The sequence below is a fragment of the Leptinotarsa decemlineata genome, unplaced genomic scaffold (assembly GCF_025532065.1).
Source record: "Leptinotarsa decemlineata unplaced genomic scaffold, Ldec_3_MD MMD2_P_RNA_scaffold_9, whole genome shotgun sequence".
Classification (NCBI taxonomy): domain Eukaryota; kingdom Metazoa; phylum Arthropoda; class Insecta; order Coleoptera; family Chrysomelidae; genus Leptinotarsa; species Leptinotarsa decemlineata.
In genome coordinates, this window is record NW_027412536.1 from 17050874 (window position 1) to 17339231 (window position 288358).

Genomic DNA, 288358 nt, shown 5'->3' on the forward strand with positions numbered 1-288358 from the left:
TACTCGAATTCTATGTTTGATATTCGAATATTGATTCGAGTCCGGCTGGTCTCGAGTCTAGAAATTCGAGTCCAGAATTCGAGTCTAATATTATTCGTTATCAGATTCAATGCACGCAACACCAGTACATACTTAAATTTATTTTGCGCAACATGTCGCTGGATGGCTGAAAATCGATACATGATACTAGAGCGATCTAATATCGTTTGTATTATAATGACGTAACATAACCTCGAAGTAAGAGTTAAATTGCGTGGGGAACCCCGGTATCATCGATAAGCTATGGAGTTTTGGAAATATTGGATGCGTTCTTAAAAATACAAAAAAAAAGTGATTTGATTTTGATTTTTTATATCGACAAATAAAATTAATCGGATATTTTTTTCTCATTTTATTCTAATATTTGAAAAGATCGTATATTTTGTATACGATCAGGAATATACGATCGTTCGGTGGGCAGGCCATCGAATTACCACAAACCGTCAAATTTTCCCAAACGGAAACCAACCTTATTATTTCGCTATAAAGTTCAAAATCGATTACAGAAATTTGACAGATTTATATAGCTTGACGTGTTGACGACTGTACATCGTTCCAAAGTCAAAAAGTTGTTTGAATACGATTTAAATAGTACGATTGGCAACGCTTGTACGAGCGAGTTAACCAAATTCGAATACGAGACTCGAGTCAATTGGACTCGCATAAATAAAATCGAGTGAGCGAGTACGAATCGATTCTTCCTGACTCGAGTAACGGAGTCGAGTCAGGCGTACTCGAATCAAAATAAATTGGTATTCGAGTAGGCGAGTTCTGAAGCAGGAATCGAGTCTGACTCGAATCAAACTATACTCGGCACATCGCTACTGTTTATGGTCCAGGACTCTTGAAATCTGATAGGCAGATACTTAAACATCTGCAGAATTCGTGTATAAGACTCGCGCGTCACAGGCGCAACGAGACGTGAGTATGGTTCTCGATATCTGGCACAACTTGGGTAGCTAAACATGGATGCTAAGGAACACTACATTCTGCTACTGCATTCCATAAAGTCATATTTACTGCTTACTTATTCACTAAATTATCCTCCAGAACTGATATACATAATCTAAATTTGACATATAAACATTTTTTAAGTGCACCTAAAAATGAAACCTCCTTTTGCTTGCTTATATAATCGCCTACCCATCGAATTGAAATCACCACCACCACTTATTTTCAAGAAAAACCTGAAGAGATATATGTATGTTTCAATCCGGTTCTCTTCTTTAATAATATTGATTCCTATGTTTAATATTCATTTACTATAAATATGTAGAAAATACAAAAATTATAGTTGAAACTTTTCAACTATATATATATATATTGAATTCCTTTTATATTTATCACATGACTTGATGAAATGACGATGAAATTCTCATATATTCTTTATTTTTTCTTCGAGTTTGATTGCGAAATATTTTGTATTAACATGAGTTAGTTGTTGCTGGTTGGATGGAAGAGCAATATCTGCTTTGATGTGCAGATGTTGAATTCTGCCATTTCTTAGGTTAGGTTTGTATCTCTTGTACTGAGTAACCTTTCAAGAATATCATTTATCATTATTATTATTATTCTTTTCGTCTACTGACTGAATCGAGAAAAATTATTTAAATTGACTAGATTTCCTAGTTTGCAGCATCCGAAGCTAGAAAAACAATTTTTTTTATTTTTGTAGGTGGAACTACTACTTCTATGTTTTGAAAGGAATCATACTTTACTTATATAAAATATTTATTGTTTTCAAGAGTTTTTTTTTTGCAGAGGTGACCTCGTACTAGTTACGCCACTGAATCAGTTACATGCACACAAGGGATATAATATGCCAATTATAAATACCTTGCAAAAAAATAGTCCAGCTCCAAGACCAGCTGTGAAAGAAATTGATATGATCTCAACCAACATATTTTTTAATATTCAGCATATCATTGTTTTTCTTCATCATCACGATATATCATATACTTTTTGAGCAAATTCGAACACAATATAAACGGAATTATTGAAAAAGTAACGTTTTGAAAATAAACCTAACGCCTTCACCCAAATGAAAACTTGTTCTAATTGTTTTATCACTTTTCTCTTCTTGTACAGAATGGCTGACGAAATTACTTTTCTATAAACGAAAACTGAAAAATTATTCTTAACAACGTTTCATCACCCAAGTTGCCGTCATCAGACTGTTTTTATTTCATAACAGATTGTATGTACATTTCGAATTCGATGTTGAAATGTTTGCCCTTATGATCTCAAATTATTAAGCAAATTATAATGTTTGTTCAAAGAGTAACGTGAGAAAGTACTATTGACTTGTATGTGTCAATAATAAGCACTTCTGAATACAATCAAACTCGAAGAAGCCTTGAAAACACCGAGCCAGAAATCACTGTTTCGACCCGCCAAATGTTTTAGATTTATTCTGCGCCAGAGGATCCAGTTTTACCTTTTAATAGGAGTATTATTATTGATAGCATACAAAAAATGCCGGTAGTAATTTTATTTTTTATCATGAATGTCTGAAACTTATAAAAAGACCTTTGTTCCGTATGGCTTTCGTAAAAATGAACTGGAGACGCCGACACCATTAATGTTCAATAAATGTGACTTTAATTGCTAGCGGGTCTATTCTCTCCTCCAGTTTTATTGTAATGGGGTTATATGAAAGGCGGCACGTGGCGTAACATACGCTTGTGTGCTGGAAAAAAAGATAATTGAATCCCGTTAGCTTAGGGATTATAATAATAATAATAACATTCAATAATGAATAGAGAAAGAGAGAGAGAGAATGTATATAGCAATAATATTTTTTGCATATAGGTATGATACCTACTCGATAAGGGACTAAAATTACCTTACTTAACGACATAGAAAGAAAAATAGATTCAATCCAATACAAGAACATTATAAAAAAAGCATCACACTTAAAAAATATATATGGAAATGACAGTGTATTACAAAAATCAAACACAATAATGAGAACATTTATAAAGTAAATAATTTTTTTTAGTAAACTCGTATGTTAGTTTTGTAATTTTTTTCATTATTAAAAACTGAAATCAAAAATGGATACTATCGAGAAGAGATACATACGTATGAGAAAATAAATATTTCGAAATATTAATCGGCCGGGAAACAACTACTTCCCCGGCTAATATCACACTGGATATTGAATTATATCCGACAGACCATTATACAAAATACCTCACAGAGCTTAGTTTCGCGAGACTAGCCTCTATGAGGTATCTTACATAATGGTATGTCGAATGAAACGCTATAAAAATATCAAGTGTGATATGCCCTTGGATTGTGAATTTATCGCTTCATCAATATCTGTAATAAAAAGGACAGGTCCGTATAAAAAAAAAGTTGATGGTGGCCATGTTGACACGAAACGTTTTATCGAATACTCATTATTACATCGTCAGAGTACACTTCGAATTCAAAAAAAAATTTTTCTTATTTTTTGATATTCTCCGAAATTACAATTCCATTCGAAAAAAAAAAACGAAAAACAGCATTTTTGTTTCTCCCGTATAACTTGAGAAGGGCGAGAGTTTCCGTAAATTTTCTTCGACCGTTTTATTGTTAACGATGGCAGTTACCTTTTTTCCCATTTAATCGTCTTCGTATCTGTTACGGTTTAGAATATAGCAATGTTACCACATGATAAAAGAAACGGCCTGTATATGTCAAACATATTTTAGCTTTGGTGAAATTTATCATTTGTTCACAAATAACCTCAAAAGTATGTTTGACAAGACTATACAAAAAATACTGAAGAATGAACTCACTAGCCTATTAGCGTTCCGTTTGAAGTTGAAAATTAGCATTATGGAGACACATCTTCATGGTTGCCACAATCCTTGAAAATTATTAGTTTTTCATAAAAGAAAAAGACTTTGACGTCACAATACTATTTCAGTGTATGGAAGTTTCTAACCGTATAATTTTTTTATGATATCTTTATGAGAGATATTCTGAGAAAGATGAAAAACTACCCCATAATCTTTTGAAAATGTAACTTTAATTCACGTATTTCAAACATCTTCCGTAATGTAAATATTTAGTTGGGAAAAATCAAATAACATGGATGGATAACTTCTCCGTGTTCAGAGTTATTACAAGTTTTCTTGGCAGTTGATGGAAGCTATTTATACCTATGTTTCGATTGTCAATTGAACGTTTGTCAGACTAGTTTCTATTTGAATACTGAAGAGCGAAATTTGTTGACGCTTCGAGAATATTTGAATTTGTATGTATTTTAATTTGTAATCTGCCTGTATACATATATTGACGATGTCAGGAAATACTTCACTCAAAAATTAGATTTATGATTGATGATAACATTTATTTTTATGTTTTTTGTTTGCCAATACGTTATGTAAATTATAACTTTCAACTGATAACTATAAACAAATGTTAGAAATATTGCTATCTACCTATTGTACAGCTAGTCATAGTCACAATACGCTTATTAGGTATATATGAATAAAAAGTGTTACTGTTTTTATAAAATCTCTAGTTTTATTTTCCCTTCATTATTTAAACCCAGCACCTGCATACACTGAAGAGGAGAAAATTTCAAACTATAAATCATTCGATCAGAGCAAACTATATGTAAATTTTTCATACCTGTTCATCGTCATTGAATACATCGTGTCATGGTGTTAACTCTTACTCACTTTCTATAATTTCAACTATTTTGGATAATTATTTTTAATACCAAATGTTGGAAAATCATACAACTTTCATCCATGTCCATTTGTATTTACTCAAATTGATAGTTGAGAGTTGCTTTCACTTCTGTTTGAACTCTTTATGAAATCCTCTACTAGACCAATATTTTTTCTCCATTCTGTCATATATACAGTAAGTACGGTCCTGTGTATAATATCGATGGTTTGCGTTTTTGTACTTGAGGACTTAGTTTCTGATTGTATCACATTGAGGGTCTTTCAAAAACCAATGATAGGTCATGAGGTTCCTGAACGTCCCTGGGGAAAGTTAGCGTGCGACTTATTTTTTTTTAGACAACGAAACATACTTACTAGTAGTAGATTATTTCCCCAAATAAACTGAAATAGCAAAAGTAGTAGATTCTGCCTCATCTAAAGAAGTATTTGAAATCCATATTCGCGCGCCACGGCATTCCAAATATACAGGGTGTAACATAAGTACGTTAAAATATTCAAGTGACGTATTTCTGAGACAATTTTAAGAAAAAAGTCTATATGAACTTGTGTCCGAAAATGCTTCGTTTCGGAGATACGGGGTGTTGAAATTGAATTTTTTGTTCGCTTTTTGAAAATAACTCTTGCAGAAAATAAGTTATTTGCACGAAATTCGGTACCCGGGGTTTTTTTGACGTGGGAAATCATAATTTCGTATTAATTTTCATGTAGCATCTGGTACTTTTCATGAGAAAACCTAATTCCCACACCTTTTCCAAGTAAAAAAGGTATACCTTCTCAACAACGCTGGAGGTGATCGTTTTCAAGATATTTACAATTTTCTATATCGATGCATATTACTTAGCTCCTAGGGCGCTAAGTGAAGTTGCTGAGAACATTACAAAAACTAAGTATGTGGTAGATCTCGTCAAAATAAACAACTTTTTCCTATAAAATGTTTAACGATGAATGATTCGTTTTCGAAATACAGATTGTTGGAATTTTTCAAAACATGGTAGGTTTTTGTCATAAGTTTTTTACAATTTTAGTTATTTTCATCAAATATATTATAGGAAAAAGTTGTTTATTTTGACGAGATCCACCACATACTTAGTTTTAGTAATGTTGAGAAAGTATACCTTTTTTACTGGAAAAAAGTGTGGTAATTAGGTTTTTTTACGAAAAGTGCGAAAAGTTTACTGTCAAAAAAGTTAGAGCAATTTGAAATAAATAATGACAGCGTACGCGGCGCCCTCTAGATGTTACATGAAAATGAATACGAAATTATGATTTCCCACATCAAAAAAACTCCGGGTACCAAATTTCGTGCAAATAAGTTATTTTTTGCAAGAGTTATTTTCAAAAAGCAAACAAAAAAATTCAATTTTAACACCCCGTATCTCCGAAACGAAGCATTTTCGGACACATTTTCGGACTTTTTTTCTTAAAATTGTCTCAGGAATACGTCACTTGAATATTTTAACGTACTTATGTTACACCCTGTATTAATCAGCGATGGGGGACCACAGTTTTCTAGTTTATATTTCAAACACAATTTTCACAGGCATGGCAGTTCGATCATTTCACGTCTAGCCCTAGGTATCCCCAATCTAATGGTTTAGTTGAACGACATGTGGCCACATTGAAAAATATGCTGCGTAGAGCTCAATTCGAAAATAAAGACATATATTTAACTTTATTAATTTATCAAAACCCTCCAATTAAACAGAAGCAATTTTAAAATATAAAAACTAAACCTAATAGGCATATTCTAAAAAATAACGAAACTGTTTTAGTTAAAATGAGGCTAGAGGACAAAAAATGAGAAAAAGGTGTTATAGTTTCTAAATCAGAAATTAGACCACGATCTTACAATGTTAAGTTTGATAGTGGTAGTTTATTATCTAAAAATGATCAATACATTAACAAATATCCTGTTTATCCCATTTGTGATAATACAGTTGAGGATTCCAATGATACTGAAATGTCAATTGAATCTGATAATAATGATTCAAACACTAATGAGCTAATACAAGATACGAGTGAACACAATGAAAATATTGTATTTGTACCCACCACTACAAGAAGTGGTAGGGAAGTGAAAATTCCTCGTAGGCTGCGATATGGCTAGTTCATTTATTATTGCTTGTTCATATTCATTACGTTCATCCAATATTACAGTCAGCTCTTCATATATCTATAATTATATTAGTTTTGCTACTATTTTGCTCATTATATTTCGTATAGGGGAATTTGTTCAACAAAGGAAATGTCATATATACAGTAAGTACGGTCAGGGTCGTCACCATAAGGGGGACGGGAGGGCGTCCCCCCTGCTTTTTCGACTTGGGAAAAAGTTGGAAAATTTTGAAGATAGAAAAGAATAATAGTAAAAAAATGAATAAAAATCAAAAAAATAAAAATGAGAGAAAAGAAAGGGAGAGGTAATAAGAAAAGGGAAAGAACCAGGAGAAGGTTGGGATTTCCCAACATGCATAAGTTGAAGATCCCATACTTTGAAATTCTGAGTTGTTTCTCCCAAGTAAGAGAACAATCCTGAACAATCCATGAATTTTAAAGTGACAATTTTACAAAAATTCCAAACTTTTCGCTATTTTCTCTAATTGGAAAAGTTGGAAAATTTCGGGCCGTGAAGATAGAACAAATAATAGTAGAAAACAATAAAAGAAATTAGAATTAGTTAGAATTTTTTCAGTACTCAACTCATTGAGGTCATAATTTCATCATCCCATGTTGGATTTTCCAGCTAGAAGGAGCCCCATTTTTATCAAAAGTAAATTACATATCAAAAAACCAATGTGAAAGAGGAAAATCTATTAATCATTTATTCAAGTGTTGTTTCCTTTTATTAGTATTGGATATTCCTATACAATGTGGAAGACCAAGGACCTTGGTCCAAATTAAAATAATTCGCAAAATTTATTTTTGTTTGTGCATACCCTAACGGGCATAAGCATTCAGCCAATCTTTGGATAGCTAAGTGAGAAAATTAATATATTATAGTAGTAAATTATCCCTCGGCTTTCATTTTTTCGAAAGTTGGGAAATTTTGCTGGTGGGGTTGGGAAAATTGGGATTCCCTTCCCCCCTGGTTTTTCTTTTCGCTACGGCCCTGAGTACGGTCCTGTGTATAATATCCATGATATGCGTTTTTGTACTTGATGCTTTGTATTCTTCTATATTGAACGCAAAAATAAAGACAGTTTATGATCAATGGCGTTTGAACAAAAATTACACATTCCAGAATGAACTGTTTTCTAAAAATACAGAATGTTCCAAAATTAACATTCAACATGAACATTATCAAAATAATAACTACACTACAGGCTTTCACTGTCAAAAATTTCAAAGAAGCAAATGTTTTTTTCGAACTTTTTTTGCTTATAATATAATTATCTACAATTTACGAAATATGGGCATATATATATATATATATATATATATATATATATATATATATTATATATACATATATATATATATATATATATATATATATATATACATATATATATATATATATATATATATATATATATATATATATATATATATATATATATATATATATATATATATATATATATATCAGTATAAGAACATCAGCATTTTACCGAACCATGTGTAATTATTCGTCAATAGAAAGTTCTATTGAATACGCACCTTGTCAGGGATTGGCTCAAATCCAAATGCCGGCATCCGAGTATTTTATTTCTCGATTAGACTACATTTTCATAAGATGTGACGAGGATTGCTCCGACACCCGTCCTTGTGATTGGTGCTCAAGATATTCGACGCCCCGCTAAAGGAACCGCACATTAAAAGGTAAGACCTTATTATTTCTTAGCTCGCCCAGATTTCGACTTCTGAGGTTTGCCGTTTGTATAAAAATGACAGTTGATTAGTTGAAGCCTTCATTTTGAACCCTTTGTAGTGCGTAGAAAAGATGTTTCAAAAGTAAGTACGTCATATTATAAGAGTCTGTCCATATAGAAGTTGAAGCCTCAAAAATTAAATGCTAATTATAGTCATCAACTAAAATAATAGACATTACCTTTCAAAGTTGTAGGAATAGATAGAAAATACGATGATATCTTCCGTTGTACATCAGGGTGTTCCAAATTAAGTCGGCATCATTGCCATCTCCGTTATTATTGATGCAACTTATTCGGTTAAATGGGCAATGGATTAATAGCCTTCTCGATGCCGAAAACAAAAAAAATTGACAGTCGCGTTTTCAAAATATTTCATAAAATAATATTTTTTTAAATAAAACACCCTATATTTTATCATGCATTTCGATTCGTTGAAGCATTCTCAACAACAAAGCTCATATCACTTTTCTTCCTAAAGTAGAAAATGACCAACTTATGTAGAAATATTTATTTCACTAGTACGAAAAATTTGTCTGTTTCGGCAAATAAAACGTCACGATTGTCCAAATACCTAATTTTGGTACTTATACGATTGACAATATTTCGTTAATAACTGCAAAAAAAAAGCGCTAGGATTTGACCTCGTGATACCCGTGTTCATCATGTCATACACGATCCACTCTTATGTCGCTTCCAACAGGGTGAGCTATCAGGGATTCCAACAAGCAGAGATTCGCCAACCGATATTCTCAAAGTTTGGGAGATCTCAAGTTAGCTACGAATAAATTTAGTTTTACTGGAAACGGAAATAGAATGCCCGACGTAAGCAACAACAGCTGCCGGTTAGTTTTTGGGGGCCCCCATGCAAAAATTCAGTTAGGAATAATCACGACAAAATAATGTAACCGATCAGAAAGAATAGCACCCAAAGGCTGGCTTTCGACCAAAAGAGGTCAGATGTCAATATTGCTGAAGTGCCCATCAGTAAGTTGAGGACCGCTCGGAGAGCGGGGGTGGAACTAGTGGGGTATTAGGTTCTCCTCGCTAACTAGCTGGGGGGAAGCTTCTACTTCAGGGCACTCAACCCGGGAGGGGGCATGGGGAGGGCGGAGAATGAAGGCCTAAAATTCATACATGTCTGAAAAGCAAGTAAGTCGTATCAATAAAAACACAAAATGTTTGTTCATACTTATATAAACTTCAATTAGATAGTTTTGAGTAGAGATTCTAACATCAATCTTGCAGATAATTGTTTATCTCCTTTGAAATAAATCAATTTTTGATTCATGAGTACTTTGAAACTTTCTTTCAAATCCTTAAAATCACAATGTTCTTTCAGTATCTGGTCCAAAATCAAAAAGAAGGAAGAGGCGTTTTTTTTGGAAGACCCGGAATATCCAATGATATGAAAAAAAAATTATTATTTGAAACACAAGCGGTATCTCACAAATGAACTTTGTGAATGTGGAAGTTTCATTTTATTGAGTTGCCGGAAAAGACATGAAGATATTAAACAAAATGAAATATATTTGTTATAATGTAAAGAAACTACGTAAAATTTTATAGACGTTTCCTTATTTCATTATGACATCTACTGGTGGTTTACTAAAAGTTGAACCAGATCTTTGAAGCAGTGATTTTGAAACCGTAACTAAGAACAAACCTAGTAAAAGTGATGGCATCTCTCCCAAGAAGATGCCATTTTTGGGATCGACAGAAGAATCGGTCCCCAAATATCAAGGATAAACGAATTCCCGAAGGCGGTTAATTGTGAAACCAAACTTCGACGTCAACCGAAGAACGAGATTTGTCTCACTGCTTCTTTCGTGGCGAGGCAGCTCTATGGATTTGTGTTTGACTTTGCAACGGACCACCTCGTTGATCCTTAATATTTGGAGGTTGAATCTTGTGTCGATTCCATAGATGAAGTCTTCATAGGGAGTGATGCCATCACCTTTACTTTTAGAAATCAAAAGTGAAGACTATCGAGGAGAGATATATACGTATAAGAAAATAAATACTTCTAAATAAATTTCGAAATAATAATCTCTGCCAAGTACCTACACAGTAGGGTGTAGTAAACGTCTGTCGAATAACAACTACTTTCCCGGCTAATACCACGCTGGATATTGAATTATATCCGACAAACATTTATGCAACATTCCTCACAGAGGCTAGTCTCGCAGATGTTTCTCATTCATCCAGAGGCAGGACCATGCTGAAATTATTCAAGTAGATCACCTGCAGACCGCGGTTTCGAGGTATTACCTCTCATCAGTACAGGGAAGATCCTACCCAGACAGCAAAGCGTCTGGTACTTATTTCTAAATTTATTACGAAATACTTATTTCCTTTTACTTTTAGGCTTGTTCTTTTTAGCACAATTCGGTTGTCCAGCCTAGCACCACTGATGAGACCTAATCGGTCGAAACAGCGCTGTCTGGTGTTTGATCACACATCATTAAAAAAATAATATTTGGGATTTTTCAAATGTTTACTAGACATATTTGAATATTGAAATGGGTGTACTGAAACTGACCCAATTCAGATAAGGCCTGATAATGAAATAGCAGATAAATCAATAATTTTATTCTCACATCAAAGTTCCATTCTTCGTATATTATTCAATAGATAACTACCCCCTCCATTACCAATGCCTTCTGTATCCTCCATGTCTCCTACCATGTCTGTTGTAGTATCCTCCCCATCCGTTGTTTCCGTAATTTTGATATTCATTTTGATAGCCGTATCCATAATTGTACCCACTGTTTCTATAGTATCCATTGTTGCCGTAGTTACCATTGTAAGGGTTATATCCATTGTAAGCTGTCTCAGACGATTGAAGATCGGAGTTTTCATTTTCATCGCCGTCCACTGGAGCACCGTACGCCAAAATGGCAACCAATGACAACAACAGAAGAGTTTCCTGGAATGGAAATATAAATATGCAGATAAAGTTCGCGACATATGAAAGTTTTTTTATTAATAAATATAATGAAAACGACTTTGCAGTTAGTTTGTGCTTGAAAGTGAGTAAAATACAGCCTCTTTCCTTTTGTCACGTGCTACTCTAATCCTGTCAAATTTGAGGGGAATTGAAACTCCTCAAAAACCTTTGCAAAACATGCTACCGTGGACTAGCCTACCCAAGCTAAGGTGTAAGGAATCGAACCGACAACTGAATGGTCGCAGGGTGATATGCGGTTACGAAACATCCCCTTGGGGAACTGAGCGAAACCTTATTGTAATCAGCCTACCTCTGGTAATGCGGGGCTCTGCCAGAGGTGACCAACTCTTTCCTTTCTACTCGTTGGAACACACACGAATGAAACAACAGAAGCAACAAAAACGAATCGAGGCTGGTCAGAAGTGCTCACCTCAATCTAAGGCGGTGGCTGGAGATGAACAGAAATGCCCACCCCAATCTACCACTTGGAATGAGGCTGGACATAGCAATTCACCACGTGACGTAATACAAAGGCCAAGGCGTAAGCGCATTTGTGGCGCCGAGGCCAAAAGGAGAAAGAGAGCGAAGGAGGCAGAAGTGGTAGCAACTATAAGTGTACCCTCCTCCTCCCCCACTCCACCTCCAAATACCCGCATTGGCCTGTTAGCAGAAAATTAAATAGATATACTTTCAGAAATTCGTCTTTGTTGTTGCAAAGTTCATCTAGTTTTTTCATTTCATTATTAAACTGATTCGGATTTTCATTGTATAGACGTCAATATGTCAGTAATCGAATAAACGTATTTCTCTTCATTCTCATTACACTCGTATTTGTATTCCATTAGCTGCAGATGTGTTCGGAATATTTTTTTTGTTTATTTATTTATTCATTCATTATTCAAACAGGCCTACAAGGCCTTATCACATGAATAAAAAAATTTGAAAGATAAATTTAAATAGATACATTTATATGGCTTACAGTCTAATACTTAATATATGCTCAATTGAAGTTCATTCTGAACTGTGTACCTAGTTTTTTTAAAGTGCTTAATGAATCTTTATCCAACAGTAAGTTGAATGTATTGGCTAGTCGCAACATGATTATGAGCGCTGACCTAACAATAGTACAAAGTTGGAGAATATTGAACATAAGAGAATGGGAAATGTTTCTCCTGACGAAAATCGAGTAGTTTTCATAAAAGAGCTCTAAAACAACTTATCATTTCAACCTTTTTCTTTAAAAAATTATTTAAATGCTTAAAAAAGAGGAATGAAATAATGCATTTAATCTGTTACCTGAATGAGACAAACAAAAATGACATATTTCAGAGGCGCACTGTTCTGTTTACTTATGTTCCGAGTTCCGAAACATTCTGTGACATATGATATTTTGTGCACCTAACCTATCTTTCTCTATATAAATAAATAACAAAGCAACTGTTGTTTATGTGGCTTGTGGAGGTGGTATTGAACTATGATTTATATTGATATATATATTGTTGATTCATAAAGATAATTTTTATTTTTTAAAGTAGAATATCTAGGTACGTATAAATTATTTCAACTTGATATAGGCGCTGTTGCCAATATGTGAATTAGAAACAAATCCCTTTAAAAATTAAAACCCAACATTTGAAACATCAATTTGAATACTTTTCGAAGTGTATTTGAAAAACTCATGAATTAAACGCAAATTTATTTTGTTCAAACTTGCATTTGCTGTAATAACCCAAATTGAGGAAAATCCCCATTTCTCATTCTTCTTGCAGGCACATTGAATCTTATTCGTGTAAGAAGTTCAGGTGAGTTGACTCCATGAATCAGTATTTTGAATAAAAATGTCAATATACTTTGGTTTCTTCTATTGTCCAGAGACAATATTCTGAATTCATTTCTCAATTGTGTTGTTCTAACTATTCTGTAGTCAGGATAGATACGATATTTTTTTAAATCTCAAAAATTTGTTTTGAATTTTTTCTACTTTGAAAAGTGTAGTTTGATATTCTCCTAACCAAATTTCTGATCCGAATTCAAGTTTCAATCTGACTAATGTGTAGTACAAAATCTTTATAGCTTCTATATTGGAAAAATATGATGTTTATCTCACTATGAAGCCCAACATACGGTTTGCTGATTTAATTATATTTTTTACATGGTTTATCATCATATGTCATACCCAGATCTTTCATTTCCATAACGCTCTTTAACCCCTCTCCTTGCATCATGTAATCAAATATTATCGGATCTCTTAACCTTGTTATTCTCATAACACTGCATTTTTTAGGTTGAAAAATAGTTTATTTTTACATCTCCACTCGCAAACACATTGCAAGTCTTTCTGCAATATAACACTGTCTCTGACAATTTCAATTTTTTTCTATTCTGAGATCATCTGCAAATAACAAACAGCTTGAGAGGGCAAGTCATTAATAAATATAACAAAGAGCAAAGGTCCTAAATCGGATCCTTGTGGTACTCCAGAATTAGCTCCAAATTTCCCCAAGGTATTTCCATTATGCCTAACCACTGAAAATATATTTTCAAGATAACTACCGAACATTTTGAGTGTGCTATCAGAGGGTCCAAACTCATTCAACTTTGTTAATAGTACATCGTGATCAACTTTGTCTTTTTAAAATCAGTAAATATTACATCAATTTGTGAATTACTCTCAAGTGTTTCATACCCTGTAGAAACAAAGCTGAATAAATTTGTATTAGAAGATTTTTTGAAAACAAAGTCATGTTGCTGAGGCATTATACTATTCGCAACATATCCATATAATCTTGAATATATAATTTGTTCAAACAATTTAGAAGGTGGCGGCATTTTTAATATAGACCTGAAATTTTCAATGTCAGTTTTCTCACCTGATTTGAAAATGGGAGTAACTACAGCTGTTTTCCCTAAACCCGGAAATTCATTTGTTGTCAGGATTAAATTAAAGATATGTAGCAGAGGTGTTGCCAACCACTCTTTTACACCTCACAATATATAGGGTGGAATGACATCTATTCCAGCTGCCTTCTTAGGTTTCAATTTTTTGATTGCTTCTTCATATTCAGACTGTGTAACTGATTGCATGTTGAACGTATTATTTGTTACTGGAATACCACTCACACAGTCGAAGTATGATTGATACGATGACTTTGATGTTGGATGTAAACTGTTAGATGTAGTTAGTGGTAAATGGTGAAAAAAATTCAAAATGTGAGACAGAACAGAATTTATTGCCTTTATTTTATTTCATGTAATCTCAATGAGTTGACTAAGTAGAGAAATAAGACACCAGTAGTAGTTGAAAAAACATGTTATAAAAATTATACCAGAATGAGACACTGTGTTTGAGCTATTTTTGTAAAGATCTGAATTTTGTTAGATGAGGTGGCATAGGAAACATCAAAGTAGTGTATAATGCTCTAATCACAACTTATTTAAATAAACGATGCTTCGTTTGTCACTTTTATTTTCCTCCATTTCAATTAGGTTTATGCAATTTTTTCGAATGAAACACCTTGTATAATAACCCGCCACTTGATGAAAATTTCACATGGCATGATGACAATTTAACAATTTTCACACTATTAACTAGTTCAACTGCAAAAGCTATGGTGTAGTTGAATGTGATTTGAACAAAATAAATGGTATAAAAATTGTTTGAGAATGTCAATATGTTTCATATTATTTCTTGTGATTTTTCAATTTTTGTGTTTTTCTGATAATTTTTACAAAATTCAAGTAACACTTTTATATAACATTTTAAATCGAAAAAAGAAATATTTTCCACTCTCTTCAATATACAGCGTGACTCACGGTCGATGGTAGATTAGACGTTTCTGGAAAACGCAAAGCATGATTTTTCTGAAAATTCCACCTCTCACATTTCCTTACCTGTTCTATCGATCTAAAATATTTTCAGCATTGCGGCGTTGCCACTTCTATAAAAAAGTCCCAGCAATTATATTTTTTTAAATGGAACACCCCGTATATTAATACATTTTTGGAATCGCTCTAGTATTTTGATATTTTTTTGCTAATAATGTTCTATACCTATCTCTATCTGTTTTCGAGATAAAAAATAATTTGTGCTAAATATGGTCCAAAACATAGCCTTAATTGAAATTATGTACATCAGTACTCTCAATTCATGAAAAGTTGGTATTTTGATGATAGTTTGAGCAAACTCTAAATATTCAAATAACACCAAGAAATTGTCTCCATATCATACAGGGCGTGTTAAAATTACTATTATTTACATTGTGCGTAAAAGTAGTCGAAAGTTCATTTTTTCATATGAAACCCCCTGTATATCACTCGATAAATTGAAAGATGGTGAAAAATGCTTCAAGATGATATACATGTCCCTATACCTAAATCGTCAAGTTTTTTTAATAAAGCCGGTTTTGTGGAAAAATAGTTATTCACGTTTTACCTACAAGTGTTGAAAGTGGCATTTTATTTTGTGAGTGGGGATTATTGCAAAACGAGCGTCAGCAAGTGGAGCAAACTCACGAGCAGAATAAATTCACTTTTAACAAATGTATCATACACATTTTTTTGTATAACGTTACTGCTGATAATAAAAAAAATTATAGGGTCCATGGGATTTGAATATACGATCTTTGGATTACAAGGCATATGTTACAACTACATACGCCAACTCACGTTATTTTAAGGAGGATTATTGGTTAGTCATGAAGGACTTTCTACAGTTGGACTGAATACTACTTCGTCATCGTCAGTAACTTCACAGAGATTCAATATTACCAATAGCACGAACTGCATGTGTGAACTTTTCTAAATGATTTTTTGGTAGGTGTTCTGATTGAAGTGTTTCTATCAAAGAGATTTTCAATAACAGTTGTACAAAAAAAAATTTTTAAAGAATTTGATTTCTAGGTAGCCGTGGAAATGTCAAGCTTATGACAGTTTAGTGACTTTTATAAGTAATTGATAAATGGTTATTGACGGTGTTTCAAAAAATCGCCAAAAATGAATGCAAATATTGATTATTCAAACGAAGTTCTTATGAAATTATTTATTATACACGGACAGTGTGATCAAATCATTGCCAGAACTTGTAGAAAATTCAACCAAATGTATCCTGAATTAACACCAGTGAACGAGAGGAAGTTTGTGAGATTACAAAATAATTTCCTTAACTATGGCTCCATGTTAAAAGCGCCTTCAACATTACCAAAACCTGTTACTTCAAATGAGGACAATACTGTTAACGTTTTGGTATATTTTTATGCATATCCAGAAGCTTCTATTTGCAGTGCAGAAAAAGATTTAGGTGGATCACATGCTTCAGTACAACGAATTTGGAAAAATCACGGAATGCATCCGTATAAATTTACCAAAGTTCAAGCTCTAAAAGCAGAAGACTTCGAACGTATAATTCATTTTTGTGAATCCCTTTTGATTCATACACAGGAAGATCGGGAATTTTTGTCAAAAATAATTTGGAGTGGCGAATCAAAATTTACGAGGGATGGTATTTTCAATAGAAGGAATAAACATTATTGGGCTGATCATAATCCTCATGTTACAAAAGAAATGGGTTTTCAAGAAAAATTTGACCTGTATGTTTTCTGTATTCTGAAGAACAATAAAATTAGCTTTTTCATTCATGAAGACACACTGAATGCAGAGAGATATCTCCAAATATTAAGGACGACTGTAACCGATTTTCTTGTAAATTTGCCTTTAGAGGAATATAGGAATTCGTGGTTTCAACTGGACGGAGCGCCAGCTCATTCCAGCCAGGTAGTTTCCAGGAAACTTGACGAACTCTTCGACGATCGTTGGTTTAGGCGTTTTTTTTTATGGGGTGTTTTAAAAGAAAGGGTATACAGTACTCCAGTACCTACCAATAAAGAATTGCGACGGCGAATAGTGCGGAGTATTGAAGATCTGGATCCCCAGGAAATTGAAAAAGCAACCACAAGTCGCGTATAAAAAACATTTCAAAGTGTTTAGAATGTAATGGACAACATTTTCAGCATTTATTGTGGAAATGTGATATTTTGTTTACAATTTTGTTATTTTGAATCATCCTATTCTGTTATTGTCTGTACTTTCACATGTTTTAGCCCACAAAATCTTACTTTTTACCTAGACATGACTGTTTTTTGGTACAGTTGTTCCCTGGAAACTTTGAGCCATAGTTAAGGAAATTATTTTGTAACTTTACAAACTTCCTCTCGTTCTTTGGTGTTAATTCTGGATACATTTGGTTGAATTTTTTACACGTTCTGACAATGATTTGATCACTTTGTTCATGTGTATAATAAATAATTTCATAAGAACTTCGTTTGAATAATCGATATTTGCATTCATTTTGGAAGATGATTCGAAACATCGTCGATAACTCTTTGTGAATTACTTATAAAAGTAACCGAACTGCTATAAGCTTGATAATTCCACTGCTACCTAAATCCAAATTCTAAAAAAAATAATGTTTCTAGAAGAAGCGACTTTATTGAGAAAAATTGACGATTTGGGTATAGGGTCATGATATATCATCTTGAAGCATTTTTCACCATCTTTCAATTTACCGAGTAATATACAGGGGGTTTCATTTGAAAAAATGAACTTTTGACTACTTTTATGCATAATGGAAATAATAGTGATTTTAGCACGCCCTGTATGCTATGGAGTCGATTTCTTGGTGTTATTTGAATATTTCGAGTTTGTCCAAACTATCATCAAAATATCAACTTTTCATGAATTGAGAGTACTGATGTACTTAATTTCAATTAAGGCTAGGTTTTGGACCATATTTAGCACAATTTATTGTTTATCTCGAAAACAGATAGAGATAGGTATAGGACATTATTAACAAAAAAGTATTAAAATACCAGAGCAATTCCAAAAATGTAATAATATACGGAGTGTTCTATTTAAAAAAATAAAGTTGCTAGGACTTTTTGATGGAAGTGGCAACGCCGCAATACTGAAAATATTTTAGATCGATAGAACAGGTAAGGAAATGTGAGAGCAGAAAAATCATGCTTTCCGTTTTCCAGAAACGTCTAACCTACCATCGACCGTGAGTCACGCTATATACACGTACTGATGTTAAACTATATTTCATATTTTATTTATCCACGTTTCACAAAAATGTTTTACCAAACAGTCAAAATTTGAGTTCGCTTTAAATATCATCGCAAACGAAATGAAATGATAAATTGTGACATTTGTTAATAGCCTACTGTGTGATTTGCTTAAAGTCTGTCGTTATGAATTATACAAAGAGAGATTCAATTGGAAGGGTCTTTTCTTGAACGCTAGTTAAGAAAATAGTTATTGACTTCCTGTATAAGCTAAAATATCTTGATAGAAGTGAAATATATTGAAATATTGAAAAAATGATTTGAGGGAATACCAAACCACAAATATTCAGTTATCAGTAGTTTAAAATCTAACAAATTTTACACATGCAATGGACCAGGAGTTGATAAAAGTAAATTTTTGAAGAAAATGCAGTAATTTCGGACTATGTAAAATAAATTTACAGAACATTATGTTTACCGAAAACCCAAAGAAGAGTTTCTTTCATTTTTCAGATCAGACATTTCCAGGTTGATCGAACATCTGCTAGATTGGAACCAGCACATTTTTGGGAGAAGTACTAGAGGAGTAATGTTTTCTGATAAGTTCGAAAAGGTCAGGCTGCCGAGGTCGCTGCACCTAACATCAATCGATTTTTATCTCTAGAGAACAGTAAAATCGAAGTTCATCGTTAATCGTACTGCCTCTACTATATTATGTCAAACGGAGCGGAAGACATGTTTAACATATACTGTTAGTGAAATTATTGTCTTTTCTTTTTAATTGAAAATGAAAAGGTATTTGTTCAATTTTGTAAAATAATTCAAGAGAAACGCAGGTACCTAATCGAAAAAAATAGCGCATCACGTGTTGGTATCCACATATAGATAACTTCATGAAAAATGCGGAGACAAATACAAGGTATTTTCATTTGGAAATTTGTATAAACGAAAATCGAAGTGGACGAGAACCAAAGTAACATTTGAACTACCTTGTATAAAAAATATGTGTTCTATGTGTCACTTCACTAGATAAAATTCAGATCTTCGAAGAAACAGAGCCTGCATCACTTCCTATTTTTTTAAATATAATAATTACTTAAAAAAATATATATTGCTGGGTAGAGAAAAAATGTTTGGGGCACCTGTTATGTTGCCTACTTCATTTTCATTTTTCATTCGTCGTGAAATGTTGTTATTATTTGAGATTATCTAGTCCCTACAGATAGACAACCCGTCATACATCCTCGTGTGATTTTTAAACGGCACGCTTTGATGTCTCAGGTGTCTTAATTAAAAGTTTGGATAGAATCGCTACTAAATTAAAACTTCATACCGGTTCATTGCAATAGGTTATTAAATGTTTGTTTTTAATCGAATTCATTTGTTAGTTTTCAAATTTTGCAAATGTTATAAACGTTGTTTATTTCAACATCTACTGGATTTATGTTAATTATGGAATAATATTATTGTAAGAGTAATCACGGATTTTTTTGAAAGCTCTGTTATTCACAGACAGTGGTTGGTAAAAAATATCTATCAAATCCAAGAACAGAAACTGTTTTTCGTGAATTGTGAAACTAATTTTCAAGCTGAATTAAAGTAACAAAAACGTTTCCAAGCAAGTAGTTTCTACAGATGGATATCTACACTTTACTTTCACATCTAATGAAATTTTCACTTCCTTGACTAGCGTTTCGCAATATACAAGTTAGCATCATCAGAAGATGACTAAATCGATTTTTTAATGCACTGCCCCGTTACTTGATGAAAATTAATAACATTATCTGTTTCTAGTAAAGTTATCAGTGTGAAAATTGTTTCATCATCATAGGTAAGTCAACTTGATTAGTGAAACACGAGTCAAGAGACAATATTATTGTTATTGTTTGTAGAAAGTATTTTTAATAGATGGAAATTTCAATAACATAGTCAGTTTTTCAGTTTTCAATCAAAATATTGCATCCTCTGATTATTGACAATTTATTCAATCTTTGAGAAAGGAGTACAAAAGTACCACAACTGAGAAGGTGGCTTGACATAAACTTACTTCCATAAAAAAAATGTACCTACAGCAAGAAATCCAGATTTCACACCAATAGACTTATAATAGAAATATATTGAAAATATAGTGAAATACCAATGACGATTGTCCGGACATTTTGATCATCTCACAATATTTCAACACGTTTTAATAAACGTGTCGAATTTACAATGTGTTCACATAAAGTGTGAAGTCGACACTTTTTTCAAAGAATACACACACAGTAGACGAATGAAAATACCGCTAGATATTTACTACTAAAACCCTGTAATTTTGTAAGTGAAGACTACTGGGGCATTCTTTTTGAAAAAATAAAGAAAAAATTTATTTGGAGTATGGATCAGTATAATATACTAGATAATGAAATGACTACAATTTCAAAGCTTTCGAACCACTTGGTATAAACTCATATAAGTAATATTATATTTTTCAAAGAACATTCATGACAGAATCTGAATAAGCAAAGCAATTTATACTTGTGGTGCACTGTTTGGAACCTTTGGTGTAGTAATGAATATTACTGGAGTTTTTTCCCAACACCAAACCGTTATTTTAACACCTCGACACGTGTTTCGATCACCAAGAGGAAGATCAGTTTGATCTTCCTCTTGAAGATGATCATTATTCACTTAAAACTAAATGTAATAATTATCTTTGAAATATCAAAATTCCTTTATATTTTTTTATGAAAGAAAGTTTTTGGCTTTCTACTACTCCATCTGATACAAAAAAAAGGATGAGAGAATCTTCCAAAGAAAGGAAGGAAGTAATCAATTTGAAAATAAGTAACTCTATACATGGATGTGTAGATCATGCAATGAAGTAACTTTCAGACACAAACTGAAAAACAAGTCCTCCTGAAACAGCTACTTTTATATAAACATTGAATTACACGAAAGAAAAAAAATTCATGATCTACACATCCATGTATAGAGTTACTTATTTTCAAATTGATTACTTCCTTCCTTTCTTTGGAAGATTATCTCATCCCCTTTTTTTTTAGAAAGCCAAAAACTTTCTTTCCCAAAAAAATCAATCACTCCTAAAAATATAACCCCTTCAATCCTTTATATTGTTTCGTGGAATTGCTTTTTTCTAACTATGCAGTTTTGGTTGACTAAAAAACATCTGTTTTGGCCTAATTAGCAGGATTTCAAAACAAAAATTCATTTTAAAAAAACGATTGCCTTTAGTTGTTGGCCAAATTTGTAAATTTCTAAAAAAATTATTTCAAAATTATGTCAATAACACTTTTCCTTTTCGATATTTCCATTGATACGAACTTTCTCATTTTCTTGAACTGCTTGCTAGACCCTGAAGGAAGAATAATAGGTATGAAAACTTCTATACTATTTACTAACAGTCATTTATACTTCATTCACTGTTATTAAAATACTGATCCTAAATCCTAACGGCTTGTGATTATTCTCGAAAAACGAACTTTATTGTTTAGGAATATAATTACGGATACCATATACTTAGATGACTTAATAATGAATCAATCGTATTATTTTCTCAATTTCTATCATCTTGCAAAAGACTGAACTTTTAAATTCATATTAAAACTCAAACTTCTTTCAAAATTTTCCTGTGGTAGAGATAATATATTTAGATTCAAAAATAGGTATACAGATTCAAAAACGTCTATTAATATAAAAAATATGTTTTGCTCACCTTGAACATATTAACGATGGTTCTATAGTTGACCAATATTCGATTTGGATGAACTGAACCTGCTGCAATCTCATGATAAGATTCTTTTTATATAGTTATTCGTTCGAATATCTTTTTTTTTTCGATGTCTGGTTTTGTATCAAAATATTTCGCTAATATTACGTTACGGTCCCAATATTTTTTACTATTTTCATTGCCGTTTTATGGGATTTTGATGTATAATATCAATTACCTAATTTTTTCAAATTTAATGACACGGACTCCAATAAATTATCTGAATTTTTCATTTCGATTTCAAGGTCAAAACATTTAAAACAAAATCAGATAGTAGACAAGGATATCAGCCTTCAGTAATTCCGTCATCTTATTACTAATAGCTTTTGCAACAAAAATTTCATCATTTGTTTAGCAATCGACAGTAAAATAGAAACCAAATAAATATATAATATCCCCTTTTCAAACCAACGAAACCAAACACTGATATGAAAATGGACAATATTTCAGAGCAGAATTGAAGGTTCTGGGTTAAAAAAAAATTGAACATCTATTGGTTACTTCCTTCCTTCTAAAATCCTTCTGGTATATCCTCCATTCAAAATAACTTGAAAACATTCTCCTTAGTAACTAACCACTGGCAAAAATCAAGAAAACTTTGTCAATAAATATATTAACGTAAAAACTGTACCTATAATAGAGTACTAGGAACTGTTCTGAACTGTCCAAAAACAAGTACCTAAAGTAAAGTAAGACGCTACATGGACATCAATTGTGCAATTAGTTTTTTCAGATTTAGAAAATGCCCTATTTTACATGTAATAAACCTCAGACAACTCAAACTTCATTGCTACAAGGTAAACGTGGTATTTCGACGCTGTCTTTTACCTAAATTACCTAAATTTTGTTGAAATAAAACTTCTTTACACGCGCTTGACTTATGGGGAGTAAGCTGGTGAATGTGTGATTAATGATGTAACCGATGAAGAAAATAATGAAAATAATAAATAATGTTAATTTAACAATGAAACTCCATGATAAATTCAAATATATGTAGAAAATTAATATATGTATAGTACGTATATACATGTCAATATTATACATATCTACTTACCGAGTTTATGCATTCGGCGATTTTCCACAGTACTGAAAAAACGATGTTTCACGGTTTTTCGATCATAAAACAAAAATATCGATTTTTTTATTGCTTACAGAAAATTTTCGAAATTTGAATATCTATCACTAATCAAACCTTAAGTAAGCCTCAATGCATTTATCTTTTAAATCATGAAAATTGTTTTTTCAAGACAAAACTTTCAAATTTTCAAATTACTTTAATGTCACATCTCATACTATTTCAAGTAAATTTGTCTCACTTGTAGTGAAACGGATTTTTCTCTCCGTGGGTGGTCAGAAAAAACCAGACTACTGCTCGTATAATATAGAACTTTAACTGATTGAGTGTGAAATAAATGAACAATAACGGGGCGTTGATAATGGATGGTTCCTAGTGGAAACATTTATTTAATCTTCACAACAGAACATGATTTTGCCATTGCCTACCTAAAATAAGATGCAGGCACGGATAACCACAATACACGTATTAATTAAACTTCCAGGCCGAAGGCAAATTATAATGAAATGAATAATGCGTGGATAACAATAAAACCAAAACCACGGACTTCGTTTCAATAAATATCTCACTCCCAACGCAATTCAGTAACAAAGTTTCCGATATGAACACATAGGCAACCCATTATACATATATATAAGAAATGTACCAAACCAAAAATATACATTGATGGAGTAAAGGTAAAATGAGTCAAGTGAAAATACTTGTGTATTGCTACACACTTAATTTATGCCTACGGTGATTCGGAATACTTTTCCTGTATTCTCTTACATATTGGTTTCAATATATATATATATATATATATATATATATATATATATATATATATATATATATATATATATATTTGTGTCCACAAATTGTTTAATTTTTGATTTATATCATGCATACTCGATAAAATCTCTATTTGTATATATATATATATATATATATATATATATATATATATATATATATATATATATATATATATATATATATATATATATATATATATATATATCGTATCCTTATCTGTTAGTTTTTTCAATTATTTATAAAATATATCTTTAAGAAGTAGATTTCAACTTTTCTTTGAAAGTGGCTGAATGTTTCTCAGTTTGTGTAACAAATTTGAGCTTTCATTCTCTAAGAAGAGGACAAGACAATTGAAGTCCGAACTTACACCATATTTCAACTATAGTGTTCTAACACTAGGACTAGAATGAAGTAATTTGGTGTGGGACTAAAATCAAATTTTGAGTAAAGTAGGAGTAGGATAAGAATTTATATAATTTTTTTTAAGTATTGAATTACACTGAAGAAAAAAGTCTTCCTATTCTATTTGCTATTTGTCATCTATCTGCTTTGCATTTAGGGCAACATCAACATATTTGGAACCATTTATTCAACCAACTTCCCCTCAGTAGCCAGACAGAAAATATAGAAATATTTTCTGCCAGGATTTGGCTACACCTCAACTTCAAAGAATCATGTAGAGGTAAACCAAAGAAATTGAATATAAGGACCATGTCAGGGGCCTATAATATATGAGAGCTCAATGTTTCTATTTGAAAATCACTATAAATTTTAATTGCATGAGATACAACATAGTCTAAAAACATGAAACCATAACACCGACTATAATATCCCAATCCACAGGCCTTCATTAACGAAAATTAATCCAAAGTATATTAGGTTCTTCAATAAATTGCCAACAATAGTCAAACACAAAGTTAACAAAAAAGTCTTCGAGGCTCATGGTCAATAGTGGATCTACTCTATTAAGGAATACTTAAGGATACGGGTACAAAAATGGGGACGACCCACCGATGACGAGGCAACGCGGCGGTGGAACGGTGGCGATGCATACAAACATCAACAGTATAGATGACGCGCACGAAACGAGCGTTGGCGTTTCGTGCCCACGCAAGATACTTCTCCTCGTCGCCCCATTCCGCGCCGCCTCGCAGTCGCCTTCGTTCGGCCGTCGCGATTTTCGTGTCCGCACTCTATAAAGCAAGCCTGCAAGGAGAAAAAGATACAAATATGTTTAAGGTCACTTCATTTATTTTATTATTTTGATTCTGTCAAATACTTTCAATATTGTATCTCTTCAAGTTCCTGTATTGATTCGATCAATTATACCAGAAACTCATAAATACAGTTTATTGTATGATTTTCACTATAAAGGGTTTTACAAAATAGCGCGACACGTGTCTCGCTCTACAATAGATTTCTCAAGCGTAAAATAACCTTTTGTGAAACCATTTATAGTGAAAATCATACTATAAACTGTATTAATGAGTTTTATTATGGATTTTCATCAAATATCGGCCAGTTCTATTCAATAATTGTACCTGTCACTATTTTCTTCAGTTTTAATTACTGTGATATGCTCTTAGATGTAATGTTAGTGTGATAGTCATTCCTGGAAATAAAGCTATATTCTATTAAATGATTACTATCATATGAACATTGAATTACTTATTCCCATTCAGTGTGTACTCCAAATATTCCTTACGTAAATTGAAACAACAGATATTATTCATAGAAACGTAATATATGAAAAAGTATTGATATGAAATTTCATTGTCAGATCAAAAACTGTAGGAGAGATATCCCCAATATAGGTATGTGACGTATCCTATAATACAGTCAGTGGATGTTTACTGATGCATCATACACAGTTGACCAGATTCGTAACTCACTACCTGAGGCCAATCACATATGAGCAAATCCATAACTTTACAGTTGTGTTTCGATTATTTCCAATCGAAAGTAAGACATCAAATTTTCCTCCAACAAAATATGTTTTCGAACGTCAAACTTATTCACTGAACTGATATATAGTTTTATATTCTTCAAAACTGCCTCACTTAATTTCAAAATGAAGGTAGGTTATTGCAAATTCAAATAACTTGTGAGCTTCTTGTAGAGTAGTTGTTAAAAAGTTGTATCACTGGATCTTCTTAAGTGCCTAAAATATCTCTGTTTTTTCTAAGATTACCTACTATCTGATGAAAATATTTAAAAGTTAAAAAAAAATTCAAATGGTCTTGAAAACTTTTTCAGTTATTTTATTTTCAACATGAAGTGGATATGACTAAAAATGTGATACAAACAATAATGAATCATCCTAAGACATTAAAAACCAAGTTTTTGGAACTCTAATTAACTTTTTTGCCTTCACCTTGAATGTGATTAAGTATGTAATATACATACGTAATATTATGTTTTTCTATGATGGTTCTTGTTGACAAATGTTAAATCTGAATGAACTGGAACTGATGCAACCGGGTGGAGAAATTTGCTTTAAGTATTTTGCGAAAAAAAAGGAATGATTTTCTTTCAATTATCAATAGATTAATTATACAACTTTTCCCTCGCAATTACCTATGAATTCCACCAATAATAATAATAACTCTTGCCATGTGTTTAAAGTTTTCAACTCGTGGCAGGACGGCGAGCAGCCGATTCTGAATTGGTTTTTTGAGGAGCAAACCGTTCCTAAATACACACGAATACTCACCGCAGTTGACCGAGTATTCGAACGGATATGTAAGCAGAGAGGGTCGAAGAGACGACTCGCTGGATGTAAAGAGAACCTGCTCATCGATAGATATGTATAAGTGTAACCACTTTATGGCCTGTATCGAATACCGCAAGGCATTGGATACAACATTGCATGATCTCATCTTGCATTTGCTCAAATGTCTTTTGCGATACCCGACAAAATATTTAGATGCCTGGAACAACTGATGCCACTTTGATGCCATCCCATCATGTCCATGCAGCCCCGCTCCTCCGGAGCGGTCCTCAACTTATTGATGGACACTTCAGCAAAATTGACATCTGACCTTCTTTGTTCGAAATTCAGCCTCTAGGTGCTTTTACTTTCTGATCTGTTGAATTGTTTTATCATGACTTTCCTAACTTTTAGTCGCGAGCAAGTGTTGGTTCTCAGTGAATTGCAGAACATTTAATAATTTCCTGAAGAAAAACACATTAATATCGATATTTCTAGAAATATTCCTTTTTATCTGTGAAATTGTCAGATTAAACTTTCAAGATGGCGACTGAGCGCCATCTGGGAAAAAAATTAAATGGAAAGAGGGTTTTGTGACACATCACTTTGAAGCTCCTGACAAATACTTCACAACAGTAGAATATGAAGTCAATATCTTCACTTACTACAAAATGGCGAAACATTTAATAATTTCCTGAAGACGAACACATTAATATCGATATTTCTAGAAATATTCCTTTTTATCTGCCATATGGCAATTTCAACAACCCGATAAGGTTTTGTTAAGTTATTTTTTGTCGGTACGACAATGAACATCATTGTTCAGTTAAAATGTTCTCATTTAGTTTTCGGTTTTACTAGTAGAAAGGTACCACGTCAACAATCTCCAAAATGGTCAATTCTCGTCCATTCGAAGAAAAAATTGAAGCGATTTTAATTTACGGTGCAACGCGTAACTTCCACGAGATCGAAAGTATTTTCAATGAACGTTTTCCGAATCGTCCTATCTGTAAAAAATATTTGAGGAACTTGTATTCAAATTCACAACTGCCGGTACTGCACATAACAAAAAGCCCCCAGGTCATCCGTCCATTCCGAAAGAACAGCAAGTACAAATAATTGGTGAGATGGTAGTAAATCCTGAACAGTCCACTTATTCCGTCGCGAATGTTTGTGAGGTGTCTCCTTCTACTGTGTGGAGACTTTTGAAGAGGAATAGGTATCATCCATACATAATTAAAATAGTACACCACCGAAGTACACCGAAGAATAGAATTCTGCGAAATCATGACGGAAACCATTGCAAGGCATCCTACCTACCTCCACAATATTTGTTTTAGTGACGAATGTAAATTTTTTTTAAACGACAATGTTCACAGACAAAATTGCCGTTATTGGAGTGACACAACCCTCACGTTTTCCGGGAAACACATACCCAATATCCAAAAAAAATAACGTTTGGGTAGAAATATTGGGAAACCATATTGTAGGACCTTCATTTATTGATCAAAATTTAACAGGGGGACTGTATTTGAAAATGCTGGAAGCTACTGTTGACTCTCTCCCATTAGTGAAATCGTCGAAGCGAATTCTAATTAATTCGATATGGATATTGTATTCCAACAAGATGGAGCACCACCATATTACGCCAGACAAGCAAGAAACTATTTGGATACTACTTTTTCCCCTCGTTGGATTGGCCTTCGAGGTCCTACAAAATGGCCAGCCCGCTCGCCAGATTTGACTCCTTGGTCCTTTTTTTATGGTGCTATTTGAAGCAAAAGGTGTACGAAACTGAACCTGCTTCAATATTGGATATACGACAGAGAATAATAAATATTTGTAAAGAGATTGACGTTACTGTGTTCGAAAATGTGCGGCGTTAAATATCGGATAGGCTGTTCATATGTCAAGAAGTTCAAGGCAACCATTTCGAACATCTTCTAAACTGATCTCAAGCTTATTACCTCATATTATGTAGTTAAATGTCAATGTATTCAGGCAATTATTAAAAGTTCATCCATTTTGTAGTAGTTGAAGATATTGACATTATATTCTAGGGTTGTGAAGAATTTGTAAGGAGCTTCAAAAAGATGTGTCACAAGACCCCCCTTTCCATTTATTTTTTTCCCAGATGGCTCCCAGTCGCCATCTTGAAAGTTTAATCTGTCAATTTCACTTCAAAATAAAGTATTCATGCATTAATTTCACTATCCCAAATTTTAATTTTTTGAGTTGACCCCTTCAAAAAATAAAAAAGGGGAGGCATTAAAGAATTGCACTGTGTATCTAGAATGCCAGTTCAATTGGACTAAAGTGTTGTATAAAGTTCTCTCTCTCTAGGTTCATTGGTGGTTGCTTCTCTCTCGGGCGCATTTGTCAATCCTCCTCCTATCAGAATTGACAGGAGCTACTTCGGGGGGGGGGGGGCAGCGGTCTGGCTCCAAGCAATGCTGCCACCCTTTTTTTGTCAAACTTTTTATTATAAAAACACTTGAAATTTTTTGTTAAGTCGCCTCCTGCTCCAGTCCCCACGTGGACATCCGGTCCACCCAGCCTCCAACCGGCGTGAATGAGAGTGCCTTCTTTGTCTTAGAGTAACATCCTTACATTGAAGGCATCATAACTTTGTTTGTTCACGGGAAGTAAATTGGACCATAAAACAGTGGCGGTTGGTTTAGTTGATAATCGTAGGGATATTATATATTTATAGCATAAATCATTTTAGGTGAAAATGTATTCTGTTCAAATAGTTCCTTCAGGAAATCTGATTTATTATTAATGATTATGGAAATGGGGCTAGTTTTTTTACCACATACTAGATTTTCATTCATGTATGGCTTTATAATAAAGCGCGTGGTTACTGGGTTAAAATTAAATTATTTCAAATGAACTAATTCATAACAATGATGAATGTTAATTTCAAAAGTAATGAACTTTGCTTCATAAAATTAGATGAAGAAATTTGTGATTTATTCTCAGATTTGATGAACAAGCACTACTGTTTGTGAAGTCCGATATACAGAATTTTCGATTAGAAATCATGAACATTTATAATTACGATTGGGTGATATTATTATGTGATTTCATTCAAAATTGGTATCTAGGGGTCTTTGTGGACCGACATTATGAAAGGGGATATTTTTGATGTTTTTAATGATAATTTTTTTATCTTATTATAAATTTTTGAAACTAGGTTTATATTATTTCATTATTTGACATATCTCAATCAAAAAGGGGTTAAAAAATGACAACGGTTATTTCTTAATAATTATTGTCTGTATGCAACGCGAGAGCCTCGTACAGAGAAAGAAAAATCAAAACGGAAATCATATTCTCTGTGTGACGTAAGTTAGTTGTTAAGTGAGCAATAACAAATTTAACACTGGTTGCACAAGAATAACTATTTAGTATACAAATTGAACATTGTGCAGAAAGCTTTTTAATCTGTTGATCACAGAATAAATACAGTTTTACAATAATTATTTTTCGTAATTATAGAATTCGTCAGTATGAATTATTAAAAAAAAGACATAATGTCGGTCCACAAAGACCCCTAGATACCAATTTTGAATTAAATCACATAATAATATCATAACTCAGTCGTATTTATAAATATTCATGATTTCTAATCGAAAATTCTTTATATCGGACCTCATTCATCAAATCTGAGAATTAATCAGAAATTTCTTCATCTGCTTATATGAAGAAAAGTTCATTACTTTTGAAATTAACATTTATCATTGTTATGAATTAGTTCGTTTGAAATAACTTAATTTTAACCCAGTAAACCATGCGCTTTATAATAAAGCTATACACAAATAAAAATTTAGTAGGTGGTAGAAAAACTGGCCTCATTTTTATAATCATTAATAATAAATCAGATTTCCTGTAGGAACTATTTGAACAGGATATATTTTCACTAGAAATGATTTATTTTATAAATATATAATATCCCTCCGATTATCAACTGAACCAACCGCCACTTTTATGGTCCAACTTATTTCAGATGTAAACAAACCCACTCTCCATAACCTCTTATTACCCGCCACCCCCCCTCGTCCAAAAGTTGTACAGAAAAGGATAGTACGATACCCGTTTCAAAATACATGTATTGTATTGGTATAGGCATGGCAACTCTATGTCATATTATAACTTTGAGTTTTTTGTGGACGATCGTTGATCGTTGTCTCAGATATCGTTGTCGGCACGTCCGTCACCACCATATCAGAAACGAAACTCCGTTGTAAAAAGTTCGAAGCATCGTTTAGTGCGCATGATCAGGACCAGTTTCAATTTTACCAGGGTGGGTTTCAGGAAGATTTTTCAATGAATCGTGACAACGAGTAAAATCGATTTAATAATAAAATAGTGTCGGGGCTTAGAAATGTCTATGAGGTACAAAAAGTTTTGGCGGGCACACCTATGTTGTGAAACTGATTATTTCCGGGAAATTCATAGAGTAAAATAATAACAATAAAATAATATAAATAAAGCAGATTTCGGAACTTTCGTTTCAATCCTATAATTTCTATATGTGATTTTTTTAAATATGTGACGTCGCTCTATGGAGGGGAAAGTCTCACAGCTGTGACAAGGATGGGATTGGGTTGAAAATCATGAAATTCGGTTGACAATTGATGGACGGTCCCTTATTACAGTGAAAACCCCAATTCTGCTAATGTTTAGTTTACTTTATAAAACATGAAATAACTTGAGGCCACTTTTTATTAGTAACCTAGATTGACGACAATAATCCAAAAAATGAAACCGAAGGAAATCCAAGTATAAATTCAAAATAATGAAAGAACATTTCTTATTGCATCAAAGTATTCTCAAAGTTTCTCACACTTATCAAATCAAAATAAATTATTATTTATTTTTATATTATATTTATACGTCATTTTGGAAACTTTGATTTTTTTGTGAAGATTTCCCTAAAAATAACTATGTTCCACACATTGAATGGAAATACGACAAAACCTGCCTTCATTTTTTGAGATTTCCAAAATCAATACGACTTTTCCCAATTTTGTTAGTCAAACTGAAAAATTCTTCTTCTTGCAGCTCACACAGTTTCGTGATAAATTTAAAATCAATTGTTTCTCCACTTGCATTAACAAGTTCTGAAAGAAAATTATTAAAAGCTATAGGTCAACATAATTTTAGATGTTATTTTATAATTTTTCTGATTTAAATAATGTAATCCTTTATAAATCTTACATCATGAATGAATTGAACAGATTTTAAATATTTGGAAATTCCTACAGTTGTTAGGTTGAATACCGACTTACTTTTCTTGGGTGGGAACTTCATTTAGTTTCAACGAAATTCATCTACCCTTCATATATACATCGTTAACTTATGATGCACTGTTTGGAACCTTTGGTGTAGTAATGAATATTACTGGAGTTTTTTCCCCAACACTGTTTTAATCTTCCTCTTTGAAGATGATCACTTGGTGATCGAAACACGTGTCGAGGTGTTAAAAATAACGATGGTGTTGGGGAAAAAACTCCAGTAATATACATTGTTTGGAGAAAAATGTTTTCTGTAAATGACATATTTTTCACTAGGATGCTCCACGGTATGATCTCTTCCCAATGCTCCCATCCAAATATCATATGCCTTGCTCTCGTCAAGCTTAAATTAGTTTATGTGAGTGAAATGTAACGAAAGTATCAATATGCCCAGTTTCATCAAAGATGAGAGTTATTTCGGCTTTTCTCATATTCAAGTCACTCACAAAAAATAATGGATTCCAGGAATATTTCGTTTATTTCCATATCATAGAACCAAGCACGTCAACATTGTCAAAATTGAAATTTCACTACAAAAAAACCCGAAAACTTAGAAAACATACAAAAACTCATAAATAATGAGAGTAAAAAACACTAATAAGAAAACCACATCTTAAAGAAATACAATAGCATTGTAGCATTTTCTTCAAGTACTCTACTCTTCACCTACATGTTCTTTCTATATATCGATTTTAACGTCTCAGACACGTTGACATTAAATTTTTCAGTCGCGGTGTGGTTGATAAAATATTGGGAAATTGAAGACATAGGCAGACTCTCTGAAAACATGCAAGAATTCACAGTCTTTAGTAATCGACACTGTCGACCTTTTTTGAGGATAGTGAATGTCACGTGTCCTGCACGTAAGTGTACTCAAAAAAACGCTTTATTGAACATCCAGCCTAAGGCAAAATTTCAAATGAAATGTTGGTAACATTGAATGATTCCTCCACGGAACACTTGACAGTTCAAAACTCACTTTTTGTATTTAGACATTTGTCATTTGTGGATTTGTGTAATATTGTTATAAGTTATGTTGTGTAATAACTGTGGAATTTGTTTATAAAAATGTTGTTGAATGTGAAAAAACTGTAAAAATGGGTGCAAAGGATTCAAAGAGAAGTTGTTTAAGCTATGAAGATGCAGTAAAACGAAGTAAGTCTATATTTTTCATCATTTTTGACCATTTCTATTGCCATATCATGTGATATCTCGAAGCGCAAATACTAGTCTAAAAAATATGTGTAATTAAAGCCTTGTAGAATTCAACGAAATAGCAATGCCTAATTGAAGAACATTAGCTATTCTACATTTGTCATTGTTGTTGATAAAAACATTCGATGTTATAAATCACCTGTCATTGAGCATTTATTGATATAAATAAGATTGCTGATAATAACTCTTGATTGTTCATTAATCAGCGATTTTCACGACAATTATTTCAATTCGTATATTTGTTTGAATATTTGCGCCTCTCTTTGACCTATTAAAAATGTTTGTATAACAGCCAATTCCCACATTTTAATATTCAATTTGTAAATAAAAAATTTGCTAATTGTTTCTTTTGAAATCTGCATTGACTGGAAATGTTATTTGTTTATCGGTAAATACACCAAAGAATGTTAATAGCGTTCATATTAAAATGACTTAACACTTCAAAATTGTCATTTTCAACTTCGAATTATTCTCTGGAAATGTGTTTAACAACAATCTTAGATATGTTTGATAAAAAATAATTAACCTGGGAAAAAAAGATTTTGGCTTTGAATTACATGAAAGAAAAATACTTTCGAAACAAATACTTTTATATGAACACTGAATTATACAAAAACATTTTTTTTTCTATTCAGTATGTATTCTAAACATTCTTTATGGAATTTAATTAGATATCATTCACAGCATTGCTACACAATGTAGTAAATGAAAGATGTAAAATTTTTAATAATTCTAAAATACAAATCATGACATTATAAAACAACAACTAAAATTAATTGGCGCTCTGGGGCGCAGGAAAACCCAGAAAAATCTGCAGCACCATATCATCTGAAGATCTTGATCTGCCAATATCCTCTCTGTCATAAAACAAAATGTAGGGTGTCTCCAGAGGCTCCACTAAATTCAATGTATTGCCAGAACACTTAGTGACACTACTATTTTCAAACTTAAACCAGTACTTTTTGTCTTTGGGAAGAAAAGTTTTGACTTTCTATTTCTCCATCTTTATGCAAAAGGAAGCAATCAATTTCAAACAATTGAATTTATACAAAATCAGAAGCCGAAACCTTGTTTTCCCAAAAAATAATTTCTCCTAAAAATATACCTCTTTCAATTTAAATAATGATACCCATTTTTGATATGTTAAAACAAATACTTAATTTCTTGTTTCAATACGGTCCTTTATGTAGACAAATCGCAAAAAGAGTTTACATTTACTTTGAACATTGTTAGTTTTGAACTGTTGGAGGTCAATTTCAAAAAAGCATTGTTCAGATATGATTTGGGATGTTTATGTTACTGCTTTCTGGGCTAACTCTCTCCAACTGTTGTACACTTCAACCTGCCAAACTTTTCAGTTGGAATATAATACCCTATCAGTTGGTGAGCAATGTAAATAGAACTTATGCAAGAGGTTCCGTCTGAAGGCCTTCTGCATTTTTTATGAAATCAAAAGGGAAATTATTTGATTGTCCAAAATGGTGTTCTGTTACAAAATACCTTCAGATTGTATTCTGTAGGCACCAACTGTACAATACATTGATATGATTCCAGAAACAGTATTAAATGTTTTTTCTTGATACCCCATATTTTGACTCTGGGGAAACACAAAAAAACTTCGGATTCTTACAAATGTTTACTTTTTTATGGACTTTAATCATAGCTTAAATTAAAGCATGAATATATATATCAGAGTCGTTTCCCTATTCAGACTTTCTTATTTCGGCAACATTCCTCAATCATTGTGAATGTATTTGCATAAAAGGGATGGTTATATAAAAAAATTGTTATTCTGTTAACCGGCTGTCGCCCCCTTACAGTGGTAACTTTCAGCAGTCAAAACTGAGAATTAACGAGGTGTTACCTTTGATTAAACGGTTCCTACCATGGATTGGTTGGTAAGCAGTGAAAATACAAAATCCTGAAGTTGGACTAGAACCACTCTTCATATAGTGGTTGAAGGTAAACTTGTCACGTGTTTCGATCACCAACTGACTGTCTTTAAGAGGAAGATTAAACTAAATATACGTACAATGTTATCCTTATTTATACCATAGATACTTCTGCTAGGTACCTGCGTCTTGAGTGTTTTAAATTAATTTTACAATGAGCCTTTATTTAATAGTTAGATAAAGCTGATAATTGAAATATTATTCCAGCAAGCTATATAGTATACTATTAGGTATTGGTCCACCATCGATATAACGTTTACTTATTCCTACATTCTCGTAGGCATCTAGATACCTGTTCTTGTTAACGTGCCTAACTAACTAATCTTAATGAACTAATGTATTCAATAGTTCACGTGTGCTAAGTGTTTCTTATATCTTATTTTAATAGATCTTTTTATCTGTCCATAATATTTTGTCATAAATTTCATACTTTTCCGAATTGGAATTCCATTGGATTTCCTAAAACTATCTGAAGTGTATGACTTGTTTTAAATACCACCTTCATCTCACTTAAGTTCTTCGTGTATTGGTGGTATGCAACTGAGATATATTTATCTTGGTTTTCATATTTCTAAAAGTCGAGATTTCCTTCATTCTTAACCTAAACATTTTCTTCCTTATAATATCATCTACAATACCCCTAGAGAAACCGTTACTGACTGCTATTTCCTAAATTGTCCGTTTTTCTTTTGTCAACCTTTCATGTGTGAAAGGAAAAGTAAAAAAACTATGCACTAGAAAATACAGCCCAGCACGTTTGTGCTATCTAATGTGATGTGAACTGTCAGGAATATACTTGTAAGTGCTTGTTTCCTACCTAAATACATCATATGCTAGTCCTCCTTGGCTCCTTATAACCAAAACGTCAAGAAATGGAAGTTGTCCTTTATTTTCTAACTCATACGTGAATTTTATTGATGGAAATCTGTTTTTTACCAAGGAAACAAAATCCTCAATATTTGATTTGTTGTTATCGAATATCGCAAAAACATCATCCATATACATGAACCATATTCTAGGAAAATACTTCGACTTTTAATTGATTCCCATTTCGAATCTGCTCATGAACAGGTTTGCCAGGTAGGGGGACAATGGCGTACCCATAGCCCTCCCCTGCTGTTGTTCATAAAAGCAACCTTCCACTTGAAAACGGTTTTGTGTCATACACAAATAAATGAGAGAAACGAATTTATCAATTTCTGTATTATTGAAATCATTTTTCTCTAGTAATTCCCTCAGGTATTATAAGGTCTGTGGAATTGGGACGCTAGGAAATAAAGAACTAACATTAAAGGAAATCAAAATCTCACCTTCTTGCAGAATGATGTTTTTTGTTTGTTGTATGAACTCAAAGGAGTTTTTGATACTGAAAAATGATTCCGCAATAGGCAAGCTTTCAAATTCCTTAGTGAGCCATTTAGCTATTTGGTAGGTGGGAGATCCAATTGGTGACACGACGGGGCGCATTGATTTTCCCGGTTTGTGGATTTTTGGGAGGCAATATAGTTTTGATACCGTTGGGTTGGAAACTTGTATGTTCCGTTTCAGTATGTTGTCGTATTTCTTGAGGACATATTTTACTTCTGCGATCATCTTTGATAACAGGTTCCTGGACAATTTCGCATAACGGTCCGTTAGTTATGAGAGTATTGACCCTTTCATAGTAGTCCTATTTATTCAGAATTACTATGTTACCTTTGTCAACTTTCAAATAAAAACGTCTATGTCTTTCTATCTGTTATCATGTTCCTAGAAATTTGATTCCTGACTTTCTCTGAAGAAAATAAAACAATTTTTTAATTTTCTTTTTTCATTTTCAAGTTAGACAATTTTCTATAAACAACTTTTCTTTGTTTCGTACCTAGGTAAAATATAGTAAATCAACATAAATATTGGATGTAAATGAGTAAATAAAATTAAAGTACAAAACAAATTATAATATTATAAAATGAACTCTAGAATTCTCACCTCCGTGTATCGGTATCGGTTGTAGTTTTTACCTCTGCCACACGAACTTTTTAATCTTTTCATGATAAAACTGATACAATTCTACCCATACTCAATTACAATTTCGAATGCCCGTTCCACTGATCCAAATAATCTTTTCCAAGCTCTCCCCATATGATGGGGAGCCACCGGGGGAATACATTTAAAGTTTATTCTTTTGAGCTACACTTCTCTGAAATCTGAAATTTAGTGTCCGACCGAAAGTTCGGTTTCGGTCGAGTTTCGGCAAAAAAACGGGTTTCGGTTTAGTTTCGGTTTTGGAGGCAAACCTGCCGAAACCGAAACTGCATTCGTGAGTTCCCGCGCTGTAATCGGTCATGTTCGGCTCGTTAAATTTCATACAAGTGATATTAGGTAACAACTCAAATAAGTAATTTTATGTTTAATATTTTTGAAAACCCATCAATAATATTCAAAAGAAGGATCTACACCTACTCAAATAAACACCTCACCTATTTTAAGTATTTTTAAGGTGCAATTAATATTTTTTCTTGAATAAGGGTTTTTTATGTTGATTATCAATAAGTAAAAATAAAAATGTCGAAGAGTGCATAACATTGTGATTTTAAAATTAAAAAATAAAGACTGACTGATTATATAACGTTTTCTTAATTTTTCCCTCAAAACATAATCCTTGTAAGGAAGTTTCGGCTGAAACTGAGACCGTTGCCGAAATTCGGTTTCGGTCATAAAACCCAGTTTCGGTCGGACACCACTGAAATTGTTTCCAGGGCCTCCTCTTCTGAATCTATTGAGTCCAGGTACTAGGCTACATAGAACTTCCACAAGATTGCTTCCTTTGTCATCTCTGAACTTTCATTTTCCCTTGCATTTTTATTCTTAATGTACTGAGAACAGAATGGCGAGCAGATGGCTCCAAATATCATCACATAGAAATCATCTATAGAAATAGAGAAAATTTTTACCAGCCTTATTCTAGACTTGGAGTATGCCAAAATTCACCGAATTATATGGGTATCAAATGTTTTAACAAAGTAAAGAGCTTTATTGACAATAATAACAACATTAATATTTTCAAGAAAAATTTTCATCTATTTTTAATTGATAACTCATTCTATAGTAATGATGAGTTTTTAGACTTTTAACTTTATATAGTCTACGTAGGTCTATCTCTCTCATTTTAGTTTTGTATGATCTATGTAGGTCTATCTCTCTTTAGATTTATACGATTATGTCTCTCATTATGTGAACATATATTGTGTATATTTTTTTTTCTCTGACTAGTCCGATAAATGTTATGCATTTTGTAAGTCAACACAGTTTGTATAACCTTTGGTGATGAATAAATATGAATATGAATATTCCTGCCTGAATTACAATAATATAGCAACTATACAAAAATCAGATGATGAAATATATAGAAACACAACCTGACAAAAATGTTTTCATCTTAATGCAATAACTTTCCATAATAATCTAATCTTTTAACTATCGCCAACTTTTGAAACTTCTTTTCCATGATATTCATCGCCCTCACGTCCTCTGCCTGCATTCATCTTTTTTTTGAATGGAAGAACTCTTAAAGCCTTTGTTGTGATTGAATCTCAAACTTTTGTAGTTGTTCGACCTCAGATCGATCACAGATATGAAGTATGTGGAACACACAGGTGACTGAAACCATCGTACCTGCCTATAGACAATTAGTTCAGCATTTTCCTGACCTGTAAGAAGTAAGGGTTTTTCACTATTGTAATTACTAAATTCCTAAGATGAGGTTGATCTTACCAGATATTTATATTCACTGTCTATGTAGGTAGACCTACATTTTCAGTTTTTCTTGCACCTACAAATTCTGAATTTCTTGAAGTCATTACTTGGACCAGATATACCAAATTCAGCTTTCTTGGAATTATTCAAATTTGATATGATTCCCCCGGTTCATTGTATACGGAGTAATTCCTGAGTTCCTGGTAATTTCAATTTGTCCACAACGGATTGATCTAGTAGAGTGACTATTAATCATTTGTCGCATAAAGCTAGAACTTTTAAATTACTTCTTGGATCATGTACTATAACTGGAATCGTACAAAGTAGGATATCTTTCTTCACTTTAAATGAGCAGACTGTTTCGTTAATGGTTTTTTTGCTATTGATGGAAGGCTCTGAAATTTCTGTTTTTTTTTTTAATTCTTATGCAAGAAGTTGTGCGGCAGAGGTATCAAATGATATGATTATTAGCTTCGTGTTCAGTGTAAGTTTTGTAATTTACTTCTTGTGTCACTTCATGAGATGTTCTTTTAATTATGAAACATGCCAGGCATCAATCCAAAATGAGCTAGAGCAAGTTTCTGAAGAAAAAACTCGGTTTCGAGCTAGATGCATGTGCCACTGTACTAACTCCTTCCAAAATGTAATTGTGTCCTACGTGTTATACATGTTCCTGAAGCCCGATTTGTTTTGTTTTTCTCATATGACTATCTCTTACACTTGTATGAAAGTTTTGTCTTGTCTTGTAGTTTAACAATTATCAAGTCGATTTTGGAAAATATGAATCTAATGGAATCACTTTTTCCACACACTAGAAATAGAGCTTTTTTCTTTCGACGCACGTTTCGCCAACAAAGTTAGCATCACCAGGAGATTACTAAACCTAATTCCATACAAATCTTAATTATTGTGTTAATTGAATCTCAATACCTAATTGTTGATTCACTAATTGTTGTGGCACCTACTCTTGTTGCTGCTTGTAATTATTATGTTGAAGAATAAACAGGGGGCTGTTTTGATGGGACCTTTGTCATTATTCGTAGACTTCAGACAGTCAAAGGTATGTAAATGTTAGATTTCATGGACCGGCCTCTATAGTTTCAAGCGATTCTCATTAATTTTATGGCCGCTTTCCACAACATAGTGCTTTTAGTTGGAACTATGTATTTTTTGTCGCATTCCTTGCAGATAATTACCCAAGCTCCTCCGTTTCCATCATTGTTAAATCACATTCCTTTGGAAGTATTTTTTCAGTCAATAATTGGAAAACTCCACCTGCAATTATTGGAAACATCAAATTTAAAATATGTTGTGTGGAATAAACAGTCTACAGTAGAACCTGGCTTCCTAAACACGGGTAATTGTCGTCCTGGGCATATCGATAAATTAGCAGCAGCCAAGCATGTACTCACAAGTTTTGTTTCGAAGAATAGAAGGAAGAAAAAAATGGTCTACTTTTGAAAAACTCTATAATACTAAAAAAAATATCCTGTGTTACAAGAAATTAATCAAAACCACTGAACTCTTTCGTTCATTCTATGGTTCACAATGCCCCATAAGGACTTTTTCTTTCATATTGAAACAAGAAAGAAGAGTTTATCTGAATCAGCTACTTCGCTCTAGGGATATTGAATTATACACCATTCACTTTCTCTTTCTCTGTTAGCTCGGGGGTACCACAAGGAACCATATTTGTTCAATCTTTTTGTTAATGACAATAAAAAATATATCAATCATTCTGAAATTTTGATGTTTGCTGATGATCTTAAAATATTCAGGACTATTGAATCCAAAGAGGACTGCGAGAAACTTCAAATTGATATTGAATCTTTCATAGTACTGTAACTGCATGGATGTCAATGGAACTAAATGCAAAAGTATGTCTTTCTCTCGATCAAGTAATCACTTCATCACTGAATACACAATTGAAGGTAAACCATTGGAATCTGTAAAATCTATACGTGATCTAGGTATTGTAGTCGATGCCAAAATGGATTTCCATCTCCATTATGAACATATCATTAGTAGAGCGATGAAAATGTTAGGCTTTATATGCAGATTATCAAAGGATTTCACAAATGTTAACTCCATAAAGGCATTGTACTTTTCATTGGTAAGATCAATTTTGGAATACTGCAGTTGTGTTTGGTCCCCGAAATATGAACTTTACAGTTATAACATAGAGAAAGTTCAGAATAAATTCCTGAAATATATTGCCTTTAAACTGAGCATGCCTCTGATCCATCACTCACTCTCAGATATCCGTCTCAAAACAGATATATCGAAACTCAGTACTCGTAGAATTCATGCAGATATTATATTCCTCCATAAGTTGTTCAGTTAATTGATTGTTCAACTCTTCTTTCTGAAATTAAACTTCACGTACCTCCTAGAAGGACACGGAACAATCAAATGTTTGCAATCGACTTCCACAGGTGTAATTATGGTAAAAATTCTCCACTTTCTAGAATAGTTTCTAATGGCAATAAGGTTGATCAACTGTAAGTCACAGGAATAAGTGCTCAAATATTCAAATATTTTTATTCTTAGGTTCTTAGTATAATTAAAGTTAGATTAGTATTAGTGTTTACTTCCTAAAATGTATTGAATTCGTGTATACAAATTGGGGTTACCCGTAGATAAATGAATAAATAAATAAATAAAATTTATACATCACTAATTCGTAATGGAAAATGAAACAGATATCATTCATGGAAACTTCAAGTAACATAAAATTGATTTGGATTTTGGCTGCATTTTAAACTCCTTGTATGGTTTCGAATATTAGACTCGGTCACAAATACATCATTTCTGCCACAATTACAATATGTAAATATCCTTCAAAGATGTCGAGATCTTAAATATTTAATTTTTTTATAGTACTAAAACTGTACCAATGTGTTTCATCGATAGCAAATATCCAAAAAAGTTTCAAGTTGAAGGTAGTTCACTTTACTGATAAAAGTGCATATGGTTTCTCAAAAAGTACCTTATTATATTATTATTTCAATGATTTTAATATTTAGCAAAGTCTGAGATAGTTAGGTATGTTTTAGATAAAGCCCCATGAGTATCTTTGTACTTAGACAATATACGCATCTGTATACGTGTATAGACTAAAAATATACTACTTGAACAATAATTGAAAATGAATACTTCATTTTGTAAATGTTTGTAGTAATTCCATTTACTTTAGTCACATAAACATGAAAATTAATGCCTTCAGAAGCCATTTTTCTTAAGTGTCATGTGAATTAATAACAGTTTGAATGATAAAACTAATAAAAATAAATGTGTAATTGTTTATTTTTGTTCTTTATATGTACTGAAGTAGTGTTAGTTATGTTGAATTTCGAAATTGTTTTTTTTTATATAGATATTTAATTTCGTAGCGTGTTTATAAACAGGTAAACGTCCTATTTATGTGTCAACAAATGAAATAATTTTCAGAATGTGTCCCTCTATCTTATCTCACTGTTGACATGTACACAGATAATTATTAATTCGTGAATAATTGAATATAGGTGAATTTAGATTATGTTCGAATCAATGCTGCTCACGTCACAAGCATAAAATTTCTTCACTGGTTTTGATAACCACTTTCATAACATTTTGGGAAATATAGATTACAAATTCTCTAATTTTCAATGTATTTTTAGTTGCATGTGTATTATATTGTAGTAACAACAGGTTTTGGAATATCCCCTTATTTTTTTTGTGTAAAGATGGAAAAATAGAAAGCCAAAACATTTTTTACCCCAAAAAAAGTGTCACTCGACGCAAGTTTCGCTAACCAAGTTAGTCTCATCAGGAATAACGAAGACTTATTCTAACGGCTGTGTTAATATTTTTATATGCATCTATATGAATCTTTACCTTACATCACTGTGGTAATTAAATTAATTTCTTTTATTTTGTTTTTGTTCCTAATGCTAATTTGCTACCTAATTGATACCTAATCTTTACCTGTTTTGTATATATCATTGCGAAAAAGTGTGAAAAAACCTTGTAATAATATGACCTGCTTCACCGTTCATAGATGTCATTCCACATTTTTCAATGTCTCAACTTTCGAAAGCATTTACAAACTTGAACAATTTCAAGAATCCCTCTTTTATTTTGTAGCCATTCTCTATAGCATGTTGAGGAACATTGGATTTTTCTTGTCTATGAAACCGAATATTATGTGATACATGTTCTTAGTATCGAGTTATTATGGTCCGCCTAGTTTGACCAACATATCGCAAGCTTCACAGCTCATTTCGTAAATCCCAGTTAGTCTAGATATGTCAATATCGATTGTTCAAAAAGAGCTTAAAATAGCATGAAATACACAAAAAAGTACATGTAATAATAGGTTCCTCAGAGAACTTTTGTAAAAATCTTCGGGTGTACATGGCTTGAAGTTATATAAAAAGATCTTACAAACCTTCAAGAATACACAGGCACTTTATTTCGTGTGGGAGATTGTTGAAAAATTTCATAGCTCTATAGACCATTCTTCTTTTATGCCGTCTTGTTCAAAATACACAAATAGAAATTCCCTTACATTTCGTTAATTGAAAATCCTAAATATTTTGTAAAAAAACTGGTTAGTGTGAAATTAGCCACACTTTTCGATCCATAGTTTCCGACGTGCTGTCTAGTCTATGGTTGTTTGAAGGTGGTTGACAATGTTTTATGATGGCATTCATTAGTTCGGACTTCTATTGTCTAATATGATATGATTTGAAATCTCTTGAAATAATAAATGAAAATTAAAAGAATAGCTGAAAATAACAATTATATCAAACAAATAACCCCGAAATGAAATTACAGTAAAATGAAATAAAAAAATTGAAATTGAAAGATTTCAAGCCAAATTACTTCACGACGTTTCGATTGTTAGTATCCACAATCGTCTTCGGGTGATGACTTTTGTGAGTGTTGGTGTGAATGGATATGATTTAATAAAAAATAGACTTTCTTCTGTACACCTCTCTCTTTTATTTCATTTTCAAAGGTGAACTTTGACATATACGAATGGTTTAGCATTTGTATATTGTAAAAAAGTTCGAATGCCTCAAAGCTCGACTTTGAAGGAGTGAAAGTACCATGAGATGTCCGATATTTTGGACAACGGACTTGTTTCAGAGCATCAAGCATTACAAAAAATCAAATTTGAAGAGCATTTACAACATTTTTTTAATATACACAAACTAACTAATGAAATCTTTTTCGTACATTTGAAATTTCGCCATCACAGTAAATGTTAATTTATTATGTTTTTCAGTACATCGAAAAAAATCATTACATGAATGAACGGGCACCACATGGAAAGGTATGAATGTGAATCTAACAAAAGCTGTTAAATTTCGAAGTAAAAAATATAATTTAGTTATATTTTGTTTTGCTAGAATTTTTGCAACAGTATGTTGGGCGGAAACCATCGAAGAAAAGTCTACCAACCTTTCACTGTTAACACTATACACTATTTTTATTGCTTCATGCCGAAAAAACAGTAACTGATATTTAAACGAAAATTGTATTTATGAATGGAATGATTTGGCTTTCTACTTTCATCTTTATACAAAGGAAGAAGGAAGCAATCAATTTCAAAATAAACTCTTTAGTTTCACATAGAAACTGGAAAAAAGCTCTTTCGAAACATTTTTTCATATCATGTTTGGACGCATCTTCATAGACGGTCTATTCATCATTCACTAGTTCTGGATATATAGGGTCTTCCGACAGGGACTTCTGAATTTCAACAATTGATAACGGCCATCTTGTTGAAGCTACATCTACCAAAATAGTTGTCATTTATTCAGTCTGTTTTGCCAAATCACCATGGACGGATATAGCATTCAACATGTGTAAATAATAAAATTGTGTTATCAAAGTGGGTGTTCTGTTCGGGCAACGTACCGCGCGCTTCGCCCATTTTACGGTCTAGTGGGTAGCCACCTACGTCACCTGATCTATAACCATAACATTTCTTTCTCGATTTTTGAAAAAAAAAATTCTGATTGATTCGGCCGTTACTTGATGAAGATCCATAGTAATATAAACTACACCCTACGAATTGATCTCCACAAACTTTATTTGAGAAATATATCACGACCTGTTTCGCTAACACGGTAGCTTCTTCAATAGTGATTTGAATACTACAAGTTGCTTTCAACGCTAATATTTATATACCACAGGTAACTACAATTGAGACTACCTCCATCAAATTACCTAAACCTCTAAAACTTGTATATACCTGAGGTACCTCTTCAATTAAGATTTCCTGTAGCATATTACCTCACTTCTACATCAATAATAATACTCACTCGATTTTTTTTTAAAACAAGTTCAATAATGGTGTTCTATTCAAATCCAATCAATCATTCATTAGAATGCTTGAATTTTCAAGTTTTCTTATTTACACAGTTCATATGATGTTCCTGGATTCGATTCCTAAATGTTCTGCCAGTTTGACCAATATATACCTTAGGACACGTTCCATACTTCAATTTATATACTTATGATTTCTCGAATTTGGATGTTTTGTCTTTATTATTTTTAACTAACTTGTTCTATATGCAATTTTAATATCTCGTTTACTCAAAAATGAAGCCACTTTTTCCGTTGTTTGTCCAAAATACGTTAAAGCTTTATAATTTTGATTATCTACCAGATCAATAGGAAAAACGTCTCGATTCGCTTTTTCGTAGACTTTTTTGGAAAGTATTTTGTTCATTAATTCAGGTTCATTATAGAGCTTTAACGTATTTTGGACAAACATCAGAAAAAGTGGCTTCATTTTTGAGTAAACGAGATTAAAATTGCATATAGAACAAATAATACGTTGGGAAAGTTAGTTAGAAATAATAAAGACAAAACATCCAAATTTGAAAAATCAGAAATATATAAATTAAAGTATGGAACGTGTCCTAAGGTATATATTGGTCAAACTGGCAGATCATTTAGGAATCGAATCGAGGAAAATCATATGAACTGTGTAAATAAGAAAATTTGAAAATTCAAACATTCTAATGAATAATTGATTGGATTTGAATAGATTACCATTATTGAACTTGTTTTCTTAAAAAAAACCGAGTAAGTATTATTATTGATATAGAAGTGAGGTAATATGCTACAGGTAATCTTAATTGAAGAGGTATCTTAGGTATATAAAAGTTGTAGAGGTTTAGGTAATTTGTTGGAGGTAGTTTCAATTGGAGTTATAAATATTAGCGAAAGAAGCAACTTGTAGAATTCAAATCACTGTCGAAGAAGCTACCATGTTAGCGAAACACGTCGTGATATATTTCTCAAATAAAGTTTGTGGAGATCAAATCGCAGGGTATAGTTCATGAAATCGAAGACAAAAGTTTTCACTAGCACTCCTGTAAATCTTTTAAGAGCTGCGCCAGAGAATTTGTCAAATTAGTTTCATTTATTCAGTATGTTTTTCCAAATCACCATGGACGAATATAGCATTCAACAACACATGCAAAAATAAAAATTGTTTTATCAAAATGGGTGTTCTGTTCGGGCAACGTACCGCGCGCTTCGCCCATTTTACGGTCGCCATAATCGTCCTACTGAGAGGACTATTCGAAATGTGATGGATAGATTTGAGTGGGTTCAGTAAACGACGAAACGCAAAATCTGCCGAAAACATCGCCGCTGTATGTAAGAGTGTACAGGAGAATATAAGGCAGTCGATTTCGCGTCGCTCACATGAACTTTCGCAAATAACAACTTGGCGATTTTTGCGTCGTGACTTCCTGCACCCGTACAAAATTCAACTGACCCAGGAACTGAAGGTAAACTACCATAGACAACGAGGTGTGTTCGCTGAATGTGTCCTGGAGCAGTTGGCAACTGGCCCTAATTTTCATCGAAAAATCAACTTCAGCGATGGATGAATGGGTACTCGAAAATTGGAACGATACCAATCCACATGAGATCCAATATCGTCCAATGCATCCCGAAAAAGTCACTGTTCGGTGTGGATTTTGGGCTGACGGCGTCATCGGTCCATATTTCTTTTGAAACGAAATTAGCCAAGCCACCACTGTCAACGGCGAGCACTATACGTCGATGATTACCAACTTTTTTTGTCTAAATTGGATGATTTGGACACCAACGACATGTGGTTTCAACATAACGTGCCATACAGCTCATGCCACATTGGATATTCTGCACGAGCGATTTGAGGGCATGGTCATGTGAACTGGCCACCGAGATCATGTGATTTGACCCCGTTAGACTTTTTCTTTCGGGGTTTTCTCAAATCGCAGGTGTATGCGAATAAGCCACAAACCACAGCGGTACTCAAAGCCATCATAACCCTTGGCATAGGTTAAATTCGGTCTGATTTATGCGCCAGAGTCATGGGAAAGTTGGACGTTTTAAATGCGCTCTACCAAGAGAAGCTGTGGCGGACATTCAATGATGTTATAATCCACACATAACAAACGAATAAAATATTTCGATGAGATCTCACACACATTTGTTTTATTTATATTTAAAGATAGGAAGCGCCCAATGAAAGACCCTATATAACATAATCAAAACACTCTCTCTACTCCCTTTTTCTTGGTTGTTTGACAAATTATAAATTATCGCATACCGTGTTTTGACACGGAGGAATAGACTTGTAGAGAGATAGAACCATTCGACACTCTTATGGCAAGTATAGAGCAGTATTTTTTTAGTAGGACATTTTAAATGAAAAATGAAAACTGTTATATTGTAAAATATGTTTTTGTGTCGAAGCTATTTTTCAGGTTTGTTGGCCGTGGTCTGCAGGTTTTTAAACCTGACGTTTCGTTCATGAATGCGGTGGACATTATCAAAGGCGATGAGGTAACGATGGTGGGCATGACTTAATTCCTATCACCCGAGTTGAATGATCTAATTTGTGTACTGTTCAGGCAGGTAGCCAGATTTTAATAATGTTGATGCCCTCTTTTTATTGAAATTGTCTTTGTGTTTATGAATTTCTATTGCCTCCTTGTGTAATCTTGAACAGTAATTTTGGGTTTCGTCCAGTACCTGTATACTCTGTATATCATTGAACGAGATAACGTATATGCCTTCTTTGAGTGTTTGGCTCTAAACTGTCCAACTGAGGAAACCACCTTTGTAGTGAAAACCGTATTGGAAATAAAGTCTATATTGTGAAGATTTGTAATTATTATCATGTATATTATTTTATATGTCAATAAATTAACAGAAATAGTGCAACATCAACACCAGCATTAATCACTTTTAGGTATTCATAATTAGAATAATAAAGTGTTGAAAAGTGATAAGATTATCTATTGATAAACACGTGCTAAGAAGAATGTTAGTGGTTTGTACTTCCATTCTCTAACAATTTTCGAACTTCTAACATTCACCAAATGATGTTGATCAGGATTAAAAATGTTGCAAACAACTGGCAATAAAAATATTAATAAGCAGTGAATTGACGACACTGTTAAGTGTTCTGTCTCGATTTTGTGTTTAAGAGTTGAAACCCAACTTTGACTATATAGATATTTTTCAAACTAATGACCATGATTATAGTCGATACCGTTGACATTGAATAAGTAAGTATTGAAAACAGCGAACTCTATTGCGTGTTCAGCGTATAATCCCAAACAATAAATAATTTTTAAAGATACATAAATTTTAATAAAACTCAACTTTTTTATCCTTGCGTTTATATTTTAGTTTTTTAAGAATATAATAAACGATACTTCTCATCTAATTTTTGTAATACAACGAAACTTCAGAAATAAATCTACTCCATCCAAAAAAAAATGTTAAACTCTGAAGGAAGTATGTATTGTCAAAGTGGAGATTGTAGATGAATTGTATTATAATACACTTCTCCAATAAATTAACGCACCACATTGAAATTACAAAATATGTTGTTGGAGTTGATAAAAACTCCTACTATTGTTATATTTGGTAAACCCCTAGTATATGCCATTTGTGAATGTCATATTTTCGACTCTGGTTCAGTGCTTTAGTTTTTCTTCGCAAAAATATAAAAAGGAGCAGGAAATGTACCTACTGAGTTCGCAAATCTGAACGAATTTCGAAGGTACATATAGTTGCATATGCAGACGATACAAATGTTCTGGTCACTGATCGTAATACATTAGCACTTGCAGAAACAACAGAATTCATATATGAGAAAATAATGAAATGGGCTGATAAAAATCATTTAGCACTAAATATTATTAGCAAAACAATAAAATTCTCAATGCAGAACACCACCGAAACTCTCAAAATATATGAAGATAGCCAACTAGAGGAGACATCCAACCCAGAAAGAAAAATGCTAGGTCTAATTCAATTGGAGTCCTCATATAGATTCACTATGTGATAAACTACGAAAGAACTGTTATGCACTGAGATTTATGTCGAATCATTGTGGAAGAGAGGTTCTCCTAAATCTGTATAATGCAACTATTGACTGTCACTTGCTCTATGGAATCTTGAATTAGGGTATGAGCCCCTCTGCTGAAAGAGTATTTATTTTACAAAATCACGCGGTCAGAATAATTGCTAATTTAGGATAGCGGCATTCATGCAGTAACTCGTTCAAAGAGCTGGAAATACTCACAGTTGCTGGTATGGTATATATATATATATATATATATATATATATATATATATATATATATATATATATATATATATATATATATAGTAAAATAGATTAACAGGGTCTCTCAGTTTTTTTTACCGTACATTTCTCCAGTCGCTAAGATTATCCACTTTATATATATAATAACCCCCTAAAAGTTGTAAACCGATTTTAATAATTTTTTTTTTGAAATGTCAAGTACTAAAAGGTCTACCTTGGGACAAAATTTGAAATGTTTATTAAATACTACGATATTTTTCCTTAGTCGAAAATCGAGATTTTTTATTAGCGATTTTTTATTGAAAAAATCACTACGCCACTGGATTCAGAGTGCCTCTAAACAGGTGTGACCAAAATTTAATGAAAAAATATTCATTATCAACAAAGTTATGACAACTCGAAATTCGAAAACTCACACAGCTAACAGTCACAAAAAACACCCTATATCAACAGATATAGCCACGAGAATATTTTTTTATGATTCCAACAATAAAGTGCCGCCAGATGAAAAAAAAACAAATAGCGTAAATATGTTCAATGAAAATAACGGAATTACATTCAAGTTTTCACGCAAATTAACTAAAACTAACGGCCGATTTCATAAAGAAACATAAAGGTTACTTTAACTTTAAATGATACTTTAATAAATATTTTTGATTTCATAACCAAGTTAAAGTGTCCTTTAAGCCAAAAACGTCCTTCAAAGTTAAAGTGTCGATTTCTCTACTTCAACTCGCTAAAGTGTCATTTAACTACAACATAACCTCAATTTTAATAATTGTTATTTGTTGTGCTACTCGCTACGTTTGCTAGTTTTGTGTTCGTTTAGCCATAATAATCATAAAAATATGAATAATTTTGAAACGTCTAGCTCAAGTTCATCTGATGAAGAATTTATTTATACTAGAAGACCAAAAGTGTATAGGAAAAGAACAGACTGCTTCGAAAAATATGATGAGCTTGACTTTTACCAACGTTTTCGCTTAAAAAAACAAACTGTTTTGTATCTACTAGATGAAATAAAAGAACAAATTCAGTTACCTACTAATAAGTAAGTTGTAAAATTTGTATTATTAACAGAATTATAAAAAAATTTATTTATTTTTTAGAGGTGGGTGCATTACACCATTACAACAATTATTGTTGACTTTAAGATTCTACGCATCAGGAAATATGCAAATAATCGTATCAGATTTTATGGGAGTGTCTAGAAGTTCAGCTAGCAGGATTATCAAAAAGGTGTCTATTGCTATTGCCTCACTAGCCCGACAACACATTCGCATGTATGAAAATAAAAGGGAATTGGAAGAAGCAGTTGAAAAATTTTATGAAATAGCTTCATTTCCCAAGACCATTGGAGCAATTGATTGCACATTAGTTAAAATTGATTCTCCCGGTGGAAATGATGCAGAAATATTCAGATGTAGAAAATCTTATTTTGCATTAAATGTTCAGACAGTAAGCGATGCTAAATTGAAAATAAGAGATATTGTTGTGAGATGGCCAGGATCGGTGCATGACCAAACAATTTTTAATAATAGCAGTTTAAAGCAAAAATTTGAAAATGGTGTATTTGGTCAGTATATGCTAATTGGTGACAGTGGATATTCTCTAAAGCCATATCTTATGACTAAGTTACAACAAACTAGAACACCTGCTGAAAATTTATACAATGAGTCTATAATAAGGACTCGAAATGTAGTAGAGCGTCAATACGGTTTATGGAAAAGACGATTTCCCGTTTTGAGGTTTGGCATGAGACTAAAACTAGAAACCACAATGGCAGTAATAGTCGCAACTGCAGTTCTTCATAACATTGCCATTGATATGAATGATAACTTTACTGAAGAAGATGAAATAGAGGAAGACGATGAGGATGTATTACCCCCCATGGAAAATAATCCAAATATAGCAGAAAATATAAGGAATTTGATAATTAATGAACATTTTGCTAGATTGTAAATACTAATAATAATTAAAAATCAGTTTTATGAAACATTTAATTTATTTAATTGTTTTTCTTTTAATTTGATTTCTAAATCCAATAAAGTCATTTTTTTTAAATGTTCTTCTTCTTCTCTCTCCCTTCTCCTTGATCTCTCCTTCTCCTCTGCTTCTACCGTTTTTTCAAGAAGCTCCTTTTTCTTTTTATAATAATCTTCTTTTGCATTATATAACGGGTTTATTTTGGTTGGGTGTAGTTTTCCGTTGGCTTTTCTTTTTAAATTATTAGGTGCATAACTACTCCAATCGATTTTTTTCTTAATATGCGTTTGCTGGGAACAGACAAGAGTTATATAATAAAAATTACAACTGTACCACACACAATTCAAAACTCACTTTTTTACTAGACATGCTCCCTGAGGGTGTCACTGATGTAGGAGGTGATATCTGGTTCTCCTCCAATACAATTTCTTCAGTAAATTCAGGTACTATCTAAAAGCAAATGTACTATTACATTTTTTGAGGTCCTAACTTAAATATTAGCTTTAATCAGCATAACAAATTAAAAGGTTTGGGAAAAAAAGTTTTTGGCTTTCTACTTCTCCATCTTGATACAAAAAAAAATGTAGGTATCTTCGAAAGAAAGGAAGGAAGTAATCAATTTGAAAATAAGTAACTCTATACATAGATGTGTAGATCATGCGAAGAAACAATTTTCAGACACATACTGGAAGGAAGCCCTCCTGAAACAGCTACTTTCATATGAACATTGAATTACACGACAGAAAAAAATTCTTTCGAAACAATACTGAACAATGAATACTGAATTATACAGAAGATACTTTGTAATGTAATTCAATGTTTATATGAAAATAGCTGTTTCAGGAGGACTTCCTTCCAGTTATTATCTGAAAGATGTTTCTTTGCATGATGTACACATCCATGTATAGAGTTACTTATTTTCAAATTGATTACTTCTTTCCTTTCTTTGGAAGATTCCCACATAATTTTTGTATCAAGAAGAAGTAGTAGAAAGCCAATAAATTTCTTTCCCAAAAATTAATCACTCCTAAAAATATAAACCCTTCAATTCAAAATAAAAGGTCTTTCCGAACTATGGATTAGTAGTGAAAAAAATCTATAACTTACTGATTGCGTAGAAATCTCTGACATTTCATCTTTGGCTTCTCCTGCTGCAATTATTGTCATTTCTGAATCCTGTAACAATATATTCAGAATAATTAATATTATACAAGTATGTTCCCAAGACAAAAAATAACAAATTTATCTTGACAACTATTAACAGGTTGCTAATATATTATCATTTAAAAAACGGTTTATTTACTTACAACAAATTGTTGAGGATATTCTTTTAGAAGTTCTTCCTTTAAAACTGAAGATGATGCATTCATTCCAAGATCCTATAATACCACATACAATTAATATTTAATTTTATTGCCCTAACCAATACAGATAAAATCATGAAAGAAATAATGTTTTTAACCATTAACCAAATTTTAGTTTGGTAACTGTTAAAACAAAATGATTTGGTTATAAAAAAATGTAATTACATTTATGAAATCGCTATCCAAGCTGTTATTCAAACCCACCACCGTTTTCATATTTATTATATTTAGGGTTGCTTCTGTTACAGGATCTAAATCAATTTTTATTGCGGGACCACCCCCTGTTCCCGTCATATATGATTTTTGTTTCGCCACATCCTTTCTAGCTTTTGTTTTCAGATTATCAAATTTTGCTTTAATCTGAGATATACTTCTCACTTGTATATTTCTGGAGTTGAAGCTGGAAAGTACTTTGCGCCATGCCTCTTCCTAAAATCATATTTAAATTTATTAATATTGAGGTATCTAACTACATAGATATATATAGTTTTAATTTATTATTTCAAGCTCACACCCTTCACCCTTGATGAAGTAAAATTAGGGTTATGATTACATTAACATGTATTCTACAATAAATAAAATACACACAAAAAATTGCTTGTACTTGTAATACATACCTTTTCTGCATTCGTTACTTTATTAGTAGTTTTGCATTCTAAAATATGCTTGAATTTTTCAATTTCTTGTATTAAATTCATTTCTTCCTCCCGAGAAAAATTTGACGAGCGAACTTTCTTATTATTATTTACCATTTCCATTTCAGTCCAAATCAATCGTCCTCACAAATACAAATAACAAAAACATCAAACACCACAACTCTTAACCTTACTTATTCAAACACTGAACTTAAATACTCGTCAAATATGACAAATCTTGTCAAAATCCATGAATTCCAGGTTGACCAACATCTTAAAAATTACTTAAAAGATACTTTATGGAAAGGGCACTTTAATATTAATTATGAAACCAAATGACGGCAACAGCTACTTTAAAGGGGACTTTAGTGTAAAGTCTCCTTTCGGTAAAGTGGACTTTAGATATTGATTATGAAATCGGCCGTAAGACCTAATATTTCAATTTAAATCTTAGTTGCCATGGAAATGATATTACAGTTTGATACTTGTGAAAGATTTAAGGGAACTATTGTCAACAATATTCACCTTACAGTTCTTCGAATTATTTTGTGTCATGACTGCAAGATTGAGCGTAAGAGAGAAAATTGAAATTGTACGCCTTTCGGGAGATGACGTTAGAAGTGCTAGAGAGGTTTGTATTAGAGTATTTAATGAGAGACATCCGTATTAGCTGTGGTACGGTAAATAAAATAAATAAAATATTCAATGAAACTGGTGCAGTATCAAAAATGATGTTAAAAAGTAATCCTGTACAAAGACGAATCAGGAATGACAGGAATGATCAAATCATTTTAGATTATTTCGGAAATAATCCTAATGCCAGTATAAGGAATGCCACTTTAGATTTGAATATTCTACGAGAAACTATTCGGAGATGTCTCAAGGCGAAGAATATTAAACCTTTCAAGCCAAAATTTTTACACACACTTCAAGAAGCAAGACTCCTGGAATATTGTTTATGGGCCCAAGGGGAATAGAAATTTCCTAAAAAATATTTTATATACCAACGAAGCCACTTTCACTACAAATGGAGTAGTGTCTTAACAGAATTGTCGCTATTGGGCAGCGGATAATCCTAACTGGTTAATAAACTGTAAAAGCCAGTATTCCCAAAAAATCAACGTCTGGTGTGGGATATTGAACGAATGAATTATTGGTCCTTTCTTTTTTGAGGAAAACATTAATGCGCAGAGATGCTATTCACGAGCTGCCAATCAATGAACGATCAAATTTAATTGTCCAGTTAGATGGGTGTTCAGTTCATTATGCCAGAGCTGTGAGGCAATGGCTTAACGAACATTTACCAAACCGATGGATAAACCGTGGTAGTCCGTTTATAGAGTGGCCACCCAGATATCCAGACCTCACAGTTTTGGACTTTTTTCTCTGGGGACTTTCCACACAAAAGGTTTACAAAAACCGCTCAAGAGATAGGAATGAACTTTGTGCAAGAATTCGACAGGTATGTGCAGATATTAGCCATGAAGAACTAAGGAACGTAATCAGAAACATTCGTAAGCGCTACGACACATGTATCGAAATACGTGGTGGATTAGTAGAGGCTACAAGAATATGAGTTAGAATTAATTGCTGCACTGAATCGAAACATTTCAATAATTAGTTACGTTTATTAAAATTGTTTGCTTCATTAATAGTTTAATTGTGTGAATGTAATTCCGTTATTTTCATTAAAAATATTTACGCTATTTGTTTTTTTTTTTTTTCATCTGGCGGCACTTTATTGTTGAAATCATACAAAAAATGATATATTGTGACTGTTAGCTGTATGACTTTTCGAATTTTTGAGTTGTCATAACTTTGTTAGTAATGAATATTTTTTCATGAAATTTTGGTCACACCTATTTAGAGGCACTCTGAATCCAGTGGCGTAGTGATTTTTTCAATAAAAAAATCGCTAATAAAAAATCCCGATTTTCGACTAAGAAAAAATATCGTAATATGCCCTGAAACTTTAATAAACATTTCAAATTTTGTCCCGAGGTAGACCTTTTAATAAAAAAAAATATTAAAATCGATTCACAACTTCAAATTTTAGAGGGGTGTTTCCATTAAAAATGGGTCACACTGTATATATTGTGTATCCCACACATCCATTACACGAATCCTGCAAAGATTCCGTGAAACAGGCGACCATGCTTGCAGACCAGGGCAAGAACGAAATGGAGTAACTACCCCTATTCAGGATCGATATTTGAGAATTCTGGCACTTCGACAACGGTTTGTTACACATCGAAGTCTACAAATTGACTTTCTAAACATGCATGCTATACAAATCAGTTCGGAAACTGTTCGCCAGCGACTCAGGGAATCCAAAATAACACCTAAGATTGCTGCCCGGGGTCCTCTATTAACTACAGACCATCGAAGGGAGAGACTATGTTAAAGGTTGACTGTGAACGAGTGATATTCACCGATAAGTCCTAATTTTGTGAACACAATAACAATAGTTCGTGTGTTAGGACGTTCCAATGAACGATATGTTTAATGTACCTTTTCACAAATCACATTATTTGGTGGTATACGTTGGTATTTCTTTGGCCGCACGTACGGACCTCGTGGTCATACACGATGGGTCCGTTACAGCTGAAATGTGCATAACAGAGATCTTGGAGCAACACGTAGTGCCATTCGCCCCAATAACTTTCTCAAACATAAATTATGCTTGAGAAAGCTGTTGTAAAATCCTTCATAGTGAAAATCGTACAATAAACCGTATCAGTAAGACTCAATATGGATTTTCATGAGGTATCGGCCAGTTCTATTCTATTAATAGGTAGAAACAGTTTCCACAAGAATCGGATCAAATCTCAATATTCAGTTCCCTCTACTCAAAAAATATTTGTTATATACAGGGCGTTCGTGAATGAGTGCGTCAAACTGCATGAAAAAATAATGACACTTTGCCATTTAACTTTTGCCCGCAAAACCGGTTTTAGATCAACATATAAATAGTCAGTTTTTCAGAAAAAATTCAACACGTCGTATCTCGGAAAACGAATTATTTTCCCACAAAAGTTCTATTACAAACTGTCACTGAAGTTTGTCGCACTTATTCACTAGCACCCTGTATATATATATTTCGGCGAAAATGTCTCATTGATTTAAGACAACGCCAGCCTTCATGTTGCACAGATACTCAAAAATTGCCTCGAAGAGGTTAAAATTTGCACCTTGGCATGGCCAGCACGCAGCCCGGATTTAAATCCAATAGAAAATATCTGGGTTATCGTTTGTGAGCGATTGAGAGAGCACCCGGTCCAACCAAACAACCTACGGGAACTGAAGGGATACTGATTCAAGTTTGAAGAGGACTGGACCAGAATCAAATTAGGCTCATAATTTTAAGTATGGGCCGACGATGTGATGCTGTTATACGTGGTAGGGGTGGAAACACTCGTTATTAACACTTTTCTGTATATTTTCGCCAAATTTTTTCCAACAATATTTTGTTTGTACTTTTTTTTTCTGTTACGTCAATAATACAGTTATACAATTACTGTCACTCTGAAGGTGTTTCATTTTGTTATGTCTCCTCTGACTACTAATAAAATTGATTCATTGAAGTGGTGCGTTAATTTCTTGTAAGTGTAAAATTGAATTATTTTTTATTCAAAAAATTGCTTCAGATACTAATAACTATTTCACACTTTCATGTTCTTTTTTTTATTCCAGTGTCCGATGCAGAACTCAAGAGGGTATGTGAAGCCTTCAAAAGACTAACAAATGGTGGGCAGTTCCTGAGCCGCCATTCGTTCATTCTAAATGTACTTGGGGATGGTGTGCCTGCAACCATAGCAGAATGGCTGTATTTAGCTTGTGGAGGAACCCCCAGAGGAATTGGTCTTAAGGATCTGATATGCGGATTATTGTTGCTCACAAAAGGCACACAAGATGAAAAAATCAAGTAAGATATGTGATCGTATGTAACGTGTATGTTTTTTCAAATCAAAAATAGCTATTTATGATATGAGTGTTAAAAGTAAGGTTTTATTTTTTGAATGAAAAAGTTTGCGAACGAGCGTAGCGAGTTGAGCTGATGTAGGCTTAAAAACGTCAAAGGAAATTTCAGCGAAACCATCTTCTTAGCCTACTGGAAGAGACATCAAAAATATGGAACTCGTCAAATTTGTGTAGCAAGTTTTCAATGATAAAGTCAAGTGGGCTTGTTAAAAATGGTGTTAATACAAGCAAATATTTTAAGGTAATAGCATTCTTGAAGCGGAAAAATGAAAGTTATAGGCCCAAAAAATCAAAAACTCTTATATTTGAACAAGTCCAGAGGTTTATAAATGAGGCGCTAGATGAAAAATATTTGATGATAAAAGTTGCTACCATTTTCGGAATATATGGAGTCTGCCGGCGTGAAGAGCTGTGCTATTTATTAGTAGAAGACATTAAATTAATGGATAAATTTTTGATTGTTCAAATTCCAAATACAAAAAAGAAAATAGCTCGTTCTTTTTGCATTGATGGAAAAAAACATTGACTATTTTAATAAATATGTTGCATTACGACCTTCTGTTATTAATCATCAATGTTTTTTTCTGAAATACTCTAATTATAAATGCAGTGCCAAACCAGTTTGTATAAACACGTTTGGGAAAATCCCCTCTACCATTGCTGAGTTTCTGAACCTACCGGAACCAAAGGAATATACAGGTCACTGTTTCAGAAGGTCTTCTGCTTTTTTGCTAGCAAAATAGGAGCAAATATAACGGATATTAAGGAGCACGGAGGATGGAAGTCTAAAACAGAAGCTGAGGGTTGCATCGATCAATCAAATTCTTGAATTTCACTAGTGCGGACTTCCATTGTCTACTATATAAAATGATTTGAAATTCCTGAAACAATTGAAAAAAGGAGAATGGAAAATGAATAGCTGAAAATAACAATTATATTAACCAAAATAAACCTGAAATGAAATAATAGTGAAATGAAATACAAGTAAAAATAGAACAATTGAATAATTAAAAATAGAGAAATGAAAAAAGGAAAATAAAAAGAAAAATGGAGAGATTCCAAGTCACGTTAGTTCACGACGTTTCGATTGTTAGTATCTACAATCGTCTTCGGGTGATGACTGGACTTATTCCTCCGAGAGATGACTATTTATAGGTCGTTCGAGTACTTTCACTTATCCCCGCTTTCCATTTTCCGCTTCACTGGTTCCGTGGGAGATGACCGTTTTGGCGGGAGTTGGCCATTTTTCGCTTGATGATGGGTTTCCATATGTTGCGTATTTCTACGCTGGCTTGGCTGAATACGTTGTTGGACAACATGTATGCGGCTTCCTTGAATTTTCTCCTAAACCAATGTTCCTCTCTGTGCAAGATATCAGCTTGGGACCACTCGATGTTGTGTTGATGGGTCCAAACGTGGTCTGCTATTCCTGATTTGCTGGTTTCCCCTCGCTGTGTGTGTTTCTTGTGCTCGGCAATGCGAACATTCAATGGCCTCTTAGTTTCTCCAATATAGGATTTTCCGCACTCACAGGGTATCCGGTAAATGCAATTCTTGGATTCGCAGTCCGCGTTTGGTGGCCTGGTTTTCGTGAGGCTGCTACGCATAGTGTTACCGGATCTGAAGCAGGTTCTGATGTTGTACTTGGAACCAATTCTTCTTATCCTCTCCGATAATCCTCTGATGTATGGAAGTGCAAGCACTGGTTGTAACGGCTTCTCTTCCTTGCGAAGCTCCTGCTGTCTTCTAGCCAAAGTCTTTTCCGTAGCCATTCCGTTGAAGATCATTTTTGATGATGTTTAGTTCCTTCTCGAGACCTTCCTTCGTATTATAGAGCCCAAAAGCACGTTCTAATAGAGTCTTGATGATTCCTCTTTTAGTCGATTGATGGTGGTTGGATTCGTGGTTCAGATACTTTCCCGTATGAGTGGGTTTTCGGTATACAGATGTTTCCCACTTAGTATCGGTCCTCTTCACCAAAACGTCTAAGAATGGCAATTCGTTGTGGATTTCCTGCTCCATTGTGAAAGTGATGGAAGGTCTCACGCTGTTGATGTGTTTCAGGAAGGCGTCTAGTTCAGTATTCCCATGATTCCATATTATGAAGGTGTCGTCAACATATCTCAACCAGACTCGAGGTTTCTTGTGGGCTTCTTCAATTGCCAGAGTTTCAAACCACTCCATATATATGTTGACTATGATTGGTGAAAGTGGCGATCCCATTGGCAGTCCCTCATCTTGTGTAAAGAATTCGTCCTTCAGTTGGAAATAACAGTTTCGTACATAGCATCCTAGTAATTCCATGATTACTTCTATAGGTAGATTCGTTCTCTCTCTCAGGTTCCCGTCCTCGGAATAGCTTTCTTTGTATGATTTGGAGTGCTTCTTCGATCGGAACGTTGGTGTAAAGGCTTTCCACGTCGAAACTAATTAGTTGATCTTCCTGTGTGACCTCAATTGACCCTAGTAGTTCGACGAAATGCCTTGAATTCTTCACAAAAGACGATGTTTTTCCTTGAAATGGTTGTATTAAGGAAAGTAAAAATCTAGACAAGTTTTGAGTAGCCGAATCTCTGGAGCAGATAATCGGTCTAAGCGGTCAGCTCCAGCTTTTTCCTAACACTGGAAGAAGAGTAGTGGGTATGTACTTGCAGGTCTGTGAATGGTCTGTATTGGGCTTTGGAATGTCAATTTTTCATCCTTCTTTCCAGGCTGTAGGATAGTAATGATTGTTCAAACAATATTCATAGATGGAGATGCTATGTTTGTGTGTGTCTGTCTTATTCTAGGGCTTGTACTATTCTCCTAGATATATTGTCTATACCTGGGACTGTATTTTTTCCCTCACTGATGATGTTATAATATAAATCTCCATCTATTTCTTGATCATTTTGAATTGTGATGTTTTTGAAAATGTTTCTGTACCAATTATTGACAGACTCATATTGATTGTGGTCAAAATGAACATAATTTTCTTTTTGGAAAGCATTCTCAAAATAAGTTGAGAATATATCTGCCTTATCTTCATGTGTTATTATTATACCTACGACTATTAACTTGCAAATTATTGATGTTATTTATTGGCTTGAATGATTTGGTGCCAGTAATTTTTACTGTTTTGCTCGTTTATTTTTCACATGTTTGTAACCATTTATTTTCTTTGTACTGCATAATAAATTTCTGGATATTTTTGTTATAGTCATTAATGTTCTTCTTCAGTTGAGGGTACTGGGTGATTTTCAATTCCCTGTACATTTTTCTCTTGTTTTTTATTAGCCTTATGATAAATGGGGGAAGTTCGTGCACATAAAACTTTGTCTTCGATTTTGGAGAGTTGCTTCTGACAGATACAACAAGTTTTTTGTTGGATGTTTTGATATGATTTTCATTAACAATTCAATGGTGTTGGACGAATTGTATCATATCTGCATTTACTCTTTCCATGTTGCACTTATAGTTTATCTTGTAATCCTCTTTCTCAATAATCGTATTCATGTTTAATTCACTTCAATTGACAAATGGTCTGAACCTAGGTCTGCATGAGTCTCAATTTTTACTATGTTGTTTTCCAATTTACTTGTATACAATACCAAATCTGGAGTGCTGTCAGGATTATTTTCCATCAGGAAGGTAGGAGCTGCTTTTGCTTTTTTGAAGGAGGTTTCCTACAAATAATTAAAATTATTATGGGTTTTCATTGGTAAATTAACATTTTTGAAAATATTTTTCATTTTATTTATTATTTTCATTCTCTGATACATCAGTAGTTTCTGTGGTTGATTGTAAGACCGAGACGATAAATAGGCTTGTAAATAAGCATAATAAGAAACATATGTTTCCGAATGAAAATTTGAAAGATATCTATAGAAAACTGCTTCGATTGTTGTTCCATGTCATGTGGTAGGCTCATTTTGGTTATTATTCATTTGTAGTTCTAATTCATCTTGTAGAAAAATTACCAAGAGCTGTCCATCTTCGGACGCGAAATTTACATTGAAATTTCCTGTTAAAATTAATGGCAACGTATGATAGTTTTCTCTAATTCTTCATAGCGTACTTGACTGTAAATGTGTGCTCGCACCCCCCTCTCTCTCTCTTGCCCCTACAGTAAAATATGAAACGTAACTCTCTCTATTTCTATCTTCACTAACTTATACCTCCCTCACAACTTCCGTTCACCTCGCCCGATCACACTTTCGTAACGCTCTCTTCACTCATTCACCAGGTTACTTCCGAAGTCAAGCGCGCTAAAAGAAGTTTTACTTCAAATACCTATTTAAGAAACTGTGTGGAACAAAACAGATTACATAACTTAGCTATGGTGTCTATTGAAAATTCTATGGCCTGATTTTTAAACTTTGATGATGTAATTGATACTTTTGCAGAACAGAAAGCTCGGAGAAAAGAATTTCATTAATAAACATCTTGTTAACATTAAACTATTATTTCATTATAAATATGTAATAGCTATGCTTTTGAAAATCATATATTTAACTAAAATGGACACAATACTTCTGTTGGGTAACTAGCTCAGTGATTTATTGAAATTAAATTACAATGTGACGAATTTTCTTGTGGCCCCATCAAATGAATTTGCTACGAGCCTCAGATGGTATAGTTATGCCACTGTACTGACCAAAACTATAACACTCTAATTTTTGTTATTGAATCATTAAAAAAATTCATGAAATTTATTTGATGAAGAGATTTTTGTGGAAAGAGTAATGTCAATTCCATTGTTTTAATTTAATTCTCAAAAATTGAGATACTCTCATTAATAAACAAATGTCTATTGAGCCTGATAAAATTTAATCTGCTATTATAAGATAGCAGATGAAGATACCAGAGAATTAGTTGACATTTTAATTATATTTCTTTCAGTAAGGCACATTTAGATAGAAGATTTTTTATATTAAATGCAAATAGAGTAGTCCTATGCGAATTCATTTCTAATGTAAATGTATTACATACATATTCACAAAACACTTTATTGTGAGATTTTCACTACATATTTCTGGCCACATATGAAAATTCTGGAATACTTGAATTCGCACAAACTATTACTTAACCTACTAAATATTTTACTTCAATTTCAATGGGAAGTCTGTTTTGAACTATATATTGGATTTTTTCTTTAATATTTTCACCTAACTACTTATTTGAAAGTTCACAGATTATTGATGGAATAGAAAACTCAAAGAAATAAGAAGAATGTTGAATGATTTTCCTGAAATATTTATATGTGGTATGCAAAAAAACACTGAATTGAAGAAAAGTGTGTGAAAAATGTTTCCTGATTTTAGACGCAAGTCATTAGTCTTTGTGAAATGAGAAATGTTTTGTTTTTAGATTTCTATGGACTCTCTATTGTAACGATTCGGGAACATACATTACTAGAACTGAATTTCAAAATGCACTTCAAATTGAAGGTAAGTTACCACCACCAGATGGCTCGACCAAACCAAATTTGTCATGGGATCGAACCATCATCTCCCTTTTTGGAGTAAATCAGGACAAAGTAACTTTTGAAGACTTCAAGGCTTGGATCATCTACAACAAGGAAGCAACAGTTTTGTCCAAATGGTAAGAATGGTTTGATTTGAATGTTTGATGAAAAAAATATAGCAAGAAATAAAAAAGAAACATTTCAGTTGTTATATTCACAAAGGTTTTGAAAGTCATCAAAATTTTGCAGATGAAGCTCAGTTTTTTTTGTATTCAGATGCAATACACTTTTCCAATGTGCTGTTCAAGTGTAAACTAAAAAGTTTACCCCATAAATTACTGTATAATTTTTATATCTACTCGAAAGGTATAACTTCCCACAAAATAAACCATTCAAGTTGAAACGGTTAATATTTTTTTAGGATAGATTATTGTTTAGAAAAGAAATGGTTTTGCCAAAACCTTTACCAATCATTAATAGAGAAAAACTAAGTGTATACATAATTTTTTCTTTTAATTGTATATAATCATATAGGCAAAATTTATAAATATGAGAAATGCAAAGGTGGGAATTTGAGAATGTTTTTTGGGTTAAGTGGAAGAACATTTTTTTTCTAGAAATGTACTGAGGCTTTCGTAATAGAATAGTGTAACTTTTAATAAGCATAAGTGTCAGTGACTGTGCTCATGAACATGCTAACAACTAACGTTTGCTTGATTATATACCTCTAAAGCATGTATGAGATACAGGCACATATACTATTCACATGTTTTTAGTTCCCAATTTAATTCGAAAACTGTTCATTTATTTTGCCATTCAAGCAAAATAATTAGTTAAAAGTTGAGATTAAGCATATGAGTATACCTTGTTATTATATTGCAGTTCTTTTTATTTTTGAAAATATTCAATTATTTTTCAACAACTCTGTTGGAGATGTTTGTCACATAAACTAATGGGAATTGACACTCTTCAATTTTTTTATGTCAGTAAAAACAATTATTATTAAGATATTTGAAAATTTTGAGAATTTGTTGGTGTCTAATGAAAGTCACTATTTATTTAATCATTTGAATCATGAGTCATCATTCAAACATTTGAATTGCTTGAAATGAAGTGGTAAAAGTTTTTAAGATAATTCAGAAGCTGCTTGATGTTTTTCAAGTACTTGCATAATAAATGGTTTTAGCAATTTTAGCACTCTTTCTTTCAGGTTGCTTTCAGCTCCTTGTGTGTCGCTCAGTTCTGAATTGGAAACACCTACTTTCTATCAAACACTTGCTGGAGTAACACATCTGGAAGAACAAGATATCTGCGAATTAGAGAAATGTTTCTGGGCTTTACAAAGTGCTTCGGTTACTGGTCATCTGGATTTCAGTTGTTTAAAGTCTCTCGTTTGTCCTCCTGTGCCTCTGAAAGCTTGCAAAGGGTAAATCCATCAATGCCTATAACACTAAAATGTCAGTTAAAATATAACAGTGAATGTGATTTTATGAAAATTTTAATGTTTCTATGCCAATTTCTTTCGTCATGATATTATTAGCTTTTGAGAACTGATTACAAAAATATATAGCGCAGAAAAAAATGTCAAAAACAATTTTTAGTTATATGCTCTCAATATTTATATTTTCCATCAAAAATGTCTGAAATATTCGTCAATGCCCCAATGCCCTTCTTTATTGTTCTATTAGGATTTGAGTTATACTTCACAGCAGAGCTTTGTGTTCAGTTTTGAATGTTCACCATTCTTCTCAATAGTTTCATCACCTCAAGTCTCTGTAGAGAAATAAAAATAAATGTGAGACAGTTCACTCAGAATTCTAAGAAAACTCATCAATATTATATACTAGCTGATGCCTTCGATTTAATTTGCAGTTTTTTTGATTTTTCCTGATTTTCCAACAGCAAGAAGTTTTGTTTATCTTTGATTCAAAAGAAATTCGTTTTACAATAAAAAAAAAACATAAATATAGTTATACTACAATTCCATAATGGTAGGCACTAAATTCTCAGAAATGTTATTGCATTAAAACGAAAACATTGTTGTCAGGATGTGATTCTATATATTTTTTCATCTTCAATTTAAATCATATACACGCATAGAATAACGGACAACGTGTTTTATTCATTAAAGAAATTTCCGCTAATGAAATGTTTTCAACAGCATCAATGTTCATTAAGTGAATATAAAAATTTTTAATTATATTATGTAGCTAAAATTTATAAATGGCAACGTTGCGTACATAGAAATGTTTGTGGGGCGGTAAAAAGAAAGGCAGATTAAATTTGCCGTAAGATATAGAGAGATATGAATATTGGCCCATCGACTGAGCGTGGTTAGGTTAACATTCATGAACATAACATTCATTGAATACTACGTAGAGTAATTTTTTTTTATTTGATCTATTTCAGTCTGTTTCAACACAGTAGACAGTTTTGGAATTCATGTTATAAAAACTCTAAAATTAGAAATACCCTTTTCAATGTTTAAGAACTCTTTCATTTGGAGAACTGTGTTTATGTGGAATAAAGTTTCTGAGAATGTTTTTACAAATAAATTTATTCTCCAGCGATTCAAATCCAATGTGAATCGATACTTTCGCATGACACCGCTCTTAGAGCTCCTTAAGGATTGCCCTTAAAAAAAATAATATAATAAATAATGATATTCTTGTATAATACCTAATCTGTATAAACATATAATAGAAATAATACACTTTCTATAGATTTAATCCATTGTTAAGAAGTTATAATGTAGTGGACATCACAATATTAGATACCTACATTTCTAGGAAAAGGATTACCAGTAATTAAAAAAGAAATTTCAAATCAGGTAAAAACCAAGGGATTTGTTCAAGACAGAATCAACGAAAATATCATTATAAATCAGTTTAATTTTGTGCTTTCAACTGTGAGCAATATGGAAAGTGAAAGCAGTCAAAGCAAACGCAGACATCCGAATTTATCTGAGAAAAAACTATTATGTACAATGTATATTGTGGGCTCCGTGAACGGAATGAAAATATGTTTCATAGCGATGTAGTTCATCCGTGTAGTGATTTAACTAAAGTATGAGAAGTGTTCACATAATTCATAAAACCTTTAAAGGAAATGAAGGTAAATGTGATAATGTGTCTGAAGATATCGAAACTAGAGGAAGAAAATAAATTCAGCTTGATGATTTAACCAAATATGGTATTCGTGGGAAATTTCTTTTTTTTTTCAAAATGAATTCCCAACATCGAAAAAAATCGCAGCCGTAATAAGTTTCGATGAATCGATGCCCAAAATATCACGACGTATTTTATTGCGCAAGCAAATGATCATTCAATTTATAAAAAGAGGTAGGAAATTTGTCCTTATAGAAAGAGAAGAAATTATTTTTTGAGGGAGAATTTACTTGAAAAAACCCGAGAGTATCGTAGAAGGTAGAAAGATTTAGTATTTAGATGAGACTTGGTTGAATCAAGGACATACTGTCTCAAATGTATGGCAAGGTTCAGAAATAAAAAGTTTTTTTTTTAAGGATTGAAAGCGCTAGCTAGCAAAGGACAGAGCCTCATGATAACTCATATATACGATAAAAGAAGAAGACAAAAAGTGGGATCTCAACACTAGAAATTAATTTTTCCTGTTTAGTATAATTTCCGTACGCCACTGCAAGAGACAGATTAAGGCAAAAACATCAGTCATTTCTGAGAATTTAGTGCCTACTATTTTTGAACTGTAGAATAACCAAGTTTCAGCTAAATCAACTGAACAGGTTTTTTTATAGTTTTTTTTTTTTAACAAAAAACAGATAAACAAAAAAGTCGGTACAATACACTGGTAAAAATCACACCCAAATCCGTTAAGCCCTGTTTGAGATTTACTGGCATAAACTCAAAGATAAACAAACAAATAATCTAAGAGTTATTATTTTGGATTCTTTGTGCTAATAAACACTCCTCAATGATGTTTTTTCTCAAATATCTTTCATTTACAAACAGCGATCAATTACATTTTTATTATATGTATTGATATCAACTGATATTTCCTTCATTATCGATAAATTTTGGTTTGTGATAATATATTGTTTAAAAAACAATTTTATTAGAGATTATTTTCGAGTGGATTGAACTTTACCTTTTATTTTGAATGCATTTTTTCTCATATTGAAAATAATTGAATTATTATAGAAAATTTTGGTTTTCATGGCCATCTTTCAAAACTGTTTTCAGTTTTGAATTTTTAGGGCATCTTTGTTGAAATTTTTTAACCGACGTATACTCAACTCGAGTAACTGGAATCTTCTGAGGACTGTGTTATCGCTTCCGAGTGCCTAAAAACCCAAAACCACTAACAGTTTTTTCAATTATTGTAATTATTCAGTACTTGCTCAGGTTCGCATTCCATACATTTTTCAATTGGGTTACATTGTGAGAATTCTGAGATAAAATAAAGTATTTTTTTGAAAAATTGCAGGATGTTTCAGTTTGAACTAATGAACAAAACTTTTATAATTTCACTGAAAAAACAAGGATATTGTACACATTGCAATACATTACATCATATGGGTGATAAATATCTTCCTCACTTACAGGTTATTTCTGGCACTTGATGTAAATAGAGATGATCATGTCGATTTCAAAGAACTTTGTTGTGGCATATCTGCTGCTTGTCGGGGACCTTTAGTTGAGAGAATGAAATGTGAGTGAATTTCGTTATAATTATTTTATGTCAGTGGCGTATCTTTGTTGAGATTCCTTGATTAACTTGTGTTTCTAATGATATAAGTCTTGTTATTAATACATATTTTATAATTTTGTTCCAAACACAAATAATCCACATCTTCAAAAAACCGTTTTTTCACAAAAGGCCCTAACAAAGAAAATACCATTTGAAGTTTGAAGGCGGAAAAGAAAAATTCTAGCAATGAAGACCATAGTTGTTAGGAAAGTTGATGTTCATAAATAAGGTGAATTTTCATTTTTCTCAAAAAAATATTTATTAGTTCATTAATTTTTTTTTACCCCCTTCAAAGTAGTCCTCTTCAGTTATATTGCAATTGTGCCAGCGTTTTTTAGTCCTTGAAGTAGTTTTGATATGCACTTTTTGCTATGTCCTTGAGCTTATCTCAGCGAAAGGACGCTGTCCTTTCATGGGTCTTTTTAATCTTGGGAACAGTAAAAAGTTGTAAGGGGTCAAATCTGGTGAATAAGGTGGCTGAGGCATGATTATGGTATTGTTTTTGGACAAAAAACGCGAACAAGCAATGACGAGTAAGCTAGTGTCCGACCGAAAGTTCGGTTTAGGTCGAGTTTCGGCATTACTTTCGGTTTCGGCGGCAAACCTGCAGTTGAATTTCATACAACGCGAAGACATTTTGCCGCGTCCACGTACCTAATCATGTCGTGACTCGTGATTTACTTTGTGATTTACTTTGTTTATTACATAAATATTAAGTACCTATTGTGATGTTAGGTAACAACTTAAATAAGTAATTTTATGTTTAATATTTTTAAAAAACCATTAATAATATTCAAAAGAAGAATCTACACCTACATATTTTAAGTGTTTTTAAGGTGAAATTACTATTTTTTCTTAAGTAAGGGGTTGTTATGTTGATTTGTTGATCATCAATAACTGAAAATGTCGAAGACTGCATAACGTTGTGATTTGGAGATAAAAAGATAAAGATTGACTGATTTTTCCCTCAAAACATAATTTTTGTAAGGAAGTTTCGGTTTCGGCCGAAACAGACCGGTGCCGAAATTCGGTTTCGGTCGTAAAAACCAGTTTCGATTGGACACTAGAGTAAACAGGTCCATTATTGTGATGCAAAAGTCATGAATTGTTTTTCCACAATACCGGACGTTTTCTTCGTATTGCTTCTCGCAAGCGGCGAGATAATACTCCTTATTGACCGTATGATCATGTAACAAAGAACTCCAGATGCACACGACACGTAATCAAAGAAAATAGTGAGCAAAACTTCGATATTTGATCGAACTTGGCGTGCTTTTTTTGGTCTTGGCTCTTCTGGTCTCTTCTATTGGGACCATTGGACTTGATTTCGATGTCATAACCATATACCCATGATTCATCACCAGTGACGACCTTAAGCAAATCTGGATCGCCATTCATTCAAATATTGCTGAGCGATGCTCATGCGATGGTTTTTTAAGTCAAAATTCAGCAGTTTTGGAACAAAGTACGCTGCCACACGCTGTATCCCCAAAATTTCATGGCATGAGCCAACCGATATGCCGAAATCCTAACCAACTTCTCGAGTAGTGATTTCATGATTCTACATAACAATTTTCGTTACTTTGTTATTCGGCATTGTTATTCAAATCTTCTCAACCTTCTGTGAAAAGCTTGTACCACTTGTAAACATTTTTCTGCAAATTTTCTGATCCATTTTTTTCAATAGCAGAAAATCTCCGAACACGCAGAACACTTATAATTTTTATGCCTCTCACCAACAAATTAAACGTGCTGAAACTGTGAAAATATGTTCGAGACGAGTGTACCAACAAAAAAATTTGAAAAATCGCCAATTGAATGTACGTAGCCCGCGAAATTTGAACATTCACCTTATTTTTTGAACAACCCTGATACATCATAAAACATACGCATAAATTGAATCACATCTAGAGAAAACTAAAATGAACTATGAGGTTTTAAATTTAATGGTTCAAAAGAGGATAGTCTTTTGATCCATTAGAGTTGTCTTCATTTTCTTGGTTCAGTATAACCATAGAAATAGTATTGCAACCATAAATTACTCCAAACTCATAATTGATGATTCCAAAAAAAACCTACAATTTTTGCCTAATGTTTATGCATAATAATTGAAGTTAAAACTTCAGGATTATGCATTATGATTTGAAATGATGTTCTCTTGACACTAGTGTAGGCAATGTCTAGGAATTATGAATTGATATTATGCATTATCAATAGAATAATAAATTAAATTAATTTTTTCTTCAGTTTGTTTCAAAATATTCGATATGGACCGAGACTGTTACTTGAATTTCGAAGAGGTCCAACATATGACACAAACTCTCCTCTTCATTGCCAATGAAAACAAGTTGTCATATTCCACCCAGATTTTCCATGAAGCTCTACAAAGGCGTGATTCATCAAAAGAAAATGCAACAGAACAGCAGTTGCCAGGAAATTTAGGAACTGAAATGGTGAAAACTCACCATTCTACTTTAGAGGGCTTGAAAGACAAATTGGACATGAAGGGAGGACTGACACTGGAGGATTATTTGGTTTGGAGTGTTGAGAATAACAGTTTGATTGCACCATTGTTGGAATTGCTTTTTCAAGTTTGCCATGTTTCTCTGGGACTAAGACCACATTGTCGACATAATGAATACGAAATAGGTAGGATTTTTTTCAAAATAACAAAAATATTTCTGTATATGATTTCATATGAATTCTATTCATTTAGTCTGAGCATTCATCTAATATAATTGCAGTAGTATTGATGATTATTTTGAAGTGTAGTGAAATCTGCTTTCGATTTATATAGGGTCATTTATTAGGCGCTTCCTATTTTTTAATTTGAATAAAACAAAGTGTGTGGTGGAGATATCATTGACATTTTTTATTCGTTTGAAAGGCCTTTCGATAATAATATAATAATAATAATATTTATTAGTCTCAAGAAACACACAGTTTTTAGACACGTCAATACAATTTCTAAAATAGGTTTGAGAGGGTAAGATTTGTCAATATAGTTTTTAAAAATGCTTGTAGATAAATTAGATTTACAAAAAAAAACAAGTTAACAAGATAAAATTCCAATCTTATAAGACTTGACTAAAATGTAAAGCCATGAGCTTTTACAAATTATAAACACATAGCTAACGTATTATATATTCAAAGTTGAGTAAAAGTTCGGGAGGTGACCACAAAAGTGTCTTTTTCTTCTTGGATAACTTCGAAACATTGATCAATTTCATATAAAGTATGTTTGGTTAATATTTTCTTCAATAAGTTTTTGAATCTTCTAAATGGCAAGTTACGAAATTCGGCAGATAAGGCATTGTATAGCTTAATTCCTATATTATCTGTTATTTTCAACCTATTAGCTGTAGGAACAAGGTTTGATTATTTCTTGTATCATGTTGGTGTATATCCTTGTGAGCAACTTCAATCAACAAGTTGTGTTGAACAAGAAGCATTATTTTAAGTTTTACAAATATTGGTCGACACTTTTCATCATAATTGGCAGATATTATGCTTCTTACTGCAGATTTTTGAATGACAAATATTCTATTATGATGTACCTCTGATGCATTATTCCAATTAATTATACCATACCTAAGTACTGAATGAAATAGAGAATGATATGTTGCAAGTGCCGCACTTTGATTTACTATTTTTTTTTATTCTTCTGATAGCAAAAACCGTCTTACTAAGGTTACTACACATGTTATTTATGTGTTGTAAAACATCGTTCAAATTTCCGCCACGGCTTTTGTGGGTGGATCGTATCCGAAACGTCCAATTTTATATGACTCTGGTGCATTGCAGGCTGTATTTGACCGATAGCATGGGTTATGTTGGCTTTGAGGATCGCTGTGATTTGTGGCTTATTTGCATACACCTACGACTTGAGAAAATCCCGAAAGAAAAAGTCTAACGGGTCAAATCACATGATCTCAATGGCCAGTACACATCACTCCACATGAAATGATCATACCCTCAAGTCGCTCGTATAAAATATCCAATGTGGCATAAGCTGTGTAGAACCTAGCGCCGTCCTGTTGAAACCACATGTTGTTGTTGTCCAGGTCATCCAATTCAGGCCAAAAGAAGTTGGTAATCATCGACGTATAGTGCTCGCCATTGACAGTGACGGCACGGCTAACGTCGTTCTCAAAAAAAATATTAACTGGTGACGCCACCAGCCCAAAATCCACAACAAATAGTGACTTTTTCGGAATGCATTGGACGCTCGTGGATCTCATGTGGATTGGTATCGTTCCAAATTCGAAAATTTTGTTTGTTCACATACCCATACATTCAGAAATGGGCCTCATCGCTGAGGATGATTTTTCAATGAAAATTAGGGTTAGTTGCCAACTGCTTCACAGCCTATTCAGCAAACACATATCGTTGTGTATGGTCGTTTAGCATCAGTTCCTTTGGCAGTTGAATTTTGTACAGGTTCAGGCCCAAGTTGCGACGCAAAATTCGCCAAGTTGTGGTCTGCGGAAGGTGAAGAGAAATCGACTACCTCGGATTTTCCTGCATATTATCACATACAGCGGCAATGTTTCTGGCAGATATTACGTTTCGTTGACGTACGGGTGTTGGTCGATCGTTTACTGAACCAGTCGACTCAAATTTATTCACCACATTGCCAATAGTCTTCTCGGTAGAACGATCATGGCGACTGTAAAATGGGCTAAGCGCGCGGTATGTTGCCCGATCAGAACCCCCATTTTGATAAAAACATTTTTATTATTTGCATATGTTGTTGAATGCTATATCCGTCCATGGTGATTTAGCAAAACAGATTAAATAAATATTTTGTTCAAAAACTTTTCCATAAGAATAATTATTTTAATAAATAAATCGTTTAATGTCTGTAATATGATTAACCCATTCAAACATAAACATAAAACAAAAGATCAGTACAGTAAATAAAATGGTAGCAGTAATAATCAAAACAGTAATTCAGAAAGATTTGAAAAAGAAATGAACGAAAGGGAAGAAAATGGATAATAAATGAAATTTTATTAGCAATAATAACAATAGTAATGACAAGTATTCAAGATTTTGTAATTACTTTTACTTGATTGATTCAGCAATTATTAATAGCACAATGTATATGTCACACGTTGATTTTATTATAGACTTCATTAAAAGAATTGTTCTTACTGTGCTATAATCAAATGTGAGGTTTTGATGTAAGATAAATATAGGCACCCTGAAATTTAGTTGCGATCAAAGCTTACTTCAGTCCACTTAATTATACAGAGAAAAAAATAAGTGAACCATGTAGACGAATGACCATCAGGTGATATTGATTGTATCCCCTATATATATATGGTATTTTGAGATATCCTAGAAAATGGTGGTTGATAAAGTAGAGTAGAGTAGAATACCCATATAGAAAAAGTTGGAAATATAGTAACTGGAAAATAATCTCGATAATTATTTACAAATGGTGCAGTCGACCAGAAAAGAAATTCCAGAAGTCGTTCAGGTCAATTATGAAAAGGAAATTCCAAATGGAGGTGATCAAAATGTAATTTGCATTGGTGAAAATGAACTTGACAATCGCATGTCAAAATTGATGACATTTGCTACCAGCAGAATCTCGGAACCAATGAAAATACGTTTTTCTCAGGAGAAAATGAAAATCACAATGCTTGGATGAAATCTTATTAATGGTTGTGCTGTTTGAACAAGTGGGAATCTCACTTTGATAAAATAAATGATTTATGGTTTAACCTTCAAGGTATTGCACTAAAATAGTATGAAGACAGATGCATTCGCAAGTCCAATAGTCAGAATTTTTCGATAGAATGGAAAAATAGTTTTTGCAAATACACTAATAGTGAAATACTTGAGTTTTACTATGAAACATAAGGATTAGTATAATGGCCAGATGAGAATTCGTGTGAAGAGTCGAATAACGCTTTTAATTATTTTGGGTTTACTGTATCATATTCAAAGTCAATTGAGTAAAATCATAACTGATAATGAAGATTTGATTCATGTGTTGAGAAATTTGAATTTTGATACAAGAGATTACAAAAATAAACGTGAAGCAAGAGAAATGCAGAACAAAATAAATGGGAAACAATACCAAGAAAGAAAAGTGAATAAATATAAAGGAAGTTCTTATTATAATAATTATTGTGATTTACATCAACAAATAAATGAAGTTGAAATTTATACCAATTATTCTATTTTTTTCAAGTGAATTCGAAGAAAACTATAAAACAGTTCTATTGACGGAAAATATTTGGAAACTTTGCTGCAGTAGTGAATAATTTACATTTTGAATTAATAATTGGAAACATACCACACATAAATTGCAAATTTTGAGAAGAAATTCACCAAATAGAAGTGAAAGAATAGATGAGGACTAAATTTTGAAACATTTCCCTTCTATAGTTGATCATTCAGATAAAAAATTATTACCATTTGAGGTTCATTTTGAATTGAAGCCAAATCCACAAATCATAAGATTGAAACTATTCAGATATTCTTCTATTGAGCGAATGTGGATTAGTAACAAAATAAAAGAAATGTTAGAATAAAGTATAATAGTTAAATCTATTTCACCATGTGATTCACCTGTGTATTGACTACAAAAAACGATGGAACATTCAGGTTCTGTATAGACTACAGAAAAATCAACAATGAAACAGTATTAGACCCGTTTCCATTTTCAAGAACTGATGAAATTCTTAATAAATTTGGCGGTTGTAAGTTTTTCACAAAAACTTATTTGAAAGATGGATTTTGGAACATTATAATTTCTGAAGATTCCTGGAAGTTTACAGCTTTTGTTACTGAAGGTACTATGAAATCAAGTGCTAAGTTTCAATTCATCATGCAAAAAATACTAGATGACTTCAATTGAAAACTTTGTGGTCTTTATTGATGACATAATGTGTGGAGGATATATCTATGAAGAAAGTGCAAATTTAACAAAATCATTTTGAATAGTCTCAACAGAAACAATATGAAGATCAACTTGAAAAATGTTCAATTTCTGTTGAAAAAATAGTTTTTTTGGCAGAGAAATAGACGGAAACTACAAAAATTAAAAATGAAACTGAAAAATTAAAAAATATAAGAAGGCCTACAAAACTGAAATCATTACAATGGTTCACTTATTATCCAGCCCTTTCAATCCATTTTCTACCTCATTTTCTGTAAATTGAATGTAATGTAGTTCGTTATTAGCATTATTTGATTGTGAACTATTATAATTAAAGTCGTTTGTTTCTGGTGTGTACACACTTTGAAACTAAGTTGAAAACAGGTCGCAAATATCCTGTCCACTATTCGCTATGGTATTCATGTACTTGAAACTGGAGGAGACAAATCTTAGTATTTGGTCATAAAAATTCAATTTCCAAGTATGCCTGATCTACTAAATATAGGTGTATCGATGTATGGATTAAGGGCGAGTGTTACAGTTGCGTTTTTTTAAGGGAGTCGATATCAGTAATGTAATTTGGGTATATTATTGAATAATATTCAAGAATTGATCTTGCAAAAGTAAATAATAAGTAAGGCACTATTGACAAAACCGAACATTGTCGGTGCATGAGAAGATATGTCAACAAGTCATTTGAAGTGATGATTTTGAATAATTTCAAATCATTCACAAAATGTTGGAAGTATGCCAATATGTGAGCCTTGTGAGCCTTTTAAAGGCAACAAAGAAAATAAGAATGATATAAAGATTCGGAGCTTTCTGAACAAAAAAAAATTAGGAGAACTGTTGGCAAAATCTAACTGGGATCAAGTTGTTCAATGTAATAATTCTAATGCTGCTTACGAAATCTTCATTGCAAAAACTTTAAAGATAATATCAGAGAGCACTGAAACGAAACAGATCTCCAAAAAATATTTAGTTAAACTCAAGCCTTGGATGACTCAAGGTCTACTAAAATCTATAAGGCACAGGGACTATCTAAAGCGAAAATACAACAAATCGATCACTGAAGAAACTAAGCAAGAATATGTAAACTATCGGAATTTACTCAATAAACTCATCAAAGACACAAAAAACGAATTTTATAAAAATAAAATAGAGGAAGCTCAAAATAATTATAAGAAAATTTGGCAACAAATTAATCAAATTAGCAATAATGTAGACAATTTATCCAAAAATAGGAAATATGATATTGTAAATGACAAGGGGAAAAAATTCACATCTGATACCCAAAAGGCTAATTACTTCAACAATTTTTTTGCAAACATTGGAACCGCTATGGCCAGTCACATTGATACATCCAAACCCCCCGAAATTTCCAACAGAAATAAACCTCACTTGAAAACATCATTATTTCTTCATCCGGTAACAAAAAATGAAATTACTATAACTGTATCTAGCTTAAAAACCAACACTTCTGCTGGACCTGATGGAATTACAGTTGACGTGAACAATTTCACACTTTCTTCTTAGATCCGCTTTGCCACATAATTAACTTATGTTTCATGGAAGGTTCAATTCCTGATTTGTTTAAACAATCCACTACTGTACCAATTTTCAAAAGTGGTGACAAAAAACTTGCAACTAACTATAGGCCAATAACTATTATAAATAATTTCGCAAAAATTTTTGAAAAATGTTTAAAAAGTAGACTTATACAGTTTATTGAAAAACATAATATTGTATCTTCAGGACAATTCGGGTTTCGCGAGAACTTATCTACTGAAAACGCCGTTAACCTCTTGGTTGGTGATATAATAGAAAGTTGTAACCAGAACAAAAAGAGTATCGCAGTATTTTTAGACCTCGCGAAAGCTTTCGATACTGTCAACCACAACATTTTGTTAGATAGATTAGAAGAAATAGGAGTTCGAGGTATCGCATTAAAGTTATTCTCAAATTATCTTTCAGGTAGAAACCAAATAGTAAAAATTAACGACTCATTTAGTAATCCACTACCCGTTACCATTGGCGTCCCTCAGGGAACAGTGATTGGACCCATACTTTTTTTAATATACATCAATAACATATTTAAAATTGAAAATATTGAAGCACAAATAACTTCTTATGCTGATGACACGGCACTACTTTTTGTTGGTGACACATGGGATGCAGTCTATGAAACAGCAGAAAATAGTTTAAAAATTCTATATTGCTGGCTAAATGCTAGCCGTCTCAGTCTGAATATCAGTAAAACTAAATTTGTGGCATTCACTACAACTTCAAAAGACCAACCAGTCTGTGATAAAATTGTGATTCATAAATTTCAGTGTGATCATTTTCCTGGTTGCTCCTGTCCTACCATACAAAAAACATGCTACATAAAGTATCTTGGTGTAATGCTGGATCAATATTTGCGTTGGGATAGACACATTGACTATACCGTTAAAAAATTTAGAAAGCTCATGTATAAATTCTACCAACTGAGGAATGTACTAAATAATAAACTTTTATTAATAATATACGATTCCTTAGCAGAATCAATTATTAGATACTGCATTACAGCATGGGGAGGCTTGAGCAAAACTTATCTACATAACCTACAGGTCATGCAAAATACGTTATTAAAAATATTACTTAAGAAAAACAAGAGGTACTCCACGGAAGCAATTTATAGGGAGACAGGATTATTTGATGTAAGAAAACTATATACCTACCATTGCTTACTATGAATGATGAAATCTCAATTACCAGCTTTACCACACTTTCACAATACTCGTGCTAAAGCCAAGCGAAACACAGTGGTACCATTATATAAAAAAAATCATACTCAAAGATTTATGAGTTACTACGGTCCCAAACTCTTTAATATGTTGCCTCCATATATAAAAAATATCACTAAGAACTATAAGTTGAAAAAAGAACTAAAGTGCTTTATAGAACAAAATCATGAAAAAATAAAAGACCTATTTCTAAATACATATTGACCTAAACAACGTAGATTTTGTAACAAATCCTCTAGACCTGCACAGGGTTGCTACTAACTATATCTCGCCATTCTATGTAATACATGTTATAGAAGTTAAATTAGACGTTTGAATACTGTACTATATAAATATTATATATATATATATATATATATATATATATATATATATATATATATATATATATATATATATATATATCGTAATACCGCTGTGAGAATCACATCACAAGCTTGCTTAGGTGACTCACAGTGGTTTATTACCTCATTCTTCTTTTTTTCCCCTTTTTGTAAAATTTTCTCTGTAAATTACCTGAATTACCTGAATAAATTACCTGAATTGTGGAACTCAGCAAGAGTGATCGGTAATGAAATGCTGTTTCTATACTTGAAGTATTGGATTTTGCCTGTCAAATAAGACTGTGTCCATTTAATTAGAATACCAATAAGGCCATATACTTTGAGTTTAGTAGAAGCAGTATCATAAGCCTTTGAGAAGTTTGTTTAGATGAAGTTTAATCTTCAAGACCTTTGTGATAAAATTTTAAAGCATGATCAAGTTTATAGAAGTAAATTTGTACTGCCTAAATCTGTTGATTACTATTAATCAGATGATCACAGTCCCATGTCAGTTGTATTGTTATGTTTTCCAACAGTTCAGAAAATAAAAACTTAATAACATTCCAGCAGGATGGTTGGTGCACACCTTACACTTTGATGTTCACGTAAAACAGGTTTACATCGACTTTGTAGAGTATCCTATATTATGTCGCATATTTTAAAATTGTAGTGCTTCAAAATATCTAACATTTGCTGTTTATTTTTTTTTAATATCTTGTTTAGTAATCACATTATGGACAAATTCAGAAATCTAGATTTTCATTTTTATAGGGAAGTGAGGTTTAATTTTCATAAATTAGGTGGAATCCGTTTATAATGACATCGAAGGGAATTGACAAATACGTCATACAAAGCGTTTCATAAAAAAAACTTTTTTTTATGTGAATATGTATGTACTTATGTATTTTAATAGAGAAACATAGCATGTTAAAATCAAAATAAAAACTGCACGTAATTAGTATGATACATGTGTATGTAATATATTTTAATTTTTTTATCAGGAAATCTGTGCAATTATCAACCAGCAATAAAATCTTCTTCTTCACCAAATCACGATCCCAATCTCGAAGCCATTTTTCAAAAAGTTCTGCATCATGTAAGCTCTACGATTGTTAGCATAATTGACAGGTAACGATTTGACACTGTCAAAACATCTTGGTTTCTGTGAATTTCCAATAACAAGCAATTTCTTTTTCTCTGAGCTGCTCATATTTGCATCTACCATGACAGTTATTCTATCTTTCGACAACTTGCCTCCACTACAATTGTCACCTTTGAATCAAGTTTTGTCCGACATTAATTTGTAAAACAGTCCAGTTTCATCAGCATTAAATATCTCATCATCAGAAAATTGTCTTCGTAGATTAGGCCACACAGATGTCGACCAGTTTGTTGTTGAATTTTGATCAACAGACGAAGATTCACCGACAATTTTTCCCTCCACAATGTTATGTCGAACTTTAAAAGGACTGATCCAGCTTGCAGAACAGTTCAAGTCAAGAATACCAAAACGAGCGGCAAAAACATTTGACTTTTCCTGTAACATAGGGCCGCTGACAGGTATTCCTTTGTTTCTCGTGATTTTAAACCACTGAATTAATGCTTGATCAACTTTTTTTTGTCGCGATTTTCGAAGCCTCTTCAGTTTCAAAACATTTGAATTGAACGATTGCTTAATCCGGTTTTTGTTTTTGGAAATCATTGAGATTGTCGAATGACTCACACCAAATTCCTTCGCGAGAGATGAGTTTGATTCTCTATTTTCTAATCTGGATATTATTGCATCTTTCTCCTCAATCGTAAATGCTTTACGGATTTGAGATGACATTTCGTTAACAGGATATTATTAGTTTACAGGAAACAAAGCATCACCTTCAAGTGCCAATTACTCACTGAGATTCAAAACAAAAACTAGCCACGTGCCGAACGTCGCGTCGGTTTCGTCGGGAATTAACGAACATTACCGAAGGTATAACTACATCATGTCGGTCATTAAAACCGCACATGATTTATCAAAAATAAGCGACTTGTCGCTGTAAGGAAAGTCACTATATCCGACTTTTTCACAATGAATTTTATATGAGAACCACACTTTGTTGTGTAATTACGTCATAATAGGCGGTTGGTCAATAATATAAACGGAGTCATAGTAAACAGATTCTACTGTAATATATGTAATGTAAAGGATTTCGGGTCAATAGCTGTTTGGAATTTGCTAATAAGTAACTTTTATTATATTTCGAAATAATTGAAATATCTAAAATTTATGAATTCATAAGCCCTTCTTGGAAAATGGAGGACTATATTTCTATAGATTAGTGAAAATGATTTTTCACAACTGAAAATTGTCCATAATTTCAGATTTTCTGAAACAGCATATTTTTCTAATGAACTCTTGTTTATAATTAGTTATGGGTTGGCTAGAACGAGAAGAACGTCGTGGTTACCATGTGGGTCAGTTTTGGTATCTTATCTCTTCGGATTGGTGGCAACAGTGGTTGAACTATACATCTGCCCCTCGAAACAACTTGGACTTTTGCAATTGCCGTTGCGATCCTAGAATACCTATTGAAGAAGGTATTGTTTGTGACGAAAGTCTCATAAGCAATACCACTGACTATACTTCGACTTCAAACGAATTCAATTCCAACAGCATGGAATCTATGGGAGATCTTCTTAGCAGAGGGGACAGGTAATTTTGGTTTATATTGAGTCAGTAGCGTTTGGATGTTCTTAAAATCGCGACGGAAAGAATGTTTTTATTTCATAATTTTACAGTTGCAGCATTGCTTCTAGCTCTGGTGTATCGAGCAGTTCTGGTACAGGACCCAAAAGGAGTTTAGGTCAACCAGGCCCAATAGATAATTCTAGTCTAGTAGCAGAACCCATGTGCAAAGTGCAAACACTGACTGGGGAAGGTAAGTAACACATTTGTCTCAAGTAAAAATCTACTTGGTGTTTGTTTGAAAGCTTTTGATACTAGTTTGAGTTTTCTGTGTTTGTTATCAAATGAAACATGAAGCGAACCACCAAAATTTCCACAAATAACTTTCCATCACTCTCATAGTTTATGCCTTTGGATAGATACCCTCAGATACTTGCACAGAAACAGAGCTCTTAAAGGTACTTAATGAAAGTACTCAGGTATTTAGTAGCAGTACTCCATATATTTTCAAATCACTAAAATACTGCTACCAAGTACCCTTCATTTTTGAATATGAGGATTGCCTTTTATATTTCGGGATTAGAGAAGATTGTTTTTCAAAATATTCCCCATGAAGATCTATACACTTTTGCATTCGTTTGAACCAATTGTCGAAGCACTTTTCCACTTTTCCACTCTGATTGAGGTATCTCCAAAACATGTGTTCTGAATGCAGCAGCCGCTTCTTCAGGTGTCGAAAAACGTTGACCTCTCAGTTTGTTTTTTACGTGCGGGAATAAAAAGAAGTCATTCGGTGCCAAGTCAGGACTATACGGCGGATGACTCATCAAATCGATGTTTTGGTTGCTCAAAAATGCAGTTGAATGAGCCGTTGTGTGAGAGCTCGCATTGTCGTGATGAAGAGTGATCCGTCTTCGGCGATTAGTTTTCCTGATTTTTTGGAAGACAACTGGCAAACAAATGGTTGTGTACCACTCAGAATTAACTGTTCTGCGTTTTTCTATTGATACGGTTGCGACATGTTCAGTTTTTCCGAAAAAACATGCGACCATTTGCTTGGAAGTGCTTCTTGCGCGAATAACTTTTGTTAGATTTGGCTTATCTTGAAACACTCATACAGTCGACTGCTGTTTACTTCCGGGCTCATATGCGTAAATCCACGATTCCTCACCTGTCACGATATCATAGACGTGTTTCGAAGCACCGCGATCGTATTTTTTGAGTATTTCCTGCGACCAATCGACATGAGCCTTTTTTGGAGCGATTGACAAATTGTGTGGCATTCAACGCAAACAAATTTTTTGGACAATCAAATATTTATGCAATATTGAATGTATGCTGGTCCCACTAATGCCTAAGGTTGTCTCAATCTCACGATAGGTCACATGACGATCTTGTAATATTAGTTCGTGCACAGCATCAATGGTTTTCGGAATAACAACTGTTATTGGTTGACCTTCACGAAATTAATCTGGGAGTGAACTTTGACCACGATTTAATTCACCATACCATCGATAAACACTAGTCCTTGATGGAGCTTCATCGCCAAAAATTGAATTAAGTTCATCCATGCACTGTTGCTGAGTTAATCTAACTATAATCTATGTTAATGATATGATGTTCAATTTGTCCAAACCAACTAATATACATGTAACTAGTTATGCTGACGATGTCTCCATCATACATTGTAACAGGGACAAATGTATTGTCAAACAAAATATAATGGAATCTGAAGAATTACTGAAAATATGGAACAAAAGCAACTATCTGACATTAAATCTGGACAAAACACAAAGAATCTCTTTCACACTGAACAATACGATAGCTAATAATGATATTAAGTTATTAGGAGTGCATCTAGACGTCAGTTTAAATTTTTTGTCACACATAAGCCATTTATCCAAACGGTTATCGACGGCAACTTTTATTATTAGACAATTGAAGGGCAAGCTAACTGAAGAATTCATCAGGGTATCTTACTTTTCAATATTTCACGCAGCAATGACGTTTGCTATAGTTGTTTGGGGTGCATCAAGTCATACAGCCAAAATTTTTGTCTTGCAGAAAAGAGTTCTAAGAATTATGGCAGGGGTTGATTATAATGATCATTGCAAACCACTATTTAAAAAATTTAAGATACTTACACCTCCCTCTTGTTTCATATATGAATGTTTGATTTATATAAAAAATAAAAATATTCGTGGTGATACCGTCAAATATGAGCAGGTACATGAATATTTCACAAGAGGAAAAAGTTATATAAGACTGTCAAAGCCTAGAACAACTAAGATCAAACAATCATCTCTGTATCTATCGATAAAATTTTTTAACGCTCTTCCTAAGAATCTGAAAAACGAAACGTTGAGTTTGAGCAACTTCAAAAAGAAAGTAAAGAGTATTCTGATCGAGGAATGTTTCTACTCCTTTGAAGAGTATTTCAATTACTTTTCATATCCGATACCCTATTTGTAATCAAGTAACTGAATTTATGTATTTATGAAGTATACAAAGCTATACATATTTGTGTTTGAATATGTTTTTATTGTCTGACAAATGGTGTTGATTATAATGGATTTTAAATAACCTAATTATTCGCTGTAATTTTCATATTTTTACTTTCTGTTGTAACTGTTTTATGTGACGTATGTATAAACACTTTTGTGTAACAACATGAATAAAGTATCTATCTATCTATCTAATCCACGTCGAAAGTTGTGAAAAATAATCGCACGAAAATGTTCACGATTAAATTCTATTTTTGGGCCGAGATGAATCCTTTAAGTTACTGTAAACAACACAAATAGCGCGTGTATGTCAAAACGTTCTGAGTACGTATAAGCTCAAAAATGTCCAACTTTACGATAGAGCTGTCAGTTGCCAGATTGCAACACTAGGGTTGCCAAATCCCGAAACATAAAAGGCAACCCTCGTACAAGTATCGAGCTCATACATTTACTCAAATATGCAGTACCAATTCCTTCGTAAATAGGTAGGAAGATCGTTATTTAACCACATCATGATGTGGGTACAAACAAGTATGTATATTATAATTATGAAACATCCAACCAAAACTACATCGATACAAACAGACACGAACACTCAAAAGTGAAATATTCAGAATTTTCTAGAAGTATCATGTAATAATATTTTGTATAACTGACAATATTTCTTACACATTTGGTCAAGTCAGGTGTATGATTTCATATATTAATTAGCAACATTTTTAGGAGGTCGCTTGAAACGTGACATTACGTTGGTACAAAGGCGAGATTTTGAACTGGTTCCGGATTCTCTGTGGAAAGCCCTTTCTATGTGGTATGGTGGTCCACTTCCTCTCCCCAGGCAGGTTATAAGACCTCCTGGTCACACTGAAGTTGAATTAGAACTTTACCCCCTCAACTTGAGAATCTTGAGGCATAATCCACAACAAAATGTTTCTACAGCTTCGTGGAGTAGCGTTGTTGGAAGGTATATTTATTCATTACTGTATTTGTTTTGAGATTCATTCAATTTGATTCACTTAGCAGTTTGTATAATTCTTGTTCGTATTTATAATAATCTAATTTTTTTCAAAATTTACTGATTGAAGGATGCTTCACATTATGCCGAGCCAGGACCAATCCGTACCTCAACTTTATGCTACACTGTGATATTCGCTAGACAAAGACATGGCCGTGGCTGTGTATACTATAAATAGTGACGACACTTTTTTTATTTTCTGTTTTTTGTATGAAGATGTTAATATGTAATTTTCACAATTGAGTTGACAGTTAATGCAATACCCATTGATGACGATGTGTTGGAAATCCAAAACGAACCTACTGTATTATATTTATTATACAAATATTGTCCATTTTGTGTTGTCAAAGATAACCTCACTGTAATATGTGCTCACTGAGTTGCGAACACATTTATGTTACAATATGTTGCGGCTTAGCCTGGCCGAGCCGGTAAACAATATCCACTGACATTTTGACGCCGTTTCCTGACCGCAGCTTGGTCAACCATGGATTACTTCATACAATAGTGCACTACAGATATTTGACAGAGTCCCACCCTTCTAAGATAGCCCGTGGAGAAATTTGACTGAAATACCTAACTGAAAAGTAACCTATAGTTATGTAGGCCAGTTGAATAAACTTGACCTTTAATATATATATAATGAATAATATTCCGGAGAGGTGCCTTATGACACACTCAAGGTTGTCCTTTCCTCTCATGCAGACCTACGACTTTGTAGGTACGTGTGGCAGATACCCAACAGAAAAAACAACAACTAATCCATCTAATGCCGCGCAGAGAGTTGAAGTAAATCCATCAGGCACCTGTGCAACGTCTTCGACTTGGAAGATTCGTTGCAAGTTATTTCCCACAATGAAAAGCAGAAATTAATTTCGGTTGGTCGATCCGACTAACTGATAGACCTTTTTCGGGATGTTTGCCCTATCATCAGTATCGGGCATGGTCTCTTCAGAACGGTGTGAACCGTCTGAGTATCACGATCAAACAAACATAATTCCAGCTAGTCATGGAATATCTCTGCAGTTGATTCAGTGGAATGTCCACTGCGCACCTGCAGACAGCCAGGAAACAACTCCACAAGCATTATCCGGGGTGGGAGTCAGAATAATTATTAATATTCCGGAGAGGTGCATTATAACATGTTCAAGATTGCCCCCTTTCCTATCATGTAAACCTACGACTTTGTCGGTACGTGTGGCAGATACCCAACGGAAAAAACAACAACTAACCCAGCCAATGCCGCGCAGAGAGTTGAAGGAATATATATACATACATACAAATCATGTTGAATAGAAGCTTGTAGGGGGGGTTCTAAATATCGGATATTGATGTTATTTTTTCATCACTTTGACTTTGGAGAAGTGCTATGTTATTTATGAACCATGTTGCATAACTGTAAGACCTTATTTCAATTTTCAGTTATGGAGCTGCTGCTCTCAGCACAGCTGGTATCACACCAAATGTAAATGTAGGTACAAGAAGATACCTTGCACACACTGCTGCCTTCTCTCGTTTAGCAACCATTCAACAAGTTACAGACTTCCTTTGTCATCGCCTAAATCTAAGGCCAGAGGACGCACGCTTGTGGCTCTTGAAAGAACATTCAACAAGTTTATTAGATGACGATAACGCAACCTTGCAAGATTTAGGTATAGTAGATGCGGAACAGATACTATTAGAGGTTAGGAACAAAGACTTGACATGGCCTGAAGAGTTGGGGCAGCTGGTAGCAAGTGGAGGTCATGATATAAGCCTAAGCGTTGAAAGGAGGCCCACCATCTGTTTGCCACCCGGTGAGATAATTTTAATTGGGTGTTTACCAACTATGCTGTAACTTGTGATTATATAATTTTCAGGAGCCACGGGTCTGCACAATCTAGGCAATACTTGCTTTATGAATGCTGCTCTGCAAGCAGTTTCAAATACAAGACCATTGACCTTGTATTTTCAGAGAGATAACCAACTCTCCGAACTGAACAGCTCTAATCCTCATGGTACAAAAGGCGCGGTAGCTAGGAGGTATGCTGAACTTTGCCGTGAATTGTGGGCAGGATCTACTAGAAGCGTAGCTCCTCTTAAGCTTAGATACTGCCTAACTAAACATGCTCCTCATTTGGGAGGAGGAGGTCAGCATGATTCACAGGTATAAATATTTCTCCAAAATATTAGATAGATAGATAGATCTTTATTCGCTCTGGTTACATATAATATACATATATAAACTCCAAGGAGTATGGAACATGTCAGTAATAAATAACAACTAAATAACAAATTAAAGCTTTACATACATAATCAATATTATCACACGAGTAGTTTTAGGACAAAAAATATATATATGAAATCAGGCATATGTAAATAACATTCATATAACTACCATACTATTATTTAAGAATTCCTGCAAGCTATAATAAGATTTTTCTACGAGGTAGTTCTTCAAACGATATTTCATTGTTGAAATTGGAAGATTTCTTAGAGTGACTGGAAATTTATTGTAAATGTTTATAACGCTATATTTGACATTTCTCTTCTCTGTATATATGTATAGTTGCATTTCTCATTTTTAAGATCATGCTTTGTTCTGGTGTTGTATAACTGATCCTTTTCACAGTTAATGAAAAGTTCTGATTCATTTTCTGTTACAAATACTACTGCTTCATATATATAGAGATTTATCAAAGTTAAAATTTTGCTCCTAATAAAAGCTCCTCTGCAGCTATCGTTTTTTTCATCTTATAGATATACTTAATACATTTTTTTTGTAGTATGAGTATCCTAGAGATATCAACAGTTTCCCCAGAATATAATTCCATATTTTATCCTAGATTGAATATAAGCATGGTATGCAGAGAGGGCAGCTTCGTTTGAGACATCTTCTGACAGTATTTTCAATGCATAGCAATATTTTGCCATATTTTTTGATAAGTAGTCTATGTGATTTTCCAGTCCAGTCTCTTATCTATCAAGAGTCACAAAAATTTTACCTGATTGCATATGTTTATATTTTGATTATTATATTCAAAGGTATTCAACTCTGGCAAGGATATATTTTCGAATTGAATTATTTGAGTTTTGTCAATGTTAAGTAGTAGGTCATTTGCTGTGAGGAAATTGTTTAATACATCTAGCACATTTGTTGTCTTTGTCATGACCAACTGAGAGTTCTTTTTTTTTACAATGACCGATATATCATCAGCATGTAATACAATATCTTCATTAACTACATTTGGTATTTCAATGGGCCTAGGATGGATCCCTGTGGCACACCTTTTTTTTTAAATCATAATTGATTCTGATTTAATTATCCCCGAGATGTCATTTTCAATCAAATGTTGGGTTCTGTTTGTCGAATAGGATTTGATTAAGTCCAAAGATGTGCCTTCGATTCCATATTTATCAAGTTTGTTGCATAAATTTTCATGGCTGACACTGTCAAATGCTTTCGACAGGTCAATACACAAAGTTACAATACAATCATTTTTATTCAAATGATGTAAAATGTTTTCAATGGCTTGATATATTGCTTGTATTCCTTTACGGAATCCATTTTGTTCTTTTGCTAACAACACATTATCATCTGAAAACTTAAGTAAATGTTTGTTCATGAGCTTTTCAAAAATTTTACTGGGATTTGGCAATAATGATATAGGTCTATAGTTACTTTCTTCATCTCTGTTTCCTTTTTCTAATATAGCTTTAATAGGTGCCACTTTCAGTACTTCTGGAAATACTGCTTCTGAGAAACATAAATTTATAATATAAGTCAAAAGATACGCTATGATCTCTGCTGCTTCTTTCAATAGACACATAGGAATCTGATCTTCATCAACAGATTTTTTATTTTTTAGTTGTCTAATACATTCTATTATTTCAAGTGGAGTGGTAGGTTCAAAGAAAAAAGCATCATCACATTCTTTTATTTTTGTATAATCTGGGATATCTGGTTTATTTAGGTCAGGGCAAGCTTCACTAAAATACTTAATGATTTGATTTACTATGGTTTTTGAATCTTTATATTTTTTTCAAAACTTCTAGAATATTGTTTTTGTGGTAGTTGGGTTTTGTTATTTTTTTGATTAATGACCATGTAGCTTTGGTTTTATTTTCGGCTTTCATTATATATTCAGTGTTGGACATTTTTTTAGCAGCTGCAAACAATACTTTTTAAAATACTGAGTCCTTATCAGCCCTAGTGTCTTCTTTTTGAATAATGAGCGTTTTCTAGAGCAAGATAGATAGATAGACCTTTATTTAAAAATAGGTAACCCTAATATACATATATATCCCAATTAAATCAACGGTGTATATATACAACATTAGACAAACACAAAAAAAGAAATACAATGCAACAATAATATACGAAAATCACAATTTTAAAAATAGAATTAGTAGAATTACAAAAATTACAAGAATTGCTTTCAGTACGATATCTATTTCATCTTAATAAGTTCTTTCAATTGTTTTTTTAAACAAATTCAACGATGATGATGTTTTAATAAAGTCTGGTAGTTTATTAAATTCTTGGAAACCTTAGAAAAATAAAGAGTTCATAGTACTGCGATAAGCAGTGCTGCTAATGTGAATGTCATTTTTACCCCGAGTGTTATAAGTGTGAATGTCTCTATTCAATATTATAAATGTATGAAAGTAAACAGGAGCCAGGTTATTCAATATTTTATATACAAAAATCATTGTGAAATAATACATTCTTTTTTCGACTGAGAACCAATTAAGCGTTGCTAACATAGATTTTTTTATACCCCTTGTTATCCATGAATTTTCATAGTTTAATATCTGATTCATTCACAATAAAGTAATTTATACTTGTTATTAAATCATATCTCAATTTATGAATTTGGGGGGCTAGAAAATTAATTTAACTGATTCAGTGCCATAGACCGCACTGGTTGTATGCCATTGTATTTACCAACTGGGCCATGGTGTCACTTGTGACCAACACCAAGAAACTATTTGATCTGTTTCCGCCCGGTGAACACATTTAGGATATTTTCAATAGATATCGGTGTCTGCTAGGACCCTGTGCTCTAGAAAACTGATGTCAGGTTTTCGATTTCGTTTTAGCGGAAAACAGAAATTTAAAAAATGAAAATCCCATTCATTTAAAATGTTTTATATTATAGCATAAAAACTCAAACAGCACTTATGCTGGTATAAGACTATTCGTGAATCCATAAATTAATATAAATAACAAACATATGCTTTTTCAGAAATCATAAAAATAATAAAAGTACAAAGAGAAGAAAAGCAAAAATTAGTAAACAAACAAGTGAAAAAAATTAGGAAGTTAATTACTGCATGACAAAGACTTGAGTTTTGTGAAAATCACATGGCACTTAACCTGTTATTTGATATGATTAGAACGTTTTTGAGATTTCTTTCATTATTCCTTTCATTTTTTTAAACTTTTTTTAATCATAACTCAATGTCCGTTTTTTTGAAATCAATTTAATGTGAAACATATATATTGATTGTAGGAACTCCTAGCATGGTTGCTAGATTCATTACATGAAGATCTGAATAGAGTGGCCAAAAAGCAGTACACAGAATTGAAAGATAGTGGAGGTAGACCTGATGAAGTGGTTGCTGAAGAAGCATGGCAACAACATTTAACGAGAGACCATTCTATAATTACTGATTTATTTTACGGGCAACTGAAAAGCAAGGTAAGTTTTCATAATAAATATTATTCTTGGTATTTTGTTATACTCTTTGAACAGTTTCAGTCTGCTGAATTCACAGTGAAGAAATTGAAATGTAATCTATTTTATTCACAGAAATAAATACATAGTACATTGGGCTTTTGGAAATGAGGCTACCTCATTTGTAATGAGCTTTAATGAGTTTGAGTTGTTATACAATGTGACTCATTTTTAATAGAAACACCCCCCCTAAAATTTGAAGTTGTACACCGATTTTATTAATTTTTTTTTAAATGTCAAGTACTAAAAGGTCTACCTTGGGACAAAATTTGAAATGTTTATTAAAGTTTCAGGGCATACTACGATATTTTTTCTTAGTCGAAAATCGGGATTTTTTATTAGCGATTTTTTTATTAAAAAAAATCACTACGCCACTGGATTCAGAGTGCCTCTAAATAGGTGTGAATAAATATTCATTATTAACAAAGTTATGACAACTCAAAAATTCGAAAACTCACACAGCTAACAGTCACAATATATCATTTTTTTTATGATTTCAACAATAAAGTGCCGCCAAAGGAAAAAAAAACAAATAGCGTAAATATTTTTAATGAAAATAACGGAATTACATTCATATAATTCAACTAACAATGTAGCAAAAAATTTTAATAAACGTAACTAATAACTAATTATTGAAATGTTTCGATTCAGTGCAACAATTAATTCTAACTCATATTCCAGTAGCCTCTACTAATCCACCAGGTATTTCGATACATGTGTCGTAGCGCTTACAAATGTTTCTGAATACGTTCCTTAATTCTTGAGGGCTAATATCTGCACAAACCTGTCGAATTCTTGCACAAAGTTCATTTCTATCTCTTGAGCGGTTTTTGTAAACCTTTTGTGTGAGAAGTCCCCAGAGAAAAAAGTCCAAAACTGTGAGGTCTGGAGATCTGGGTGGCCGAAGAAAGGACCAATAATTCGTTCGTTCAATATCCCACACCAGACGTTGATTTTTTGGGAATACTGGCTTTTACAGTTTATTACCCAGTTACGATTATCCGCTGCCCAATAGCGACAATTCTGTGATGACACTACTCCATTTGTAGTGAAAGTGGCTTTGTCGGTGTATAAAATATTTTTTAGGAAATTTCTATTGTTTAAATATTCCCCTTGCTTCGTCGCCTTCTTGAAGTGTGTGTAAAAATTTTGGCTTGAAAGATTTAATATTCTTCGCCTTAAGACATCTCCGAATAGTTTCTCGTGGAATATTCAAATCTAAAGTGGCATTCCTTATACTGGCATTAGGATTATTTTCGAATTAATCTAAAATGATTTGATCATTCCTGTTTCGTCTTTGTACAGGATTACTTTTTAACATCATTTTTGATACTGCACCAGTTTCATTGAATATTTTATTTATTTTATTTACTGTACCGCAGCTAATACTAGGACGATCTGGATGTCTCTCATTAAATAATCTATCTACAAACCTCTCTAGCACTTCTAACGTCAACTCCCGAAAGGCGTACAATTTAAATTTTCTCTCTTACGCTCAATCTTGCAGCCATGACACAAAATAATTCGAAGAACTGTAAGGTGAATATTGTTGACAATAGTACACTTAAATCTTTCACAAGTGTGAAACTGTAATATCATTTCCATGGCAACTAAGATTTAAATTGAAATATTAGGTCTTGGTGTTAATTTGCGTGAAAACTTGAATGTAATTCCGTTATTTTCATTAAAAATATTTACGCTATTTGTTTTTTTTTTTTCATCTGGCGGCACTTTATTGTTGAAATCATAAAAAAAATATTCTCATGGCTATATCTGTTGATATAGGGTGTTTTTTGTAACTGTTAGCTGTGTGAGTTTTCGAATTTTTGAGTTGTCATAACTTTGTTAATAATGAATATTTTCATGAAATTTTGGTCACACCTGTTTAGAGGACTCTGAATCCAGTGGCGTAGTGATTTTTTCAATAAAAAAATCGCTAATAAAAAAATCCCGATTTTCGACTAAAAAAAAAATATCGTAGTATGCCCTGAAACTTTAATAAACATGTCAAATTTTGTCCCAAGGTAGACCTTTTAGTACTTGTCATTTAAAAAAAAATTATTAAAATCGGTTTACAACTTCAAATTTTAGGGGGGTGTTTCCATTAAAAATGGGTCACACTGTATATAGAAATAAATAGTACTTTATCACATTTTCCGCTCATGGAAAACTATCGAATATGTCATGCCTTTCCTCATGAATTACTTTGCAAACATCTTCGATTCGGTATTCTATTGTGTTATTAATCATCATATGTTCTGCAACTTTTCCCCCCTCTCCTCATAGTTAGTCATAGTATATCTTCTGTCGCCAACTATATCGTTTCCCAACTCAGGCCAATTCTGCAGTGCAATGATTTATTCATCTAGAAGAATATGAGAAATATCCAACAAAGGACAGTCATTATAGTAAACAATATTATTGGAATAAGTGTTCTGTGAACACCATAAACTGTTGAAGCTGTAGTGTTAGACCCTTCCCAATCGACTGAAGTAAATAGTTAAAGTGACTCCTCGATTTTCCTCCTTATCCTCGATACTTCCCAGCTATACTTGATGCCAGTTTTGGGACATAACTATGGAATAATTTTCCTGAGAGAGCTTCTCAAAAATCTCTCAGGGCAAGTCACAGATTGTTCTCCATTACTTGTATATACATACTCGCAAAATATATTTGTTTACTGAAATTCCGATTACTCACTTCTATAGATAAAATTCGTTTTGATTAGATATCTCCTCACCTCATCCCAAAGAAAATGATTGAAATGAAATAAATAATTAAAATTTGTTAAATAGATGAGTTTTTAATTTTCTCTGCCATGTTAAGACAACTATCTAAAATTTTGCTTAGCAAAAGCACAATGTTATCATTTGAAAAATTTTCTATTATACTGAAGATAAATAATGTGAAAGTATTCCCAACGTCATTAATTCACTTTTATATCTCCCATCTCAAAATCGTAATATTTTATTTCAATAAGTGGATTTTCATTTCAGGTTACTTGCCAAACCTGTGGTCACGAGTCTGTCCGTTTTGATCCTTTCAACCTGTTGAGTTTACCTTTACCTATGGAAAGTTATACATTATGTGAAGTATTAGGTACATATTCATCAAATTATACATATTTTATTCCGTGCTAACGAAAATTTGTTACAGTTTTAAGGTTGAACGGAGAGTGTCCAGTGAAGTATGGTATGCGTCTAAATTCAGAAGCCAGATATATTGACTTGAAGGCACAGCTTTATGAAATAAGCGGTATAAAAGAGGAGAGGTGGCTCCTGGCCGAAGTGGCCTCGTGTCAAATACGAAATACTTTGGTTGATGAGGCCAAAATCAATCCGAATACTGCAACGGAACTGTATGCCTATGAACTGCCAGATACCAATGAGATTAATCCAAAGACTGAAACCGAAATTGAAACAGGTATATAGGAATAATGTGCTTTTAGAAGTTTTCAATTCATACCATACATTTTTTTATATTTTTATGGCCTCTAAACTCCTGTGCTCAAACAGTAAACTCCAAACCTCAGAAATCGTTCCATTGTTTTGAATTTTATTTGTGGTTATCATTATCTTGATACATTGACTCAGCTTGATTTCACAATATTGAGTTCTCATTTCTAAATGTCAATTGATTTTATAAAGGTTGAAAAATTGTTGTTACAACTATCATCAAAGATCTCTTGTGGTAGATAATAAACATTTTTTGTGCTTCTTGAACGTCCATGAGCACAGTAAAAATGTGTCTCAATAATAGTTCAGATCATGTTGTGATTTGTTATTTAGTTTTTTAAATTATTGTTTCTTCCCTGCTATAAATATTGTATGTTTGGGAAAGTAAATCTTTATTATTATTATTATTAATTTCTTTTTTTGTTTTCGTCATAACCCATTATGAAATTTTTCAAAACTTATTCAATTAGTAATTATTAAGAGTAATTGTTCAACTCATTATGTCTTGAAAAAGGTAGTTTTAATATATATTGAATATTGTTCTCAGATATGGATAAGGAAGTTTGTGAAAGCCCACTAGCGAGAAGTCCCGAGGTAAGAGCTGGTTCGGCCCTATGCATGCCCAACATTCTATGCTTCAAGGTATGCACGTACCCAAATAGTGTATTTTTGTGTGTGAGTAGTTCTGTACAAGTTTTGTTTGTGATCAGAGCATTTTAATGTTGATTTTACAATTATTGTGCTACTTTTTTTTTGAATTCAGATTGTTTCATTTTAAAAAATTAAACAGGGTGTAACTAAGGAGGTGATTCCTCATCGAAAAAAAGATTAGTTCTTTCATATAAAGGAACTTCATTGTTAAGATACAGCCCCTTAAAGGGGGTACATAAAATTTGTATAACAATTTTTTTCACAAGCACTGAAACAGTTACAATATTGAAATTAAGCTGACGTTTTGTACTACCAAAAAGACACTTAGCCAGTAATTTATTTGGTTTACCCCATGGCTGTAAGGGGTGGAAAACGCAACCCCTAAAATTTATTTCCAATGTAACTTTTTGTCTTATTGTTTGTTTACTATTTAAAAATGTATTTTCAATAGCCTGTTTCATTCTAAACAAAAAATGTCTCTTGGGTTTTTTGCCCAAAATAAACCAGTTCGCATCAAAAAATTATTTTACGAACAACTACAGAGATACATCGTCATAAATGCAAACTGGATTTATTGTTATTTTGTAGTTAGTACCTACATTAAACGATTAAAGGGTAATAAACAAAACTAATTTATTAATAACAAAACACACAACATGTAGAAATCATAGTAAATGTTCAATATGTCTACCTTCAGACATTACGCATGCGTCTAGACGTCGGCGCATTGAGCCACGTATTCGCTCAAATATTCCTGGAGTCTCTCTGATTACCCTGCACGCATCGATGATGCGGTTTCTTAAGTCCTCTACATCGCGAACAGGAGTACGATAAACCAAATGCTGTAAATGGCCCAAAATAGAGAAATCGAGAGGATTGAGATCCGGGGATCGAGCGGGCCAGTTCTGTGGTCCTCCTCGACCTATTCACTGATTTGCATATGTTTCAGTTAAATGCTGACGTGCTACTTGACTAAAATGGGCGGGAGCCCATCATGCATAAAAAACATATCCCTTTTGACGCCCAGAGGAACTTCCTCCATCAGTGCTGGATGCACTTCTCTTAAAAATTGAACGTATACCTCACCATTTAATCGAGGAGGTAGAAATGAGGCCCAATTAAATCATCCCCAATAACTCCGAGCCATACGTTAAGAGAAAACTGTTCTTGATGGTTAGTTTCGACAATAGCGTGAGGGTTTTCATCAGCCCATATGTGGTAATTATGAAAATTAATAATCTTGTCCCGAGAAAAACTACATTGGTCTGTGAATTCTATCGTCTTCAGAAAGTCACAATTTCTTCTAATCATTTCCAGCATCCAATTGCAAAATTCAAGAAGGTTCGGAAAGTCTCGCGGTAACAGTGCCTGTACTCGTTGCAGATGGTAAGGGTATAAGAGTTGTTCCTTTAAAATTCGAAATACCGTCATATGATCATCATTTAGCTGGAAAGCAATATTTCTAGTACTGGTAGTAGGTTGTTCTTCAATTAAATTAAGTACTGCTTCATCAAGCTGTGGTGTTCGTACTTCTCGATGGCGACCACAATCCTGCGTTATTTTGTCGAATGAACTATATACTTATAATCGTTGATGAAGTCGAGCAAATATTCTATGTGAAGAATGCTGCCGTTGAGGATACATTTCAGCATATCTTCTAGAGGCTTCTAACCCATTCCCCTGCGACAGACCTTAAACGTAATGCATATCAGCCATTTCCTCATTTGTGTATGCCATTTTAATAACAAGTGAATTATTAAAGTAACAAATTAAGAACAGAACAACAACACACAATTAGTATTAATTCAATTTCGAAAATTCAGAAACTGACAGCGTCATACCAATTTAATTGTCACTATCGCTAATAGCGACCTACTAGATAGATTAGTTTCGTATTTTCGCATTTATGACGATGTATCTCTGTAGTTGTTCGTAAAATAATTTTTTGCTGCGACCTGGTTTATTTTGGGCAAAAAACCCAAGCGACATTTTTTGTTTAGAATGAAACAGGCTATCGGAAATGAATTTTTAAATGGTAAACAAATAATAGGACAAAAAGTTACATTGGAAATAAATTTTAGGGGTTGCGTTTCCACCCCTTACAACCATAGGGTAAACCAAATAAATTACTGGCTAAGTGTCTTTTGGTAGTACAAAACGTCAGGTTAATTTCAATATTGTAACTTTTTTGGTGCTTATGAAAAAAATTGTTATACAAATTTTATGTACCCCCTTTAAGGGGCTGTATCTTAACAGGGGATGCTTCAATGAAATTTCTTTATGTGAAAGATCCTATCTTTTTTTTCGATGAGGAATCACCTCCTTAAATGTTTTACACTTATTTAGTTACACCCTGTATATGCTATTTGCCTAGCTTATAAAGTACTAGTTTAGGTTTTGATTTTAGTTTTGATTCAAATTCTGACTATTACGGGGTATGTTCAAAAAATAGGTAAATGTTCATTTTTCTTAAAAATATTCATTTATTCATTAATGTCTATTTTTTCACCTTCAGAGTAGACCCCCTCAGATATAATACACTTGTCCCAGCATTTTTTCCAATTCTCGAAACAGTTCTGATATGCACTTTTTGGTATGTCCTTGAACTCTCACAGCAATTCGGTTTTTATTTCCACAATCGTCGCAAAACCGGGTCCTTTCATGAGTCTCTTTAATCTTGGGAACAGGAAAAAGTCGCATGGGGCTAAATTTGGTGATGCAAAAGTCATGAATTGTTTTTTCACAATACCGAATGTTTATCTCTATTGCTTCTCGCAAGCAGCGCATAACTTCAAGATAATATTCCTTATTGACTGTACGACCATGTGGCAAGAACACCTGATGCACTAAGCCACAGTAGACAAAGAAAACACTGAGCAAATCCTTGACATTTGGTCGAACTTGTCATGCTTTTTTTTTTGTCTTGGCTCTCCTGGACTCTTCCATTGGGACGATTAGCATATATCGTTTTTCTTCATTTGAGAATGAGGACATTTGTGCAAACCTATGATGTTTGATGAGTTCTGACAACTAGTGTTCATTAAACAAAATTTTTCGATGGAGTCATGACCATCTTAGATGAAATTTTTTTTTTAATTCCTGTGGTTTCAGAAGAGCAAATCAACAAATTATCCATCAATGAAATCAGAATGAGAAGCACTATTTTTATGTATAAAAAAACAATATGGCGCCCATAATAGAAAAAAATTTGATGGTGATTGCCAGAAGACGAAACGTCGGATTTTGTTAAGCACAAAAAACCACAACTTTGCCCTAATTTAAGCTTCAACGTATCGCCTGTAGTTTAGGAGATCCCAATGGTGGGGGTCGAATTAGAATTACCCTGTATATATACAGGGCTATTCAAATTCGTTTCTGTACATGGGGATCTCGTTAACGATAAGAGATAGAGTGTTGGTTGAATTGTGGCAAAGTTGTGTATTTTAGAGACCTATTCAATGATGAGAAAAAATCGAATATAGTTCTTTTGGTTCTGGAGATATACAAAAAAAAAACAAAAAATCCTAAATTATTTTTTTGCCTGTATCTTCTCTTCGCAAACATATTAAAAATCTGTCCATATTTTGCTATTGGCACTTGATGTGGGCTATCAGAATATGTCCATAAATCTTTTATATAGGGTGTCATCTGACTTGGACCACCCCCATCTTTGAATTTTTAAAACGGACCTGCATTTTTCGTTGTAGTTTTTGGATCGTAGACGTTCACACTATACTGAGGAATTAAATTTAATTTTATTTAATTTTTATGTTTTATGTTTAATGTATAATTCGATTATAATTGAGTGAATTATTCCCTTTTAAATTACGGCCCTGGAAATTGGTTGACTGAGTTAAATAAAAACACAATAGCAACTTTCACGTCTCCCTATGTACCGCAGAGTTTTTAAAGTTTTTTTTTTTTTTCATTTTCAGGTACCTATTCATACTTTTTCATATTTCCATTGCTATGTGCATTTTTGACAATGAACTTCGAATAAGAAAACTTTTTATTATTATCTGAAACATATGTACATCAAAAATATATTATATGTGTTTTAATAATCAGAAAAAGAAATTATAGCAATAATAACATCTGAAACAAATACTATAATTGTAATGAAAATTGAAATGAACTAATTTATATACACAAAAAAATTAATGGGGCAATAAATGTTCGAATTGGTTTCCTTCCATTTCGAGACAAATAATGGAACAATAAGATGGCCTGCAAGATCACCAGATTTTACTATTTTGGAATATTTTCTATGGGGGACATTGAAAAATAGGATTTACGCTGGCAGAGAGATAGAAAATGTGGAAGACTCGAGATTGTGGATTTTGAATGATTTCGCAACAATGCAGCAAATAAGTGTATCAAGGGCAATAAATAATATGAAAAACCGAGTTTAAAAATGTCTCGAATTGGAAGAACTCCAATTCGAATATTTATTGCACCATTAATTTTTTTGTGTATATAAATTACTTCATTTCAATTTTCATTACAATTATAGTGTCTGTTTCGGATGTTATTATTGTTATAATTTCTTTTTCTGCTTATTAAAACACATATAATATATTTTAGATATGTTTCAGATAATCATAAAAGGTTTTCTTATTCGAAGTTCATTGTAGAAAACGCTCAGAGCATTGGAAAAAATATGAATAGGTACCTAAAAATGAAAAAAAAACTCTCGAAAAACTCTACGGTACATAGGGAGACGTGAAAGTTGCTATTGTGTTTTTATTCAACACAGTCAACCAATTTCCAGGGCCGTAAATTAAAAAGGGAATAATTCACATAATTATAATCAAATATTACCAAAACAACCTGAAATATAAAATTTAATTTAATTTCTCAGTATGAAGTGGACGTCGACGATACAAAAAATATAACAAAAAATACAGATTCGTATTTAAAAATTCAAAGATGGGGGTTGCCCAAGTCAGATGACACCCTGTATAAAAGATTCATGGACATATTATGGTAGCCCACGTCAAGTGCCGTTAGCAAAATGTGGACATATTTTCAATATGTCTACGAATAAAGAAGATATAGGCAAAAAAATAATTTGGGATTTTTTTGTTTTTCCTGTATCTTCCGAACCAAAAGAGCTATATTCGATTTTTTCACATCATTGAATAGGTCTCTAAAATACGCAACTTTGCCACAATTTAACTGACACTCTATCTCTTATCGTTTACGAGATCCGTATGTACAGAAACGAATTTAAATAGCCCTGTATGTATATATATATATATATATATATATATATATATATATATATATATATATATATACATATATATATATATATACATCCCGATATCAATATGGCATCCATACATTGAATGCGCTGATAGGGCGTCCATCATAATTTGAAGAATTTACCGAATATATTTCATGGTAAGTACTAGAAAACTGATTTCTGTAGGCTGGCATGACATTTTTACCACCATAAAAAAATTGAGTTCACTATTGATTCGATAGTAGAGCGTCCGTCCGTCAAACATTCATAAGAACTCCTCAGTATACACCATCATCAGACATCTGATTGATAATAGGGAGTCCAATAAGTATATTTTCATACATGAAATAGATTATTGGGAATCCTTACAACGTTGCCAATATTTACCGCATTAAATGTAGGCAGCAAGTGGGTTTTAATTTCTTCACATCTGTTTTTCAACAAGCGTTGTGCCAACGACAAATTGCGTATGGATTTCAGGTAGCCGGTATGTATTTCATTTTTACATAGGTACCAAGTGATATTGACTGATCATGAAAAGTTTATTCCATAACGAAATTTTCAATATCATTCGATAATTTTTGTCTTGGTTGGCATATTTCCATTTTAACACTGTATGATATTTAAGCGAGCTGAATATAATGATAGGAGAAGTGAAACCGACACATGCATGGTGTGATTATTGAAAGTTCAACTTTAATTACAAAAAGTTCATTGTATATTTCCATTAGAAAACAGCAAGAATTCAAAGTATTCAAACTAGTTGAAGACGCCAAAATGACAGACGATAGGATAAATAATATGAATTACCAAAGAATGTAAATATTCACGGCCGTAGATGACAGTGTAAAATCTGTTTTCAGCGTTTGCGTGGTTTGCAGGTTTTTATGCCTGACGTTTCGTCTACTACTGCGGTATACATTATCAGAGGCGATGTGGTAACGGTTGCAAAGCCCGAGTTCGTGGTCGAGTTGTTGTTCCCGTTAACTGAGTTATTGAGCATTGAAAAATTTGGTTGTTGAAAATTGGACGTGCCTGAGTGTTTTGTTGAGCACAGTCATATTTACTCAGTGTCATATTTATTCCATTTGGCTGATACACACTACACAGGATAGCCATCTAGAAGGCATCAAGACCTGTCAAGATTCATTTCCGTGTATGGTATACGATTTTTCGAGTCATGCATTTTTCAATATTTCTTTAAGGACTGACCTAAATATTTTTTAATTTTTTCTAGAGTTTTTCGTTTTGAATACGCTTTTATTAGGTCGACCTGTATGTATGTATGTAACTATGTAGTCAAATCTAAGAAAACTAATTTAACCATCTTTTAAAGATCGTAGCGTTATGAAAATTGGCAGTTTTATGTGATTTTGATGACAATATGGTAGGTACTCTGGAGCTGATCTGATGATGGAGCCGGAAGATAGGCACTAGGATTCCATGATGAAATATCGTATCATAGTCGTGTTTGGTCTTGTAATGAACGTGAATCTCTTTTTATCAATGTGCTCCACAAGATCACATTATAAAAGTTCAAAAACATTATATTTTGTTCATTATGATTTTTTTTAGTAACATAACATATTGTTTTAATTTTTCTATATATTTATCATTATATCCTGTTTCTGTATCAAATAAAGACATTCGGTAAGTTGAACAAACTGTTTTAGCGCAATTTGTTTATAAATTGTGTATGACCGTATGGGAATTCAAAAAATTTTTATCTTCATAATATGATATTCAGAAAAAAATACGATTTTTAATTGTTTATGAACGTTTTTTTATATATCTCGAATGTTCAAATGATTATTCGGAGAATGTTTTCTATTTTGAAAATCATAATTGACATTTCTCTACAAATTGACAGAAACATTTTTCATAATTAATTTTATCATTTATTACCAAAACAATTTATTATTAACGCATTCTTAACCGTCAGAGTTAGTATCTGAGTTTGATACGTAGAATGCCTGAATCAGTTTTCGATATACTGGATGGTTAGTATTTTGTTGATCAACAATCATGCCGTACTCGAAGTTGAAATTGTCATCATCCCAACAACATCGGATGCACTCATCACTGTTTTTCTACTGCTTTAAGTTTTACTGCAGTTAGATACCTACTATGCAACTACAATGAACTAGTTTCAGTAATTCTAAACCTGCCAATGATTATGGTGTTTTCATGGGCAAAAACAGAGTCTCTGTTTTTTCTCATCCCCAATCTGTAGCTGTTGAAAGATTGTTAAGCTATGTTTGAACTTGACTAATCTGATCAAGAAGTGCTTTTTTCCGAACTTTCTTCAGCAGTCTCCGAAAATTATGGTTGAGGTGTCATTCGATTCGGAATAGCGTCTAGAAAGTTTTTGAAAACGGACGACTTCCGAAAATGAAAATAGCAAAAGTTATAAACAATTTAGTGAAAAATAAAAAACGGGTTCAGTTATTTCAAAACTAATTGAGATTTTCAAATTCGAAAATAGGAAGAAATTTTCTATAATAAAGTCTTAACTCCCGGAACTGTATGACCAATATTTATAATTTTCCCGAAGCCCTGAAAATGAGATCGTAATCGGATGTTTGGCCGCCGTGAACCGTGCCTGTTTGGGCCGTTTTTACAAAAAAAAAAATTTGGCATATAAAATTTATAAATCAAGGAATGAAAGAATTCAGGCAGATACTCAAATGCTAAATTAACAATAATCTGTCGGTGAAAATGTTTATTGCAATTATTCGATTTATTACGCTATTGTTAATATTTTTATTTTCACCACTAGTTGACAATTTTTTTTTAAATGTTTTTAAATGTTTTCAATTATTTGGAACAAAAAAAAATTAAAATTTTTAAAATTTTTCATTGTTTTATAAATAAACAATTTGTAATAAACAAATGAATTTTTTCATTTCATTTTTGTTCTTGTTGCAATTAATGAATGAAAAACAACCCTGTATTTTTTTTTAATTTTTTTAATTTTTTATCGAATTTTATAAATTTTGGCGCTCTATAATCAATCTATTTTTTCATCATTTAAATTATTATATTCATTAAACTAATGGAGATACAATGAAAAATCGCTAGACTCATTTTTTCTCCATTAATAAAAGAATATATTCAGCTGAAGTTTGATTTTTTTTATAAAATTATTCATTCGAATTATTCTAATTTTTTACAAATTTTTTTTTTGAAATATTGACAATTAGTGGTAAAAAAATTGTAAATTAACAAATGCGGTTTTTTGCATTGCACACAATTTTTCAAGAAACGCTATTTTTTTTTAATCATAATTTTTATTGAAGATTAGGATCCAAAATAAATTCAAATATGTTATAAACGCATTTGTTTATAACAAATTTTTAAAGAATAGGTGATGAAAAAAATATTTTTATGTAGCTTCTGATTTGAAAAAAAAATATACTAATAATAATAATCAAAAAAAAATTGTTCTTCGATTATTTAATAAACTTTTTAATTCAAAAATGCAGTAAATGGTTAATAAATAACTGAAAAATAATAATTTTTCAATATTTTGGAAGTAAATCAATTCCTAACCGTTATAATCATAACTCTATGGAAGGAAAAAAATTCCACACTTTTAGTTTGAAAAATATCACACTTGCAATAATGATAATCGAGTGATAAAAAATTGTTAATTAACAATAGCATAATAAATCTAATAATTGCATTAAAAATTTTTTACCGACAGATTACTGTTAATTTATCTTTTGAGTATATGACTGAATTTTTTCATTCCTCAATTTATATATTTTATATGCTATAAATTTTTTTTTGTAAAATTAACCTAAACACGCACGGCCTACACGCGGCTAAACACCCGATTTAGAGCTCTATTTCAGAGCTCCGGGAAAATTATAAATATTGGTCCTACAGTTCCGGTAGTCAGGACTTTTCGATAGGAAATTTCTTCCTCTTTTCGAATTTTTTTTTTCGATTTTGAAAATTCCAATTAGTTTTTGAGATATTTCCAAAAAACTGGACCCATTTTTTATTTTTCACTAAATTGTTTATAACTTTCGCAATTTTCATTTCCGAAAGTCATTCCGAAACATTGGCAAATGTTTCTCTGAAAATAGCTCAGCATTCTTGGATTATTCTTTCCTTCAGTGGCTTCATTGAATCAGATTGCGTCGTCTTTAAAACAACCTATTTTAAGTAAGTGGCCCAGAGGAAAAAATCTAGAGGAGATAGGTCCAGGGATGTGAGAGGCCATTCAGTAGAATCTCTTCTTCCAATACATTGATCAGCATAATTATTATCTAACCATTGAATAACTGGAACTACAAAATAATAAGGTTCCCCATTCTGTTGAAAATGTAATACATTTTCTTTCAAAGATAAATTGCCGTGTATGTCTCTGTGATTCTCTAATTCATGAACTATCCGAGGTTCGATAGATCTTTCTAGCATGTGATCATACATTTCGCCATTTACATTTTCTTCTATATACAGTGTGTAACAACGAAAACCTAACAGAGCCGTTTTTGAATATAAAAAGTAAGATTTTCAAAAAAGCTCGGACACGTCGATTTCTAATTGAAGGGGGACACCTTTCAGACTAATCAGATTTTTTGTAGTACGCACCCCCTCAGAGAGGTGCGTCCGACGACCTTTATTTAGATGGGGAAAGTAGGTCGAGTGGCACCTTGTTTTAAAGGTCTTTCGAATACCTTCACAACTCTGTTAAAAGAAAATTTTTGTAACGATTAGTTTTCGAGATAATTTGAAGTTAAAATTGCCATGTTGATAATACATTAGACAGACCACTCGGTAACTTGTATGCCTAAATAAAAAAAATTTTAAGCAGTTCTTCTTATCAATTTTTTGTTAAATAACAACGTTCGATTGTTTTGTTGAAACGGGTCGTGTATTGTTATTTGTTTAAACATTTCTTTCACTACTGCCGAAAGGGTTTCAGTTATTGCTTCATTTTTTGGCAACGACCAAAATGCTAATAAAACATCAATTTTATTTAACGAGCAAAAACCTGGTAAACACCTAAGCAGAAATCACGTTCTGGATTTGGTCACAAAATTCAGGGAGACAGGTTCGGTTTTAAATGAAAAAAGTGATGTTCAGAGAAGGGTAGTGAATGACGATAATGCGATTGTAGTGTTTGGTCAAGTCATCGCCAATCCCAGGTTAAGTACCAGAGGTTTATCCGCAATGGCAGGAATAAGCCATATGATCGCATGGAGAATCCTTAAAAACCACAAATACCATCCTTACAAAATTAAACTTGTTCGTGAACTCAATGAGGATGATTTTGACCGAAGACAGGAGTTTTGTGAGGGCATGAGTGAAATATTAATGCAAAATCCCGAACTGCTTTATAACATCTGTTATTCGGACGAAAGCTCATTTTATTCAAATGGTTGCGTGAACCGTTACAATTGCCGTTATTGGTCGGATGAAAACCCAAGACAATACGCAGAAATACATACCCAACATCCCCAAAAGTTGAATATCTGGGCCGGAATATTAGGCAATCATATTATAGGTTCATTTTTCATTGATGGAAATTCAACCGGTGATTCTTATTAACAACTTCTTGAAGAGGCAATTCAACCTTCATAAGTAGGTGCCACTCAATTTACCTAAAATGTAATGGTGGTAACCAACCCCATCCCCCGGAGAAATCTCCTCGTAATAAACAAATAATTCGACATCAAATGGACACGTATTAGCAGGTTGTCATAAAAAGCAAAAATTTATTTTTTTTATGAGAGTTCTGAACGTAACTTGCACCTTAAAAACAATTTGATTTATTTTAAAAAGAGTTGAACTCAATGCAAATACCTTTAAAACTTCAAATTATCTCGAAAACTAATCGTCACAAAAATTTTCTGTTGACAGAGTAGTAAAGGTATTCGAAAGACCTCTAAAACAAGGTGCCACTCTCCTTCCCTATCTATCCCTATCTATTATCGAGACGAATAAAAAAAAATAGAAGAGGCGTAAAATATTCAAGTCTTAATATTAATGCTACGATGGTAAAAATCATGTTTTTGAAAATTTACTAAATTAATAATAGAAAATAAAATTTATTCTGAATGAATTCTTTTATTTGATGAACCAAAACTTACTGCATCGAATGTAGCTTTGAAGAGTACCATTGAAGAGCATATCTTAAGAGCTTTCAGATAATGTATCACAAGTAGGTGGTTGCCTTTCAAAAATATGAAGTTGTGGTGGCTGGGGGCAAGGGTGTGAGAGAAAAAACAAGTTAGTCATCACATCATTTGTTTCTCCCTTTGTATTATGAAAGTTGTTTTCAGCGATTTCTTATATTTTATTTGGTTGCTCAGAGATAGACCTTGTAAGTTTTCAAATTGTCACCCTGTGTATGAAACCGGCGCCGACCTACAAACATACCAAATCAACGATATTTCTAACAAATCATTGAGACTTCCCTCTCGCAAAAACTATTGCATTGTTGTCAGTTATATGGACGCCTCATAATCGCTCACATGTATGAAAAATATACGGCACAAGTATACGCGTACCTCCCGAGCGCCACCAAAATAAAAAAGACTCAACTAGAATATACGCCAATACATATAATTTTGACAATGAAATTGATAAATAGGCGCCCATCTGAAATTTTGTCAGATGGAAGATAGGGAACCTCTGAACTGCCTGGCATGGTGAAACAATTCGGCGTCCATATATGGACGCCTCATTGAAACCGGACGCCCGATTGATAGAAAATTGTAAATGTACGGAAGCTCTATTGATAGTTGGATATATATATATATATATATATATATATATATATATATATATATATATATATACATATATATATATATATATATACATATATATATATATATATACATATATATATATATATATATATAAATAACAAAAATAGTATAAACAGTAGAATTTGTATACCACTTGTAAACGTTTTTCAGGATCAGAGTACAATCACTGTATGCCACTGTCAACATTTCAAGTGGTTTTTCTAATTTTTATGCCTCTTATAAACGAACTAAACATGCTAAACAGCTGGAACTGTGAACATGTGTTCGAGACAAGTTTACCAACAAAAAAAATTACAAAATTGCTAATAGAATGAAGGTAGCTCGCGAAATTTGAACATTCACCCTATTTTTTGAACAGACCTCGTATTTGTTTGAACTTATGGTTTTCATTCAAAATTTGTAGATTTTCCTTGGAACTGTAGTTTGGTATTTATTGTGTATATAATGAATTCTTGGCTTAGGTAGATCCAAGTTAACAATACCCTTTATCTTAAAAAAAAAGGTATTTTTTCTGTGACAAACAGCTTTCAATTAATTTGTCTAAGTGTTTATCAATAATCATCTCATTTGTATAACTCGTATTTTTTATCGAAACCCTCAATAGTTATGTTTCTAGCTTATTGTTGATGACAGTTATTTGAATTTATGACTATGATGAGTACAATTTTTTGCTAAATGCAGCATTAGTCTGGCAGCTTTCAAAATATTTCAACAGTATTATTCAAATGTAATACCTTTGTGAAGTAGTCGTTTAAAAATATTTTCATTTTATTAGTAGTTAGATGCCTGTACACTGGTGTAGCGACTCATACATGTAGAATTTTCATGCAAATCTGAGACCCATATTTTGCTTATGTGAGCCACTTGATTAAAAAAAACGCTAGATGCCGTTACTCTCTCTGTTCATGTGAAGGTGCATCGTTTTACTCGGATATGAAATTATTTTAGGTTATGTATTTTCATCTACCCTCATCTATCAAACCTTGATAAATTTTATAGCTATGAATTGAGATTATTAACATTATTATTATTATCATTTTATTTCTGTGTGTGTTGTGAACAAACTTCAGTTTGTGTGAATAAATTGGAAATATCTATATCAAAGTGAGTACCTCAACACGTTTTTACGCTACTTAATATTTTGGAATGAACTCAAAATAAGTAGTTCATGAGTATTATTATTATTGAAACCTCATTACCAACAATTGTATGAGTACATGGATGTTGAAAAAATATAGTTTATCAATAGACCTTTAAACTTTCAAAAAAAGGTAAAATCAATATCATTCATAAGTATTTCAAGAAAATAGGTTATAATCAGGAAATAACATCCACATTTTTTCATTTCCAATTAAAATCGAGGTTCCAAAAATAATTGGGACGTCACTACCATTTAAATTAATCGCCTCTTTCTAATGTTGTTCCAAAATGTATACGATTTTTGTAAAGCAGAAAAAAGTGCATGAATGAATATTGACATAACTATTCAATTAGTACTACTCAATCAAATATCACTTTAACAAAATTTCAAATATGAAGACTGTGTTTCGTGATATGAAATGCTTCTTACTCTGTGAACTTACCATCAAATCAATCTCAAAAACAAGCACCCACAGCAGAACAACAAGAATACACAAAGAAAAAATACTTTACGCAATATGAATAAGTTTAACGATATTGCCAAGTTCATATCAAATGTTAGTGACTTCATGACCATCGACTTTGAAACACTACTGACAAAAAAAAAACAAAAATAAAAATATGAAACGTGGTTTTATTGTATATCTAGTTTTCATCTATGTGTTTATCCCAATATCATTATAAAGGTTCGTTGTTTTGGTGAATAGTAACTAATTTCATCTTCTTTTTATCTGGTTTGTAAAAGTTCACCTAGTGACTTGGAGTTTTTTATATCCTATCATCAGATCAATTTTATATATTCTTTCAATCATCTAGGAAGCTACGGTGGTAGCGAAACGCGTCTAGAAATGAAAATATTTGTGAAAATTATGCATTTATTATCACGGGTAGTGTTATTAATTTACGTCAGGCAACGGGTCAATCTGTTAATAATTTGAAATAATTGTTGCAGGGAATTATTTATATAAGAAATATTCATATATAAATATATATTACTTCAAAGGGAGCTATTTCATAATTGGTCTAATTAATTACAAAATGAACAACAAATATGATATTGTAAATTAATAATTTATTAAGTTCTTTTATGCTGTTTTAAAATTTTCAGTATTGGAAAATTGTTTTAACGTCATTGGGTAATTCATTATAAGCAATTATTCCTTTGTAAAATATAGATTTTCTGGAAATCTGGAGATATTAGATTTCCTGTTAACATATTATTGAGCTGTCTTGTTTGATGATAATGTAAATTTCTATTTTCTATGAATTTCATAGTAGAATGTTTTTTTATAACAAACTGCAGGAAGGTGCATACTTTAAATTTATGAATAGAATTGATATCGAGTAAATGCTTTGGTTTATATAGATTTTTAAATGGAGATGAAATATCAAAAAGTTGTATAGAATTTTCAGGAATCTATATCAATGAACATCTTCAAAGGCTTACATATATAATTGATTTACGAAAAAAAAACAATATATTACAGTATCATAGTTGTAACTATTTGAATAAAAAAATCTGTGGAAACAATTTATTTTGATTATTTTGAAGCACCAGTTATATTCGAGAATATGGTGGAAGCATTGTTGAAATATTCAAAATTGAAAAAAATATTTGATATATCTATAGATTAAGTTGCAGACGAACCTGCTTTATCACTTAAAGAAAACGAAATTTCAGTGATATTAGTTTCACAATAACTTCAAGGCTTATGTTTACATAGATTGGAATAGATAAAAAAATATCCATCTTACTCATCAAATAGATCAGAAATTAATTGACTGAGAGAATTTAATGTTGAAGAAAGTTTTAACAAAATCCAAAAGCAAAGTTTCTCATAAAAAAATTAAACCTATTCACGAGAAATGAACATTTCTATGACTTAAAGTACCTATTACATTTTCAATTAAATTATTTATGGTTACCTAATATATAAAATAATGGCATTAAAAATTCTTTGCTATAATATATCTTTTTATTGAAATATGAAAAAATTATGAACATTTTTCACAATATTAATATCTTTCATAAATATTTCTAATGGTTCTCAATTTCTATAATAATAAATTTCAGTAAATCTCATACTGATATGCCTTACGTGATGAATGGGTGAAAGTTCTTTCATGGATTTTAACAATCTCTGTTTTTTTTTCAAACCTTATTTTTAAATATTTAGTAGTTGAAAAAGTTTTGAATACTCTGACTTGGTGATGGAAATTAATAACACTATCCATGTTAATAATTAGAATGTGCACAATAAATTTTATTCAAAACATATTTCACTACATGGTAGCTGCATCAGTTACTGGTACATGAAACTATTTTACAGTGTCTTTTATATAACAGTAGGTGATAAAAAAACTTATTGAAAATATGATTAAAAACCGTTATTTTAACATTATTTAGTTTGATCTTCTTCTTGAAGATGATCACTTGGTGATCGAAACACGTGTCGAGGTGTTGAAATAACTGTTTGATATTGGGAAGAAACTCCAGTAATATTCATTACTGCACCAAAGATTCCAAATAGTCCCAAACATCACAATGTAAGTCAATAATGGTGTGATTTTTCAACGTAATTCATATGAAAACATTTCTAGGCCATTTTTTTTGTATAATTCAGTGTTCATGTGAAAGTAGTTGTTTTGAGAGGGTTTTTTCTTTCAGTTTGTACCTTAAAGAAACTTCTATTCTTGATCTACACATCTTTGTGAAGAGTTCATTTTGAACCTTTTTCCGTTCTGCAGTAGTTTTCTACATTTTCTATATCAGTATGGAGAAGTAGAAAGCAATAAAGCTTTTTTCCTAAAAACTATTCTCTCCTGAAAACTATATCGTACTTAGAATTTATAGAAATATAGTATATAGTAATACATTGTTTTATGATTTCACGTTTGCTCAAAATGTACATGTGATAATCTAAATAAATTGTTCCGTTTCTTGTTTTCTGTTACCGAATTTAGCATAATACAAATGGTAACAAAAATACACGAATCTAAATCAATTCAGAATCTGCTGGAATGTAAAAAAAGCAAACTGAAAAGCTCACCCTAAAAAGTTACTGTGTAATATAAAGCATTGAAGAGTTCAATTATTCAGTAACTTGTTGTATTCATAAAATTTGCCTACAAGTTGAAGAGTCAATGCAAAAATTCAAACTTCTATATAAAACTGTAAACATTATACAACTATTTCTTCCAAATCTTCATTAAAATACTAGTAATGCGCTTTCCCGATAATGTGTTGTATTGGATAGAATCAAACATGGAAAACCGTTTTTCGTTTCCATTATGTGGGCTTACAAAATACTTTTGCATAGTAAGAAGGTGCTATATTTTATACTTCAAATCAAAGAGATCCACAAAGAATGTGAAGACCAAACGAATTCTTAAAAAAAGTTGTGATCTAAAAATATAAAATGAGTCAGCAATAGTTAATAATAGGTCTATGTAGCATTTTAAACCAGTGTATTGGAACCTAAAACCCTAATTTTTCAAGTTCAGTAATAGACATTGTTAGAATTTTTACCAAATGTCAATGAATCAAAACTCTAAAAATTGTGAGAAGTGTCATTATGATGGATATGTACTATTTCGAAATTGAAGTAATGAAATATGTATACAAACATACCACTTCTGAGCTGAAAAGTCGAGAGTTGAACTGTCAAAAAAAAATTGAAAGCTTAAAAAAATTGATTCAGCTGTACATAGTTGAAACAATGAAAATAATGCACAAGCATCATAATTTTTTCTATGCGATATAAGTCCACGAACTGGCACAAACCAATGAAAAGGAAAAGATATGGCTGCAGCTCCAAACATCCCAACCTTTCAATAAAGAATTGTGTTAATTTTTGGAAATAACTAATAAAATTGATCAGTACTTTATTAATTATTCTGTAAAGAATCATATTTTATATTTCATTTTAATACCAAAACATCTGACAAGTTTAATATTCCAGTATGTTGAACATTAGACAGATCCATTCCCAATTTGGGGTAAAAATTTATAATCACGTTATAAAATTTACTCACTATCAAATATGAAATACTCAGTTTATTATTTGTAAAACAACTATTTGTGTAGTATTAAAGAATTGAAGCTGTAGAAACTTTTCAATAAATAATAAGTAAACAATGTAAACTGTCAAACTATAGTAATATGTTATCAGTTAGTTTCATAATCTGAGAACTGATGATGTTGTGAGAGCAAACCATCACCCAACTATAAATATAAAAATTTGGCTGCAGAAAAAAATGAGTGGTAGATAGATTAATCGTCTAAAGGTTTCACAACTGCATCAAACTCAAACATATTTACATATAAAATAATTCCCTAAAAACTCACACAATGAACTATGTCACGAAACATCTATGAAATAATACATAGTATTTATTGAAAACACTTTCCATGCAAGTAGGCTTCATCAAGAGACATCTAAGACATTTAAGTCATCTCCTGATGCTAACTTAGTTAACGAAACGCGCGTCGAGAGACAGTAGTTTTGTTCAGGTATGCGAAAAGTGTTTTCAGTGCTTTCAGATCTACCTACCAAATTATAGGATATAAATATTGTAATTATGAATTATTCAGTTATTGTAGATGAGATAGTTTGAAATTGAATCAGGAATCAGACAAAAGCTAAAAACTTTTTTCTATGTTTCCAATTTGACTTTGGTTTTTAGCCACATGTAAAGAAAACTATTCTAAAATTTCTTATATTCATTTCACTGTTGCAATCATAACTTTTTTATGAAACATAACAGCAGATTTTAAAATGAAATATTTAAAATGGAAGTGTAGATGTTATGAAACTACTGACTATATATTTCATCTCTATCTAGATTTTTCCAGTGATATTTTTTTTCCAGAACAATAAATCCAAACAAATGACTCAAGAACCTAGATTAAGCAATATATCTTTCAAAAAAAGCTCAATTTCTATACATTCCAATGCTTCAACTACCTCAGGTTGGTATATTTTTATATTTATACATAGTTACTGTTCTCACATAGGGGCCGTTCAGGTATTACGTGAGCATATTTATTGCAATTATTTATCCCCTCATCCCCCTTGTCAGCAAAACTGGGCAAAGCAAGCTCTTACCCCTCTCCGGTGCATATGTAAACATTGTTATATGCATTTTTACATTTTTTTAAACATAGACAATGTGTGGGTTGCCATATGTGTAAAAAAGTAAATAACTACTGCTGGCGAAATCACCATCTAGACCTCCCCGCCCCCCATTAACTGTAATGAACACATTACAGTCACTTGTAAAAAAGTTAACCAAGCGTACTATGCTTTCTCCAGAATAAAACATTTTATGCCCTTGCATGCCTTGCTGGACGTATATTATAGCTTGGTCTACAGCCATTTAAGCTACAATGTGGTTCTTTGGGGATATGCCACCAACAAAGATAGGGTTTTTATTTCCCAAAAAAAAATTATCAGAAAATTATTTGATATCCCATGGAGAGAATCGTGCAAACAGCACTTCATATCATATCAAATCCTGCCATTCCCTTGTATTTACATATTTAAATGCTTACTATACATCCACGATAAGTTAACAAAATATAACACAAATTCTTCTTACCACAGTTACTCAACCAGAAATGGAAAATTGTTAAGTATTCCTAGACACAGATCCTCTAAACTTGAACAGTCACCCAAATATATGGGAATAAAATTATTCAATCACCTACCTGATCACTTTAAAACCATGAGTTTGATGTCATTTAAAAGAGAAGTTAAAAATTTGCTCCTGTCTAAGGCTTATTACAGTGTCAGTGAATTCCTTTTAGACGACTTTAGCTGATTGCGGTCCAGACTTTCATCCTGATTTTATTATTTTATTATACATCCAATTTTGGCTAATCTTGTTTTTTTTTTCTTTATATTTTATACATTTTTATACTTTAAAACTACTGAGATATTTTATCTTAATGTATGTTTATTTTCTTTATACTATTTTAACGTGTTGTACTGACATGTCCTATACGTTGTTAACGTCTCAAAGGATAAATAAATATTATTATTATTATTATTATCATGTCATAAAAAATAAGCAAAACAAAGACCCCTGTCCCCCTATAGTGCTTATGTAATACTTGAACGACCCCATAGAAACTGAAATAAAAAGGTCTATTTTTGTAGTTTCTTCTAAATCCAGCCAAAAGTGTCCTTCGTACCTGGTTACCGTTCACAGAAAATGTGTAAGACAAGAAACATATTTTCTTTCGCAACAGAAAAGCAAGCCTAGTCTATTTGGTATACCTCTTTTGCTAGGTTTCAGTGAAAAAAGCACTTGTCAAAGTTTGTATGAAGCTGTTTGGGGCCAAGTCACGAGGTTACTGAGCCCTCTACCTCAAAGTGATCAAACCAACCATGCAACTGACTGGTATGTTTTGAATATCTTACAAACTCATAATGAAGTAAAATTTTTAGTAAGATGAATGAAATTATACTTTTATTTCAGTGATGATTCACTAGGTTATGAATTCCCTTTCATCTTGAAAGCTGTTCTTCAAGGTGGTCAGATTTGTGCTATCTGCCACTGGACCCAATTTTGTCGTGGTTGTACTATACCTTGTACAGATGAACTTGTTGTAGACTTGTGTAATGGTGCTCAAAACAACATGTGTGTTTCTATAGATTGGGATCCAACAGCTCTACATTTACGATATCAAAGCAGCAGAGAAAGGGTAGGTTTTGGAGTCTCATAGATGGAAAATAATTATTAATTTTACTTTAATTGTAGTTATGGCTTGAACATGAATCAGTAGCTATTTGTAGAAAGCTACACACTGAACCTATCGATTTGGATTATTGCTTGAAAGCTTTCACTTCAGAAGAGAGGCTAGAAGCTAAATATCACTGCAGCAATTGTCAAGATAAACAACCTGCTACTAAAAAGCTACAGATCTGGAGGCTACCGCCAATTCTTGTAAGCACTTTACATAAAATTTCCTAATACCTAAGCGTCACTTGTCAAAAACCTTTCATCAAAAATATCACTGCACTTTTTCAGATTATTCATCTTAAGCGGTTTGACTACGTTCACACCAAATGGGTGAAGACACAAAAGGTGGTTAATTTTCCTTTCAAGAACTTTGATCCAACAGCCTATTTAGCTTCTGTACCTCAGGAGACAATCCTGCGTCACAAACAGCTTCAAGAAAAGAAAGCAAAAGAGTTGGAAATGTCGCAAGAGAGTCTGCCAGAACGAATTCTAGAGGAAATTGAATGTGGTAGTTCGAACAAGGAAAAAGAAAGATCAGTGAGTAGCAATTCTCCAAATGGATCTACAGAACAGTGTAAACTTCTGAACAAAAGTGATAGTAAAGTTTCCAATAAAAATAAAGTTAGTGATAAAGTGGATAAAGTTCGTGGTAGATTGGAATCGACAAGTTTATTGAAAACACCCATAATCGATGAACATTTGAAAGATTATCACCAGCATCAATTATTACCAGGGCAAGATAAGTTTGATTTGAAGTATCAGCTCTATGCAGTTGTGGTGAGTTTTATTTCTTTCTATATCTTTCAAACTATTTTTACTATTCATATTGCATATCCATATTACAACAGCAGTTTGCTCAAAAAAAAGTATGTTACAAGTGAAAAAAAAATGTATATGATAATTTTGGGATGATCAACTCTTAAATAGTCTTAATATAAAACAAAAAATCATATTAATTCTCAACTTTCAATTGTGTTTTGAGAATTTTGCAAATCAGTATAATAAAGTAATTAGGTATTTCTATAGAGAATAGGCCTTTTCATCACATTGTTTTGTGCGCATGCGTCAGTATCAGCCATCTTTTTCGTACTGTTTTTTGTAAACAACCATGTTAAAGAGCCCGCAACTCATGTTTTAAAAATTAAAATATAAATTGAAGTTGATTAATTGTAAAAAAAGTAGTAAGTCAAAATAATCCGAAAAACATTTTTATACTCCGTTATAATTGTGTTATATGTACGAAAAGGAACAACAAAACGATGTTGTTATGGAGTATGTAAAAGTGATACAGGATACAAATCATTCAAAACCAACACATACTATTTTATAAATTTTCCAAAGCCTTGTCTTGAATATTGCAAAAAAATAATCAAATCATCAAGCAAATTACATATTAAAGCATGTGCAAAATGTGAATTATGGGTGAAAAAATATGGCAGGAGTGACCGAGGCTTTAAATCTATCGATGATGTTACCAAGGATACTTATATTTGCTCACTACATTTCATTGGAGAAATTGGTCCAACTGAACAAAACCCTGATCCTTTAAGCTATCAGGAGTTTCAACATACATACATTATTCCTTATTGCATTTTTGACTGTAAATTTCATATATATTATGTTGTATCAAATAGTTTCCTCTAATAAAAATTACTGAACATATTCAATACAGTATTTGCATATTTGTCTAATTAATAATGTCATATGTACAGCCTCAAAATATTAATGGCTTGATTTATTTATTAGTTCCATAAGTAATACTCTTGTCAACTGGAATATATTTTCAATTATATCAAATAAATTGACATTATTAATAAGAATAAAACTGTAAATACTATTTTTTTATATGTTTTTAGATAGTAAACAAATGCTGATACCTAACCTCTCAATCATCTCACTTTTTTTCCTTTTTGCGGACGTTTTAACCGCCTTTTTGATTGTTCACAATTATAAACAAGTGAATTATAAATACAATTATAAACAAGTGAAGCACCATCAATGGTTTTTTCCAATAATTTATTTGTTTGTAGAGATAATATTCCTTGCCCAGCCACTGTTGATTAAAACAGTACGAATGTTTTGAATTACCTCCATTTCAATATGACTGCTACGCTTGCGCTCGTCTTATGATGAAAAGGCCTATAGGTCAAAGAGTAGTAGTTTCCTATATATTTTGTAGATGGCGTCCAAAAGAAGTGTATGCAAACCTCACATAAAAATAGAATTTCTTTACAGTACCTTCAAAAAACTCATTAACTATTTAATTATAATCTTTGCAATTTCACTAACACCTAGACACAATACTGTCAGCATTTCATCATTATTTTAATACATATCTAGAATATACAGTTCAAACGAGCCACTGGAAATGAGTCAATTGTTATTGAGACTATAAAAAATCGTGAATAATATCACCTTTGGTTTTTAGGGGAACACATTTCTACGTAACCTCCTTGTCAGCCACTCCTTTCCTAAAAACCCTCATGTCAAAAATTTGAAATGAAAATAATAGTAGAGTGCTGCATCATTTGAAAGGTCTAATTCTGTATTCAACTCTGTAACACTATTGATATTACAATGTCGAAAAAATAAAATACTCTTTTGGGTTTTCATTCATTTCCAAGCACACAACTTCACTATTTGAAATGTTCAAACTGAATGACTATAATGAAAATGATAGAAATAAGAACTCACTGTAGAACATTTTTTGTTTGGTACAGAATATGATCCTAAATTGCATCAAGTAGTTACTACTGAAGTCGATATTTTTATCAAAGTTATTTTTTATTTTTGCTCTGTTTGAACTCGAGTTATTATTTTGTTCACTGTCTTTTCTTCTATAAAAAATGGTTTATACCCTTCAAAAGCGGATTGAAATAGAGGGTTTATACCACTAATATGAAAGATGTGCAAGGGCCATTGCTTGTGTCTTCAACAAGACTAATCTAGGAATTGAATTGATTTTTACATAGATTCATGTAAAGTGTCTAATTTAGACAACTTGACCGTTCAAAAAAGTCAATAACGAAAGCATTATTGATGCAGGTCTAGGCCATGTTGCCTTAATGGAAAATAGGCAGTCTTTGACTAAGTTATCCCAACCATCAGGCATGAGTCATACAAATGTTGGAATTTTTCATCAACACAAACTACATCTTTACAAAATGAAAATGATTCATGAATTGAACTAATATGATTCAACATAATGTACCTTTTATCTGAATGGGCAAGATAATCATCAAAATTTACATTACTGGAATGATTCAAATCCCAAATATAACACGACAAATTCACATATGATATCCACAAAAACTTAATGTTTGTGCAGGAGTTTTTGATAACCATATTATAAAACCATTCTTTTTGGAAGCAACTTCAAATCGTGAAGGATGTTTCAATTTGCTGAATAATCAAGTTATGCTAAGCGTTAACAATTTCATCAAATCAAAGATGGGGTTCCTTCTCATAGCCTAGTATCAGTGCTACAGTCCCTCAATAAAAATGTTCTTGGTTGATGTTGTATTGTATGAAGGTAATATCAAACTTTACCATTACCTTTGTAAGGACCGCTGAAGCCCCTCACCGTGTTGCTGTGACTTGAGCTACTCTCATTGCAAGTCAGAGGAGTTGCTCGAAGAGTCGTTTCGTTTGTAGTTGTGGTCTATTAAATTTCCACGAATGTTGTCGACATCCATGGAGCTTCCTACATGTATGTGAAACAAAATATTCTGAGAGATCCCCTGGTAACCCATATGCTTTGGCACCATTCATCCTTCAGCATAGTCGCATAACACCATTGGATAAATCCACTTATCAGTTGCCTCTTACAACAGGCAAGGGTTACCGCAGACTTTGTCTAACCTCTGTTGCTGCAGGGGGAAGTTCTTTTCTTCGTCAGGCTTTTCTCCCTTGATCCATCTGACTTGGGAGGCCCTGCCAGTAGCTAAGTTATCGCCGGCATGGTTTGCGACATTATCAAAAAACGCAACCCCTACCATCCAATATGACAATGAGGTAATAGTTACTCAAATTTTTTTTTTCAATAATAACTTGAACTAGTGTACTGAATTTGAGTATCTTGCAATGCAAGAGTTTGATTTTTGAAAGGTATATAGTTAATTGATTATTTGGTTTTTAATTTATTGTAGGTACATGTTTACCTAGTTTTATAATCCCTACATATATGAACGTTAATCAGAATTTCCAAATATTCTGAATGAAAATTTTCATTACAGAGCCATTCTGGACTAATGAATGGGGGTCACTACATCTCCTACGCCTGCAATCCAAATGGACATTGGTACTGCTACAATGACAGCTCCTGTCGTGAAATTATAACAGACTCTGATACAAACACACATAAATCCATATCATCTACGAATTCCAAAAGCTCTGGTTGTACTCCATTGAGCAGGAGAAAAATCATGGCAAGAAAACTAAGCACTGGCAGCAATACTTCTGATGAACAAGATAAAAAAGATAAAACCCCTTCAATTGGAACTTTTGAAACTTTAGCGACAGCTGCTTCAACGGAAACTTTGGACAGCTCACATTCTAACTCAGCCAATTCAATTGACAAACTTGGAATCACTTCTGATATGATCAATGAAAAACTTTTAAAAGATTCCCCATATTCAAGCAGGAAGTCTCTGAATAGCTACAAATGCCCATACACAGAAGTCAAGGTTCCGAAAATAGACACTAGTTCAGCGTATATCTTATTTTATGAGCGATCCGGGCTTGATTATCAACCATACTTACCTAAAGTGATACCGAATGGAAAACAAGTGCCTATAGAAGATTATGATGAGAGCGAATCAGAAATGAGAAAACAATTGTGTACTATACAGTAATGAATACGTTTCTTAGTTGAAACTTCTGTTTTTTTTTGTAAATGGGTTTGTTGTTAATTTTTGTATTGATGAATGATTTTTTGTGTGTGTTCTTCAGATACACTCCTTTAAGCGTTTTCCTGCCACTATGTGGTAAGTGCGGAACCCAAAAGTTCCATATATTTTTATTTCTTATTTTTGAAATAATACCTGTAATGACTTGAAATTTTGAATATAAACTCGAAATTAGGACTTCTAATGTTGAAATTTTCATTTATCAAACCAAAATTTCTGCTTTTGTTGTCTGAAACAGGAAATTAAAATGTGTGGTGCTTTCTAAAGTAAGGAGTTTTCTGAAAATATTGAATCTTTAAGGAGTTTGATGTATCGAAAAATCTTTTTCATATTTTCTCTACAAAAGATTATATCTTGTTTGATATTAGTAGGTTTAATTTTCATTTTCATATGGCAATAACCAAGTTTGTGGCACATGAAATAATTGGTTACATTCTGTATCTAACATGTGATTTTTTGAAAGAAAGTTGTAGGTCACATATCCTTTTTATGCATTCCAATGATAACTTGTCTTAAATAAATAGTATGTTTTATTATGCTATCATCTGAAACAAAACCATTAATTAGTTTTGGAAATACTTCTGAGATTTTTTTTGTATATCTTTCTTCAGTTGGAATGGCTAAGCTACATTATTCATGAATAGTTTTTGTCTTATCACAATTTACTAAGAACCATGAATCTCTAGGCAACAACTTGACCTTTTTATACACCCAATTTATACCTATTCAAAGCATTCATCCAAATTTTTATAAATGTTTTGCGGAGTTCTATTTTTGCTAGGAACGTCTAAAACTACGGTAGGAAAAAATACATTTTTCAAATATTTAATATGCAGAAAGATTATGAAGTGATGGACTCAAACCTGTTATTTGCGGTGGTTGTATCGAAAAAGATTCAAAATAACACTTCAGGTTAGGTCAAGTTAATTAAAATGCACATTCCTTTCTTATTTCAGATAATAAATTTTGAATCTGAAATCATAAAATTTGATCACTTCCCAAAAGTAATACAATTCAGAAGTCGTGGATTAAATTTTCATATCCAACAAAAAATAAATCAATCATCTAGACTCATTAATACCAATCGGACTATAGTCTTGTAGTGAATGTTGGTAAAATTGGCCTATTTTCCTTTGATGATAACACAAAAAATGATTCAATCCGATTATAACTTGAATATTGATTTGTTTTTCTTCAGGTTATTTTCATTGGAAAACAAAATCAAATTTATTGATACTTTCTGTGCTACAATATGTAATATATATTAGATCTTTATTCTATTTTGATTTGTTAAAAGGTAGTATTATTAAGTTATTGAAGATCTAATTTATTTATATATGTATCCTCATAACTGAAAACTGATATATTGTGATTCAAGTCTAGTTGAAACATAAATGCCTAATCTTGAAAAAAAACTGTAATTTTTCAAAATGCTTGTAGAAACTGTTTATTTTACTTAGGAATACCAAAGATATTTTTTTAAATTCTTAATTTTTTACACACAATTTGTAGTGTCAAAATATTTATTGTAAGTTGTGTATGTATATTTCTGCTAGTCTGATATTTTAATTCCATTATTTTTTAAATATTTTAACCTGTTATAATGACACGAATTACTACATTTATGAATATGTATATGTTATATACAGTTGTATGGTGCCATTACATAAATAAAAGCTTGTATATTGTTTGCTAGTTTTTCACTCTACCAAATAAATTTATTATATTATTAGAGCCTTCAAACCTCGATATTTATGAATTCTCATGCCTCCAAAATCAAAAAGGTGTTTAAACTAAGTATTTGAGGCAAATTACTAAATTGTCCAGAAATGTTGATTTGCTTGAACGAAATTGGCATAAAAAATGTATCCAACTTGTACATATACACCTCTTTGTAGCACATGCTTGATAACAATATTATATACATAATCAAGTAAAACTTCAATGCAAGATAAGAGTTCACAAAACTGAAATACGTGTTACAGTTAGGTAAAGTTATATTGATAAAAAAGGGGAACACCTGTATATATGTTTTTTTCAGTTAGTTAACCAATGAAAATGAAAATCTCAGAGATTTGAGCATATGTACGGATAAACATATATATTTGTCAGTCAGGGTTTTTATATGACATAAGAAATAATTTTAAAATGCTTCAGCATCTTTCTCATCAATTTCCTCTTGAAAAACTAAAACACTAATTTTTATGGCTAGCCTGTCTAGCTGATTCTGAAACAATGGTCATAAAAATGTGCTGAAGTTCATGTACCAATCTCTTTGAAAAACTTTCTATATATGCTGTCTGTTCAAAAAATAAGGCGAATTTTCATTTTTCTGAAAAAAATGTTAATTATTCATCAATTTCTATTTTGTCCCCTTAGATATAATACACTTGTGCTAGTGTTTTTTTCCCAATCCTTGTAGAAGTTCTGATATGCACTTTTTGGTGTTTTTTGAACTCTGAGCAATGTGATTTTTATCTCCTCTGTCGTCGCAAAACGCCGTCCTTTCATGGGTCTCTTCAATCTTGGGAACAGGTAAAAGTTGCAGGTGCCCCCTGCAATCTAGTGAATACAGTGGCTGTGGCATGAATAACGGTTTTGTTTTTAGCCAAAAAAGTACGAACAAGAAATGATGAGTAAGCAGGTGCATTATGATGATGCAAAAGCCATGAATTGGTCTTGGCTCTCCTGGGCTTTTTCATTGTGATGATTGGACTAGTACGTTATTCACTATGAAAATGCTATTGTTTGCAAAACATTTCGTGAGATTTTTTTAAAATAAAGTTTGGAGATCAAATTGTAAGGTGTAGTTTATGAGATTGGACTTTGGTTTCGATGTCATAAACGTATACCCATGATTCGTCACCAGTTATGACCGAAATTTGAACATTAACCCTATTTTCTGAACAGTCTACGTATAGATTCTACAATGGTATTATTTTTTGTTTATATGTTACTTCTAATACTTACTATTCAACTGCTAAAGAGCAATTTCTAAATTTACAGAACAAATGTTTAAAATGGCGGACTACCATCCTTCTTGCATTGTTTTCACAGTTGATATGCTATGCAGCCGATTGAATTTTGCTTCGGAGGTCTGATTCAGTGGATACTGAAGTTGCTTATGAGTTGTTTCAAGAAACGTTCATGGAAATAATCGAAAAGATTCCGATTTGAAAATGTGATGGGTATCTATCACTTTGTACCCAAATACTTTTTCCTATTTATAGAGGTAGTCTGAATGTTATGCAATGTTCGTAAAAATATCGTTCATTAAAAGATGTAGGTATTGTGGTTCACACTTTACCAAATAAACCCAGCTACTTAACAAAGCCGATTAGCTTGTATAGTGAGTGGTCTTTCAGGTCAGACGATAATAGTACGGCTCTGCCGAACTGTAAAAACCTGATTCGGTCTCCAGCAGGGCAGGCACAAAGTATGTGCTCTGCTGAGTCATCATTTTCCAAACGGAGGCAACACACACTGTCTTTCGACAGTCCCGATGATTCAAATGACAGTGACCTTTAAGAAGGCCTGTTAAGACATCGTAGCTCATCCCTACTGTAGTCCAACACCTGTTTGGTATCAAGCTTCAAAGGGTGAATAATCGCCTTGGAGTAAGCCAATCCTGGAAGATTCTGCCAGAAGTCCATGAATCTTCTTGCCATCCAGGTGTTCAATCTATATTTGACAAAACCTAAAGCGATGCCAATGACAGGTTCTGGTCCGATGAAGCTGCTTGCAGCAGCCTCATTGCCTTCCAGTCCAGTATGGCCAGGAATCCACACCAGAGACAATCTGTTGAGTCTTCCTACCGAGGAGAGTCGTTTTTGGCAATTTCCTACCAATTTAGACGGTGCTCGGTAGGAGCTTCCAACGCCGCTTGACTGTCCGAGAATATTTTTATTGACTTGTGTATGAGGTTGGATTCTTCCAATCTTTCCGCACACAATTCAATAGCGTAAATTTCCGTTTGAAATACAGTCGCATGGGTTCCTAGGGAGGTTGATATCTCTGTCCTGGGTCTGAAACTGAAAACAATTGCACCAGAACCAGAAGGTGTTTTTGATCCATCTGTGATCCAACAACTATCTGCTCTTAATATTTCAATCTCCCGGAGGATCCAGAATCCAATCTTCAACTTTCAATGCTGTTGTTCTTAATTTTCTTCCTTTATTAGCTTGTGCTTGAACCCTCATTTTTTATTTCAGTTATTCTTCAACAGCTTGCAGTTTTGTTCCTTTACTATAAAGTTTCAAATTTGGTGAGCATCCTAGATATTGATTATGCGAATGATTATGATGATGAATTGCAGTTTCTAAATTTTTTTTCCAACCTCTGTTATTCAGAAATTTGATAAATATTTTGATATCTTGAATTGTTCTTTCTGCTAAACTATTTCCTCAGCTTCATGTCGTTCATAGAATATTTCAGAAGTAAAGAATGAGCCACAATCTGTCGCAATATTTTTCACCTTATCTTTGAAAGGAAGAATCATGAAATAATTCTTCAAAGCTTGACCACTTTGCTTCAGATCCTTACCATTAACAAATATTGTCGCCTCATCGATTGAAATTACGAATGATTTTGTTGTTCTACTGATATCAGACTTTTAACTTAACTCTTCAAAATCAATGTGTATGGTTTCAAAGTTATTATTTGAACTTTTTAATAAGTGAACATTATTTGATTTTGGCAGATATTTGAATTCAACGTGTTGGCAAGTTTCACAAGTTTTAATGCAATACTTTACATCTGTACTCATACCTTTCCAAAATATATTTTGCTGATTTTATAATACTTTTGTAGTAACCATTGTGCCCTCCTGATTCAGGATCATCATGATGAAGCATTAAGATATCTTTTTTCATATTTTCACTTTCGAATAGATATTTCTCATTTCCTTCAAATCGTGAATAAAGAGATTACACCAAAATACTTCTGGAACTTTCTGTGAAACATCTATACATAATCTTGAGATAGCATCTGCATCTTCTATTTCTTTCCCCAATTAATGATTTCAAAACTCCTCAAAAATATCTGCCATCTGGCCGAACGATCTCTTGAATGACCTAATGTTAAAAGTTGTGTAAGGGCTCTATGGTCAGTAAGAATTTTAAATTTGATTCCCTCTAGATATACTTGTGATATACTGTTTGGAACCTTTGGTGTAGTAATTAATATTACTGGAGTTTTTTCCCAACACCAAATCGTTATTTTTACACCTCGATACGTGTTTCGATCACCAAGTGATCATTTCAAGAGGAAGATAAAAGTGTTCTTGGTTTTATCTTCCTCTTGAAGATGATCACTTGGTGATCGCAACACGTGTCGAGGTGCAAAAATAACGATTTGGTGTTGGGAAAAAACTCCAGTAATATTCCCTCTAGATATGTTCTGAAAAATGTAATTGCTTATAGTAGTGCCAGACATTCTTTCTCAGTAACTGAGTAGTTCACTACACTTTTGGAAAACTTATAGGAAAAATAACTGATGACCCGTATTTGACGTGTTTTGGGTTCTATAGGATCACGTTGATATAATATGGCTCCACAACAATAGTAAGATGCATCAGTGGACAATTCATAATTCAGTCTAGGGTCTGGTATATGAAGAATAATATAATAATATTTATTGACACAAGAAAAATAATTACAGAGTATAATCTAACAAATGCAGCATTATTGTGAATAAACAAGAATATACCACGGTATACACCATTAGTATATACAAACAATTCGAGGGTACTATACTAAAATTACTAACTGTAAAATCAAATATACAATTGTAGGCTGCGATTTTATAGAATTTTGAATGCCTGTTCCCACTCATATCCAAATAAAAAGTTTCTTATGACATTTCAATTGGTCTCATGGACGAACGATTTTGCAATAATTTTTAATGTAATTTCTGAAATGATTCGTCAAACTAGTAAAGCATTGTGATGATTTCAGATATATAGTATTTCTCATATTTTTTACTTTTTTAACAGTTTCATTTTTCTGAAACTTCCGTCTATTTCTCTGCCCAAAGGGACTTCTTTTTTCAACAAAACACAAAATTGTTTCTGTCGAGCCTATTCAAAATGAGTTTCGTTAAATTTGCATATTCTTCATAGGTATATCCTCCATGCATAATGTTGTCAATAAAGACTACAATATTTTCAGTTAATAAGTCATCAAGTATTTCTTGGATAATAAATTTAAACTTAGCGCTTGAATTCTTCCACCCAAAAAGTAATCTCGTGAATTCATAATGTCCTTTTTCAGAAACAAAAGCTGTTAACTCTGGTATCTTTAGAAATTCTTATGTTCCAACAATTTCGTCGGTTCTTGGAAATGGAAAAGGATCCAATACTGTTTCATTATTGATTTTTCTGTAAATACAGAACCTGAATCGTTTTTTATAGTCAGTACACAAGGTGAAGCGTGCGGTGAATTAGATTTAACTATTATGTCTTTTCCTAACATTTCTTTTATTTTGTTATTGATCTACATTCGCTTAGTAGAAGAATATCTGTATGGTTTCAACTTCATGATTTGTGGATTTGGCTTCAATTCAAAATGAACCTCAAATGGTGATAATTTTTTATCTGTATAATCAAATATCCGTGTTAGGAATCACACGTTAATAGGTAAGACCTCGTTAGTCCTTAGCTCGCACAAGTTTCTCAACTTCTGAGAGTTGTCGTTCCAATGGGGGCGACAGCTGATTAACGGAAAACAGATTTTAAACAGACAGACAGAAATATAAAAGGGAAATGTTTCGAAATATAGTCCTCATCGACTCTTTTACTTCCATTTGATGAATTTCTCCTCAAAATTTGCAATTTTCGTATGGTATGCTCAACAATTATTAATTCAAAAGGTAAATTATCGACTACTGCAGGAAAAATTAAGAAATATTTTCTGTCCCCTTCTAATTTTCCTTTTTGATTTGAACAAGCATTTTGTGACTCCTCCTGAACTTCTGATGGATAAGTTGACATACATTTTTGGAAAATTTAATTTGCATACTAGCTTCTCATCTATTAAATCTGTATTCTATCCTGTATCAAATAAAGCTTTCACTTCAAAATTATTCAATGAAACTGTTTCACAGTTTCCTTCAAATTCTCTTAAAAAAATATAATAATTGGTATACATTTCAACTTCATCTATTTGTTCATCTAAGTAGATCACAATTATTTGTATAGTAAGAAATTCCTTTATATTTATTTTTTGAAATCTTTAAACTTTCATCCCCTGTTCTTTCCTGGTGTTGTTTCTTATTTATTTCGTTCTACATTTCCCTTGCTTCAGATTTATTATTGTAATTTTTTTTATCAAAATTAAAATTTTTCAACATATGAATCACTTCTTCATTATCATTTATGATTTTACTTCTCAATTGATTTTGAATATGATACGCTAAATAGAATAGGGCTTTTTCCCATTTCGTCGTCGTATTCTCATCAAAAATTTGTGTTTTTTTTTTGTTTTATCACCTAACCCGCGAAATTTCTAGGGGTTTTCATACCCTTTCTTCACTTCTTATATGAAGTGTAAATAACACCGTTCTGAACATTTTCTTTCAACTGCGATATCACCATAACAATTTTTTTAATAATTTGTCAGAACAACTAAAATTCCAGTGTATGAATCAGTCATTATGAAGAAAGCAACCTCACAACCTTTATTTCTCAGTGAGTAAATTTTTTGAAATGTCTATCAATTCTTCCGACAGGTTTTACTGAAACCAATACTAATGCCTCTGTAAACACAGTTTTGATCGGAGTGTCCAAGCAGATAGACGTTTGAAAACCGGATTCATTGAATCACTAGTTGTTGCTCGCGGCTTCCCCCGCGAAGTATCCGGTTTGTCACATTAGGTTTCATGACAGACCATTTTAACAAAATTCAATACAATCTTTGAACACCTATTTTTCCCCCTTGGGGGGTGGAAATTCCTGATTCCCTTTCTTGATGCTTATTTACGCTATACAAAGAACCTACCTGCATATTTCAAGATTCTAGGTTCAGTAGCTTCGACTGTACGTTAATATAAGAGCGGGCAACAGCTAGTATTTTATATTTTGACTATGAAAATATAATAACTGAAAAAATATGGCAACTGCACTAAGTAATGAATAGCTTCGAGAATCGAATTTCGCTAAACTAATCCAACCGTCAACGACGTCTGCCCGCGTTCTCGGCGGTAGCGTTTCATTGCTTAAACCACACCAGCACCCCCGCGCATCTTCCCCCGTTGTCTTACAGTAAACGCGACGCGTAATGGCTTATTGCGTTGCATCAAGTTAATCTTATTGTTATAACTTTTGAATGATTCATCCAAATTAGTGAGTGTAAAAGACAAAGTTTATCTATATTAAACACATTAAACGACAATTGTATCAATTTTTTTAAGAATTTGACAGATATTCTAAAATGTGCATTATTGAAAAAGTATCCAATTCAATTGTATTTACGGCTCAGTATTTTACATATAGTGGGTACCACATAAGAGGTAGATATATGATATCGCGGACTTTTATTTAGAACTACTTGAGACAAAGAATCTTACGGTATATTATCTGCATGTAACTCGAACGGTATAAGCAGCGCACGCCAAGATAACTCTCAGGAAGCAAGAGATTTTCCGACTTAGGATAGGATAAGGATAGGATAAGGAACATGTATATATTCAATTTAACCTTGAATTGAAAAAAACTTCACCCCCAAGCTAGTGTCACTCGAAGGTATTTTATGAATATTCAGAAGAACCCTAAAACAAGTAGGATTATCAAATAATATTACAATCGATTCCAGTAATGAAAGGCTCTTTCCGTGAAACATTGGAAGTCAGTCTACCAGTCACTGGCAGGTCAAGAAATTCTGCATTTTCAATTTTGTATGAAAAATGCTTATTTATAATTCCCACCAGTTTTCCATTGGGGGTAATTGTTGAAATCAAAGTATTTTAAACGTGAAACTACTAATTTCAAAATAGTAGGCATTAAATTTTCAGAAATGACCGACGTTTTTGCCTCAATCTGTACTAAACAGATGAGGAAAGATGATGATTAAGTATATAGAATCACAACTTCGACAACAAAGTTTTCGTTTAAATCCAATACTATTTCTGAGAATATAGGTATTGAAGAAAGAAAGAAAGAAAAAAATTGTTTATAAAATGTTTTGGGGAATTATCCATCTTCTTAAACTATTGAAGCATTTTGTAATCTCAGTTTATTAGAAAATGTTTCTGTTATTAACTCTCTTCATTATGATCATGTAAAGTGTGGTCTTTCATCTCTATACCATATTGGAAAATTATTTGCATAACAAACAAATAGGTATTTCAAATAACTTTGTCTTGATAAAGAGTTAATTTTCTATAGAGAGAATAAATATAAAAAAAAATGTTTCAATTGCTTTTATTCAACAATTAATTACACCTAAGATTCCACAATCCTCATAAAGCTGCATACCAACTTGTATCCTAACCACAAGAAAAGTATTACAATTAAGATATTCTTCAATACATCTAAATAATACAACCTGAAAAAAATTAAATTTGGTATACTTTCGAAATAACAAGTGACAGGTTACAAATTACAAACCTTTTCAAAACCTTCCTTGCGTGTGGCAGTGTATCTATTTCTTCACGTGCACAATATTTCCTAGCACCCAGAATATAGTTTTGCATATATTCTTCAAAGTTCAAAGACTCTCTGTTGGAATAAAATATTTCTTTATCAGTACTGGATAAGCTGTCAAAAAGCTGAGTAAATTTTTCATTGTGAAAAAACCAAGGCCTAGTTGCATAGTACTGTAAAACCTTCAGTCCATTTTGAATGCGTTTTTGTGTTTTTACCAAGCTGAAAAAAAATGGATAAACATAATTAAATTATCCATGATTATAATTATAGAAGTTTTACAATGAACTTTATTTAAAACGCATTTCGCTACACGAAAACTTCATCAGCTACCGGTACATCAAACTATTCGATAATCTTTCTTATTAGTCAATGGGCTATGCTTGAAGACTGGCAGTAAACAAATCTAAAGAAATGAACTTTAAACGTTCAAGCCACTCTCGAATATACCTACACAGTAGGTTGAATGGACTGACGCCTGTCGGATATAATCCAACGCCTTTCGTGGTTTTAGCCAGGGGAATAGTTGTTTTCTGATAGGCGTCAGTCCACTCAACCTATTGTGTAGGTATATTCGAGACTGGCTTGAACGTTTAAAATTCATTTCTTTCTTTCTTTAAAATTGTTTACTGCCAGTCTTCGAGCATAGCCCCCTGACTAATAACAAAGTTTTTCTTCCTTATTCAGAGGAATCGGGCAAATTACGTATACGCACCTGGTTAGTACCTCGTCCACTAGATGGAGTGACATTTTGTTGTTCGCTCCAACTTAGGAAGAGGAATGAAATAGTCTGAAAGAATTCCGATTTTCAATTATGGAACTTTAGGTCGATGATGGCCACTATCTTGCACTGATGAGTGGCTAATGAGCCCGAAACCGGTCTGCAAGTGTGCCTGTTCCAAAATTGAAAGTCGACTCTTTCAGTTGTATTGCCAATTGCATATGTAGGCAATTTTCTGTGAAGATTCCTGCACTGACGCCTGTCGGATATAATCCAACGCCCTTCGTGGTATTAGCCAGGGGAGTAGTTGTTTTCTGATAGGCGTCAGTCCATTCAACCTACGGTGTAGGTATATTCGAGACTGGATTGAACGTTTGAAGTTCATTTCTTTAGATTTATTCAACAATCTTTTATATTATCATTAAATAAATGCATAAATCTGGCAAAACAGGTAGACTTCGAATAAACAATTTGGTATAATACCATATTACTTCTAGAAAACAGGTACACTAGTACGTGTTTTGTCACAATTAATTCTGTCAAAACATGTAGAATTAAAAAGCACAAATAATTACATTATCATTTCTAAAAAAGCAATTAATATGTGAATGTCTTAATTACTGATAATGGTGAATGAATAACTTCCTGTTGGTGGTTCAAAAGAAAATTTGAATATCTACATTGATTTCCAGAGATTCTATCGCATGATTGGGGAAGGTTCTACCGGTGAGAAACGTATCAAAATGCTTGAAAAGATGTTAGTTGGGGAGGCCTGGGGAGTATAGTGGGTGAGGCAGAATTCCGACGCTCAATTCGTTTAATTTTCGGACGATGATTTGTGAAACGTGCGGACGGGTGTTGTCGTGGAGCAGGATCGGACCTTTTCCACTGAACACCATCGGCTGCTGCTAGTGCAATTTTCGGTACATTTCATCGATTTCCTTACAACAAGACTCTTTTCTGATTGTTTGACCCGGTTGCAGAAAGTTATACTGAATCACACCAGCCGCTGAAAATCATACAGTAACCATGGCCTTTTTTTGGGATGGTTTTCACCTTTGGTAAGTGCCCCGGTGGGTCATCGGTGTCCAACCACTATCCTGAACTTCACGTGTTGTCGTAGATGATCCACTTTTCATCACATGTGACGATCCGATCCAAAAAAGGATCGTTTTGGTTGCGCAAAAGGAGTGGCACTGAAACTAATCAAATCCTACTTGTCCAATCGATTTCAAGTAGTTTGTATTGAAAATCAGAGAAGCACTCTTCAGATAATGTGTAGGGGAGTTACTCAGGGATCAATATTGGGCCCCCTTCTCTTTATTATTTATATAAACGATTTGCCAAATATGTTCTCCTCAAATATTGAGACAATTATGTATGCTGATGACACCACATTTGGCATCAGTATCAATAAAGGGGAGTGTCCGGCTACAATACTTGGGGAAGTTATGGAACAAGCAAAAACCTGGTTCTTGACAAACAAGCTCATACTCAATGGAAAAAAAACCAAAAGTCTCATTTTCGAATCCAGGCTATTCTACAATGTAGAAAACGACCTAGACATGCTGCACACTAAATTTCTGGGTGTAGATATAGATGTCAGGCTATTATGGAACATACATATATATACAATTTGCAATATACTAAATAGTGCAGTATTTGCTATAAGAAAAGTTAAACAACTTATTAACCAATCCGCTGCAATAACTACTTATTATGCACTGTTCGAATCCATTATTAGATATGGCTTGTCTGTCTAGAGCTCGACAGCTCAGTTTCATTTAAATGCTATATTCGTCATTCAGAAGAGATGTATCATAGGAGCTAATTTTGAAGACTCCTGCAAACCAATCTTTAAAACGTTGAGAATAATGACATACTCTCTGATAATTTTTGTAAAGTTACTATATGTCAAACAAAACATTAATAGTTACTATGTTGTGTCTGATATACACGGTCACAATACTAGAAATAAAGATAATTTGATTATACCTCAAACCCGGTTACAAAGAATGGACGATACAATTGATATTAAAATGTACAATGCCCTACCTCTTACAGTACGTTCTCTGAACTATAGTGAATTCAAAAAACATTTAAAGACATTACTTACGGAAAATCCCCTATATGGTATTAATGACTTTTTCCATTCACTCCCGGGACCATAGAGCAAAGATGCCTTTCACGATTGTATGTATGTACTGTATTATTATTTTTATTGCACTGTATCTTCTGAAGATTTTATATTTTACTTTTGGCATATGTTAATTTGATGGTATTTTGTGACATGTTCTAAAGCTGTAGCTTTGTTATGAACCAAATAAAATTTGAATTTGAAAGTAAAGAACAGACTTCGAAACGTGATAATTTCTGTCGAACGGTCAAATCGTGGGGCACCAACTTTTTGAGCTTTTTCACCTTTAAACCGTCAAAAATCTCATGGGACCTGACACCCAGTTCTTCCGCCTCCTCATGCACCGTTTGTGATGGGTCAGTCTCCACCAGGATCCTCAAATCCTCGTCCTGGATTACTGGGACTCATTATCCAGGCTAAAATCTCAAACCAACGTCGAACAGTTCGTTAATTAACACCATCATTTCTAAAGCCTGGTTTATTTTTCGTAGCGAAAAAATGGGTGAAAATCACTTAACGAAATTCTATAGTAATACTAAGCTGACAAGAGGCAAAAAAAAAAAAATTGGAGAAAAATGAACAGCATCGATATATAGAGTACCAACACAATTCTTTATCGATCAGTATATCAGTACAACAGGATATTTTTTATTGAGATATGGAATTACAAAAACAAATTACATTGACACAAACTTTTGTTTGTGGAGATCAAATCGTGAGGTGTAGTTTTTGGAATTCTATTCTGATCTCTCTATTTCCATGCAAGTATATTATTGCGAATTCAGTAAATAGCTATCGATCATCTCGTCTTTCAACAAAAGAATCACACGTTAGGAATCACACGTTAAAAGGTAAGACCCGTTATCAACTTATTGTGATTCGAGATTATGATGAATCTACAATAGTGATTGGTGAAAGTCGAGAAGTTTTTAGTGCCTTCAATCTGAAGTCCGATATATTACTGAAGTATAAGTAGAAGAATCACAATTTGTGCTACATAAGTTGTAGGACACATAGGGATAACTTTCTGTTTTTGAATTCAGTAGATAGATTTTTTAATCACTCTAGCTTGAATATATTATTAATATTCGGTGGCACAGTAGCCGGTTGGATTGGCGTGGGTGGTTTGCTCCATTCATTCAACCAATCGCTGTATGAACCAGTGGTTTAAGCATCGAGCCACTTCCTATCGTCGAACCCTTGCTAGGAATCGCACATTGAAAGCTAAACCCCGTTAATCGGGGTATTAGCTTCGACTTCTGAGAATTGTCGTTAATAGGGGGCATAGTTGTTTAACGAAAAAAAAACATCTTTCCAGCAAGTAATAAACAAGTTCATACAAATTGACTTACAATGGTTTACTTCCAGTTAGTGCAATGATCAGGTCTACGGAATAAGCAGGAATCCAATGGAAGAAAAATGCAGCAATAGCATGCATAAAATATGTTGATTTTGCACTACCTCCTGGGTACCATAAGCACACACTGAATGGATATTTATAAACGTATTTCTTGCCTAGTTCCAAAGCATATCCCCAACTTACAGGATCATTCTGAAAGATAAAATATATCAGGTACTTTTTTAGCCCTCAAATAATTCAACTACAAAAAATTCATTGTAATACGAAATATATTATTTTCACAAAAGTTGAAAACAGCAGAACTAATTCTTTCCTTCCACTTTCAAAATATATGTTTAATAATTTTATTATTGCCGCTTTTGAAAAGTTGGAAAAATTATTTGAAACACATAATACAAAATGAGAAAAAAAGGGTCCAAAATAGATTTTTCTTTCAAGCAGGTGTTGTCCCTGCGGAAAGGACAATTCTAAAATATCAATCAAATAGGTCTCATCTTTCAACGTCCATTTCCTAGAAAGGTGAATTACTATACAGTTGTGCCAAAGGATAGCAACTTCCTAAGCCACAAATCTGAGTTTCTTAACCTGACGAAGGCCGTCGCAGACTGGTTCTCGACCAATTCGTCACTAGACTGGGGAATATAAACCATGGTTTGGTTACTTTGGAGCGGACCATTCTTTACGAAGAAATGTCAGGCCCTCATCAGACGTGGACATTTGTCTCTGAAAGTTAGCCCATTGTTTTGTTCCATTGAGTTGAATAAGGAATTGTAGGAACTGCCAATTTCCTACAGCTCGTAAAATACACAATCCACTAAAAATTTATAAGATTGGTAAGTTATTGCGACCAATTGTCTCCGCAATAAGTTCCCCTACTTTTAAAATTGCCAAATGGCTAATCAAACAGTTTGAAATTCTCTGTCTTACCATCGAGTTTAGGTGTGATTTTACTGAATTCGTAGATAAAATTAAGGATATTGAGTTATAAGACAGAGAAATTTTAATATACCCTACTAGATTGAACGTGAAAGTAGGTTTCAAAACTGCTTTTTCACTTCAACAAATGATGAGTAACTCTTAAGACATGACGTTATAAAATGAAAAGTCGGGATATATGAAATGAACCGTGAGAACTGTGACAAGAAATACATTGGTCAGACTAATCGAGCTATTAAAACTAGTTCCAAAGAACTCTTATCACATATTCGATTTCGGAGACCAGATAAATGAGTTTGAAAATTTGTTGCTCAATGCATTCAAAAAATTGCTAATAGATAAATTTTTGATTGATATCTCCGGACAATTTGAGTGTAATGGACCTTGAATATTTTCAAAAAACTGAGAAGAAATGGATTGGTGGTTAAAAGGGGTCCAAATTTGAGGTAAATAATCCTTTCGCTTTTTGAGATTATTGAATATGCTCGTTGGTCGGACGACAGAAAGACCGACATCTTTTGCCGAATTATTGAAAATATCTAAAAATAATTGTGAACTCAAAAAATGTATAAAATTGAATAGGTTTTAGGTGAGATTAATTTTTGGGTAAAAAGGTTTTGGCTTTCTACGTCACAGCGGAGAAGTAGAAAGCCCTAACGTTCAATGACGGCTCGTGCATTGGAGAACAGGGGAGGCTTAAGTCTTATAGTCTATATAGACACAGAAAAGCCCGCCGGAGGCGCGAAATTTTTTATGTTGTTGCACGCTTTGCTTAATACTAAAGTTAGGGCATGGGTATGACAATGTGTAAAAAGTGCATGAGGAGCTATGGACTTTATTTTAGTTTGTAAACCATTTAAATGGCCGGCCATGACCGCAGCCCCATCATAGGTTTGCGCAATTAACTTTTGTCTAAAATTATAGGTGTCACACGTACGAATTGAAAAATTAAACAAATCGTCAGCTGTGCGCCCAGATGTAATAGGTATCATGAAAACCCATAAAACGTTCTACCACATTACCATCTTTGACATATCTAAAAACGATTGAAAGTTTTGATGTACAGGTAATATCGGTAGTTTAATTTCCCATCCAAAAAAAGAAACACTTTCAATCTCCTTGCTCATATTTTCCTTAATAATATATGCCACACTGTCTATATTAAGCTCATTTTGGATGGTTTTTGAGGTGCCCGTTTAAAAAAGTGTCAAATTGTGAATCATATTTGCCCCATAACACGAGGTAAATTTTTTAAATCGGAGTATCCTATTTTAGACCACGTTTGGTATTCAGTTTGTACGGAAAATAAAAAATAGGGCCAACAAAAAAGTGTTTCTCGTTTAATGGAGCCGGTTAACCAATCGCATTTATCGTATCAACTAATATTAAATCCTCAATTTTGTCGATTATCTGACGACAATCGACTATATCGTCAGATTTTTTAATTTCGTCCAACTTATCCATAATAAATTAAAAAAAAACTTACCGAAAAGTGAAAACCTGAAAACACCTTGAAATTGAAAGAAACCACTTTAAAAACACATTGAAAATATTACCAAAAAGCAGTGTTATATAATACTGCCTGTTTTATACACAAATAACAAATATCGTACACTAACGGAGACCAACTGGAGGCTAGCCTCCTATTCTTACGCTATAATTTCTGCAACTGAAATTACAAATCGGGACGTATGTCGCTGGTTGGATCGGTCTCGTGGAGTCTGTGTTTTTTAAAGCGGTCGGAGGCTTGGCTCCCTTGCAACGTATGGCATTTATTATTTCGGGTTGATAGTTTATTCGTTATTCGTTCATGGGCGGTACGTTTGAGTTTTGTTGATGCAGGATACAGTGTGGTACGTACTACGTAGTGAGTGATAGTGTTTTTTCGGGCATATTATGTATTTATATTAAAAATTAATGGTAAAGTAATGATACTCAAGCATTTTTAGAAAAAAATTATCATAATTATTTGTCAATATTTTTTCATTTATTGCGATGAATAGCCTCAAATTTTATGGGGAGGTTAAGCCTCCCTTGCCTCCTCTGGCGAGCCGCCGCCGCTAACGTTTCTTTCTCAAAAAATTTAGTGAACCATCATTGATAATTTTCGATTTCACCAATATTTTTGGAGTTATTCAAGTAAATAGGTATGAAATTTTTGAGTGTTCGATATTAGTTTGATTTCACTCGTTTCAAAGATTCTAGAAAAACAAACCATTGAAAAAATATTAGATACATTCGAGTGCTACGAAGGTTCTTTTGAAGAATCATTCAATTGAATATTGATGGTAATGAAAAGATAAGTTGGATATTTCTTCATCTAATCACAGTATAGAAGTAAACACCAGTAAGTTCACTCTCCGCCATATTTGGATCAAGATTCCCCAACTCGAATTTTATGCGCGGCCGAACTTCAGTGCAACCGACTGAATCTGAGGCATTTACCAAGCGAGCCAAATTCGGGCATGTAATATTATTACAGAGTGAATCGTTGTAAGTGGTGGTTTTGTATTTGTGAAAAATTTGTGTCTAGTTTCAAACTGAGCAAGTGTCAAGCTGTGGGTTGCTGTAATTTGCAGGGTGATGTCGACATTAATTTTTTTCGATTTCCAATTGACGAGAAAAGGTATGTTTTTCTATTATTTATTATGTAAGATTGAAGTAATGAACATATAACGAAAATCATAAAATAAATTGTTATAGACCATATATAGTGAAGTCATTAATATGCAGACTTTTTTTATGAATTTAATTTGATGAAATTGAACTTTACGAATAGTATATGCCTCCAGGTTCACTGGAAATACACAATTGTTGAACCACATCAAGTTTTGATTTGTATCTGTAGGAAAACAATTACTTCCACTGAAATCTTTGCAAAACCAAAGTATCAAATGTATATTCAAATAACCTCTTTTGGAGCCTACTTTCCATTTATATGTTCCAGATAATCTACTATAAATAGCAAATATGTATTTTCTTAGATTCTGTCATCAATAACAAAAAACATTAGAATTTCATTCAATTCACACACTTCATAATTAGCAAACTAAGCAACCCAAAGGTAAGAAATCTGTATTTTATATTGAAGTTTTGATTTACAACAACCAAACCAATAATATAAAAAAAATATTTCAGAAAAACGATTCAAAACAAAATGAAATTCTGCAAATGCCTTAGTAGTCATGGCAAAAGGCATACATTCGAACTGGAAACAGCCTGTTGCATAATTTTTCACCAATTCATCCACATCAATACTGGATATAAAAAGTATTGTGATTGAAGCTGTTAGGCAATTATCAAAAATCGGATTGAGAGTTAGGCGTATCATTTCAGATTTAGGTTCTAATTTTTATAAACTTGCCAGAAAAGATCTCGAAGTGACTGTAGAGCAGCCATATTTCTTAGTTGATGAGAAAAAAATATTTTTCATCTTGCTGAAACGTAGCAGAAACCATTTTTTCCATGACTTTTTGAAATTTGATGAATATACAACGAACAAAAGTCATCTTGAACAACTTTACAACTTGGATAAGGAAAAGCAATATAGACTAGCACCCAAACTTACTGATTCTCATTTATTTCCAACTAACTTTCAAAGGATGAAGGTTAAATTAGCAAGCCAAGTTTTCAGTCATTCGGTAGCTACAGCGATGAAAACCTATGTCAGTTTCAATCAGATACCATTAGCAGCAATAGGAACGCCTACATTCATTGAAAAAATGGATTGAGTGTTTGATATTTTAAATTCAAATATATTTGACGGTATGAAAGATTTCAATAAACTTTTTTTTAGAACATCAAAACAAATTGATTTTCTGAGGCACCAGACAGAAACCCAACTCCTATTCAAATTACCAGAGTTTTCAAAATCACATTTACTCTTCAGTATTTCACACAGGCAGAAGGAACTAACTGTCTAAAAGATACTAGTGAGATTCTATCTAGTATTACAGATGCAGACATAAATAGAATTAAGATTCTTGTGGAAGTCCAAAAAAATCCCTATAAACCTTTGAGAGTAGAGACCAATGATTATAGAACTCTAGCCACTCCAGAAGACAACAGCTTGGGTTATGTTTGTGGATATCTTTTGAGAAAATGTTCAAGAAAACATTCATGAGAAATATGTACAAATTTTGCCAGGGCGGCTAGTACTACACTGAATGTAACCTATGTAGGTATATAGTCATTTCAAGGCATATAGTAATACAGTAGCCAAACAATTTGGAAGTTTATATATGCCTCCAGATTCATTTCAACAATGTATCATTCATCTAGAGACAGAATTTCTTAACCATTTCAACAATTTATGTGCCACTGATTGTGAAAATTTTCCTTTGGATTATTTATTTTCTCTTTTCACAAGGGTAAGAATTTATTATACTTTGAAATTTGCCAATAGAAATTTGAAAACAAAAAAAAAACAAAAACTCATCATTCTAAAAAACTTTTAAAATATATTAGCATAAGTTTTTGTCCTAAATTGTATAATCTTACTATATAAAATATTGTATTTCATATAATGTTATCCAATTTGGTACTGAAGAGGTGAGGATGACAGTGTTCCATGTAAGTGCAATTTGTTACCATTCATTTAAAGTAGAACTCATGTGAATGATATCTGATATTATTCCACAACTAATGTTTGAAATACAAACTGAGTAAAGAAAAGTATCTCCTGTATAATTCAGTGTTCATATGGAAATGTTTCGAAAGAATTTTTTTCTTTCGTGTAATTTAATGTTTATATGAAAGTAGCTGTTTCAAAAGGACTTTCTTTCAGTTTGTGTCTGAAAGTTACTTCTTTGCATGATCTACACATCCATGTATAGAGTTACTTACTTTCAAATTGATTCCTTTCCTTTCTTTGGAAGATTCCCTCATCTTTTTTATATCAAGATGGAGTAGTGGAAAGCCAAAAACTTTCTTTCCCAAAAATTGATCACTCCTAAAAATATAACCCCTTCAATTCAAATAAAATATACGTTTATTTCACCACCTTGTCTTATTTTTTATCAATTCCTAAACAGTTCACAATCATATGAGACATTTATTGGGAGCTCCTCATAGCAATGATGAAGTCAGATCATGGTCACATATTTTTTAATCGAACCTCGTGCAGAGGTGCACAACAGCTCTTAGCCGACACCCTCCTGCCCCGCCACATGCCAGCAAAAAATAAAGTCTCGACCCGAAACATCAAAGAGACCGACGGGAGTGAATTTACTTCTGTTTACTCATGTACGGTGATCTAATAGTACAGATATCTCTTACCTTATTGGCGGTTATGTGATAAACTTCCGCTTGGTCTGTTCTAGGCCCACTACCAACTTTCCACGCAATAACTAGTAAACTATTGATCACCATGTCCACTGGAACTACGTCAGCACCCAGTTTTAAATCACAGTGCATTGTTCGGATAACACCTTTTCCTGCTCCAATCAGTATTCCTGTAGGTCCATTCATATTATCCACCCATCCGGGAATTGGATCTCTATAAGCTGCCACCACTGAAAGGTATAGGTGTTTTAACATTCCAATGTTAGGAATTGAAGGTGTACCATTCTAATACAAATTATGAAATAAAATTCTTTCAAAAATTATTTACATAAATAATGTATATCAATGGTTCTCGAGATATATTCACTAGATTTCTGCGGAGTCGTGAAAGGAAAAATTTTTCTATAAACATTTTGTAATAAAATTTCGAGTCTGAAGTCAGAATCTTGGATTACATTTGAGGTCCTTCTATGACTTTGCATTTCATAAGTTATTGGTACATTTTCATTTTTGATGTTAGTAAATGTATATATTCATCTCATTCATCTTCTTTATTACGATCTTTCTAAAATGAAGATATGTATGGATATTGGGAATCTAATGTTGAATAATGTTTTTCTCCACAGGATTTTCACCGTAGGTAGTCGGTTTAATTTTAAGGAAAGTAAAAATACGTCAATTTTGAAAATTGAAGTACTTTTACTTTCACCCAGCAGATGATTAGAATCAACATTATATTCATACACTTCTGGGTCACTGAAAAGGTCACCAATTCAAAATTGCATTACATTGGTGAAGTAACTTGCTGATGATGTTTTGACTGCCTATTTTTCTTCTTAAAAGACAATTTCTCCATCATCAACTAGATTCATTTCACAAAAAAATATTTCTATTATATTTTTCAATTCAGTAAATGATAAAATAATGCACATACCTATCGACGGTCTTGTAATAACTATAGGCAGCCTATTATTATATTCAGATACTAACTGTTCCGTGAGAGACTTCGTATACGAATAAGTATTTGGATGGTTTTTCAGTAAAACTGGAGTCAAAGCTTCTAACAATTCATCACTCATCCACTTTGCCAGGTCCAACATTTTTCTGAAAAAGATATAATAAGTAGATTTTTAATACTATTAATTTTTGAAATCATAAAGAAGTTTTTGGTAGAATTCGTTTGGTAGCCAGTTGGTTACCAAGAGTGATTCGTTCTGCTCGGGAAGAATTTCCCCCTCTGCAGGAAAATGTAGGCTTAAAACACCACACGAAAACTAAGAGACACAGAAGAACAGCGCCAATCAGTTCCTACGCCGGAACTTAGACCAGTAATAGGAATGAGGAACTTCAGGAAGTCATGAACCCAGCTGACTCCGGAGATGAAACCACACAGCAACTAAACCCAAAGCGAGACCTTGTCGAGGCGAACAAAGTAAAACTCTTCCACTAATAGTGATCAAGGGCATTCTCCCTATGAACAAAGAAGGCCTTCATACAATAAAACAGGAGCTGAAAAATGACTTCGAAATAAAATATACAGGGCGGTCAAGGCTACTGTACACTAAAAGCAGTATTGGCAACCAGACTGGGAACAACACGCTCAACAAACATAATGCGGTATACCACACATACACCCTGCTAGAGGACAAAACCCATGCATTTGTCCTTAGGGATCTAGATACGCAAGCACCGGTGGACGACACAAGAGATGATCTAAAGAAAAAGTACCAGATACAGGTTAAAAACTTTTACAAAATGAGGATGGAAGGGAAGTCGCTGTGCCTCATAATAACCAATAAGGACGTCATCCTCAACCACCTTAAAAGGAACATCCACACTTGCAATAATTCCAGAAAAAATTCACAATGCCCTCGATGCCAACTTCAGGGTCAAGCGACCTCAAACTGTTTGAAATGCGCCAAAGGTCATCCAACGTACGAATGTACAAAATCAAGGGATGAACTGTGTGCGTCAACTGTGCAGGCCCGCATCCCGCAAACAGGGTAGACTACCCGATCTACAAAGAGAGGCTACACGACCTGGAAACAAGGAGATAGGTCAACTGATCCTAGGGATTTACCCCAGATCCGGCATCTCAATGCAACGCGTGAATGAGACGTGTCATTGGGGAGTTTTCGGGGCAGCAGAGCAGGGGAGAGAGATCTCCCAGGCTTTCACGAAGCTCAGTTCTTTACTAGATATGACCGAGATGAAGAGGTCGATCAAGGAAGGGGTCTCGTCTCACCACGAGAGTTTCCTAGTGCAGGAAGATCTAAGTGTGATGGTGTAGCATGCACAATAGATTCGATTCTTGAGATCCTCTCAATTTACTGAAGGTGATTGGTATACATTTCTCTCAGACAACCCCATAGAAACTCTTAATGGAATCATATCAGAAAAATGGGATAGCCAACACATTGGACCCCTGTTTCCTATGCATCTCTGAGTATGTATCATCAAATGTTAGGTAACCATGTGTGAATTATAATAGTTTGACCAAGATGTTCAGCAGAAAATTTAAAGGTCGTGGTCCTGTTAAACTACCAGTGTTGAACTACCATGATGTATCCATATTACGCGTTCACACTCCATTTTGTTTAGTTTTTTTGTTATCCAATGTGATAGGACTAGTAATGAGCATTATCTGTGACCACACCATTATTATGAAACTTGTGGATTCATTTCCGTATATGCCATATCATTTATTTAATTTTCTTCACTTCTGGCTGATGTTTGTGGTGATCCAGAGCGTAATTTTTGTTCTGTTGTTCTGTTGAAAGTCTTAAACTCTATTTCATTCCGGATTAACTATACTGGAATAGATGAACTGACATTCGATTCATTGAGCAGAACTATCACTTGTGAAAAACAATCTTTTTTGCACTTTTTCTGTACAGTTTGTTTAATGCTGCTGATAATGTTATCATTTATTCAGTTAGATGGAAATTTTTGAGCAAAATATCGAAAGTGATTCATAACGATATCAACATACGGAAAGACTCGAATGATTGAGTGTACAATTTTTGGCGGTGCCATTCAAGAAACTAGAGGACAGTTGTTTAAAGATGTTTAGCATTTTTTCGAAGATGTTCTCAAGACGACATTTCAACATCTTCCCGAGCTGACTTTGCTTCATTTGTGCAACTTTTCTCATGGCAAAAATGAAGCTTGTTTACTAAACTCTTGGGCACACTGTATAAAAATATAATGTGACAGTATTAACATCAACACTGTAAATTTTCTAGAAGTGCATTTGAAAAAAAAAAGTTCTTGAGAAGAAAATTATCATAACCCTTCAGAAGTCTCGGTATATAAAAGGCTAAATATTCCAACAAAAAAAACTCTTTGAATGGTCCAGACCATCTTACTCATATCTTCTATATGTGATGAACTCAAAGTAGGTACCTAATACTAGTGAGCTAAATTTGAATTGAGAATTACGAGTTTCTGAATCTGATATGTGTTTCTTAAACTTTACAAAACCGAAAAAATAACCGAATATATCGTATATAAAAGGTCTACCTTGGGACAAAATTTGAAATGTTCATTAAAGTTTCAGGGCATACTACGATATTTTTTCTTAGTCGAAAATCGGGATTTTTTATTAACGATTTTTTTATTGAAAAAACCACTACGCCATTGGATTCAGAGTGCCTCTAAACCGGTGTGACCAAAATTTCATGAAAAAATATTAATTTTTAACAAAGTTATGACAAGTCAAAAATTCAAAAACTCACACAGCTAGCAGTCACAAAAAACACCCTATATCAACAGATATAGCCATGAATATGTTTTTTATGATTTCAATAATAAAGTGCAACCAGATGAAAAAAAAACAAATAGCGTAAATATTTTTAATGAAAATAACGGAATTACATTCACACGATTTAACTAACAATGAAGCAAAAAATTTCAATAAACGTAACTAACTAATTATTGAAATGTTTCGATTCAGTGCAACAATTAATTCTAACTCATATTCTGGTAGCCTTTACTAATCCACCATGTATTTCGATACATGTGTCGTAGCGCAAATTAACGCAAATTAACTAAAACTAAGACCTAATATTTCAATTTAAATCTTGCCATGGAAATGATATTACAGTTTGACACTTGTGAAAGATTTAAGTGTACTGTTGTCAACAATATTCACCTTACAGTTCTCCGAATTATTTTGTGTCATGGCTGCAAGATTGAGCGTAAGAGAGAAAATTGAAATTGTACGCCTTTCGGGAGATGACGTTAGAAGTGCTAGAGAGGTTTGTAGAGTATTTAATGAGAGACATCCAGATCGTCCTCGTATTAGCTGCGGTACGGTAAATAAAATATTCAATGAAACTGGTGCAATATCAAAAATGATGTTAAAAAGTAATCCTGTACAAAGACGAAACAGGAATGACAGGAATGATCAAATCATTTTAGATTATTTCGGAAATAATCCTAATGCCACTTCAGATTTGAATATTCCACGAGAAACTACATACTCGGAGATGTCTCAAGGCGAAGAATATTACCTAAACCTTTCAAGCCAAAATTTTTACACACACTTCAAGAAGGCGACGAAGCAAGACGCCTGGAATATTGTTTATGGGCCCAAAGGGAATATTTAAACAATAGAAATTTCCTAAAAAATATTTTATATACCGATGATGCCACTTTCACTACAAATGGAGTAGTGTCATCACAGAATAGTCGCTATTGGGCAGCGGATAATCCTAACTGGGTAATAAACTGTAAAAGTCATTATTCCCAAAAAATCAACGTCTGGTGTGGGATATTGATCGAACGAATTATTGATCCTTTCTTTTTTGAGGAAAACATTAATGCGCAAAGGTTTCTAGAATTTTATAACACAGAGTTTTGGGTTGCTATTCACGAGCTCCCAATCAATGAACGATCAAATTTAATTGTGCAGTTAGATGGTTCAGTTCATTATGCCAGAGCTGTGAGGCAATGGCTTAACGAACATTTTCCAAACCGATGGATAGGCCGTGGTAGTCCGTTTATAGAGTGGCCACCCAGATCTCCAGACCTCACAGTTTTGGACTTTTTTCTCTGGGAACTTCTCACACAAAAGGTTTATAAAAACCGCTCAAGAGATAGATATGAACTTAGTGCAAGAATTCGACAGGTATATGCAGATATTATCCCTCAAGAACTAAGAAACGTAATCAGAAACATTCGTAAGCCCTACGACACATGTATCGAAATACATGGTGGATTAGTAAAGGCTACCAGAATATGAGTTAGAATTAATTGTTGCACTGAATCGAAACATTTCAATAAATTAGTTTTTAGTTACGTTTGTTAAAATTTTTTGCAACATTGTTAGTTGAATTGTGTGAATGTAATTCCGTTATTTTCATTGAAAATATTTACGCTATTTGTTTTTATTTTCATCTGGCGGCACTTTATTGTTGAAATCATAAAAAAATGATATATTGTGAGTGTTAGCTGTGTGAGTTTTCGAATTTTTGAGTTGTCATAACTTTGTTAATAATGAATATTTTTTCATGAAATTTTGGTCACACCTATTTAGAGGCACTCTGAATCCAGTGGCGTAGTGATTTTTTCAATAAAAAAATCGCTAATAAAAAAATCCCGATTTTCATCTAAGAAAAAATATCGTAGTATGCCCTGAAACTTTAATAAACATTTCAAATTTTGTCCCAAGGTAAACCTTTTAGGACTTGACATTTCAAAAAAAAATTATTAAAATCGGTTAACAACTTCAAATTTCAGGGGGGTGTTTCCATTAAAAATGGGTCACACTGTATATGATTTAGAATCGATAAAAAAAATTTACGTCTTTATTAACTTCTTTTATATATCTGCAAATAAAATGTGTAATGTTGATCGTAGTCGAAGTGAATAAGTCAGGTTCAGAATATGCTTCTTACCTGGGATCTTGTGGAGCACAATATAACCTCTCCTCTAATCGTGTTACATCACAGTGGCAATACGATGTAGAAACATGTACAAAAATCTTAAGTGCATGGAAATTGCAAGCCATTTCGAGAACATTCAGTGTACCACCCGTATTCAGAAGAATTGCACTCTTCACTGGTTGGTCGAATCTAACATTGGCAGCCATGTGGAAGACAATAGTTACTGAATTGTTCAACTTGGTCTGGTCTTCTGGCGAAAGTCCACAGTTGACTTGTGTCACATCACCACTTATACATTTCAGCTTTTTTAATACCTCTTCACTGTTTGGAGAATTTCGGAGTTTATGAAAGACCTAAGGAGAAATGATTATTAACTCTTGATGAACAATCATATTTTTCTTTATCGAATATTGAAATGATTCATTCAAAATAACTTTTTAATGTGGATGTGTTCGTTTCGGTTGAGATGGAACATTCAAAAAAAATCAGGATCCTAGTCTAGTAGCAAATAGATCTCATAAGAAATGACGATATGATAAAGAGTGGCGGGTGTATCTATTGTGAAAACTTATGTCATAATACGAGTATACTATTCAGAAAAAATTTTCACATATAGTCAGTGGGCATAGTTGAAGACTGGTTATAAATCAAATCATCTGAAGGAACAATTCGTTCAGGCCAGTCTCGATTCCCTACACTGTAGGTTAATGGACTGACACCTATCAGAAAACAACTATTTTCCTGGCTAATGCTATGAAAGGCGTTGGATTATATTGGAAGTTGAGACTGGCCTAAACGAATTGTTCCTTTAGATGATTTGATTTATAGCCAGTCTTCAAGTATGCCCACTGACTATATGTGAAAAGTTTTCTTTCCTTATACGAGAAATTGGGTAAATTTCGTATATGCGGTTGGTTACGTCGTTCACAGGCAGATGGTGCGATGACAAACCTGTTATTTGTTGTCCGCTTCAACCTAGTTCGAGGAATGATACTCTGAAAGAATTCGATTTTCAGTTATTGGAAGTTATTGACTTTATGTTGATGATAGACACTACCTTGCACTGACGAGTGGCCAAACAGCCCAAAACCTGTCTGCAAGTGTGTTCCAATAATTGAAAATCTATTGCGGCAATTGTATCGCCAACGCCCCTTGTGGTATTAGTCTAGTTGGTTGGACCAGCTGAATACTTCTCACTCAAGTTTTTCAGAAAAGAGGCAAGGGACCCCAAACTTTTTCATTTTTCAAGACTATAAAGGTTGTTTTTGATGATTGGGTGTCCATTCAGGGGGGTGGCTCTTTTGTGTTGGATTCTAGCAACATTAGTTATGGTTGAAAACGGATTTCTATATATTCGAGGATACTTCCAAAGGAAGTCCCATTCGACCGCACGGATTATTAGAAGTTGATTCCGTGCAAAAGTGATTGTAATTTTACAATATACAAAAAATATCGATATGAGCGAATTAATCGAGAAAGTTTTTGGCTTCTCCATCTTGATACAAAAAATGTGGGAAGAAAGAGCCTTTTCGAAACACCTATTTTCATATAAACATATACTTTTATATATAAAACAAATACTTGTATATGAACGCTGAATTATACGAAAAACACTTTTCTCTCTTTCGATTGTATTCTAAACATTCGTAATGGGATGGAATCAGATATAATTCACAGGATTCCTACACAATATAATCAATGAAAGAAGTGAAATTTCACTTACATGAAACACTGTCATCCTCAATGCTAGTCAGCCGATGTTTCGCCGTAAGATACTTGCCTTATCGGCTCTTCAGTAGAAAATCCGGATAACAATATAAGAAAAAACAATCAATTCGTTCATAATTTGGACTTTTTTTGTCACGAAATTGGTTGAATCCACCCATGTCATCGATGACAGTACATGAATAACATTCATTCGCTTATTTGATTAAATACCAGCCATAGGAAGATTCCCACATTTTTTGTATCAAGATGGATAAGTAGAAAGCCAAAAACTTTCTTTCCCAAAACTTAATCTCTCCTAAAAATATACCCTTTCAATTTGAGTGAATTAATATTCTTACAGAGTCAGACCGCACCTAGGTCATTGACGAATCAAAGAGCGGCATCGAAAGTAGTTTGGTAATATCCTGAAGAAATGAAAAACTGTCAGACCGGAATATATTGAATATATTGATGTCATACTTTGTACCACAATACTCAAAACTTATAGGCAATGGAGTAAGCTGATAACTGTACTAAACACGGATCTTCAACTCCATATGTGGGCTCTGAATTGGCCTTGGTAGTACCAACATCAATTTTACGGAACCATATTGAACCTTCATTGATCTCCCAAGAAAAAAAACAAAAAACTGCTTCAGTAAGAGAGAGATCGAATACCATAATTACAATGCTACTTACCGACATTTAGAAGACATCTGAACAAAATGAGACCTTAGCTGTAAACAAATACATCAAAGGTTCAGAGACAATTTGTCGTTTATGGGAATGTGTGACATAGAATAACAGAAAGCAAGTGCTTTATTGATAAACCAAATTATGCTCAGAAGTTCATGACAGACTTCCAACGAACGATCTGTTTAAACTAAAGCAGATAGAAGGAAAGACGCAATAAGTCCATGAGGCTGCAGTGTTTTCAGAAAACTTGGAAGAAATGAAGAAGTGAGATATGACTCTCAGGCAACAATTGAAAGTGCAAGAAGACTAATAGAGTATATAGATATAATTTCATTGCAATAAGTAGTTCTTCCGAAATATTATGGTATGATTTCATTTCAGATACCTTATAATGACTCTATTTATTGTAGGTATGCGGTCACTTAATTGGAGCTACAAAGGAATATATGAAAATATAATCCTAATATAAGAGGTAGTGTATGAGAGGGTTCAGGATAAATACTTGCCCTACTTGAAAGTAGGACACTTTTGAATAATTTCAAGATCATCATCCATTTGGAATTAGTAATTTTAATGAAACATGTGACCTCGAAAAAAAGTATGTGAAGTTGGACAATATTTTATCATCGGTTGGAGTTTCTATTACTTTCTCATATATTTGCCTCAGATTTGCTGAAGTATTCAGAAATAGGGTGTGACTTTCAAAAATTTACTTCGTAGGTCCATTTAACGTAATATCAACATTTGGTGCCAAAACTATTTCATAATAATTTCAAATGGTTAACCTTTGTCAAGAAGAAATTCACAAAAACTAAACGTGCAGAGATCGCAATCAGGGACGCGCCGTCCATATGGGCAAGGTCGTGCGGCGCACGACGGCGCCAAGGCGTTAAAGGCGCCCTTTGAGTTGGCAAAATTGAATAAATATTCAATCCAAAACTAAGGATTTTTTGAAACTTCACAAAAAATCAACATAAAAAATGTTTCTACCAATACCGATGGTGAAATTTTATTACTCACCAATGCTGACCGGTGGTGAAATTTGAAATTAATGCTATTTAAACTACCTACTTACTTGTCTTCTCTAGAAGTGTAGGCGCCGCGCATTCCGGCAATAGTTTTCTTGTTTAAACTTGTGAAACGTTATCGGAAAGGCGAAGTGGCGAAGAAAGGCTTCAGTGAGATGCTGGTAGATGCCAAAGAATTGGCAACTGCCTTGGACGTAGATGCGAAACTCAAAAGTGCAGAAACCTTACGGCCACGAAGAATAAAAAAACAATTTTCCTATGAAAGTGAAGATCAGCCAATTGAAAACCAAGAATTAAAATTCAAAGTCAACTGTTTTTTTGGAATGCTAGTTTTACTCTTTCATCTGTAAATGAGAGATTTGAGCTGTTATACTCCCATGGCGATGTTTTCAAATTTTTGTGGAATACTGAGGATTTCGGCAAGTATTCTGATGAAGATCAATTTAATTTTTGTAAAAAACTTGAAGAAGCGTTAACTGACAAAAATCGAAACGAGGGAGACATAGACGGAACGGAACTTTTAACCGAATTACAATTTCTACAAATATGCGACGGAAAGGTAACATCTGTAGTAGAAACACTTAATTACATTGCAAAAAATAACTTGGCCCACTCATTCCCAAACATTACTATTGCGTTACGTATATTATTAACTATACCGATTTCTGTAGCTTCAGCCGAGAGATCATTTTCTAAACTTAAACTAATTAAGAATTACTCAAGATCTAGAATGGGTCAGGAGCGCCTAGAAAATCTTGCTATTATTTCTATAGAATCTGAGTTGTTAAAGGAGCTGAATATTGAAAATCTAATTAATGAATTTGCCAAAGGTAAAGCAAGAAAAGTTCAATTTCTATAAGAAATTTCCGTTGGTTTTCATCATAATAAGTGTATTTGTTTAAAAAAGAATCGCAATCTAAATATGTTTTATTTGATCTTCAGTTTTTTAATAATTTTAAGTAATGTTTTATAACTTTAACATAGTTTTTATTCTGTTCTGTTTTATTGTGCAATATAGCCAATATAGTGTTTAATATATTATTTTTTATAAGTGTACTGTGTACATATTGTTTTCTTCAAAAAAAATCTAGGTAGATGTAGAAAAAATTTCATAGTTTTCCACGCTGAAATGGGAAGGAGTGATTGATTATAATATTTCTACCCTGGTAATTTTAATAAAGGCGCTTATCAATATTTCGCACGACGGCGCCGAAGTTACTTGGCGCGTCCCTGATCGCAATGATGACGTACTGAATTACTAAACAGAAAATTTTAAAATTTCTTTCAATTAGTCATTTTATGATACAAAAGCACCACTGACATTCCAAATTACTAGTGTACATTACCAAGTAAAAAAATCGCCAATTCTTACAGACTTTTAAACATATTTCAATATTACTGTAGATTTATTCCCAAGCCATTATTTTTAACACATCGACATGTGTTTCAATCACCGAGTGATCATCTTCAAGAGGAAACATTAAACTGTCAATTTAATTGATAATTAATTTTATTAAATAAAATTAATTTAAATTTTTCTCAGTGAAATTTCATACTAGTTTATGTTTGAGGAAGCTATCGTATAGCGAAACACGTACCGCGGTTTTTGTAAAACCCTTCATAGTGAAAATCATACAATAAACTATATTAATTAGTTCTAATATGGATTTTCATATCAAGTATTGGCCAGTTCTATTCAATTATAAAAGCGATTCGATTTGAACAATAGTGTTTCTAGGCATCTTTGTTATACTGTTTTGATCTAGCTTCTGTTTTTGTGATTTATCCATTGAAAGGTTTGTTCTGGTTCAACGAAATTCAGGTTCTAGGACGTCAGGATCATGCGCAGTTGATATAGAGCGTTCTGGTTTATTGAGGATAATTTTGGACTGACGAATCCTCTGTTCTGGTTTCGACTGCGAAATGATCCTGAACTGTTTTGAACCGTCCCGAATCGTTCTTGCTCTCGAGGCTGAACTGTTAAGAACTGTTCCCGTTGCTCATGCGCATTCATGTGGAAATTTGTTTGGGATATTTACTAGGATGTTTTTTCATTTATTTGACTTGAATAACTGATGATTGAGGGTAGATAACGTTTGAACTGACTATAAGGATTCGCTACATAACAAAATGGACATGATCAATAGTATTTTCTCGTCTTCATCTCTTCATATATACGATAAGTGGCACAGTGGTCTCCTCAAAAGCGTTCTGGTTTAACCAAGTGTCCGAGACTATTTTGGACTGTTTGAGATTTTTTGCTTGTACGCATCATGTCTTGCGCAGTTTCCAAACGTTTTGGGATGTAAGAACCAGAACAAACCTGTAGAAAGGCAATGTTTTCGAAAAAAATATTGAGCATGAACCTATCGCTAATGGGTAGAAACACAGAACATAAAAGCCGAAGAATTGGTTTGGTCAATGTCGTTTCAACAAAAACTTAATACTAAAAATAGTGAAGAGTCTAAGGCACTCTAGGGTGAAACTGATCTGTTGACACAAAATGACATGATATAAAACAAAAATCCCCAGAATCCAGTAAGCCTAACAAATGCTCCAATACACTGAAAATACGCAGATTTATGATGGGTTTTTATTTTTTGCTCATCTCATAGATTAAAATGAGATCTGTGACTGATGCACAGAACATGCATAACTAAATACTCGTCCCAGTACTAGTTGCCGTGCATTACATAAGTCAGTTGAGTCAACGGTTAATAACCGACAAATGGTGGTTTGGCTTCATAGGGTTACGCATATTGAAATATTATATAGCTGATAACATGCAACATAGCCTAGTTGAATTAACTTTAAAAAAGGCACAACAACGCAAAAATTTTCAATGGCATTTTTTTTGGAATTCTTTGGGAAGTAGAAGCAGTCTAAATTTAAGTTCCTGGGGTACAAGCCTCAGACAATAAGGTACCAGCCCTGTTACGTCATTTGCCATATTGAATTTAAAGGTTGATTTTTGTTTATTGAATAACACCAAAGTTGTATAAAATTAAATTTCTGAAATTAGTTCTTATACATTTTTTCCTTTAGATTTATGCAGGAAAATAGAGGGTGGTTTTTTTTATTGAAAAACTTCGAGAAAAAATGTACGAGAAAAATTGTAATGAACAAGGTTGTTCAAAATAATTTTTTTTTGGTCGTTGTAACTATTTTCCTAGGATATTTTTCGATTAATATCCGAGAAAAGGAGAGGGTACAATCTCATCATTATATTATCGACCTTGATAGTGACGAAAACTGCTCAGAACAAATCACCTCCGACTCTTCTGAGATTCCGGATGTATTAGTGCCTAAAAACAAAATGAAAGTTCATTTTTTCAGTTTTAAAAGTTATACTGTTCGACAAACTGATAATTTACAAACCCCTGTTCCTTTACCGTAAGCGCGCGTCCCTAAAATATGAACCTTGAAAAAATCGACATCATAATTGTAGCAAATCACATTATGTACATATCAAATTTTCAAAGACAGTCGATAGAAAAAACAACAACAAAATAATACGAAAACATCAATACAAATGATACGAATTTACTCCCTCCTTTTCCAGGGTATAAATCGAAAAATATCGATCCTAGGAAAAAAAATGATAGGAACCAAAAAGGTGGGAAATAAATTCAATTCCAAGCAACTTTGTGATAACTATTTTTCATGTGAAATCGAAAATAAACGAATTATTCAATAAACAACAATCAACCCTTAAATACAAGATGACGCAACGGGTCTGGTAACCCGAGAACTTAAGTTTGAAGGAGAATTTAAGTTTGAAGGTGATTGACAATGTTTCATGATGAATTTCATTAGTTCGGACTTTCATTGTCTGATATTATATAAAATGATTTGAAATCCCTGAAATAACTAAAAAAGAAGAATTTCAGGTTTTTTGCTTAATATAATTGTTTTTCCAACTATTCATTTTTATTCCTCTTCTTTAATTTTTAATTCTTCTTTTTTAGTTATATCAGGGATTTCAAATCATTTTATATAATATCAGACAATGGAAGTAAGTACGAACTAATGAAATTCCGAGAACTTAAATTTAGACTGCCCTTGACCCTCCCAAACAATTCCGAAAGAAAATTGCCAGTAAAAATTTTAGCGTTGTCAAAACCTAATTCGACCGGGGCAACAGTACCTACTGCGTCTCTACCAGCCGTAACGTAATGGTTTTGTGGTTACGTTACGGATCATTTGTTGCAAATGGATACGCGCCTTGAGAACATATGAAAAGTCGGGATGGAAAGTTTTGGAAATCGAGCAGATTATATTAGTTATCAGTTTCCACTGTCGATGAAGTTACAACCGATTTTGAATAAGTACAATGTTTATTTAGTTAGGATTATAAATTATTGAATAAAGTTATTAAATTTCATCAAACTTCCATTTCTCATGACGAAACCCACCGACATGAAATTGGTATATCCACAGACAAGGGTGGACCATAGAATTTGACAATATCTTAAATATTTCTCATGACAAACCACCGATATAACCTATTAAGGTTATGTCGATGTGACGAACACACCCATCGACCGGCAGCTGCCCCCTTGCCCCACGCTGTCAAGTTCTGTGGACCACAGAACTTAACAATATCTTAAGTATGCCTTCACTTACCGGAGAATTCAGAAACTCGTCAATCCGTTGCCAGGATTCTTTCCCTTTTTTAGGCCTAACGAGTATGTATATTGCCGCTACTTTCGAACAAGACCTCAAAATTTTTCTACTAAAATTTTTCCCATAAATCCAGTGGCACCAGTGATGAATATATGTTGACCTTCATACCAGTCGCAGATACTATCCATATTCAAAGAGGGTTCTGAAAAAAAGAGTGTCATTATAATTAATTGTCAAAGTTATTCAAACATTAGAAACAATTCTGCCTGTAGGTACCCACGGGGAGAAATAATCTTCCGAATAATTATAAGTTAGTTACTTTAGTGATAGTGATATCGAAAAATTAACAAATGGCACTGCTTGTGCGACTAGAAGTATTGGTTCCACAAGCAAATATCAACGAGTGACGTCCGTTATAACCCATTCACTGCTCATGACGTCTGAAGGCGTCAGACAACTATTTCAGTACAGTGCGTATGACGTTTTCAAAAGTCTTTCGTATAACCGTATAATGCGTTCTTTATCATTTTACTTGTGGTATAACTGGAGTAGAATGCTAAAGACTTGAGGTATTATTACAAATGATCAGTTGTTGTTAAGCAGTGACTAGAACTGCAGCCAGTTGAGCACCTCGATGTAGTTGTATTTATCAGTAAATTGTATTTATAAGGCGAGTATTCTTTAAAAAAATAGATGACGCTAATCCAGGGCGGTCTAAGGAAGACACCTCAGGGGCGGGTAAGAAACTTAAATTTCAGCGTTCTTAGACACAACAGGAACTTGAGTATTTATTATGCAATTCTGACGATCCCACTTTCGCAATTCATGACGAGGAAAAAATGTGGGTGGTATGATTCCGATGAGGAAGATGAATTGGCAGATTATATGGAGGTGCAGATGAGGTGAATGAAATAAGTTATGAACAATTCCTACAGAAACCCATTCTCACTCTCCAGTATAATAAGAATATGAGCGGAGTGGATAAAATTGGACCAAATATTATCCATTTGAAAGATCAATTCATACTAACAAATTGACAAATTTTGTGGAAACTCGCGCATACTTCTTTTTTATGATTTCTAGATTCATATAAGGCAAACGACTAGGGTAGGTCTAGAGTTTACTCCACAGGCAAATGCTGAACATGTTTTCACGCAAAAAAGCGTTAGAAATACGCGAAGATAATGAAAATGTGGAGATTTGGCAACACTAGCCTTATCATAACCTCGTAACCAAACGAGGTTACAATACAACGTCGCATCAACAAATAAAAGATACGCTATTTTCAGGTAGGTACGCGTTTTTAGATTCTTCTGTTCTGTTGGCAAATGATTCAATTTCATTAAGCAGCGAACTAATAAATCATTTTCAACTGGCTGTTCTCTAGGCATAAGTAATTGAGTTGGTTGAAATGTGAAAAATGTAGTATTTATTTAAAACATTCACGTTAAGAAGAGAATGACGTCACAATATGACAAGTTACGGCATTGCCAACATGTGCACTATTTCGAACTTTCAAGTTATTTGTACTGTTGATATGTTTTATTGCTATTAACCTTACTTACTATTAATTTACTTAGTTGAAATACAACTTTGTTGAGACTGTTTCGACAATGCTTTGAGCATATTGAATATCCGCAGGTCTTATCAAAAGAAATGATTAGTTCTGAAAAGAAAAGAAAGACTGACAGTTTTCGAGTTTTTTTCGATTCGACGTCTAAAATTTTACTATCAGTTGAGCAACTTACAAAATGAAATTTTACTAGTAGCACTGCTATTGAACGCATTTCATTGGGAACTTTGAATTTGTTATGTTGGATATACCAAATTACCAAAAATGACGTAATTCTCTTCTTAACGTGAATTTGTTATATACACATCTCAATAGATTTTGTCAATTAACCACCCAAAATTGATTTTACTTTTGAATTCCGATGAATATATTTGGTTAGGAGCTGTTTGCCAGATTGGGGCCATAATATAAATATAATTTAAAGCATCCCACGGTTTTTTACAACTAAATTACTTTTTTTCAAATAGATTTATTCTGATTTCAGACTTATTAAAAGTTATAGGACTTATTAACGATGTTGAACACAATCTTAAATTAGTTTCGAATTATTTTTTATCTTGGAAAGACAACGAAAAAAAAATATAATTGTATATAAACTGAAGGATGATGGCCAAGAATCCGATATGAAAAATGCCAGTATTCACTGACGGAGCTATTGCCTCGTCAGTGAATACTGAAGATATAAAAACGTTCAGGATTGGAAGAAGAGGTGTTCAACCACCACCACTGAAAGTAATTCTGAATAGACGAGAAGACGTCTATATAGTATTGAAAAATAACCATACACTAAAAAATTTCAATTTCAATGTTCAGATTAGTACCGATAAGACAATTCTTCAACGTGAATATTTGAAAAAGGTTCTCTTACAATTTAATGAAAGAAAACAAAATGGCGGGGATTACATAGACATCAAATATGTTTATGGCGTTCCTTCTATCAGTGAATCAAAAAACTCAATAAAAGATTCAATCATGTGAATATTCGTTCTGTGAATAATTGTTTTGATGATTTCACAGACTCGATCAATAATAACAAAAAACTTTAATAATTGGAGTCACGAAAACATGGCTCGCTCCAGAATATCCAGATAAATTTGTTAATATACCTAACTTCAACTTGATACGTATGGACCGTCATGGTAGAGGTGGTGGGGTATGTTTTTTCATAAAATCACTGTATAAGTACATTCAAATTATACTACTCTTCTATTTCGGCAAATGGTCTAGACTGTCAAGAGCAGCCATTGATTATAGTCAATATAAACAAACAAAGAGTAGCCTGTGGAGTTGTTTATCGACCACCAGGAACAAATGTAGAATACTGTATGCAGGAGTTAGGTGATGTACTAGAACGAGTGTATTTGGAAACATCTGCTGTGGTGTTAGTTGGTGATATTAATATTGATTTGTTAAACTGTGACTCTCGCGACACTCAACAATTCACTGCCCTAGTTTCTAGTTTCGATATGAATCAAATTGTAGAAAACTCTACTCGGATAACAACAACTTCTGAATCTCTGATTGATGTCATTTGCATTAGTAAGGAAGTAATGGTAAGAAATTCTAATACACTTGATATGAATGGTATAACTGATCACCTGATGGTATTTTGCGATATTGATTTCGGAGGTGGAGATACTTATGATAACTTGATTTTTTATAGAAATTTCAAGAATTTCAATCAAGAACTTTTTTCTCAAGATGTTACTAACTTATCATGGGGTGATATTGTGACTATGCAAGATATTAATTCCAAAGTAAATTTTCTCAACGAATGCATCAGTATGCTTTTTGACAAACATGCTCTAATTTGCATTGTGAACAGAAAACATAAAGCATCTTCTCATATAACTTATAATATCAAATTTATGATGAAACCCGTGATAGAGCTCATGCTTATTATTATAATTATTTTTTTTACCGCAGTGTGCGCTGATCAGGCCCTTTCCCCCGAATCCCCGATACATTCGGGAAGGCGCGCCAGCATTATCAACCAATGACCACTCCCCACACCGTGGGGTAAGTGATCATTGGGCTCGAGAATCATGTGCCCTGAGCTAGCGCAGTGAGCCAAGAATGACAGCCTTCTGCATCTGTGCGGCTAAGATTTCTGCCTCAGTGCGTCAAACCGGTATGATTTTAAGATTCAAGAGTAGAAAGGACATCATTCCACCAAGGACTCCTATAATCAGAACAACCATCTTGACAGAGTGATCTTGATAGAGTCTGCAGAAATCGAAGAGAAAATCTCGATATTTTATCCGTTTTTCCTTCTCTTTTCTGACGATATTCGTCTCGCCAGGAGCAGAAAACTCCACGACAAATATCGTTTTGCTCTGGTGGTCGAGAAGGACTACATCAGGCGTATTAGCTTGTATGAGCCTGAGAGTGGGAAACGAATAGTTCCAATAAATTCGGCACTTCTCGTTCCCCACAACGGATTCAATATCCCCCGGAGCGTAGGGCAATACCGGTGTCTCGTTTATACCGTAAGAGTGCCGTATATGGTAATATATGCTGGACATGCTGATAGCAAGTGCATTAGGGTCTCAGGCGCCTCGCGGCTGGCCCTTCACTTTGTGTCAGGAACCTCTATACCCATCACGCGACTGCGGTAGATTAAGGTGTTGAAGACACCATCCTGGCAAGCCATGATGAACCCCTCAGTTTCCTACTTCAGCCCACTCGACCTGAGAAAAGCGAACGTCAGGCGCTTTGATAAGCCAAGGTCTCCAATGTTATTGAAGAAGACCCCATGCATTGGCCTATCCTTGTGTTTCCGTAGAAGTAAGGTGATCTCTGAGGCTTTTATCTGAGCTTTTTGCTGAACGGGTTCCAACTCGGTGATAGAGTTGTGGTCACCTCGTTCAGTGTCGAAAACTATACCGAGTTCATCAGCTGCTCGGGCAGCTGCCCTAAAGAGAAATGCTCCAATTCCTGCTCTCTCATGGTCACGGACCATGCAGAGAAGGGGATCCGAACTCCTGACGACTTTACAGGCTGTATCCAGTACCATTCTGTACATACAGATCCTCCCGAGTCCACTTCACTACTCCAAACGAGTTGAGTAAGATTGGAACGGCGAGCATATTGTTGCAGTAACTTTGTTCTTCCCCGACAGTTCCAATGACCAGATCTGTCGAAGTTTGTGCTGATACTTGCCGCGGAGAGAGTTTTTCACTGCTGTTACCTCTTGTGAGTGGTGTTGTTCCACCCCGAGGTAAGTATACGTCTCTCCGGCATCCAGATGGTGTAGGAGGCTTCCATCTACGAGCTGCACATCCTCTCCGTAGTCCCCGCATCGTCCTTTTTTGAGATGGACCATTGCACATTTGTCTATCCCGAATTTCATACCGATAGCATGCGTGTACTCTTCCACCACCCTCAAAGACTGATGGAGATCCTTCTCTCCAGAGGCATAAAGTTTAAGATTATACATTTAAAACAAATGGGTGACCTTGTACCTCCGGTTTCCGGGAGTGCCACAGTTATACCCTCGAGTATTTCTGAGCGCAACAGATAATGGTAATAGTGAGATACAGAAAAGAAGGGAACTGAGGGAATCACCCTGAAATACACCCCTCCTGAAAGTGACCCACCCTGTTTGGACTCTTGATTGACCAGATGTTATGGTGAAACGAGTTCGCCAAAGTGGTATCAGTTGTTCAATGCATCTCACTAGTTTGTCGGGTACCGCAAGGCATCTGAGCAAATGCAAGATAAGCTCATTATTATTATTATTATTATCAGTGTGTTGATATTAAAACGTGTTTTTAGTTTTTTTAAACTATTATTTATTTCATCTTGATTTGACAATGCCAATTAAATTTCTGGTGTACTGTAAAAACATCGTAACCCATTTTTCTACATGTCATTCTGAATCCAATGAGCTGTTGCTCATGATTTTAGGAGCTTCATTTCAACAATTAGTTCGAAGTGTGATCAAGAGACAAGGTTACGAGCGACAGTGAACTGAGGAAATAAAAGTACGATAATTACAGTGTTTGGTATAGTGTTCAATAACTTTATAACTTCAGTAAATAATTCGAATTATTGAATGAAGTTTTTGAATTTTTAATAAACATACCAATTATTTATCAAGAACCCACACATAAATTCAACATTGGTGAAAGCAATAAGAGTAACAATAACTGATGAAGATAAAATGAAAACATCAAATAGATCATTTTCAATTTCAGAAATATATAATTGTTTGTCTTATGATTCACTGAATTGAAAGGTAAGTATGAATGTGGATCCAATTTCCTTCGATTTTTTTTTAAAAAGCAAAACGTTGATTATGATATTTTAATGATATAAATTCTGTACTGTACGCATTGAATACTTATTTAACTGCCATAATGATATGTGATTAATTTCAATAATTAATTTCTATGAGAAATAAATAACGGCTTATCATATCGAATTATTTACCTATCTAATTTTCTCATAATACATTACTGCTATTAAAATCAATTGAATAAATCATTGAACGTGCATATGTAATTTTCAATAGTTATGTCTCCGCCAGAAAATATGATTTTTTTTATTAGTTCTATTTTTCATCATCCATTTCGTCAGTATGCTTTTGAAAAGTATTTATTAAAGTGGGCATTTAATTTGCCTCTACTTCTGTGACACTGCGATATCTACGGTATCTCTTACCTATTGTAAGAAACAACTATAAAGGAGGTTTAGGTCATTTGTGTTACGCGTTTTTAAATTCTGTAAAACCTACCTCATATTTAAAAAAAATTCAATTTCTTCGACATATGTCAAATAATCAGCAAAGGAAGAACTGCGTATAAACTTGAGTTTTGGCCTTTTCTGAAGACGGAGGCAGATTTTGGCCTCCGAAACGTTAAGTATTCAATGGGCAAAATTATCGAATACGACAAGTTACCGATAAATAGAACATTTTTCTCTTTGTGGAAAAATACTTTGAATTTACGCAGTAACTTATCAGGGTAAACTAATAAGTTTGCTATTTCTACACATATCTTCGAAATCGCACCTAGCTAGGCTGTCAAGATACAATATTCGAATGAATTATAACGAAACTTTCTTTTCCGATCAGTTGAATAATGACAAAGGTGTCCCCCAAGGATCAGAATTGGGGCCAATCCTTTTTATTCTCTATATCAATGAGTTGCCATCTGTTTTGCAAAAGTCACTCACTTGTTTGTATGCTGATGATTCTTCCCTCCTATTTGAAGCAAAAGATTTGCCTGAATGAAAACAAAATATAAATTCTGATCTTTATAACTTGCAAAATTGGTTCAGTAAAAATTCATTATTTTTGAATGTCTCCAAAACGAAAGCAGTAGCTTTTCATACTGCCCAAAATATTAACGCGGTAGACATTGATATTTGAATATCCGGTGTTGAAATAGAAATGGTTGACAGTATAAAATTTTTAGGGCTTTTTCTAGACAGCAATCTCAATTTCCGACAGCACTGCGATAACCTCACTAAAATATTCAATAAGCAGTGTTATGTGTTAAGAAACCTGACAAAAATTCTAGACTACTATGGTCTTCTTTTATATTACCATGGACAGATACAATTATTAAATTGATAGATGTAGCCGTTACTACGTAGTAGAAAATCATAATGAAGAAAAGAGAAATGAAACTTTCTATGTTTTTTACCACTTTTATTTGTAACTAAAATGACTGCAGTTTCGTCCTGAACGGACATTTTTAAACTTATACAATAAACTAACAATGATTCATTGCATTCGCCATTATATACCAGCCCTGTAGGTACTAATAGAAATAGAGGTACTTGACTTGCTTGTGTACCTGAATTTACAGTTCACAATGCGGATGTGCCAATTTAAAAACCATTATTTAAAAAATTGCCTCTACCTGCTCTCTACATTCTGGAAGTTTTCTTGTACATCCATAAAAATAAAGAATTTTTCAAACAAAACCAATCTTTCCATGAATATAATACCCGCATCAAAACATATTTTCACATACCAAAACACGTTTATCTCTACGTCTGAACGCTTTTGAGATTTTGGGGCTGAGATTCAAACATAAAATAAAACAACTACTTTTTGAAATTAGCCCCTATACAATCGATGAGTTTTTTCCTGTTTACATTAGTAAAAAAAGTTTTGTATTATTTTTCATTTTTGCTGCTTCGTTCACTTGTTTCAATAACTCTTGTTATATGAATGTGTCTGTTTTTTAGTTGTATTTCATATGTGTACTGATATGTACTGACTTGTTCAATTGCTTCTTTTAGGCTCATTCTAATGGACCAATAAAATATTATTATCATTACTTATAAAAAGTTCTTTTTTACAATGTTTCGGATTGTGTATGATGTTTCGCCTACTAGAAATAAAAAAGTGCAAAAGGAGTAGCACCAGTGAATTTTCAAAATGAAATCAACTCGTCATTTGAAGATTAGTTTGTTTTAAAACAGTAGCCACAACGTTTCGTTTTTATTAGTTTATCGACTAATATCAGATATACAAATTGATGACATATTTGTATTTTTTCATTGTCCCAACTAAACATTACGTGGCCACTTACGCCATTCCCCAACTTTTTAGCATGTGGTCCTGATTCAATTTTATTTCAAGTGGTCGAAAAAAATGTTCGTAACAATTCTGGAGTATAATAAATGTATTTTGTAATAATTATTACATTTAAGGTTTAGGCGCCCCCCGCACTCCCCTCTGGTCGGTGCCCGTAGTGGTAACACCACCCTAGGAACGCTCCTGTCAAGATAATTTCTATAGTGAATTTCAGATGTTTCGACCGAGAATCAAGGCGTTTGAAATAATGGCGAAAGTGCGAAATCATCTAACGAAAGATTTTGACGAAATACCATATATTAATGTTGTTAAAATACCTGTACTCAAATAAAGCAAACATATCATTTACTCAATGTGTTTATATTTCAAAATGACAATGACCCATTCACACTCATAGAAATTAGAAAGCATTCTTCGGAAATCAGCAACGAGGAGTAAACATACCGCGTAATCATTTTAATGATACAAACAAAATAAAAATCGCAACTTCATTAAAAAAGGAAGACGTTGGCTATTGTCATTTAGTTGAATGGTTATGAACTGTGTTAGTGATTATGCTAATACTGATGAAGCGCTTAAATATCTACACTACAGAATGATAGAAAAGAGTTATGAAATTATAGAATTATAGAAAATTCGTCGGCGCTGTTCGACAACGTAAGGAATAAATCAATACTCATCTATTGCTATAAAAATTCAAAATGAAAGAAAAAGAAAAATAAATATGTATACTTTTTTCAGCAGAATTGCAACTTATTGCAATTTTTATTTATTCTTCAGAATATATTTCAATATAACCAAGTATGCAATGAAGAGTTTACAACCATGGTACTTTTTGATATTTTGTCAATTCAATAAACTTTTGACATTATGAGTTTTCATTCGGAATTTTCGTGTGAAATTGATCTGTTATGAAATTCGTAATCACAAATTCAAAATGTTTGTTGCTTGAACTATGACGTCATTTCATTCCTTGAATATTTCCGAACGATATTCAAGATTGTTTGAGTTTTAGTTCCCCATAGAAGAACTTGAGATACGAAACGTAAAAAAATAATAAGTGGTCTTTTACTGAGAACATCAACATGAATAATTCATTTGTAAGGTACCCTATAAACGAATTCTTAAATTGTTCAGATTCTTGAAACATTCTTCAATTGTTGTTTAGTATTGATGATTTTTTTCAGACGACATGATTTTATTATATTCTTCAGTAGCCAGTTCTGATGAGGTGATATTACGTGCAATAACTAGCACACTGGTAACGCATCTGCCTACTACATAATTTTAACAAATTCATTATAGAAGAATACAAATATGTATTGCCCACTCGATTTAAGATTTGACAACGCAAACATTTTTACTGGCAATTTTTTTGGGAATTCTTTGGAGGGGGGTCACTGGCAGTCCAAATTTAAGTTCCTGGGGTAGCATACCCGTTGCGTCATCCGCCATCTTTAATTTAAGGGTTGATTTTTGTTTATTGAATAACTCGTTCGTTTTCAATTTCACATGGAAAATAGTTATCATAAAAGTTGTTTGAAATTAGATTTTCTACAATTATGATGATTCTGCAATGAGGATGAAATAATTGAAAAAGTACAAAAAAACAAGGAATTGTGGATTTATTTTTATTATTTCAACATGAAGTAAAAGCAAAAAAAAAACCAAATGCTACATAGCTAAACTAAGCATAATAGTGATACACAAGTGTTTGCAAAGTGATCATAAGTATTTGTAAAAACGTTTTCTTTTTCCGTCAAAGCTTCTTTTGGTACTTTTTCGGCTGTGTTCTTGTGAATTTTCCCTTTTTAACATCCAACAGGAGTCTGTCATCATGTTAACATTCCACCGACCTTGGAATTTGCGTTCCATTTCTTTTATGTCTTGATGAAACCGTTCTCCTTGTTCCTCACTTAAGCCCCTATATTTTTGGGAAAGTAGTCCAGATGTGAGTGAAAGAAATGGACTTTGACACTCATGTTGCAGCCCAACATTTTGTACTTTTGTATCAATTCAGCAACCCAAGTTTTGTAGTTTGGGTCTTTTTTGTTTCCAAAAAAGCCTGTTGTAACAACTTTAAATGAATTCCAGGCATTTTTTTCTTTCATTTCCATTTAAGTGACAAAGCTTTCATCTTTTAAAAGTTTTCTTATGTCAGGCCCAACGAAGACTCCTTCTTTTAGTTTAGCATCGGATAGATCAGGAAACTTTTCATAAAGATACTTGAAACAATCTCCTTCTTTGTCTAATGCTTTCACAAACTGTTTCATTAGCCACAATTTGATATGGAGTGGTGGAAGTAAGATTTTTTTAGGATCCACTAAACGTTGTTTTTCAACACTTTTAACTCCAGGAAGAAAACCCTTTCTTATTGGCTACACCTGCTTGACATAGTGTTGTTTCCTGTCACGGTTATCCCATTCACATAGGAAACATGGAAACTTAGTGTAACCACTTTGTTGACCTAGTAACATTGCGACAACTTTTGAGTCTCCACAAATGGTCTACTTATAATCAGAGTAGCTGAGCTCATTAAGAACAAATTTAAGATGTTCGTAGCATTCTTTCAAATGGACTTTTTGATGAATCGATGAAAGGTCTCCATTTCTCTGGTTCATATGTTATGTTGAACATTTCCATGACGCCAGATACATTGTTGCAGAAAACTAGGTCACCTTCTTGTGTAAAAAAAGGGATAAATTCCCTTTTTCTAAATCGGTACTATGAAAATGAAACACATACATGCCTTGTACCAGTAGGAACTTGATTTTCCCAGTTTAGATTAATTTTAAAACCGTATTTTATCTTAGATATACACTCACATTGTGTATTAACTTGTTCATCATAAATAAAACTCCATAATTTAGACTCAATTTACCGCTTATATAGGTTATATAATACAGAAATATCTAACCCATACCGAAACTGAAAACCCATTTAATAAAAAAATTTCAGGTGATATTTGTGACTTATCTATAGGTGATAGATAAAGAGGGGGGTACATAATTTGTTTCTTTGCAATTAGTACAGTAATTATGAATTGAAGAGGACCTACATTATGGGGAATCCCAAACAACTTTGGTAATAACCATTCTTCGTGTCAAGAGGCGATTTGATGAATTATTTAATAAACAAAAATTCACCCCATCTTTTCGAATGTAAATCGAAAAAATGCTTAGGAACCAAAAAATTGTAGGAAATTTGATTCCATTGAAATCACTAATATAAAGAAGAAATAGTTTAGGGCCTATAATGTAATGGTACGCCCACATTTTTGTATAAGAGAGTGAACTCCCAAGTTCATAGAATAGTTTGAATCTGAAATCTACTTTGTAGAGATAAAAGCTCTCCCTAAAAAAGGCCCTTGAAAAAGTTGATGTGTGGTACTTTATAATCTGGGTCAGTATGTTATGCTGGCTACCCAGCTACCCAGAAAAAAAAAGTTACAAATTTCTTGTCTATATTTTCTCTCACCAATTCTCAGAACATTGTCATGTGATTTCAAAAACGAGGAGTATTTTTTTGTAGGAAGATTTGAGACTTCTTAAAATAAACTATGGTGACGAACAAAAATTTACGAGTTTCACGTTGCTAACTTCAATGACTAATAGACGACTGAATAAATAATGATTATATGAGGTGAAAATTCAAATACTAATAGCTTATCAAAATATTACATAAGTGCCGACCACAGACCGAAACTAAAACAAACTATTAACATCCTTTTATATGATGAATATTGGATAAGGTGCGATGGCTTTCCACAGATGTATTGAAAATTAATATTTTGTTTACACAGGTGGGTTCATTTTTCTACAAAATAAACTATCAATGGGCTTGTGACACATATTCATCAGTTTATTTCCTGGAATGTTCAATTTGTTTCTCACATTGAGATCATGGTGAAACATTCTGATAGACAAAATTTCATCTTGTAACTCTGGAATTCCCCACTGTCTTCTACTATATAAACTCGAGCATGAAATATTTATTGTTTCATATGGCAGAAATTGCCTTTTTGGTTCAGAATGGAAAAATGTTAAATTCCTCCCAGCCACTAATACACAAAACGGTATCGGTGATCGGTAGTAACTTTTGACGGCTTTGCTTTGGTTTGTTATTAAGAGGACCAATACTTTTCATCGAATTTCATTACTTCTTTTTGTGATATTCCCAATCTGGACTTTCTGGACTTCTGGTAACCCTGGCTAAGATAGTTCACCAGTTTTTATTGAAGTTTCTCTCATCCAAGTTACCGATTACTGAGTAATTCCATTTAAGTTTGGTAGTGTGTTTTTACTTCCAAAAAGATGAGTACTGAAGAAGCTTAAAACATTCTGTACGATTAACAGCTTTACTACAAGGAACAGTTCAGTTCTAGTCATCCCCAAACACAAATCTTCCATCTTCACCCGCTGCTTCTCGTATAATGCACCCAAATATTATAATCAACTACCCTGCGAATTTCGATCATACACCATCGTAAACTTTTAAAAAAGACTGAACACTTATTTATCTCATTAGCCTCTTGTCCGTTCCCGACCTTGGCATTTCTAAAATGAATTTTCTAAAGTAAAGCATTGTTAACTCGACTTGTGTTCATATTATTTATTTATAGTTTTTCCCAGGTTGAGTTGAAAAACAGCCTTGGCTGATTCTCCGCCTATTCACCATATACTGGAAGTTTTTTTCTTTGTTTTTCTTATTGTTCCTGTATACTGTTGTATTTTATTTATGTCTATTCCATTTGTATTTTTATGGTGAATAAAGACGTATTATTATTATTAGTAAATTAAAATGTATGCAATTTCAATATCAAACTGGATAAAACATTTATTGAGAAAAAAAGAATGATGCCTGAAGGAGGTGTTGAAAGCAAAATGAAGTTGTGTCTAAAAAAATGCACTTAGAATGACTGAAAATATATCCCAGCCATAGCGAAGACTAAAATAAAAAATTGAAATGAAAACAATCAATTCCAAAATAGTTGAATCTTGGATAAAAACTCTTCAATAAAATAGAGCGAGAATAATTTTTTTGAATCATGAACCCAGAATGGGTATCTAAATAGAAGGCATGGATGTGAAAATATGTTTACTAAAAGTTATTTCGTTATCCAGCTGTTGCCCCAATACGAAAGAAAACCCTCAAAAATCGTAAGTAGACCTGGGTGGCTAAATAATTAACAAGGTCCTACTTTTTAACGTGCGATTATAAACACGGGTCAGACAATACCCACTGAACACATGGCCAGACATATGAGCAACCCACAGAGTGGAGATCTCATTCGCATTTAACGAGGTTGAAAAATGTATTCAGCAATCGAATTTTTTTATTAATGAAAATAAAAATAAACCTACATCTGAAGTTATTAGAAGTTTATAACGTTGTTAACAATCCACACTTTCATACAATGGAGTATGTTGATGCTAAGAAAGTGATGAGTCGTTATTTACTAAAAAAAAAAGATCAAACTTGATAATGTCACCACATAACATCTACTTGATCATTGAGATGCGTAAACGGCAGAGAAGCAGGTTCTGATTGCGTCACTACAATATCAGAGCCTGAATTCTGCCTTAGACAGGATTGATACAAAGGAACGTATTTCTTCATTTCTTTTTTGTCCGTGTATATCTCCAATATCATATAAAATTAGTTGAGTCACATCGGTCAGATCCTATTCTTGAATAATCGATACATTCGAAAGAGCGCGTCAGCATCATCAACCAATGATCACTCTCGACACCGTGAGGTAGGTGATCATTGGGTTCCAGAATCATGTGCCCTAAGCAGGCGCAATGAACCAAAAATGACAGCCTTCTGCATTTGTCGAGTCAGACTTTCTGCCTTTCTGCGGCAGCATGATCCTGAGATTCGAAAGTAGGGAGAGCATCATTCAAAATCAGATCAACCGTTTCAGCAGGGTGATTTTTTTTCAAGGATAAAACACAGGCACAACGGAAAAATCCTTAAGGCGCTCCCCGAGCGGTGCCTGTGCGAAAGTAGCAATTCGCATTGGATTTTAATCGCTGGAGATTAAATCCATTTGGAATAACTTTCTCAGGAAGTTTATTCCACATAAACAGTTCTCCAGATGAAAGAGTTTTTAAAAATTGAAGCTCGAGGTATACTGATTTGAACCTCAAAACGAAGAGCAGCCGCAGTCTGTCGCATATTTCTGATATGTACCGCTCTTGGTGGAATCAAATCTGCCAAGTCATTTGAACACTATATCTATAGAAGAGAGACAAATCTCCAACCTTTCTTCGATATTCCAGGCCATCATTCTAGATAGTGTCTTCGCAGTTCGAGAGAAGATCTGGATATTTCATCCATTTTTTCTCCGCTTTTCGGACAATACGAGTATTTGTCTCACCTGGAGCTGAAAACTCGTCGATTCTTCACTTTCATCGCAGAGGAGGTCAACATCAGGCTTATTCGCTTTATATCACCCCGTGGGTGAGTAATAAATAGTTTCAATAAATTCGGGACTTCTCATTCCTCACAACGGATTTTATCTCCCCCGAAGGCAACACCGGTGTCTCGTCAATATCGTAGGAGCAGTGAGGCGCCTCAAGGAGGCCCTGCACCTGTTGTCAATGACCTCTATATCCACCATGCGACCACGGTAGACTCAGTTATTGGAGACACCATCCTGGCAGGGCAAAGTTTACCCCTAAGTTTCCACTCGACCTAATAAGGAAAGCAGGTCAGATACTTTGATAAGCCGAGGAATGTTGTTGCATCGGTTTATCCCAAAATAATCGCAGAAATAAAGTGATCTCTGCGACTTTGATGAGGGATTTTTGCTGAATGGCTACCGTGGGAGTGCCGAAGATGATAATATAGCAGTTGCAATGTCATGTTATGTCGATGTATATAGGCTGGGATCGCCTATACTGGACATGCCGGCAGCAAGTGCATTAAGTTAGGTTAGATTAGGTTAGGTTAGGTTATGTTGGGTTAGGTCACAGCAGCTCCTGTACCTGGCGATCGCGACCTCTATATCGATTCGACCTAATGAGTCGGCAATGCGATTACCTTTACTTCTGTCGTGCCCTTTAATCCACCTCAGGATAATGTTATTATTCACCAAGGCTTTGGCTAAATCTTGGTGGCACTCTAGTACTAGCCCTGAGGAAGAACAGATGTTATGATGAGCCGAGACCATCAATGTTGTTATTGTTGTTTGACATAAATATTTTTGTCAAAGCTTGACATAACTCAAACGCATTTACATATTGAAGCTATTTAAGTGAAATCGTTTATTGCAGGAGCAGCTGAATACCGTAGGTACATATACAGCTTCAACGTGTAAAAACTTCAAGCAAAAGTAAACTTATAAAAAATCGAAAATAATAATATCCTCAAGAATAAATTGAAAATGTAATGAGTGTAAACAACTGCCATATGCAGTTGTTTTGCTATATTATATTACTGATGATGGGAGATGCTACTTATTGAAAGCTTAAATATTCACAGTGATAAACCAGTAGAGTAGTGAACTCTTATGTTCGAAACAGACTGGCGTACGAGCAAATTATTCGGTCGTTGTTGAAATACATTTCCCTTCAAGGACTTCTCGGGTGAAGATGTGGCTGCGAACCAGTGTTGCGAATGACCTGTTGCCAGGATCGTGGGTAATTAGAGGTTCTTCCTGGCAATTGTGTAACAAAATTTATTACAGGTAATTACCGGGTAATCGAGCTCACGATAAGCTGAACAACAATTAAATTTAAAACCCAGTCACTACTTAACCCTTATCAAATCTGATCGTTCGCTATAGTGTGCTAGGTATATTGAATTGGCGCTAATAAACTTGTTAGTGCTACTCGCACTTTTTACACCAAGTTGGCAGTTGAGGACTAGTGCATATTCAGTCTATTTTAATCTTTGAAGGATAGAAATACACTAATTGTGCACGAGTCCTGGAAGTCTCCTAAATAATTTGCTGTTGCGTTTTTTCAATAGGCAAGTTCAACTATTTCGCAATCTGTTCACTCACGGTTTCTGAACAAATTTTCCGAATTGAGCCTTGACAAGTAAAATCATAGGTATCGAACATTTCGTATCAATTGACGGGGAGATTGACTTTCGAAGCATCACATTTCTTGCTTTTAACATACATTTTCATCTGAAAACGCCGACTGTTTGAAAATGTTGGGTTCTGGCAAAAACCGAATGATTTCAGACACACTTGTGGGTAATTTGACCATTCATATTTGGCAATACTGCCGCGATTGTTGTGTACCTTCCGTGTCATTTCTATATGTAAACAAACGGTCCAATGCACATACAGTGTGTAAAAGCCAAATGGAATAAATTATTTCGGATGCGGTACATATTTTAACCAAATCACGAAACACGTCAAATTTAAATTATAATTTGACATACTTCAACGGAAAAATACTACCCCTATCTTCAACACCTGTTGAATAACAGGTACCTACAACCCCAATTTTTTTAAATGGGAAGTATAGGCTGGTGATATAAAGTTTGAAAGGTCTCTTCATTCTCCATTCAGAAATGTTATCGCTTCCAAAATTATTGTAACAATTAAGATAAAATGAATTGAAATCATATGGTTACCGAAATTCGATAAAATACACTTAAAACTTATTGCAATATACTCAAAACCTATTTCATTTTGAGGTATTGATAATAAGAAAGTAAGCAAAAACCATAGCGATGTTCTTTTCAGATGGTATCCTTTGAAAAATTGTAACGTGGCAACGTCAGTTTAAAACGCTTCGTCAACTTGTTTTGTATGTTACAACATTAGTTGTCAGTATTTTAATTCAAATTTAAAGTTCGTTAACTTCAAGTCTGACAAATGGTTAGATTAACGGAAATATATAAAATAACAGTTTTACAAATGATTGGTTACGGAGATAAAACATGAACACAACAGGAAGTAGCTCGGCTATTTCATGAGAACTTTCGTAATTTACCGCCCATTTCTCAAGGAACAATAAGCAAAATAGAGAAGCAGTTTCGCGAGCTTGGTCATGTGGTTTAGACAAAAAAAGCAGCTGCTAATGCAATGAGTGATGAACTCAAATCAGATGTGATGCTTGAGTTTGAGGAAAACCCACATACATCGAGTAGACAGGCATCCACTACATTCGATGTTAGCCATACATTGATAGTAAACATATTAAAAAAAAATAAAATGCATCCCTATAAAATGATACCTACTCAGGAGCTCATGGAAGACGATTTCGATAGAAGAACTTATTTTTGTGAGCAAATGATGTATATGTTGGATAACAATATCATCCAATCAGAAGACGTTATGTTTTCTGATGAGTGTACTTTGTCTCTTAACGGTCATGCTAATCGGCAAAATTGCCGCTACTGGTCAACGGAAAATACTCACTGGATTAGAAAAGAACACACGCAATACCCTCCCAAGGTTAATATTTGGGCAAGGATTGTAGGAAACCACCTCATTGATCACTTATTCATTGAGGGCAACTTGAATGACGATAATTATTTGGCGAGGATCGATTGAATGGCCAGCGCGATCATCTGATCTTTCATCATTAGATTTCTTTTCATGGGGATATGTAAAGAGCAATGTGTACAAAACTAAACTTTCAGATTTGAATGACATAAAAGAACTAATAACGCTTGCAATTAGGTAGGTCACGCCTGATATGTTAAATAAAGTTAGAAGAAGTTATTTGAGATTAGGATGTTACCAAGACGTCCGCTGTAAACATTTTGAACATCTACCTTGTTAACATCCATAGTTCTTTTTCGTATTCCACATTTCATTACGTTTTGCATTACATTTTAGTTTTTGAGTGTATTTTATCGAATTTCGGTAACCACATGTTTTTAATTTATTTTATCTTAATTGTTGCAATAAACTTGAAAGCGACGAGATTTTTGAATAGAGAAAGAAGAGACCTTCCAAACGATATATCACAAACCTATACTTCCCATTAAAAAATGGGGATTGAAAGTAGGGGTGGCATTTTTACGTTGAAATTATTTGACGTGTTTTTTTTTAATAAGTACACTAACCGAAATAATGAATTGATTCAATTTGGCTTTTATGCACTGTATGTACGACCAATAGATTTTTCATGAAACTCGCGGCTCCCTTGCCGAATACTCATGCAGTAGTAAACTCAGATTTTCATATAACTTTGAAAAAACACTTTGGCATTACATTCCAATATGACATGCACAACTTGTGTACACTCATTTCAAAAAATAGCCTTGATTTCTTCAATGCAATTTGTGTTTTGCAAAAACTGAAAACATATTTTTTGTGACATGTTGCCCATATCACATTTGATTCCACGATAGACAATAATAGGCAATCAAGAGTAATACCAATATATATTTCATCACTCTGTATATTATTTCCTACAATTCCATAAACACTTCCAGAAAGTTTTGTAGAGTCTGCATGAAAGTGAAGGCAATTGTTGTAATGTACCAGAAAATGTAATTGTTATAACTAGATTTTGAATTTCATCACAACGCATAATGAAACCATTAATCATCTATTACTATGGTCTTGAACGCAAATATTGTTAAGATAACTGAAATCAAATTCAAGTAACAAGTACTTATTTTTTTTTATTTGTTTCAAAGTCAATTCAAAATTAAAGCTTATTTCAGAAAAGAGGAAATTATTTTCCAATTTTAATGTCAGGACTCTGAAGTTAATTTTTTGAAAAAATAAAAATCAATTCAAATAAAAATATTAAAAAACAAATAAGTTTTGTTGTATGAATGGTTGTCGATTACAAAAAATATTTTCATTTCCAATTGCTCTTACAAATTCCAAAAACCACCACATGGATTGTTCGTGTCACTGAAATAAAATTTTACAGCAAAAATAGGCAGCTTTCAAACCTTTTCCAGACAATTAATTGCATTCGAGTATTTTGCAAATATTGAGTTCTCTCACCATTGAAAGAAAAACTCAAAAACCTTGCTATGAGATGCATCATTATTTTCTCTTTTAAGAATTTGAAAGGTAAATTGATTTCACCGCTAAAGACAAATGATTCTAATCTCAGTTTAAGAAAATATATAAAGAAAATTACTTACAGTAAAAATTTTTCGACCAGTAGATAAATTCCCGAGTGTAACACAACTACGAAAGTAAAAGTATTTTATTAACTAACACTAATGATCCTTACGGAACAACTGCATCAGCATAATATAATAGGTAATGGTTATAATGCCATTTTCGAGTAAAACCAGTGGGGAAAGAAATGAAAATGATCCTCAGATAATGAAATATAGCTGCGTACTCGCGAAACAGAAGACAAAGCAATATTCTTTTCACGCGTTCTTTCCGCGTCACTCTACTGGGTGATGCATGTTTATCCTACGCATACAATGTTTGATTATATCTGAAATGGTCCTGAAAGTGATATTTTGAAAAGAAATACGGAATCTTCACCTCTTCCAACACTCCTACACAATAGGTTCTGTCAAATTCCTGTCGAAAAACAAATACTTCGTCTGTGAAAAAAAAATCATGTTGGATATTATCCAATGTTCGTCGAGATATTTGCGGAGGAAATAGTTGTTTTCAGATAGACCCTTGCCAGATCTCTGTTGTACAGGAACTTTGGAAAAAGTTAATGTGGCTAAATGCGCCGTACGAAAGCAAAGGCCAGTTAATGTTCAAATTTTTTTATCCCTTCTTGAAATAGTTGTCAGCCTGATTTCATATCAGGAGTTAGGGAAATGAAACCACAAAATCTACTAGAAGTGAATAAATGAACCGAAGAAGAAATAACACATTTGTACTTGTATTTCGTAAATGATAATACAAACACTGGTGGGAATGAAATAAGAAAGTGACATTGGAATTACTAGAAACTTGAGAGTAATGACAAATAAATTGGTATTCAAATTCGACTTTCAAATATTTGTTTAGTGAAATGCCTAAGCTCAGAAAATATAACGTAATGATCAAGAGTGGCGGATTCAGAGAAATATCTTGAACCGAATTTAAAAGTTCAATGGTCAAAATATTACATTTTTAATTACAAAACATATTTTGTATAACTTCCAATGAAGATTTAAGTCTCGAAAGAAAAATGTAACTACAGTATTAATAATAAGAATAATGATTTTTTTAGTTCGATGTTCCTTAAAAGCGTGTTAATAAAAAAATACTTTTTTCAAATGAAGAAATACATGTAAAGTGAGTTAGAATTATATCAAGGAGGTTAAGTACAGCGCCATCTGCCCGCGAATAGATCAAGCAATAATTCGATATATTAAGGAGGTTACTTACAGTGCCATCTGCCCGCGAATAGATCAAGCAATAATTCGATATATTAAGGAGGTTACTTACAGTGCCATCTACCCGCGAATAGATCAAGCAATAATATCGATACATCTGTCAAATACAGATCCCGAGCTTGAGAGTTACAAACAAACATACATACATACAGGTGAAGCTGATATAAAGCGTGTGAAAAAACTTCATACTTCAAAGAAATCATTTGTAAAATTAATGATTTTTCAATATTTTTATTTCTTTTATGACGAAGCAAAGTATGTAATTGTGTTTTATCTAAATAAACATAAATATAGTGTTGAAGTTTGTCCACAGCATCAAATTCTTTCAAATAGATAAGTGAGGTTAAAGAAACAACAGTGTAGGGCGAAAGTTAACATTCAACGTTTGAAATTACATAAATGAATTTAACAAAATAATGAAAGGACAAAATGTACATGAAAATATATCAATTTCAATACTTTCTAATAAGGAAGACAATAGTGTTGCGTCACTTTTCGGCAAGAGGCCAGTACCATTTTTTTTTCAAATAGAAGGGGGATCATAAAATAATTTGTTTGATATGTATCTCAATTATTTATCCAACACTGTTTTATATTTGGGAATCGAATCAGCCGTTCGAGAGTGATTAAAAGTTTCATATTTGTTTTAAGAACCTGCAAACAAAGAAATATCATAATTTCAAGAAAAATGTATACAAAACTCACACCAGTTTATCCCAATGAATATTCACAATGTTTGCCATTTACTTTCTGACAATAACGAACTTAAACATTTTTTCAAACCTAAATGTTGACCAAAACTAGTCTGATTTTGATTCTTCATCATTGTTGGAGAATATTTTTTTGCCTGGAACTAGCAGTGGTTTACTTCTTCTCGTCAACTGAATGAAATATCTACTCATCTATTTTCTTGGTTACCAAGTATGGAGATTTTCATTTTCTGATATAAGCACACTGGTATCTCCTCACTTGAAATCTGTATTCGTAGCTTTCCTGTCTAACATCTTCTTCATCTTGTCGCTGGTTGTCTATAAACGTTGCATCGTGAGTTCATGAACTTTCGACACTCGCTCCCTGATTCTCTCGACAATCTATGTTTGTCCATTCTGGATATTATTATTGGGTGGCAACTCAAATAGTAGATCTAAGGATAGTCTCATGTCTCATCTACTTTCCAGCTATTAGAATCGATAGAGACACACCTGTCGTTTTTCTATGCTAGAAAAAATAATAGTTGCAGCTGGTCCCAATATTTCGGGTTCGTCTGAAATTAACGTAAATAGGTTCTGGCAAATTATTTTGTGATGACATTCTACTATTCCACCTGAGTCTAGCTGAAGTGGGATCGTCTTGATTCCTAATGTTTGCATCAATTATTTCCACAACACTCACTCAAAATTTATTCTTCCTCAGTTGGAGTATAATTTCAAAGATGCTCTTTGTCTGACACCTACATTGTTAAGAAACGCCTCTTCTTCTGTTCCAGTCTTTTGATTCGGGATATGGAGAATTTGAGGTTATTTTGAAAATAATCACTACCATCAAGTATTTGTTGCCGTTATCGGCCACAGGAAAATGTTCTAGACTTTCTACTGCGACTCTATCGACGGATGATTTCACCAGATGTTGGGACATTTATTTTGTTTATTGTGGGGCTCATTCTCGAAGAGTAAATATCACATCGAGAATGGGTACCACCATAAGTAACCGAGGGAAAATGACCCAACATCTGCTGGGATCCCCTTTCGAAAGAGTCACAAGAAACGTAGCAGAACATTGTTCTGCAACTGATAAGGACAACAAATAACTGATGGTAGAAATCGATTATTTCTTGAAATAACCTCAATTTCACCCTTGTCTAAAGCAAAAGGCTGCTACAGTAGCAGAGGCGTTCCTTATCAATGTATTTGTCAGACCCATAGACTGAAAAATATCCATATTCAATTAACCAGAACCCATTTACGTCAGTTTAGGATAAAACAAAGATCATAACAAGCTGAAGTTCCTTCAACTATATATTATAGAGAAGCGCAGTCCACGAAACGACAGATTTGTCGTCTTCTGACTACCAAATGTTGGATGTTTCAATGTTTTGCGTTATTTAGGTCTTGTCGCTACTGGTAAGTAGATATTATCAAGTTGGTCTTCTAGATTGCCCATCTGTTCGTCTGGTTCACTGGTCATTTCTTCCATGACCCGCTCAATTATTTTTCCAAACTTATCTCTTTTTACTATGCCACTGGAAATCTGCACTCAAGCCTATATTTCTTTGACTTCTCCTTTAAACTTTTTAAATTTTACTACTTATGATAATAATTTTAAATTTTCACCATATAGAATTCACTTCCAATACACGTTTCACTACAACAGTAGCTTCCTCAGTCGGTCTGGTATTCTAGTATGATTCACCTTCGTATTTCTTCGTTTTCCTCAAATATTTCGCCTTGCACCCGTTCGATTTTACTTTCTGGAAAATAAAACATAATTATGCTCAGTGACGTAGCGAAAGGGGGGGGGGTCCGAACTCCCCGAAATTTTAAGACATATTAGAAAATAAATTGAGCATGGAGCAGGTGAAAGAAAGTTATCGTTACTCTTGTCTACAAACATTAAATTATCATACCATTGTTGATTTGTCCTTTTGTTAGAGCTCGGCCGCTGGGGTATTGTAATGGCGGTGTTTGTATAGCTGGCCGAATTTCGACTGGACTGTCACAGTCTAGTTCGCAGGCCAGCCGCTAATGGAAGCACAGATAGATCCATTGTTCCACCTATCAGGCCCGCGATTAAGATTATGGCTGAAGATTTACTTGTGTGTGAGAGACGCCTGTGACAAAAACTTCTACCCTGCTATCAACTATTTTGTTGATTTTATTTGTTTTAACACATTTTCTTTTAGACACACTATTGAAAAATATATAAATCAAAACGATTTATAAATACTAATAGTAAAAAAAATATTTATCGAAAATAAAACTATGAAAAATTAAAATAATCCTTAACTGATTTCTGGTCAAAACTAAAAGAAATCAAATAGAAATAACTACAAACAACTTGTCTGCTGCAGGTGCTTGCTACATTACCAGTCTACAGCAGAGATAAGAGATCCTTCTCATATCTCAAAAGAATTAAAAGCTATCTTCTGTTCTCTCTCTCTATATATATCTGACTTTCATAAAATAATTGATCATTGCACAGTTCATCATTATGCAGATGACACTCAGTTATATTATCTTTCCTCCAAGTAACTGGCAGGTGGCAATGAAAAAATCTCAGCTAATACTTTTTGGCTCGAAATACAAAAGGTGGGAAATTGAGAAAAGAATGGAAATAATCCAACTTGGACAAGACTTTCTACAAATAATTACAGAAAGCAAGAACTGAGATTTCACAAACATATAAATTCATTTTGTCGTAGCTCGTACAGTATTTTTCGTCAACTCTATCAAAGTAGAGATATTATGACTTCCAAATTGAAGTTGAAACTTTGCGAAACCTTTATATTGTCAAGATTAGCATATTGCGATATAGTCTACGGCCCTACTTTGATACAAATTTATGTAAATCGCTTACAAAAAATACAAAACAATTGCATTTGTCTTTCTTATGGTGTGAGAAAATTGACCATATATCCCCAAGTTCAAGGAGTCAGGTTGGTTACCGGTTGCTAAAACCTGGCAGTTCCACCTACTCGTCAATTCACATAAATTCCTCATTTACAAAAAGCCAAATTATATTTATGAAAGATATAAAACTTTCAAATCTCAGAATAATTCGAGGACACGAAACCATCACACTTTTATTATTCCAAAACACACGACAGCCTGCTTTTCTCGTAGTTTTATTTACAACTCTTTATAAATAATGTATGTATGTATGTCAATGAATAAAGCTCATTTATTATTATTGTTATTATTATTATCTGAGGAATTCTAATGAACGACTAAATGGGTTTTCTCTATTGTCAATTCATTCTCATTCATTGTCAACTCCAATCAACAGTGATGAAGTAATCGATGAAATGGTCAGAAGTGGAAATAGGAAAGTAGTGATGTAACTTAGGGCATTATTGTTAAATTCAAGTGTTAAATTCATTTATGTGATGTTAAAAGTTTAAATATAATTTAACTATTGCTTTACACTGTTGATTTTCTAGCCGTACTCATCTATTTGAAAGAGTTTGAAGCTCTGGACAAACTACAACACTATATTTATGTTTATTTGGATAAAACAGAATTACATACTTTGCTTCATCATAAAAGAAATAAAAATATCAGGAAATAATGAATTTAAAAAAGATTTCTTTGAAATATGAAGTTTTGAGTTTTTCCGAATATGAAAAGTGTTACAATTAGTTTGAAACCCTCTATTTAGTACCCTATTTTTCAAAAATTTTCCCGAGGGTAGCCTCGGACCCCCGTATTCCTGGCTCCGCTACCGAATGCTCCTTTAAATACTAATTATTTATTGTTTGAGCTGTTAAGCAGCAAGTTGACTGCAGACGTCCGTTTTGACTTTTGTGAACGCCCGTGTACGTGTAGTACAGTATTTCTTATGGGCGGCTTGAGTCGCTGGAACGCGACTGCAATTGTGTGGTCGATCCGACCGCAAAATGTGGTTCGTGTACGGGCGCTCTTAGAGATGACGTTGAGTTGCTGGGAATGTTACGTGGAAAGAAAAACTAGGTATTCCAGGAACTTTATTTAGCGGCTTCAAAATGAATTAGCCCCATGAATTAAAAAGAGTATTTCAGACGTATTTTTCAAACAACTTGATTGACATTCACTATTGTCAAAACTACGCATCGTATACAGAATGTTGGCAGGAGTTGCCTCATTCAACATAAGAAACATATACTTTTTGGTCTTATTCTTCTTCCCTCAAGTTTTCCTTTCATTACCACTATTTGTACCAATTGTTTGGAAAATAATGAAAGAGAAAGTCTTATGAAATTTTTGAATTAACAAAATCTACGCCTGATTACCTATTGTTGTTCGGGAATACTGCAGTAGATTAAATAATGAACTGATTAGTGTGATATAGTGATCTGAAATTCATATTTCCGTTGCTAAAAACATCAAGAATATTCAAGTTGAAATCACCCATGAAAAATATGTTGTCATTAATATACGAAATAACAGTGAGACTATCTTGAAATAAATCGGAATTTAAATGTTTCATTCAATTTTTTTGGTTTTTGCAATTCCTTAAGTGAATGAAGTGATTTCTAATGAACTATTTTTGACTTATTCGCCATAAAATTGGGGTAAAATTGTGAAAAATTACTTCTCGTATATGTTAACGAAATAGTTGACACCGAATCTGAAATGATTTTGTCAAAGATTATATAGAGGTTTTCCGAAATTTTTAGGAAACACTCTATTATTTTTTCAATGGGGTCTATTAAAATATTTGAACAGTAGTTTACTCGTTCTGATGGCTCGGAACAGAAATTAATTGCGAACACATAAAAGAATGAGAAAATAATTGAAAAATTATGATTTTTCGAAATTTAATTTCCATTCACTATTCCATTTATATAATAAGTTTAAGTTTAATATATACATGGAAAAAGTCATATTTAATCATCCACTACTTCGAGTGTATCAGCACTGAAACAATTGATATTTTACTGATGTCTTCTGAGTAGTATCAAAAATGGAGAGCTAAATATTTTACAAGACTGATATTAGTCACTAGTAAAATCATATCTGCCCTTCCAACGTACCTATTTCTTCATTCAAACGATTATCATTAGCTCGCCTCATATTATTCCAAAATTACCGGTAATTGTTCAGGCGAGACAAGAAAAACTGCAAAACAATTACCGTTGTTGTACAAATCCATCCTAATAATTAGATAGTTAGTTTGTCAAATGCCACAATGAATCAAGTATATAACTTTCACCTTTACTGAGTTTATTAGAAAACGTACAGCATTTGCCATTTAATGAGTTGTTATGAAATTAAAATTTTACCTCATTGTTTATATGCGTTGCCCCATTTGCAACAATATCGATAAGAACTTTGAACAAAATTTTATACACTCTAACGTTATAAATCTTGTTGAAATATCATTGTCACGCCCTAACACAGATAACCTGAATACATTTCTCAGTAATTATCGAACAGAAAATCAAAATTCTAAATAAAGAAAAACAATCAGATCAACTAGTCGAGACGTGAAGTTATGTTTCAAAAAAAAAATAACAATGGACATTTTGCCATTAATATATTATTTATATAAATGAAAAGTTGGCACTGACGTTGATTATGCCCTAACACAAGACAATCTGAATACATTATTATATATAAACTGTTTGAAACGAGATATTTTCCTGCTCTTCTGAAAAATGATTGACTGAACCACTTTTTTTTTTAAAGGAAACCGAAACAAATGTTTTAAATCATTGGTAAATATCTAGTCTGATATTTCGAAAATAATGGAAAAGGATCTTGAAACACCTTTTGACAAAACATCTTCATCCTCCACCTCGTAACTGGTAGACTAAGCTTACAACGTTACTACACAATTACAGTTTATGTTCATTCAAATGAGTAATAATAAGTTAATCTTTTCTGAAGAAGATGGCGCCACTAGATCCTTCCCACATATAAATTAAAAACTATTTTTGAATAGGTTTTTTATAACAATCTTATCAGAGGAAAACAAAATGTAACCATTTTTAGTGACGAGTATCGTTACTTTCCAGTTTCATCCAAAAGTTGAGCCTTAATGGCTATTGGCGTAAATTCGCTTTTTAATATAATTTCCATTTGCTGGTCTTCCTTTACGTAAGAAAAACAAATTATACCTTCAAATATTCTTTAAACTGCCTGAAACTTCCAAATTAACATTAACGTCATTGGAAAGTTGTTCGATTCAAACTTTCATTTTTTCATGTATGAATGTCTTCTTTTAGTGTGGAGCTGAAACTGGCAAATTTCGACAACTGTTATACTCGTAGATAATGAAAGAACAAGACAGTGTTTGTTATTTTTTTGCCAGCCTTATCCACATTCAATAATAAAACCCTGAGATTCTCCGGTTTTGGCTCAACCCCTAGGACAGAAGAACTACGCAATAATGATGCCACAGCTTGCCAAGCTCGAAGGCCATAAAGCACAGAATTCCCTCTATCGGGAAAAAAGCGGGGAAAGCGGACCCCCTTTTTCTCTTATTTATTAATCAAAAAAAAAACCCCTATACAACTTTCATAATAACATAAGTTGTCCAGACTATGAACCTTAGCTTAAAAAAACACAAAAATAAAATAAAGTAAAATAGAACAACTCTAACTCCAAAAACAGAAAGTTTAACTCTAAAAACTGTGGAAGGCTATAGTCTTGATCAATCCATCTACGCAGTAGACTTGTGTAGAGGAGCAGGTCGACAGAGGTCCCGCTTTGCTTGATCCTCCTGTCAAGCCTCCACTCGCCGTCAAGCCTTCACTCGCCGGATAATAACTTTAACCTCCAGTCGGTTTAAATCCCTTCATCGCCAATGACGTGTTCAGACATCTCGTTTATGAACCTCACCCATTCCTCTTTTACTCGAAGCACCTCCTTTCTCAGCTTCTCCCTCCATCTCATTCTTTCTTCCAGTCTACATACTTTCACTGTGTTCTGCTGTTTCGGGGCCCCCAGTGCCGCAGGAGCATGGAACTTACCGGCCTAACCCAAATCTACTCAGGTATTCGGTGAAGTTGCCGTGCCCCGTCATCAGCTGCACCGCCTTCCGATTCAACCCCAGTCTTTCTCTCCCATTCATATGTCCATCTTCCCTCGTCACTCGTGTCCCATTTTTTTTGCCATTTTTCCCTTATGTTCTCATTTATCCTTCTTCTTTCATCCTTCTTGTCATACATTACTACGCTCCATCCTATTTCTTCCTCATTTACTGCCCTTAAACATTCCGCACGTTCTCTGGCATTCCCTTCATTCGCTCTATCGTGCCTTTTTCTCCATTCAATCCATGTCTTTTTTTCCCTTCTTTTTCGATCCTCAATTTTTGTGAGTATCGTCACTGCTCGTTTGTTTTTTGGTCGAGCTCGACTGCGATCTTTGATTCACTGACCACTTTTATTCTCTCTATTTCACTCCTTTCAATCACTCTCTCAATCGCTGCCATTTCCAATTCGTTTATGTCATTCATCCCTTCTACTCTCTCTCCTCCCTGTTGCCATCCATTCCGTTCTCTTTAGGACCAACCTACGCTCATCTTTCCATTAATCGCCCTACCGGCGTCCACATATACTTCGGTCATGTTTTCACACTCCTCCAGTACTCTTCCGGCGTTCCAGGGGGATACCCTTTCCTTCTCTGTCACTCTTGCCCTATTTTTCTCCCTTCCGTTCGCCATCCATTCCTGATATCTAGCCGCCGCCTCTATGTTGAGTGGAGCTACCCCGTCCAGTAGTGTTAATGCAGCAGTGGCGGTCGTCCTTATCACCAACAGAAAATGTTTCTGCGCGGCTAGTATCTGTCGCCTTATCCTAGTGTCATTCGCTCTGGCCCCCCACACTTGTACTCCGTACAGAAGTGCAGGTTTTGCCACCCTTTCATATATTATCCTGACACACTCTCTTCTTAAATTCAGTTCTCTTCCAGTCCATCTCCTCATTCTCCTCGCCATTATGGCCATCTTCCTACGTACCTCTTTCATGTGGTCGATAAATAGAAGTTCTCTATCAACAACAATTCCGAAGTACCTAACGTTCTCTTTTACTTCTATTGTTTTCCCATGCATTCTGACCACAGCTGGTCTCTCCAACTTTCTTGCTGCTACAAACATACATTCCATCTTTTTGTGATTGTAGTTGACCCATGTTTCGTCTTCCCATTCCATGCATGCCTCCAAACCATACTCCATTTCTTCTCTATAACCTTCGCGGATGGTCCTTCCACAATCAGCATCTGATCATCTGCATAGGCTTGTGCCCACACGATATCAGCTCTGACATGCTGCTCGTAGGGAACTCCCTCGTTCACTCTCTCATTTTCTCGTTTATTCATTTCTCTCAACCTTTCGAACCATCTTTCCATGATGATGAGACATAGCGTAGGTCCCAGGCTTGATCCCTGTGGACAGCCCCTGTCCACGGGCTCTACCAGTCCTCCACTCATCTCTTCCCTGTTCCCTATGACGTTCATGCAAAGCTCTCCCATATTTCCAGGGACACCCATTCCTTTCATGCTGTTTTCGATGGCTGAGGCCCAAGCCGAGTTGAAGGCGTTGGATAGATCCAGCGCGACAACCAAGCTGTGCCACCCTTCTCTCTTATTCTTCTTGATACGTTCCACCATCTTCTCTACTGCCATTACCGTGTCTCTTCCCGCACGAAAACCGTATTGGTTCGGCGAGAAGTGATCCCCTTTCTCACACCAAGACTGTAGTCTACCGTTCAAAAGTCTGTCTAGGAATCTGCCGAGAGCCGGCAACAGGCTAATCGGCCTCGGGTTCCCGTCCTTTTTTGGTATCCATACAATCTTGATTTTTTTCCATACCCCCGGAGAGTACCCCGCTCGCAGACATTGGTGCAGATTTGGACCATTTGGCCTCCCAGGGTTTTTACTGATCGCTTCAGGGCCTCATTGGGGATCCCGTCGCCAGCTACCTTACCGGCTTCCAGGCCTTCGAAGACCACCAGGATCTCCTCTGGCGTGAATTTCGTCTTGGCTTCGCCCCAGTAAGCTTCCTGGGCCCTCCTCACCATCCGCCTGGCTTCGGAGTTCAACTGCACATCGTTTCGGGGGAAGTAGTGCGCGAGGAGGTACCTATTTGTCTCCTCAACCCCCCGGTGTACGAGCCGTCGTTCCTCCTCACCGAGGTGGGTACTTCGCCGGCTCTTTTATCCTCTAGCATCCGATACACTCTATCCCAAGGTCTCTCCTGTTGTATTCTCTCCACCTTCTCCTTCACCCATTCTATTCGCGCCTTTTTCACTCCTCTCTTGTACTCGTTCCTTGCTCTCCTGTATATCCCCAGTTTTTCGGTCCTTTCTTGTCCCAGTGAGCTCTGGAACTCCCTCCGTACTCTACGTACGTTTTTTCTCATTCTCTCTAGCCTGTCATTCCACCATTTATTTTTCCCTTCCACTGTTCTAGTGATCCAGGGTCCTCTTGCATGCGTCATGTAGAATTCTTTGCATTCGTTCTGCCTCTCTCTCTATCCCTTCTCTCCCATTCACATCCCCCAGTTGGAATCGAGACAGGATTATGTCCATCCTGTCCCAATTCGCACTGGCCACATTCATTATCTTCCTTGCGCCTTTGAGGGCCATCCGCTATAGTTATCACAATCATTCTGTGGTCGCTTATCGTCTCGTCTGCTAGCACTCGCCACTCGTCTATTTGCAACTCGTCCGTGACTGTTACGTCTACCCAGCTTTCGCCTCTCGTACTGGAGAATGTTGCCATGCCATTCCATTCGTTCTGAATCGTGTAGCCATTTGTGGCTACCCAATTCAACATTTCCTCCCCTCTTTCATCCGTCAAATTTCCTCCCCAGGTCTCATTCTTCGCATTGAAGTTTCCCAGAATGATTTTTCGTCCTTTCCATGCGACGAATTCGTTCCTAGCTCTCCTCAGATTCTCACCTATCACCCTGCCTGGTTCATCGTATACATTCATCACCTTCAATTCTTTCCTTTTACTTCCTACAATCACTCCTATCGCGTTTACGTTTACTTCCCCTTTATAGGCATGGGAGTCGATATCCTCCCGCACCCAGGTCCTGACTTTCATTCCACGGCCAGAGTCAGCCTTTTGCCATACTTTCCATGGACCTTCCCCGATCCAGGGTTCCTGTATGCACACTATAGAAGCCCCGAGTCGTTCGGCTATTTCCGGGTCAGGTGGGTCGAATGTAGGCAGGGGCAGACCCTGCTTACATTTATCTGAACTACCTTAAGCATTATGGTGCGATCGACTCCTCTGTGCCTCCACTCTCCTCTGGTATACCGGGCACATGATATCCTTTGCTGTATGTGTCCTTTCTGTTAGTCCCGCTCTTCTGCAGTTTACGCAGTTGAGGGGGCGCGTTTCTCTACAGTCCTTTCCTTTGTGCTTGCCACCACATTTACTACATGCTGGCTCGTCTTTGCAATTCCTAGCACTATGTCCAAAGTGACAACATTTAAAGCATATGCCCACGTTCGTACTTTCTTCCACATAGTTCCAAGCCATGTCTACGGATATCCGCCCTGCATTGATTAGTCTCCTAAACGTAGTTTGGTTGGTCGTGATGGTCACGTTTTTTCTCCAACTGCTGTTTCTGCACACCCTTCTTCTTACCACATTTAAGCTGTCCCATTCCGCCTGTGTCCAGTCGCTCGTGAGTCCAGCGTTCTGTTCTCTGAGTACTGTGATTATATCCATGGATGTGTACCCCTTGTCAATCCCTGTGAGTAGGAGCTGCGGAGTTAACGATGTTCCCTGAACTCTTACTCTTCCCTCTCTCAATCGCTTTCCTGATTTTTTCTTTCTCTATTACATTCTTACTTTCTATTATCATGGCCCCACTATTGTGCCTTCTCGCATAGCTTATACCCTCCATGCATCCCTCCTATTGTAGGCACTGCCTCACCACTCTCGCTATGTTCCTCTCTTTTGTATTGGCTTCCGGATCCTGGTTTTCCTCCTTGAGTGCTACCACTATTTCTAATGGTGACGGTGGGGTTTTTCACCCTGGCCTTACTTCTTCTGTTGCCTGTTGTCCTCTCTTTTGGATTCTGTTAAAATCTGCGTATGCCCGTTCTCTTCTTTTCTGCGCCGTCTGGCTCTACCTTCACCAACTGTAGACCTCGCAGCGTCGGTTTCCATGTCCGTGATGGTCGCTGCCTCATTCGAATCGCTGACTTCAGAGGGTGTCGGTATCACTCCTGTTGTGATTGCTGTAGCTGTGGGCTCTGGTACCGTCTTTATTGTATCGAACTGTGCGACAGTTCTTAATTCCCCATGTCGATGCAGTTACCTGCGAGGCCAATGCCTCCAGTATATCTTTCACTTCTGGATTCATCCCTGTCTCTCTCAAGCTCAGCATTCTCGCTCGTTCTTTCGCAAGTTCTCTCGCAACATGTCTCTCCGCTCTCATCCGTCCAATCTCTTTCTCATATCTATCTACAATCATACTCACCTCGTTGGCGATTCCCAGGGTGCCCCGTTTTACCGCGAATTGTTCCACCTTCGTAAATTGTACTTTTACCGCTTTGGCGGCTCGTGGCTTCCTCAATTTCGTCCAGCTTGCGACGAATGAATGCCAGTGAGGCATGTCCTCTTTTCTTTTCAACTTCCACCTCTGTCGCCTCCTCCTCATCTTCCTCAATTGTAGTGCTATTAAGTTTTTCAGTCACAATTCTATCAATCTTTTCAATCGATTTGTTTAACATACCTATCCTGGACGGATTCCACCATGGCCCCTATGGCTTCTTTCACTGCTACCTCGATTATCTTCTGCTTATTGGCAGCTCTTTCATTTTGGCTACTTCCCTTGATTGGTGACCTCAAGAGAATAACCTTCGGATTAAATATTTCCTTTTCGTTTGCTCTCTCCTTCTCCCTATCTTCCTCAAAACCATCCTCTTCCTCTCGATTCTGCTTCCTCTTTTTGTCTTCCATATTTGGAAGGCCCTAGCAGCGATTTCCTACTATTTAGCTTCCTCCTGGTCAGTTTTCAGGTTTTGACGCCCCGCGTTAAAATTTTAGTTTTAACGCCAGAGTCGTCAGACTCTGTATTTACACTGGTCTATCGATTTTACGGTTTTTGCCGCCAGTCGTCAAAATGACGCGGGCGTCAACATTTTTCCCTTCCTTCAAAACAAATTTTGTGTCTGTTAGAAAATCGATCGTTACTCATACTTTTAGGTCAGCTATTTTAATGTTTTCATGCGAAAAGGGCCCGCCACTTATGTTCGAAGGACCGACAAAATCTTTATCTGAGCTGATTAAATTCCGTCGTTTTTGGCTGGTGGCTTCGATCATTTTATGTGTTTCACTTCACTTTCAAAGGTCTATTTACTATTCTTGAAGTTCAAATATAACTAATTTCACTGAATTCACTATAATTTGCAGATCATTTTCATACTACTCACTCCATTCGAGTCTATAAAGTTTGCTAATTTCCTCAAAAACACGTCTGTCCTCAACGAATTCTCGAGGGACAGTGGTAAGTTTTGACTAACTTTAAACACAAACCACCTACTATATAGACTCCCCACGGCAATGGTATCGGTCGAAGATGCTTTTGTAGTTCGTTGTTTCAACCTGTAGATGTCACAGCAACGATTTATCAAATTATGACCATGCGTAGTTGACGACAATGCTGTCAGCTGGCAACGATTTTCAGCTCCCTCTATAACTTAGAATCGGAACTAAACAAATAAGCGGGAAACTTAAACTCAATCATGGAAACTTTTCCTAGAGATCAATTACCCTAACACCAAACTGATATTTTTTGCACTCGACGCGCGTTTCGCTAACAAGGTTAGCATCTTCAGAAAAAAATTGATACAGTATCAATTGATAGATGAAGATGCTAACCTTGTTAGCGAAACACGCGTCGAGTACAAAAAATATCAGTTTGGTGTTAGGGTAATTGATCTCTAGGAGAAGTTTCAACTTTTCACCAAAGGTTCCAATCTCATAGTTTATTAGCTCAACCGTTGTTTACTTTGAAAGTGTTACATATTCTAATTTGCTACTGAAATCAAAATAAAGTCTTTGGGATAGAAAGTTTTTGGCTTTCTACTACTCCATCTCGATACAAGAAATGTGGGAATCTTCCAAAAAAAGGAAGGAAGCAGTCAATTTCAAAAATTAACTATATAAAGTCATTGCTATGGTTGATTCCAATAGCAAGATAGAAATAATATTCATATGTAACAGTTCATGAAACATAATTCACATATGAAGGGTAAATAATTGTAATGTTATAAAGTTTGGCATAGTAAATAAAACAGGTTAATCAAATAAAACAATAATATAATATCAAGCACCTAAACTATTACATGTGGTGGCTTTTTCAGTTTTTTTTAATTCTATTTAAATAGATTTTATATGCCTGAATCTTAACTGAATTAGTACCAGTATAGGATATGGATTTTCCTTGCATAATTTTATTCACACTTACAGAAATGGTGCAATATGGTTCTAATTGCAATTCTCAAAATCAAATCAATAACGCTTAATTTATGTTGATTTTCACATGTTAAAAATTCAAAATCAACTTGTGCATTAACAATTTGTTTGATTAAATAAACCGGTGTTCTTGAATGTGGTTGTCTATCAAAACAAAAGTGTATAATTTTATAAATATCATAAAACATGAAACAAATGAAGGGGATGGGTAACAAAGCCTTCTAGCCCAGCCACCACCATATTCTCTAATAGAAATGAGTCTATTTGCATCAGATTCATAATTGGTTGAAAACATTGTGTTTTTGCAATTTGAACATATTATACTTTTCCTGATTATTTTCAAAATGAAGCCAGCTACATAACTAGTGGACAACTCATTCAACTTTCCAGATAGAGTGCTACTCTGATTATATGTTATATCTGCATATTGTATAGCTTCAGTAACATTACTGTCAGCGTTACGTTCACAAAACAGTCCCTTCAAAGAATTAAACAAGTTTTCACATTTGTCATCTTCACAATTGAATGAATTTCTGTAAAATGAGAGGGGTGTATTAAAAAGCACAGTTTTATAAATGCTTGTGAATTGGGAAGCTGAAGGATTGGTGTATAAGGCTCCAAAGCTTCTCAATTGACCAAACATATTTTCAAGCGGATCCTGGTTCAGCCGTCTTGTTAACAAATAATCAAAACCATTGGACTTCAGAAACTGCCAAATATTGTTCACATTTTTTATGACGAATGACCAATTTTTCAGGCTGGGAGGCCTTTTTTGATCATTTTTCTTTATTCTCTGAAACTCCATTCCATCCAGCAGTAACAGGGCTTCTTCATTCCAAAAACGAAGGTGATCAGAGGTGTCACTTAAACCACACCGTAATATTTTTCCCTTCTCTGGATTTTTTTTTGAAGCATTCAAAGAGTCAAATAAACGATCGAAAAAAAACAGTAACTCAGATGTATGCTCCACATGGGTTCCGATTTTGTTTGCAGAATCTGCAATAAAACAACAATAAATGTTCAGTTTGATATGTAGGTTTCATAGTAAAAATTGTATCTGATATAAATATAATTGAGCTCTATGCACCAGTACTAATCAAAATATTCGAAACTGAAATAATCAGATTTAATCCTCAACAAAAATTATGCAATGAAAAATATAGAAAAAGAGATACTCACCAATCTGACTGGCCAACTGAAGAGTTGATGCAAACCTCTGGCTGAAAATGTGAGCTGCATTCTTCACTTTCATTTTTCTAATTTTATTCTCATAGATGTGTTCATCAGAAATATGTGGCAGAACTTTTAAACCGTCAATTGGTCTGTTATCATTTTCATAAAGCTTTCATACATGCTCCCATTTTGCTGTTTTCCTGACATTATTTTTTGAATAATGTATATCCTTTTTGATAAAATTATTTCTCATTCCTTTCAACAAATGAGGAGGATCCAGAATAGGATAGACTTTGAATTCATCAATTTCGAAAGAACTTTCTCGATATGTGGATATGTTACCACATCTCAAATATTTCTCTTTGGTGTCATTCATTAGACTATTGATGACACTAATATTATTCTGATCACATATTACTGTCAGAGGTTTAAGATCGATGTTTATTAATTTTCTTATTATTTCAGTTAATAACTGTTTCATTTGCAAGGTTTTTGCACCCCCTCTACTGGAAAAATGGTAAGAGATAGGAGCTTTCCATTGTTTTTTCAAACCTCTGATCATTAACATTAGGACATGATCTGCAATGTAGCTATCAAAAATATCTCCACCCATGTCTTCAAAGCCCTCTATGAAGCCAGTATATTCATTGAAATGAAGACTAGGCAAAATTGCCATTTCATCAAACAGAACCGCTACATATTTTTCAGAGGAATTCATTTCTTTTGTCATTTCTTGAAGTGATTCAAAGATAACATCTTGGATGCCTGGTCTTCCAACTACTAGGGCAAGTAGCCTTCCTAATGTTGACTTACTTGGCAGAACAAATATTTTTGACAGAAGTGCATAACATTTGGGACTCTGTTTGTAAAGGGCCACAGAGAGTAACTTTTCGTCAACAGTAAAACGCCTTAGTTTCTTGCACTTACTTGATTCTCGAAATTGCAATCGAATCAGTATTGCTGCCAAGGAATTCAGCTTTTCCATGTTATGCTCCAATTCATATTTATCCTTGAATGTTTCAGCTTCATGTAATCTTTTGCTAAGGTTTTTTTTACTGTTCCTCATATTATTCATTGTTTTTTGCAATACTTTCACTGATGCATATAACTTTTTTTTTCTTGGTGTGATTGCCTTCTTACAAACTCCTGAATGCTTCAGGAGCTGAAATGGTGACATCAGACAACCAATAGCATTTTCTGGAAAAGAATAATGTCAATTACTCCACCAATAAATTAATTGATATGAAAACTTATTCGTGAAAACGCAAGATATGGTAATGAAGAAATAACCAAACCAGTACATACCATTAGAGGAATCCGGTTCCAAAACCAATGTCAATGGCACGGTTGAAGAAGTTGACGGCTGATCTGGATCGAATAGATCAATTTCATCTGAAAATAAAATAGTAGGCAAACTTATTAAAAACTGCTTAGATGAAGGTTCAAAATAATTGTGGCAATGAAATATTCAAATTGAGATTTTTACGCATCTCAGAAGTCACGCTAATATGAGGATTGAGATGTCAGAACTGACTGTTAATGATGAGAAGAATAATTTTACCTGAATTGTTTTATTGTTTGGACGTTCAAGAATTGAATGGAAATGTTTTTCTTACCTCTCAAAAATAATGTAGATACAGCCATTGTTTGAAGTCTACTCGACATCGATGAATGGTACTTAGCATCGAAATGTTTATGACAAATTCTTTTAGAGTGATACACCATTACTGAGTCCATTTCATTGATATCCCTGTGATTGATAGAGTGCACCCATATTCTGAATTTTTGTAGATATTCTCCAGGATTTGGAAATTTGTGTAGCGGTGCAGATGCTGAACACTTTGAAATGCAGCATTTCCTACACGACATAGTTGAAAACGAAGTTCACTAAGAAAGATGAAAAAATTTTAAATGTAAGAATGTAATAGCACTGGATAAATATGTTTATATGAGATACAAACTAACTTACTTATCGGAGAACACTAATAAAAATAATACGTATCAAATTCCTTCCAAAGGAAAAATGTAAACAATCGACATAACCTATAATATCTGCAGAGACCCCTATAGGACGAAACAATGAACTACAAAAGCGACTTTAACCTTGATCATCTGCGTGAAACGTCTAGAGAGTAAGTAGTTTGTGACTTTAAACGTACAGATGTATTCAAAACACTCATCAAGAATCGGTGACAATACGAAAATTTCATAAGTTTATCTCATTATCCTGATCAGGATCGCCAGGATTAAATAATTTCGTCACACAGTCTCTGGGTGAGAGCAAGTGAGACAATCACACTGCCTGTGCATGCTTATATATTTTATATTAAAGCAAAATGGGCTTGAAATAGCAAGACAAACCAAAAAGTGGAAAATAAATAATAGTTTAAAAAACTGAAAAACACGCTTTAATAGCAACACAAAGTAAAAAATAATTCTAAACTAATTTAAGACTATGTTCAACATCGATAATAAGTCCTATGGCTTGATATAACTATTAATAACTTTTAATATTTCTGAAATCAGAATAAATCTATTAACAAAAAAATATTTTTATTGTAAAAAAGCGTGGTGACACTCCACGCTGGCAAACAGCTCCTAACCAAGTGTTTATAACAATGGATATTTAGCACCCCACGCTTTTTTACAACAAAATATTTTTTTTGTAAATAGATTTATTCTGATTTCTGCAGACTGGTTAAAAGTCATTAGTTACATCAAGCCATAGGATGGTGAACACATTCTTAAACTAGTTTCGAATTATTTTTTATTTTGTGTTGCTATTAAAGCGTGTTTTTTTATTTTTTCAAACTAATATTTATTCTTGTTTATTTTCTAATGGGTATAGGTGTAATAATGTACTGAAAGAAATAATAACTTCATCAATTTTTTTTATTTTCAGACTAGAAATGTTTATTTGGCATGTTAATTGGCAAATTATCCGTTATTGGTCTGCTGAATGGATGGAAGGATATAAGCAAGGATATAAGCAACGACCACGAAAGATCAATGTCTGGGATGACATTGCACGAAATACAATTATAGGTCCATATTCTCTTGCTGAAAGTTCGGCATGAACATTGTACAAGACATCAGTCCTACAAAATATATGACATCCATTATTCTAACCGCAGGATATGGTTCAACACAATGACGCACCGCCACATTTCGCTACAACTTTACATAAATTATAATCAGAATCTTTCCAAATCGGTGGTTAAAGTGAAGTAAGTAGAGTGCAATGCCCGCTAGTTCACCTGATCTTAGCTCATTAGACTCCCTTTTATAGAGTTATTTTGAAATCTCAATTATACCGGCAGACAACGAAATCATTGTACACGACGCCATTTGTTTGTTTAAAGGGTAATAAATTTCAAATTCAGAACGACCGTATACTTCCTCAAATAAATTATTTCAGTTGAAAAGCTATTTCGGTTCATTTTGAAGCCAAGATTCTCAAGTAGAGCCCTGTATATTTTTAGACTATTTCATATGATATGAAATTTTCTCAACGATATAATACTTGTGGATACATTTTTAGAATCAGCTCAGCAATATCTGTCTGTTCAAAATCTGTTTTTCCGTTAATCAGCTGTCGCCACCATACGAACGACAACTCTCAGAAGTTGAGAAACTTGTGCGAGCTAAGGACTAACGAGGTCTTACCTTTTAACGTGTGATTCCTAACACGGTTGCAGAATCATCCCAGCTTCAACCAGATAAATTATTTTGAGAAAAATATCTGGTCGAGGCAGGAATCGAACCCACAGTCTTCCGATCGTGAGTCGGGCGCACTACCACCGCGGCCAATTCCACAACAAACCCCGGATATTGAAAAATACAATACTCTATGGTAGGTCAAGATTTTTTAACAATATTTAGCTAATAATGAAATTTACAAGTTGCGTTATTGACGCACTGAAAAACACGAAAAAATTTCTTTTTAAAAGCGGTATTAAGACATTTCCTAATTTATTACATTCTAAAAAGTTATCACTCCATTGGAATTATTCATTTTGATTGATAATAAGGAATTCACGTTTCTCTCAGAGAATTGAGTTGTCTTGTAATTAAAATCTTTGGACCATCAAGCATGAAAGGAACTGCCGACACTGTTGCTTCCAATTCAAATACTCATGTTATTCGACTATTTCTGAACTACCCACTAGATTTCGAATTGACAGTTTCCGAACGTTTGGCATTACGAACTACCCAGCACTTTCATTCAAGTTTATTTCGACCAACTTGTTGTTTTTCAATATACGTAATAACGATAGTTCAAAAAGTAAGTCCAACTATAAAAATAAATTTATGGTTGGTGAAACGCGTGTCGAGTAGAATAATGCAGTTCGGGTGTTTGGTAAAAGTGTTTGGGATTAATAGTTGATTCAAAAATAATATCTGTAAGTTCAAATTATACTTAAACAAGTGTATGTCTGAATATGAAACATTAAAGTCTAAATATGAAGTGAATATGAATATGACAGCTCTACACACGACAAAGTAAATAATGTCACTGAAACAACCCTCAGAATGAAATGAAAATGATGAAACGTTATATAATGGACTAAAAATATTCGAAATATATACAGTGTGTGAAATCCAAATATAATAAATTAATTATTTCGGTTACGGTACATATTTTAACAAAATCCTGAAACACGTCAAATTTAAATTATAATTTGACATATTTCAACGGAAAAATGCTACCCCTACCTTCAACCCCCGTCGAATGATAGGTACAACCCCAATTTTTTAAATGTTATCAGTAGTTGTTTACAGCTGATTCTCGGCCTCCCCCCACCACTATGACGTATTAATTGCTTTTTTTATTGGTTGTTGTTTGGTGAAGTTTTTTTGTTGTGCAGTGAAGTCAAGGCGTTGTGACCTTGAAGTGTCTGGTGCATGGATCGTTCAGATTTTTTTTTCATATGAGATTTTGTGTGTTTATGTGTGTGTGTGTGTGTGTGTGTGTGTAGGAGAATGCACGGTACAGGGTTTCATCATGTGCTTGTTTGTCTATGTACAAACATACGTCTGCATACTTCGAAGATCCTCCAAGTAATAAATGCTCCATCGGTGTTAGGGCACCAAGTTAGTAGTGGAGTGATGTCACAGCAATAACCGTTCAACGGCTAGAGAGCGACATGTTCACTCCACGACGTGTGGCAGAGTAATGCGTATTCATCGGTCTGCCCTCACCTCTCCCGAAGCGATGAAGGTTCGCTCTAGCCCCGCTATCGATGGTGACACAACGGCAGCCGAGGACCGTTTGCCTAGCGTCTACCCTCTCCGAGACCGCAACGACCATTGCTTGCTCGTACCGGCAACTGTTATCGCATCAAGTTGGGAGATGGGCTTGGCTGTGACGTCAGGCATCTCTAGTGGATAGCAACTAGCAATGTGAATCTTTCACGGTTTCATGGTGGGGGTGACTCACACTGTTTAATATAAAAGAAATGCCTGGCACACTATGAAATCAGTAGACGAATATATCTGCAGCAGTTAGCAATTGGTAGAGTGTTATTCAGTTCGTAATAGAAGGAAGACGGTGAGTGTATTTGTCTGTTGGAAATTGTTTATATTTTCATATATATTTTCATCATGTCCGTTTCAAAAGTAGACTTGAATAAAATTAATAATTTGATTGTACAGGAGGTTGAAATACTAGAGCAAAAGGCCTTATCATCATTGCCAATTGATGAAGTGTACATAATTAAAAATATGTCAACTTATTCTACACGATTTGGTAAATCAATTTTATTAACTTTGCAAGATGTGAGCAATGATAAATTATTTAAAACATGGCTACCAAAACGTATTTCGTTGCAATTCAGTGATGACGATATATCTTGTATCAACTCATCAGGTGGTAAATATACGATGATGTATTTAGGACAGAGCCAACAAAGTTTTGCTGGCATGAAAACGCGATCTCTAGTCAAATTCAATATGATTGAATAATAGTAATAATTTATAGTGAATTTCTTTAGGTCATAGCTTACAAAGTTTTTTTGGTGTGAAAACGATAACTCTAGTCAAATTCAATATGATTGAATAATAATAGTAATTATAATGAATTTCTTATTGTTTTATTAATATTCATATATTAGATGATAATTATATGGAAATATAAACATTACTAACTTAGTTGAATACACTCACTTTGTAACTACAAGTAAAATGGGAATGTGAGTATTATATCACTGAAAAATTGGAGGTTGCTTATTGTTTTTTTTATTCGATTTCAGTTCCACCATTTAAAGATGTGGATGCAGTACGCAAGTCAAGATTGGGTCGATATTGTAGATCTCAAATCATCGGTTCAACATTTGTCGTCTAAATTGAAGGTGTTGGGTGATGGAGCCGAACATGCAAGCGTTTATGATATGAGTGTATGCTATGATGAAAAACAAATCGAATTATGCCTTCGTGATGCTGAGAACTATTGGAGTGGTGCAGAAGTTTGCAACAAATTTTTGGATAATGAATTGGAATTGTGGCAACTTTGTGAGGTTATGATTGAACTGAACCTAAGAAGATTCCTGTATAGCCTCCAACCATACTTGCCAGAATGGATTATTCATCACTTTGAATTGAATGATGAAAATCGAGAGGAAATTGAAGATGGTCGCGAAAATGATGATTATGAGGAAGAAGTTATTTTAGATAGTCTGTATGTTCCTGTAAATCATAAATAATGTCAAATAAAAAACTTTGTATTATTTTCATGTTTTATTTATTTAAATCTGATGAAATACAATAGAAAATGATTACAAAACAATAAATATGATATAAAATACAATACATGATATAAGTCAGTTACAAATAAAAAAAAAAAGATCATAAAACAGTACATGATAGAGTGAAAAAAAAAAAAGTGTCAATATCTGCTATGAACTGAACCATCCAATGCATTGTATGTTAAAACTGTATCATGCAAAATTAATGCATATACTTTAGTGTTGTCTGGAAACTTGGTCTTCCTCGTCTCAAACTCAATCTTTATATCAATAGTTGATGATTTTGTTGCATTCGGTTGATGGGAACAATCGATGACGAATAGTGGATTCTCTCTAAATTGTCCAATGTCCATCAGAGGTTCACTCATATCTTTATCATAATAACTTCGCTGGAAACTCTCAAAAGCATAATAAGCAGGAGCATCAAGTTTTTTATCGAAATTCAAATTCCAACGCTCATATGGATAAACTTCAGAATTCAAGTATACTCGAATACTATTGATATCAGCAGTTGTGAATTTTGTAATATCTTGTGTTCTATCTTCAGATGTGGTAGTACTTTGGAATGCGATGATGACAAAACGAGGAGTTTCCAATGCGTTAGTTGTTTTGATGGCCCATATGTCTGAAGAAGTCCCACGTAATGATGGTAGTTCATAGAGGTCCACATACGATACGCCAACTTGATTTTGGCATTCAGACCGCTTTTGTTTATTCTACTCAAAAGTTTAAGCTTGTGTTTATCATCTGGTACAATATGTCTTATTTTCCATTCGATTTTATTTATTTCCAAATCAGCATCAACTTCACCTATATATGAGTTTTTGAATGATCGAGCGATAATCAAAATCAATTCCTGTTTGGCATTCAAGATACTTTTGTTGTAATCTTCAGCAAAACCCATCAAATATTTCAGTGGTAGTTTTCCACTAAAAACATGACTGTTTGTATCAAGATATCTTGCTTCAATTGTGAAAGTCCCCAACCAGATGTCAATAATGTGTTAGCATGAGATTGTCCAAATGATATCATGGTTTTCATTGTAGATGTTATCCCAGGTTTTCTAACAGCCACTTGTTCACCACCCATTTCATAACGAATTTCGTCAAAGAGAAATGCAATTGCATTATTCGAGAGATAGCATGTTTTCGCTACATCTTTGGGGGTGAATTTACCTTCTATGTAAATGAAGCTCTCGGCAATATCTAGTATAACATCTTGATTATTGATTGCAATTCTGATTTCATCCGAATTCCTGAATAGCGGTGATCCATAGGGCTTATATGTGTGCTCATGTAAACTTATGAGAGAATGATCGAGCACTGGTTCATTGAATATATTCAACTTTTCATTGTTTGTTTCGAGCACCATTGTTATTTTCTCACTTTCAATCCAATCGATTTCAAAAATTTAAGATCACTCACAGACAGAGCGTTATGTGCTAACTGTTTAGCATACACTTGTGGAATGAGCTTCTTTTTATGCACACCTTTCTTTTTGATAGTGCAACTCGTTTGGGATTGTTCAATGCGATTTTGTCTATTATAAATGAAACCCATAACAACAGTTATTCGATTTTCTTCAATTCCAAAATAATGAAAATCTCTTCTTCACTTCCAAAATCGATAAGGTTATTTTTTTCATCCAAAATACGCACTGTAATGTTGTGAATCAATTGACGACCTTCTGGACTGACAGGCATATATATAATACTGTGTGGTTCTTTAGTAAGATTGTAGCCAGGTTCAACATCAATATCGAATGAGAAAAGAATGTGGGATTCTTCACCATTTATATATGAACCAGATATTATATTGCAATCTAAGCGGATAAGTCTCACAGTTGTAATGTTTATTGGTAATGATGATTCATGTATCTGATTTGGTGGAAATATTTCATGAGCGAAACCCATCATTTCTGCTATTGAATTTGGATGTGTCAGATCAATTTCATATTTGGATCGCATTTCACATTTGAATGTATTATTATTGGCGTGTAGATAGAAAATATCATCTGCAACGACATCATTTGGTTTTTTATCATGAAACAATCTGAACATGATATGTTTCTGTATGACGGCATTGATCTCTTCTATTTCATAAGCACCACATGGAATTTCAATTGTCAACTTTTGGGGTATCGATGAGTTGTCATTACTGATTCTAAAACTAACTAAGTTATTAGCTTCAGTTATATTATTGATTGTATTGCACCCATAGAATCCCAAAAGTCCTAATCCATAACGACTGTTCCTATCCAATTCAATTGGTGGAAAAAAATCCGCACTCAAGACACTTGTCCCGACAGCTTGTAGCTCGAACTTTCGTGACATGACTGATGAATATTTTGAAACACATTTCAATTTATTATTGTACACAGCAACAGCACATTTGAGACAATTTACACTTTTTGGAAGGTGTTGTATTGTAATAAGTATCATTTTTATTGATACCAATATTCACATCCTCTATATTACAAATACAACGCATAGATTTCCGAGGTATAGGACCGTCATTAACATCCGATTCTGAATTTTGATCGTGGTGGTGGTGCTCATAACAATATCTATGTTTCATTATATCGATGTCATCTTGCAGATGCTTAGGCAACTTTTCCCAAACATATGCAATCTCATGTGCAACACATGCAAGTATCACTTCCTTAGGCATATTTGCAAGCATCACTTTATCCATTTTTTTCAAGGTACCATATTTTGAAAACATTCTAAGTGAAAACCCCATTCCCTTGATAGCCTCCCGATCCAGTTTTGGTGTTGAATCCATTTTTATTTGGAAAATTATTTAGAGAGAAACTGCAAGCACAAGTGACCACAGAGAGCTGTATTAAATTTCTGTTGTCGATCATAGTTATATTTGATTTTTACATTCGAACATTTTCGAAAGAATCGAGTCAATTCCAATGGTGGGGGTAGATCTCCAAAACTATCGAAATATGTGACTTCTTTCCCACATTTTTTATATGCCACCCAATGTGCGGTAGGTTAGCGTACTAGGTTAGGTTACGTTAATACATACGATAGGTTAGGTGTTCGGTTGCATAGCGGTAGGTTAGCGTACTAGGTTAGGTTACGTTAATACGTTAATACGTTAGGTTAGGTGTTCGGTTGCATATTATGTTACGAACGCGCGCGCGAAGAGGGCGTAGATGTCTCTCCAGATGTCCCGCCTACCTGGGCCGGAGGCCCCACCCACCTGGGCGGAGCCCAGGCAGTGGGCGTGGCCCGTTAGGGCCACGCCCCCCCCCCCCGTCGCCACCAACTTTTCGGATACCCCGCCCCTTTCCGAAGCCCCGCCCCCTTTCCGAAGCCCCGCCCCTCCCCTCCCGAAGCCCCGCCCCCCGACTCCTAACATTTGCGCATGTACACCCCTACCCTCATCGCGCATGTGCGCTCCCACCATTTTCCCACCGCTCACGCATCGAAGTCGATACCCTCCGGAGAGCACTCCACAACATTCAGTTCGAGAAGTCATCTCATCGAGAGCAGTCCACTCCACAACAAGGCAGTACGTTCCAACGACCAACTTGATATTTGAGTAAGTAAATTAGGAATGTTATTTTTTATATCCACTAACTTTGTATTATTTCTTCTTTTTCAGAATGGCAACCAATACACAGGAGGTGAATAATGCTGTGGCGTCTATTCTGCCGGTGTCCGCTGACCAGGAGGAGGCAGCATCTTCGAGAGCGGTGACGGTTGACCAGCCAACCACTTCGCGTTCGCGAGTTAGGTGCAGATCTTCTAGCCCTGACTTATTCGAGGAGGAGGAGGAAGTCAGGGCTGTGAAGAAGGTTTGCCAACGACCTGCAGCAAAGGTTGGTCCTATTTCAAAGTACCGAGCTACTTGCAATAGGACTAATCCTTATGCAGGTAGTTTTTCGACCTCTCGTAAGAGGGCCTCCACACCAGCAGCAGCACCAGCAGCAGTGGAAATTCCGAGGAGTCCTTCTCCGGAGTTGGTGATATTGTCGCCGTTGGTGACGCGACTACCACCGCTGCCAGCGACACCGGCGGATCCTGAGGTGTTGGTGCCACAGCCTATCGGAGAGGTTAGTGAAAAGATGAGTGTTTTTCTGCAGAGATGCAAGAAAGCAGAACGAGCTGCCCGATCTAGCGAGGCCGCGTTGGTTACCATGAAGCGACAAATGGCTGAAATGGATAACCGACGGAGGGAAATCCAAAAGGAAATGGCCGAAATAGATCGGAATTATGCATCTCTGCAGGAAAGGTGTAAAGCAGAGACCTCTTCGATAAAGCTGTACAAAAAAATAGTGACAGTTATGGACACTCTTTTTGTAGATGAAGTGTAAATGTAAGATTAGTTTTAGGTTAGTTAGGAGTATTTAATTATGGTAGTTTTAAGTTTATATTTGTTAAGTTTATATTGAATAAAGGAAAAGGAAGTGAAATAAAGGGTGTACACTGTTTTTTGGTTTGGTACACATTGAACAATGCGATGGTTGGAGCATTTTTCTTCACTTCCTCTTATTATTATTATTATTTTTTTTATTTCAATTCCAAGTTCTTCTAGACAAATACCTCACATCAATTTTTGTGTCCTCTAATCACTTGTAAATAATTTCATGTGAAGAAAATTTAAAAAATAAAAAATAGACATGTTTCATAGTGAAATCGACAAGTATATTTCATTTGTATTTTATCCATTCAAGTATCTCTTTCATTGAATATGTCTTATGTCACTTTGCAATTTACCCCTACTCATTGAATATGTCTTATGTCACACTACAATTTACCCCTACTCAATGTTCCACTCCTCTCCCACTCCCTCTCGAAAGTATAAAAGTAGAAATCATCTGATGAAACATTCAGTTGATCAGCTAGCATCGAGATGGAACCCGATTCAACCTCCGAACCCTATAGCTGCCCGGATCAGGGGTACAACTTCAATTACTGGGATAACAGCCAGGTACAGGTAGTCTCTTCCACCACGGAACCCCACAGTCCGCCATACGAATACCGGGATCACGACATCAGGATGCAAGTTCAACATGTCACTGGCAGTGACGAAGGACACTTGGATGACTCGGAATATCCAGATCCTGACGGATGGTGGGACCCTGCTTATGATGACATTGTCCCAATGAGTAGCGACGACGACGATGATGACGACGACGACTCTGGTGATGATGCTGATGACGAGCTTGACGTTAGACGTCCTCCACCATCCCCTATCCTCATCGAGGATAGTCCTCCGCCATCCCCAATCCTAATCGATGATGATGTCCTCAATTCCGATGATGACATATAATCATCTACTCGTCCATCATTTCCTTTCCTTTCCTTCCACGGAGTACACACTTTTTGGTTGGTGTACACGAGGCACTGCGAGGCTGGGGCAGTCTCTTCCTCCCTTCCTCTCCCTCTTATTAGTTTTTTTTCCATAATAATCACTAGAATTTCTCCTAATAATCGCTCAGAGTTTCATTCTTGATGTTTTCGAATCTCAAACACTGTTCTACATTTCACCCCCTCCATTTCATTTCTTCCAATATAAATATAGCAACAATCCCAGTTCTATATCATTCTTCCACAATGTCGAGTACAGGACCCATCCAAGTACATGAAATAGATTCAACGTCTGATCATTTGAGTACAACCTTCGCTCAATTTCTGCAGCGAATCTATGATCTTCCTGATGATTTCGCAGAACGAGTGGAACAAGGTATTCAGGACGACATAGATGCTGTTGACGATAATAATGCGGATGATGTGATTAGTATATCATCTGATTCAGCTGATTATGACGACGACGACATCATGAGTATATCATCTGATTCAGATGACTACTATGAGGATGATATCATTAGTATATCATCTGATTCAGATGACGATACCATAATTATTGTTTCTGATGATGAGGAGCGTTAGTCCATATCATTGCATGGATTAATAAAAAAATAACAGCCCTTTTCAGGGCTACAATTAAAGACTGAAACAATAAAAAAAATAGCTCTTTTCAGAGCTACCATTATACTTTCAAACAGAAACAGATTCATACCATTGTTAACATTATGTTAACATTATAATCTCAAACGAAATATATGTATGTGAAAGTATTCATCATTATATGCATATGAATGATTGACAAATGCCAACTTCAACTTTCATTTAAAGTAGTACTCATCATATGCATAGATATTCAATGACTATCAAATTCCAAATTTCGACTTTTCAGTCAAAGTAGTAATTTATTTGTCATATAATGTATAGATATTCAAAGACTAACAAATAGTAATTTATTTGTCATATAATGTATAGATATTCAAAGACTAACAAATTTCCAACTTAGACTTTTATTAGTCAAAGTATTCATTTGTCACATAATCTATGAATACTAATACAACTAACTACTGTTTGTGTGAATAATGTAGCCCTGAAAAGGGCTGTTGTTTTTTTTTTTGACCAGTAGGTCCACGGTTATTGTGCCACAGGTTGGACATTATTACATATAATACATGTAGATACTCGGGTGAAGTTTGTTAGTGGCCTCTCGCAAGCTTCACACCAATTCTGTCCCATTTCCATAATTGAGACAGTGTTGTGGGTGTTGACATGGGCATACCACCCTCCATTATTGTTTCTATGCGAATAAAACCGAAAGCAGCACCAACATAGTTTTTTGTTCTCTCCATCTATTGTGCTGATCAATACGTATGCATCCAATGCACAATACAAATCCAAGGGATCTTCCAGTGTCTCACTGACATTGAGTGTTCGCATACCGATCCTCATAGCACCATCACCTTCAGTTGTGTCAGCTTCTATCCCTTCATCATCTCCTTCTTCATCCATGACCCTCTCAAACTCCATCACGTCATCATCTTCGTCGCTTTGGTTGGCCTCGTTTTCAACTTCGTCTATCTCATCTTCATCGACTCCAACATCTTCTGCTTCAACTATTACTTCCTCTAGCGGAACATTGACATCCTCATCATCTGATTCGTCTATCCAATTGTTTTCATCAACAGCAGCTATTCTATTTAATGCAGCATTTATTTTTGCAGAATTCATCTTGTTGTTGTTTGCTCACAGTTGTAGAGAGTGAATGAATGAACTCTAGGTTTGCAAGTCAACTTATATAGGAGGTGATGCGACTCCCACTTGACTCGTTTAGAGTGGAATAGTAGGAGAAGTTATCCCACTATACTTCCACATGATGTTGATTTGTATAAATAGAGATCGTAGGTATAGGAGAGAGCATTCAGAGTTTCTGTAAGTCATCTCTTAATATTTCTAATCGAATTAGTAAAATGCCGTTTCCAAAAGAGTGGAATGAAAAACCAAAAGTGTGTGTCTACCCAATGATGATTGCAGGGGCTATTGTGTGCTACTTTTGTCAAATAAGTAGACCTAAGGATTCAATCAATCCATGTACTGGTATGTGTAGTGATTGCGTGTTGCGGATTCAACTATCGCCTCCTTCTCATCCACCGAAGCGAACAAAATCGGATTATCGTCAACAACAGTTACAGTGTCTGAAGTGTTCCGAACCTATAATATTTAACAATATAGGTATCTGTAGAAATATTTGTGGTACCTGTGCTGCCGTTCCAACTCCACTGCAACGTTGTTTGCGTTGTGATACATATTCCATGAATTGTTGGAATCATGTATGCAATGCATGTAGAAGTACTTGGGATCTGTGTGAGAAGGTTGGTCAACTCTACACCAATAGGAGAATCCATTTTTTTCAATGTTGGTGTTTGACGCACGAGCAACAACTATTGAGGAATAGAGTCAAAGAACGTTCCACATCCACAGAGACATATTAACATTTTTCATTTTTTATTATCGTTATTGTCCTCTATTATTAATAAATATATATATTTTGAATTTATTTGTATTATTTTCTAACATTTAAAAATACATGCATGCAACACAAAGTTTTCCTCTTAAATGACAAAGATTGTTACATGCGTGAATAGTTTAGTGAGAGAGCGCATGTGCCAGTTGATGAAAGAGCGCATGCGCTAGTTTATTTTCTTCTATAAATGGTGAGGTCTCAGTAACATCATCACCTTTCCTATCCACATTCTATTGCTATCACATATCATTCCTCAGACCTTAATAATCATGAGCTCTATGCCGCTATTGATTGCTGAAGATGGTTCACCACTTGTTGATATCGATCAGACTGATTTTGAAAATATTCCAGTATTACATTTATCGAGTCAAGATTCGATAAATGATTTTGATATTAACGACTTCGTTAACTTTGCAGATGTGCCAGAACCAAATGAGCAAATTATTATTGAAAATCCGATCGTTTCGCAATTATCATCACTCAAACACTCTTCATCTACCCTTCCTCTTGGTGTTGATAAGAAATCTAGAACAATCAAGAGGAAGGTTACTAAGGCATCTTCATCGATTGTCACTGACTTCAAAGAAAAGAAAGAATCCAAAAGTGTTGTGCGACAGAAAAAACCCGCAACGAAAAGTGACAGATCGAAGAGGAAGCCAAAAGGTACTCCTAAAGAAATGAAGAGTGATTTGAAAGCTGAACCGCTATCTTCTTTCAGTCCCCTCCATCGGTTTGGGGAAATGAAAAGGAAAGCAAAATGCCGTCTTGTAAAGGCACAGATGACTATTGCTGAACTTGAAAAGAGTGAGCGAGCTATTAATGCTAATAATGAAACTCTTGAAGCATTAGATGCCAAGATTGCATTAGCGAAGGTTGAATTGGCTAGAATGTCTAAAGATGCTGATGAACTCCGTTCAAAAATTGGTAAAGATAAGCAATTCCATCAACGTTCGAGAATGCAAGCTCAGGCTGAGCTTGAGGAGTCGACTAAGCTTTATGAGACAGCATTATCAGTGAGAGATAATTGGCAAAAAGAGTTGGATACTGCATTTCAAAGTGACGGCGATTAGTTTTGGGAATGATAATGTGTTTTCAATATCGTGAGTTGAAAAATATAAGCGGGAATGGAGTATACAATTAATTTGGTTTGGTATACACAGAACATTGCGAATGGCTGGGGCAATGTTTACCGCTGCAATATTTTTCAGTTCACATACTTATAATTGAAATGAAAACAATAATGAACTTTAATATTACTTTATTCATAAAAGTCACTATTATATACATTTAAACCATATTTGATTCATCAATCCAAGAATTTTGTTCGCTAGGAAGGCCTAACCACTTTACATATACTTTATTTTTTCTTCTCTTCAACACCTTCTCAATCAGATATACGTCAGGATTCTCGGTTCGTAATAACTCTTCTTCGTAAAAACATCCTCTAATCGGCTGTTCATTCATATCTTCAAGATTATAAGTCGTTGGGATGGTTTTATTAATTTTAACAATCTTGAATAGCTCCGTGGTAAAATTCGCAGTGTAAGACTTTTCAAAAATATGTTTGTATTTACTTATACGTACAATATCATTTAATTGGAATTTGGGTTTACTTTGTCTTCCTCCAATTCCATTGATACCCTTGAATTTTAATTTTGTTGTTGAATCAACATTGATGGGTGCCATACCTATTGTACGATGAACTTTATTATTATATCTACTAGTTATAATTGGAAGAATATCAAGCCATTTGTGGTGACCTCTCATCGAAAATTCCTTGTAGAGCCATGCCTTTATTGTACGAATCACTCTTTCTGCTATAGCTGCCTTCTTTGTGCTAAATGTTGAATAATGATTGATATTATATTCTCGCATGAGAGATGAGAAGCTTTTATTGAAAAATTCTTTCCCTTGATCGCTTTGTATGTGTTTGGGGGAGTATTTGGCTTCTTTCAGTACATGTTTCATTGCATTAGTTACTGTACTACCTGTTTTATCTTTAACTGCTACAGTCCACAGATATTTGGAGTAACAATCTATCACTACAAGTATATATCGGTATCCTTCATTACTTTTTGCATAAGGTTGCAGTTCAGCTAAATCTATTTGCCATAGATCTGCAAAACCTTTGATGGTGGTTATTCTTCTACGAAAATTACGTCTTGCAGGTTTATGTAATTCATTAACAACTTGTCGTTTGACATCACTTATTTCATTAGTCATTCTATTTCAATATGATTAAAGAGAAAAGGTGATAATGTTACTGCATTGAATGATGATGTGACAGTGATCATTACATGTGAATATGTTAATATATTATACCTTCTTCACGTAATTCTTCAATTATTGAAATTATTTCATTATCATGTCCGGTATGTCCGGCTGACTTTGAAGCTACCAATAGTCGTAGGCGAGCAACTAACTCTTTCGGTGAATTCCAGTACACATAATTCACAGGTTTAGAATTATATATTTTCTCCATTTTCACTCGTTTGAGTGCTCCACCAATTTTACTTCTACTTCTTATTGGATATTGTCGTGAGGCTAATAGAGGTTTGATAACTTCACGAAATTTTTTAGAATTTGTATTTTTAAAACCATTCTTCAGATGATATTGTTTATATGGAGCATTCGTTATTTTCAATATTTTGGAATATACTTGACGAGTTTCTTCATTATCAACATCTTGTGGATTCTTCAAAAAAATCATATCATACAATTCTGGACTACCTGCGCATTCATATTTTTTCACTTTATTAGCATCCCAAAATGAAATGTTTCCATCTTTGAAATTTACCACTAGACTTCCCATTTTCAGCTTTTGTGTAATTGGATCCATACGTACGCCAAATGTTCCATCATATGCTGGATTTCTAGATTTTATATTATTCAAATGTTTCATCAAAACATCTTCACCACTTTCATTCATAACAGGTGAGATGTCAGGATCCGAGGAATCGATGTGGGACGATGATGGTGTTTCGAATAGAGTTGTTCTCATATCGTCTTGAAGTGTGCTCGTGTCACTATTCACAGATGATACACTACCAAAAGATTGTTTTCTTCCTATTGGAGTACTCATGGGATAATTTGAAGTAGATTGAACAGTTCCATGATTTGGTGATAACACTGGTGATTTAGAAGTAGCGTTTGATGATAAAACATTCAATGGTTTCATTATGGGCTCATACAATCTTTCAAGTGTCGTACGATTTTCAATATTATCATTCTTGATAGAGTTGAATTTCTGCCTGACAGCTTCTGTTGTCTCTACTAGTTGACGTTTCAAATTTATTTCATTGTTTTTATTTTCAGGATCTTTTTTTGTATTCATAATGCCCTTTTTTGAATTAAAGCTTAATTTGTTGGTGAAGTGACCACTACAATATTCAGTGATCGAATAAGTTCCAAAAACAAGATCATGGGTATATAAAACTATCGAATCCTTTGCGATATCTACCTTCATCTATTTTTCTATCCTTATCAATGACTAGAAATCCATATTGGTCCTCCCAGCATTTAACACACATCAATTGGAATTGTTTGAATGTTACATCGGGTGAAACATGATCTGAATAAATGTGATGTAAATTCGTCTCATCTTGTTTGAACATTATAATGAAATTGGTATTGTCACGCACTAACTGTTTGGGTACCCGTGAATATGTCTGTGCTAGATAAAAACAATCAACATCCTTATGACGTCCCATACAGAAATATGATCTAATAATATCTTGCTTTTCACATATCACATCATCGAAAATGAAAACAGAATTAGGCTTAGCGTCGGAGGGTTCCACTATTTCTGCATTATTGCTGAATGTATAAAAACCTAATCCTTTTATAGGTTCCAAAACACTTCGCAAGTACTGATATTTAGGTTGATTGAGTGATTTCGAATAGAGATACACATTTCTAAATCTCAGTCCTTGTGGATGTGTTAATAGTGATATCATTGCATTCGTCTTTCCACAATTTGAAGGTCCTATAATGAGTCCTCGAACTGATGATGGAAGTAGTGGACCATGTCTGAATACCCTTTGTCCATTCAATCCACAACCAAATTTCTCATCTAGATTATCTACAGCAAACTTTTCTTTCTGTTTTACAATGCGCATCGTGCCGTGGTTGGAGACTATATAAATGTTATTAGCTTATTCATTTCAATGTGTACCATCAAACGATACGGACGTATTGAAAGTGATCGTAAAATTAAATGAGGTTGTGGTTTTGTTAATGATTTAATAAACAAACTTCCTTTCGAATTACATCTACCCGGAGGTTATCAATACTGTGGACCGGGTACAAAATTGAAACAACGTTTAGCTCGTAACGACCCTGGAATCAATAAATTAGATATTGAATGCAAAAAACACGATATTCAATATTCTAAGCATCCATCCGATCTTGCAGCAAGACATTTAGCCGACAAAGAACTTGAATACAGCGCTTGGGATAGGGTTAAATCGAAGGACGCGAGTATTGGGGAAAGCGCAGCTGCATTACTTGTCACCAACATTATGAAAGCGAAAAGACATATGGGCATGGGTTGTAGTACCAATAAGAAAAAATGTAAGAGGAAACAAACGAAGAAAAATAAAATTAAAAAAGTTGCATTTGGTGCTGGGATAGTCCATAAAGTGCGAAATGTATTGAAGAAAGCTGGTGGGAATCAATTTGTGACGAATGATAGCAAAAAAGCTATCACTGTGGCATTGCAGGCGGCACGTAAATACCTTAAAGCTGCCGGTGGAAAGAAGAAAATCCGCACACCACGCATAATTCCTGTTCCCAAGATCGGTGGACTTTTACCATTGATACCAATTTTTGCTGGACTATCCGCACTAGGAAGTTTGGCGGGAGCCGCTGCTGGTATTACCAAGGCCGTGAATTCGGCAAAAGCCAGCAGAGCGGCTTTAATGGAAGCCAATCGTCACAATAAAACCATGGAGGCTGTAGCATTAGGCAAACGCGGAAGTGGAATATATCTCAAACCATACCGTAAAGGTTTAGGACTATATTTAAAACCATACAAAGCCACAAACAAAACAAAAAACTAATTGAACCCCTACCTCAGAGGCCTCTTACTGATCTCGATCTCAGTTATTATGCACAAAAAATGAAAATTCCACATTTTCGTGGTGTTTTTATGCGTGATAGATTACCATCTTCAGGTCCAAAACAAAACGAGACAGCTATTGTTAATTTAGATGGAATAAGTGGACCAGGAACACATTGGGTGGCATATAAAAAATGTGGGAAAGAAGTCACATATTTCGATAGTTTTGGAGATCTACCCCCACCATTGGAATTGACTCGATTCTTTCGAAAATGTTCGAATGTAAAAATCAAATATAACTATGATCGACAACAGAAATTTAATACAGCTCTCTGTGGTCACTTGTGCTTGCAGTTTCTCTCTAAATAATTTTCCAAATAAAAATGGATTCAACACCAAAACTGGATCGGGAGGCTATCAAGGGAATGGGGTTTTCACTTAGAATGTTTTCAAAATATGGTACCTTGAAAAAAATGGATAAAGTGATGCTTGCAAATATGCCTAAGGAAGTGATACTTGCATGTGTTGCACATGAGATTGCATATGTTTGGGAAAAGTTGCCTAAGCATCTGCAAGATGACATCGATATAATGAAACATAGATATTGTTATGAGCACCACCACCACGATCAAAATTCAGAATCGGATGTTAATGACGGTCCTATACCTCGGAAATCTATGTGTTGTATTTGTAATATAGAGGATGTGAATATTGGTATCAATAAAAATGATACTTATTACAATACAACACCTTCCAAAAAGTGTAAATTGTCTCAAATGTGCTGTTGCTGTGTACAATAATAAATTGAAATGTGTTTCAAAATATTCATCAGTCATGTCACGAAAGTTCGAGCTACAAGCTGTCGGGACAAGTGTCTTGAGTGCGGATTTTTTTCCACCAATTGAATTGGATAGGAACAGTCGTTATGGATTAGGACTTTTGGGATTCTATGGGTGCAATACAATCAATAATATAACTGAAGCTAATAACTTAGTTAGTTTTAGAATCAGTAATGACAACTCATCGATACCCCAAAAGTTGACAATTGAAATTCCATGTGGTGCTTATGAAATAGAAGAGATCAATGCCGTCATACAGAAACATATCATGTTCAGATTGTTTCATGATAAAAAACCAAATGATGTCGTTGCAGATGATATTTTCTATCTACACGCCAATAATAATACATTCAAATGTGAAATGCGATCCAAATATGAAATTGATCTGACACATCCAAATTCAATAGCAGAAATGATGGGGTTCGCTCATGAAATATTTCCACCAAATCAGATACATGAATCATCATTACCAATAAACATTACAACTGTGAGACTTATCCGCTTAGATTGCAATATAATATCTGGTTCATATATAAATGGTGAAGAATCCCACATTCTTTTCTCATTCGATATTGATGTTGAACCTGGCTACAATCTTACTAAAGAACCACACAGTATTATATATATGCCTGTCAGTCCAGAAGGTCGTCAATTGATTCACAACATTACAGTGCGTATTTTGGATGAAAAAAATAACCTTATCGATTTTGGAAGTGAAGAAGAGATTTTCATTATTTTGGAATTGAAGAAAATCGAATAACTGTTGTTATGGGTTTCATTTATAATAGACAAAATCGCATTGAACAATCCCAAACGAGTTGCACTATCAAAAAGAAAGGTGTGCATAAAAAGAAGCTCATTCCACAAGTGTATGCTAAACAGTTAGCACATAACGCTCTGTCTGTGAGTGATCTTAAAATGTAGCGAAAACATGCTATCTCTCGAATAATGCAATTGCATTTCTCTTTGACGAAATTCGTTATGAAATGGGTGGTGAACAAGTGGCTGTTGTTAGAAAACCTGGGATAACATCTACAATGAAAACCATGATATCATTTGGACAATCTCATGCTAACACATTATTGACATCTGGTTGGGGACTTTCACAATTGAAGCAAGATATCTTGGATACAAACAGTCATGTTTTTAGTGGAAAACTACCACTGAAATATTTGATGGGTTTTGCTGAAGATTACAACAAAAGTATCTTGAATGCCAAACAGGAATTGATTTTGATTATCGCTCGATCATTCAAAAACTCATATATAGGTGAAGTTGATGCTGATTTGGAAATAAATAAAATCGAATGGAAAATAAGACATATTGTACCAGATGATAAACACAAGCTTAAACTTTTGAGTAGAATAAACAAAAGCGGTCTGAATGCCAAAATCAAGTTGGCGTATCGTATGTGGGACCTCTATGAACTACCATCATTACGTGGGACTTCTTCAGACATATGGGCCATCAAAACAACTAACGCATTGGAAACTCCTCGTTTTGTCATCATCGCATTCCAAAGTACTACCACATCTGAAGATAGAACACAAGATATTACAAAATTCACAACTGCTGATATCAATAGTATTCGAGTATACTTGAATTCTGAAGTTTATCCATATGAGCGTTGGAATTTGAATTTCGATAAAAAACTTGATGCTCCTGCTTATTATGCTTTTGAGAGTTTCCAGCGAAGTTATTATGATAAAGATATGAGTGAACCTCTGATGGACATTGGACAATTTAGAGAGAATCCACTATTCGTCATCGATTGTTCCCATCAACCGAATGCAACAAAATCATCAACTATTGATATAAAGATTGAGTTTGAGACGAGGAAGACCAAGTTTCCAGACAACACTAAAGTATATGCATTAATTTTGCATGATACAGTTTTAACATACAATGCATTGGATGGTTCAGTTCATAGCAGATATTGACACTTTTTTTTTTTCACTCTATCATGTACTGTTTTATGATCTTTTTTTTTTTATTTGTAACTGACTTATATCATGTATTGTATTTTATATCATATTTATTGTTTTGTAATCATTTTCTATTGTATTTCATCAGATTTAAATAAATAAAACATGAAAATAATACAAAGTTTTTTATTTGACATTATTTATGATTTACAGGAACATACAGACTATCTAAAATAACTTCTTCCTCATAATCATCATTTTCGCGACCATCTTCAATTTCCTCTCGATTTTCATCATTCAATTCAAAGTGATGAATAATCCATTCTGGCAAGTATGGTTGGAGGCTATACAGGAATCTTCTTAGGTTCAGTTCAATCATAACCTCACAAAGTTGCCACAATTCCAATTCATTATCCAAAAATTTGTTGCAAACTTCTGCACCACTCCAATAGTTCTCAGCATCACGAAGGCATAATTCGATTTGTTTTTCATCATAGCATACACTCATATCATAAACGCTTGCATGTTCGGCTCCATCACCCAACACCTTCAATTTAGACGACAAATGTTGAACCGATGATTTGAGATCTACAATATCGACCCAATCTTGACTTGCGTACTGCATCCACATCTTTAAATGGTGGAACTGAAATCGAATAAAAAAAACAATAAGCAACCTCCAATTTTTCAGTGATATAATACTCACATTCCCATTTTACTTGTAGTTACAAAGTGAGTGTATTCAACTAAGTTAGTAATGTTTATATTTCCATATAATTATCATCTAATATATGAATATTAATAAAACAATAAGAAATTCATTATAATTACTATTATTATTCAATCATATTGAATTTGACTAGAGTTATCGTTTTCACACCAAAAAAACTTTGTAAGCTATGACCTAAAGAAATTCACTATAAATTATTACTATTATTCAATCATATTGAATTTGACTAGAGATCGCGTTTTCATGCCAGCAAAACTTTGTTGGCTCTGTCCTAAATACATCATCGTATATTTACCACCTGATGAGTTGATACAAGATATATCGTCATCACTGAATTGCAACGAAATACGTTTTGGTAGCCATGTTTTAAATAATTTATCATTGCTCACATCTTGCAAAGTTAATAAAATTGATTTACCAAATCGTGTAGAATAAGTTGACATATTTTTAATTATGTACACTTCATCAATTGGCAATGATGATAAGGCCTTTTGCTCTAGTATTTCAACCTCCTGTACAATCAAATTATTAATTTTATTCAAGTCTACTTTTGAAACGGACATGATGAAAATATATATGAAAATATAAACAATTTCCAACAGACAAATACACTCACCGTCTTCCTTCTATTACGAACTGAATAACACTCTACCAATTGCTAACTGCTGCAGATATATTCGTCTACTGATTTCATAGTGTGCCAGGCATTTCTTTTATATTAAACAGTGTGAGTCACCCCCACCATGAAACCGTGAAAGATTCACATTGCTAGTTGCTATCCACTAGAGATGCCTGACGTCACAGCCAAGCCCATCTCCCAACTTGATGCGATAACAGTTGCCGGTACGAGCAAGCAATGGTCGTTGCGGTCTCGGAGAGGGTAGACGCTAGGCAAACGGTCCTCGGCTGCCGTTGTGTCACCATCGATAGCGGGGCTAGAGCGAACCTTCATCGCTTCGGGAGAGGTGAGGGCAGACCGATGAATACGCATTACTCTGCCACACGTCGTGGAGTGAACATGTCGCTCTCTAGCCGTTGAACGGTTATTGCTGTGACATCACTCCACTACTAACTTGGTGCCCTAACACCGATGGAGCATTTATTACTTGGAGGATCTTCGAAGTATGCAGACGTATGTTTGTACATAGACAAACAAGCACATGATGAAACCCTGTACCGTGCATTCTCCTACACACACACACACACACACACACACATAAACACACAAAATTCCATATGAAAAAAAAATCTGAACGATCCATGCACCAGACACTTCAAGGTCACAACGCCTTGACTTCACTGCACAACAAAAAAACTTCACCAAACAACAACCAATAAAAAAAGCAATTAATACGTCATAGTGGTGGGGGGAGGCCGAGAATCAGCTGTAAACAACTACTGTTATCGCTTTCAAGTTTATTGGAACAATTAGGATAAAATAAATTAAAATTATGTAATTACCGAAATACACTCAAAATTTATTGCAATATACACAAAACTTATTTCATATTGAGGTGTTGATAAAAGAAAGTAAGCAAAAACCATAGATGGTATCCTTTAAAAAACTAAATAATTTCCGTGGCAACGTTAGTTTAAAACGACATGTCAACTTGTTTTGTATGTTACAGCATTAGTTGACAGTATTTCAATCAAAGTTTAAAGTTCGTTTACTTCAAGTCTGATAAATGGTTAGATTAACGGAAATGCATAAAATAACAGGAAGTAGCTGGCCAATTTCATGAGAAATTTCCTAATATACCGCCCATATCTCATGGAACAATAAGCAAAATAGAGAAGCAGTTTCGGGAGCTTGGTCATGTGGAGTAGACAAAAAAAGCAGCTGCTAATGCAATGAGTGATGAACTCAAATTAGATGTGATACTTGAGTTTGAGGAAAACCCACATACATCGAGTAGACGGGCATCCACTACATTCAATGTTAGCCATACATCGATACTAAACATGCATCCCTATAAAATTATACCTACTCAGGAGCTCATGGAAGACGATTTTGATAGAAAAACTAAATTTTGTGAGCAAATAATGGACATGTTGGATAACAATATCATCCGAATAGAAGTTATGTTTTAACGGCCATGCTAATCGGCAAAATTGCCGCTACTGGTCAACGGAAAATCCTCACTGGATGAGAGAACACACGCAATACCCCCAACAGGTTAATGTTTGGGCAAGGATTGTAGGAAATCGTATCATTGGTCCCTTTTTCATTGAGGGCAACTTGAATGGCGATAATTATTTGGCACCACTTCAGCAGGATGGAGCATCAGCACATTACCAAGTTAATGTCCGGCAATCCTTCGATACAACATTTCCCAATCGGTGGATAGGGCGGCAAGGATCATCATTAGATTTCTTTTTATAGAGATATGTAGTGTACAAAACTAAACCTTCAGATTAGAATGACTTAAACCTATTTAAAAATTTGGGGGTTGTACCTGTCATTCGAAGGGGGTTGAAGGTAGGGGTGGTATTTTTATGTTAAAGAATGTCAAATTATAATTTACATAATTACATTATAATTTACGTTTTTCGGATATTTTTTTAAATATGTACAGTAACCGAAATAACGAATTTATTCCATTTGGCTTTTACACACCAACACAACCAATTTGTGTTTCAGTGAATCCTATTGAATTCTTTCAAAAGATTTCTCAACAAATTTTATACAAAAAAGTTACCATCGGTTTAGTTGTTTGGTATTGCTTCACTAATAGAAACACTCAAAAAAACTCTCCTCTTCAAAAAAACTATCTTCTCCCAACATTTCTGCATAGTGGGATCTGGTAAATACCGACCAGAAAACACTTTTCTGGTAAATAGTACAACATACATTTGATTATCAGAGAGATATTTGTGAAAATTTCCTCAGAGAAAATTCTTGCAGGTGCTTCTCGCTCGTCCAGTTGGCTGAAAATCCAGTGATCACTCACAGACCGGCTTCAAAGTATTATTCATCGTCAGTTCAGGACAAGTATAAACATGACAGCGGTGTCGTCAGGTACTCCACTGATTGATTTCATTGTGGTTCTCCTTCTGGACGAGTGGAAAGCATATGCAACAATTTCCCCTGTGTGGAAACTTGCAAAAATGACTCTCGAATATAATTTAAGATCCGTCGTGGTATTACATAGGAAAGTAGCGACAATAATCTGACAGATTCCAACATATAGGGACATTGGAGGCGATGTATGATTCGAATTTCAGTTGGAAAAATTTTTTTTTTGTACTTATGTATTTGTCGTTTACACGAGATCAGTATCAGTCATTAGTCTTTTTTGAATTCTGTGACAGCGAGCAGCTTTTTCATTTTTGTGACAGAAATGTTAGAAGAAAAATGTGTTCCGAAGTGAAAAACCTGTTGATACTGTTTTATCATTATTTCCAAGGTCCAATTTGTGACAGTGACATTTTGTAACTAATGTGCCACATACATTTTTTTGGAAAGGTATTGTAGCTAGTTACATATTAAAATTTGGTTCTTACATGAGGAATCTCTAAAAATAATAAATTTTCTCGAAACTTTGTCCAATAGAAAACCAGAATGCAAGAATGTCAAATATGAGTTGAAATTCCCTGGCTTTAGAGTATTAGGAATGTGATTCCCTGGCTTTTCCAGGTCGCTGGATAAACTGCATTAATAATGGATCATTCATAATCATTCTGAAAATCCCCAGATTTTCAGAATTGTTATTTTGCTGCTTGAAAGCCATCTGACATCATTATTTCAATCTCCTGAAAACACTGCACTCTGTTTATTGAGTTTTTCTTCCTATCATGAATCTTCTCTGCAATAGTGAAACTGAATTGTTTGTGAAACAAGTCTTTGAAAATCCAGGTCTACCGTAGGAAAAAAATGGATCTGCACTAACAATTCTTGTGGCGCTACTGATATCAATAGATATTCTGTATCTCACTTTACCGTACACTCGTACACTGTAATAGTCCCAGAGACAATATCACTGAATAACGGAGGATGTAAACAAAAAGTAAATATACTCATACACACGGAAGACGTTTCATAACCTACTTCGGCGTATATTCGATATACCTTCGAACCTGTCTAACTGTACCTCACAATTAAAATTCTGCGATTGGCAGTTTCATTTCAGGACACAGTGACCAAAATATGATGTATGGCTCAGTTTGAAAGTTTCTTTGCCTGACATCAATAATAATTAGTTGAAGAAAAAAGCGGTCTTCAAAGTTTTTCTTTTACAAGTTCATATTCTGAGGTTACTTGATTTGAGCTAGTCAGATTAATAACACAAATATGCGATGGTTTCGCCAACTGATGATATTACTAGTGGTTTTGGTGATATTATTGAATTGTTGTGATGGAAGAAAGAGAAAAAAGAACAGTAAGCAGATGATTCTGCGACAGAAAGAGACGAATCCTGTTAATTTCATAAGGTAGGTATTTATTATATATACGAGTTCTTCTATTTCTGAAGTACACTAAATAACCTATATGTTGCATATAATAATCTCATTATTATTTCCATGTATATGTAGAAAAATAAAAACTTTCAAGAATGGCAATCGTTAAATCTACAATAACAACAGAGATTTTGAAAATATTGTCACTTTCTTCAATTACTTTTTCACGAAAGAAAAGAACACAACACTATATCAAGTTTTGTCTCATCTTGATGCCTCTAACGTATTTTCGTTAACATTATTCTGATGACACTAACAATAACGTGATGAAAATGCAATGCAACAAGAGGTAGATAGAAAAAAATTTATCATAATATCACTAGAGTATAGGAATTGAAGCCTAAAAATTTCTTGAAACTCGACAATTCGCCGTCTTTTTTGAAGATTTGATCAGGGTTTCTTTTGGGGTATCAAAAGTGTTTTTTCATTGGAGTTTATATACTTTCTCGAATGAACATAATTTTTTACATAACAAGAAGCAATCTGAAATAATATTAAAAACATTTTCTATTTTTATTTTATTAAATTTAAAATAGTTTAGAAATTGAGTGAAAGAAAAAATAAAAAAGTGCACTCAATGTGAATTGAACACACGACCATTGCACATAATAATCAATGGCAGTGCAATAAAGGATTAGAAAAAGATCAAGCCCTGTACAAACTAGTACAGGGTACATAATTGTTGGAATGGCTATCATGAAACTTAGGAGAATAAATATAAACTTTGCCTGGTTTGGTGATCCAAAATATTTTCAAATGCGGTTTTTTCGATTGGTTGGGAAAGGGATCAAAAATATTTGTAGATAGACAATTAAGTTTTGTGTCAACGTTTCGGACTTTATTAAATCCATCATCAGGACTCTACAATAAAATAATTTAATAAGTGAACAGTATATGCCAATACATATTGCAACATTTATAAAGTTTATACAATCTCATATTATGTAAAAGAGAAACAAACAGGTGCACATACCAAACATAAGTTATCCATGTCAAAAAAACGTTTAAAATATAAGTGTCAGACAACATAGGTACAAATGAAAATGAGGACTAACCAAATGAAAACACATACACCACAGACACATTAAAAATGAAAACGATATCCAGGGAGACAAACTGGTTAGGAATGGCCGTTTTTGTTTGCCTTTTAAAAAATAAAAAATTATAAACAATAGAAGGATATCATATTACACAGGATGGTGGAAACTTATGTGTATTAAAATATTAAGGAATACGATTTAGTAAATTAAAATAAACACTTTTTTGTTTGAAAATGTGGATCATCTCACTAAACAGTCGTTTACCTAATAAAGGTTGAATATCTAAAATCTTAGGTTTTGCGAACTCAAAACTGTGGTTGTTTTCTCTTGTGTGTTCAACGAGGGCTGTTGGATTGGCAACATTCAACTTCCTTGTATCTCTTTCATGTTCAGACAACCTGTTTTTTAAGTAACGTCCCGTTTGTCCTACATAACATTCTGGACAATCCTTGCAGTTGATTTTATAAACAACGTTTGATTGCATATTCTTCGGAGTTTTTGTTTTTTGTTTCGAAAACAATCTTTTACCTACAGTGTTATCATTTGCAAACGCAATTTTGATGTGTTTATTATTTAAAACTGATCCAAGTTTTTCAGAAAGGTTATGTACATAAGGAATTTTGAAATATTTTGAATTGTTAATTTCCAGTATAGGTTGTCTATTTTCATTTATAATTTTTTTCACCAATGAAGGAGAGTAATTATTTTTAATAAGAAAATCTTCTATAATTCTGATGTTTTTGTTATGAAACTCAGTATCAGAAATTTTGAGTGCTCTTGATTTTAAGTTCCTAATGATATTAATTTTATTGTTAAAACTGTGCTGTGAAAAATAATTAATAAACCTTTCTGAAAAAGTAGTTTTGTGGTACCAGTCGACTTTTAAAATCGATATCTTAGTGTCTAAGAAGGCTAGAGAATTGTCTTTTTCCAATTCTGCTGTAAATTTCAAATTTGGGTGGAAGCTTTGAAAAACATCAATAATTTCCATTTTTTTATTCTTGGGTATTGATGTGAAAATGTCATCAACGTATCTTTTGAAAAACGGAACTGAAAAAGACAATTGTTCTAGACTACGTTGTTGGAGTTCAGACATCACTAGATCTGCACATATAGGTGACATACAGTTTCCCATTCCTAGTCCGGATATTTGTTTATGAAAAACTCCGTCGTAGTTAAAATAGTTCGACTTAATGCAAAATTCAAATACTTTTATAAATTCATTTAGAGGTAAAATAGTGAATTCTGAGATTTTGGGCCATCTTTTAATAATAATTTCAATTATGAGATCCACAGGAATCTTGGTGAAAAGGAATTCTACGTCTAGAGATATTAAAATATAATCATCAGGTATTTTTGTCCTCGAATAAAAGCAGAAAAATCAAGAGTCCTTCACCTGATGATCATCTTTTTCAAAACCAGTTTTTAAAATTTCACTAACCCACTTTGATATTTTATATATAGGGTAATTTATAAAACTGACAATTGGTCTTAAAGGCATCCCTTCTTTGTGGATTTTAGGTAGAAAATACATTTTGGGAAACACTCCATTTTTTGTAGTGAGGTAGTCAGCACATTTTTTATCAATATATTTATGATCTAGTAATCTTTTAATTATTTTATTAGACTTATTTTGTATTTTTATGGTAGGGTCATTAGATGAAATTTCGTATACTTTTCTGTCACTCAACATTTCAGTAGATCTCGCAACAAAAATAGTTCTATCCAGCACTACTGTTACATTGCCCTTGTCAGCTTTAGTGATGATGATATCAGGGTGTTCTTTCAAAAATATTCGTGTATCTCTTATATAATTAAAAAGTTTTTTATGAGTATTATTATTATTATTGAAATGTTTGTTACAATTTGTATAGTTGGTTAAAATATTAAATATTTTATTGCGTTTTTCAATTTTTTCTTCGTTTGATTGCAAGGCATCCCTGTGGATCTCACAATTTGTAAAAGTATTTGAATTTTGCATTAAGTCGAACTATTTTAACTACGACGGAGTTTTTTATAAACAAATATCCGGACTAGGAATGGGAAACTGTATGCCACCTATATGTGCAGATCTAGTGATGTCTGAACTCCAACAATGATAACACTGTAGATAAAAGATTGTTTTCGAAACAAAAAACAAAAACTCCGATGAATATGCAATCAAACGTCGTTTATAAAATCAACTGCAAGGATTGTCCAGAATGTTATGTAGGACAAACGGGACGTTACTTGAAAAACAGGTTGTCTGAACATGAAAGAGATACAAGGAAGTTGAATGTTGCCAATCCAACAGCCCTCGTTGAACACACAAGAGAAAATAACCACAGTTTTGAGTTCGCAAAAGATTTTAGATATTCAACCTTTATTAGGTAAACGACTGTTTAGTGAGATGATCCACATTTTCAAACAAAAAAGTGTTAACACTAGAAGGGACATAGAAGGACTGAATAGTGTTTATTTTAATTTACTAAATCGTATTCCTCAATATTTTAATACACATAAGTTTCCACCATCCTGTGTAATCTGATATCCTTCTATTGTTTATAATTTTTTTATTTTTTAAAAGGCAAACAAAAACGGCCATTCCTAATCAGTTTGTCTCCCGGATAGCGTTTTCATTTTTAATGTGTCTGTGGTGTATGTGTTTTCATTTAGTTAGTCCTCATTTTCATTTATACCTACGTTGTCTGACACTTATATTTTAAACTTTTTTTTGACATGGATAACCTATGTTTGGTAAGTGCACCTGTTTGTTTCTCTTTTACATAATATGAGATTGTATAAACTTTATAAATTTTGCAATATGTATTGGCATATACTCTTCACTTATTAAATTATTTTATTGTAGAGCCCTGATGATGGATTTAATAAAGTCCGGAACGTTGGCATAAAACTTAATTGTTTATCTACGAATATTTTTGATCCCTTTCCCAACCAATCGAAAAAACCGCATTTGAGAATAAATATAGTTTGAAAAACTAAAAAACTCGCTTTAAAAGAACATCGAACTAAAAAGTTAAAAGTATTTTTTGAAATAAGCTTAAAACAATAACGAACGAAAAATACTAGTATTAGTGTGAAAAAAGTGACGGGCGCTTGATATACAAAAAATATGACATAAAGCGCCCACGCTTCTTCCACAATAATACTAGTGTTTTTCGTTCGTTATTGTTTTAAGCTTATTAAAAAATATATTCTCAACTTTTCAATGAAGAAAAGAGAAATGAAACTTTGTATGTTTGTTACAATAAACTTGTATAAGTTTGAAAATGTCCGTATAGGACGAAACTGCAGTAACGTTAGTTACAAATAAAAGTGGTGAAAAACATAGAAAGTTTCACTTCCCTTTTCTTCATTAAGATTTCCTACCTACCACGTAGTAACGGCTACATCCATCAATCTATTTTAGTTCGATGTTCTTTAAACTATATTTATTTTTCATTTTATAGTTTCGTATACTATAAAAGCGTGTTTTTAGTCTTTTTAAACTATATTTATTTTATCTAAACTTTGGGATCAATCAGTCGTATATTGATTAGAAAAATGACAATTGATATTTTCCGATTCCGGAGAGGGAGCCTGAAAATCAGCTACCAAGCCCAAGGCAGCAGGCACGCAAAGTAGGGTTACAAATAAGGCATCAGGCGCGCGTGTTAATATAAAAAATACTTACTTCAAATGAAGAAATACATATAAAGTGACTTCGAATTATAACAGGGAGGTTACGTTCAGCGCTATCTGCCCGCGAATAGATCAAGCAATAATGTCGATATATTAGGGAGGTTACGTACAGCGCCATCTGTCCGCGAATAGATCAAGCAAAAATGTCGATAATTCTGTCAAATATAGATCCCAAGCTTGAGAGTTACAAACAAACAACATACATACATACAGGTGAAGCTAATAAAAGCGTGTTAAAATAATAATATACTTTTTTCAAATGAAGAAATACATGTAAAATGAGTTCGAATTATATCAAGGAGGTTACGTGCAGCGCCATCTGCCCGCGACCAGATCAAGCAATAATGTCGATAATTCTGGAGTTACAAACAAACATACATAGATAGATGCATACATACAGGTGAAGCTAATAAAAGCTTGTTAATTAAAAACGCAACAAACGTGAAAAAAATCCAGCAAACTCTTAATTTTGTATTATTCAATATTCACATCTGATGATTCATTTTTCTGTTGAAGCGTCCCTACATAGAAGCATATGAGAAATGCCTGTTGGAAAATAACTCGTTTTCCCGCTAATACCACGACGGATTACATCTTACAGACATTTGTGCAAGTTACCGCATAGGAGAAATTCATATGATCATATACCGACCGGTTTTGGAGTGTTACTCCTCGTCAGTGCAGAATATATCCTACCAAAACATCAATTGTGAATCAATCGAAGTTCCATCGCATATAAAAAACTTCGTCTGAGATAGGATGTTAAAACTACAGTGAAAGAGTAACAGTTCCATCTCGTGAACAAAGCCCTAGGCGGGAAAGAAGTATATCGTATACCAACACTATAATAAAGATCAAAATCAGTTATTTTGACTGTGACACTTCAACTAATCGAACTACAACTACATGTCCTCAATTGTACATAAGGTAAGGTTTAGGTAACCCAATTAGGAGAAACGAAGCCACCCACACCATTACCTTATCGCCTTTGATAATGTCTACTGAAGTAGTAGACGTGGTCAGGCTGACCACGGCCAAAACACTCGGAAAATAGCTTTGACATAATTTCACTTGTTCCGATTTTTGGCTTGGGGTATCTCTTGAGAAAAAAAAAGATACCCTATCTTTTAATTCAAAAACCACATATTTCAAGCATGGCGAATCGGCAGACTTACATAATTTGTAAAAAAATCCCGGAAACAACTATGGATGTCATTTATTGGAGAAAGTAACAGAAAACTTTTCATCCGGTTTGTTATGCTATACTAGATTCACTACTCATATACTGATGGCCAAACTGGTTGGTGAAACACACGTTGAAAAAATTGTTGCAGTTCTAGTGTGTGAGGAGTGTTTGTACTCGATTAATTATGCTTTGAAAGAATTTTGCTACCTTATATTTAACGTGCTTGAATTTGTATATTAAAAGAAAAGAGCACTGCCTTTCCCTAACTCGCACAAGTCAAGATTATTTTGGAGAAAATCTCCAGAAAATCAATGAGTTTGTTCAGAAATACCTATTTTATTTTGATGTTTTGTGATTTGATATTATTGAATATCAAGTTCTCGTTACGATAGTGTATAATTTTGAGTAATTTTCGTTGTTTACAAAAAATAAAAATAACTTTGAAAATTATTTTACTCCTCAAAAAGATTGACCGTGGTTAACACCATAGTTGTATAATTCGTAATATTACAGGGTTTTGAAATAAACCGTCGTATACAGGATGCTGTCTATTTCTCGTTTTAGCAAATTTTTTTTCGTAGTCCCCATTAAAAAAAAAATAAAAAAATCATACTTCACTTAGATGGCCATGACTTCAAATCTAGATGTATTTTTTGATGCTGAACAACTTTTCTAAATAATATTTCCCGAGATTTTCCAAAATAAGGGTACTTTACTCTTGTCTCATAATCAAATATTTGAAGACTCCTCGTATATTACGTATATTTCACTATATTTTGTTGGTGCATGTTTAGTTTTAGGGAATGAACAAACTTTCATCAAGAATAACTTTTTGTCGAAAAACCCTTAATAAATAAGTTTCCTATATGGTGCATACTTTGGGGATGACACTGTATAACCACTTTTAATTACTGTTTATAAAAAACCTTCATTATTTATCTTCAATCAACTTACAGAAACTTTTTTCGAGAAAATTAATAATAAATTAATGTTTTCCAGGTTAGCTGTTATGAGGCTCATTTACGGAATAGCGACTAGAATTGGGCTTGGCGACCAAATTTCAGAGGCACTAAATGGGGCTTTTGTACCACCAGGTGTGGACGATTATGACTATGGTGAAGGATTCGGACTGGGTGATCAAGACGACTATGATTACTGAAGAAAATCAGCCGAAAAACACAACCCGAACTTAATGTATTTATTGTTGTTTGTACATAGTATTTATTTTTATTTATGATGTTCATTAAAATTACAAAAAAAGAGATTATAACTAACTTATCCTTGGTTATAAAAAAATAATAGGGTCTTCCACTTTCACCTTCTCCTTCGCGGATGAATATTTAAAATTTGTGAACACTGTAGCAGATTGAGAGATTGATCGTTTTGTTATAAATTTATTTTTCGTGAAATCTGACAATGTAGGTGAAATTTTAATTGAGTAACATTTATAATTTGTATGAGTTTGGTTTACAATTTTGATGTTACTGTAATATAGGGATGATTACCTCTTCATGAGATCACCTACTGAAAATGACTAAAAGAGATAACAGAAACTGATTCTTTCACAGAAATAGCTTAAATTCACTAATTGGTTCATTCATGCACTGCCACTAGAGAGATGATCCATGTACGACAATGGTAAATTTAGGACATTCTGATTCACAATTATCCTGTTATAACACGTCATAATTACCATAAAGTAAAGCATAAACTCGTTATCAATACCACAAAAAACATTATAAAAAATTATTGGAACACGTCAATTTTACAATTTTATGCCTATTTCTTCAACCCTCTTTGAATGACAGTACTCCCTTGAAAATTTGTGAATAGAATGAGTGTATGATAGTCATTTGAAAAGCCAAATAATTAGTATATTTTAATTATAACGAAGAAGAATCGTATGCAAAATAATTGGATAGTTCGCTACCTCATGGAATTAAATTCAGAATCGGTCCGAGTTGACACGATTTGAATTGTTGCTTGTTGCCTGTATGGTGGATTGTGAGCAGTATATTCAATTATTTGGTAAATGGTTATTTGGTGTTGAAGATACAGATAGTTTGGTATTGAAAACAAATAAAAATAGGAATAATTTGGATTTGGAAGAACTATCCCAATGATTATTCAAATTCTCCTATGATAATATTCAGTTATCAATTATTCGGATAATCCTTTTAGGCCTTTAGTCTGCCACATGGAGCTTCCAATAGAAGTTTGTCTAAATTTTAAAAGAATGTTTCGTATAACAGTTTTATAAGGTCGGTGTATTGAACTTTTAAAAATTAATCACCAATATTAATAAATTTTATTTCATTTATTATGAAAAGAAAATTCGTAATTCACACCATATAATGAAATTATGTCAAATATACTTAATCACGAATAAATCACTCTAAAGTATCTACTATTAATGATGTTACAATTTTTTGTGCGAAGAAATTTTTTATTCTTTGTGGTAGTTTTGTAACAGAATCATCCTGTATGTGGTCTTTCCTACCCGCTATCATTGGAATGTAAGGTTTCTACTTCGAAAGGTTGATAAGTATACGACTAGATGCCTCTACCTGACCGTTCATCATTTTAATAGTTTTTGCTAAATGTTCGGACAGAACAAAATAAAATTATTTTTTTCAAGTCTGTAAGCGATAGCCGTAGAAATCGAAAGAAAATTATAATCCTCTGGGCGAAACTATCAGAATTTGTTATACAAGTTACGAATAGTGTGCCTAGTTTTAGGTAAGTTTCAGATACCATAATAAATTATTGTTGGTTCTCTTATTCATTGTCTAAATGTATTTTTAATCAGTTTTTCATGATTTTAGTTTTTTAACTCGACAAAACGCTGATAGCTGACAGCAGCAAATTCAATAGAGATCGAATAAAATTATTTATCTCTCATTCTACCTTTATTATCGAACCAATCCTATTACAGTTTATTGTAAACTTTCATTGATGCATAATCAGGACTTTTTCAGTAATTGATAACATTACTTCTCTGAAATTCAGAAATAACCCCCTCCCCTCTACTGACTCTTGGATCTCAATCCTTTCTTGATAAGTATAAGTTTAAAAATTGTACGCCCTTGATATAAGGCTGAAAATTGTATCAAGTTGTTTGGACATATTCCATTAAGAAAAATAATTAATAATGGTAATCCTGAAGCTAAAGGCCAGAATTGGTACATAGGTCTATTATCTAAGTATTATCTGACCAATTTGATGTATTATCTCTAATACCGTACAGGTATAGTTTAATAATTATAATACTGCATATTCATTCTTTATTTTACTTGCTGCAGTTGAGTATAAGTTCCGGTAGTTTTTTTCGTCTAGATATGTCCATGTTGATGGAGTATCTAATTTATTTTTCATTCTGCTGATGTTTTCATTATTCAAGCATTATTTGTTTGCAGTTCGCATTCACATACTTCTACTATGAAAGTTAATGTATTATCTTATACAATGTCTTATGCAACTTAAAGCGTCACTGCTAGGTCTTTACACTGATATAACCACAATTCTGACATCAGATAAAGTAGCTTCATTACCAGAGCATTCAATCTCACCAACTAACGGAAATTTTGTTACATTTTTTGAAGGTTTATATTCATCTTTTTTACAATAACAGCAATATAAATGGTAGTATGTGGAAGGACAGCTTATTCATGTCAGTTTTTTTTAATGAAATGTTGGATTGTCTGCTATTCTTTCCATATTCTATTTTCGGTTAGTAAAGTACTTTCAATAATATTAATACACTGACCCATTATTTGATGAAAATAAGGTTTGTTCACTTAAGACATATTCCGCAAAACAATAGGTAGTTTCCTCAGTTGATCTGGTGTGTGAAAATTGTTTCAATATCAAGGATGATTTCAAAAACATAGTACAGTTGAGAAGTTAATATCAATGAAAAATGACGTGAACAGCTATTTTGTGAATCAGTGAATCAAAACTCGACAGTTTTTTTTTCTTGAAATTACTCATATATTATTTTCTTATATGTGTGAACTCCTCTTGGAGACCACATTTTAAAATCATTTATTATGGAATTCCAAGCAGTTCATTATTTATAACAAAAATAAAGTTGAAAAATTAATTATTATAATTAAAATATGTATGTATGTTTTTCGGAAAGGAAGTTTTTTGCTTTCTACTTCTCCATCTTGATACAAAACTTTCTTACATGAACTGAATGAAAATATCCTACTGAAAGACCTACTTTCATATAAACATTGAAATACACGAAAAAAATCACTTTTGAAACAAATACTTTTTATATGAACACTGAATTATTAAAAAAAAAAAACACACGTTTCTCTACTCACTTTGGATTCCAAACATTCGTTATGAAATTGAATTAGATATCATTCACAGGATTCCTACACAATATACTAAATGAAAGAGGTAAAAATTCACTTACATGGAACAATGTTATCCTCAGTGGTAGACATCCGATGTTTCGTCATAAGACACTTGCCTTATCAGCTCTTCAGTACCAAATCTGGATAACATTATGAGAACAATCATTCAACTCATTCATAAAATTACGACGTTATGTCACAGAATGAGTTAAATCCACTCATGTCATCGATGACAGGGCGTAATGACATTCATTCGCCTTTTTGATTAAATCCCAGCCAAAGGAATCTTGTTAAAATTGAATGGGTTATATTTTTAGAAGAGGTAACTTTTTGGGAAAGAAAGTTTTTGCCTTTCTACTTCTCCACATACAAAAAATGTGGGAATCTTTTAGAGAACGGAAGGAAGCAATTAATTTCAAAAAAAGTAACTCTATACAAAGATGTGGAAATCATGCACAGAAGTAACTTTCAGACACAAACTGAAAGAAAAAGCCCTCCTGAAACAGTTACTTTCATATGAACATTGAATTTTACGAAAGAAAAAACTTTAGAAACAAATACTTTTATATGAACACTGAATTATACAAAAAACATTATTCTCCACTGGGTTTGTATTCCAAGCATTCGTGTTCATGTAAAAGTGTTTCTTTCAAAGTATTTTTTTTTTTTCGTTTAATTCAATGTTTATATGAAAGTAGCAAGTAGCTGTTTCACGAGGGCTTTTTCATTCAGTTTGTATCTGAAAGTTACTTCTTTGCATGATCTACACATTTTTGTAGTTATTTATTTTTATAAATAGGTATGTATGTAATCAAAATTAATTTAAATAAAAACTGTACTGGAAATATTGAAAATAGTTGTGGGGTTTTTATGGTATAACTATCAAACCTCTTGGTATTCACTCATAAAATCCCATATAGGTGCTCTTGAATGGGAAATTACAGGCAATACACCAAAAGTTTTCAAAAATGAAAAAAATTTTCCGAGTTATGATTATTTATTAGAAAAAAAGAATAAATTACTGTGTGATAACATTTTGAAAATATCCTCATAACAAAACAAACTGGAGGATGGTTGAACATATGAACTTTTTGGCATAACTTCTGAATCAATGGGCGTATACCCAACAATAAATATTTAAATGTATATTTTCTGGAGTACTTTCATGATGCAATCTGAATATAGCAGAAATATATTTTATTTTTGAAACAATTAAATACTCTGTATATTGCCACTGTTATATTGGTGAATGATTTTAAAAAAAACTAATGCATTGACATCTAAATCTTTCAGGAGAAACATTAGCTGATATCGAACTTAGACAAGAATAACACCTCGACTCAAAAATCAGTATTTTAAGTTCTCAATAATAAAAGTACATATTTTATGAATTGTCTTTTATAAACCTTGACATTATAATTTGGGGAACTTCATTTCGAAGTATTTTGTGAAATCTTTGGACTTTCATTATGTAATGTAAAGACACCATTTTAAATAAATTTTGAGTTGCGAGGTTATTCTTGCCAGGATCAGATATGCTCCAATGACAAAAAAACTCCAAAACTTCAAGAGGTGAGACACATAATTTTTTCATTCAGCACAATTGAAGAAAGTATTTCACGAATTAGAACATTGGATCCTTTGTTGGTTGATGAATGCACAGCCTGAAATTCTTTTTAAGGAATTCTTGGATTGAAAATTGTAGAACCCTTGTTAACGTAAAAAGGGAAGCATATATGCTCCAAATTGTGTAATTATCTAAAAAAATTTGTCTATGACCCAACTATTATACCATTCAAAGATAATATTTTTGCTCACAAGTTATGATATTTTTGAATTTACAAGCCCGTTACTTTGACTGATTTGATTATTGAGATTTTGCTCCATATTTCCATTTGAAGTAGGTGTTGTCAACAATCTACTTCGTCTTCTTGTATAATGCTGCCACAACAAAATTTGTTGGTCGTCTATGAATTTTGAACACTGAGCGTTTACCAGTTCTCTTCGAAAGTGTTCATATTGAAGCAAATCTAGGAAATATAAACACATTGGGTATTTCAGGAACTTCGCATATTCAGGTTCTTTCCAGTACAGTAAATATCTCAAGTAGTTGACGAAAGTGTTGTCTTTGAAATAACCTCTCTGTGCTAAAACTGAAGGAAAAATGTATAAAATCAGCAACAAATATCAAGTTACTTACAATTCAGGTAATTAGGATTTCCCAAACATTGAACAAACTCCAGTTCCACCTGGAACCTATATTTCTGCTGCTCTTCAGTTTCTGGAACGCCTGCAACATAATTCCAACCTTCGGGAGCATTATGGGAAAAATCAATTCAATTAAATATATTCACCCTTTCCTGTTAGAGCAGCCATCATCTATTCTCTATTTTTAATATGTTTATTATATATACTATATACTACATGAAAACAACTTTTATTATCAGCATTCACAAACAGGCTGTTTTGTGTCAGCATTCAAGAAAAACACAATTCTTCCTTTTTCCATCATTCATCGGCCTCACCAACCAGAGATATGCGGTCAGTTGTTAACGAAACTCATTAAATGATCAATCCACATTTGGATAGAAAGTAGTAAAAAGTGACTAATGACAACTTGACAACAAATTTGTCCAACAACTGTTGAGTTCTTCTCAATATTTACTGTGATTATTCTCTTCCTATTCTCTTCGGTGTTTCTGACTACAATTACTAAGTTATCTAGTCTCTTCAGAATAGGGAAATTAATCGTTCAGATACGTCTATTGAAAAATTAGAACTGATTGAAACGGTAAGACAGAAACAAAGTCCTCTCAGCTATTTTAAAAAATCGTTGTTAATCCTTTTACTTATCGTTAGCTGAACCAATGGATTTCACTTACTCTCTCAAATCCACAGTTCAACCATTAAAAACACAGCAAACTCCAAAACAATACATAACTTATGGCAGCTGTTCATTATCGTTTGGATAAAACCGTGGCGAAATACCAAATTACAGGTTTTAAGTAATAATAGATAAGTATAAGGAATGTTCGTTGCATGAAGTCCATTCGAATGGCATAAAAACTACATAGTTAATGAACGTCGGCCGTTTCTTTGTATGGCATGGGTGACGTGGTATAATTTTTTTAAATAAATTTCATATTCCATAAACCTACATGGGTTTTTTCATTGGTAGTGAAGAGTAATGCCATTAGTGTTTTATTTAGCTGTTGGGAGTGACTTCCTATATACTATATACTATCAAATGGTCTAGCATCAATCAGACAGTGTTGCCAACTGGGCTCCATTCTTATTGAACTCAAGAAGACGTGCAGAGAAAATTCTGCTACATTGCTTTAAGCCCCGTTACGCTTGACTAAAATAAGTTCGCGCATGCGCCCTATCCAAAACTAAATACTACAGAACGCGGTCACAGATTAAATAATCTGTGACGCGGTGACAAACTTAGAGATCGGATATCGAAAGCAAATGCAGATATTTGATATCGATATTACTGTCACAGTATACTATATACAGTAATCCCACTTCGGGTGATTTTTGGTTTGAATTTTCTACACGCAGACCCAGGAGTTGCAGTCTCAGGTCTGCGCAAACGACGAGTTCAAGACAGGCACGCAACCAAATCGTTTAAACACTGCTCAACATAACAAATATTCATATAAACTGCTCAAAAAAATACAGTCGATGAAAACCATGTTGGCCACCTAAGAAAATTGTACAAATGATAATTTTGCATTTGTGTAATATTCAAGTAACCCAGATCATTTCGACAACGATGAACTATGTTTCAAGTAGATTTTAAAAATTCATGGGATCGGATGTGACAAAATATATTTTAATTTCAACAAGAGAAAAGACAAGATGAAGAACGAGTTTTGTTATTCATGAACCATGGTACTGTGCAAGAGCTCTCTAGGAGGAATACCGAGTCCCTGTGTGTATACAACCGTGATAGCATGGTCTGCATTGATAAGGAACACTTCAAAACGGTCCGCAGTTGGGTCCTTGTTCGAATCAGGCGAAGTCCCACTATTTGCAAAGTTGTTTCTCCAAAGTGAGAAGCTTTGCACTTATGTCTGAGGAGACTTGGATTCCGAAACGTTAACAGTCGTAAGGTATTTTTGATAGTCAAATTTACATTATATAAGAAGTTGCTGACTAATAGGACATGTTTCATTTAGAATAACTGTTTTTAATCTACGCAGCAACTTTTCGGGGTTGATTAGACATCTAGACTTGTATAGATTCAAATATCAACATTTGTCAATATATGTCGAGTTATTAGCTAAAGAAGTAGTTGTTTTCTGTCGGAAAACATATATAATGGTATAGTCAAAATGCATTTGGACTTGTCAGTGATTTTATTATCAATTTTTACTTGGATAAAAGCTGGAAGCAGCAAAACAACCTATTATCTTACAGTGTAAATAATTCATAACTTCCGACTCCGAAAACTCTCACATACATTTATAGTTAGTACATACATACAAAAAAATTATTTTTGTATGATTGAACACTACATACTTAATTACTTTTTTACTTCTTCAAGTCCTGAATAGTAACTACATAATTCAGAAAGAATAGGCTCTACAGATTCCTTAATCTTGAGTGATGAATTCGATTAGGAATATTTTTAATAATTGGTCCTTAATATAATCGAATCGGCAAACTCGTCCGCCATCTTGAATTCTCCAATCAATAAATGAATATGCTATATTTGGCCCCAAAAATCACTACAAAGAAATTTCGCATGGATTCGTACCATGGTTCATGAATAACAAAACACGTTCTTTATCTTGTCTTTTTTCTTGTTGAAATGAAAATATATTTTGTCACATTCGAATATGAACATCTGCCGATTCCATGAATTTTTAAAATCTACTTGAAACTTAGTTCATCATTGCCCAAATGATCTGGGTTACTTCAATATTACACAAATGCAAAATTATCATTTGTACAATTTTCTCAGGTGCCCAACATGGTTTTCATAGACTGTTTTTTTTTGAGCAGTTTATACGAATAGTTGTTATGTTGAGCAGTGTATACACGCTTTGGTTGAGATTGTAGTAGGGAGAAATGTCATTAGTGTCAAATACGTCATCATTATAAAAAATGAAACTCCTGGACACCGACATCAAAGGGACCGACGCTGAGTGAAACTACTGTATACTAGTGATGGGCATAATCGAATGATTCTGAGAATCGAATGATGAGTACTCGAATGATCCCAAAAATCGAAATATCATTCGAATGAAATCACTCGGATACTACGTCACTCGTCATTCATCGATTTAATTCGAGATCCGTCGATGCGAGCAATAAGCACGCAATCACTCGATGCTCATGAGGTCATGTGCCATGTGAAACGCCTACAATAATTGCGAAATTAGGAATGAAGTGGATTATTTTATGAGTTAGGATTGTTTGAATTTGTCGCACTAAGAATACAAACAGAGAACATTGAAATTGAAACAGTGGCAATAATTTTTCAGTTTGGAAGATTCGAAGCCGTTGTAACGAAATTTCTGTTATTACTCATAAATTCCATTATTTTTTCTACTCCTACTTATTGTGTAGTTGATACCTTTATTCCGTTATTATTACTGTTTTTATATTGAACAATGCGGCCTGGAGCTAGGAAATCTATTGTTTGGGAACATTTCGACAAAAAGGAAAATGGTCAAGTTCAGTGTCAAATTTGCAAGTTTTTTAGTACCTAACACTACCAATTTAAACCGACATATAATTGATTTTCACTTTTGTGAGGACTTTAATTTTTGGTTTATGTTTTCAATATATTTTAACAAGCCACCATTAATTTTCAATAAATGTTATCGTCAACAAATTTCTGAACATTCTCAGCCCAACCTGTATTTCACCACATCCTACAAACAATTGTCGGTATATAGGCCGGCACTGCACTGGTGCGTAGCGGCGCAAGACTTTAATACTGCTTTCGACTATTTCACTCATTACTAATTTTATTCGATACATTCAACATTCGAATGATCTGAATCATTCGAATGATTCCATTTGATATCTCGAGATATCTCGAGTGATTGCAATAATCGAATGACCGATTATTTTTAATTCGAATGATCCCATCACTGCTGTATACAGAAATACCACAGCTTACTTACTATACAGCTAAAACACTCTCTTGGCGGGAACGGTTTGCGTCGATCCCCTCGCGCAGGCTTTATGCCCCGCCTCTTAGGGGAAAAGACGTCTATGGCGTGCAGTCGGGAGATCAGTATTACTTATTATACGTTTAGCCGTCATAGGCGGGTGTATAATTTTGTGCATTTTGTTTGTAATTCTTTTGAACATAGTGTTTTATTTTTGAATTTTTAACTGTAGTAAAATGAGTGACAAAAAACCATCAGGACATCATCATGTTTGTGCAGTGCGAAACTGTTATATTAAAGGTTATAACTCGAAGAAGAAATTTTATCGTTTTCCTAAGGATGCGAATCGGTAAGTTCTTACATCATATTTTTTTGCATATTTAAGTAAATAAAAAGTAAACTTTTGATTATACCGTGTTGTCGTAAAATTGTTTGGGAATATATAAGATAAATTACCGTCAAAGCTGGTCAAAGCGTCAACTTCCAAAACCTTAAATATCACCCAGCTCTCGAAATAAGTACCTGCCTCTTCTTAAAATAGATCCACGTTCAAGCAATAAATGCAAAATTGTAAGTACTCTGTCGAACATTAAAATTCAGACGCGAAAATCTTAATTATTTTGCTAGCTGAGAAAGGACCTTAATAATGACCTAGCATTCAAGAAGAATAGCTAAATCTAAATCCTTAGGAACAACATTATTGCACAATCAACGACTTTCATAAATCACTATTCTTTTCGTAAAGTTACAGATAACAACTCTAATATCGTAATTATTCTGACCATAATTTTATAAATCGCTCCTTGTCGGCCCACACCAGATCTTTTAATCTATAACAACGAAATTTTATTATTTTCCAAATCAGTTTGAGTAATGTATTTTTTAATAATCCTTATTAACTCCAAATACAAACCTAGTTTTATCGTAATATTAAAATTAAGATTCAAAAAATCATAATCCGATCCTGTCAGGCAGAAATTAAAAATTTTACTTAAATAAATAATCGTTTTAATCAGGCCCTGACTTTTCCCCTCTGTGCGACAGAGAAAGCAATACTTCTGTCTCGCTTACTCGTAGACTGCGACTTCAAAGGTGCCGCCGAGAGTGTTTCAGCTGTATAGTAAGTAAGCTGTGGAAATACTGTGTTACTGTCTTTAATCAGTATCGATATTACCGATATATCAAAAGAATAATATCGATATTTATTAATATCGAATTTCGATATTGAGAATAATTCAAACAAAATTTTTAAAAGTTATAATAATTATGAGGTAATTTAAGATAATTTACAAATGAGTCCTGAAAATAAGTGAAATTTGCTTTTCATGCAATTCTGAAACCAAAACACAAATTAATGAAAGTTTAATTTTCATTACCACTGCTGAAATTCTAAACCAAATTCCAAGTGTAGGTTCCTTCTTGCTGTCATTGTTTATCCTGCCTTCGAAAATAGTCTTTCTGTAGATTATGTTGTTGACGTTGCCACGATTGCTAAATATTTTACGGTAATATTTACAAGTTTAGGGTATATTTCTCTATATGCCTGCCTTCCACCAGAACAAAGGATTGGTAGTTATATTAACCACAGTGATATTAACCACAAGTGAAGCAGTTTGCTTTGATAAACTACTTTTCAAGTTCTAGGAATTATAGACATCTTAGCAAGTTATTGACTCTTCCAACAAAACGATGTTTGCAAAGGATGACCCAAAAAAATATCATGTAGGCCGGGCTTGGAAAATTCAGCAATATTCAAGGCACTTGAAATTAAAATTAAAACAATGCTCGAACAGGACAAGCGATGTGTGATATCTATAGATGAGATGGCTTTAAAATCAAATCTTTTTTTTGATACAGGATGTGATGAAATTATTGGTTTCGAAGATATTGGAGAGGCAAATAAGAGGATTTCCATATGTAGAAATGTTCTCGTTATTATGGCTAGAGGACTTTATTCTCCCTGGAAACAACCGATTGCTTTTTTTTCATTGAATCACAGCTACCAGCAAAAAATCTACGTGATATTTTGGATAAGTGCATTTCTAAATTATCCAATATATATATACGTCTGCATATTGATGGCATGAATTGTCGAAGTTATTAGGGGTCACTTTAGAAGAATCTGAAGTTGAGCTCGGTGGTAAAAAACTTGTTTATTTTTTTGATCCAAGTCATTTGATAAAAGCTACTAAAAACATTTTTTCAAAACATTCATTTTATTTTGAAGGAAAAGGAACATCTTGGTCTTTTGTGCGCTCTTTTCATGAGCAAGACAGGACAATTTTATAGATTTGCACCAAATCTTACCAAATTACATATCACTCCAAACAATTTTGAAAAAATGAAAGTGAGTCTAGCAGCACAAGTTCTAAGCCGTACAGTTGCCAGTGGAATGAATGCATTCGTGGCAATGAACTTACTTCCTGCTTCTTCTGTTTAAAAAAAATCTGTTTTAAAATCTGTTTTTTCGTTAACCAGCTGTCGCACCCCTACGAACGACAACCCTCAGAAGTCGAAACTTGTGCGAGCTAAGGATTAACGAGGTCTTACCTTTCAACGTGTGATTCCTAACACGGTACAATTCAAGTAATAGAGACATTCAATAACCTTTTTGATTTGTTGGATTCGTGTTCTTTACGACATTCCTATAAATACAAAAACGTTTTTGAAGCTTCGAAATTCCAATTAGATTTTTTTGAAGAGGCTTTAACGTTTTTGAAAAATCTTGAAATTTTCAATTCAGAGGACAAAAATGTCACAAATCGAGTCAAATTTAGAAAATGCTGGATTATTTCAATGAATAGTGTAATTAAAATATGGGATAAGCTTTCCAAATTAAATTATAAATATTCAAAAACGAGACGACTCAATTCAGATTGTCTTGAAAATTGTTTTGGTGATGTAAGACAACAATGCGGAAATAATATTATGTTAATCTGACCCCCATACAATTTCAAAGGGCATTCCAGAAGTTGTTTTGCCATATGAATTGTAAGAATGATTTAGATGATTTATTAATCAGTATACAATCCACAAACGTAAAAGATATATTTATATCAGATGAGAATCACTTTTCTCCAGCCCTTACCCTTTCGGATTATGATTATTAAAATGAAGATGTACCTATGTACTCAGAATTCATTCAGTTACGTTTGTGGATACATTTAAAAAAAACTCTTCAAGTTCATACATGTTATGTGTGTCACTCTTTCAGCACGAAGTGCAGGACTTTGCATGTAAATCGTCTGTTAAGCTATTTTAAAGCTTATACTACGGAAAAAACATGTTTGGAAATTTGCGCTCACCACCAGATGAATTCATTAATTTTATATATCAGTTGGAATGTTTATTTAACAATCGATTCACAGAAATTTCTACTGGGGGGCAGTTTCGAATATATTATTCAACCAAATGAAGGATGTAGATTTTCTTCATCCTTGTGAAAATTTTCCAAAAATATACATAATTAAGCTATTCATAAGAATGAAAAAATTTTATAGTATCAAATATACTAATAGAGATATCAATAATACCAAAGATAAAACTGTAAAAAGGAAACTTAAGATTCTGTCAAATTTTTGAATTTAGAGGTTTTGGTAAAATATCTTGTTTCATTATTTTTTCATTTGGAACCTTACTCAATTAGAACCCTCAGATTGTATTGATGTTGTTAATGAAAGTTTAAGTTAAGATTACATAAAATAACAAAAGCCACTTCTATTCATTTCATCCTTAGTGGACTTATTTATTTCAGAGGATATAAATTGATTATATAATATAAGCATTATTCTATTATCTTAACTTTATTTTAATTTTCTATCTAATGAATTGGATTTACAAAGTAAGTAATTTAATTTATTTCTTAAAAGCCAATTCATCATAAATAATAATAAATTGGCCACATAGTTGAATCTTTTCTATTATTACTGCGAAAGTTGTTCAATTAGCAATATGAAAATTGAATGCAGTAAGATGCCCTTCACACTATAATTTTATATTTCACAGTGAGCCCACGTACTATACTAGAACGTAAGAGTATGTATTTTTATTAGTGTATATCGCTGAGAGGTCATTTTTCTCAGTGAACCAGGTTGTCTATCACTCAAAATCTTCGGTTCGGAGTTGGGACACCGAACATCAAAGGATCCGACGTTAATGTCGCTTCTTTGTGATAGGTATTCTCGGAAGGAGTGGTCAATTATGTTTTAACGCTTATGGTGTGTACATATAAGGGATTTCAATGTTTAAAAATTTTAAAATGTCAAGTACTGATACGGTAAAATTTCGGTCGTTCCTTTAGTGCGACTCTGTTCAAGTAGCCTTCTCTGGGAGATCACGTGCACTATGCATGATAATGTTTGGGTGGTTGGTTAGACAAAGTATATATAAAAAAGGGCATATGTATATCATTTCTTTCTTCTAAGCAGCCCAAGCTACAAATATGACATTTTTTTACTCTTGGCAACACTGACACTGACATACTGACTACTTTGAAAGTCAACAAATCACAGCATACAAAATTTATCATTATATTTGTTTCTTGGGAAATTTAATATCCAATTAAGATAAATCATCAAAAAATGGCTTTATCATGTATTATAAGAAACGCATCTAAAACCTCTGGTAGTGTTACTTGATTTGATTGTGGTATCATAGTATTACATAAGTTTTTCTCCTACAGGTTTTGCCAATATCCTGAAAAATACAGTAACAGTAAGCACTAGAAAACCTTATTCACAACTACTGAATAGAATCAGCCAGAATGTATGTCTACCTGCACGCTGTGCCAGAAATGACCAATTTCTTGTTAAACGTAGTATGTCAGCAGATCACAGCAAATTGTGGGGTATCGAAAAAGCAGTTTCTATTGCTCTCTTGGGAGTGGTTCCTGCTACATTTTTAACACCAAATATCATTTTGGACGACTTATTTGCCATTTTGACTGTAGTACATTTCCACTGGTAAGAAGGGGGTAATCTGTGGCAAGCTTTTGTTAATATTTTAATGTTCCAGGGGATTGGAAGCTTGTGCTGTAGATTATATCAGGCCCATCATATTTGGAGCTGCTATACCAAAACTTGCCCTTGGATTGCTTTACATCATTTCTATAGCTACACTTGGTGGTCTTTTGTATTACAACCACGACTGTATTGGTATCGGTCAAACTGTGAGGAAGTTTTGGGAAATCAAAAAGTAGATATTCTACAACTGCTGTTAAGTTACCAATTTTGTGAATAAATATGAGTTTCAATGTATCATTTTGATTACTTTCATAAAAGTAATTCAGATTAGTTTGTGTTTTAGCAATGAATGAATTTGGAATCATACATTTTACAGAGTTTAATTCATGGGTAAACAATAACATGAAATGTTATTTCAAGAATAATTGAAATTTTCAGCCTGATGAAAATGGGTGCTGTTGTTAATCTCAGGATCAACCTAAATGTTTATTGAAATAATGTGTTTTGATTATATATAAAGGCTGTAGAATACTTTACTTTTGGTTAGTTTTTTCCGCTCCCTAGCTCGTTTTCTCCGATTTATCATTCCCATATTTTCCCTTTATCACAATGAATGGCATTTAACTATTCTTTCTTGAACAAGCTCTTCTTTGCTTATCTTGATTGTGGTACTCCTAGAATAGTTGTTCTTTGGCATTCGTAGAATATGTTGCAGTCATCCAACTCTTTTTGTGATCTGTATTTTGTAATCTTACATCTAGAAATATATGGTTTCCGTGCTAAGAATCACACGTTAAAAGGTAAGACTTCGTTAGTCCTTAGCTTGCACAAGTTTTCGACTTTTGAGAGTTGTTGTTAGTAGGGGTGCAACAGCTGGTTAGCGAAAAACAGATTTTAAACATAGATTTTGCTTAGAAATGGTTTAAATATCTGTTGGATCAGTGTGGGGTTTCTCAGGTTTCTGTTGGTTGATTATTGTTTCTGGAATGAACAATCTATCTCTTATCAATATTGAAGAAGAATTCATTTCATTTGCTGATGACACCACGATAGTATTCACAAAAAGAACCGGTATGATATCAATGGAAGTATTAAAGATGATTTAGTTGGTGGTATGATGCAAATAGATCCTTTAGGTGCACTTTGGATGACACATTAACAACAAAATTTTTAGACTCATATGTTGATGATCGTCTCTCGTTTGATATGCACATTTAGAACTTATACAAGAAACTATCAACTGAATTTTTTGCAGTGAGAATTATGTTTAGAGAATTGAGTTTGTCTGCATCAATACTACTTCACATCAATAGAGTCCCATCTAAAGTTTTGGAACTTGTTTCTGGGGAAATACCTGGTGAATATGGTATTTGTGTTACAAAAGAGAGCTCTCGTAGATAGATATATTTGTAAAGAGAAACAGATAATGTGAACTCTCATTCATTTTCCAAAAATTATTATTTATAAATTAGGTTTTATTCATGATCTTATAACACTCGTGTCATATTTTCTGCTAATATTAAGTATTTTTTTTGTTACAAATTTTCATTACCATTCACAAATAAATACGAATATTACAGACGGCAATATCATCAACTATTATGAATAGGTATAAATTTTCCAGTATTGCACTAGTCATAATAAAATATATAAACGACCAAAACAATTTTCCTACAAGGAAACAACATCGTGACAGAGTAGTAACTTACGTGACAGAGTTGTTTTCTAAGGGATACCAGGCTGAGTTTTGGAATAAAACAGGTTCATTTTCCTAGAATCATTTATTTTGTTATAAATCTTTATCAGTCTTCAACACTCATAAAAAATAACATGAGATCGAACTTTTAATGAAATCACATTTGTGAACCTTTAGAATGAGAGATTTGTATTTTGATTAATTAAATGACTACTCACAAGTACATAAAAAATCTAGTCTAACTTGACAACGAATTAAAATTACCTGAAACATAAAATGCACAATCTTGCAAGACAATATCTCAATTTTGAAGCCACTGATAGTCTTATTTTTTGAATACTGACAGAGGCTTTTCGAACTGGAAATATTGTCTCTTTTCCTTTTTAATATCACTGGGATGTGGTAAGACTTCAATCAAATCATCAAAAGGAACATCTGATACGTCTTTCTCCACCAATTTAAAGTCTGTCACTATCATCGATTGTTTTTAGGAACATTACCAACACATCTCCTTCATCGATAGTACTTTTTGCTACTCCAGCTTAAGTGTATTGGATTTTTCTCTCGCTTCGTACTTCAACCAATACGTGTACTCTGTCTTTTATATTCATAAGATGAATGTCTTCAGGCTAGAGTGTTTGATAAGCAGTACTGCAGACGGCATTTCGATCAGTTGGATCTTTAGTTTTAAGGGTAGCCATAGGCTGATCTTCATCAGATGAATCATCTGGGCTATACACAGTATTATAAAACTTTTTCGGGGCATCTCAATTGTGTTTGTAATATCAACGAGCGTGAAATCTTCCACATCATGAATTATATCGTCTTCTTTTTTGTTAGATGAGAACTTGTCCACAGTATTTTGCTGTTGTTGGGTATCAAGCAGAGGCTAAGTTTTAGGAAAGTGGCAAGGACAGAATTGCTCACATAAACAACTTATTATCCTATGGTTCAAGATTCCACAACTTTCCGTGAACATTCGGTGGACTTGCATTGTTCCTTTCAGAGGCACAATGTTACTTGGAATCATTGGTGCTACCTGTTCTACGTCTTCATCTGTCACCATGTACAGTTTGATTTTGTTGGCATCTTGAAGTGTGGAAAAGAATTGGAACACATCTGCAATATCGTTTCCTCTAGCTACTATGTTATCAGCTTGGCGTTTCATAGTGCCCTGATTCAAGAAAGTTCCAGGATATTCAAAAAACCTGTTTGCCATTGGGTAAAAGTTTATCTTTTGCTTATACTGGGTTGCAGGTCCATTAGAGAAGAAGTGAACAGTTGTTACAGCAGGGTGTTTTTCATTTAATTCCAATTTTCTGATTGGATAACACTGCACATTATGAAGTTACCTGTTTTGTCTTTGCTTCTGCTGGAAAAAGATACATCACTGATATATGCAGAGTGATTTGATTGAGAACCACCGATATGGTGGGACTGGACTTCAGAGTGATACTTGCAGGCAAAATTCACACTAAAATCTATATGTAATGCTATTTCACTTTCTGTCAGCCCGTCGATGCACTGTCAGTAAGCTTTGTATTGGTATCTGATATTGTGGATGTACGTTTTGAAGTTTTACAGCTCCCTCTCAAATTTATTGATCACTTCTTCAATTGTGAGCTTTTCAGTACCTGGTACATTTATTGTAATGTTTACCTTTCTCTCTGCCTTTTCTACAACTTCTCTGTTACTTATCTTCTGTCGCAAGTCTACAATCTCTGGTTATTTTTATCATAATATATGCACCGGTTCTTGCACTCCAAACAAACTCGTTTCATACAGGATACCGAATCAATACACACACAATGCACAATTACTTCATTGTTATTTAATGTATTACCCACATAGGTAACATTTGCATGTAACTTAAGCAATTATATCTCTTCCATCTACAGTAGGTGGCTTCACATAAACTGTCCTCTGTTTAGTGAAGTAGTAGTGGCATTTGAGACCACTATTTTCTTTCAAGAAGGCTTTGTTCAGGTTTTTCATGGAACCTAAAAAAATATTTTCTGAACTTTCTTTTTTTTTTGTGTGTGACAAGTTTCCTTTTTACCAGCTGATTCGATATTCTCGCACGCGCTCATGTCAGCCACTAGCTTCTTTCGAGCATAGTATTTCAGTTACCTTCTCGGGTTCATTTTTTAGTTTCTCCCGACAAAACGATTTTCCGCTGGTGTTAGGAAAGAGGAAATAAGTACCGCAACATGTATGTTCAGGTATTTCAAAAATTATATTATCTTGAACACGTATGTTACGAAGGGAGTAGAAATTAATATTTTTTTTATGGAATTGCATTCTGAAACAGAAAGATTTTGTTTCTTGTAAATAAAACAAAATTGTCTAACTTGTGTATAGAAATAAATAAGGTAGTACTCATTATAATATTCATATAATAGATGAATAATCATATCAAGTTTTATCTTGAAAAAAAATCAAACATGCGCGTGTTAACCATATGAAACTACGCGCTACGAAACCTTTATTTCAAACAGTTACAGAAAGTCAAATTGTTATTTACAGCACCACTGATTTCATCGGCATCTAAGGTATTGGATGAAATTTTCTATTTATCCTTTATGAGTACTTTATCGTTTAATACAATAAAGGAATGCTATGGAAACAAATGAAGGTAGTTATTTTAATAATAAATATTTTTTTAAAAACACCATGTTTTCCTTAAGTCAACGCCATTCCCCCTCCCTACCCTACTTGGTTATCAGTATTTCGGTCCTTGCTCGAAATCACAGAAAAGGTTTGTGATAGATGATATATGTATCAATCAACTGAATCAACTCGATTTTGCTTGCATAAGGCACGATATTTTGCTCATTCACAGAATTCAAACTACCTTGCCGCCAGACACAGAGCAGATCAAGAGCTCGAAGAAACTCACTGGAGTCTATCCAAAGTAAAAAAAGCTTCTAGGTGATGACCAGTTTCATTTGTAACAACAATTTTTATGAAGCTGGAGCTGATAAAATTGTAATTCAGTAGCTATTACTTCTTGACAGAGAGCAAGTTATAACCATGTTTGGTCATTCACTCATTTGCTTTCACGAGGATACATATAAAACATATGGTTCACCATATTACAAAAATTCGGATGAATTCAGAATGCCAATAAATTTTCAAGACCTCATTCTCAATATTATAGACAGTTACATTCATATGGAGGAAAAGTTCACCCTGTTTAATGTCACCAAGCTACCTATCCAATAACGCCCTCACGTATCTCGTCAACGACATTCGTTATGAAATGGGGTGGCGAGCAAGTGGCTGTTGTTCGAAAAGCCGGCATAACCACCACAATTAAAACAATGATATTATTCGGACAAACACATACAAATTTGCTACCACCGATAGGATAGGGGCTTGATGTGAATAAATAAGATATATTGGATTCCGTCAGCAATGTATTCAGTGGTGAATTTTACCCATGAAGTATCTCAGAGGCTCTGCTAAAAATTACAATTGGGAGCTTATTCTGATTATAGCACGATAATTCAAGTCGATGCAGATTTGAAAAATAATAGAATGAAATGGAGACGAATCAGGCATATTGAACTGGAAGACCACCAGAAACTAAAACTTCTGAACCTTCAATTGAAGTGGTAATAATGGTAAGCAAATTCAAATATATGGGCCGTGAAGACAACGAATAGTCTGAAAAACCTCGATACATCATTATTGCCTTCCAAAAACCGACCAATCCAAGAATATATCAAAGGATGTAACAAAATTCATACATGCGAGTATTATTATTATTATTATTCTATATTTGAACTCAGAAGTATACCCATATGAGCGCTGGAATCCGGATTTCGACAAGAAATTAGATTCATCAGTCTATTATGCATATGAAAACTTCCAACGTAGCTACTATGATAAAGCTATGAGTGGACCAATTCCATTATCGACTAATTCCATCAACCCGATGCTATGAAGTCATCCACTGTCAAGTTTCCAGCAAACATCAAAGTAGGTATATATCATCTTTATTCACGTTGCTCTTTTTTCTTATAATGTCTTCAAAGGGCTCTGTTCAAGACAAACTTTCTCTCTCTCCCACAAGCGCTACTTCCTCTTGTGAGTTGGGCTCCCATTATTTCAATAGATATTTCTCTACGATATTCTTTGGTAGGAAGGGGTAAATGTCATAAAGAAAAGGCTTCAAGTCTGCTTCGATTATCAGTTCACAAAATTCTTCAAAATTTTTAATTCAAATAATTCACAAAAATATTCAATGGGTAAGTATATATAGTATATATATATATATATATATATATATATATATATATATATATATATATATATATATATACATATATATATATATATATATATTATATATATATATATATATATATATATATATGTATGTATTCAACTAGAAAGTGTGAAAATATACGTCAACCTTTCTCCCGACTAATGATTGGGCAAAACTGCCATATTTATCAAGTTATACATTTTTTTTTATCGATTCAAGGAACTGTTTGGTCCAACTCATCAACTGTCAAATCTAAACTGCTTCAGGAACGCTCTTCACAAAGAAAACGTATTTAATTCTTTAGATGAATTTTTGATGAAGGTATCTTTGCGCATGTTCATTATTATTATTATTATATTATTATATATTATCAATATTATTAACGTACTGTTATTTTGATGTTATTGATTGTAGAATTGTTTCTTTTATTTATAAATAGACGGCACTTCTTTATAATATACATTTATTTTATGTTTGTATTTTTGTAACTTTAGATGTTTTATTTTATTTTTAATACCTATATACTTATTTTGTGTTAGTATTGCTCTAGCTTGTAGGCTCTGTTATGACTAGTCCAATAAGATAATATCATTGTATATAGACTAACCATACAAAGGTAATATGATGTGTATTTTATAAATTTGTATGGACTTCCGTGATAAATAAATTTGATTTGATAATCATGACATGGTACCACACCAAGCTCACATTTTTCGCTAATCTCTAAAAGTTTTCCCACCTCTTTTAAATAACATACACTCAAAAATAATTTGATGAATGTAAGTCATCAAAAATCAGATCGGTTAACTCCCATGCCGCCCTTCTAATGGCAGGTTCCAAATCCACTTTTTTCCTGCCAATCTTCGGCTACGTAGTGTAGCCACATATTTGTTAGAGGAGGAAAAGCTCTGAAACTTATACTGCGAAACGTTGACCTTCCTTTAATTCATGTAATATCTTCAGTTCATAGGGATGTCACTGATGTCTTCTGAGGTTTTCATTGATAGTAGTTGTTCAGACATCAATCACACGAGTAACTGTTGTCGTGGACGGCAGGGGGTTATTTACTACAGATGCAACAATTTCTATTCGTTTATCGTCAGATATATTTCAACCAATTCCTCTAGCTTCCATTTGTCTGAAAATTTTCAGTAAATTTCATGATATATTTTAGGTAGATCGGATTATCAGGAAATGTTGTATTGAACACCTTTTCTGCCTCATAAATTACGGCAGATCTCGAAGTAACTAAGGTTTTGTTTTCTTTCTCTACAGATCTGGCGCGAATCATTTTTGAATATTTAGAAAATAAAGAGAATCTGTGTCAACAGTGACAGCTGTCAAGGTGACGCGATACTCTAGACCTGTTTTGGTTCTCTGTCCGGACTGTTCTGTCAGAAAAAAGTCACCCCACTGAATACTGAGCATGTTGTCCCGTAGACTTCTCCAGTCCACAACTGACTCACTTATTTTGTAAGATTTTGAACAGTACAAACTTGGGAACCAGAACAAACCTTCTATTACTAGGGTGAATCGTTCCAATATTCTTAGGTAACACGGTGTGGATTTTCATCTATATCATAAAATATTCCTGAATCGGATTGAAAACAAAAATGCGTTTTTTTGTCGAATACTTTGGTTCAATTACCCATTACAAAGTTTGTTTAACTTGTGATAACTAACTTTGGATATCTTTCGATCCTGGTTTGGTTGCAAAGTTAGGAATTATCATTTTTACTAGTCTCCAATTCATAAATCAATTAGGTACTCCGCAACCGGTTATCTAATTTCAAAATATTAAAGTTCATTGTATAGAAAATTGAAATATCTTTATTTGGGAGAAGGGTCACAAGACTTCGTTAATCCTTAGCTTATATAAGTTTCGCCTTCTGAGTGATGTTGTTCGTAAGGGGCGAAAGCAGATATTGTAATGATCAATCAAATAATACCTATAAAGTACAAATTATTAGTCTATGAAATAAACAAATGATGCCTTTGTCAAAATTATATTAACAAATGAACTAAACAATTAGTGACTATTCATAGCTCGCCGTTACTGTAGTGGCTACTAATTAGGTGACGTGACAAATTTTTGGAGACACACAGCTGTCATCTGAATTCAGAATGTCAATTTTCTGAAAGTTCTGTCAAATTCAAAGTGGTAGGCGTTTTTATTGAAAAATATACACTCTCCATTCCCTTCAGTTCATTAAATTATAATTGTGAATAAATGTAGGTACAGGCTTTTTATATACATTTACACTACTGGTTTTTTTCTGAAACAATCCCCAATGTTTTAATTTACAGTAATTCTAACATGACCGACTCTAAATATTTTACAACCACAAAGAAGGGGGAAATCTTCGAATTGAAATCAGAATTAAACAATGACAAAAAAGAGAAGAAAAAGGAAGCTGTTAAGAAGGTAAGATGTACTGAATTTTTCAAGACAAAATCAACACTTAATTTTTAGGTGATAGCCTCTATGACGGTTGGTAAAGATGTCTCAGCTCTATTTCCTGATGTAGTAAACTGTATGCAAACCGATAATCTAGAGTTGAAGAAGTTAGTTTATCTATATTTAATGAACTATGCCAAGTCCCAACCAGATATGGCAATAATGGCTGTTAACACTTTTGTTAAAGTAAGTCTTCCCTTGATTCATAAATGAGTTTGTCTCTATCTCATCAAGATATTCTTCAGATGCATTCATTTAAAAAATTACCTCTCGTTACTTGTCTGTGTAATTAATGATCTAATACAAGTAATAATAGAAATTCCCTCTGATGAAGACACTATGGTTTCAACAGAAAATTAAAATGTCGCATATTTAAGATAAACAAGCCCCTCTCATAAGCTCCACGATGATTGCTGTTACATCGAGGCATTTATTATTGGTTCCTTTTTCATCAGTTAATTCTCATGAATTTTTCTCTTAAACTGATCTATTATTGTTTTTTAGGATTGCGAAGATCCTAACCCACTTATCAGAGCACTGGCAGTAAGAACTATGGGATGTATAAGAGTGGACAAGATCACAGAATATTTATGTGAACCTTTAAGAAAGTGTCTGAAAGATGAAGATCCTTACGTACGAAAAACTGCAGCTGTTTGTGTTGCTAAACTTTATGATATTTCCTCAGGTATTTTTAATTTCAGCATTTATTTATTTTCGTTTCTTATTTCAGAGTAAAGGCGTGCCTGAAGAAGCTATTATATAGCAAAACACATCTTGCCTCTTTGTAAAATGGTTTAGTGAAATTCTCACAATAACATGTTTCTTGAATATGTTATGGATTTTCATCAAGTATTGGCTGATTCCATCACATATCTTATTTCATTAACTGTTACAGTGCATTCGCCGAGGAAACGTCTGTAAACTATAAAACTCAAATCACCTTTAGATATTCACCTAATTAGATATTCATTGAAATTGGATGTATTTATACTGTAAAAATATGTAAAAAATTAAAAATAATACGTATGGAAATATCAAACTATTCATCATCACTCAATTTTAAAGCAGCAACCATTTTTGCTTTACATTATAAGATATATTTTCAATAAAAAAATGGTAAACTTGTTGCTTCAGGACTCGAATACCATAAATGGTTTTCGAATTTTTCTAAAAATAGATCATATAATTCTTCATCTACTTTTTTAATGTTTTGTATTGATAAACTGAATATCTTGACTTGGAGCAGTTGTGAATAAACATGCAGTATTCCAAAGTGGAACATATACGGAAATAATAAATAATGAAATTTCATCTTCTTCAGTTAATTTGAAATTAGAAAAATATAAATCTTCAAACAATAAATTGTTTTAGTAATCCATCGAGGTCATGGAATCTGCAGGCTTATAAAATTTATTTGATTGATGACCTATTGATTTTGTAGTAACTTATATTGACTATAGGATCAAGAAAATAACTTCGTAGAAAACAGACACAAGTTATTTTCTGTATCTCTTATAAAATTTAACTTTTTAGGATCCAATGTGCCTAAAAATATTTTCTTAACTCCAAGAGTTCTCGACAATCATCATGAGGTAGTAGATTATTTTTAAGGTTATTGTGAGAATTTTACTGCCAGAAAAATCAGTTTGAAAATGCTTGTTTCTTAACTATGTATTGGGTCTACCCGTCAAACAAATAATTGAATAGTCATGATAGAACAGTTGATTGACCAAATTAATATTCGCAATAACGCAAACAAGTTGGTTTTTACTCTGCAACTACTTTATTTTAGTTATTATAGTATTGATAACTTTAAATCATCAAAACTAAAGAATCAGTTTTTAATCTTTTCATTTTCATATACTTCTGATGATACTAACCCGTCTTCAGATGCTTATTCTTATACTCTTCGTAGAACAAGGTCACAGCAATTGATAACTTTTGGAAACAACATGTAGTCTAATTAATGTGATGATTGAATGAATTAATAATATTTACTTTGGTATTTACTTATTCGAGCCTATCTTTTTATTTTTTAAATTAATTGTTTCAGGATTAGTTGAAGATCAAGGATTTCTGGAACAGTTGAAAGAATTATTGAGTGATTCTAATCCAATGGTGGTTGCTAATGCTGTTGCAGCACTGTCTGAAATCAATGAAAGCAGCCCAACTGGTCAACCTCTTGTTGGTAAGAATAGTTTTTTTTTCTATTCAATACTAACTTTGAGCTCAAAACATATGTGAGATAAACATCTGTCAGTAATGAAATAAATAAAGCATATTCATGAATATCATCAAAATTTCAATAATAGTTGTTTTAAAATATTGAAAGGACTATATAGGTAAGCTTCTGATTTATGAAGAAGTTAATTAATTGTTTGAGGATAATTTTTATTGATAAACACATTTTGAATGTAGAGCATTAATGAGAAGTTCAATTTATTAATTTTATTGATATATTTTTCCATCCTTTCCAAAATAAATTAAAGATTTACTTTTCTTTAGAACTCAGCACCAACACAATAAACAAACTGCTGACAGCTCTCAACGAATGTACTGAATGGGGTCAAGTTTTCATTTTGGATTCCCTTTCCAACTATACTCCAAGAGATGACCGTGAGGCCCAAAGTATTTGCGAACGTATAACACCACGTTTGGCACATGCGAATGCTGCAGTTGTACTGTCAGCTGTCAAAGTTCTGATCAAAATGATGGAGATTCTAGCAGGGGATACTGAATTCTGCAGCACTATGAGCAAGAAGCTTGCACCACCTCTGGTTACGCTACTTAGTTCTGAACCTGAAGTCCAGTATGTTGCATTGAGAAATATAAATTTGATTGTGCAAAAAAAACCGGATATTCTGAAACATGAAATGAAGGTGAGATACTTTTCCTAGACCTGAATTTTTACTTGTGCTTATTTGTATTGTCATCATTTGAAATTTATAAAAAGAATTTTACTTATACACATATACAAACAACATACACAGGCAGAATAGCAATTGAATGTCTTTTATATACAGTGCAGTCGTAGATAGTCCCTCCCCTTTTACCTTTTGAATGGAACAAGATATCAAAAATTACATAAACATGTATCGTTTTTACTAATTTTTGATAAGGAAGACTTCAGTGTTTTCAACTTTTATTTTTCAAATTGAAGGGGGGGAGGTTTCATGATGATTTGTTTGATAGGTAATTCAATTCTTCATCTAAATTGATGAACGTATTACAAAAACACTCTATTGTGAGATATTCACTAAACATCTCACAATAATTGTTTCTTTTCATACCTTAGTTATGGATTTTTTTGACAAGTTTGAAAAATCTGGAGTTTTTAAGCTCAAGTGTCCGGAGTGTAATAGTGTTTATGTGGGACAATGCGGCCGAAATTTCCAAAAACGGTATGCTGAACATGAAAGGTCCTTCAGACTAGGAAAAAAAATGATTTGACGTTTTCAAACCATTCTTTGGCATGCACTCACAAGTTTCTGAATCTAAACGATACGGAAATTCTTTACTATGCAAGAAAAGGATTCAAACTCAATCATTTAGAATCCTTGGAAATCAACAAGCATTAACATTGTGGGTGCAACCTGTTAAATGATCTAATTGATTTAATTTACTCTCCGGTTTTCAAATTGGTACATCCACATTGCGAACTGTAAATTCAGGTACTCAATCAAGTCAAGTACCTCTATTTCTATTAGTACCTACAGGGATGGTATATAATGGCGAATGTAATGAATCATTATTAGTTTATTGTATAAGTTTGAGAATGTCCGTATAGGACGAAACTTCAATAACGTTAGTTACAAATAAAAGTGGTAAAAAACATAGAAATTTTCATTTCTCTTTTCATTATGATCTCCTACCACGTAGTAAAGGCTACATCCATCAATTTAATAATTTTCAGGTACAAACTGAAAGAAAATACCCTCTCAAAACAACTACTTTCATATGAACATTGTATTATACAAAAAACACTTCTTCCTATTGAGTTTGCACTCCAAACATTCGTGTGGAATTGATTCAGATATCATTTAGAGGATTGCTATACAATATAGTATATGAAAGAGATAAAATTTCACTTACATGGAATACTGTAACGGACTTAATGTTTCGGAATAAAAGACACTTGTCTTATTGCTTCTTCAGCACCAATCTGGATAACATTACAAGATAAAGCACTCAATCCATTCATAAAATTACGCCCTTTTGTGAATTCTTAAAACTAGTATAAAATTGCTAATTACTCAGGAATGGCTGATCCGATTCTCAAAAATTGAAACATGTTGGATAGAGAATTGAAATACCATTCAAACAAATTATCACAAGACCCCCTTTTTATATAAAAAAAAGTTGATAGCGCCCTCTCGGCACTGAGTGATGCAATACTATTGTCTTTCTTATCAAACAGTACTAAATATTATACCATTTTACCGCCCGACCTTTATATCTTGTTTCCTTCAAAAGTTAAGAGGAGGGGAAACTATTTACGTCCGCACTGTATATATGTATAAAGAGACATAATATTTAAAAAAAAATAAAATTATGAAATACAGAAAATACTGTTTGAAATTTGTAACAATGACAAGTTACATATTAGGTTATATTCAAAGATTGACTTATATTATTTGTCATTTATGATTTACGATTGGAAGAATTCTAAAATTTATTTCTATTAAGTTTTTAACTGATTTTTTTGCGAGTTTTTTTTAATCTTTTGATGCTCTGCGTGACACCAAGGACACACTTTTGTTCCTATAGTAGTTAATAATAGTTATTCATTTAACTAGGCAGGTAAGCAACAGATTTACTACTGCGGCTATAATTTTACAAAACTAGCCAAGGCAGTAAACCTGTTCCTCTGCAGTTCAAAACATAATTTTTTCTGCAATTGTATGTATATTATGTTTAAAAAATTTAAATAAAAATAATTTTACTATGATTACAAAAGACAAAACGGATTATCAAGCCGGTGGAGTAATTTTGGAAAATAGTTTGAACATTACTATAAATATTCACAACAATCAATAATACTATAGAATTTCATCTACCTACATTTTTATTATTTTCTGTGTTATATTCAGTGTTTTGATTCAATTATCAATGTTAAGAGTTGAAATTATAAAAAAAATATTTAGGTATTTTTTTTGGTCGGTACTTATGCAGAGTAAGATTTCAAAATTTTTTTTTTATCGCCTGAGCTTTAACAAATCATTTTCAATGCCTAGGCATATCACTTCTATGATCGATAAGTATCACTAAAATTTATCGCCATCAGGAAAAAACATTTTTTTGGATGGCTTTATAGTTATAAGATTAAGTGTAGAGTTCTGTTTTTGAAAACACTTAAATCTGTTTAAAATCTGTTTTTCCATTAATCACAAATTTTCACAAAAGTTTTTTTTATTAATTATCTGATGTATTACAATTGGATTCTCAAAATGCACATCACTGTCACCTCTCCAGCCAAGGATATCATAAGAAAGAAGTTGTTCTAAGCGATTGAATACTTACTTGGCTTTTTTAGCCTAAAATTTCAGTTGATCACCTATACAATTGTTTATCAATTCATGTGTGTATTTTTGGAAAAGTTTAAACATTTCCTTGAAATGATTGGGATTGATGATTGTCAATGACAAGAAATTCCTCTTAAATATATTCTTAAAATATAACACTTTAAATTTGTTTCAGGTTTTCTTTGTCAAGTATAATGACCCTATCTATGTCAAACTAGAGAAGCTTGATATCATGATTCGTCTAGCCTCTCAAGTTAACATTGCACAAGTTCTGAGCGAACTGAAAGAATACGCAACTGAAGTGGATGTGGACTTTGTGAGGAAAGCCGTGAGAGCCATTGGAAGATGTGCCATTAAGGTAGAACCTTCCGCAGAAAGATGTGTTGCTACACTCCTTGACTTGATACAAACCAAAGTGAATTATGTCGTTCAAGAAGCTATAGTGGTTATCAAGGATATCTTCAGGTAAGATGTACTTTCCTTTCTGTTAATTCATTCAAAACTAAATCTTCAACAATTCCAGATTCTAGAGCTGCAGGCCTAGTATCTTTAGCAAAATTAAAATTTAAACAATAAATAGTGATATACGATAAAGAAAATAACTGTTATCTAATTTCTACTAAGATATTTATTTGTTACGACCAGTTTCGGTTGGTTATTCAATGCAAAACCCAAAAGGGATAAGTGGAAAAGATTGGGCATGTATAGACTAGCATGTGGTGACTGTTTAGCTGCTTTTACAGGCGAGACAGGCATAAATTTTAACAGAAGGTACCATGAGCATGTATTATCAGATTAAAAATCAGCTATATATGGATATCTACAAGAAACAAACCACGCAATATATAATGAAGAAAACATGAACATTCTCCATACATGCAATAAAGTAAGGGAGATTTGTTGGAAGTGTTGGAAATAAATAAATTGTATGAAAAGCCCCATTTCAAAACTCTCAATGATCAACTAGAACTATGCAGGTCTCCCTTTTTGAATTTGTGAATTTTGACAACTAGTTTAGGATCCATTGGTATTTCGAGCATTCCACAAGTAGTATTTTTGGATCAATAGTTGGTAATTTTGATATGTTATAAAAGTTAAATAATTATTTTGGTATGTCAGATAAGGTATTGATAATTCAGGTAACATTTTTATTATTACAGGTACCTATTGCAGGCACCGAAAAGACATCGACTGTATCATTGCATACGGATTTGTTTGTCAAAATGTGTCAGTTTACTTGATAATGGTTTAACAATCCGAAACCAATCATAACAAATGAAAATCTTGGTAGAAATTTGACGAAAGTTATTTTCTTCATTTTATATCCAATATAAATTTCTACAAAATAAATAGGTCATCAATCGAATAAAATTGAGTACTATTCGACATAGCAGTGAATTGGAGCAATGAGTGCAAACTCAACTTCAACCAGATAGTTTTTGAACAAGAATTTATCTATTCATGATGATAACTTTAAAATTTTCACAGTAAATATTATTTGAACTGTGTTTTGCTATATGGTAGTTTCATCAGTAACTGGTCCAGTTACATACTAGTAACTGATGAAGCTACTGTGTAGGCAAACACGTTTTAAGTAAAATTTATTAAGAAAATTCTAATATTATTATCATGTATTATCATCAAGTGAGGAGTCAGAGTATTCATAATGAATATTTATTTGTTGGAACTCGATTAATTTTAACGCGGCTCAACTGCATGTATGAAACCTTCGTCTAAGAGAAAGATTGTTAGCTAGTAATAACTTCATCTCGTGACTGTATCTCTCCTCGATACAGTCTTCAGATATAGTTTGATCTCTGTTAGTAATTGGTATGTGGGATGTTTCTTCGCTGCTTGGGGATTTGTTCTGGAGAGGGAGCTGTTACTAGCTAACAATCTTTCTCTTAGAGGAAGGTTTGAAGGTTTTGAGCGTCACTTTGGAGGTGAAGAAATAAACAACCCAATTTCCCTTAAAGGTCGTAAAATTCAACTCTCGAAGACTTCAATTTTGTTCATTATTTGCGAACATTTGTAATATCTCCTAAAAAAAATTAGTCATCTTTTATAAACATTTTTTCGCACTGAAGGACATGATTACGCCAAATTTCGGTGCTATTTCGGCGAAATGAAAATATTTGGAATTATTAATTACTTATATCTGACCAAGATTTAAAACCTGACATACAGATCCTTTTAAAAAGTTCTACAAGCCCTGAAGTTTCATTGAACAATTTTTTTTCATTATTTCTGAACATATTTTCCATATCAATTATGTTCCCCATGTTTAAAATGAAAACTATTTCAACACGTTATTTTTAATGATTTTATCTAACGAACCCCATGTGTTATTATATTTTTTTGGTAGTACTCTTGGGTTATCTGAATTATCCACAGGAAGAACAAAATAAGGAACAATAATGTCATTTTAAAATCAAATAACAGTCTTCGAACATATGTGATGAAATTGGCGACTACTTGATGAAAGTCCATAATGTATTTAACCAACACTTTATTTTCACTGAACAGTTTACAAAACCGTGATTTTGTAAAATGTCCAGTGAAAATTTCACAATCGAGTGTTATTCAATATCTTCTAACATTTTTACCCCCGTATCAATTGCAGCAAAACATAAGATGACATTTTGAGGTTCTGAAATGTTTAGATTTTATAATGCAGCAGTCAGTGATATTCAGCTCAAAACATTGAATGTCAGTTACACTTTTGGTAGCAGAACAACAGTTTTACATCTTAGAGAAGTTTGATTACTCAATTGAATATTCATGGTGATAGATTGTGAGTTCTCTGATAGATTAGCTTGTCAAGTTCAATTAGACATCCACTTTAAACATATTCATCTCTAGATTATAGTAACAAAATGTATGAGCGTAATTAAGTGCTTCGGGTTACTCTTTTGTAGTCATTCTACTTTTTCTTTTGTATAATGCATAATTCTGATTGTTATGCCAAAAACGAGAAAATGTCAGATAGATTTGCCTGAAGTACATTTTTATATTTAATTTTAATATATCTTTCTTTGAAAGCATATGACTATGAATATTGATAGTTTCAACATTTTTCTCACAAATAGGGGAATATCGTCTAATATGTTTGCAACCACCTCAATAACACTGTCGAAAATGAATTGAAAACGAAATTTTCATAGGTTGCTATATTTTAAAATTTTGTTGGCTAGTAGTGAACTCCAGTTTAAAAATTAAGTGAATTTTAATTTTTCTCAATTTTTCTTTATTTATTCATCAATTTCTATTTTAGCCCCCTCAAAGTAGTCCCCGTCAGATATAATACACTTGTGCCACCGTTTTTTCCAATCTTCAAAGCAGTTCTGATATGCACTTTTTGGTATGTCCTTAAGCTCTCTCAGCGATTTGGTTTGTATATCCTCATTCGTTGCAAAACGCCGTCTTCTCATGGGTCTCTTCAACCTCTGGAACAGGATAAAGTCGCAAGGGGCCAAATCTGGTGAATACGGTGGCTGAGGCACTATTCTTTTTTGCCAAAAAATAACGAACAAGCACTGACGAATGAGCAGGTGCAGTATGGTGATGCAAAGACCATGAATTGTTTTCGCATTTTTTTCGTGTTACTCCTCGCAAACCACGCATAACTTCAAGATAATACTCCTTATTGACCGTACAACCATGTGGCAAGAACTCCTGATGCACAACGCCATGGTAATTGAATTAAACAGTGAGCAAAACCTTGGCATTTGATCGAACTTGGCGTGCTTTTTTTGGTCTTGATTCTTCTGGGCTCTTCCATTGGGATGATAGGACTTCATAACCATATACCCATGATTCGTCATCAGTAATAACCCATTTAAGTAAATCTAGATCGCCGTTGACGTCATTCAATAATTCCTGAGCGATGTACATGCGACGGTTTTTTTGGTCAAAATTCGACAATTTTTGAACGAACTTCGTTGCCACACGCTTCATGTCCATAATTTCCGAAAAAATTGCATGGTAAGAGGCAACCGACAGTGACTCGACAATTCTCCATAACAATTTTCTTCACTTTCTTAACATTAACATCGATTGTTGATGTGCTGGGGTGTCCAGGGCGAACGTCGTTATTCACATCTTCTCGACCTTTTGGGAGAAGCTTGTACTGTTTAAAAAAAATCTGTTTTTACGTTAACCAGCTGTCGCACTCCTACGAACGAAAACACTCAGAAGTCGAAACTTGTGTGAGCTAAAGATTAACAAGGTCTTACCTTCTAACGTGTGATTCATAACACGGGTTGGACGATAGCAAGTGAAAATCGATCGTTCAGACTGGGGCTTGACCCACCTACCAACACGGCAGTCGATTCGAGTGAGTGAACAAAGCACCCACGTTGAACCGCTTGGCAACCGACCGACCGACTACTTGTAAACATTTTTCTGACTCAGTAATTCTTTCAAGTAACTCAATGTTTATATAAAGGGCTTTTTTTCCCTTTTGTGCCTGAATGTTACTTCATTGCATGAATATTTCTAAAAGAACCAATCATATAATTATTGATAATAATTCTGTTAAAAATCCTAGGATTATATATTGATGAAAAATAATCGTGAACAAAACATATTGAAATTATGTAAAAAACTCAAAATCAGGAACCATATTTCTCTTATATTTTTGAAAAACATTTATCTCAGTATTATATACTCACAATTGCATTATCTATTTGGAGATCAGCCAATAAATCCACAATAAACCCTTTGAAATCTTTACAAAATAAAACTATTAAATGCATATATAAATTATCATACTCAGAACCTACAGTAAATTTGTATGAAATCAAAAAATATATTAAATTTGAGCAAACTATACAAACAAAACATTTCTTGTTTCATTCATTCAATAACAAAAATTTTGAACATAAATTTCATAGAAATCAATAATATTTTTAGGCTAGACAAACAAAATTATTGTCGGTTAGTAATTTCTAATTTAATTTTGAACAGAAATTGATTTGTCATGATGGAATTATAATATATAATACAATTCCTGAAGGAATAAAACAGTCTAAAACTGCTCTCGAATTAAAAAATCAATTGAAAAAGTATTTAATTAATAAGGTTGAAAGTACAGGATTATATGATTTGTGTTTTTTTTTGTTAAATATTTCATAATTTTGTTGAATTTGTATCTTAATTTAATTGATTCCTAATTCATTGAATGTTTATGAATTACTGTAGAACAGCATCGCAGGGTCGGACTGGAACTGAAGAGCCCAGGTTGGTTTCCACAATCCTGGTAAAAAAGTCATCATTCAGGGATAGGTAGAGTTGGGGGCCCACGCAGTAGGTTCCTGGTTCTACTCAGGCTAGGACCTGGTTGGCAATCATCACCCCAACTATATGGCTAGTCCGACACTGCAGCTTTATATATTCATGAATCACTTATACAATATACTTCTTCCGTGTTCAAATGAATAATTCAACCACTATTATAATAGTTCTATGTACATTTAGTAACTATAAGATTACTTGTATAAAATCTATGGAATTGGAGTGTATTCCAAGGTTTCAGGAGAAAACATTCATTTTCAACTCCTTAGTATAGATATTTTTAACTATAATTCACCTAAATTCTTGATTCTCTTCAGTCTTTAACATTTGTTTGTAATTCAATGTTCTTACGAAGAAGAAATTATTCCAGAAGACTCGTTCTTCAGGTTCATATATGAAAAACATATATTTGTTTATGATCCACACTTATTCCCAATGACGTTTTTTGACATTGGCAGAGATTTTTTTTGTAAATTTTCTTATCGTTCGAAGTATCCAGTGTAATTGAACAACTCGTGATTTATTCGAAATATTTGGATGCATTAGTTATAGAAAGAAATTAATTAAAAAAAAGATAAAAAAACACTATGTAACTCAAAAACATTAAAATACTTCGACTCCAACTTTTTCATATTCTTGTTTTTTTAACTAACTCATCTGAATATGTTGGTCCAAGTATTCAGTGTTTTTCAATATTAGTATTTCATTTTTTATTTAATTTTTCGTCTCGTAAATTTCAAATCTGTTACATCTTTTTAGAAACTGGAAGTCTGAACCTTCAACAATTAACAATATTATAGGACTGCTGCTTTTTTGAACATTCATCCTAATAGACAGAAATGTTTTGAGCTTGAGAAAGAATTATCGATAGTTACCAAATTTTTATCAGTCTACTTTTTCATCAACTAAAAAACAAGAACGTTTCATATAACTCTTTATTTCTGTAACCTTCTTCCATAATTCATTGCTATAATAATCTTTAATTGGAGCTCTGCTTTATATGTGAACCATGAAATTCAACCCTAAATCAATAATTAACTCTAACATTATATTTTCGAAGCTCTTTCCAATATTCCAAAAACTTTTTCCAGTCTGCTTCGATCTTCATGCAAGGCCACATTCAAATTCAACAATAAACCATTTTCATTCAAGATAAAATGCAGCCCATTTTCTTTGCAATATGCATGAATACTTTTTTCAGCCTCCATATTGTCATTTTCATCATTTACTTTGAAAACTTTGAATGGGCAGTCGGGGTCACTCTGAACCTTGAAATTGCAATTTTCTATTAAGAAATGATGTACCTCTCTTGACAGAGATCTGAGCTTTATGGGCTTGTCTTGGATTAGATTAATAGATTCTATGCAGGCTTGTACTAAATAAGTCGGTAAAGAAGCTGAGAATATGTAACCAGATCCAGACAGACGCTGATGTTCAATGGTCATTTGTGAACCTGCACAGAAGCCTCCAATGGAACCTATTGCTGATTCTAGAGTTGCCATTATCATATCCAATCGAGTTGGGTCAATATTGAAATGTTCTGTTAATCCTCTACCAGTATCACCATAAATACCAAATGAATAGGTTTCATCCAAAAATATTCTTATTTTGAAATCTTCGGCAACTTTCAGAAATTCCTCCAGGGGTAATAATTTACCAGTTTTCCAAGATACACCCTCTACAATTACAAATTTTCTTTTTGGTTTTGTTTCGGAGTCAACAACTTTTTGGACCTCGGTTCTGAAACTATTTGGGTCATTGTGATCGAAGTAAACAATTGTGCTTTTAGCTGCTACCAGACCCTGTTGAATTGCAAAATTGGCTTCTCTATCAATAAAAACGACATCATTTCTTTTACAGTAGGCAGCTACAGAACTTGATATAGCAACAAACCCATAGGAATAAACTATTGATTCTTCCATTTCGAGGAACTCTGCAATTCTTTTTTCCAGTTTGAGATGAATATCTGTGGTACCTATAGAAAAAAAAAAGAAATTCAATGCAAAACTAAAGACTAACAAATCAATGTCACTATAGTGTATAAACCATACGGATTAAAAAATTTCTCTTGATTTATAACGCTTCTGGAGTTTTCTAAATGAATATTATTGCTAATCGAAACCCGACATATTTGAAACTGAGACGTTTGATCTAAGAGTGAAAACTAGTGAAAACTAGTGAAAACATCTTCAGCTCCTTATTTACTTTTCAATAGATGAAGTAAAATTCTCACCATAGAATGCTCGCGGACCACAGGTTCCCACTCCATATTTTCGTATGATGTATTCCGAAGATTTTTTAATTTCCTCACTATTCAGCATGTCCAGAAAGTTGGTTTTTGCAAGATCAATGTTGTTTTCGTCCTCCTTTATTGTATATGATTCTATGTCATCTTTGCTTTTACTCAGATCAACTGTAACTAGTGGCTCTGGTTTGAATTGATTCAATCTTTCTTGTAATAATTTTTCGTCCAACATTTTTTTCAACTGGATTTTTGGTATGGGCGTAAATCACACAAGGAACAATTTACTCAATTTCTAGTATTACTTCCTTTTTCACTCAGTTTTCTAATCTTTCAGTAAAATGCTTATATTCCGGAGGTCATTACTTTTTTTGACAAATCTAAATGTTTGTAGGTGATTATGAACTGGGTAATTACTAAACAAATTTCGCAATTTTGTTACTACAAATGTTTACGTATCATATCATGGTTGAAGGTTATGAAATAGGGAGTGGCTATCCAGCCGAACATTCGGTTTTCAATATTTATTCTAATTTGAGTTTCCTTTTATGTGGGTTACGAGAATGAATAATTCAAAACAATATATGTAAGGAACTTGACCGTATTTTAATGGTTGGTCGATGTTGATAAGAAGTTTTATGAGGATTTTGCATTTAACGAAATTTGGTATTGTAGTCACTCGTTTCGTAGAATTTGACAGAAAGGCCAGATACATTTTATCACTAGACACATGGGCGTAGGCTTGATTTTTGTGGGGACCTGAACGACACTTATTTTATTTCGAATATATATACACGTGTTGGTAGATTTTTTTAGTTCAGAGTAATTCAGTTGAAAGTAAGATTGCTACAGACTATTGGAGATATTAGAAAAGAAAATTTTCCCATGAAATTCAAATTTTCTCCATGTTTCTTATATTTGGGTACTGTTCCATAGAGCAATTTCTGTAAAGAGGGCTTATTCTGTACATTTCAATAAATCATGTAAATATGAGGAAAGTTATGAAGTTATGCAAATAATGATGATTAGAAGTTAGACTTAAGTCACGGGATCAGACGAGGATTTATAAATATTAAGTTATCCTAGATGGTTTCGGCGGATAAACAAAATATTGTCTGCTTCAGTTTTTTGGGATTGTCAAGAAGTAATCAACTTGATTTTCTGGCAAAGGACAAAACAATAACTAGGAATTACTATTCGCCGTTAATGTCAACTCTACGAAAACATTATGGACAGTTCAGTGGTTCAGTCTAGCACCTCTGATGGAACCTGACGGGTCGAAACAGCGCTGTATGGTATTGTATCACAAGTTGTCTTGCAGTGGAAGCTGCAGAAAGACAGTACGAATCTCGTTCGGCGACCGATGTCGAAGCTTTTTCTTTGCAACTGACCGGATTCCAAAGAACCATGATGGAAAATAATGAAAGCAAACAAGACAGATCAGAAATATAACGAAAGATGAGGAAGATTTTATTCGGGTTATGACAAGAAATTGACAGGAAATTGCCTTAGTTTACATCGAGTTCAAAAAAGGTGAAGAAATAAAAATTAATATCAAAAAGGTGCTTAGAGACATCATATAATGAAGAATACCCTGTTCCTAATACGCTCCTCTCCAGATATAAGAATATACGCTGTTTCTTTGAGCTTGTGTCTCTTAGAGTGCGGTTCATTGACAATCATTCTCGTCTTGTTCAATTCGATGTTCACCGTCTGATTTCTGACAATTTTGATCCTGTTATTTGAATCAGGAGTTGATTTTGAATTCAAGGTAATGTATGGTATTTTACTATCTTCCTCACTTTGTGGAAGGTGAAAATACCCAAAGAAGGTCGATATATTTTCTTAGAATTTTAGAATGTATTCTGATAATTTTGATCCTGTTATTTGAATCAGGAGTTACTTTGTAATAGTAAGTTGATTTTGAATTCAAGGTAATGTATGGTATTTTACTATCTTCCTCAGTTTGTGGAAAGTGATAATGACTTCTCTTAAGAAAACGCCATCTATGGGATTGACATAAACATCAAACCACGAATATCTATACCTACTAATATTATAAATGTGAAATTTAGTGTAATTTTGGTCATAATATATAACGATAAGTATATTATCACCAATATATATATAAGAATATTTGTTTAAAATGGTCTGTCACGAAATTTAATGTGACAAACCAAACTCTACGCGGGCGAAGCCGCGGGCAACAACTAGTCAAATATAAATGAGTCTTTCAATGCAAACGAAATTTTGATATTATTGCTTCTTTGATATTTGTGATTTGAGTTTTATGCCAGTTCCATAGATGGAGATTTTGTAGGGGGAATCAGCTCTCTTCATTAAGAATTAATTTTCTTGGAACAGAATAAGTTCCAACTTTGCATTCATGAGTGTTCATGTATCACTGACGGTATCTAAGGAAGATTGAAGCAGCACTGACCAGTGTTATTGACTGTCCATGTACCATGGCCGGGATCTAAGGAAAATCGAAACAGTACTAACCAGTGATGAATGCAATGGTTTTTGAACTCTGGTGTCATCTATTTACTACTGTGATTTATTTGCCTGTGATTATAGAAATAATGAAATCGTGTTTTTATTCCCAGAAAATATCCTAACAAATACGAGAGCATCATCAGTACTCTGTGTGAAAATCTCGACACATTGGATGAACCGGAAGCAAGAGCTAGTATGGTATGGATTATTGGAGAATATGCGGAAAGAATTGACAATGCCGATGAACTTCTGGACAGTTTTCTGGAAGGTAGAGTATTGTTAGACAATATAGTTACACCCTCAAAGGAATAAATACAGGGTTCGTATATATATAAACAACTTGCCTAGTGTTACCGAATGGGTTATTTCACATATTTATCATTGATTGCTTTGATTGATCAAGAAACTACATGAATTAAATATATGGTAAAACCTCAAAAGTAGCTTTTCTGAGTTATTAAGGTAAAGGATTGTTCACGAATACGAATGAAGGATTTTTTCCTTGTCCATTTGAATACAATTACTTTGTGACGACCAACATTTCCTCAATTTCAAATTATATCTATTTGTAGTTATTTTATTTATTTTTCTTTTATTCAAACATTTGTGCAGCAACTTTTCTCAAGATCTTTTATTGATAACTTAGAGACGTAGAAAACAAATTAATTGATTAACAAAAAATAATTCTTACTTTTTAGGTTTTGCTGACGAGAATGCTCAGGTGCAACTGCAACTGCTCACAGCTGTGGTGAAACTTTTTTTGAAACGTCCTCAGCATACTCAAGGTTTAGTTCAACATGTTCTCAGCTTAGCTACTCAAGATTCTGATAATCCCGACTTGAGAGATCGTGGTTTCATCTATTGGAGGTACGAATAAATATTTAACATTCTTATTTAATGAAAGTTTTTTCATTATAAGGCATTTGATACACGTGATTTTGAAATTTTACTGAAAGATTATTCAACAACATGAAAATTAAAGAATATAACTATAACTGCGTAAAAGCAAGCGAGACATAAGTGGAACCACCTATTGGTGTGATCCCCCAGTTAGCTTGTCAAGTTTTTATGACGGCGTTGGTGGTTTGACCAATCAACTGAGAACTTCATTGGCAAAAATTTGGGAAGCTTCCCTGGAATGTCATCGGAAAACGAATCTACGTGTTTCTAGAAATTATATAAAATCATGCAGCTTGACTACAATAACTTTTCTTAATTGTATATACATATTGATACATGATTTTATAAACATATATATAATTTTTTTTTTTTATTTTATTTTTTTATTTATTCGGTACAAAACTTCCAAACAGGATTATGCTGGTATACGGAAGTTAATAAAAATTAATAACAACTTTTGATAATGACAAAATATGAACATTTAAATTATTTTAATTTAATGATATTTTTCTGAAAAGTTTTTGAAAAATATAGGAACGGTTTTAGATTTTTCATTTTTTCATGCAATTTATTGAAAACTTCTAAACAATTTGCAATCGGATTATTTTTTGCTTTGGTAGTATGTATTACATCTAAATGAAAATTATTGGAACGTTTTGTATTATGTTGAAAACCAATTTTCTCAATTATTCATTTTCTATTTATATCATTTTTGAATTCGCATGAGAACAATTCTAATTTGACAGCTTTTCATTATTTTTATCTCTTTTAGTTTTTATTTGCATTTACTAAATATTCATTAAAAATAGTTTTTCTTGGGAAAGGGATAAAAAGTTTTCATGGATGAATAAAATAGTTTTATATATATATATATATATATATATATATATATATATATATATATATATATATATATATATATATATATATATATATATATATACAGGGTCCTGCAACAGTGGCGCGGTGTTCCATATCTCTATATAGGAAGCAGATAGGAATCTAATTTTCTATAATATTACGTTATTGCTCGAGCTCGACAAAATAAAAATATTGGCGGTCACACAGGGTGTTCGAGTTTTTCTGGGCGGATCCCAACTGTGTCTTTTTAAATGGCAACCTATATTTTTTATCGCTTTTTCGGTTTCTTCATAGAAAATAAAATAAACTTTATGTATATCTGCACTTCGAAAATATTGATGGTTTTCGAGATATCTAGCATGACAGGTTTTTTTTTCCAATATTCGTCACTCAGAATATTTGAAATTATAAAGTGGTGCCAAGTCCAGTTGAATTTTTTTTTTGGTCGAATATTCTACATTGGTAACTCTCTCAAACGATATATCTGAAATCGACCTGTGATATACAGGGTATGAAAAACCGCTTGCCAAATATTGTAAATGAAAATTTGCAAAATCTTCCTTATATTAAATGGAACACCCTGTATATTATTGATCCATAAGAAGCGCCAACGAAACCTCTACAAATTTCATTAAGTATTCCCTATGGCTAAGTTCAATAGTTTTTCTTAAATGAGCATTTCTTTCGAAAAATGGTCATTTTTTCAAAGCGAAATCCATTTGACGACTGATAAGAATATACAAAAAATACCCTTTCCTTAAAATATCGCCCATTCCTAAAATTACCTGTTGCTAGATAAACAAGTTGCGAATTACACCACAAAATGGACGTTCTTGAATAGTTACAATAATTTCAAAAATCTCGGAATTTGTGCCATATTCTTTCGGTCTAAAACAACCTTTCAGCGAATGAAATATTTATTGGAAATCAAGTAGTCTGGCAAATGACAGAACAAAATATTTGGCTGCAAATGAATATTGAAATTTTTAGTCAATCGTGAAGTTGAACTGTCGGTATAATTTCATCAGAATGTTGTTATCAAAAAGTGATTTGATTGATATGATTTTCATATTAGGTGAATCAGACAGGAATTGTTTATTGGCAAGTAGAATTTATTCTCAACGGTATCCAGATAGAAGGCATCCAGATGAAAGATCTTTCCGAAAGGTCTTGGGACGATTCGTTGAAACTGGATCTATTAATTATTCCAAACATGAGCGCATCAAGCCAGCTACTAATGAAGATAATGAATTGCAAGTTCTTCTTGCTGTTGAAGAAGATCCTAGTAGGAGTCAACGACAAATTGGGGAAATAGTGGATATAAGTGAGAGATCAGTGCAACGAGTATTGAAGAAACATCGCTTGCATCCATACCACGTTCAGTTACATCAAGAACTACTGTATGCTGATTTCGAGAAAAGAGTGAGATTTTGCAATTGGGCCATGAACAAAATTCGTCGAAACGAATATTTTTTCAATAATATTTTATGGTCGGATGAATCGACATTCCATAAAAATGGATTTGTAAATCGACATAATTACCATTATTATGCGACAGAAAATCCTCACTTATTGAGACAGGTGGATTATCAACATAGGTGGTCGATAAATGTCTGGGGAGGCATCATTGGAGAATATGTAATTGGTCCATACTTTTTTGAGGGACATATGAATGGTGCAATGTATCTCAATTTCTTACGAAATGATTTACCAGGTTTGTTAGATGATATTCCTCTTGACCTCCGCAATAGAATGTGGTTACAATATGATGGTGCACCTGCTCACTATTCGGCAGAAGTGAGAGATCATCTAAATGAAGTATTTCCCAATAAATGGATAGGACGGAATGGGCCTGTACGGTGGCCCGCTAGATCACCAGATTTGACGAAACTAGATTTTTTCTTATGGGGATAAATAAAAAATATGGTTTACGTTGAGCCACCAACTTCTCCCGAAAATATGCGACTTAGAATAACGAATGCTTTTCGCAGCATTACACCAGCTGTCTTGCGCAGGGTAGAACAGTCTTTCAAACATAGACTTCAGCTCTGCATTCAAGAAAATGGAAGACATGTTGAACATATTTTATAAAAGTTTCATTATCAACCTTAATTAAACTCTCCCTTTTGTAGTTTTGTAATTTGCCAGTTGACAAATTTGAATATCTAGAACTCAAGCTCTGAATGAATATAATAACATGAAAAAAATAGTTATTTATAATGTTTCTTTCTTTTAACTTGTTTGGTTTGATATTGCACGATTTATGAGTGAAATTCTGCATCCAATGAAAAAATAATTTTCCATTTAGCAAAAAGTGATAGGTACATACATTTATTTCGTTAAAAAATATTTGTTTGGACACCTTCTAATGTACAAAATTGAAACAAGATATCTTTCGTATATTTTTATCAGTCGTCAAATGGATTTCGCTTTGAAAAAATGACCATTTTTCGAAAGAAATGCTCATTTAAGAAAAACTATTGAACTTAGCCATAGGGAATACTTGATGAAATTTGTAGAGGTTTCGTTGGCGCTTCTTATGGATCAATAATATACAGGGTGTTCCATTTAATCTAAGGAAGATTTTGCAAATTTTCATTTACAATATTTGGCAAGCGGTTTTTCATACCCTGTATATCACAGGTCGATTTCAGATATATCGTTTGAGAGAGTTACCAATGTAGAATATTTGACCAAAAAAAAATTTCAACTGGACTTGGCACCACTTTATAATTTCAAATATTCTGAGTGACGAATATTGGAAAAAAAAACCTGTCATGCTAGATATCTCGAAAACCGTCAATATTTTCGAAGTGCAGATATACATAAAGTTTATTTTATTTTCTATGAAGAAACCGAAAAAGCGATAAAAAATATAGGTTGCCATTTAAAAAGACACAGTTGGGATCCGCCCAGAAAAAATCGAACACCCTGTGTGACCGCCAATATTTTTATTTTGTCGAGCTCGAGCAATAAGGTAATATTATAGAAAATTAGATTCCTATCTGCTTCCTATATAGAGATATGGAACACCGCGCCACTGTTGCAGGATATATATATATATATATATATATATATATATATATATATATATATATATATATATATATATATATATATATATATATATATATATATATATATATATATATATATATATATAAATAAATTAGAGACAAGTCACATTTTATGCCAGCTAGTATTGAAATTTCACATCATTGTTGGAAGAACTGAAATGGGAATTATCAAACACTAGTTTATCCTTGATAAAAAAGTTAAAAAGACATTAAACAGAAAACTAGATTAAAAAAACAAACGAAAATCAAGTACTAAAAACATGGAACTCATAACCACAGACTCACAGACTATTGATTAGAGTTGGACGTTTTCATTTTTTAAATTTTGGATGATAGAACGATATCAGAGTATAAGAGTGCAATATTTGTTGGCATGTATACTGTTTCCCTAAGACATTATTTTTATGTCCTGATGATAGATTTAACAGAGTCTGAAACATTAACATAAACTACATTGTTCATCCATGAAAATACTTGATCCATTTCCTAACAAAAACAGTATTCAATGATATTATTTGAACACCAAACCTCTTGCATATAATTGACTATTTGGTTTTTTAAGCTGTTAAAAGTATGGTATTTTGTAATTCGTTCATATATAAATATGTAATGTTTAATAATGAACATAATTTGACGCTTTTATTTATAGATTATTAAGTACCGACCCAGCTGCCGCTAAAGAGGTTGTACTAGCCGACAAACCTTTGATATCTGAAGAAACTGATTTGTTGGAACCTACATTACTTGATGAACTGATTTGTCACATATCATCATTGGCTAGCGTGTATCATAAACCACCCACTGCTTTTGTTGAAGGAAGAAGTGCAGGTGAAAATTTACCCTATCCTTCATTTCTATTCGTAATATAAATATTTGTGGAATTATTGTCGATATTGTTAGTGTTTTGTGATAAGATACATAAAATAACGAAATGCATTTGCAGAATATTTATGAAAATCGATATCAACAAATCGAATGTGCAACTGTTTCTGGATTTGAAAGTATTGTGGTTGACACGATATTTGATTTTTTTATTGAGTTTTGGTATACCTGTTTCAGATTTCACTATCATTTCAGATTTCGAAATCTTTTTCGATTCTGAAGTAATTACTTTGTATGTCCACAGAAATGTTTTGAAGGGTATCTGAAGCTAACCTGTAGAGAATAAAAATAAAAAAGTAGCTTTATCTTTCTGAGACTAACTGTCTGTGTTTTAATGCTGTCTGAAACTAACGGCATTACCTGCCGCATGAGATAGTGGTCTTGAAATACTAATGAAAAATTAGTCTCGCTGATTGGTGAGATTTTATCATGGAGTACCTGTATTTGTTGAATATTTATTGGCTCAAGCCTCTCCTGGATTCCTTCTACTTTCGATTCTCAGTTTCCTTTAGTTTGACTTTGACCTTCTTGAAAATTACCTCAGACTCAGATTAGTGTTACTTGATCTTGCTCTATTCATCTAATTCTTATTTCATTTGGCTTCTTGTTCCTCTCTTTATTGGTTTTTTTCGTCTTCTAATTTCTCACAAGCTGTTTGTGTCTTTTTGTTTTACAGGTGCTTTAGTCTTTATTACTCATGTTCTGGCACCAAACGTTGAGTTTCTGGGTCCAAAAATAAACAGAACACTATCTAGTTTTCTGAATTAAAAACAACCCTTGAACCTGATAACTGGAAACATATCTTCTTCAAAAACATTTTAGTTCGTAAGTTGCCTTGCATTGAACTAATAGTTGCAGAATTGTTCATAATAGAAACGGAAACATACACAGAAAAAAACTGAACTTCCACAGCATATTACTATCAAATAATATTACCAAATCCTACATTAACTTTCATAAAGGATTCTCATCTTTAATGGATGTAAAATAAACAACCACCTGCCAAACTACATGAAAGAAATTACAAAAGCTTTCTTGATTGATGGACCCTATTACAGTTTAGAAGAATTCTATAATGACAATTTTTAGTACTTTGTGTTTTGTTTTACTGGTATTCTATATATCCATAAGGATCTTTCCCTAAAGCTGTTTTATCATTTTTAATAATTAGGTATTCCAAAATAGTTTTTTTCAGTTCTCTTCTTTCTTCAACTTTCAATTCATATTCTATATTAAATAAAAATATTTAAGTTATTTAGACTCAAACACAGTTTTTGAAGACAGTGAAGCATATTCTGGTTTTGGCATTGAAAACCACAGCTGACAAATATGCTACAAAATTCTTGGAATTTCTGGAGTGTTCTTTCTAGGACATTTATTCATTTCTCATGAATGCCTTTTGAGTTTGGAGTGTTATGCTTTTTTTATACATAATATGAATTTGATAGTGGAAAATTTAAATATATAGTAAGTACGGAGACTGTTAAAAAAATAAGAATATTCAAATTTCGCGGGATAGGTACATTCCATTAGCGATTTTTAAATTTTTATTATGTTGGTATACTTGTCTCGAACATATTTTCACAGTTTCATCTGTTTAGCATGTTTAGTTTGTTGGTGAGAGGTACAGAAGTTACAAATGTTTTGCATGTACGGCGATTTTCTGCTATGAAAAAAATTGATTAAAGAATTTGCATCAAATTTTGTAAAAAAAAATGGAATAAGATGCTCAAAAACACTTGAAATGTTGACAGTGGCATACGGTGATTGTACTCTGAGTCAGAAAAATGTGCCCCAGCACATTAACGACTGGTGAGAAAGTGAAGAAAATTGTTATGGAGAGTTGTCGAATCACTATTAGAGAAGTTGCTGAAGATGTCGGCATATTGGTTGGCTCATGCCATGCAATGTTTTCGGAAATTTTGGGTATGAAGCGTTTGGCAGCGAAATTCGTTCCACAATTGCTGAATTTCTATTGAAAAAACCGTTGCATGAGCATCGCTCAGGAATTGTCAGGAATTGTTGAATAACTTCAATGGTGATCCAGATTTGCTTAGAAGGGTCATAACTGGTGACGAATGATGGGTATATTATTATAACATCGAAACCAAAGTTCAATCGTTCCAATGGAAGAGCCCTGGAGATCCAAGACCTAAAAACCACCCCAAGTTCAATCAAATGTCTAGCTTTTGCTCAGAGTTTTCTTAGATTACAGTGGCGTAGAGTATCAGAAGTTCTTGCCACATGGTCGTACGGACAGTAAGGAGTATTATCTTAAAGTTATGCGCGGCTTGCGAGAAGTAACACGAAAAAATGTCCGGTATTGCGAAAAAACAATTAATGGCTTTTTTATTACAATGATGCACCGGATCACTTCAAAATAGATATTGATGAATAAATAAACATTTTTTGAGAAAAATGAAAATTCACCTTATTTTTTTATTAACAGACCCCGTATTTCATTTCAAATTGAATCATATCTGCCAAATCGTTTTGTTTGGAATATCAGATTGGATCATGCTACTTTAATAATCATGTATTTCATTTCAGGAGTCAGAAAATCTCTTCCAGCAAGACAAGGTTCAAATGAAGAAGTATCTAGTGCACCTGAAGCTACAGTCATTCCGAATCAGGAGAGTCTGATTGGCGATTTACTCTCTATGGATCTGGGTGCGCCTGCTCCACCAGTTTCTGCACCTGCTCCAGTCCCAACAAGCAATGTAGATTTGCTTGGTGGGGGATTGGACGTTTTGGTAATAGACTTTTTTGAAATTTAATTATTGAAGAGTCCCAGTATTAGGCACAATAAATTCTTAACTTTTCTCTAAAGACTATTTTTATAAGTATATTTTCTCAAGTCTCTTTTTTTCAAAATAATGATAAAGTCGAATTACAATGAAATATAGGAGGCAATATATTTTTTAGTTAGGCGGACCTGATCTCAGTGCAGGTGCTGCTCCATCAACTACAGGATTATTGGGTGACATATTTGGTTTAACCTCTGCCCCTACCATGTACACCCCGCCGAAGATCTGCTGGTTGCCAGCAGATAAAGGAAAAGGTCTTGAGATTTTTGGAACATTCTCAAGGAGAACCAATCAAATTTCTATGGATATGACCTTGACTAATAAAGCTATGCAGGTAAGTGATATGTAATTGTTCTCAGACTTAACAGATTTTTTCACAGTGATTAGATTTCTATATTGAAACCCAGTTATAGTGAGTGGATTATGATGATATTTGCTTTTTTGTCTTTGTAATAGCAGCACTATCAAAAAAAAAGTTATCCAAAGCAGCACCGACATGCTGGTCTCAAAGCTGGCTAAAAACAATATAGTAATACTTTATACAGTACAAAAAAATTCACTTGAGAATTCATAATACAAATGTAAATAAAATTAAAATCTAATAGTAATTGATAGAGAGAAATGAAAAGATTTAAGCAATTCCTTTGTTGAGTATGTTAGTATAAAAACTCTTTATTTCATTCCTAGAGATACTGATATTAGGGATATCTGTTATTTCTGTTATAATGTTATGGGATTATTTAAGCCAATATTAGTATGTACAGGTTCTAAAAAGACATAATTATGGATACAAGTATTTTATTCGTGGAGTTGATTAACGAATGTGAAGTTGGTATTACATTTGACTTGTTCATGTACAATTTTGTATGCAAATTTACCTTGTTCGATTTCTAGAATATCCCAAATAGGCGCAGTATCCTGGTTACACTGTATAAAGTATCAGTTGAGGTTCTCTATTCAAGCCTGAATAACATTTTCATGACTTTGTTTTGAAGTGTTTTTATGTTCTTCAATAATGTCTGTCCATATGTAATGCATATAGGAATTAAATAGCTGAATATTGATAAGAAATATGCACTATATATTTGATGGGTTATATGATTATTCCAGCATAGGTTTTCATCGACTATTAGTCCCATATATTTGGTATTGTGGCATAATTCAAAGCGGAATTTGAAGAATATTCGCAAAAAAAAATTATGAGTAAATCCGATGCTTCAGAAAACAGTCCAAAGAACCAGTAAATTGAAAGTGGGCGTGACATCACTAGATATACGAAATGGAAGAGCCAACTAGAAATCGCTATTAGTTTCAGACGTTTCTGTTTGAACAGTGTAAAAATCCAATTATCTTTTGGTGTTTTGTATTCATCTGCCTATGTTGTGGAAGTACGGATGATAAGGAAATCCCAAAAAAGTATTGTGTGCATCAAACAAATTGTTTGTAACTGTTAACTAATGTCAAAAAGTTAACAAAGCCTTGCAAATAGCAGTACTATAAAGGAATTCTTTAAATGAACTTGTTTTTGTTGTGAGGACCATTTTAATGTAAATACATCACATTTATTTGTAAGTAATAATAAAATAAATACTTATTAATACTTATTATTGAACAGGGTGGACAAATCCTCATTTATTACCTGAACATAGTAATACGCTGAAATATATCCCTTAACTTTTATTTCCCATTAATGCAAAAAATTCAAATTTGAATAGCTAGACTTCAGAAACGCTCTTGATCATTTAATGAAAAAAACTCAGTCTAATTCTAATTGAAATATTCCATAACCACGAATAAGTACACCTATGGTAAATTACCTGTATCTGCCTAAATAATTTTTTTTTGGGCTGAACACATCTTTACTCAATCCTCAAACATTGAATGCTTCACTTTATAATGGTTCAGACACTATATCAATAATCGCACGTATGTCATGACGTCATATTAGCTTTCGACAAACGTGCAGTTTTAAAATCTTCTACCCTGATAGCAGTAAATGATATCAATTTGATATTTTTGCCGTTATTTTCTGGACGAAAGCAGTATCGAAATATATAAAAATGCTCAAAATTAGACTTGATTGAACGACCCCATTCTGTCAAAGTTGTCATTATCCATGATGGGAATGGAATCGGTAGTACTTCTCATGTCTTCTCAAGTCACTCGAACACTTCCCGTGAAAGTGTCTATAGAAGAGAGACAAATCCCCAGGACCTTTTTTCAATCAGACTTTCAAGGTTGCAAGTGATGTTCGCTTCTCTAATCAGGCGGATGGCTCTTTTATGGATGGAATCCAGCAGTTTCAGGATATGCTTAGGGGCGGAGCTCCATACATGAGAAAAATACTCCAGATGGATTGATCTGAGCTTTATGAAACATCAAAAAGTTGCTAAGGTGTGTACAGTTTTCTGGTTCGGAACAGTGTTCCAAGCTTTTGAGAAGCAGCCTTTGCAATTCCAGCGACATGATTGTGCCCAATAATGTCCTATTAATGAGAATGTAAAGTAAGAGTTCCCGGGACAACTGCATTTTCGTTAATATTTGTATTATGGTGTTGATACAAAACGCACAATGGTTCAGTGTTTGAGGAAAACAAACGAAACATTCTGTTTTTATGTCAAATTTATGATAACAGGTGAATCAATTCGTGCCATAATTATGATCAGACACGAGTTTCATAGAAGTTTATGTTTAATTATGATTGATCTACTTTATTTATTCAATCATATTACACATTATTGTGAAATTTATGATTTTTTTTATTTTTGGATTGATGAGTTGGTTTTTTATTTCACAATTCAACTGAGCTCAGCTATATTCCAATATCATTTGAAAGGATAAAATATCTGTACACCAGATATTTTGGACAAATATTAACCTTTTCTATACGAGTGCCGTATGTATACGTACGTCAATGTGAATACAAGTGTCGTACAAATTTAAATGATAATAGACAGCTTCACGAGTGTCTTACGAATACGGCGAGCTGGACATGTGTAATTTACAATCTCAGCGGCTGCGCATTTGATAGGCAAAATATTACTGTTTGAAGGCACATGTTTCAGACAGTATCATTTCGTCATAGGGTACCTAAATACTGTAAACATGTCTAGCAGGTATTTAAGCCAAAAAGAGTTGGAAAATATAGCCGATAATTTATCTGACGTGGATGATAACGAGTGTATCTTCAGTAGTGGAGAAAGTGAAGATGAAGAGGGATACGATGATGAGCCAGAACACGATGAACCGCCGGATAATATTGAATCTGATGAAAATGAAACAAATTCTTTTCTATACTAACCCTTTACGACTCATGGCAAGACACTTCATAAAAATGATACCGAAATCCAAACCTACTGCAAGACCTCTTCATAAAAATGATACCGAAATCCAAACCTACTGCAAGACCTCCCGTTAAAAGGTGTGCAGTATGTTCTGCGAATAAAAAAAGAACTGAAACAACTTACCAGTGAGACATTTGTAACTTCGGAGTGTGTGTGACACCTTGTTTTGATCTGTATCACACCAAAAAGACGTTCTGAATTTTGAAAGTATTCCTTAATCTTTTCTTTCTTCAAACCGTAGAATTATCTTTAATTTTTTTTTGTGAATCAATAGATTGATTTTTCTAATGAATAAAATTAGTATTTTGCATTTTTCTTTCAATATAATTGTTCTGAGTACGACTGTCGTACGTATACGTCAAATAAAAAACCTGTGTACAGGGAGTACTGCATAAAAAAACACCTTCGTATAGAAAGGGTTACTACTTGTTACAATGCTGGGAAAACTATCTGATATCATCTGGAATTGTTGAGATCTACAGTACGGACTTTATGATTTAGTCTAAAATGTTCGTTTTAATAATCCACAGGCAATGACAGGGTTTGCTATTCAGTTCAACAAAAACAGTTTCGGTATAACTCCAAGTGCCCCACTCAATGTACCTGCCTTGCAACCTGGTCAGAGTTTGGAGTACAGTCTTCCCTTGAGCACCACCGGTCCAGTTCAAAGAATGGAGCCGCTAACTACCTTGCAAGTTGCCATCAAGAACAGTGTTGATGTGTTTTATTATGCTTGCCAAGTACCAATTCAGGTTCTGTTCACCGAGGATGGTACTTTGGACAAGAGAGTATTTTTGACTACTTGGAGAGACATTCCTTCTGCAAATGAGGTGAGATTTTTCAACTGAAACATAAATAGCCGTAACAGGACTTATTTTAATGAAATGAATGAGAACACTTGTCTAATTTTCATTAGTTATTTTATTTTTATGACCGGTTTCAGGTTTTATCCCATTATCAAGTGTAAAAACCAGTTAGGTTAGGTTTTGGGTTTTATCCCATCATCAAATATAAAACAAGTTTTTATGCTTGATTAGTTAGTTTTTATACTTGATAGTGGGATAAAACCCAAAACTGGTCATAAAAATAAAATAACTAGTGGAAATTAGACAAAAGTGTTTTCATTAATGATCACTTCAGTGTTGAAGTGTCCAGGAGATTTGTATGTAATATTTTTTTGAAAAACATTTTTGTGTACAAGTTGTAAGTTGCTCAAGATACGTGTTTTTTGTATCAAATTATATTTATGAAAGTAATCGATAGCTTTAATAAGATTGATTGTAGCTCACTTACACTTCAGTAATCTTTCTCTGTTCAAGCCTACCTACTTAATTACACTATTGTAAACTGCTATATCTTGCTCTATTTAAATTGCTTTGCTTTTTTAAATCTAAGCTCTACTCACAACTAAAAAATTATATAGTGTGACTGTTAGAATTACAACTTTTTATTACACAGAAATTACTCAACATCATTTGGCCCATTGATGAATTATGTATGTCACAATAGCAAAAAAAATAGTATAGCACAATACTGCTTATCGTTTTCTTCTTTCAACTGCCGTCAACTGATATTGTTCTTTCATATTAGTCAGATAAATATTGTAATCTATGTGATTTCTTAATAATAATTGGTACACTTGACCATTTTAATAACTCATACTAGAACAATACATTCATAATTATTGTACTACTCATTTCACTTGTTTAATCGTCACTTGTCTTGAATTTCTCTTAGAACTATCTTTGAACTAACTTAAATTAATCTAGGAACTAATTTTTGAAACTATCTATATTTGCAATATGAAGCGCTTGTATTTATAGATTAGACGAATATTTCAGTATATACGTCAGAGACTTCTCACGTTCTTATGCCACACATGAGCTGTATTAATTCTCTGGGATTGATACAACTACACAACATCTCTTCATTTGAACTCAGTGAACTTGGCTTTTCTGTCTAACTGCTAATCTCTTCTTTGTCTGGTCGATGTTAGTTCGTAGGCATTGTTTCCTAAACTTGGGCACTTTCTCCAGCCTCTCCAATACCCTCGATTAACTCTATCTTAGTTCTCTGGTGTTATTGGGTTGCAAATCAGACAGTAGATTTGACAGTAGTTTCATTTTTATTTCAGTTATAAGCAGGGAGAAAAGCATGTTGGGTCATAGACTCTACTCTTATCATATCTAAAGAAATATCGTGATCCTTGAAACATTGAAAACATTTTCATTTGCTTAATTTTCTGAGTTTCCACTTTTTGTTTTTTAAATTTGAAATGTTTTTCTGTATTTATAGTCACCGTATGTTTTACGGTTGATACTCTTCTTTCATATTATTATTCCTGATAACTTTTTCTTTCAGGTTCAGTACACCATAAATGATATCAAGGGAACAACTGATGGAGTTTCCAACAAAATGACCCTCAACAATATTTTCACTATTGCTAAGCGCAACGTAGAAGGACAAGACATGTTATATCAATCTCTGAAACTAACTAACAATATTTGGGTACTTTTGGAACTGAAGTTGCAACCAGGTATAACAACAGCCACGCTGAGTTTGAAATCAAGATCTGTGGAAGTTGCACCTTATGTTTTCCAAGCATATGATTCAATTTTGAAGAACTAATTATAAGAATATTTGCATTTGAAATGTATTCATGTTACTAAAAATATTGTGCTGTATGAATGTATTATTATTAATTTCCATTCCATTATCTGATAGTGGTAGAAACCTGTACTATTAATAATTGTAATCAATATAAGTCATTCAATGTTTATATTGTTTTACCGATACCTTGTCCAATAACTCTACAAAGTATGATTGGACCCCAGTATCATTTGTCAACTGTATTCTTGAATGTATAGGATATTCACATTAGAAGAGAATAACGTTATTTTTGGTAATTTTGTATATCCAACATAACAACTTTAAAATTCCCAATGAAATGCGTTAAATAGCGATGAAACTAGTAAAACTTCATTTTGTAAGTTGCTCAACTGATAGTAAAATTTCAGACGTTGCCGAGACGTTGTTCTTTTCAAAAATAATAATTTCTTTTGATAAGACCTGCGTATATTCAATATGCTTAAAGCATTGTCGAAACAGTCTCAAAAAAGTTGTATTTCAACTAAGTAAATTAATAGTAAGTAAGGTTAATAGCAATAAAACAAATCAACAGTACAAACAAATTTGAAAGTTCGAAATAGTGTACATGTTGGCAACGCCAACATGTGTACTGTTCATCTTGTCACTTGTCATCTTGTGACGTCATTCTCTTCTTAATGTGAATATCCTATATATATCCTACCCTATAGATGCTTCTCAATTTTGATAAGGATTTATTTTCTTCAGAAATGTGGTTTGTTGTTGGTTGTGTTACTTCTTGGAAAAATAGTGGTAGTATGAAACAAAATGAAGCAATGTTGAAGAAATGAATTTTCTAGAGAAATTTTCAGGATGTCTAGTTGATAAAAACCTATTTTGTTTGGATCTTGTATATTATCAATGTCAAATTAATGCAAGTAAGGCAAATAACAATCGAAAGGTATAATCAAAATCTGATTTGTTGAAACCATTAAAAGGGAATGCTCAATCAGTAAAGTAAAATTAAGCTATTTGAGTAGTCTTTGACTGACAAGTTTCGTCAATTTGTTTGTAACCGCGCAATGGACGTGATTGTGTTGATAGTTCTTATCAGGAATATGTCGAACCTGAGAAGATTTGTAATTGTTCAGAAACAAAAGTGAATTTTTTCACTTCAGTAACCATTTTTTGTGTTTCTCGTTATTTTTAGTGGAAGCATTTCCCTTATAGGAGGCGAGTTATTTCAACCAATTAATTTCTGGAACCATATCTCAAGCGGGATCATTTTATGTAGATCTGCCAGTTTCCATTATGCTACGGACAAATGAAGCCATTTGGTATTTTCAAGGAGCATGTGTTTGGAGTCATTATAAATCTCTGAATACTTTTTTGTGCTGCCGACCAGTTTTGGACCAATAATTGAGTTTCTCCATTCTGCGAATTCAGGATATTTATAACATCACCAAAAATCAGAACTATTTTGGCTATGCAAGAAGATGAATAAACAGTTTAATCTTCTTCTTGAAGATGATCACTTGGTGATCGAAACACGTGTTGAAATAACGATTTAGTGTTGGGATGAAACTCCAGTAATATTCTATATTGGAGATTCATCAGGAAAATAATGTATCTTTGAAAAATGTTAAGGAACCGATTTGTGCTCTGCATTGCAAGGGTTCCATGCACTCACAGGTTGCGATTTCAATCCTGTATTTTACAGGAAATGAAAAATAAGCGAAAATTTCAGGCATATACGAAAGCATTGAGTAAATTGAGTAATATTACAAATATCCCGAGTTGTAGATTAGACAGGGTCTTTATAACAATTGAAGAATTTGTTTGTCCCTTGTACACATTCAAAAGGATGAACGATGTCAACGCTACACAAGTTGCTACATTAATTGAATATCATCAAATTAGTGACAATGATATAGTCAAGTGAAAAAACCATATCAAGGGGGCAATCTTCTCACCATGTGAATTCGAGCTACGCCTGCATTTACTGCGCACTTCGTACATAGCACACCTTTGAAGCCATGCTCATTTTCAAGACCCTTCTCAATTATCTCCTACTAACTATGGATGGAAAGAAAATAAGAGAAATATGCCTTCAAATGGTTCGAAGGAGATCATGTACCTCCATCAGTCACCAGTATAATGGATGAACATTTTGGCGGTATGGAATTTTTTGTCGATGACACTTTCTTTGAGTAATATAAGTAATGTAAGTATTTTTCGTAGTCCAATTTTGATGATTAACATATTCATTTACAGATGGTTGTGAAGAGAATCGACCTCAAGAATTTGATCGAAATGAAGAGAATGATTTCCTACAGGACAGTTCGGATGATGATTCATCAAAGAACAATTATTATAGCGATACTATCGATAGCGAATAAGTTCTGTAAAGTTCCCCATTTCTATATTTCTACTTTTCTTATAATACCATTTTAGATTATTATTTTCATTTCACACCGTATATTATTTCACATTATGCATTTTGTTCAAAATAAAACAAGACAAAAATATACCCTGAAAAATTCTGCGCATTGCTCGAGTTATCTGAATCTTTAGTGCGTCAGCTGATGGTTTCTCCATCGCTAAATACGCAGCTGATTGTTATTTCCGTACTTTTGATTAAACAATCACGAAGTTAAATTTCATCTGACTTACTACTTTATTTTACGTGTTTTTCTCACAAGTTCATGCAAGCAGCTGATGCATAGTTCCCCCCCCTCCACAATGCAGCTGACAATTTTTTTCAACTCAGTATGATGTCAACTATTCATGAAAACACTTTCAGCCGGCGTACTATTACGTCAACGGACGCTTGGTTCACTTATGTCTTTCGAGATTTATTGAAAAAGATGGCAAGTCATCGGCGTAAAAAACCTGCTTAGAAAGTAACACTATCAGGACTATTGAGTTGTATCTATTTAATCAGGCACTATCAAAAATTCAGACAATGGCTTCATCTTGTCAATGCATTTTTGATCATATTTACGGGAACAATTTATAATTATACCTAAATTGTATAATTATCTTTACCACTAGTTGAAAGTCGAAAGTGTTCTAAGATGGCGGAAAGTAAAGATGTGGTGTTAAATCTAGAATGTGAATATTGCAAAAAAAGTGTAATAAAAAATCCAATGTCATGCCAAAACTGCAGGAAAGCATATCATAAAAGCTGCCTGGAGAGAAAAAACTGCTGTAAGCAGGAAATTGAAGAAAATCTATACAGACAATCCAAAGGTCAATCTCTAGGTACACTCGTTAATAGTCCTTGGGATAAGGATGCGACTGGCACAAATGTTGCGGGTGCATTCACAACAAATGAGAAAATGGATTATGAAAAACTGAAGATAGAAGTGGTCATGCAAAGGAAAATCATCAAGCAATTGGAAGAGAATAATAAACTTTTGTCTGAAAATAACACATTATTGAAAGAAAGTAAGGAACTAATCCAAGAAAAAATACTAAACCTGCAAAAACAAAACGCTACATCGGAGATAAGAACGGGCATTCCTTCTGTTGAAAAAAACGTGGATAGCATTCTGAAACAGAGTGGTCATACCGTACCGAAATTTGATATACGAGAGGTTCAGAAAAACTGGTCACATCAAAATTTAAGTAAACATGAGTTAACATCTGCCGAAACTAATGGGAACTCCAGCTCTGATGGAAAGCAAAATGAGATGTCCAACATTGAGAAGGAACAGCTCAAATTGATGAATGATATCATCAATTTGACTGATCAAGAAGAGCCAAACAAGAATGAGATAGAACATAGTGAGTGGAAAACAGTGGAAAGGAGACCTAAAAAATATCATCGGAAAAACATTGGACAAGCAGATGATGGAAATGGAAAATTCAGAGGACGGCATCCAAGAGTATGGATGTTTATATACAGGGTTAATCAAGATGTTGAAGAAAAAGACATTCAAGAATACTTACAGGAAAAGACTAATCAAAACGCACAGGATTTTACAGTAACTCTCCTAAAAGAACAAAACGGATTCAAGAGTTTTATGGTAGCGGCGGATTTTAAATTTAAGGAAGATTTTTACAAACCATCCTTCTGGCCTCGAGGTGTGGGATATCGCAGATATGACTTCAGAATAGATGGACCTACAGTGGGACCAGTCTCTTTTTTAGAAAGAGCAAGGAAAGACTCCAATTGAATTCTAATGACAAATCACCAATATTGATAAATTTGGGGAATTCCAAAAAATTGTCAAACACTACAAAGGAGGAAACCGCATCAGTTTCATTGTCTCATGTAGAATTGACAAATTTTATTTTATCTAAGGAATTGAAGGGGGTCGATGTGGTGAGTGTATTTCATATAAATATACAATGCCTATCAAATAAAACTGAAGAAATTGATCTTTTTCTGAACAAATTCAATTTTGATATAATATGTCTATCAGAACATTGGCAAGAAAAAACAAATCTTGAAAGTATCAACATTTCAGGATTCTCTCTGGCAGCAGAATTCTGTAGAATACATAATAGACACGGAGGAGTAGCTATATTTACAAAAAATAATATAAAGTCTAAACCATTACAACTAAAGGATTTGAATGATGAGATAAACTCTGAATTTTGTGGCTTAGAATTATCAAACCAAGTCTTAATAATAACACTTTACAGATCCTGCTTGGGAAATGCTGAAATTTTCTTGGTAAACCTGGAAAATTTATTAAATAAATACGTAAGAGGTAAAAATAAAATCATAATACTGGGTGATTTTAACATTAATTTCAAGTCGAATTCGAATGTCTTATCTGAATTGAAATGCTTACTGAATTCGTTTGGCCTCACTATAATCATATCTGAATTCACCAGGATAACAGCATATTCATCCAGCTGCATTGATAATATATTGACAAATATAGAGGAACAGAACATGACTTCAGGTGTATTGGATCCATGTCTGTCTGACCATATTGGACAATATATAATCTTAAACAAAATCACTGAATGTAAACCCGACATAATTATGAAAAGATCTTTATCTTACTCCTCAATGGAAAAATTCAGAGAATCCCTCAAGAGTATTGATTGGGGTATTTTTGAAAATACAAATTTAGGTATCAACTTTCTAGCAAATTTCCTGTTGATACTTATGCTGATTATGTGGGAGTACACTTTCCATATAAAAAGTATAAAATTGGAGAAAAACCGCCAGTTATATGGTACAATAATTCTTTGAAGGAGAAGAGGGACACACTTTCAATAGTAAAATGTATCTATGATACAAAGAAAAATCATACTGATAAGGTGGCATACAATTCACTTAAGAAAAGCTACAGGAAGGAATTGAAAGAAGCAAAAAGAAATTCATATGGACATTATATCAGTACATCAGAAAACAAATCAAAAGCTAGTTGGCAAATTATAAACTATGAGTTAAATAGGAAAACTAAAAGTAACCCTGAAACTCCAATATGTGAAACCTCTTTCAACGCTCACTTCACAAGTGTTGCTGAAAATATAATAAACCAGTTACCCAATATACCAGACGAATTGATCCAATACAAACATTTTCCTGTGCCATGCAATTCTTTTTTCCTAACGGGAGTCACAAGCTATGAGGTTCTTGATGCAATTAATGCATTAAAAAATTCGAAATCAGTAGATACACATGATTTAAATTGCCATATCATAAGACAAACATCAGATCTAATTCTTGCGCCATTAACATCAATGATCAATTTGATCTTCAGTGAAGGCATTTTTCCAGATAGTTTCAAATTTACCAGAGTTATTCCTATTCATAAAAAGGGAGATATTACAGAAATTGACAATTATAGACCAATATCCATTATTTCCATATTTGCTAAAATCATCGAAATAATTCTGAAAAATAAACTAGTGAAATATTTTGAAAAAAATCAATTTTTGAATAATGCACAGTATGGGTTTCGACAAAATCGCTCTACAACTCTTGCAATTCTTAATATATTGGAAGGCATAGTTGAGGGTCTGGAACAAGGTGTACTCACGGATATTACACTCTGTGACTTGTCGAAGGCCTTTGATTGTGTCTCTCATGAGATACTCATTTTGAAACTCAAATATTACGGTATTAGAGGGGTGGCATTGAAGTTATTCAGTTCATATTTAGAAAATAGAAAACAATGTGTTACTGTTAACCAAAGAAACTCAGACTTTCTACCTATAAAACATGGTGTCCCACAGGGGTCAGTGCTTGGGCCATTCTTATTTGTAATTTATATAAATGACCTATGCAACTTCCTATTACCCAATAAAAGTGTTCTATTCGCCGACGACACTACTTTGATGAGTACCGGTAAAAACCTTATGGAACTCACTTCTTCTTCTTATAACATTGAAAAACGTGCTGAAAATTGGTTTACTGCAAACAAACTCAAGTTGAACGCAAGCAAATCCCAAAAAATAACCTTCTCCTCTAATATGAACTTACAAATGGGAAATACTGTCAAGCTACTCGGAATTGTTATTGATGACAAACTCACATGGTCGAATCACATAGAACAGCTCTGTAACAAATTAGCAAGTACTCTATTTCTCTTGAGGCAGTTAAAAAAAGCAATTCAACCTGATACTCTGAGAATGACATATTTCTCTCTGTTTCATTCGCAGATAAACTATGGAATAATTTTATGGGGAAATGCCACTCGTGCAATAACCATCTTTCGACAACAAAAAAAAGCAGTCAGAATTTTAGCTGGAGTTGGATATAGAGAACATTGTCACCCACACTTTATAAAGTTTGGCATCATGCCTTTACCTTCATTATATATCTACAATGCCTTATTAGAAATACACAGAAATATCAACCAGTTACAAACCCAGTCAGATATACATGACCATAATACTAGGTATGCTAAGTTATTAAAAACTCCAAGGTATAGATTAACCAAATCTCAACATAATTCTCTGAATATCAATCTATATAACTGCTTGCCGGAGAGAATCAAATCACTATCTTTTGATCAGTTCAAAAAAAGCACAAAAAAATATATTCTTGAACACTGCTTTTATTCCACAGACGAGTTTCTCGTCACAACAAAGCAACTGAGTCATGCACTCAACACATCACTTCTCTGAAATATTCCATTCTGTTTACGCTATTTATTTATGCCTCACTTGATTATGTTTGTAACATTTTCAAAATATCATATGTTTTATTGTATAATTTTATTCATTGTGTACTTTATATTGTATCTATTAATATATTGACATGCCATAAATGTATTTATATATGTAGTGTGGTGAAAATATATCTATCTATCTATCTATATAACTTACTAATGGTTGAGGTCAAAAACAATTCTTACTGACACTCCGTCTTTTCACTACATCTCTAGTATCAAGTTAAATGTTATTTCGTTTGCAATTGGTGAATAAATATGTATTACTATATATTGTAGTTATCATTATTACAATTATCATTATTACAATTATATATGCCCTGATACCAGCAAGTCGCTAGTTCTTTATAAGACATAACAGCAAAAACTCTTGTCAAGGTGGAGTCATAAGTTTTCTCTACAACTGAAAGGCGAATGCGTTATTTGAAGAATGACTCCTTGGATTATTTAGGTTACTATTTTAATGTTATTTTCACAATTTTTATATTCGGTTATTGTAAACTTTTTCTATAAATTTGATGTTCATTGTTTCTACTTTTATACATCGTCATGGTCCAAACTGAAGGAGGAGGTCATTTCAGGTAAACAAAGTTCATGTAACATGGTTTCCAATTGCTTATTTTTTTTCGAAAACCCAAGAAATTTTTTAACAGTTTTTACAAGTGAGTAACAGTATTGTTGGTCTTTCATTTAGTTTTCAAAAATTACACGGTTTCTCTAAAATCTGAGAGCAATTATTTACTAAACAATAAATATTTCTAAATAAAATCTCGAAATTTTCATCTCTCCAAACCACCTAAACCGTAGGTTCTGGTGAGGGCCTGCCAAAAAACAAAGATTTAATTTATTACATCTCATGACAACACAGTTGAAATCATCTAACCCCTTTGGAAAAAACTAATACATTTTTTGCTGCCTCAAAATGATTCTACTTCATGCAAAACATTGCAATTCTTATTTTCAGACAGTAATATATTTTTATTTCTACCCTGGAATATTCAATTAGGCTAAAACAATGAAAAATTATCGTTACTTGAGAATACCGTGCTTTCTTTAAAGATTTCTAAATGCTGGCAAATTATATTTTCTTGTACCACGTGTTGAATTCATTCATTTCTGCAATTCTTGTTCATTATCACATTTTCATTCACGGATACCTTTTTTTCTATCAAGAGGGTGCAAATCCGGTGACTGCAGTGGCTAAGAGATTTCCATCCATCTAACTTGATGGGTATTTGTTAAAAACTGCACAAGTTTGAAAGTATTTGACTCTTAACAAGATTTTTTTATTAAATCGTTTTTGCAAAAATTGTAAAAACTATTGTCCGTCTAATTTTCCAAGTAGCTCAAATGGGCCAATCCAAGTTTCATTTATTAAACCAGCCTATAAATCAATATTTAAACCGAACTGAATAAATTAGATCAAATCCGATTCTTCTATGTATTTCTCTGTCTTGTGATAGAATACCTTATATACGCTGGCTGTGGAAAAAATTAAATAATTGTTGGCGTTAAATTTGTGCAATTGTGACTGTAGGTATGCTAGTATTACGATCCGATAAACACTGCATGTGGGATCTTCTCAATTTGAAAAATTACTTGATTGTCAAGTTGTTGGTAACAGGACTCCACAAGTATTTGCAGCTCATGAAATAGGCAGGCAGAAAGCATGCTCGTGAAAGTTTAAACATACTTTCGACTTGATAGTTCTACGAGTGTCAACTACGAACTGACTTAAACAGCTCTAATACGAAGTAGACATCAATTTATCCTCCGGGAATAGGAAATACTAAGAGCAGATGGTTCAAAAATGGATCAAAAATTATTTTATGTTCTGGTGTAGGTGTATATAGTCGCAGTCCCAGATCAGAGATATCAACCTGCCTAAATCAATAAAAATATTATTGAGGAGTCTCGCGGATTTCACTAAAGAAGCTCCAAGAAGATGAATGTCTGGCGATGACCAGGAAAAATCTACGCTGACTGGCCACTGTAAACTAAGGAAACACCTCCATAATATGGGGCTAGTAGACACACCTCTATGCAGGATGTGTGAACAGGAGAGTGTGTTTCTGTCTAAAATCTGTTTGTCGCCCCCATACGAACGACAACTCTCATAAGTTGAGAAACTTGTGCGAGATAAGGACTAACGAGGTCTTCCCTTTTAACGTGTGATTCCTAACACGGTTGCAGAATCATTCCAGCTTCAATCAGATAAATTCAACCGAAAAAAATATCTGGTCGAAGCGGGAATCGAACCCACAGCCTTCCGATTGTGAGTCGGGCGCACTACACCAGCCGATGTAAAGGAGACGTCTCCCAGTGACCTGATGTCCACCTTCCTGAAATGGACAGGATCGACGATGACCTAGGAGGACAACTCCTCGGGAGGATATACCTACAATGGGTCACATGTGGCCTAAGTGATGTGGGCCTACACTCACCCTTCCTACACTACAGATACATATCCAGTTTATTGTATGATTTTCACTTTAAAGGGTTTTATGGTTATTGTATAGCAAAACACGTGTCGCGGTTTTTGTAAAAGTCTTTATAGTGAAAATCATACAATAAACTGTATTGATGAGTTTCAATATGGGTTTTCATCAAGTATGGGCTTGTTCTATTCAATTTCTTGTAATGTGTTAGAAGAATCAGTCGTTAGATTTGCTTAACGTCAACTTATGTTGATTTTGCGGTTTGTCTACATAAAAAGCGACCCATTTCATGATTTTCATTCTTATTAGCGAAATAACTAAATTATTTCATGATTTAACCACTCACTGTATATTCTAGATGTGTTTCTGGAGAGGAGACGATAAATTAACAAATACGACATACAATTCAATTGATATTTATTGTTTCCCAACTTTACATGATATCTCGGTTTGATATGTTTCACAAAAATAGGTTATGTAAGACTACAAAAGGGTATTTATTTTTCTATATGTATATACATTAGATTATTCAAAAATATTAAATGCTACACGATACAAATAACGTTGTTACAAAAAAACTCTAACATACAATTAACTACTGATAACGGTTGATGATGACTAATAAAAATTACGAAATTGGGAAGTCATTAGTGTGAATTATGAATCAATATTTTCGAAATATATGGGTATCTCAAATAAAAATATTTATTTTAGGACATGTCAGTTAATGAATTAAATCACTAAAGTGAAATAATCAGTTAACTAATAACTGTACGATTACGATAGTAATTTAGAAATATATTTAAAAAAATTCAATTATTTTCAACAATGAAATGTTTAAAGATCATTTTCTCTTTTCAAGTAATTTTGAATTCAATTATCTCATCATGACAATACAAACACTTCTCTCAGACATCCGAATTTCAACACCCTTCTCGACGCACGTTTCACTAAAGTGGTATCATCAGAGAGGCGAAGATTTTAATAGTTCTAAATAAAAAAAACCGTGTATTTTTATATATATTCTACAGCAAAGGCTTCGATATATTTTTAGAAATAATTAATTTTTGGGAAAAACTGTGACTTTCAACTTCTCCATCATTATACAGAAAGTGGAAAACTTTTGAAGAAAGGATGGAAGTAATTAAATATATAAAAGGAAAACTCTTTTCAAAGATGTGTAGATCAGGCAAATAAGTTTCTTTCAGATATAAACTGCAACAAAAAAATGAATGAAAGACAACTACTTTCAAATTTGTGAGTTTTATCGTTTTTGATTTAATTTTTCTCATTGATATATTGAGTTACTTTCTTTCTTCCTTCGAAAATTTCGAACTTTTTTTATAAATGGAGAAGTGTAAAGCCAAAAGATTTTATCTCAAAAATCGAAATTGAAAGCGGGACACCTCCCTAAAATTTGCATCTTTTCTCCGATTTCGAAGAACTTTATTTTGAATTGAGCTTAAAAAACTGTACCTTGGGACCAAATATCATTTTCTTTCTATAAAAACCAAGGCCTACTGCGAATATTTTCATAGATCAAAATACAAGAAATCGTATAAGCGATTTTTTTAGGAACAAATTTAAATAACCGTTGGACTGGGCACCCTCCCAAATGGTGGTATACCAAATTTGATAAAAAAAAATTTTTATTAATAATTTTCTGGTGGAATCAACATTCACATTGTATCATTATGGGATGTTAACTGCACACCTCTCAAATTGTTTTCAGATCTTGGTGAGTTGGCCGTGAAACATCGTGCGGATATGCAAAATCGCGCTCTTTTCATTCGGCACTGGAAACAAAAGACTATTGTTGATTATTATTGCTACTGTCAAAAACTGTATTGAAACAGAACCGTCGGATTATGAGAAAAATATTGCGTAAAGCGGTAGGAATAATCATGAGAGAATCAAAAAATTGAACTTGTGCACCTTGTCGGAAATAATGCTCTTTCCGCAAGAGAAGCTACTAGTGAATTTCAGTAACAGTACAGTGAACCGTATAAATTCTGTTTTTAACGATACAGGTCATGTATCGAGGCATATGCTCAAAAACACATCGTGAGAATATAAATGGTGTGCGAATACTGACATATTTTCGAAATAATACTCATTCAAGCTAGCAATCGGCTAGTTGGAACTTAACTATTCCTAGAGAAAATATCAGGAAATGCCTTGTAAAAAATAAAATAAAACCATTCAAGCCAAAAATTGTACACACTCTGGAACCGGGAGATGAAGAAAGAAGGTTAGAATTATGTTTGTGAGCTCAAGGAGAATATTTGAGTGATATACACTTTCACAAAACAATTTTGTTTAGTGATGAATCTACGTTCACTACAAATGGAGTAGTCTCGTCCCAAAATTCTAGGTACTGGTCTGCGGATAATCCTAATTGTGTTATAAACGCAGAAAGGGAATATTTTCATGAAATAAATGTGTGGTGTGGAATAATCCATGATAAGATTAGCGGGCCGTTTTTCTTCGAAAATAATCTGAATGGAAGTATTCATATATAGTCAGTGGGCATACAAATCATCTAAAAGAATAATTCGTTTAGGCCAGTGTCAACTCCCTACACTGTAGCTAGGGCCGCAGCGAAAAGAAAAACCAGGGGGGAGGAGGGAATCCAATTTTTTCTAACCCCACCAGCAAAATATCCCATTTTTCGAAAAAATGAAAGCCGAGGGATTAGTTACTAGTATAATAAATTAATTTTCTTACTTAGTTATTCAAAGATTGGCCGAATGCTTTTGCCGGTTAGGGTATGCACAAACAAAAATAAATTATTCTACTTTGGACCAATATCCTTGATCTTCCACCGTATCCACCATGTATAGGAATATCCAATACAAATGAAATGAAACAACACTT

The 288358-nt window shown here is 33.5% G+C and overlaps 12 protein-coding genes across 21 annotated transcripts in view; 5 read left to right on the plus strand and 7 right to left on the minus strand.

The window, feature by feature from the left end:
* The first annotated feature begins 33235 nt into the window (after positions 1 to 33235).
* On the plus strand, positions 33236 to 120444 carry Usp32 (Ubiquitin specific protease 32). 4 transcript variants are annotated; one of them, XM_074170740.1, is made up of 21 exons: positions 33236 to 33408; positions 57452 to 57683; positions 63089 to 63322; positions 64396 to 64611; positions 67765 to 67871; positions 70158 to 70559; positions 80324 to 80606; positions 80711 to 80832; positions 83807 to 84047; positions 85521 to 85894; positions 85958 to 86244; positions 89594 to 89782; positions 92815 to 92917; positions 92975 to 93241; positions 93821 to 93948; positions 111973 to 112072; positions 113262 to 113505; positions 113584 to 113809; positions 113866 to 114051; positions 114136 to 114624; positions 118083 to 120444. In XM_074170740.1, the coding sequence occupies exons 1-21, from the start codon at positions 33351 to 33353 to the stop codon at positions 118698 to 118700; spliced, it is 5106 nt and encodes a 1701-aa protein (XP_074026841.1). In that variant the 5' UTR covers positions 33236 to 33350; the 3' UTR covers positions 118701 to 120444. The 4 variants fall into 4 exon arrangements, with proteins under 4 accessions (XP_074026841.1, XP_074026840.1, XP_074026842.1 ...); XM_074170739.1 differs by having other exon boundaries at positions 33237 to 33408; positions 80693 to 80832; XM_074170741.1 differs by having other exon boundaries at positions 33237 to 33408; positions 80693 to 80832; positions 93821 to 93915.
* On the minus strand, positions 51760 to 53131 carry LOC141480563 (uncharacterized). Its single transcript, XM_074170743.1, has 4 exons — positions 53067 to 53131; positions 52867 to 52935; positions 52114 to 52209; positions 51760 to 52049 (listed from the first exon to the last, which is right to left on the minus strand). The coding sequence occupies exons 1-4, from the start codon at positions 53127 to 53129 to the stop codon at positions 51762 to 51764; spliced, it is 516 nt and encodes a 171-aa protein (XP_074026844.1). The 5' UTR covers positions 53130 to 53131; the 3' UTR covers positions 51760 to 51761.
* LOC141480564 (nuclear apoptosis-inducing factor 1-like) lies at positions 53128 to 54191 on the minus strand. Its single transcript, XM_074170744.1, has 2 exons — positions 53741 to 54191; positions 53128 to 53552 (listed from the first exon to the last, which is right to left on the minus strand). The coding sequence occupies exons 1-2, from the start codon at positions 53879 to 53881 to the stop codon at positions 53250 to 53252; spliced, it is 444 nt and encodes a 147-aa protein (XP_074026845.1). The 5' UTR covers positions 53882 to 54191; the 3' UTR covers positions 53128 to 53249.
* Positions 120445 to 128153: 7709 nt separating the features above from the next.
* LOC111508528 (putative fatty acyl-CoA reductase CG5065) lies at positions 128154 to 152935 on the minus strand (the record flags this gene model as incomplete). The annotated part of the gene is made up of 7 exons (XM_023164063.2): positions 128154 to 128293; positions 128356 to 128613; positions 132602 to 132801; positions 138823 to 139058; positions 139763 to 139932; positions 144729 to 145069; positions 152774 to 152935. Coding segments are annotated over 7 exons (1470 nt in total), but the record flags the coding sequence as incomplete, so codon positions are not given.
* Positions 152936 to 174754: 21819 nt separating this feature from the next.
* LOC111508530 (uncharacterized) lies at positions 174755 to 186381 on the minus strand. The gene is made up of 3 exons (XM_074170747.1): positions 185581 to 186381; positions 185326 to 185522; positions 174755 to 175657 (listed from the first exon to the last, which is right to left on the minus strand). The coding sequence occupies exons 1-3, from the start codon at positions 185805 to 185807 to the stop codon at positions 175596 to 175598; spliced, it is 486 nt and encodes a 161-aa protein (XP_074026848.1). The 5' UTR covers positions 185808 to 186381; the 3' UTR covers positions 174755 to 175595.
* LOC111514110 (uncharacterized) lies at positions 186158 to 223265 on the plus strand. 2 transcript variants are annotated; one of them, XM_074170750.1, is made up of 5 exons: positions 186158 to 186197; positions 186261 to 186354; positions 191401 to 191552; positions 191628 to 191725; positions 223003 to 223265. In XM_074170750.1, exons 4-5 carry the CDS (start codon positions 191649 to 191651, stop codon positions 223160 to 223162), a joined length of 237 nt encoding a protein of 78 aa, XP_074026851.1. In that variant the 5' UTR covers positions 186158 to 186197; positions 186261 to 186354; positions 191401 to 191552; positions 191628 to 191648; the 3' UTR covers positions 223163 to 223265. The 2 variants fall into 2 exon arrangements, with proteins under 2 accessions (XP_074026851.1, XP_023026109.2); XM_023170341.2 differs by lacking the exons at positions 186158 to 186197; positions 186261 to 186354; positions 191401 to 191552; positions 191628 to 191725 and adding an exon at positions 215133 to 216069.
* On the plus strand, positions 198614 to 200567 carry LOC141480565 (uncharacterized). Its single transcript, XM_074170746.1, has 2 exons — positions 198614 to 198795; positions 198859 to 200567. The coding sequence occupies exons 1-2, from the start codon at positions 198644 to 198646 to the stop codon at positions 199568 to 199570; spliced, it is 864 nt and encodes a 287-aa protein (XP_074026847.1). The 5' UTR covers positions 198614 to 198643; the 3' UTR covers positions 199571 to 200567.
* Positions 223266 to 227348: 4083 nt separating the features above from the next.
* On the minus strand, positions 227349 to 228960 carry MED31 (Mediator complex subunit 31). 3 transcript variants are annotated; one of them, XM_074170749.1, is made up of 4 exons: positions 228725 to 228960; positions 228571 to 228678; positions 228189 to 228523; positions 227349 to 228128 (listed from the first exon to the last, which is right to left on the minus strand). In XM_074170749.1, the coding sequence occupies exons 1-3, from the start codon at positions 228747 to 228749 to the stop codon at positions 228192 to 228194; spliced, it is 465 nt and encodes a 154-aa protein (XP_074026850.1). In that variant the 5' UTR covers positions 228750 to 228960; the 3' UTR covers positions 227349 to 228128; positions 228189 to 228191. The 3 variants fall into 3 exon arrangements, with proteins under 3 accessions (XP_074026850.1, XP_074026849.1, XP_023026112.1); XM_074170748.1 differs by having other exon boundaries at positions 227349 to 228142; XM_023170344.2 differs by having other exon boundaries at positions 227349 to 228523; positions 228725 to 228951.
* An 8005-nt stretch (positions 228961 to 236965) lies between these two features.
* SdhD (Succinate dehydrogenase, subunit D) lies at positions 236966 to 237998 on the plus strand. The gene is made up of 3 exons (XM_023170340.2): positions 236966 to 237124; positions 237183 to 237462; positions 237515 to 237998. Exons 1-3 carry the CDS (start codon positions 237082 to 237084, stop codon positions 237696 to 237698), a joined length of 507 nt encoding a protein of 168 aa, XP_023026108.1. The 5' UTR covers positions 236966 to 237081; the 3' UTR covers positions 237699 to 237998.
* A 6965-nt stretch (positions 237999 to 244963) lies between these two features.
* AP-1-2beta (Adaptor Protein complex 1/2, beta subunit) lies at positions 244964 to 276092 on the plus strand. 3 transcript variants are annotated; one of them, XM_074170753.1, is made up of 14 exons: positions 244964 to 244982; positions 245739 to 245856; positions 245905 to 246075; positions 246394 to 246574; positions 247943 to 248077; positions 248395 to 248768; positions 251587 to 251876; positions 261555 to 261712; positions 262143 to 262311; positions 266932 to 267110; positions 269715 to 269917; positions 270090 to 270305; positions 273846 to 274145; positions 275677 to 276092. In XM_074170753.1, the coding sequence occupies exons 2-14, from the start codon at positions 245749 to 245751 to the stop codon at positions 275941 to 275943; spliced, it is 2751 nt and encodes a 916-aa protein (XP_074026854.1). In that variant the 5' UTR covers positions 244964 to 244982; positions 245739 to 245748; the 3' UTR covers positions 275944 to 276092. The 3 variants fall into 3 exon arrangements, with proteins under 3 accessions (XP_074026854.1, XP_074026852.1, XP_074026853.1); XM_074170751.1 differs by lacking the exon at positions 244964 to 244982 and adding an exon at positions 245507 to 245663; XM_074170752.1 differs by lacking the exon at positions 244964 to 244982 and adding an exon at positions 245516 to 245667.
* On the minus strand, positions 257628 to 259435 carry LOC111514111 (serine palmitoyltransferase subunit I). Its single transcript, XM_023170342.2, has 2 exons — positions 258940 to 259435; positions 257628 to 258681 (listed from the first exon to the last, which is right to left on the minus strand). The coding sequence occupies exons 1-2, from the start codon at positions 259181 to 259183 to the stop codon at positions 257753 to 257755; spliced, it is 1173 nt and encodes a 390-aa protein (XP_023026110.2). The 5' UTR covers positions 259184 to 259435; the 3' UTR covers positions 257628 to 257752.
* A 9789-nt stretch (positions 276093 to 285881) lies between the features above and the next one.
* vex (somatomedin-B and thrombospondin type-1 domain-containing protein) overlaps positions 285882 to 288358 on the minus strand; it is a 529487-nt gene continuing 527010 nt past the window's right edge. For both annotated transcript variants that reach the window (XM_074170757.1, XM_074170756.1), the window contains one exon: positions 285882 to 288358. This exon is cut by the window's right edge and continues 2636 nt beyond it. The gene's annotated coding sequence lies outside the window, so the exon portion shown is untranslated.

What these genes read in the sequence shown, in the direction of transcription:
- LOC141480563 (XM_074170743.1), bottom strand. Translation starts at nt 53,129, where the DNA reads ATGAATGCATCATCTTCAGTTTTAAAGGAAGAACTTCTAAAAGAATAT. An exon ending in CAGAGATTTCTACGCAATCA is followed by an intron (nt 52,210 to 52,866) that starts GTAAGTTATAGA and finishes ATTTGCTTTTAG; the next exon opens with ATAGTACCTGAATTTACTGA. An exon ending in GGAGCATGTCTAGTAAAAAA is followed by an intron (nt 52,050 to 52,113) that starts GTGAGTTTTGAA and finishes GTCTGTTCCCAG; the next exon opens with CAAACGCATATTAAGAAAAA.
- AP-1-2beta (XM_074170753.1), top strand. Translation starts at nt 245,749, where the DNA reads ATGACCGACTCTAAATATTTTACAACCACAAAGAAGGGGGAAATCTTC. An exon ending in AAAAGGAAGCTGTTAAGAAG is followed by an intron (nt 245,857 to 245,904) that starts GTAAGATGTACT and finishes CTTAATTTTTAG; the next exon opens with GTGATAGCCTCTATGACGGT. An exon ending in GTGGGGGATTGGACGTTTTG is followed by an intron (nt 269,918 to 270,089) that starts GTAATAGACTTT and finishes TATATTTTTTAG; the next exon opens with TTAGGCGGACCTGATCTCAG.
- LOC111508530 (XM_074170747.1), bottom strand. Translation starts at nt 185,807, where the DNA reads ATGGAAGACAAAAAGAGGAAGCAGAATCGAGAGGAAGAGGATGGTTTT. An exon ending in GTGGAATCCGTCCAGGATAG is followed by an intron (nt 185,523 to 185,580) that starts GTATGTTAAACA and finishes AAAACTTAATAG; the next exon opens with CACTACAATTGAGGAAGATG. An exon ending in CCCTGGGAATCGCCAACGAG is followed by an intron (nt 175,658 to 185,325) that starts GTGAGTATGATT and finishes TTTATTTTCCAG; the next exon opens with AAAGTAAAATCGAACGGGTG.
- MED31 (XM_074170749.1), bottom strand. Translation starts at nt 228,749, where the DNA reads ATGATGGCTGCTCTAACAGGAAAGG. An exon ending in GGCTGCTCTAACAGGAAAGG is followed by an intron (nt 228,679 to 228,724) that starts GTGAATATATTT and finishes ATGCTCCCGAAG; the next exon opens with GTTGGAATTATGTTGCAGGC. An exon ending in AAATCCTAATTACCTGAATT is followed by an intron (nt 228,524 to 228,570) that starts GTAAGTAACTTG and finishes TTTTTCCTTCAG; the next exon opens with TTTTAGCACAGAGAGGTTAT.
- LOC141480565 (XM_074170746.1), top strand. Translation starts at nt 198,644, where the DNA reads ATGTGCGCTCCCACCATTTTCCCACCGCTCACGCATCGAAGTCGATAC. An exon ending in ACGACCAACTTGATATTTGA is followed by an intron (nt 198,796 to 198,858) that starts GTAAGTAAATTA and finishes CTTCTTTTTCAG; the next exon opens with AATGGCAACCAATACACAGG.
- LOC111514111 (XM_023170342.2), bottom strand. Translation starts at nt 259,183, where the DNA reads ATGTTGGACGAAAAATTATTACAAGAAAGATTGAATCAATTCAAACCA. An exon ending in TGGTCCGCGAGCATTCTATG is followed by an intron (nt 258,682 to 258,939) that starts GTGAGAATTTTA and finishes TTTTTTCTATAG; the next exon opens with GTACCACAGATATTCATCTC.
- Usp32 (XM_074170739.1), top strand. Translation starts at nt 33,351, where the DNA reads ATGGGTGCAAAGGATTCAAAGAGAAGTTGTTTAAGCTATGAAGATGCA. An exon ending in CACCATCTGTTTGCCACCCG is followed by an intron (nt 85,895 to 85,957) that starts GTGAGATAATTT and finishes TATAATTTTCAG; the next exon opens with GAGCCACGGGTCTGCACAAT. An exon ending in GAGGTCAGCATGATTCACAG is followed by an intron (nt 86,245 to 89,593) that starts GTATAAATATTT and finishes TATTGATTGTAG; the next exon opens with GAACTCCTAGCATGGTTGCT.
- SdhD (XM_023170340.2), top strand. Translation starts at nt 237,082, where the DNA reads ATGGCTTTATCATGTATTATAAGAAACGCATCTAAAACCTCTG. An exon ending in AAACGCATCTAAAACCTCTG is followed by an intron (nt 237,125 to 237,182) that starts GTAGTGTTACTT and finishes TTTCTCCTACAG; the next exon opens with GTTTTGCCAATATCCTGAAA. An exon ending in ACTGTAGTACATTTCCACTG is followed by an intron (nt 237,463 to 237,514) that starts GTAAGAAGGGGG and finishes TTAATGTTCCAG; the next exon opens with GGGATTGGAAGCTTGTGCTG.
- LOC141480564 (XM_074170744.1), bottom strand. Translation starts at nt 53,881, where the DNA reads ATGGAAATGGTAAATAATAATAAGAAAGTTCGCTCGTCAAATTTTTCT. An exon ending in AAGTAACGAATGCAGAAAAG is followed by an intron (nt 53,553 to 53,740) that starts GTATGTATTACA and finishes ATATGATTTTAG; the next exon opens with GAAGAGGCATGGCGCAAAGT.
- LOC111514110 (XM_023170341.2), top strand. Translation starts at nt 215,930, where the DNA reads ATGCGATGGTTTCGCCAACTGATGATATTACTAGTGGTTTTGGTGATA. An exon ending in AATCCTGTTAATTTCATAAG is followed by an intron (nt 216,070 to 223,002) that starts GTAGGTATTTAT and finishes AATGTTTTCCAG; the next exon opens with GTTAGCTGTTATGAGGCTCA.